Source organism: Pipistrellus hanaki (assembly GCF_964339955.1).
Source record: "Pipistrellus hanaki genome assembly, chromosome: 3".
NCBI lineage: Eukaryota > Metazoa > Chordata > Mammalia > Chiroptera > Vespertilionidae > Pipistrellus > Pipistrellus hanaki.
Window position 1 is genome coordinate 189,260,619 of NC_140505.1, and position 269,732 is coordinate 189,530,350.

Here is a 269,732-nt window from a genome sequence, read left to right on the forward strand (position 1 = left end):
CAACATACATGCCCTTGACCAGAATTGAACCTGGGACCTTTCAGTCCTCAGGCCGACACTCTATCCACTGAGCCAAACTGGTTTTGGCTCAAAGATTCTATTCTGAAATGTTCCAACATGCAGAGAAGATCAATGAATTGGTACAATGACCATTTACCTCTTTCCTAGAGTCACATCAATAATTAATATTTTGGCTTGGCTGGTGTGGCTCAGTGGTTGAGCATTGACCTATGAGCCAGGCAGTCAAGGTTTGGTTCTGGGTCGGGGCATATACCCGGTTGTGGATTCGATCCCCAGTGTGGGGCATGTAGGAGGCAACGGATCCATAATTCTCTCTCATCAGTAATGTTTATTGCTTTCCCTCTCCCTTCCTCTCTGAAATCACTAAAATATATATATATATATATATATATATATATATATATATACACACACACACACACACACACACACACACACACACACATTAAAAAAACAAACAGATGTCCTAACACCTGGATGTTAGCCACCAGTCACTGAAAGTCTCTGACTTAGAGAAGTGTAAGAAAAGGGTGGTGATATGGGTGGGGGTGGAGGAGGAGCACGGGATGGGACTGGAAGAGATTGGGGGGTTGGGGGGAGGGAAACGAGGACCTATGTAATACTTTCAACAATAAAGATTTTTTTTAAAAAAATACATTTTATTGATTTTTTACAGAGAGAAAGGGAGAGAGATAGAGAGCTAGAAACGTCGACGAGAGAGAAACATCGACCAGCTGCCTCCTGCACACCCCGCACCGGGGATGTGCCCGCAACCAATGCACATGCCCCTGACCGGAATCGAACCCGGGACCCCCCAGTCCGCAAACCGACGCTCTACCACTGAGCCAAACCAGCTTCGGCGAACAACAATAAAGATTTTTTTAAAAAAGTGTAAGAAAGTAAATGTGTGCTGTTTTAAGCTACTAAGTTTGTGGTGCTTTGTTACAGTAACAAACCGAATACATACAATCTGTCTTTTTCTGTCTAGCTTCTTGCACTTAGCATAACACTGTGGAGGTGTATCCATGTTGTTGCCTGTATCAGTAGTTTGTCCCTTTTTATGAACAGCAGTCCATTGTCTGGATTTCTGACATTTTCTTGATCCATTTGCCAATTGGTGGAGGGATGTTTGCGTTGTTCCTAGAAGGCTTTGCCTGTTAGGAATAATAAATATTGTGACACATATTAGTCTGCAAGCCTCATGTGGACATGTTTCTCTAAGAATGGAAGCGTGGGCTTATGTTTAACTTCCTTTTAAAAATTAATCGTGCCGAAACCGGTTTGGCTCAGCGGATAGAGCGTCGGTCTGCAGACTGAAGGGTCCCAGGTTCGATTCCGGTCAAGAGCATGTACATTGGCTGCGGGCACATCCCCGGTGGGGAGTGTGCAGGAGGCAACTGGTCGATGTTTCTCTCTCATCGATGTTTCTAGCTCTCTATTCCTCTCCCTTCTTCTCTGTAAAAAATGAATAAAATATATATTTTAAAAAAAAGTTAATCGTGTTTGTCTTTTATTTTTTAAAAATATATATTTATTGATTTCAGAGAGAGGCGGGGAGAGAGAAACATCAATGATGGGAGAGAAGCATGGCAGGCTGCCTCCTGCACGCCCCCTACTGGGGATTGAGGCCTCATTATGGGCATTTTTATTTTTCTTAGTGGCATCTATTTAAAGAGCAAATGTATTTAATATTGATAACGCCTAGTTTATCAATTTTCTTTCATGTATATGCTTTTGGTATCATGTAGAAGATATCTTTTCCTGTCTTGGCTGGTGATACTCAGCAGTTAGAAGGGCAGTGGGTTTGGTTCCCGGTCAAGGGCACGTACCTGGATCCGGATAGCTCCTTGATTGGGAGGCAATCAGTTGATGTTTCTGTCTCTCCCTTTCAGTCCTTCCCTCCCTCCCTCCTTCCCTCCCTCCTCCTACTCTTTCTGTGAAGCAATCAAAAGAATGTCTTCTGGTGAGGATAAAAAAAAAAGGTATCTTTGCCTAACCCAAATAATTTCTCCTATGTTTCTTCTAGAAGCATTTAACTCTCACGTATAAGTCTATTCATTTTGCATTAATTTTTGTGTGTGGTATGAAGGGTTTACGTTATTTTTTGCATCTGGATAACCAATTTTTCCAGTATCATTTGTTGAAAACATATTGATTCCCTATTGAATTGACTTAGCACCTTTATAAAAAACACCTCAGCTGATCATATTTGCGAGGGTTTGTCTTCTGTTTTGTTCCATTGGCCTATATGCCTGTCTTTATGCTGATTTTATGTGTCTTGTTTGTTTTAGCTTAATAGAAATCAAGTGTAAGGCTTCCAATGTTAGAAATTGTTTGGCGGCCTTGATCCTTTGCGTTTCTATATGAATTTTACTATTAGCATGTCAATGTCTACCAAAACAAGACCACCTGCTGAAAATTTTCCAAGGTATTGCATGGAGTGTACTGATCAGTTTGGGGAGAACTGCCATCCTTTTTTTTTTTTTTTTATATATATATATATATATATATATATATATATATATATATATATATATATATATATATTTTATTGATCTTTTTACAGAGAGGAAGGGAGAGGGATAGAGAGCCAGAAACATTGATGAGAAACATCGATCAGCTGCCTCCTGCACACCCCTCACTGGGTATGTGCCCGCAACCAAGGTAGCAACCAAGGTACATGTCCCTGACCTGAATCAAACCTGAGATCTTTCAATCTGCTGATGCTCTATCCTAGGGGTGTCGAACTCAATCAGAGAAGGGGCCAAAATCTAAAATCCAGCCTAAATCGCGGGCCGAATGGTTTACTGAACAGTCATAAACTGACAATGTCATAAACTGACAGCGGAGTGCAGTGATGACAGCGCGGTGCGGGCCATATTGCAAGGCCTGGCGGTCTGGATTTGGCCCGCGGGCCTTGTGTTTGACACTGTGCTCTATCCAATAACCCAAACCGGTTTTGGCAGAACTGCCATCTTAACAATACTGAGTTTTCTAACTCACGAACCTGGCATGTCTCTCCATTTATTTGTGTCTTCTCTAATTTATCTCAGCACTGTCCTTTCATTTTTATTGCGTGGGGATTGCAAGGTTCCCAGGTTTGCTAGGAGGGCTCATGGGAGGAGGCAGATAGTAAGTCATTCCCAAGGCCACGATCTGTTACAACAAAAGACTACAATGTAAAACCAACAGGGAAAGGCTCCGGGGTAGACCCACACAACCTTCCAGGATCCTCTGGGGATGGTTATGGGTGTAACAGATGGATACAAACTATCTGGCTTAAAACAACATTATCTGCTGCATTCCCAGCGGCCCCGAAGTGCCGGAAGTGGCCTCAGGTGGGTTGGTTCCTTCCCGGTGCTCCTGGGGAGATTCCGGTCCAGGCCTCTCTGCTGACCTGTGGTTGTGCCCACCATCCTCAGCGTAGCGTGGCTGGTCCCTGTATTACTCAAACATCACCTTCTCCCGTGTCTTCTCTCCTTTTCTGAGGACACGCTTGTCACTGGATTTAGGGCCCACCCAGACCCAGGATGTTCTATCCACAAAGACCCCTTTTCCAAAGAAGGTCCACAGGTTTGGGGTAGATGTGCTAGTATATTCTAGTATGTGGAGGGGACCACCATTCAACCCACTGCAACACTGGTCGGATGGGCAGTCTGCCTGGCGCCCGCCCAGATTCCAGGCGCCCAGACAGGAAGATGTCGAACACACATCGTCCTGTTCATACGGACGTTGCAGACGTCATGGGCCCCTCTGGGGCCCCAGAGGCCAGCCAGGAGCTAACCTTGTAGGCGGGTTTTGCAGGGCAAGCCTGTTTCTGTGAACAGCCTGGCCTGTGTGCGAGAGGGAGGGGTGTTGGTAAGAGGAGAAAAGGAAGTTGGGGCGGGGGCATTTGGAACCACGGAGCTGTATTATAACCGCAGCACTCTTTCTCCAGGGCTCCCGCCAATGCATGTAGAGTGGGAGGACTTTCAGAATCCCTAACTCCTCCTGCAGAGCCCACCGACGGATGGTTTGCTTCAACGTGCAGGCAGTTTTTTAAAATATATTTTATTGACTTTTTACAGAGAGGAAGAGAGGGATAGAGAGTCAGAAACATCAATGAGAAAGTAACATCGGTCAGCTGCCTCCTGCACACCCCCTACTGGGGATATGCCTGCAACCAAGGTACATGCCCTTGACCGGAATCAAGCCTGGGACCCTTCAGTCTGCAGGCCGACGCTCTATCCGCTGAGCCAAACCGGTTTTGGCAAGGTGCAGGTAGTTTTTTATCGGTGTGATTACCAGGCAGTTAAGGAGGAAAATCTGTTAAAGAGCCCGTGTCTTCTCACCAATTACAGAAACAAGCTTTTGTAGCAGCTTTGCATGTAATGCTGTGTTTATTTGCATATAGTAACCATTTTTTCCACTCTGCTTTCTGTCTTGTAAAACATGCAAGCTGCCCTAGCTGGTTTGGCTCAGTGGATAGAGTGTCAGCCTGCGGACTGAAGTGTCCCAGGTTCAGTTCTCTGTCAGGGCACATGCCTTGGTTTCTAACTCGATCCCCAGTAGGCGTGCAGGAGGCAGCCAATCAATGCTTCTCATCATCGATGTTTCTCTCTCTCTCTCTCCTTTTCCCTTCCTCTCTGAAATCAATAAAAATATATTAGGGGGGAAAATAAAAAACATATGCAAGTTGTCAGAAGTTACTATTCAGTTCTTGTTGGTTTTTTGTTAATCCTCCCCAGTGTATATTTTTTCCATTGATTTTTAGAGAGAGTGGGAGTGTAAGAAATAAGGCAAGTCCTCAAATTCAGGGGTCCTGGTAGAACACAGTGTATACTTGGGAGCCAGTCAGCAGGGCACAGACCATCACTGAGCCTAAGGCACCGGCAGCTTCAGCGACGAGTGAGCTGGAGCCTGGGACCGAGGGTCCTTTGTCTGATGCACCGGAGCGATGGTGTCCACTTCACCCCTTTGATCAGGAGCTACGGTGATGGGATGTCACAGCATCCCGTGTCTTATCCAAGGGCTAATGGGAACCACATTGACCAAACAGCAAGTTAGTCTTCTCCTAGACACCGCGGAGCCGGAAAGTCAATGAATGTCAGCCGAGTTTAAGTAAAGGAAAGGGGGGAATTGTGAGAATAAACATGTCATCGTTTCTGCCTGCCTTACCTTTTTGTATAGACTTTCTGAGCTTTTTTTTTTTTTTTTTTTTTAAACAGCACTTTTGCATTTCTACTCTTCCAGTTCTTTAACTGTAGTTTTCTTGAAATGTTCCCTCAGATTGTCCCCAGTCGCATCGGGAGGGGAAGGCAGGACGGGAAGGCAGGACGAGGGATCTCATTCCTCTGTCTGCCCTTGTTCTCTTTTAGGCTTCTCTGCTTTTACAGGGAGAAGGACGACTGGTCCCTTCCTCCAACAGAGGGCGCAGTCGGCCTCCTTTTGAGTGACTGGGCTTCCATGATTGATTATGCTGGTGACCATGATTGCCCTTTCTTTTTTTTCTTTTTTTAAATATATTTCATTATTTCATTGATATTTCATGGAGAGGAGGAAGGGAGAGATAGCGAGCCAGAAACGCCGAGGAGAGAGAAACATCGACCAGCTGCCTCCTCCACACCCCACAACCAATGTACATGCCCTTGACCGGAATCGAACCCGGGACCTTTCAGTCCGCAGACCGACGCTCTACCACTGAGCCAAACCGGCTTCGGCCATGATTGCCCTTTCTGTTCGAAGAAAGGACATACCTGGCTGGGAGCGGTATGCCCCAGGACCTGGCAGTCACCCTTGGACTGCAGTCCTCCTCATTCAAGAACTGCCCGTTGTCACGGAAGCATTAGCCTTGTTTCCCAATACAGCCTGTAGCCTACATCCCCATATCCATGAACCAGGGAGGAGCAAACTGAAGTCCCTAAAAGATAGAAAGCCAACATTACAGACACACAGACATCTCACTAGCTAAGGGTTTCTGGTGGCTGAACGCCCTGAGGGGAGAGCAGGAAGGGCCCCCCAGAATAAACACTCTGGGCAGCTGCCGGGACTTTCCTGCAGTCTCCGTCACGTGTTCAGCCTCACCACACATGACTGGGCTTTCCCAAAGTGGGACCTGCCCCATTTTTAAACAAATTAAACAACAAAGAGACATAAAACAGCAACAGAAATACTCTTATACAGGCACACAACACACTGAAGGTTTACACCACAGAATCCTCTGCATTAAGGACCAGTAAAGCAGCCCTGACCAGTGTGGCTCAGTGGATAGAGCGTTGGCCTGTGGACTCAAGGGTCCCGGATTCAATTCTGGTCAAGGGCATGTCTATTGGTTGCAGGCACATCCCCAGTAGGAGGTGTGCATGAGGTAGCTGATTGGTGTTTCTCATCGATGTTTCTAACTATCCTCCCTTACTCTCTGTCAAAAAAAAAAAAAAAATCAATATTAAAAAACAACAACAACAACCAATAAAGCAGAGCAGTGTCTTCAGGAACTGCCCCTCCCCAGGACCTCAGCATTCTCCCAATGGACTATTTCAGGGGAATGTATTCCCTAAGCCGAGAATGTCTGTTTCCCATCCTCGGCAGGTCCCTGTGACTATGTACTCAACCCCCCATTGGAGGTTTCTCATAATCCCTGAGATCTCTTCGTCCCTCTCTGGCCACTTCCCTCGCAGGAGAACGGAACCACAGATCATAACTCTGCACTCGCTTTATGCCCAAGACACATCTCAGGCACATACAACTGACCTCCGAGGACACCCAGTCACCAAAACAGTACTCCGTCCAATCCCCGCCTTGGCTCATGCATGAAGTCACTGATTGCCACGGGTCTTGCTTAGGTCCTCCCTGTGTTGCTGGCTGACTCTCGATCCAGAGCCCGAAGTCGGCCCAGGGGGATGGCTGTCCCTCCTCACCTCACCGAGGCCGCTGCTACTTGGCAGAGGGGCGCACCTCCTCAGGAGTAGAGGTCCAATTTCCCTGTAATTTCAAATGGTATCCCAGACATGCCCCCAAATTGTTAGAAATAAGGTGATTCCCCAATTCAGGGGTCCTGGTAGAATACAACTACCCAGAAGGCTGGACTCCCCGGGTTGTGCACTTCCTGCCTCGGCTCCAAATCCACTTTTCTCTGCCCGCCGTGCGATGACGGAGCTGGATCCCTGAGCATCCCTCTTTGGCAGTTGGCAGGACGGTCAGCTTTGTCAGTAGAGACTGCTGGAGGGTCACTGCCAGATGAAGGGCCCTCCAGGCCCGGAACCCGCATTCTGCAGGGGCGTTTCTCTTGTCAGTTGTAAAGCTGAGGCTCCCACCTCCCGCGGTTCTCTACCCCCCCCCCCCCCATCTCCCCGCTTTCTGGAAGTTCACCCTAAGGAATTGCCAGATGTCTGCCCTGCGGGAAAGGTATCCAGGGGTAGATCCTCTGTTACCAAGCCGCTGGAGGGGGTGCCAGGGAGCACGGGGTGCAGGCCCTGGACGCTGGGAAGTCAGGCAACCCAAGCCGGAGCCTGCAGCCCGCAGCGCGAGGCCCCGAGCAAATCCTCTGGCGCCCCCTGGTTTCCAAGCTCAGCAGAGGCAGGACCAGGTCCGCTTCCGCGGGGAGGACCAAGGTGGATTGGGAGATAACAGCTTTTAAGGGGGAGATTCCTTAAGGGTTCGACTTCATTTTCCACCATTTCCCCACGTTAGAATAATTCTCATTCTGGAGATTAGTTAAACTGAATCATACGATTCCATACGAATGCTAAATGGGCACATATTTTAATGTGCAAAACACAGGAAACCCGGTGAGGCACGTGGAAAGGACTGTTTGGGGATGCTGGCTGCGGCTCAGGCGCTACCAGTCCGGTGAGAACACAAACGTGGCCGGGATCGCCGCAAGGCCCACGGGGAGTAACCGCATTCACTCCTGCTCTGGTCGCGCCCAGGCCACGTGCCCAAGGAGTTCAGGGGACACCCATCCGCCCCATGGGGAGAGGACTGCAGCCGGCGCGCAGGGCGCCCTGGAGAACGGGGAGACACACCAGCCCCAGGTGTGTGCCCTCTTTCTGGAGGGGGAGTCTGATGCTGTCGTTGTAGTAGGAAACTTATCACCGCAAATGCACTGTCCCATAACCAGTTACCTACGCTGATAGAGAGATTCAGCAAAACCTCAGAGGGGGGAATAAAAGGAGAAAGCTGCTGAAACCGGTTTGGCTCAGTGGATAGAGCGTAGGCCTGCGGACTGAAAGGTCCCAGGTTCGATTCCAATCAAGGGCATGTACCTTAGTTGCGGGCACATCCCCCGTGGGGGCAGCTGATCAATGATTCTCTCTCATCGATGTTTTTAACTCTCTATCCCTCTTTCTTCCTTTCTGTAAAAAATCAATAAAATATATTTTTTTTTTAAAAAAGGAAAGCTGCTCTCACCCACCCCACCCAAAGCCCGTCTGCATGCTCGCGCACCGGCCACCCCGCACTGAACCGCTCAGGCTCCGACGGGTCCAAGTGAGCAGCGGGCCTGGCCACACAGCGCCCCGCCCACTCCCCGCCCCCGCGCCAGCGTGCGTGCCCCGCGAGGCTCCGCCCCTACGCTAGCATGCGCGCTCCTGGATGCTCCGCCCCCGTCCATGGAGCCCCGCCCCCAGCGCCAGCGTGCGTACCCCTCGAGGCTCCGCCCCCCACGCTAGCGTGCGCGCCCCTCCATGCTCCGCCCCCGCCCATGAAGCCCCGCCTCCAGCGCCAGCGTGCGTGCCCAGCGAGGCTCCGCCCCCGCGCCGGCGTGCGCGCGCCCGGCCCGCAGCCGCCATTTTGGAGTGACCCGAGCGGCCCCCGCCGGTCCCGAGCCGCCCGCCGGCCCGCGCAGTGTCCGTGGGCGCCGAGTCAGTAGGCGCCGGGCCGGGCCCATGTGCGTGCGGCCCGCCCCAGGCTGCCCGGGCTTCGCCTCCGCCAACACCCTGGCCTCCACCCGGGTCTCCGAGGAGCCGCCGCGACGCCCGGCCCGCGGGGCAGGTGAGTGCGGCCGCCGCCCGCAGGCTCCTCCGCGCCCGCGCCCTTCTGTGCCCGGGCGTGTCCACCGGTGTCCGTGTCCCCGTGTCAGTGCCCGCCCCCTCCCCTGCCGGTGACCTCCCGTCAATGACATGCCGTCGGTGTGCACCCCGGGACGCCCGCCCGTCAGCGTCTCCCCATCTCCACCGCCGTGCCCGCGCGTCCGTGCCTGACCCTGCCCGTCCGCGTGGGACTCTCCGCCCCCTGCTCGCTGCCCTCCCTCCGACCCGCTAGCGGCCCCGCTTCCGGGCTCCGGGGGAGCCGGGCGCCGGCCCCTGCTGCCCCTCCTCCCCCTCCGCCGCCCCCTCCCTCACGCTCGGCGCCTTCCCTCCGGCTCCACCGCCGCCTTGAACGGCCCCCGCCTGGCACTTGGCCTCCTAACCGCCCGGCTGTCCACCCACCGGTCCTGAGCCTCCCGTTGGCTCCGGTGCCCGGCCCGCCCCCCGCCCCCACCACCTGCAGCTCAGCCCCGTCCCGCACCCTCCCTCCCGCGGGCCGTTCCTGGACCCACCGGCCCGGGCCCTGCTCCGGTCCCTGCTCCGGCTGGTCCCCCAGGCCTCTTCCTGCCGTGCCCTTGGCCTCCCGCTTCCCAGGCCGTGGCCAGCCGTGCCAGCTGCTCACGTCTCTTCCCTCCCCTCCCTCGGCTCTTCCCGGTGGGCTTTTCTAACTCCCAAGCCCCGGGAGGCGGGCAGCAGCAGCTGTGAGAGGAGCCGGGGACGGAGCCTGGCGGGGCTGCAGGGACAGCAGGTGCCGAGACCTGGGGTGCCTCCTGGGGACCCAGATCCGACGTGTGTGTGGCCGGGAGCGCCGGTGAGAGCACTGGCCTTCCCCTGGGGCTGCTCCCCGCAGGCCCTGGGCCGGAGCCGGGGCCCAGCTGGGAAGTGCCGTTGTCACCCTGTGGGACGTGGGACGTGGGACGTGGGACGTGGGACATGCCCAAGGTGTTGGGAGTGGGTGTGGTGGTGTGGTGTAGACCGTGGTGGTCAACTTGGGAGGTTTGGGAGGGAGAGCTGTTGGGAATTGCTGATCAGAGGGGAAGAGAGGACTGGGTGGCGGAACAGGCTGGTGGACTGAGCAGGGCATGGTAGGTGGAGGTGGAAAGAAAGGCTTTCTCCTGGCTGACGTGGTGCGCCTCTCGCAGGAGACTGGAGCCCCAGGGAAGCCCAGCAGGCATGGTGGCTACAGCCTTGGGCATGGCCTTTGACTCACAGACACAGGGCGCAAGGATTGGCCATTTGTTGTGTGCTCCTGTGTTAAGTGCTCCGTGTAATGGACTTCATTTAGTCCTCCCCGTGCCCTAGGGCGTGGGACCGACCATTCCTCGCGTGTTAACATGAAGAAACGGAGCTATAAGACACATGGGCGGTGGACTAAAGCCTTCCCCCATCCCCCTCACCCCCTGTTCTGGTTAAGGAAAAGGTTAACTTTAAAAGTACTGTTTAATCTTTCAGTGTATGGGCTGGTACTCTAATCACTGAGCAGCACTGGCCAGGGCAGGTCCTGATATTTTTTAGTGTGTATTGTCCAGACCAGTGGTCGGCAAACTCATTAGTCAACAGAGCCAAATATCAATAGTACAACGATTGAAATTTTTTTGAGAGCTGAACACCGACTCTGCGCATGGGCCGAGAAGTTTCCATCACCCTGTATGTGCGCCCAAATGTGTCATTTTGTGGAAGAGGGGCCAAAGAGCCGAATGTGGCTCACGAGCCAAAGTTTGCTGACCACTGGTCTATATCATCCCATTTAATAATAATAATACTAATAACAACAACGTTTTGTTAATCCTTACCCGAGGATATTTTTCCATTGATTTTTAGAGAGAGTGAAAGTGAGGGACAGAGAGAAACATCGATGTGAGAGACACATCAATTGGTTGCCTCCCCCACACACCCCAACCAGGGCTGGGGACCAGGACTGGGGACAGAGCCTGTAGCTGAGGTACATGCCTTTGACTGGAATTGAACCAGTGACCTCAGTCTGTGGGCTGACACTCTGTCCACAGAGCCAAACTAGGGCTAATTATTTATTTTTAACAAAGTGTTAATACTTTTATTCTTGTAGCCTTGTGAGATACAACATTTTGACATAAAGTGGGGATATGACTTGTGCAGAACTTACTGTAAACCAGAAAGAAAAACAGTGCTAAATTCTACATTTCAGCATCTAACCTGATAATCGTTTAATTCTGAAAACAATTTAATGTGTAGTTTCTCTTAATACTCCGGTTAATATTCATATGAGGACACTGAAGCACAAACAAATTAAGTAACATACCCAAGGTCACAGTAATAAATGAGTGGTCAGACACATGGTGATCTGCATGCAGAAGACAAAGCAAAAGATCCAGTTTGTATTGGGAAGTCAGTTTCACTCTCACCCACGTCCTCTCGGAAATCATGTAATATCCAGGTACAGCAACCAGCCCTCCTCGTGTTAGCACGGAGTATGTAATCATACAGTCTTATTTTTTTAAAACTCCACTGTGTAAAAAGTATTAGTATTTTATACCCAATGTAACGTACAGATCTTAAATATATAACTCTGATAATTTTTAAAAATATTTTTCTTGATTTCAGAGAGGAAGGGAGAGGGAGAGAGATATATAAAAACATCAAGGATGAGAGAGAATCATCTATTGGTTGCCTCTTGCACACCCCCCACTGGGAATGTGCCCGCAACCAAGGCACATGCCCTTGACAGGAATCGAACCTGGGACCCTTGAGACTGCAGGCCGACGCTCTATCCACTGAGCCAAACTGGTCAGGGCAGAAACTATCATTTGTTTATTTCTCTTCTATTGATGGACATTTGGGTTGCTTTAACTTTTTGGCTATTCTGACTAAAGTCTGAGGATTCTTTTTTTGTTGTTGTTGTTAAAATATATTTTGATTTTTTACAGAGAGGAAGGGAGAGGGATAGAAAGTTAGAAACATCGATGAGAGAGAGACATCTTATCGGCTGCCTCCTGCACACCTCCTACTGGGGATGTGCCCGCAACCAAGGCACATGCCCTTGACCAGAATCGAACCCGAGACCTTTCAGTTCACAGGCCGACGCTTTAGCCACTGAGCCAAACCGGTTTCGGCCCGAGGGTTCTTATGCATGTATGGATTATATAATTTTTTTTATATCATGTTATTATTTTGTGGACATGTTATTTCTTGTGAGCACATATTTAGGAATGGGATTGCTGGGTCATAACATAGATGTGTGTTTAGCTTTTATAGAAACTGCTAAGCAGTTTTCCATATTGGTTCCATTTTTTACTCCTGCTATAATATAGGGGAGTCCCAGTTTCTCCACATCCACACTTGGTATTCAGTCTTTTTAATTTCAGCCATTCAGGTGGTAGTGGTATCTTACTGTGTTTCACTTTGTATTTCTGTGATGAATAAAACGGCAGGCAGCTTTCCATGTGCTTGTTGGCCATCTTTTTATCTCTTGTGAAGTGTCAGGTCTTTTGCTCATTTTTTTTATTTTTTATTGGAGTGTATGTCTTTTTAATATTTATTTTTAGAAGTTAAAAAAAATATATATTTTGGCCCTGGCCAATATGGCTCAGTTGTGCTGGGCATCATCCCGTGCACTGAAAGGTTTCTGGTTCAATTCCCAGACAGGGCACATGCCAAGGTTTTGGGCTTGATCTCCTGTGGGGAGTGTGCAGAGGCAGCTGATTGATGTTTCACTCTCACATCAATGTTTTTCTCTCTCCCCCTTTTCCTTCCTCTAAAAATCAATAAAAATATAAAAATATATTCTGGTTATGAGCCGTGTGTGTGTGTGTGTGTGTGTGTGTATGTGTGTATATATATATATATATAGTGAAGGAGTGGGAGGAGGAAAGGAAGTGAGGAGTGAACATTTTTTCCTATTTATGGTTTGCCTGTTTGTTTCTCAGTAGTGTCTCAAACAGAATATTTTAGTTCGGATGAAGTAAAAGTATGTTAGTATTTCTTTTTTTGTAGCTTTATAGTGGTAGCATTTATATGCAGGTTTATGATTCATCTTTTTCTCTTTAAAGAAACTGCATCTTTTGTTAAAGTTTTGGTACATGTATGTGCATGTAAAATGATCACAGTCAAGATAGTGTACATACCCATCACCCCCCAAATTTTCACTCCCATCCTTCCCTGCCACTCACCTTCAAGCAAATACTGATCTGCTTTTATTTATTTTTTGGTTAATCCTCACCAAATATATTGTTTTCATTGATTTTTTTTAGAGAGAGATTGGGAGGGAAGGGAGAGAGAGGGGGGGGGGGGTAAGAGAGAAATATCCATTGGTTGCCTCTCCTATGTACCCCAACCAGGAATCAAACCCTTGGTCTAGGTTTGTACCCTGATCAGGAATCCACCTGTGACCTTTTGGTGTACAGGACAATGCTTTAGTCATCTGAGCCACACTGGCCAGGCCTGATCTACTTTCTGAATGACCCATCTTGCATGTTTTTAAAAATACATTTTTATTAATTTCAGAGATAGGAAGGAAGAGGGAGAGATAGAAACATCAATGAGAGAGAATCTTTGATCAGCTGCCTTCGGCCTGCCCCCTACTGGGGATCTAGCCTGCAACCTGGGTGTGTGCCCTGACCAGGAATCTGAACCATGACCTCCTGATTCACCGGTTGATGTCAACCACTGAGCCATACCGGCTGGGTCATCTTGCATCTTACTTTTTAGGTTTGGTGGAATCAGGGTACTTTCTTTCTCCATATGGATTATGTATTTGCAGCATTTGTTGAAAAGACTCTTTTCTGCATTAAATTGCACTGGAGGCTTTGTTATAAGTTTCTTGAAGATGTGTGTAGAGGCTTATTTCTGGGCTTTCTGTTACGTTCTATCCCGTGCCAATACCACACTGTCTGAATTACTGTAACTTAATGGTAAGTCTTGAAATAAGGTAGTGTAAGACCTTCACTTTCATTTTTCTACAGACTTTTCTGCAAGTTTTAGAATATGCTTTTCAATCCACACAAAAATTTTTGTTGAGAGTTTGGTTGGAATTACATTGAATCTGTAGATTAATTCTAGAATTGAATTAATGTTGAGTCTACTGATATGTGCACATGGTATATCTCTCCATTTATTTAAATCTTTAATTTTTCTCAGCAATTGTTTATAGTTTTCAGTATGATGATACTCTTTTTTCATTCATTATATTTGTAGATATTTGATATTTTTAATGTTATTTAATATATATATATATATATATATATTTTTAGTTACTTGGTTTATGTGTACTGATCATGTATCCTGCAACTTTGCTCAATTCACTTAGTTCTCATAGTGTGTTTGTATATTCCTTTAAGTTTTCTTTTCTTTTCTTTTTAAAAAAAACATATTTTATTGATTTTTTACAGAGAGGAAGAGAGAGACGGACAGAGAGTTAGAAACATCGATGAGAGCCGAGACCGGTTTGGCTCAATGGATAGAGCGTCGGCTTGGGGACTGAAGGGTCCCGGGTTCGATTCCGGTCAAGGGCATGTACCTTAGTTGCGGGCATATCCCCAGTAGAGGGTGTGCGAGAGGCAGCTGATCGATGACTCTCTCTCATCGATGTTTCTAACTCTCTATCTCTCTCTCTTCCTCTCTGTACAAAATCAATATAAAAAAAAAAAGAAAATAAAAAAAAGAAACATCGATGAGAGAGAGTCATCGATCAGCTGTCTCTTGCACACCCTCCACCGGGGATGTGCCTGCAACCAAGGTATATGCCCTTGACCGGGATTGAACCTGGGACCCTTCAGTCCAAAGGCAGACGCTCTATCCACTGAGCCACACCGGTTTCGGCTTCTTTTAGGTTTTCTATCTATATAATCATTATCTACAAATAAGGACACTTTTATTTCCCCCCCAAGTGTTAAGCCTTTCATTTCTTGCACTTTTGTACTGGCAAGGACCTCTAATCCAGTGTTGAATAGGAGTGGAGATAATGGGCCTTCAGTGGTTAAGAAAATTGCATTCTAGTCCTAATGTGTGGAATGTTTTTACCATGAAATGTGTTGGATTTTATCCATTTGCCTTTTCTGCAACTTTTTTTTCTTCCCATATAGAACATTTTAAGGTTCATCTTAAAATTATTGTTCTTCACTAAGAAAGCCCCAGAGCACAGATCTTGTAAAATTCAGTCACGAAAGTAGTCTAAACAAGCAGGTGTCCCTTAAAACATGAGGTTAAAACAGCCCTGCCAGCCCTAGCCGGTTAGCTCAGTGGTCAGAGTGTCAGCCCGCAGACTGAGGGATGTTGGGTTTGATCCTGGCCAAGGCAGGTACCTTGATTGCAGGCTCCATCCCTGGCCCGAGTGCAGGAAGCAATCAACCATTTCTCTCTCTCGACTCTCTCCTCTCCTTTCTACCCTCTCTAAAAATCAATGGAAACATGTCCTCTGGTGAGGATTAACAAACAAACAAAATAATACGACAGCCCTGTCACCCTTCCAACCCCACCAGCTAGAGCTGAGTTTGAAGCTGTGGCTGATTTTCCAGGGGGAGACGGAGGTGCAGGGCCAGGGCTGCCTCAACCACATAGTCTGGCTAGGCTCCCTGACATTCTGGCCACCAAGTCCCACAGGGGGCCTTAGGGTTAGTGTTTGACAGGAAGAAGCAGGGAGGAATGCAAAGTCCATAAATGATGGTTCTGGTTTGTGTTCACGGAATCCCTGGTTCTGTTTCCCTGGGTTAGCAGCAGACATTTATGTTTGGATTCATGGTACGTAAGGTTTGTATATGCATTTATTTCCCTGTGGCTGTGTTGAAGGGAAAGAGTGTCTTTTTCTGCAACTTTTGAGGTGATCACTTGGTTTCTGTCCTTTATACTATTGATATATATAGTGTGTTATATTAATGGATTTCCAGGTATTAAACAACCTTGCATTCTTAGGATAAATCCTTTTGGTGTAGTGTATTACCCTTTTTATGTGTGTCTGGACTTGGCTTGTTGGTGTTTTGTTGAGGATTTTTACATCTGTATTCATAAGAGACTAGGGGCCTGGTGCACGGATTTGTGCACATTGAAAGGAAATTAATTACAAGAAAGATTCGTGTGGTAATTACATTACTGCAAAAAATTACATGTCAAAATAGTATCCTATGTAATAAAAGGCTAATATGCAAATAGACTGAATGGCGGAACAACTGAACAACTGGTCGCTATGATGTGCTGACCACCAGGGGCCATGGTGGAGCGTGGTGGGCGTTGGCTGTGGTGGGATGGTGGAGCAGATGAGTAGAGATGCCAGAACAAGGTGGGACTCTAGTCGCTGTCATGGGGGTGAGCCTCTGGTAGTTACTAAAAATTCTTTGCTCCTGCATGCTGTGTTCCTGCCTGGCGCTCACATCCACTGCCAGTGCCGGCTTCTCTTGCACCTGCTGCTGGTACCCAGTGCTGGTCCTGATAGCTCCTGAGGGCTTCTCCACCTCCCCCTGCTCCTGAGGGTAATCGGGGCAGCAGCCACTGCTTGTACCCGCTGCTGATGCCAGCCCCATCGCTCCATGTTGTCAGCAGGTGCGAGTGGGGCTGGTGCCGTCAGTGCACTGGAGCAAAGGTGGCGGGAGCAGGGCTGCTGCCAGACAGGGGACCGGGAGCTACAGTAGGAGGGACCGGGCGGGGGCATGGAGGATGGGCTGAGACCCAACCCTGTGCCTACGGCAGCCTTGCAGCCCACAGTTCCTTTCAAGGTGCATGAATTCGTGTACCGGGCCCCTAGTGTATAACCTATATAAGAAAAGCCTAAGCCACCGTTAGGGCAGAACAACCGGAGCGACTGTTACAATGCGCACTGACCACCAAACACTCAACGCAGGAGCTCCCCCTGCTGGTCAGTGCGCTGCCACGGGGAGCACTGCTCAGCCAGAGCCGGCTCATGGTTGGCAAGTGCAGCGGCTGCGGCGGGAGCCTCTCGCACCTCTTGGCAGCGCTAAGGAGCAGCACGCAGGCAGGCAGTGAGGAGTGAGGGTCCCAGACTGAGAGGGTGCAGGCCAGACTAAGGAACCCCGCCCGCACCGGGCCTCTAGCATCTACATATCCCATTGTCCAGGGTTCAGCTTCAAAGGTAGAATGTGCCAATAATCGTTTTTCAGATATATTTTCTTGTCAATGTTGATTTCCATTATTATCAATGTTAAGGAACTACAATTCATTGTCAATAAAAACAACCAAATTCGCGATGGACAATGACAGGTTGAAACAGACGCATGTAATCGGCGCCAGCGAGAGCTTCATATGTATGTGCATTTAAATTGCCAGTGTGCCTCATATGTACCACGCACACATAAATAAACGTTCATTTTTTAAATTTAATGACTTTTACAAATATTTAAAAAAATATAAAACGTTATATTGTTTATTTAGAAATATTATAGAATATTAAAGTTGACTGTTTTGCTTGAATTGTAAATGTTTTTGGCCATGTTTTGTGCTGTTAAGATGCTTGTCATTCGTTAATTCTATACACTTTTCATTTGTTTTATTTGAAGTGTTACAATTTGATATTTATTTAATAATGTAACAGTATCATCACCACCATTAATGAGTGTATTATTATCAAATAGTATTGATCTTTTTGATCAGATTGCCGAAAATGTAAGCGAAACATCCTATGGGTTGACAGACAGGTGACATTTTTATAGTAACCTAATAAACATCGGTGGACTTCACATTTATATTCTCCTCTCTTTCACATCTATAGCATAAAGTGTGCCATCCTTTACACTGGTGGACGGTCAGACATATGTATGGTCAGTCACTCAGTCTTTTATACATATAGATATTTGCTTGCATACAACTTTATTTTCAGATGATACTGTTTTGGTATCAGGGTAACTAGCCCCAGAGAATGAGTTGGGAAGTTCTTCATTGTTTTTGCAGATCACATTTCTAGGTGGCATCATTGACCTCAGCCTGAAGCTCTTCCTTCAGTATTTTTTTATTTTTATTTTTATTATTTTAAAAATACTTTTTTATTGATTTTTTACAGAGAGGAAGGGAGAGGGATAGAGAGCTAGAAACATCGATGAGAGAGAAACATCGACCAGCTGCCTCCTGCACACCCCCTACTGGGGATGTGCCCGCAACCAATGTACATGGCCTTGACCGGAATCGGAACCTGGGACCTTCCAGTCCGCAGACGGACGCTCTATCCACTGAGCCAAACCTGTTAGGGCCAGTATTTCTTTATTTTTAGATTATTTGTTAATCCTTACCTGAGGATATTTTTTCCATCGATTTTTAGAGAGAATGGAAAGGAGGGGGAGAGACAGCGATACACCAATGTGAGAGAGACACATCGATTGGTTGCTTCCTACATGTCCCCGACCAGGGCCAGGAGCCTGCAACTGAGTTACATGCCCTTGACTGGAATCGAACCTGGGACTCTTCAATCCACAAGCGAATGCTGTATCTATTGAGCCAAACCAGCTAGGGCTTCAGTATTTCTTAGGTTGTGGGTATGCTGGGTACAGATTTTCTCAGCTTTTGTTTAAAAATGTCTTTATTTGCCCTTCAGTGTTTAGGGATACTTTTGCTGGTTATAAAATTCTAGGTTGACAGTTGTTTCTTTTAGCCCATTAAAGAAGTGTCTCCACTGTCTCTCATAGTGTTTTGTTTCTGGTGAGAAGTCAGTTGTCATTTTTTTTTTTTTAATATATTTTATTGAGTTTTTACAGAGAGGAAGAGAGAGATAGAAAGCTAGAAACATCGATGAGAGAGAAACATCCATCAGCTGCCTCTTGCACACCCACTACTGGGGATGTATCCGCAACCAAGGTACATGCCCTTTCCCGAAATCGAACCCGGGACCTTTCAGTCCGCAGGCCGATGCTCTATCCACTGAGCCAAACCGGTTTCAGCCAGTTGTCATTCTTATTGTTCACTTGACATCTTCTGCTGTTTTTTTTTTTTTTTTTTTTTTTTTTTTGTGTGTGTGTGTGTGTGTGTGTTTTAAGATATTTTATTTAGCCCTGGCTGATTTGGCTCAGTGGATAGAGCATTGGCCACGGGACTGAAGGGTCCCGAATTCGATTCCGGTCAGGCACATGACAAGGTTGCGGGCTCGATCCCCAGTAGAGGTGTGCAGGAGGCAGCTGATGAGTGATTCTCTCTCATCATTGATGTTTCTGCTTTCTCTCCCTCTCCCTTCTTCTCTGACATCAATAAAAATATATTTTTTAAAAAAAGACATTTTACTTATTTTTATTAAGTAAATTCTCTATTTCTATAAACTTTTTTTTTCTTTTTCAGTTTGATGGTAATTTTATGAGTTTGGTGTGTTAGTATTTATCCTTCCTGGGATTTACTTCCGCCCTTGGCTCTCTGGGTTGACGTATGTAATCAACTTTGGAAACTTTTTGGCTGTTGTCTCGTTCTCCTTTCCTCTTGGCAGTCCAGTGACATCTATTTTAGATTGTTTGATTTTATCCCACAGGTGCTGAGCGTGGCTGTATTTTAAAAATTATTTTCTCTCACTGTTTACATGAGTATATTCTGTGTTCATTCTGTTATTAATTCTATCCAGTGACATTTAATTCCAGGTATTATACTTTTAATTTTTGCATTTCCTTTTGGTTCTTTTTTCAAGTTCACAAATCTGCTAATTTTCCACCTGCTCATCCCTTCTGCCCTGTTTTCGCCAAAGTCCTTTAACAAATTTTTAATTGTGTTTTGAAGTTGTCATCTGCCACTTGCAACATATGGTCATTTGTTGGTTCTGTAGATTGTTTTTTTTATCTTGATCGTGGGTCACACTTTTCTATGTTGCATGTCTAGTAACTTTTTGTTGTATAATGGGCTTGTGGACAGTACATTCTAGAGATTCTGTTTTAGGTTATCTTCGCTAAAGAGTATTAACTTTTGCTAGGGCCGGCTGTTAAATTACTGGGAGAGCATCTAGATCCTGTGAAGCTTTTCGGGTCTGTTTGGTTTTTGCCCTACGTGTTAGAGCACAGCCCTCAGTTCTGGAACACGATTTTTACTCCTGAACCATGCCCTTCTGGGGTTTTAATGGGAAACCCTCCTAATCTGGTAGAACAGAAAATCCAAAATTTGTCACCCAGTGTTGGACAACTGTTGAAATCCTTGCTTATCTCTTTCACCTCACAGCAGCTGCTTTCTGCCTGGTCGAGTGTGTGTGGGTTTGTGTGTATCTCTCTCTTTCTCAGCTTTATTGCTTTATTGAGGCATAACTGACCAATAAAATTGTAAGATATTTAAAGTACATCATACTTTTACATACATGTACGTACATTGAGAAAGGATTCTCCCATCTAGTTAACTATACCCGTCACCTCACATGTTTTGTGTGAGAACATTGAAGTTGTATCTGCTTAGCAAATTTCGGTTATACAACACGGTGTCATCACTACAGTCCCCATTTGGTCCGCAGACCATGTTCATCTCATAGTGGAACGTTTGTACCTTTAACAACCTCTTCCCCCATCCTCGTCCCTGGCAGCCACTCCCTGCTCCGTTTCTATGAGTCTGACTTCTTTTCTGTTAGATTTCTTGGCATCTCATCTTACCATGTGCAGCTCAGGAGTCAGCTAAGGATTTGGGAGGAATTTTAATGAAGATTTTTGGGCTTTCTCTCTTTTTTTGTTGTTGTTGTTGTTATTGTTAATCCTCACCCAAGGTTATTTTCTCCACTGATTTTTAGAGAAAGTAGAAGGAAAAGAGAGAGGGGGTGGAGAGAGAGAAACATAAATGGAGAGAGACAACCCAAATATGTGCCCTTGACTGGGATCGAACTTGTGTGGGTTGGTGCTCTAACCACTGACCAATACTGGCCAGAGTGGGATTTTCCCTTCTTTGTTCAATTTCCCCTTCAGTTTTTAACCATTCTGTAGCCCAGAGGTCATCCTGTGTGCCTCTGTGTTTCCTCCAGGAGCGTGCTGTGTAAGTGTGGTCTGACCTGAGCACTGGTGCCCTCTCTGTGAGCAGTGGGAGTGCCCTCAGTGTCCAGCTCATATTTCTGTTTCCCTCTTCCCATGATTCTGGGGACAAAAGAGCAGACAGTTCCTTGAGGAAGCTTTGCCGTGAACAGGGATTGGAGAAGCGTCTGCGGGGCAGGGTGTGTGCGTGTGTACACAGGAGGGCACTGGAGATGCCTGCGGAAAAGCAGGAGCAGCAGCATTGGAAGGTGTGAGGGGAGGGCCTGCAGCGTGGGGGAGCGGCTGGCCTTTGGGAGCCCAGGGTCCTTTTCCAGCGTAGCAGGAGGGAGGCAGGAGTAGGAGAGGTCCCAGTGAGACCTTTTCCTTTTTCTGTGGATTCAGGGGGTATGCCTGCTGGAGGGTGAAGGAAAGAGTAGGAGGATTAGCGTGGTGGTGATATTAGTTATCTATTGCAACAGACCGTCCCAGTGATGCGTGGCTTAAGACAACCATCTTGGTTTCCGGTCATGAGTCTGTGGGTTCAGCCAGATGGCTCCTCTCCACTTCCGTATATGATCGGGCCGTGGCCGGTGTGCAGGCCTCTGCAGGGCCCTGGCACCCTGCGCACACTGGCCACCAGAGCCCAAGAGGCTGAGGGTGGAGCTGTGAAGCCTCGTGAAACCGGAGGCTCCGAAGTGCACCTGGTCCTCTCCCCGGCCCCTGGCGGTGGCTGCGGCAGGCCAGGAGCCCAGGGTGGGCAGGTAGACGTCACTTCTTGATGGAGGCGGCTGCACAGAACTGTGCTTATCTGACATTTGTCACAATTGTCTTAAGGGACAGAAACTAGCCCCTCTTGTGGTGGCCATTAATTTAAAACGAGTGGAACTCAAGCCCAGTTTCCTCAGGGAAGCCTTCTCTGACCACCAGCACTCCCTGGCACTTCCTGTTTGCCAGGCAGGTGCTGAGCATTTGGTAGATGATCTTGTTTCATTTCGCATTGACCCTGGGAGGTATATACTTTTGTCACCTGAGTTTTACAGGTGGGGAGACTGAGACACAGAGTTTAAGAAACGTAGGTGAGTAAGGGGGGGTGGGGCTGAGCGTCCAGCCAGGCGGTTGCACCTGGAGTTGAGGTTCAGCCACCAGGCCACCACCTTGCAAAAGTCACTCTCCACTCCACGGTGCTGTGAGAGCTAACGTGCCCAGACACTCCAGTCAGGCCTGCTTCCAAGCACAGGACTTAGCCCAGCCAGTCCTTATACCCGCCAGGAGGCCAGCATTTTTAGCTCTGTCTGCAGAGGCCCACAGCACAGGAACTGGTGGTGTGTCCTCAGCTGGAAGATAGGCTGCTCGGGCTTGTGGCCTGCCCCCGTCTCCCTCCCGGGGGCTGCGGGGGCCTCGGGACCTGTCTTCCCTGCCAGAGGTCAGCTCTGTTTGTCCATCCTCTTCCCATGCCCCTCAGCTGCTGTGACAGTCGCACCTTTTGGAGCTCCTCTTCAGGAATTGACTTCTGTCTGCCAGCCCACTGACTGCTTCATTTTTTCTCATATCCTAAGATCCACCCTTTTAAAGTGTACAATTCAGTAACTTTTAGTGTATTTACAAGTTTGGGCAGCCATCACCACTCACTCCAGAACATTTTGTCACCCCACAAAGACACCATGGCTCCATTTTGAAGGCCTGCACCTCTCTCCCAGTCTCCCTCGGGACTATGAGACCCCGGCTGTCCCTTCCTTGGCTCTGCCGGCGGCCTCCCTGCACCGAGCAGCCAGGGCAGGACCTTCCTGTTACCTCTCCCCACCTTCCTCACTCCTTCTGCACCCGTGTGGGTACCTCCCTTTCCTCTTTATCGACTGGGCCAGAATCTGGGGTCACGTGAGCCAACCTGGATTCAAGTTCTAGAACTGCCATTCATTAACCTTGTGACCTGGGCCAGTCCCAAGACTTTGCCCTGCGGACGGGGCTGTGGTGAGCTGCCTTTCCACCGAGCTGCACCGGACTGGTGCGCGGGTGTAAGTTCTAATCTCTGATGGACTCTTGTCGGCTGGACGGGGAGGTGTCTTTCCTGTCACCCAGCAGATCTGCGTCCAAGTGAAGAACAGCGAGAGGCACTTGCGCAGGAGGACGCGTGCCTGGAGGTCCAGGCAGCCTCACTCGTAATGGTAACGGGTCAGGCGGCCTGGGAGGCCTTGCAGGGATGCAGTGCCTTTTCCTAAAGTTCAGAGTTGATCTTAAAACCAAATTCAAATGAAAGCTGCCTGTGTCAGTACAGACAATTTCCTAAAGTTCAGAGTTGATCTTAAAACCAAATTCAAATGAAAGCTGCCTGTGTCAGTACAATTTCCTAAAGTTCAGAGTTGATCTTAAAAAACTTGGAGAGCACATGTATGTGTTATAAAAGTATATTCTTTTAAAAAAATATTTTTATTGATTTCAGAGAAGAAGAGAGAGAGAAGCAGCAATGATGAGAATCACTGATCAGCTGCCTCCTGCATGCCCCCTGCCAGGGATTGAGCCTGGGACCCTTCAGTCTACAGGCCTATGCTCTATCCACTGAGCCAAACCAGCTAGGGCTAAAAGTATATTCTTAAAACAGTGCATTACTTATAAACACACGAGCAGGGAAAGAATGCGATGATGCTGCTGCACGTTAATGATTATCTCTGAGGAGGAAGGGAGTGGAAGGCTGTCAGTTTCTCAGTGTATTAGAAATGTGTGGTTTTTAAAAATAGGCATATATGAACAGTTCTTAACAATTATTAAATCTCAACATATGGGTCTTTGTCATACTCTTCTGTGGATCTTTTTGTATTTTCATAATTTAAAATGAATAAAAATATTTAAAGCCAGATTATTATAATGTGATTTTCTAAAAGATGTGTAAACAGACTTGTGTGAATCCTGAGGAAGACTTAGGAAGGCTCGACGTGAGTGTTGTGGTTGAACTTTGGATTGAAGAGCTGGCAGGGCCTTGCCCAGTGGGGAGGCGGGAGGAGGGGTGTTCCAGGCAGGGGTTCAGGGCAGAGTCCGCCTGTTTAGGAGGTGGTGTCGGGGTGGGCAGAGAGGGTGGGAGGAAACAGCCACATCGTGTCCTGTGGAGGTCCCCCTGTGGGGCCTCGGGTGGAGGCTGACAGGAGAAGTGCCCTGTGTTCTTGGTCCCCTTTCCCTCTTTCTGCTTTTTATTTTTTAAATATATTTTATTGATTTTTTACAGAGATTAAGAGAGAGGGATAGAGGGTTAGGAACCTCGATGAGAGAGAATCATTGATCAACTGCCTCTTGCACACCCCCTACTGGGGATGTGCCCGCAACCAAGGTACATGCCCTTGACTGGAGTTGAACCCTGGACCCTTCAGTCCGCAGGCTGACGCTCTATCCACTGAGCCAAACTGGTTACGGCCTCTTTCCTGCTTTTTGGGGATTGAGTATTTTTATTATTCTATTTGGGTCTTTGTGTATCTTTCATGTCTCTATTTAACATGTCTAATCTTTCCTCTAGGTTTTTGAAGATATGGAACACAGTTAGGACAACTGCTTAAATGTCTCTATTAATTCTATCATCTATGTCATTTCTGGATTCCTTCCTTCCTTCCTTCCTTCCTTCCTTCCTTCCTTCCTTCCTTCCTTGTTGAAAACTGTTCCATATATTTTACCCTTTAATTTTTCCCCCCCGTTGTTGCAGGTGGGGAGGTAAATTTGCTCCCTGTAGCAAAGAGATCAAAAACAGGTTTTAGAATGAAGGAATAAGGTGGTTTTTATAATAGCCATGGACCTAGGAGAATGCTGACCCCGTTCTGGGGAGAGAGAAAGCAGAGGTGGGTTTTTTTTCTTTTTAAATAAATCTTTATTGTTCAGATTATTATAAATGTTCCTCTTTTATACCCCCTCCATTGCTCCCCTCCACCAGATTCCCACCCCACCCTCTGCCCTATCCCCACCCCCCATTGTCCTCATCCATAGGTGCACAGATTTAGTTCAGTCTCTTCCTGCACCCCCCACACCCTTTTAACCCTGAGAATTTTCAGTCCACTCCCTTTCTATGTCCTTGATTCTATTATATTCACCAGTTTATTCTTTGTTCATCAGGTTTTTAATTCACTTGTGTTTTTTAAAAAATATATATTTTATTGATTTTTTCACAGAGAGGAAGAGAGAGGGATAGAGAGTTAGAAACATCGATGAGAGAGAATCATCGACCAGCTGCCTCCTGCACACCCTCTACCGGGGATGTGCCCACAACCAAGGTACATGCCCTTGACCGGAATCGAACCTGGGACCTTTCAGTCCGCAGGCTGACGTTCTATCCACTGAGCCAAACCAGTGCCGGCAATTCACTTGGTTTTTAGATTCACTTGTTGATAGTTACGTATTTGTTGTTCATAATTTTTATCTTTATCTTCTTCCTCTTCCTAAAGAACCCCCTTCAGCAATTCATATAATTCTGGTTTGGCGGTGATGAACTCCTTTAGCTTTTTTTAATTTGTGAAGCTCTTTATCTGGCCTTCGATTCTGAGTGATAGCTTTGCTGGGTAGAGTAGTTTTGGCTGTAGGTTCTTGCTATTCATCACCTTGAATATTTCTTGCCATTCCCATCTGGCCTGCATGGTTTCTTTTGAGAAATCGACTGACAATTGTATGGGTGCTCCTTTATAGGTAACTAACTGCTTCCCTCTTGCTGCTTTTAATATTCTCTCTTTGTCTTTTGCTCTTGGAATTTTAATTATGATGTGTCTTGGTGTGGTCCTCTGTGGATTCCTTTTGTTTGGGGTTCCGTGTGCTTCTTGGACTTGTAAGTCTATTTCTTCCACCAGGTGGGGGAAGTTTTCTGTCACTATTTCTTCCAATAGGCTTTTGGTATCTTGCTCTCTCTCTTCTTCTGGGACCCCCATAATTCTGATGTTGGTTTGCTTGAAGTTGTCCCAGAGGTTTCTTACACTATCTTCAACTTTTTAGATTCTCTTCTCCTTGCTTCTGCGAGGAGTGTCCTCTGGCTCTTTGTGTTCCAAATCTTTGTCTTAATTTTTGCGATCTTCCAGTCTGTTTTTAGGACTCTGTATAATATTTTTTTATTTCAGACAATGTATTCTTTATTTCTAATTGATTCCTTTTCATATCCTCAAAGGTCTCATTTATTTTATCGGCCTTTTCTAGGAAATTCTTGAAAAACCTTTTAACTGTGGTTTTGAACTCAATGTCTATTCTTTTACTTTCCTCCATTTTCTTCCTTTGTGTCCTGCTTCTTCTCTGCATTTTAGCTGCTTCCCTCATTTGATGGAATAGTTTTATGTGCTAGGTGTCCTGGCAGAGCCCAGTAGCACAGCTTTCCCAGTTACCTGAGGTGGACAGTCTTGGTGCAGCCCTTTGTGGGCTGTGTGTACAGTCTTGTTGTTAAGCCTTGCTGGCTGTTGGTCCAGAGGTGGACTTTTCTTGGGGGGGTCATCAGGGAATGCATGTCTCCAGGGAAGGAAATGGCTGAAGACCAGTTTCCAGTGGTAAATCATGACTTTCATGCAAGTGCAAAGTGAGCTGCCCGGGCTCAGGTGTCCAGTCATCTTATCAGGCAGTGCTGGTCGCCTGACTTGGAAATGGTATGTAGAGGTCACTGTTGGAGTACTTTTAGACATTGTGATGCGTTATCAGTCACCTTATGACTAGGAATATGCTGCTTTTTTTTTTTTTTTTTTTGAGAGAGAAACATAGTTTTGTTGTTCCACTTATTTATGCATTCATTGGCCGATTCCTTTTAAAATATATATATATTTCAGAGAGGAAGGGAGAGGAAGAGAAAAAGAGAAACATCAGTGATGAGAGAGAATCCTTGATCAGCTGCCTTAAGTCCATAACCTGGGCATGTGCCCTGACTGGGTCAAACTGTGACCTCCTGATTCATAGTTCGACACTCAACTACTGAGCCATGCCGGTCTCATTGGCTGTTTCTTGAATGTGCCCTGACTGGGATTGAATTGGCAACCTTGGTATATTGGAACGATGTTCTAACCCAGTGATCAGCAAACTCATTAGTCAACAGAGCCAAATATCAACAGTACAATGATTCAAATTTCTTTTGAGAGCCAAAATTTTTAAGCTTAAACCGTATAGGTAGGTACATTGTTATTAACTTAATTAGGTTACTCCTAAGCCGGCCTTTGCTAAAAACTCAAGAGACCAAAGAGCCGCATGTGGCTCACGAGTTGCAGTTTGTCGACCACTGTTCTAAGCAATTGAGCTATCCAGCCAGGACAGGAATATGCATTTCTTGAGGAGATAGTGTGAAGTTACTAAACCGACCCCAGCCAGTTTGGCTCAGTGGATAGAGTGTCAGCCTGTGAACCAAAGGGTCTCAGGTTTGCAGGCTCCTCCCTGGCCCAAGCCCTGTTTAGGGCTCGACTAGCCTATGTGTTTCTCTCTCTCCAATATTTCTCTCTGTCTTTCCCTCTCTTCCACTCGTTCTACAAATCAATGGAAAGATATCCTCAGGTGAGGATAAAAATAAGTAAATACATAAAGTTACTAAAGTGGACAACTCCATAGAGATCCTTCCCACATTTTTGAAATCTGTGTGTGACATTCCAACAAATGAGCTCATTAACCAGACACGGGATTGGGTGTACGCCATCGGCACCACGCTCTCTAGCGCAAATAGAGGCAACGGAGCTTTCATTCCTTCATCCTGAAATGTTCTGATAATTTGAATACTAAGTACAGATACTGATTTTTGCTTTCTTTTTATCTGCCATTTTGGTAATTTACTTTATAAAAGCAGAACTTAAAATATTTTTTCCCTTTTTATTTTTCAGGTGAAGCTATTATCAATCTTATACTGAATGAAAAAAATTTTCTCAAAGTTGCATATACTCCAAGAAAAACCCCCAAATGTCTTTATATTTTGCCTGAATACAAAGTTTAAACAAGAAGTTTCCACAGAAGGTAGGATGGTTTTCCTTTTTTGTTCTGCGTTACCGTATAATATGTGCAAATATACTGCATACGTTTCTGACAGCAGAAATTTAGTTTTGAAGGGTGTGTATAGTCTGTTGTCTTTTGGTTGTTTTTTGATCCTCCTGAATCTAGTTTTGAAGAGCTGTATTATGGAAAGTTACTTGGTCTCTCCAAGCTGAAGTGTAATCCAAATAAAATGGGGACAGCCATGCACGTGTAGCGAGGTGCACGTGAGCTAGAGCCTTACGTGGTCATGGGCGCCGTCCAGGACACACTGTCTATGTGGAGGATGAAAAGGGAGGGAGGGCCTGGCTCCGTGTTTGAGTGTCGACCTAAGAACCAGAAGGTCACAGTTTGATACCCGGTCAGGGCACATGCCTGGATTGTGGGTTCAGTCCCTGGCATGGGGTGTGCAGGAGGCAGCCAGTTCTGTCTCATAATTGATGTTTCTCTCTTCTCTTTCTCTCTCTCCCCCTTCCTCTCTGAAATAAATAAAAATACATTTTGGAGAAAAAGGAGGGAGGGACTCCTGTGTCCTCAATATTGGGTGCTCCTAAAAAGCTCTCCAATTGCACTCCAATTAGATGCTGGATAAATCACAGTAAATATGGTTTCTTGTGATCACTTTGGTGCACTAAAAATTAAGATACTGCTCTAAAGTGTATCTGATGTGCACTAACCACCAGGGGGCAGACACTACGATTGATAGGTTAGCTTGCTGCTGGGATCGGACATGCCCTGAAGCCCTCCCACACTCCCTCCTCAGCCCCAGTCATGCACCGGTGGGGGGCCTCTAGTGTATCTATATAAAAACCATAATATGCAAATAGACTGAACGATGGAACAGTTGGTCGCTATGATGTGCGCTGACCATCATGGGGCTCATGCAGATTATGGTGGGTGTCAGCAGCAGGCGGCAGAGCATAGAACATGGTGGGCATTGGCGTAGGTAGTATGGTGGAGTGGGTGAGCAGGGGTGCCAGACCAAGGCAGGGTGCTGGTCACTGTCATTGGGGCAAGCCTCTGGTGGTTACTGAAAATTCTTTGCTCCTGCATGCCCAGTGCTCACACCCACTGCCAGCGCCCAATGCCGGCCCCAATCCCTCTGTGCAGCCAGCAGGTGCGAGTGGGACCAGGGCCGCGGCGGGAGGGGCCCGTTGGAGCCTTGGAGGATGGGCCAAGACCCATCCCTGTGCCCAGCGCAGCCTCTCGGCCCCAGTTCCTTTCAAGGTGCACGAATTCATGCACTGGGCCCCTAGTAATAATATATGAAATATTTGAAGAAATACACATAGAATAAAAATTAGTAATACAAAACAAAGTATCAAAGTAATCCAAGTAGAACTTTTAGAAATGTAAAGAAGTTGAAGTAAAAATTTCAAGGGGGTCTATGGGAGGAAAAAAGGGGCATATGTAATCCTTTCAGCAATTAAGAATTACTAAAAAAAAAACAAGAAACTAATCCAATATATGTGGAGTAGACATATTAAACATGGCAGAAGACAGAATTGTGAACTGGAGTATATGAATGAAGAAGTTACACAGTGTGCAGCCCTGAGAGATGGGAGATGGAAAATGAGAATAAGAGAAAGTGGAGGGTAGAATAATAATGTGTGGTGAGAATGGAAGCACACTGTGTCCCACGCAGTATAAATAAAAAGAAACACATACCCATGCATTGGAATCAGATAGCATGAGAGACAAAAGGGTCTTCAGTCTACAGGCTAACGCTCTATCCACTGAGCCAAACCAGCTAGGGCAAGTTCTTCTTTTCACTTTTTTTATCTGTGTGTGTTTTTTGTTAATCCTCACCCATAACGCCGATGGGAGAGAGGCACATTGATTGGTTGCCTCCTGCACGTGCCCTGCCTGGGGCCAGGGTCGAGCTTGCAACTGAGGCACGTATCCTTGACCAGAATTGAACCTGGGACCCTTCAGTCCATGGGCCGGCGCTCCAACTACTGAGTCAGGGCAGCTAGGGCTTTACTTCTGATTTTGGATTTTTACTCACGTTTCAATTAGGCCATTTTGGGGGTCTGTCCCCCAGTTTAGACCTGGTCTCATTTGGTAATCAGTCGATTGTACAAATATACACTGCTTTCCATGGACTTGCATCACCATTTTTCCAAGCCACGTGGAATTCCAGTTGTGCTGGTGAGCGTGTGACCACTGCTCTTTGGGAAGGTAAGAAAGCCTCCTGGGGGTAGGGTTTGTCTGTTAACAGTGCAGACCCTTCCTTCCTGTGGATGCAAGCTCCAGTGTGACGCACTGTGGTGAGCTTGGGGGAGGCACACACTCAGCTCTGCAGCCGTGCCGCCGCCCAGCACCCCGAGCTGCGCTCTGCAGCAGGTGACCTCTCTTTCCTCCTCTCTCCTGCAGTCGGGATCTGTGGCCACCACGCACGGCCACGCTTCCGGGCTCTGTGTGTGGGTAACTCAGTCCTCACAGCAGTTCCAAGAGTCTGGGATGCTCATGTTCCCGGCTCGCAGGTGCAGAAACCAAAGTACAAGGGTCACATAACTGGCTTCAGGCCACACAGCCAATCCAGGACTCGGATTGTAAATCTTTTAGATTCTAATTTCTCCTAGCAACAGTCCTTGCCTCCGTGTTCCTTTGTGAAGAGCTCGTTTGGAACTATAGGATCACGTGGCAGCGTTTCTCTTTGGGACCTACCTGCAGTCTGATAGCATGCTGACCAGAACAAGTAAATAGAGATGGGGAACTCGGGTTCCTTTCGGTGGCTGTTGACTAAGCGTCTGGAAGGTGCTGGTGATCCTTTGCTAGGATTCCAGAGAGCTGGCGGGCGGAGGCGTTGTCAGGGTGTGGAGGAGTCCTGGCGTCTCACGTGTTGGTGCGGGGCCTGCGGGTGGGGATGCCGTGGATGTGTCGCCTGGGAAGGAGCGCGAGAGCGCCCTGCGGTGGGGCCGCTGAGCGGTGCCGGCGCTTCACGGGGCAGCGTGCGGTGCCCGGCAGTGAGAGCGATGGGAGAGGAGTCAGTGTTTTCTGCCGCGCATTCCTGGGACATTGAAATTAGCTACAGTGCCATTGGGATGAGCTTTCAAAGGAAGCCACAGATGCGATCAGTATTTCTTAAAATGCTTAGAAAACTGATGGGAGCGGAAGTGTCCTTATACAGGGATTTTTGCCTTAATGGCGTAGCACAATGTGCTGATGTGAGCTCATGAGCTATGGTCTAAGTTAATGGTTGTAAGAGTATAACCTAGTTTTATTTCATGTGTCATGTGGTGGTAAAATAATAGAGGCCCTCAAATGCTGGTCTGTAATATGGGTGAAATGAACGAAATAAATGTAATGAGGTGAGTTTTTCTTAAAATGATATTTTTTGAAAGTGAGACATTATCCTTAATCCTAAAATGATGACTTTTCTTTTTTGATATTTGAAAGTCATTATTTTCTGAAATGAAGGTAATTGTAGAGGATAGTTGTTTGGTTTTTCCCCCCTTTCTTTTCCTTTTCTCTTTTGTGTCTCTTTTTTCTCTCTATCTGCAGCCGGTCCTCAAACTCGGCACCGCTCTGTCAGTCACGCTCACATCACACTCCAGTCCTCACCGTCCTCAGAGCCTCGTCACGGGGGGCTCTGTCTCCCGAAACCCCTCTCCTTGCTCCTCTGCAAGCACCTCCTCCTCACTCAGGCTCTGTCCTGAGTTTGCAGCGACCCCGCCCGTCCTCATGCTCCACTTCATGCTCCTCCTGCTGCTCCCTCCACACGGGCAGGCACTTCCTCTCAGAGGCCTGAGCCCTCAGGGCGGCCACGAGGGCGGGGCGGCCTCTCCCCGACCCTTGAATGCCTCCAGGACTCACTGAGGGTCTCTGTGCAGCGGGGACAGGGAGACCTTTTCCATGGGTTTGCCCCGATCCATCAGAGGAACCCCACGCGGCCATAGCTCATCACTGGCTTTTCTTCACAAGGAGACGTGGGAGTCAGTCAGTCCTTGACCCAGAGCGGCAGGAAGGCATGGAAACGGCCTTCATGGGCCCTCCACAGCGCTCTGGGGCCAGGCGCCGTGTCGTGAGCAGTGAGACAGGGAAGGGTCCTTTTTCTGAGGGTCGGTCTGCACGGGCTCACACTGTCCGGGGAGCCGGGGGCACATGCAGACACAGGCAGAGCAGGGGGAGCCGCACTCTCACGGGCCTGGACTTTCTAAACGGGAAGTGAGCTCTGGCTCCAGCTTCAAGTCACAGCTGGTGAGCTCCTAGCACGAGCCAAGCCCCCCGTCCTGTGAGGCCAGGCGCCGACCTCTCAGCTGTGAGGTCCCGGTGGCGTCTCCTTCCCACCGGAGGCCCGTCCTCCACCTCGGAGGCGGGTAGGAGTCTGCTGAGCGGCCCCTCTGCACAGCTCGCTGCAGCTCAGCCCGTGCTGCCCCCGCACCTCCTCCAGCTCACGACCAGCCTCCCACCTCCACACGCTCCTCCACAGCCGCCTCCCCTCTCGGCCTCACAGGAGGGGAGAGCGTCGGGCCTGCCCTGGAGTCGGCTGTGGCTGGAGGGAGCCCTGGCTGGTGGCCCTCTCCCAGAGCACGGACCCTGCCTCCTCCCCAGCAGTAGGCTGTTGCCTCTTACACGCGTGTTCGCTGGAGCAGCACTGTAATTTCCTTCAGGACCTCTTGGCGGTCACAGCGTGCTCACTGTTTGGCCGAGAGGCCTCGCTTCCGGCTTCTCTTGGCGTTGGACAAGCCCCCTCCCCCCGCGGGTCACTTCTGCTTTTGGTGTGAAGTGAGAGGTCGGCCCTTCCTGCACGGGCACCTGGAGGCCATCGTGGGCTACGAAGGGCCTGCCTTCCGCCTTGTGTCTCAGGAAATAGGGGCCCAGGAGAGGGAGGGACGGTCTTGGTCTCATGGGGCAGTTTGTGGGCCCCAAAGAATGACAGGAGTGAGGTTAAGGGTCACTGATCACAGAGCACATGACGGTGATGGCAGTGACAAGGTTTGTGTATTTCGAGAAAGGCACTAGCACCGGCCGTTGGGGAGTGGTGCCAGGGGTTGGCGAGATGCAGGGCTGCACACGCCTTTGGCGGGTGGATCGCATAGTCTCTGGAGGCGCAGTGAAGCCAGGCTGCCTATATTGCCAGAAATAACAAGGGGCATTTCAAAATGAATGAAGAGGTTGTTCATCAAGTTATAAAATCCTAAATATGTGTCCACATAATAAGATAAATTCTAAATACATGAAGCAAAAACTTACAAAATCAAAAGGAGACATGAATAGTAGTACATCCACAGTTATAGGTGGAGACTGCAATCTTCTCGTTATTTGATATAAGTAGTCACAAAAGCAGTTGTCAGCTGATTTTATCAGTTACCATTATCTTACTACTGTCAGCCGACTGGATTGACTCCCCAGCAGCAGAGAGAACCCGGTGTCCAGTTACACACACATTCACTGGGATGGACTGTGCCCTGTCATAGGCAAGGATTGGGGAGGAGACTGCAGCTTGCATGCAGGTCCCGCCACTACTTGCTCTCTGCAGCTTGCAGACTGAGAATAGTTTGTTGTTAAGATTTTTAATTGATTTTCAGAGAGAGAGGAAGGGAGAGGAAGAGAAAGAGAGAAACATTGATGGATTGCAGTCTCTTGCACACAACCAAGGCATGTGCCCTGACTGGGAATGGAACCAACAACTTTTCTGTGCATGGGACCATGCTCAACCAACTGAGCCACGCTAGTCAGGGATGAGAGTAGTTTTTATGTTTTTAAAGAATTGTTAGGAAGAAGGAAAAGAACATGCAACAGAGATCCCATGTGACCTACAAAGCTGAGAATAATTCCTGCCCAGCTCTTTCTGAGAAGTTTGTTGACCTCCATGCTAGGCCGTAAGTTAAATACCAATTCAGTTAAAGGAATGAAGTCACATAAGCCTGCTCTCTGAGCACAACAGAAATGAGATATCAGTAGCAAAGAGCTAGTTAGGAAGTCCCAAAATGATTAGAAAATTAAGCATTTTATTTTAAAATGTAAGTCCAAGAAAAAAATCACAAGGATCATTATGAATATAAAAATCTGTGGGATGCAGCTAAAGCAGTGCTCGAAAGAAACTTTGCAGCTTTAAATGCTTATAATAGGAAAAAGGTCTAAAAAATCAATTATCTGACCAGGCTAGTGAGGTCCCTGGTTCAGTTCCTGGTCAGGGCACATGAACAGGTTGTGGGCTTGATCCCCAATGGGGGGAGTGCAGGAGGCAGCCAATCAATGATTTTCTCTCATCATTGGTATTTCTCTCTCTCTATCCCCCTTCCTCTCTGAAAAAAAAAAAAATTAATAAAAGAAATAAAAAAATTTTTGTTTAAAAATATATTTTAGCCAAAACCGGTTTGGCTCAGTGGATAGAGCATTGGCATGTGGACTGAGAGGTCCCGGGTTCAATTCTGGTCAAGGGCATGTACATTGGTTGCCAGCACATCCCTGGTGGGGGAGGGGGGTGTAGGAGGCAGCTGGTCGATGTTTCTGGCTCTGTCCCTCTCCCTTCCTCTCTGTAAAAAAAAATCAATAAAGTATATTTTTAAAAATATATATGTATATATGTGTGTGTGTGTGTGTGTGTGTGTGTGTATAATTGATTTTTTACAGAGAGGAAGGGAGAGACAGAGAGTTAGAAACATCGATGAGAGAGAAACATCAACCAGCTGCCTCCTGCACATCCCGTACTGGTGATGTGCCTGCAACCAAGGTACATGCCCTTGACCGGAATCGAACCCGGGACCTTTCAGTCCGCAGGCCGACGCTCTATCCACTGAGCCACACCGGTTTGGGCTTTCCCAGCATGTTTGATGAGGGCAGCCCGTACCTGGCAGCAGTGGACAGGGCGTCACAGCAAAGTGAACCATCATGATTCGTGGTCACATGCTGTAGCTTTCCAGCCGTGCAAAACAAAGGCTTGACCTGTGTCTTTATATTTAAAGCCAGCTTTTTACCCCTGGCCGGCAGGTCAGGTGGTTGGAGCATCATCCCATACACTGAAGGTTGGCAAGTTCGATTCCCAGACAGGGCACATACCCAGGTGCAGTTTCAGTGCCTGTTTGGGCATGTACGGGAGGCAACCAATTGATGTTTCTCATGTCGATGTTTCTCTCTCTCCCTCCCCATTATCCTTCCTTCTCTCCCAAATCAACAAAAAGATAGAATAAGTCATTTATATTCAGCATATAGTTAGTTATTGCTGTTTAAATCTAGTCTGACCATTTCTGTCTTTAATTGAAAGTATTCATCAATGCACTGGTTGAGTTTACGACTGGTATCTTGCTGTTTTCCCCCCATTTGTCCCGTCTTTTTTGTTACTTATTCCTTCTTCTTTTTCCTTTTTATTTTTTTGTCTTCCTCTGGATTACTGCAGTTCTTTTGGTTGATGGGATCTTGTGGTCCACGTGGCCACTCACCCACTCTGTGGCTGGAAGCATGACACACAGAAGCCAGCTCTAGCTGCCCTGTGCTGCCAAGTCTTGCTCCAAGCCTGGAAAAAGCCTTGCCAGCTGGGTCTCCCTGTGGCCCCTCCTCCCTGGATTGCACGTTATCGAGTGTGGGAGTCGCTCAAGAGAGAGGGGTATCTGGAGGTGGGGAGGCCATCTTTTGCCAGGTGCTTCTGGGGATCTCTGGTCCCGCAGTCTGGTGCTGCCCCCCAGTGTCCCCTCCACTCCTCATGGGAAATCAAGGGGAAGGGGCCTGAGGACACACAGTGCAGGGCAAGTCCAAGCACCCAGCCTCTGAGTGTGGTGCCCTGCGCAGCCTGCAGGGCGAATGGGGTTGGAGGAGGAGCTGCCTGTTGCCGGGCAGAGGGCACAGGGGAAGGACTGCTTGTGCCGCGGAAGGCACAGCACCCCTGTGGCCAGGGGGCTCGGCAGGCGGGAGGGTGCCCAAGGGTCTGGGAGCCGTTGTGAAGCAGTCTGGTGAGGGGGATGTGAGGCGGGATGGGAGGAACGTGGAGGTGTCTGGTTTAGAAAAGACCTCTGTGCAGCAGGGACAAGAGGCTGCTGGGGGGTCAGCCGGACAGCGAGGACACAGAGCTCACATCGTGTGGGCAGCCTTTCTCTTCTAGGTCAAAGGTAGACAAGTCCATCTTCTCATCTGTTACCATAATTTTTCAAATAATCTATAATAATAAAAGCATAATATGCTAATTAGACTGGATGTCTGTCCTTCTGTACGAAGCTGGCCTGCAAGGGAAGCCCTGGTCCTGGGTGCCTGCCGGCGGCCGGAGGGAGGAAGGCCTACTCTTGCAGGGATTTCATGCATCAGGCTCCAGTGATTCTTAAAACATTGCAAAGATTTATAATGTCACATGCAGGTTGACTGTGTTAAAGACCCAGGCTTTGTTCTTCATTCTGCGTCAGACAGGGACCGAGGCCCACAGACAGCCACGTGAGGCTCCCTCAGCGGGACAGACCTCCTGTCTGCCAGGCCAAGACATCAGGAGCCTGGAGAGGAGTGTGGGGTGCAGAGGACACAGTAGCAGTCTCAGGGCCCAGCGGAGTGTGAGGGACATGTGGCTTTAGGATAACCTACTCAGCAAGAAGGCATGGTGAGGGGAGGTGCCAGGTAGTGGGAGGGGTGAAGCGAAGCAAGCTGTCTTGCTGAGATTGTATTCTATGAGATGTTTTTAAAAAATATATCTTTTTGCTGATTTCAGAGAAGAAGGGAGAGAGAGAGAAGCATCAGTGATGAGAATCATGGATCGGCTACCTCCTGCACACCCCACACTGGGGATCAAACCCGCAATCCAGGCATGTGCCCTGACCGGGAATCGAACCGTGACCCCCTGGTCCGTAGGTCGATGCCTAATCATCTGAGCCACACCAGTCAGACTCCGTGAGATGTTCTGTGTTCTTTTATGAGATGGTCAGTCAGGCACAGCCACGAGAGGAGACTCAGAGTCTCAGGAAAATAAAGTTGTTACCTCATGGTCCCTGGAGTCAGGAGGCCTGTTCTTCATGCATGGCCACATGGGGGACTCCAGGGGTGCAGGGAGCAGAGGACAGGTGTTGATGCTTAGGCACAATCTGGGGGGGTTTCCACGGGAGAGGCAGGGCTTGTGGACAGGGTAGGTGGGCTCTAAGTCGCTGGGTAGTCCCTGGTTGCCTGGGCCCTGGCCCTGAGATAAAGGCAGGAGTATTGGCTGGAGGCAGGGGAGGGCTGGGCATACTGGAGGAGCCCTCTGGATGGGAGTGTGCAGAGGGCACAGGCCGGCCCCTGCTGGGCCCTCTGCTGCCTCGAAGATTGACCAGCCAGGGAGTGGCATTTCTCTCCAACCAGAAAGGTGTTCTATGATGTCAGAGCATCGTCTACAGAAGACTGAGAGTCCATACGATCCAGGGACATTGGGGGAGAGGTGTCCAGTGTTCACTCTGAGGTGGAGTGGTGAATCATTAACTTGATTGGGGTGCAGAGGCATCCCTGTCTGACACACGCAGACACCTCTCCTGAGGGGGCAGGGAGTGAGAGAGAGCACCCAGGGTGGGAACGGAGCTGAGGAAGGCGGTCAGTGAGCAGGGAACCGAATGCTGGACGTGACGTCCCTGCTGACGTGAGAGCCTGACCGGAGAGGCGTGGGCAGAGCGGGTGCTGGGAAGAGCACCGTCTCCGGCGCAGGCCCTTGTGGGGACGGACTCTGGGACTCTGTCAAGTGCTGGGGGAAGTGACCCTCTGGTCTTTGCCTGCAGGTCTGTGGCCGTCACCATGTTCTGGAAGTTCGACTTGAACACCACGTCCCATGTTGACAAGCTGCTGGACAAGGAGGACGTGACGCTGCGGGAGTTAATGGACGAAGATGACCTCTTACAGGAGTGCAAGGCCCAGAACCGGAAGCTGCTGGACTTCCTGTGTCGGCCACAGTGTATGGAGGAGCTGGTGAGCCTCATCACACAGGACCCGCCCCTGGACATGGACGAGAAGGTCCGCTTCAAGTATGTACCGGGCAGGGCTGCAGGGGGGCGGGCTGCAGGGGGGCGGGGCTGCAGGGGGCGGGGCTGCAGGGGAGCGGGGCTGCAGGGGGCGGGGCTGCAGGGGGGCAGGCTGCAGGGGAGCGGTCTTCAGGGGGCCAGGCTGCAGGGGAGCGGGCTGCAGGGGAGCGGGGCTGCAGGGGGGCGGGGCTGCAGGGGAGCGGGGCTGCAGGGGGCGGGGCTGCAGGGGGGCAGGCTGCAGGGGAGCGGTCTTCAGGGGGCCAGGCTGCAGGGGAGCGGGCTGCAGGGGAGCGGGGCTGCAGGAGGGCGGGCTGCAGGGGAGCGGGCTGCAGGGGAGCAGGGCGGGGCTTCCTGGTGGACAAATGAGGAGGCTGCTCCTGGGGGGTGACTTGCATTCTGAGCTGTAGGGTCCTATGGTGTGCTGGAGGACAGACCCCGGGAGGGGGCTTGGGAGACAGTGGGCTCTGCTTTCCTCTGGGCCTGGGCTCAGCGGAATGTGTCATTAGTGACCAGTCTCAGTTTTTCCTAAAATGTCCCATTCTTCAGTTGACCAGGATGTCAGAAGGAAGGGGTGTGGCGAGGGTCTGGCATAAGGACTGAGGAGTTTGAGGATAGGAAGGTGACAGGAAGGCAGAGCAGATGCAGCCTTGGGCTCTGAGGGTGCCCACTGGGGCCTGGGCAGCTCATCAGGACAGATGGCCAGCTGGACAGCGAGTGGTGGGAGGTCTTAGAACAGGGCCACAGCGTCGACCAATGAGCCAGGAGGTTACGGTTCGATTCCTGGTCAGGGCACAAACCATGGCCTGCAGGTCACATCCTGTTTTTGTGTGACTTGCAAGCTAAGAATGGGTCTGTATTTTTAAATGGTTGTTTCACATGAAAATGATACCAAATTTGCATCTCATTGTTCACGAAGAAAGTCCTGTTGGAGCACAAGCACACCTAACCCGTGGGCAGTTACAAGGGCAGACTGGGTGGCTCAGCAGAGACCACCCAGAGCCGTCCCTGCCCGGACAGGACTGTGCTGGACAAGCCGGTGGGGGGTCAGGGGTGCCTGTGCTTGGTGAGGCAGGGCTGGATGGTGGAGGCGCCACGGCCTCGGCTCTAGTGCCTCTGTGGGAGGTCTGATAAAGGGCGCTGTGCTGGGATGCTTCCGCTCAGCGTGTGGCCTCAGCCTCACGTCATCACCCTTCACAGCCCACCCCCTCACCCTCTCGCTCCCCATGTGGTCTTCCTGTCCGGAGGGCATCGGCGGCGACAGGTCTGAGGGAGGAGGGCAGGGCTGGGCAGAGGGGTCCTGGAGCAGCATCCTGGGCCAGGGGAGTTTTCTCGCCTGATTCTGAAAGAGATTAGTGACAGACGGTACAAAGCCAAGCAGACAGGGCAAGGAGGAACTATTCGCTCTAGGGCAGTGGCTCCCAACCTTTTTCCCCGGCTACACCCCACCTAAGTATCTCTAAATTCCTGATGCCTCCTGTGACATATAATTCTTTTTTATAAAATATATTTTATTGATTTTTTACAGAGAGGAAGGGAGAGGCATAGAGAGTCAGAAACATCAATGAGAGAGAAAAACCAATCAGCTGCCTCCTGCACACCCCCTACCGGTACATGCCCTTGACCGGAATCAAACCTGGGACCCTTCAGTCTGCAGGCCGTTGCTCTATCCACTGAGCCAAACCCGTCAGGGCTATAATTTTTATTTAAAAAGTGAACTCCTATTCACATGGAGGAAGCCTAAAAGACCATTAACTTGGTTTAAACAAGCTTCCAAAGAACATGGCATCCATGAAAGAGAAAAAGGAACAAAAGGACATTGAAGTACTAAGGAAGAAATCACTAAGAAATTGTTAAAAAATAATATGAAGTGATATAAAAAAAAGTAGCAAATAAAATTTCAAAACATAATAGAGAACTGAAATGCATAATATGTCACATGTATATTTATAGACTGTGTATGAGGTCCCTAGAACCATAAGAAATGCAAAATATTCACTGTTAATAACTCATTCTCAAAATGCCCCCTTAAAAATCAAATTGCCCCCCTGGGGGGCCTGTGCCCCATGTTGGGAACTTCTGCTCCAGGGGAAGGAAACAAGCAAGCAAACACCCAGCTGAGCAGGTGCCCAGCTGCGGACTACATGTTCCCACCAAGGCGAGCCCTGGGTGTGGGCTCTCGCCATGTGCTGCATACCAGGGCCCTTGCAGTCTCATTCGTGGCCTTCGGCACAGGAAGCCTCTGTGTTATTTCTTCGATAACTTTCTCTCTCCCAGGTTTCCCTCTGTTCTCTCTGGCAAATTGATACTTCTTATTTTCCCCCTTAATGTCTTGTCTTTGCCTTTGTTCTACATCTGAGAGGTTTCATCAAATTTTATCTTCCTCCCTTTTGTTGATTTTTAAGTTTTCTGTTATTATTTGTTATTTTTCATCTTTTAAATACAAGCCTCTGGCCCTTTTAAAAAATATTTTTACTGATTTCAGAGAGTAAGGGAGAGGGAGAGAGAGAGAGAAACATTAATGATGAGAGAGAATCATGGATCGGCTGCCTCCTGCATGCCCCCCACTGGGGATCAAGCCTGCAACCCAGACATGTGCCCTGACCGGGAATCGAACCTGGGACCCTTCAGTCTGCAGGCTCAGAGGTTTGTCAGTGTTTCCCTCTGCATCCTAAGAGGCAGATTATTTAAGCTATTTTCCCGAGAGTTGGAGAAGTCTAATTTCACCTCCAGTTGCTGGCATTGTGCCCTTTAGGTACCCGAACACAGCCTGTGAGCTGCTGACATGCGACGTGCCGCAGATCAACGACAGACTGGGTGGGGACGAGACTCTGCTGAACCTCCTCTACGACTTCCTAGACCACGAGCCGCCTCTCAATCCTCTGCTCGCCAGTTTTTTCAGCAAGACCATCGGCAGTCTCATTGCAAGAAAGACGGAACAGGTAAAAAGCATGCCATGCCCGTGTGGTCGGGGTGGTGGCCTGGCGGACGACGTGTCAGCAGGCGGGGGACTCAGTGGAGCAGTGTGGGCGGCTGACCTGTGAGGTGGAGGTGGAGTAAGAAGGTGGCTTCCCAAGAGGTATTCTGCTGCTGGCTCTGCAGTCGCAGCGCTTCCCACCACGCCTGGGAGCCCAGGCCCCAGCCGCAGGCGTGAGTCCTGGCAGGATTGTAGCTGTCCGTCCTTGAAGGCACGTGCGCCATCTGTGTGGGTGGCCAGTGGCAGTGTCTAGGGCACTTCTTGTTTTAAAGCAAATTAAAAAAAACTTCTAGCAATCAGCCTCTGTGAAAGAGTGAGTGACTCCTTTTCTGAGCTTGTCTTCCTGGAGGCGGTGCTGCTGGTCTCACATCCAGCGGACACTTGCTTCAGTGCCTCCCCCTCCGCAGACGAGCAGACGAGAGCCGTGACCTTGGACAGCTGCAGAGCACTTTCTGCACCCGGGCCGCCCAGGTCCCCGCGGCCTGTTTGAGAGCATTTCATCCCTGTAGATACTTACAGCTCTCAAGTACAGGACGTTTTCAATCAGCTACAGGAGGGACAGGCTTTGTTGAGCAGATCCCACGATCACACCCCACACGGTTAACCATGATGGCTTGGTGTCTTCACGTCCTAGGCGTAGGACAGCCCCATATTCCGTGTCTGCCTGGAGCTCTGAGAGGTGCAGCCCCGGCAGAGCATGGTGGGCGGGAGGGGACCCTGTGGCATGTTGGGTCTTCAGTGGACTGTCCCCATCATGGGGTTGTAAATCTGAGGTTTGCAGGGGACCTCAGAGGACTGTCTCACCTCAGATACTCTTTGGAAACTGGCAGAGAAGGAGTGAGGACTCGGCAGTGCTGGTGCCTCTGGTGCGGCAGTGAGTCTCGGTCCCAGAGTAGCAGTGCTGCCGGGAGCGGGGAGCTGGAATGGAGGGCAGGCCTGGGTTCACCAAGGTCCTGCCCGCCTTCCAGACCAGTGCTGCACACGTGTGTCCCAAACCACTCTACTTCCAGATTTACACTGTCTGGATTTTCCTTCCGCTTATAACACCTCCGTCTTCTTCCCTTACCAATAATATGGACTGCACTCCTAAAAAATAGTTTTTCTACTGACAAAGGTAACGCATTTAAATGAAATTCAGGTAAGACAGAAATACAGAAAGCAGTCTTAGGTGACACTCCAGGGGAACCACTGCTGATTGGTAATTTAATTTTTCCAGTGTGTGTGCACTGCCCACGCTCAGGTCATCGTCTAGCACTTTGCCCTGTACACCCACCCCCTTCCCTTTGATGGCCACCACACTGTTGTCTGTGTCTGAGTTTGCTTTACATCCCACGTAATGAGAGAAATCATATGGTTCTTAGCTTTTACTGACTGATTGATTTTGCCTAGCATGATATTCTGAAGGCCCATCCCTGTTGCGTCTTTTCTTATGGCTGAATAATCCTCCCTGTGGAGCTCTGTGAACAATGCTGTAATGAACAGAGGGCTGCATATCTCTTTGTGAAGAAATGTTTTCAAGTTTTTCAGGTAGATACCCAGAAGAGGGATTGCTGGGTTATATAGTAACTTTATTCTTTTTTATATTTTATTATTTTTTTAAATCCTCACTTGAGGATATTTTTTCCATTGCTTTTCAGAGAGGGAGGGAGGGAAGGAGAGAGAGAAAATCATCAATGTGAGAGAAACACCACCTCCCACACATGCCCTGACTTGGGGCCAGGAGCAAACCTGCAACCCAGGTATGTGCCCTTGACTGGGAATCAAACCCACAACCCTTTGGTGCAAGGCCCGATGCTCTAACCACTTTGCAACACCAGCCAGGGTGGTAACTCTGTTCTTAATTATTTTTAGGAACCTCCATAGTGGCTGCGCCAATTTACATTCCCACCAGCAAGAGTTCCATTTTCTTTTTTTAATTTAATCTTTTTTTTTTAATATATATTTTATTGATTTGTTACAGAGTGGAAAGGAGAGAGATAGAGAGTTAGAAACATTGATGAGAGAGAATCATCAATCAGCCGCCTCTTGCACATCCCCTGCTGGGGATGTGCCACAACCAAGGTACATGCCCTTGACCGGAATCGAACCTGGGACCTTTCAGTCCGCAGGCCGATGCTCTATCCACTGAGTCAAACTGATTTCGGCTAATTTATTGTTCAGATTATTACAATTGTTCCTCTTTCTCTCCCCCCACATAGCTCCCCTCCCCCTGGTTCCCACCCCACCCTTTGCCCTTACCTCCTCCCACTGCCCTCATTCATAGGTGTATGCTTTTTGTCCAGTCTCTTCCTGCACACCCCTTTTCCCCTGAGAATTTTCAGTCCACTTCCTTCCTATGTCCCTGATTCTATTATATTCACCAGTTTATTCTGTTCATCAGGTTTTAATTCACTTGATTTTTAGATTAACTTGTTGATAGATATGTATTTGTTCAAAATTTTTTATCTTTACCTTTTTCTTCTTCTTCCTCTTCTTAAAGAATACCTTTCAGCCAAAACCAGTTTGGCTCAGTGGATAGAGCATCATCCTGCGGACTGAAAGGTCCCAGGTTCGATTCCCGTCAGAGGCATGTACCTTGGTTGTGGGCACATCCCCAGTAGGGGGTGTGCAAGGGGCGGCTGATCAATGATTCTCTCTCATTGATGTTTCTAATTCTCTATCCCTCTCTCTTCCTCTCTGTAAAAAAATCAATAAAATATGTTTTTAAAAACTTTTAAAAAATAAAGAATACCTTTCAGTGTTTCATATAATGCTGTTTTGGTGTTGATGAACTCCTTTAGCTTTTTCTTATCTGTGAAGCTCTATATCTGACCTTCAATTCTGAATGATAGCTTTGCTGGGAAGAGTAATTTTGGTTGTAGGTTCTTGCTATTCATCACCTTGAATATTTCTTGCCATTCCCATCTGGCCTGCATGGTTTCTGTTGAGAAATCAGCTGACAGTCATATGGGTGCTCCTTTATAGGAACTAACTGCTTTCCTCTTGCTCCTTTTAATATTCTCTCTTTGTCTTTTGCTCTTGGAATTTTAATTATGATGTGTCTTGGTGTGGTCCTCTTGGGATTCCTTTTGTTTGGGGTTCTTTGCGTTTCCTGGACTTGTAAGACTATTTCTTTCACCAAGTGGGGAAAGTTTTCGGTCATTATTTCTTCAAATAGGTTTTCAGTATCGTGCTCTCTCTCTTCTTCTGGCACCCCGGTAATTCTGATGTTGCTATGCTTGAAGTTGTCCCAGAGACTCCTTACACTACCTTAATATTTTTGGATTCTTTTTTCTTTTTGCTTTTCTGGTTGGGAGTTTTTTGCTTCTTTGTTTTCAAATCTTTGACTTGATTCTTGTGTTCCTCTAGTCTGCTGTTGGGTCCCTGTATATTATTTTTTATTTTAGTCAGTGTATGTTTAATTTCTAGATGGTCTTTTTTCATATCCTTGAGGGTCTCGCTAAATTTATCAGCCTTTTCTAGGAAATTCTTGAAAAACCTTATAACCGTGATTTTGAACTCTATATCCAGTTGTTTGTTTTCCTCCACTTCTTTCATTTGTGATCTGTTTCTTTGTCTCCGTATTTTTGCTGCTTCCCTGAGTTGGTAGGGTAGCTTTGTGTGCTAGGTGTCCTATAGGGCCCAGTGGCTCGGCCTCCCCAGTTACCTGAGGTGGACACTCTTGGTGCACTCCTTTGTGGACTGTGTGTACAGCCTTGTTGTAGTTAAGTTTTGATTGTTGTTGATATCACTGGGAGGAACTGACCTCCAGGCCAATTGGCTATGAGGATCAGCTGTGTCTATGCCAGGAGAACTTCTGTGCTGGAGACAGTCTTATAAGATAAGACTTGCAAAATTGCAAAAGCCTTTGTGCTCAGTTTGGATGGGCTGAGCAGACAGTCTTGGTTTCCCGCCAGCCCTGCCCTATGATGCCCCTGGGTCTCAGTGTCCCTCGGTAATCGCTGCAAGCACCTCTAAGAGTAAGCCACCCTCGGGTTTCGCCCTCTGCCAAACAGTCCAGTTTCTCCCCCAGTGAATCTGTATTTCCAGATTCTCGCCCGGAACTGGAGTTCAGCATAGTGGGCGAGCTTCCGTTTCCCACCTGCTGGAGAAAGCCAGTGGCATTCGTTAGAAAGTCCTCTCTTCGCGCACTTGCGCACACACCTCCAGATTCTGCCTGTCCCGGCTCCCGAGTTTCCGCCTGACAGTCAAGATCCCCCCACCCCCGTATAACCCTGCATCCCCAGGGTCTCGCCCGGAACTGGGGTTCAGTGCAGTCAGGAGCCTCTGTCTCCCTCCCGCTAGATAAGGCCAGCAAGGCACTCAGCTGCCCGCGCGCATGTGTCTCCATACCTGAGTCTCAATGTGCTTTCCTTCTAGTTGTAGGATTTCCACTCAGCCAGCTTTCCTGTGTTTCTGAATGATGTTCGTTTTGTCTTTAGTTGTAGTTTTGAAATTATTGTGCAAGGCACCAGTTTAAGTGTTTACCTATGCTGCCATCTTTGTTTCTTGAGTTTCATTTTCTTCATAACCTCTCTAACACTTGTTATTACTTGTCCTGTTGGTAAAAGCCATTCTAACAGGTGTATCTAATTTAGGGTCTATTTGCATTTCCCTCATAGCTGGTGAAGCTGAGCATCTTTTCATACATCTGTTGGCCATTTGTATGTCATCTTGGGAGTAGTGTCTGTTCAGGTCCTCTGCTCATTTTTTAATTGAATGGTTTCATCCTCAGTCAGGGTGCATACGGGAGGCAAATGAGCGGTTTTTTTCTCTCTTTCTCTCTCTCTCTCTATCTCTCTCTCTATCTCTCTATCTTTCTCTCCCTCTCCCCTTCTCCCTCTCCCCCTCTCCCCCTCTGCCTTCCCCTCTCCTTCTCCCCCCCCCCCCCCTTCTCTCTCTCTCTCTTCCAAAACCAATAAAAACATATCCAGGGGCGAGGATTTAAGAAAAAAGCGATATGCATTTTATTCCCTGTGTAGGTTGTATCTCCACCATCACAGTCAAGTACCGAGCAGTTCCAAACCACCAGGGTCCTTGGTGTGCCCCCCCCCCCTTTTTTTAAAACATATTTTATTGATTTTTTACAGAGAAGAAGGGAGAGGGATAGAGAGTTAGAAACATTGATCAGCTGCCTCCTGCACACTCCCCACTGGGGATGTGCCCACAACCAAGGTACATGCCCTTGGCCGGAATCGAATCTGGGACCTTTCAGTCCACAAGCCGACGCTCTGTCCACTGAGCCAAACCGGTTTCGGCTTGGTGTGGCCCTTTTAACTGCTCCGACCTTTCTCCCGCCCGGTACGTCACACATCCCCAACCCCTGTAACCACTAATCAGTTTCTGTTTCTAAAATTGTGTTATTTCCAAATGTTTGGCTAAACATAACACTCGGCCTTTGGGAATTAGCTTTTTTCTTTGTCAGCGTAATTCCCTGTAGCGTCCTCCAGCTGTGTGCTTCGGTGGTGTGTTGGTGTACTCCTTTTTATTGCCGAGGAGTGTGCTACGGTCTATGGACCCACGGTCTGTTTATCTAGGCTGATTTCTATAGTGCTTTCCCTCATTTCATTCCCAATAATCTCTCTAGGAGCTTAATTATTCATTTCAAAGAGCCCTCCTCCCACCTCTTTTCCTCCTGTTTAACCTCTCCCTCTTCCTCCTCCGTTCCTCCTCCTTTCCTCCAGCTCAGAGTGTGGCTGACCTCCCCCAGCAGGGCTTCTTCTCTGTGTCCTTGTTCCTGTGGAGCTCTGGGTCGGCCCAGCACAGTGACCTGGATAGGCAGGCACTTCATCTCGGGCTGAGCTGAGCTAAACGTGCACACATGCAGCCCAGAGGGACTCTGCCCAGTCTGCCTCCTTCACCTGCTCGCTCACCTGCAGCCACCTCTGAGCAGCCCACCCAGGTGCTGGCTGCTCCCCCCCCCCCCCCCCCCCCCCCGTGGCTTCATGCTTCATACTTGGCTGTTCTCATCTCTTTGGCGTGGTCACCAGCCAGCCGCACATCCCTGCCTCTTCCTCTTCCTCCTAAAGCCTCTGTCCTGGCTCCCTTTCACCCATCTCGGACCTGTGGTGACTCTGCTCTCCAGGTTGGCGTCCCGGCAGGGGCTGCCAGCAGTGACCATCCTCTCCTCTCAGCTCTGCACGCTCGTCATTCTATTGAGGAACCAAGCCAGCGTCCCGCGTGTGCGGTCTCGCTCAGGCAGTGGTGTCATGTTTCCGTGGAGGCTCACCTGCAAGCAAACCTGTCCTCCGGGTCCTCGCCCCCTCCCCTGCCTGTAGGACTTCCTGAGTTTGGGGTCTCTGCTGTCCTCGCAGAGGCTTGCTTATAGCTTCTTAGGTCTTCCCGTTGTTCCTGCTCGGCTTGATGGAAGTCACCTTTCCCAGGAGTGATCCCCCTCAGGGGCATCTGCAGGGGCGGGCTGGCCCCTTGCTTACAGGTGTTTGGCTTCAGGTGATCGTGTTCCTGAAGAGGAAGGACACGTTCATCAGCCTGGTCCTGAAGCACATCGGCACCTCGGCCCTCATGGACCTGCTGCTTCGCCTGGTCAGCTGTGTGGAGCCAGCTGGGCTCCGGCAGGAAGTCCTGCAGGTGAGTGTGTGGCCCTGCTCTCAGCCAGTCCCTCCGGCGTGTCTGCAGATTCCTGATGGTGGTCGTGGCTTGCACAGTGAAGGGGCTCAGCACTGGCGTGCTGGGCACTCCCTGCTTCCCAGGCCGCATGTTGCCTCCCCTGGGGCCATCGGGCTCCGGTCAGGGCTGGGCTGGACTCTGCACCTTTTCCATTGTCCTTTCTCCGTCCATTCAGAAGCAAGAGCAGGACGTTCCTTCTCCCCCCTCCTCTCCAGCCTCTGCTCAGTGACCAAGAAGAACCCCAACTTTCCTTACCTCCCGCCCCACCCCTCGGCCTCAGGCAGGACCTCCTGTGGCTCTGTGCCCTGCAGACTGGAGAAAGGCAGAGCCAGGCAGGGAAAGGCAGAGACCGCGGTCCTGTCGGTTGTCCTGCAGTGTGTGCCCGTGTCTGTCCTGAGGTGCTTACGGCCGTAGCTCCCTCAGGGCTTTCCCAGAAACGGGGGGAGAAGAGGGTTTCCCAGCCCAGAGAGGCAGGAGGTCAGTGCTGGCAGTGTGTCCCTGGTGCCTGGTGGGTGTGGTTGCCGTGCAGTTTAAAGTAGGATAAACCATTGGTCCTCCTCGCCCATGTCCCAGCCCCTGGAATCCGTGACTGCTCATCAGGGTGGCAGGGCTCAGTCCTAGGCTAATAGTCCGGCCTGGGTGAGCCTCCCACTAAGACCAGCCATAGCCCATGCCCTTAGTGGGCGCAGCATCACGTCTGCTGTTCTGAGCTGGAAGGAAGGCTCCCTGCGCAGTCCTGGGCGCAGATCATCCGTCTGCCCTTGAACCCCCCAGTGCCCAGCATGTCAGCCCTGGAGGGCTCCTGTGGCCTCACCAGGGTCCTGGTGCTCCTGGGCACCCAGGGTCACGGGTTCCCTTCCGGGTCAGGCTCCTACCCGGGTCGGGGGTTCAATCCTCAGGGCACATACTGGAGGTAATCGATAGATGTTTCTCTCTTCCTTTCTCTCTAAAAAAAAGACATGCCCTTGGATGAGGATTAAAAGAAAAAGGAAAAAGCAGCAGCTGCTGCACTGGGAGGGGTGGTGCTCGGGTGCTCCAGGCAGAGCTGGCATGTGCGCGTCCACCCGTTAGGACGCGGCCGGCGCTTCCTCCCCATGAACGCAGGTCGCTCCAGAATCAGGCCACTGCCTGTTCTCTCTGGGCCTGGGGCACGTGCTGGGCAAAGAGCCTGTGTCTGCATATGCTGGCATGTGCACGCCACATTGGTGCGTGTGTAGGTTGTGCGTGGCGTTCCACACGCAGAGATTCCCGTGTGGTTAGACGTGACAGAGCTGTCACATCCTCCTTTCCCTTCCAGTGGCTCAGTGAAGAGAGGATCATCCAGAGACTCGTGGAGTTGATCCACCCCCGGGAGGATGAAGACGTGAGTACACGTCCACACCTCGGGCCGGGGGGCAGCGCCCGCTGCTGCGTCCGAGGGGCAGGGCGGCCTTTCCGCCCAGGAGGGCCGGGGCACATCTCTGTCCATCTGTCAAGCACTGACTCGGAGACTTTGTTACTGATGAGTAACGCGCACGCATTATAGAGCTGCTCGCACAGAACTGTGTGTGTTTCCTATGCTTGAGTAACACATTGCCCCAAAACTCATTTGCTCACAACAGCAAGTAATTTTTATCCCTGTCTCTGTGGGTCAGTGATGTGGACACAGCCTAGCGGCCCTCTGCCCAGGGCTCGCCCGGGGGAGGAGGCTTGCTCACAGGGTCACCGGTGCCTCGGTCACTGGGCTGTCTGCAGGACTCGGGTCCTTGGGGCCTCTCCACAGGGCAGCCCGCAGTGTGGCTCGGCTTCCCGCGGGGAGAGCAGGCGGGAGAGGCTCCTCAGACTCTCCTCTCAGCGAGAGGCTCTGCTGCGCTCTGCTCCCTGCAGGGGAGCGTCTGGTTCTGGCTGTGCTCAAGGCCGGGTTGGAGGGGAGAGCTCTGGCCGAAAGTTCTCCTGCCAGGGAGAGGCATGGGGGTGCCAATGGAGTCTGTCCCGTCACCCCCCAAGGGTGTCTGCGCCGATGCCCCTGAGCGTGAGCGTTGGGGCTGACGGGCCTGTCCACGGACCACAGGGCCTACCTGGCTGCTCCCATTTCTCCCCATCCTTCAGCCGAGTGTCCTGATGCCCTGACAAGGGGCCAGGCTGCACGTCTAACCGTGTCCACTGCCCTGAGTAAACCCCGTGACCCACAAGTGCCCTGGGTCAGTTCTACACATCCCCGCGGTCACGTTTCCCTCAAAAGTCGAGTCCTTTGTGTCTGTTTTCACGGGACTCCTCTGAGTAACAGGAGCTCCTTGTTAGGGTAAAAGACGGGACCCGGGAGGTGGTCCCCTCTGCAGCGTAGCTCGCCGTGGTCCGAGGGGCAGGCGCCCTGCGAGCCAGTGGAGCATAGAGAGCCCGGGGACTCGTACCTGCCTCAGAGCCCGCGCGCCAGGAGCCCTCCCCGGGCCAGGCAGTCTAGTGCGCCCTGACAGTGGGAAGCAGGGCAGACACCGCGGGAGTGACCTGGTTTAGAGCGTGTCCCAGCTTCCAGAAGACGAGCAGCGGGCTCTGTCCGCCGGCAGGTGCTGACGCGGCCCCTGGCTCTGACGGGCGCCGTGTCCCTGTCTTTGCAGAGGCAGTCCAACGCTTCCCAGACGCTCTGTGACATCGTCCGGCTGGGCAGGGAGCAGGGTGGCCAGCTGCCCGAGGCCCTGGAGCCGGACCCCCTCCTCGCAGTGCTGGAGTCGTGAGTGCTGCGGGCCAGTGGGATGCTGGCGGGCGCTGGTGGGGTGGGGTCTCTGAGTTAGGGTGCCCTGGAAGCAGGTTCGGACTCGGAGGAGCTGGCTGTGCCATGCTCCCCGGACCCAGCGCTAAGCCCGGGGCCTGTTTCCCCGGGGAGGACTCCAGGCAGGTGCCTGAGTGCAGGCCGGCAGGGCGCCCCTCCACGGGAGGCGGGGGAGGGAGGCGTGCTGTCTGCTCTGCTCCAGGCAGTGACCGTGTGTGACAGGCAGGACTGTGTGGAGCAGCTTCTGAGGAACATGTTTGACGGGGACCAGACGGAGAGCTGCCTCGTCAGCGGGACGCAGGTGCTGCTGACCTTGCTGGAAGCCAGGCGGGCTGGGTGAGTGCCTCGTGGGGAAGCATCGCCCTCACTGGGCGCCACCCTCCCGCAGGCGTTCGAGTGTGGGGAAGTTCTCTCGAGGCCTCAGGCAGCCACCAACCTCTTGAGACGAGGGTGGGGGGATGGTGGGCAGGGGAGGGAGCTGCACGGAGCCGGGCTGTCCCGTCTCCATCTGCTTCCTCATCCACAGGACAGAGGGCCTGGTGGACGCCTTTTCTCAGGGATTGGAGAGGCTGTGCCCCATCAGCCGCAGCGTCCTGCACGGCATCGAGCCCAGGCTGAAGGACTTCCACCAGCTCCTGCTCCACCCGCCAAAGGTACAGGACCTCAGACAGCAGAGCGCCCCAGGTGACGCGGACGCGTGGACACGCTCCCTGCTGTTCCCTGACCTGCTGAGGACCAGGCGGTGCCAGCGCCTGTTCGGACCCCCTGCTGCATGTCCGTCTGCACGGGGACTGGGGATGGGCCTTTTGCAGCCCCCTGATGACTTGTATTCTGAAATCGGGGTCGTCTGAGAGCCCACATTCACCCTCCGCCTGGCCTCTGCGCTAGGGCACCCAGCCAAGGGCCAGGGATCCCAGAGGAGGCCCCTTGCTCAGCTCAGCAGCTCTAGGGGGTGCTGGAGTCACGCTGAGGAGACTCGTTCTCTCACTGTCCCCCAGGCTGCCTCCCCCGCCAGAAAGTAAGCTTCACCGAGGTAGAGGTTCTGGAACATTCTGTTAGCAGAAAGGTGGCTATGTGACGCTGCATGTGCGGGATCAGAGAAGACCCGTGTGCAGCCTCCTAAGAGTTTCCAGGTGGCCCTGAGAGCGCTGGTCCTGCCTCGCACCCCGGTCTCACACTCCAGGGTGCTGACCCCTGTAGCTTGGGGAGCCTCTGGGTGCAGACCCCACACTCACTCTGATGCCTCCTTCCCTCTCCAGCCAGTGCTCTCTCGAGGAAGGCCTCCTCTTCCCTCCCCGAGCTGTGCCCTAGTGTGGACCCCAGCCAGGCCCTTGAGCAGTGGTCACGCGGGCTGCCAGGGTCAGTGAGTGCTCTGTGTTTGCAGAAAGCCGCAATTCTGACCACCATCGGCGTGCTGGAGGAGCCCCTCGGGAACGCCCGCCTGCACGGCGCCCGCCTCATGGCCGCCCTGCTGCACACCAACACGCCCAGCATCAACCAGGAGCTCTGCCGGCTCAACACCATGGGCTTGCTGCTGGTGAGCGGCCCGCTCCTCCTCCCTCCCCCACGCGGCAGTGGGCAGGCTAGGCAGGTGCCCGGGCAGGCCCCGCAGGCAGGCATCTGGACCTCAGCCCAGGGGGTGGGCCTCGGGAAGCTCTGGTTTGGTCCTGAGACAGGCCCAGGCTGACCACAGCCTGAGCGAAGTTGGGACAGCCCGGCTTCGATGCAGCTCATGGAGATTGCCCTGCGAGCAGAGGCTGGTGTCTGTCTTTCTGAGGGAGGGTTAAGAAGGTCACTCACTTCCAGATTGCTGCTCGATGGAGGACTTTGGTTTTAGCCCTTCAGCACAGAGCATCCTAGAGGAGCAGCTGCTCGCTCTCCACAGGGCACCCCAGCACTTCCTGTCAGAGCCTGGGGGAGCCTGGGTGTCTGAGGAGAGGGCCCGCCAGGCAGAGGGGTGCTGAGGCGGGGGCATGATCTGCGGGCACCACAGGCAGATGCGTCCCCAGCGGCTCTCGGGCCTCTGCTCCCAGAGGAGCCAGCCTGGGAGCTGGGCCTGGAGTACCGGCCTCTCCAGGTTCTTCCCGATGTGGAAACCCCGGAGGGTAACGAAGGACTTCCTTTTCCTCTCCTAAACATCGTTTTCTCTTCCCCACCTCTTTTTATCTTTGCTGTAGTAAACAAACACATAAACATTTACCAGCTTAATAATTTTAAGGGTTCCAATTCAGTAGCATTAAGTACATTCACAGTTTATATGACCACCCCACTGTGTATCTGCAGAACTTTGTTATCTTCAAACAAGCACTGACATGAGGCAGTCTGTCCCCCAGGCCCTCCCACAGCCCCTCTGTGTGAGGTGGGCTCTGCGGGCCGGTGGAAGTGGCATCGCCGTGGTGGCCCTTTGTGTCTTGCGTGTTGCACTGAGCACATTGTCTGCGGGGTTCGTTCCTCCCTGCTGCGGCAGGAACCAGACGTCTGTCCTTTTATGGCGGAATCGCCTCCCCTTGTAGACAGCTTTGTCCATTCTCTTCGTTGATGGATGTGTGAGTTGCTTTCCCCTTCAGCTCTTTTATTTATTTTATTTTTATTGACTTTAGAGAGAGGAAGAGAGTCAGAAACATCAGTGATGAGAGAGAATCATCTTGCAAGACCCCTACTGGGGATCAAACCCACAATCCAGGCATGTGCCTGTGACCGGAATCTAACCTGGGACCCTTCCGTCCCCAGACCAATGCTCTATCCATTGAGCCACACCGGCTAGAGCCCCTTTGGCTGCTTTGAATGAAGCTGCTATAAACATGGACGTGCAGGTTCCTGTGTGAGTCCAGCTTCCCTCTGGGAAACGTGTCCCGACGTGGGGCCGAGGGTCACGTTGTGCTGTGGCCGCGCTCCGAGGGTCACGTTGTGCTGTGGCCGTGCTGTGGCCGCTTTCCCACACGGCCGCCTGTTTCCTCCGCTGGCCGCGCAGGTGCCGCCTCCGCGTCCTCCCCGACGGGATTCCGTTTTCTGTAAAAGTGGCCGTCGCGATGGCTGGGAGGCGGTGTCTCGTGGTGGCTTTGATTTGCGTTTCCCTCATGGTTGGTGATGCTGAGCACCTGGTCATGTGCTTCTGTTCGCCATTTGTGTCTTTCCTTTGAACAGCTGTCCAGTCCTTTGCCCATTTTTGAGTCAGGTGGTTCTTTTGATGGTTGTTGAGTTATAGGAGTTCTTGATATATTATGGATTAAGGTTTTTAAATGGATTCTTCTCAATTCTGTGGGTTATCTTTTCATTCCATTTACACACACAAGTTTTTAATTTTAATGAAGTTCAATTTACCTATTGGTGTCATATCCAAGAAATCATTGCCAAATCCACTGTCATGCCACTGACTCCTTGTTTTCTTAAGAGTTTTATGATTTTAGCTCTGTCAGGTCTTCGATGCACTGTGAATTACTTTGTAAATGCCGTCTCCGGGAGGGTTCAGCTTCGTGCCTCTGCCCGTGCATGTCCATTCCCGGCACTGTCCCACTGAACGGCGTGGCATCCTGTGGGAAATCAGGTGGCCATTTATGGGAGTTTATTTCTTGACTCTCAATTCTCTTGCCTTGGTCTCCATGTCTATCCTCACGCCAGGACTACCTGCTGCTGTGAAGTGAAGTGTGAGTCCAACTTTTTTTTGGGTCAAGATTGTTTTCTTTTGGGGATCCTTTGTGATTCCCTATGAATATTAGGATGCATTTTTCTATTTCTCAAAAAAAAAAAAAAAAAAAAGAGGGGGAAAAAAGCCGCTGAGTGGCATTTGAAGAGACCTTCCTGAGTGTGGATCACTTTGGTGATGGTGTCAGCCTCCTGCCTGACCTGCGCCTTCTCAGCGACTCGGGTCTGCGCTCCTTGGCCGTGTGCACGTCCCTCTCCTCCTGGGCTCGCTCATTCCTGAGTGTGTTCTGTTTTGGGGTACAGTTGAAAATGGAATTATTGTGGAGACCCGTTTGGCTCAGTGGATAGAGCGTCAGCCTGCGGACTGAAAGGTCCCAGGTTCGATTCCGGTCAAGGGCATGTACCTTGGTTGCGGCACATCCCCTGCAAGGGGTGTGCAGGAGGCAGCTGATCAGTGTTTCTCTCTCATTGATGTTTCTAGCATTCTATCCCTCTCTTTTCCTCTCTGTAAAAAAAAAAAATCAATAAAATATATTTAAAAACAAACAAACTATGGGATAAAGAGAAAGGCTAGAAGGAGTTAAGCTTCTAATTTGCAGACAAAAGATTGGCCCTCAGGCATGTTCAGGTGCCTCTGCTTGGGCTCCGCAGAGGGAGGCTCTGGGGCGCCACCTCACCTGCCCCTGCCACGGCCCCTCCCTGCCTGTCCCCAGGACCTGTTTTTCAAGTACACCTGGAATAACTTTCTGCACCTCCAAGTGGAACTGTGCGTGGCTGCGATTCTCTCCCACGCCCCCCGGGAGGACAGTGCTGAAGCCGGTGGCCCCGAGAGTGGGGACTCGGAGAGCCCGCTGCCTGCTGCCAGCCACGCCGAGAGCACGATGGTGACCCACGTGAGTCCAGCCAGGCGCCGCGTGGCGCCACGTGCTGAGCCCGCCACACCGCCTGAGGCCTCCCCCCTGCGTTTTCTTTTCTGGTCCTCACGTGACCTGGGTGAGCTGCCCTCCTTTTGACCTTGAGAGAGGAAATCGCAGAAAGAGGGCATGAGAAAACATCCCGGGGTTTGGGGTCCTTTGAGTCCACGTGTGTCATCCTCGACGGGACGCATCTCTCCGTTCCATCTCCCCCGGGAGCGCTTCCCACGATGCTCCCCTCCAGGCCACTGCTTGCTTGCCTGCTAAGCCCACTCGGCTCATGGAGGGTGGAGGGGAGCACGCAGCCCCTCGGACCCTGACCAATCAGCCTGTCCCCCCAGCTATTCCAGAAGTGCTGCCTGGTCCAGAGGATCCTGGAGGCCTGGGAGGCCAATGACCACACACAGTAAGAACCACGGGGGCTGGAGAGTGTGTGCCAGGCCCAGTGGCCCCGGGGCTCCAGAGGAGGTTGGGCTTCCAGAGGGGCTTCTGCTGCTGCCGACACCGCTGCCAGGGAGGTCGGGGCTGCGCTGACACGAGCCAGGCACCCGGCCTGGAGGGCTCCTTCCCCTCAGGCTCCACCAGCCTGGCTCCCGGACCTCCTCCACCCTTTCCTCTGCCCACAGTGTGTCCCAACCCCCCCCCCCCTTCCCCATCCCAGCCCCTGCCACTTCTACCACTGAGCCCTTGGGCCCTCAGAAGAGTGTCCAGGCACTTCCTGCTCCCTCCCTGCCCCGTGCGGCCTCTGTGAGCAGCTGGGCTCTTTCTGGAACAGATGCTGACACTTCTGCCTGAAATTCCTGCCGCCCAGGTCCCAGGGAGGGTCCAGTGCGGCAGCCCTCCCTCTGCCCTGCCCTCTGTCCTGCCCGCTAGCCTGGGGGTGCCTCCCTCCCGGCCTATCCCTCATTTGCTCTTACTGAACCCAAATGTCCGTGCAGCCACAGCCTGGCGACTTCCCCATTGTCTGGTCTGCGTGTGTGTGTGTGTGTGTGTGTGTGTGTGTGTGTACAGCACCTCCCAACGCAGGCGAGCCATGAGGAGGGACTCGGGGTGGTGGGCAAGGCCCAGGCCTGGCAGCTGCCCTCATGCTGCCCTTCGTTCGCTTCCAGGGCAGCAGGTGGCATGAGGCGTGGGAACATGGGCCACCTCACCCGGATCGCCAACGCGGTGGTGCGGAACCTGGAGAGGGGTGCCATGCAGACGCCCGTCAGCGAGGTTATCCAAGGTGAGCCCTGGGCGCACCTGGCTGCCTTGCCTCGCAGGGGTCTTCCCTTGGCTGGGTGTGGGCCCGGTGCTGTTCTGTTGGCAGACGTCTGTTCGCGCTCAGGGCACGCCATGCAGTTCTGAGCCAGGCAGCCCTCCCCGGCCAGGCCTCCCCTCTGCACCCTGGGCTGCTTCCTGCTTGAGAGGCAGGGCCTCGCTCCGGCGGCTGGTGCCCTGACCCTTCCCGCACGTCCTGGCACTGTCAGCGTCTCCGGGAAGGGTTCATGTGGCCTCACTGGGGAGGAGGATGCCAGGCAGACGGAGCAGGGTGTGCCCAGGGTGGGTGGACTGGGAGATGGCTAGGCGGTGGAGTGTGTGAGGGGCGAGTGTGGGGGGGTGTGCAGATGCTGTGAGCCCAGAGGGGGCACGGGGTACTGGCATTCAGTTGTGCTGCAGGGATCATCAGTCAGACCGCAGGCGTGGCCTTGCTGGACCTGGCGTGTCCCCGTGTGGCAGCCCGTGGTCGCGGGCAGATGTGAGCCCAGGAGGTCCCGGAGGAGGGAGGCTGTTCTCTGTCAGTGCCTCGGGCTGGGGTCAGGCCTCCTGGTCCCTCTGTCGCATGATGAGATGGGGCCAGGGAAGGCTCCCCAGGATGGTCCAGGTGGGGAGGCGACAGCAAGTGGAAGCTCTTTGCTGTCATCTTCCCTCGCCGTTTCCGTGGCGTGAACCGGAGGCTCCGACCTCTTCGAAAAGCGGGTGGGGCACGCGGGTTGTGCAGAGGCCGGGCTGTCGGCCGCTTTGTTACAGGAGTTGGCGCTGCGTGTCTGTCAGGGCCCTTGGGGTCCCTTGTGCACCAAGTAAACTCGGGCTCTGACACCCGCCGAGTCGGGCCCTGTGCCTGCCGCACAGGCCGCCTGGGACCTGCAGGGGCTCCCGGGACCAGGCAGCACCTCCCTTGCAGGGCTGCCTGCGGATTGCCGTGGGCGCTGGGAGAGCTTCGTGGAGGAGACGCTGACGGAGACCAACCGCAGGAACGCTGTGGACCTGGTGAGGAGTCTGGTCTGCTCGTGCGTGCATCTGTGGCCGAGCGTGTGGTGCAGCCTCTGCTCTGTGTCCAGACACAGGCCCTCTGACCACAGGCCTGGGCCATCCCCGGGCGTGCCCGAGGCCCCGAGCAGAGCTGCTGTGGCCGCCCAGTCCCATCCCTGTCGTGTCAGGAGGCCCAGTGTGGCCTGAGCGGCCTGTGCCCAGACCCAGGGAGGGCTGCAGGCGGGGAGCAGGTTAGGCACCAGCCCTGGCGCCAGCTCACACCCGCCCTCTGCTGTTGCAGGTAAGCACCCACCTCCACCCCTCGAGTGAGGATGAGGACATGGAGGGCGTGTTCCCTAACGAGCTGTCCCTGCAGCAGGTGCGTGTGGCCAGGCCCTTGTCCGCAGGCCTCGCGGCACTGAGCCTCTGGGCGTCCCGGGGCATCTCGCCAGACTGCCGGGAGAGGGCGAGGGGAGCCATGCTCCTTGCGCCTGGCCCTGCCCCTCGCCCTGTGATGAGGGGAGCCTCCCCCAGGCCACTTACATGGATGGGCCTTTGGGGACGCGGCAGGCGAATGACAAGTCAAATAGGCTGAGTGGGTGTGGCCGCACGCACACGCGCCCTGTGTGGCCGAGCGGGGGGAGCGAGTCTGAGGCCGTGCCCGCCCCCCAGGCCTTCTCCGAGTACCAGGTCCAGCAGATGACGGCGACGTTCGTGGACCAGTTTGGCTTCAACGACGAGGAGTTTGCAGACCAGGACGACAGCGTCAAGTGAGCCCAGCATGTGCCTGGCTGCCTTCCTCACACACCACAGCCCTGCTTTGTGGCATCACGCCCCTCCCCCAACCCCACCCAGTCCCTCCGGAAGGGTGGAGGTGGGCTCTGCTAGAGGCTGCCCCATTCCTCAGCCGAGCCAGGTGTGAGCTTTGTGGGAGGGGCTGGGCAGAGAGGGTCCCTCACAGCCTGAAGACTCTCAGAGAGGGCAGGTCATCCCCTGTCCAGACCAGATGCGGCAGCCAGGTTCGAGTCCCCAGGCTGCCCCCTCAGAGCCGGGGAGAAAGCAAACGAGCCCGGGGCATGGGCCCCACCCGGGTGACCACACCCCTGGACTGGCCTCGGCGTCGGCCCCACTGCTCTGGGCTACAGACTCCCTCGGCCTCCGGCCAGCCCGACGCGCCCACCGCGCTGCGGCCTTGAGGGGGTCACCCAGGTGCCACGCTCTGAGCGGCGGCGTTCTCCTTCCAGCGCTCCCTTCGACAGGATCGCAGAGATCAACTTCCACATCGACGCCGACGAGGACAGCGTGAGTCTCCTGTCTGCGGGCGGTGGGTGGGCAGCGGGGCGAGCGGCTGCTCCCCGGGAGCCATCCTGTGTGGCTGCGGCCAGGCCTCGGGCTGTGTGAACACGTGGCTCCCACAGCCCAGCGCGGCTCTGTTTGAGGCCTGCTGCGGGGACCACATCCAGCCCTTTGACGACGACGAAGACGACGACATCTGGGAGGACAAGGAGACCCAGTGTGCTGCCCGGGGCCTGGGCAGAGCCAGGTGTGTGCCCGCCCGCCTGCCCTAGCCTCCCCGAGGGACACAGGCCCTGCCCCGCCCGGTCGTGCTGTCCCCCTGAGCTGACTGTGCTCCCCCCAGGTTTGGGGGCCCGCCCGCCGCAGAGAGCTGCCCGGAGAACGGCCTGGCGTGTGGAGACCGGGAAGGGGCGGAAGCCAACGGGGATGTGGCTCCCGCAGAGGCTCCTCAGGCCGCTGCCCAAAAGGGCGGTCCTCGTGTGGAAGGTGGTTCGGAAGGTAGGTGCTGGGGTGCAGGGCACAGGTGACGGAGGACTGGGTGCCCTGGCGGGTGCCCCTAGGCGTCTGCCACCTGCCGACCCGTCTGCACTATGGAGTGTGGTCCTGCGGGCTCCCCGTGCCCAGTGACCAGGGCTCGTGCTTGGCCCTCAGCCACACGCCTAGCTGCCCAGTGGGGGCGCCACTGCTGGGTGCCTGCCTGCATCTGGGCTGAGGGCTCTGGTCTCGTCCCCGGCAGGTGCCACGTGGACGGCGTTGGATGAGCCGGCGAGCCCGACCGCTGCCGCCCCTGGAGTGGCGATGGACGTAGGCTCCAGTGTGTGGGCAGCCAGGGCCCCCAGCACCACGGCTCTGGAGGAGAAAGGCTGGGCCAAGTTCCCCGACTTCCAGCCCTTCTGCTGGTGAGGAGGCAGGGAGGGCAGGCGGCGGTCACGCCCAGGTTGGGCAGCGTCTCCCTGCAGGGCCTCAGCCTCGGCTTTGTTCACAGCTCTGAGTCGGGGCCCAGGTGCAGCTCCCCGGTGGACATAGGACCCGGTGATGCCCAGGGCGGCCTGAGCCAGGGCCCAGAGAGAACCGGTGAGTCGGAGCACCTCGGACTTGGGCAGCGGGCAGGTGGAAGGCCTTTGAGCCACCCCTGGAGGGAGGGGCTGCCCCTGCATCTGCCTGTGCCCACCAGGACCCCTGGCAGCCTTCCTCGTGCCTCGCATGCCCTCAGCCACCTCGGGCAGCTGGGGGGCCTGTCCAGGGTGTCTGGCCCTGAGCCCTTTGGACAGACCGGGAAGCCCCAGGCTGTCGAGGTCCACGTTGGGAGGCGTGGCTCTCAGAAGCCACAGGGAGGACAGTTTCTTCATGGGCAGACACTCCTTGGCAGACAGGTTCTGTCCCAAGTTGGAGGCTGAAGCTTTTGTATGCCCACCCGAGTTTGGGGCTCCTCTGCCCTCACCAGTGCCCCCCCACCCCTGTCTTGCAGTTGGCCCCGCCTCCCCGTGTGCCTGGAATGTGTGTGTCTCCAGGGACGCCCCTCTGGTAGCCTCCAGCAGTGACGAGGACGAGCAGAAGGTGGCTGTCGCCTCCGAGGCTATCAGTATGGGTCCCGGCCAGGAGGCCCCCTCACTGCCCACGCCCGTCCCCAGGTGTGCAGGATGGGGTGGTGCAATTGTCCACAGCTCTCCGCTTGCTCAGGAGAAGGTGGACCCTGTGACCCCGCAGAGGTGGCTCTGTGGGAAGGGATGCTTGGGGGTGAGCAGAGGACCTGAGTGTCCCACCTCAGGGACCCGAGAATGGGGCCGCCCCACCCATAGGCCCGCCTTGAAGAGAATGGCCACTGGGGTCGCCTTGGATGGCTGGGAGGGGGTTCAGCTTTTAGCCTGTCTGGTATGTGCCAAGTCCCAGCCACGTGCCCACCTGAACCGGGTGCCTTGGAAATAAATGCCTGCCGCGCTCAGACAGTGGGGGGCTGTTAGGGCTGTGCAGCGGACCTCTGATGGGCGGTGGCCTCCGTGCAAGCTGAGCCCCCACGTGCCCCATCCCTACCCTCAGGGAGAGGCCAGGCTGGCCTGGGGCAGCAGAGTGTTTTGGAGACTAGGGAAGGAGTGCTGGGCAGCCGGGGGGAATGCGGGCAGTGCGATGTGACGTGTGATGTGCGGTCACAGCAGGCGGTGCCGAGTGAGATGGCGCCTTCCCACCCACCCCGGTTCCCACCTGAGGTGGAGCTCTGTGCACCCCATGGTGGGGGTCCTGCTCTGGCTCACAGGAAGTGGGGCGGCGCTTCAGGAACAGAAAAGCAGGCCAGGCAAGGGGCCAAGCCTGGGGCTCCTGCGAGGTTTAGCTCCTTAAAGCAGCACTACAGTTCTTAAACTCCCCGACCTCTCCCCTCCCCACCAGCTATCCTGACAGCGGGTTACGTCTATTCCACATGCTGCCAGCCGCACCTGGCGCAGCCCCACGAGGCCCCTCCGCAGGCTCCCGGGGTCCTTGTGAGGGTGGTGTTGACATGGCGCAGTGGAAGCATGTGCTGGGCGGGTGTGGGCCAGGCTGTCCCTGGGCTAGGTCATGCCCTGGCCCTTTCTAGGTGTGGGAGGGCGAGCTCTGGGCAGACATGGCCTACGGGCTGTCAGGGAAGTGCCAGGACCCAGTGTGGTCCCAGAAATGAGGGTCCCGGGGAGCAAGGTAGGGGCTGCCTGGAGGGAGGGCGGAGGCCTGGGGGCAGGCAGGTTGCTCCGACATGTTGGGAACTCGGGGCAGCCCAGGTCACTGAGCCCACACCTCCCCACAGGGCTGCCAGCACGTTGCCAGGCCCCACCTCCTCTGCACCTGCAGAAGCCACCTCCACCCTGGCGGGGGCTGTCCCCCCCAAGGCAGCCTCCACAGCTGTGAGCAAGGCCAGTCCTGCCCCAGCCCCCACAGGGGTGCTGGCTGTGGCCGTGCCCCCAGGGCCCTTGGTGGCCGTCACAACCACAGCTGCAGCCAGCCCAGCTGTTGCCACAGTGGCTGTTCTGGGGACAGTGACAAAGGACAGGTGAGCAGGCGGGGTTGGGGGAGGGACTGGACAGGGACCCTTGGACCCTTAGGTTCCAAACCCTACTCCTCTCCTGCAGGAAGACGGCTGCCCCACCACCTGCAGGAGCCGCCTCCAATGGCCCGGTGTGATGCTGCCACCCAGGCAGGGCGCGCCCTTAATCGAAAACCTACCTGGTGATGCAATTTGTCTTTTTTAATTTAATTTAATTTTAAAATAAATGCTGCATTGGTAAAGCTGGCAGTTGGACCCAGTCGGACGGCCCAGCTCGCGTCGCTCCTGCCTGACCCCATGCACAGCAATAAGTCTTCAGACGTGCGCTCTGCCTGCCAGAGCCCGGCCACCACTCTGGTGTCACAGGACTGAGGCGTGATGGGCGCGGGCGCCACCGGCTGCCAGCCCGTTTTTACAGATTTTTAAACAACGCAGAGCCGTGTTTGCACTTTGTATCTGGCTGCAGTGAAGGGTCTCCCTGACTCGGGACAGATGTATGTCCAGGCCTGGGCTGGCCACCCAGGTCTTAGCTGCCCAGGGGCCCTGGGAGCTGGCCTTTGAGCCAGGATGCAAAATTTGACTGCCTTAAAAATACCGAGACCCTCACAGCCCGGCAGGGGTAGCCCGGCCCTGGCACTCCGGTGCGTTTGGGCACCTGGCAAGAGCTGGCCATGGGCATGCAGGAGGGGGCATGCAGGAGGGGCGGGGCAGAGACTGGCCCCAGCAGTGCTGGGTGGGTGGGGGCAGTGCCATCGTCCAGGAAGGCCTGTAGATACAGCGTGTGATGCCGAGTCCATTTTTAATGTTCTGCTCTCTGACAGGGCACCCAAACCCCAACGCCCAATAAAGTTGTGTTATTCTTACAACTGCGTCTTGTGAAGCTGCACACCCTGGAGCCCATCCTGGCCAGTGGGGAGGGAGGGGTGCCTGCTGCCCCAGGCCTGCCTGTCAGAGCTGCAGGTCTCCACACCTGAGCAACAAGGAGCAAGAACACATTGAGCTTTTTCTCCTTGTGAAGCAGCCTCTGCCCGCAGCTCACAAGGGCCGCCCCGTCCTCCCTGGCCAGGCGGGTGGGACAGCTGAAGGGCAGTGTCTCCCTCCAGGGTCTGTGCCTGGCTACTGGTCGGGAGGAGGGTCTCCCAGGAAGCCCTGGTGCCACTGCTTTGATGACTTCCAGCTTACGCCCCTGACCCCAGGGAGCAAGCCTCATGACCCCACAACATCCAGGCACAGGACCTCAAGCCTGTCGGTTTCCTGGGTGTTAGAAACGGTCCCGCAGCCGTCAGCATGGCATGGGAGGACCTGGGGGTCCCACCCCTACCCCTGTGCTGGCAGAGGTCCCGCCTGCACCTGTGTCCGCCTCTGCTTATCTTCTTCTCGACAGATGCCACCTCCAGCTAGGCCCTCACACCACCAGCCCCTCTGCAGTGTTCTCTCAGCTCTAACACTCATCCCCCACACCCCACAGGTGAGGCCGGGCTGGTGGGGCTCATGTCTGAATGGGTCATCAAGAACAGTCACTGCCTCAGGGCCATGCCGCCTCCATATATGACCCTCTTCCCCACATCCTTGGACACCCTCACTCCTAGCCCACCCTCCTAGCACCTCCTTCCATCTGACCAGCGACCAGCATGTATCAGCGACCCCATCCTCCAGCCCTCTGCCCAGTCTGCCCTCTGGACAGCTTCCCAAGAGCCATGCAAGCAACCAACTCCACCTCCCCTTACGGAAACCACTGCCTCGTCGGCACCAGGGACATCCACAGCCACCTGCCGCCAGGGAGATGGCCGGGACCAAGCTGGGACCTGGCGGAGCCACCCAGGGCTGTGCTCAACCCCCACATGCCGACCTGGTCCTTTCCGCTGGGAAGCTGAGGCGAGCAGGCGGGTGGCACATAGTTAGTTCTCTTTATAGACTCTGTTGTAGGAACAGGGTGCCTGCGGGCTGCCGGGGCCACCACGCGGACAGGGCGGGGCTATTTACAGGCCCACCGAGAGGGCTGTACCATGGCGCCTCCCGCCAACGCTCAGCCAGGACTCCAAAATGGGGTCAGAGCTGGCCAGGCGGGCGGGGTGGGCAGGGTGGGGATGGCAGGGGCTGTACACACAAATTCGGGGGCTGGGCCTCAATACTGTCAAGGGTGGGGGCTGTAAACATGGCCGGGGGGCCCTGCCCACCCCTAGTGGTCTGTAACTGGACACAGCGCGGCAGGGCTGGGCTCAGGCGTCTGACAGGCAGCTCTGGATCTGGTCCACCCACTGCTGGGCCGACAGCACGTCCTGGGCACAGAAGTTGTAAACACGACGAGTCGTCTTCACCTGGGGAGGGTGGGCAGCTGAGTCCTCGGCCCTCCCCGCGGCGTCCCCCGGCCGCCCCCCCGCCCGCCTTCCTCCTGCACCCTGGCCACAGCTCACGTCGAAGAAGGCCTTCTCGTCCACGGTCTTGGGGGCGCCCATGGTGGGCGTGCCAGGCACCACGGCCTCCACCTCCGCCAGGTCGATGACCCCCTTGCACTCTGTATCCGTGCGGTGGTCGTAGTAGCGCAGCTGAGGGGGACAGGGAGTCAGGGCAGGTCCTAGCCCCTGCCTGCCCTATGCCCACGGACCACTCACCTGGTGCTTCGTCTTGTCCAGCACGAACCAGCGGGCCTTCCAGGGCTTCATGAAGGCCCCCTTCTTGTAGAGGGTGCCCTCATAGGACCTGCATCGGCAGCGGACCGGGGCCATGAGTGCCCAGCCAGGCCCAGCTGTCCCCTCCCCTCCTGGCCAGTCCTAGCAGCAAGACCAAGGCCCCTGTCCCCAAAAGACCCAGGGCTGGAGCACTGACCGGGGAGCCCCAGGAAAGTGGAGAAGAGCCCCCCCCACATCAGAGCCTCGGGTGTCCGTGAAGCGGCCCCGCACACAGGGCAGGTGCCGTGGAAGAGGAGGAACATCCAGCAGCTCCCCAGGCCCGGAGGTGGGGATGCAGCTGCCAGGCCCTGGCCTCACCGGGAACCTACTCCAACCTCACCTGGCAGCCTGCCTGCCCTCACGGAGCCCGTAGACCCGTCCCTCTGCTCCGCAGCCACCGTCTGGGCTGGGCTGTGGTCACTGGTTCTATATCCCAAACCCTTCCAAGCCACTATCGTGTCCCTAGCAACTGAGCTGATGCTCAAGCCACCATGGGGTTCCCCCACAAGTCCTTTCCCCGGAGAATGACTAGAACGTCCCCAAGGGCACCGGCTCCTGATCTGAAAGGCCCCAGCCCAGAAGTGCCCCGCCCATGGGGAGGTGCCTCACACCTGTTCTCACTCTCAGCAGTCTGGAACTGGCTGTACAGGGTGCTGGTGCTGCGGCGGGCGGCCTGGCGGGAGCCGGACGTGGTTGAGCCACTGCTCTGGTCACTGTCCAGGCTGAGGCTCAGGGTGGAACCCACAGGCCCCTCCTGCAGGTACACACCCAGCGAGCGGCGGTGGTGGGGCACACTAGACACCAGCAGAGAACTGGGGGTGCCCTGGGGGCAAGAGATGGGCCTGTGTCAGTGCCGGGCGGCCTGAACCACCTCCTGGCAGCAAGCGCCCCCCCCAGCCCCTCACAGCCACCCCTGCTCACACGTCCGTCTGGCCGGCCTTCGAGGCGTTGGGCAGCCTTCACCCGATCCCAGTTGTCCTTCCACCGCTCGGGGGGCCGGCCCAGCTCGGTCTCCAGCCGCTGCAGCTCCTGGGGAGAAGGAGGGAGCTAGCGTTATTCAGAAGAAGTACCAACCCTGGGACATGAAACGGAAAAGGAAGAAAATACAGGAAAGTGAGAAAGTAGGAAAAGGGCTAACGTGTAACAGAACAAAAGGAGAAGGGGGGACGGGTGCACGGAGGTGCAAAATCTAAACTTCAGCTGGAAGTTTTACCAAACAAGCAAGAGGCATCACAACAGAATCAGGGCACGACCAATCCAGCAGGCTAAGGCAGGAGAACGGCTGAAATACAGAGAAACCCGATCCCTGCCAGAAAGTGGCATGCTCACTCAGAACGCAACAATGAAACTGCCGGCTGCTGTGCCCTCGGAGGCGGGACATCCACCTCTGGCCACAACAGTGTCCGGCTCCTGACCGGCCACCATAGGTACCCATGGGCCGGACAAGTGCGGCCAGAGGCCCTGAGATAGTGACACCGGGGCCACGGCCACAGACGGGAGGCAGAGCCCGAGCCAAGCACCGAGGGGCGGAGTTGCGCAGCCACCAGGAGGCTGGAGAAGAGGGATGGCACAGAAACCACACGGAGGCCTCCTGAGTGTTTGGCCAAATTAAACTGCCACGTGCCAGACAAGGCGTCTCGAGGCCTAAGCAGCTACTAAGGAGCTGAGAGCAAAAGCCCAGGGGACGCACTGCGGGGAGATAAAGGAATGGCACACCCAGGGCAGGCTCTGGCGAGGCCCCGTCTGTGGAGCAGGCTCCTCTGAACCAAAGGGAAGGTGTCTCTCGAGCTGCCCTAACAAAGCTGAGAAACAAGCCCAGGAAAGACCCGCCGACACAAGCCTACAAGAATAAAATTCAAGACACTTTCAAGGAAGACAACACATTCCTGATGCTCAGCAATATGGAACCCACAATGTCCAGCTTATAAAAAAATTAGACAAGCAAAAATGCAGGAAAATGAGATCCATCCTTAGTGGAAAGGTTAAAAGAAACAGCCCCCAAAATGAAATTGGTATTATAGTTACCAAACAAGAAAAGGAAGAGTTATGTCTTAAGATTTAAAGATGAACATAATGATTGAACAGATGGGAGCTCTCCTGAGAATATAACTATTAAAAAAAATTCTAGAGCTGAAAACATCTAAAATGAAAAATCAGACAGGCTTAAGTGCACATAAACATAAGAAGAGAAATAAACTTGAAGACAAGATAATAGAAATGCTCCAAAATGAATTGCAGAGGGAAATTAGCCTAAATGACTAAAAAAAATAGGAGGGAAAATAGCCTAAATGACTGGGAAAATCAAGTCCCAGAGGAAAGAAGGGAGAATTGTGAAGAAAAAAACTTTAAAAGAAATAATAGCCTAAAATGTATTAAACATGTTGAAAACTACCATCTCATAGATTTAAAGGTGCTCAAAGAGCTCCAAGCAGAATGAACACAGAACAACCATGTGACGGTCAAATTGTTGAAACCAAAGATGATGAGAAAAACCTTAAAGGTAATGGGGGGGGGAAGAGCGTGGGGTGTGTGTGTGTGTTTTATGTAGTTTATAAGCATAAGAATGAGCACCAACTTTTAATCAGAAACACTACGAGCCAGAAAACGTTTGGAATGATATTTTTAAACTACTGAGTATAAAAAGCTGTCAATCCAGAATCCTACACACACAGAAAACACCCTTTAATAATACAGGCACAATGCAGACATTTTCAGGGGAACAGAAGCTGAACTGGCAGACCTGCACTACCAGAAACAGTCCGTGTCCTTCAGGCCAAGGGGGATGAGACCAGATCAGATCTACAATCAAAGAGCAAAGACTGAACATGGCAACTACAGAGGCTTTTTCACGTCCTAATCTCTTCAACACCAGGCTATGTAAACACCACCCTACTGTGTGTGTACCCCAGGTGAAGTGACCTGCAGTGTCTCTACCCCAGGTGAAGTGAACATGACAGAAAGGCGTGATGAGGCAGGTGCTGCTGACTGGGTCCGTGTGTAAGGTGGCACGGAGAAGTCAAGACAAGATTGTTCAGTCATCTCCTTATCCCCAGAGACACGTGCCAAGACACGTGTCTGAAACCGTGAACAGTACACCAAACGGCCACCTATACTATGTTTCCTCCTGCACAACATACCTGCAGTAAGTTTTAACTTACAGATTAGGCATACTGAGAGATTACCAATCGTAATAATAAAGTTGACTTACGCGTTGTAGGAAGTTATGTGAATGGGTTTGGGCTGTTATTTAGTAAAACAAGGGTGACTTCAACCAAGCACTGCAATACTGTGAGTCAGTCTGACACCCAAGGTGACTCCAGGCTCACAGGCAGGCGTGTGTGTGGGGGGTGGGGAGCAGGAGGGAGGAGGGTTCTGGTGCTGGGCAGGCAGCAGGCGCTGCACAGTACCATCTTGTCACCCAGAATAACGCGCAATTTAAATTTGTGAGTTGTTTCTGGAGTCTTTCATTTGTTATTTTTGGATCATAGCTGATTACAGGTGACTGAAACCATGGATGGATAGGGGAGGACTACTGTGGTCCCTCACAACCACTAAGAGTAACACGAAGAGGTATAGCTCAAAAGCCTACTAAAGCAAACCCAGAATACGAACAAATAATTGTTAGAAAAGGGCAAAACAGTGAAGTAGAAAATAATAAGATGCTAGACTTCAACCAAACCACATCAACAATTAAGTGTAAATGGAGTAAAGATCCCAATGAAAGGAACCATCAGAAGAGATGAGACGGAACCACGAAACATTTGAATGGAAAGGCACCTGCAGTCCAAGTCAAAGCACAGACGGGCGTGCCACACGGGGTGGGTTGTAGGAAGTTAGGGCACAATTCACTCTAGACCCCAGTCTACTCGTGTTCCCAGAGAGAAGGTGGGACTCTGCTGTTCCCTGTGCTTGTGGGTCACCTTCACCCACAGACCCGTGGCCCTGTGCTCCCCGAGACCCTGGTGGCAGGTGCCCTAGGCCAGGCCCAGTGCGGCCCTGCTGAACCCTGTTCCTGTCAGTTTGCACGACTGCCTCCCTGAGACGCAGGGATTAGCACCTCTCCTCTCCCCACAAGGAAACAAGCTCCAAGATGCTGAGATGGTCCCCACAGCCACTCAGCCAGCCTGCCCATGCCTCCTGACTGCTGGGTGTCCCAGCACCCCAGCCCCACCCCCAACCCCCAGCTCACATGGCTCTTCCCTGTCCCAGGGCCTTGGCCCCAATAGATGCCGATTCGGAGGCAGAGCACACATGACCTCCAAGGAGAGGAGGCCCAGTGTTTCTCGAAAGGGGACACGAGGCAGGTGGACCAGAAGGGGGTGGGAGCTGGCGCACCAGGACCTGGGAGAACTCGCCTTCCCTGAGAGCCAGCCCCTGGCGGCAGGAGCGTGCACAGGCCAGAGAAGCTGGGGTTTCTGACAACAGCCCGGTCACCACTGCCTGCATCCAGGGCAGGGCAGGCTCCAGCAGGCTGGCAGGCAGCTGCAGGCAGGGCCACTGGACGCACGCACACACGCATGCATGCACGCACGCACACACGCACACGTACGCACCTCCAGCAGGCGTGAGATGGCATCGGGCTGCACCCGGGGGCGGCTGTCGTAGCAGGGCCACACCACGCGGCGCCTGCTCTGGGGAGCCCCGCCATCAGGCCGCTCCTCCTCCGGGGGCTCCGGGGACACCTGGGCCAGCTCCCAGTCGTAGGGGGGGCCCTGGGCCAGCGTCTCCTCCGTGTAGAAGTCCCACACCTTCAGGTTGGACACGTTGCTGTAGGGCCGCAGGACCTGGGGGCAGGAGTGGCGTGAGGAGCTGGGCCAGGAGGAGCCCACGTGCTCAACCGGGCCCTGCCCAGCTCACCTCCGTGTCCTCGGGCGCATACATGTAGTTGTAGAACACGGGCGTCCTCTTGCTTAGCCGGTCCACATACTCCCACACAGACCTGCAGACCTGCGGGCCCTTGCGCTCCCCCTTCTCTTCGTACAGCAGCCCTGCAGGGGCAGCACTGAGCCTCACAGCCAGCCCCCACCCACCCTGCGCCACCCACCACCAGCACCCTACCCTGCTCGATGCGCTCGTAGTCCGAGTCCAGCAGGAAGGTCCGGAAGCGGCGGGACACGTGGTGGTAGCCGAGGAACTTGAGGTAGAAGGGACTGAACTCGAACTCCATGGGGAACTGCAGGTGCACCTGTGCGGGGGCAGAGGTTGGGGTCAGGAGCCAGCGACCAGGACCGGGGCTCAGCCTTTGACCACAGCCACCCACTCACCTGGTGCACACAGTCCAGGAACTGCAGGAAGACGGGCGTGAAGCCGCTGCTCTGCCCGGCCAGGGTGTGGGCCCCCCGGTGGCTGAAGCGATGGCCAAAGGACAGCCACTCCTTCTCCACCAGCAGGCGGAAGCCCTCCAGCGTGCGGTAGAAGGGGTCCGAGAGCAGCTGCACCAGGGACACCACCTGCGTGGTGATGTCCCAGCCGTCCTCCAGGCTCACCAGCACAGAGGAGCCCGAGTCCAGGAGCTCCACCACCAGCACCGACACCTGCAGCAGCTTGTGGATCTGCAGGGACCAGCACCTCAGACCAGGCCGACCACCCTGGGACCCACACGTCCCCAGGAGGGCAGCCATGGAGGCAATGCACCCAGGGCGGCCGGCAAGGCACAGCGATGAATAGCCGACCCCTGCTGCCTCCTGCCCTCCCCAGCCCCCAGCACTGGAGAGGTGGCCGTCCGTGGGATGCACACACAGCACCCCACCCCGCAAAGGACAGCAGTGGCCCTGACCTGGGTGCGAAGTGGCCACCACTCCCCCCCAGGGCCCAATCCTGCTGGACAAGTGAGCCAAGCCCTCCTCTGTCCTTGGCAGCAGGGCGTGAAGGGCCAGACCCAGGGAGCCTGAAGCCCCTCCCCCACTCCTCACCCCCGACAGCCCTCGGCCACAGCGGGGGCAGGGGCAGTGCAGACCTGGGTGAGCCACTCCGAATCCTCCAGCGAGCGCAGGAAGGAGGTGGGGCCGGACTCCAAGGCCTGACAGCCCGGGACACACGCCTTCAGCAGCTTCTTGAAGCTGGTCTTCACCTGCCGGGCCTCAAACACCTCGATGGGCACCAGCTCCCACTGCTGCAGGGGGTCTTGCCGCACGCCCTGGAGGAGGGCAGCACGGTGAGCCCTGCCCGGCTCCAGGCCCCGCCTGGCCCCGTGCCCCCACCAGTCAGTCACCTTGAGCTGGGCCTTGTCCCCAATGATGTAGAGGGCTGCACGATGGGGCCGCAGAAAGCCCGGGTCCGGGGGAGCCCCGTTCGCCTGGGGGGGGCCCAGCATGTCTCTGCCTGCTAGCCGGGAGCCCACATCACCACCGAGCCCACCAGTGCGCCCGCTGGCCCGAACACTGCCCCATTTACCTGCACGGAGAGACCAGTCAGCCCCCGAGCGGGGCCAGGCTCCACTCACCTGGGCCGACTCCGGGGAGGCGGGAGGCCGCAGGACCCGGGGGCCTGAGCGCGTCAGAGCTGGGGGGGCAGGACTCGGGGGCAGGTTAGTGCCCAGGGCCGTGGAGGGCTGGGTTATGCCCGCCTGTGCGGGGCGTTAGTGCAGGCGTGGGGGACGTTAGTGCCCACGATGACTCTGTCACACGGGGCATCTGTGCCAGGTGTGGGGAGCCGGCCTGAGTGGGTGGTACGGTACCTCGGGGTGCGGTCCGTCTGGAGGCCGAGGCCGCCATGGGGTTGGACAGCGTGGTGACCCTGGCTCTGGGGCTGGGCACTGGGGGCACAGCAGAAAGAAGGCTCAGGCCTGGCCCAGGCCCATGTGTGTGCCCAGCATGAGGTCTTGTGGACCAAAGGGGCCACATGCAGGACTGGGTTCCACCATGCCCCGCAGGAGCCCCCAGGCAGCAGGGTCCGCGCCAAGGCCCAGGGCCTCTGAGGGAGGCCAGGGAGCGTTTGGCTAGGCAGGGAGGCAGGGTCAGAGGAGGCAGGAACCCTGGGCTCCCTTCAAACACCTCCTCCACGACCTGTCCCTGGGCCTCTGGACCACATGGCACGGCCCCAAGCCGCTCCCAGCACATCCCACCAAGCAGCCTCTGCCAGCAGCAACCAGATCTGGGAGCTCCAGCCCACAACCAGGGAGCACGGGCAGCCCCAGCACCCCACCCCCGGTGGAGGAAGGCCCGAGGCTCATGGGCTGGTCCTGCCCAGCCAGAGGCACAGGCAACCTCGCCAGGCAGCGGCTCCAAAGCCGGCATCCCACCCTGGCCCCCTGAGGAGGCAGCAGGGACAAGGCCCTGCCCACTAGAGCAGTCTCCAGACAAGCCCCACCAGCCCTCCCTGCGGGACAGGAGGCACACCCAGGAGGACATGGCGTGTCCTTGTCATGGAGGTGAGCAGCGAGGGCGACAGGCCACACCCCGAAGCGGGGAACCAGGAGGCTGGGGTCAGAAGTGCCCAGGTGGCCGCAGGGAGAGGCAGGCACCAGGGAGCGTGGGTGGCAGTGCAACAGCATACCCGCAGTCACACGCAAAGGTGGCCTCTGACGTGGACAAGCAGAAGCCACAGACTAGAGCACGCTGAGCAGTGAGGTCAGATCTGTGCCCCAGAGGGCGTCCCATGAGCACCACCAGGCGCTGGCTGCCCGTTCCCAGCCCCCTCGTCCCGAGCGCCCAGCACTGGTGACAGACAGGGGGCCTGAGCCCTGAAGAGTGGGAGGGAGGCTGCTCAGGCAGCAGGGGGCGCGTGTGAGGCAGGAGGGGCAGGCGAGGCTCTCGTGCGCCTGGAGCCCCTCCTCCACGGGCAGGGGTGGAGGAGGGCAGACGGGGACTCGGGGTGGGCAGAGTGGAAAGAATCAAGGATGGCGTACGGGCTTCTGGAAGGCTTGGCCTGTGGGTAGTACCACCAGCCCCCAAACCCTGCCTGTCACCCCAGCGTGTTAACTACAGAGAAAAACGCAGACAAGCATGAGGGTAGGGATGGAGGGAATCAGGAAGCCTGACCAGGAAGCGACCACCACATTCCCTCTGCACCGATGGGGCAGGACTCACGGAGAAGTGGCCCTCGTGTGGCACCTGAGCCACGGCAGCTGGGGGAGACGCGGTCAGGTGGGGAGACGGGGTCAGGTGGGAAGTCGGGGTCAGGTGGGAAGACGGGGTCAGGTGGGAAGTCGGGGTCAGGTGGGGAGACAGGGTCAGGTGGGGAGACGGGGTCAGGTGGAGAGACGGGGTCACGTGGAGAGACGGGGTCAGGTGGAGAGACGGGGTCAGGTGGACAGGTGGGGAGTCAGGGTCAGTTGGGGAGACGGGGTCAGGTGGAGTCGGCGTCAAGTGGACAGGTGGGGAGACAGGGTCAGGTGGAGACGGGGTCAGATGGAGAGAAGGGTCAGTTGCGGAGACGGGGTCAGGTGGAAGAAATTGAGGCAGACGGAGAGAGAAGGTTAGACACGGTGGGGTATGGGGAGTGGGGGGTTGGGGGTTGGGGTCAGGCACAAGCCTATGGGATCAGGTGGGAAGGGGGATGCGGAAGAAAGTGCCTTGGAGTGCGAACGCGAGGAGGACCCTCCTCTCTAACTACAGAATGAGGCCCTCGTGGGTGGTTCCTGTCTGGCTTCTCCTCGCACCCAGCACCCACCTGGTCACCTCCTCAATAGGTTCCCCACCTGTTGCCCAGGAGGCCAGACTACCCCTCTACAGGGGCCAGTCTGCACCAGTGTCCCTGCAGCAAAGGGCGGGTACACTGACGGCCCCTAGGCCCTTCGCCCGACCTTCAGGGCCTGGGGCCTTCTCTGCATGCAGGGCAGAGCCACAGAAGAGGGAGGGCTCTTGGGCAGGGCTGGGGTGGACAGAGGGAGGGCATGCCCTGCCGGCGTGGACCACCAGGGACAGCGGGCCCAGTGAGCACGGAGAGGGCCCTGGTGGGGAAGGGATGTGGAGACCAGTGCAGACCAGGCCCAAGGGGCCAGGACAGAGAAGGAGAGAAGCCAACAGGTAGGCTGGCTGGCTGGCTGGAGTGGGCCATGGGACACTGAGGGGATGCAGGAGGGACGGGACCAGACGGGGTTCTGAGAGCTGTGTCCAGGGACGACCAGGAGGCCGGGGGCACAGTGAGGGGATAGGAGTGGTCAGAGCAGGGGGTCAGGGCACTCACCTGGTCCCATGCTGGGCCTTCTCCCTCGTCTCAGACCCCAAACATGCTGCCCCCTCACTGGCCTGCCCTCCACAAGTATCACCGTGACCCCAAAAGTCCTCTGGCCCATGAGCTCCCTCACCATGGCCGCCCATGTGGGCTGAGGAGAAGCCGCTGAGCGTGTTGCGGCCCGAGGTGTCGGCGTAGCGGGGCATGGAGCTGACCACGGCCTGCAGGTACTTCTCCTGCTCCAAGCTGCTGGAGTCCGCCTGGGACTGGCCTGGGGAGGAGGCAGAGCTGCAGGGGGCGCGGGCGCGGGCGCAGGCGCGGGGCGCGCTGAGGAGGGCGGGTACCTGGAGAAGGCGCGTTCTGGGCCTTGAAGAGGCCGACGACGCCCTTGCCGTGCAGGCCCCCCGAGCGCAGCAGCACGGCCTTGGAGCGCCCGCTGCGCCAGCAGACCACGGGGAAGCGGTTCTGGCGGTAGCAGCGCGAGACCCGCTGCAGCGCGTTGTCCTGGACGCTCTGGGGCACGATGAGCAGCCCCGGGTAGCTGTGAGGGGCGGGGTGAGACGGCGGGGTGAGACGGCGGGCAGGCAGGACCCCGCCCGCGGCGTCCGCAGCCCCCGGCCAGTGCTGGAGGCCCAGGCTGCACGCACCTGCGGCAGATGGCGTACATGCGATTGACCGAAGAGATGCGGAAGGGCTCGGACTTGGCACGGCTCAGGCTGCTGCTCAGCGTGCCCAGGCCCAGGCGCTGGTAGTCCCTGCAGCAGGCCCGCTCCACCAGGCTGCTCATGGTCATGCGGTCGGAGGGCTTCAGGGCCGAGGTCGGGGTCAGCGTGCCGGGCTCCAGCTCCTCGGACACTGGGCAGGCCAGGCAACAGGAGCCGTCACCCCCACAGCACAGAGCCTCTGCCCAGGGGTCTGCACCCCGATCGCCCAGGGTGCCCACACCACCTGAGATCTCGTCCTCCTGGTCCTCGGGGGGCTGGCCCCTGTGCTCGTAGCTGGGGGGGTTGTACTTCTTCCGCGTGATGTGCGGCCGCCCCATGGTCCTCTTGGCGTTCTTCACGAGGTTCCGGGACAGGGTCCTGGGGGAGTCAGCAGTGAGCGGAAAGGCCCGGGCCGCACCCAGCGGTCGGGGGGCGTCCCGCTCCACACCTGAGAGAGGGGCCCTTGTCCTTGGCGGCGCGGGGCGGCCGGCTGGGCGTGTGCCCGGCGCCCAGGGTGAAGGCGAAGGTGCTCCGGATGTCCAGCGGGTACCGCAGCTTGTGCAGCTGCTTGCGGAAGAGCTCGGCCTTCTCGGACCCCACCTCCTCGTCGAAGGCCATCTTCAGCAGCTGCGACAGACACAGGCCTCTGAGGTCTGGGCGGCCCGGGCCTGGCTACGACCAGAGGCGGAGAGCCTACAGGAAACCCTGCGCCTTCCTAACGGACAGACGGTTAACACCCTGCGACCAGTGGGCCCGGGGTCAGGGGAACGCCCGGGCAGCTGTGAAGGGCCCCCTGGCCTCTGCATCGCGCTGTGCACCCCTGGGGCTGGCGGGTGTGTCACCCCAAGGGAGCACCGCAGCACAGGGCACCTGGGCCTCGCCGTGGCCAGTGTGCTAGAAGGTAGAGGGCGTGGGCTCTCACCACGTCTCCTTCTCTGTGTGCGTGTCCGTTATGAGTTGTGCTGAGCTTATGCGGCACACTCGACACAGACTCAAAGGTTGGGGACCCATAGAGCAAACAGGAGCACCCCCAAAGCTGGCAGATCCCCCACTGCACCCTGCCTGCCCCCGCGGGCCCACCTGGAACGTGCAGGAGCGCAGGTGCAGCCCGTCCTGCGTGATCTGTTCCACGGGGGTCAGGACGCTGATGCGCTTTTCCTTGGTCAGCGCGGCCACCGGGAAGGAGCGGACCACCACCTGCTCCCCCACTGTGGCAGGAGCAGAGTCAGGGGACGGGAGGGGACAGGTCCCAGCCTCGGGGTCCCTGGGCTCAGGGGGCCGGCAGGTGGAGGGAAGGGAAGCGGTGCCCTGCACCCGAGCGGGGGAAGGAGAGGGTGGGCAGGGCAGAGGCACGCCCAAAGGCTCACCCAGGGGGTCGGTGGGCATCCCCGTGAAGATGACCCGGTAGGTGGTGAGGAAGACGGCGCCCTCGGCCGGGAGCACCGCGGGGCCACCCCCACTGCCCCCGGAGCCCTCCTCACGCCCGTCCGGGAGCAGGTAGACACGCAGGCCGTCCAGCACACACTCTTCGCCGGGCAGCAGGTGAGGCCGGAGCAGCTTCGGCTGCTCAGACAGAGGCGGCACTTCAGGACCCAGCCCAGGCCCCGGGCCCCGCCCCGCCAGGCCCCACGCACCTTCTGGATGGGGGGCAGCCTCTTGCTCTCGCGGTACACGGCCTCCAGGGTCTCGATGTGCATCTGGACGATGTCTGGGAGACAGCGGTCCTCACCCAGGGCCACGCCCAGGGCCCATGGGGAGTGTTCCCAGACCCAGACCCCCCGTACCTGGCACCATGACATGCAGCCCCTTGAGGTGGTCGCTGGTGACCCCACTCTCCGTGCAGACCTTGTCCACAAAGCGGTTGATGAAGCGGACCACAGCCCCAGCCACGTCGCAGGTCTCTGCGTCCTCAAAGCCACTCTCCGTGTCGTAGCTCTCGGCCACGCTGCCCGCCATGCTGGGGTGGGAGGGCATAGTGGGCACAGGCCTCACGGCCGAGCCTCCCCCAGCCCACGGAGGCCCACCCACCTGCTGGTGACCAGGCTGTTGCTGGCGCTCTCCAGGTCGCCCAGCCCCGCGCGCTCACGCAGCAGACGGCTCTTGCTGGAGTCGAGGGGCAGCAGCAGGTAGCTCATACGGTTGGCGTAGTGGATGGCCTGGCTGAACACCGTGCTCTCCTCCTTCTGCACCAGCTCCTGCTGTTTCTCGCGGCTCAGCGTGGGCCACAGACGCCGCTGCTCAGATGCCACATCCAGGGCCGAGCGCTCCTCCTCTGCAGGCTCCTCCCAGCCCTGCCATGGCCGAGGGTGAGCCGGGACGGGCCAGGCCCTTCCCCCCCCCCCCAACCTCCAGGCCCAGAGGTCTCCGCGCACCTGGGAGGGGTCTCGGTCCTCAGCAGGTTCCAAGTAGAGGGCCCGGATGTGGGTCTGCACATCCCCGTAGAACATGGCCTCCCAGAACTGGGGCGTGCTCCACACCACGTGCTCCTGCACGCAGCTGTACGCAAACTGCGTCACCCCCGGGCTCAGCTTCTACAGAGGCCAGGCGGGCGTCAGCAGGGGCAGCGGGAAGGGGCGGGGGCACACGGGGCCACCAGCACTCACCCGGCAGAAGGCAGTGACCAGGGGCAGCAGAGAGGCAGCGATGCCGTGCTCGTCCAGGGAGGTGCAGTCCTGCGGCAGCGCCAGAGCCGTCAGACCTTCCCCCACCTCGCCCCCCAGGGCACCCACCTCTCTGGCTCCTGAACCTTCCCCAGGCTGCCCTGGGCTGTCCAAAGGTTCAGGGAAGGACAAGCCGGCACCCACCCACAGACCGGGCCTCCCCCACCCGCTGGCAGTGCCAGGCACCCTGCGGCCCGTGCCGGCCGCCTCACCTGCAGGCAGCAGTTCATCATCCGGACGACGAACTCGAACTGCTGGTCGTCCAGGACGGCGCGGTTCTGCTGTACGTGCAGGTGCAGCTCCTGGGCCAGGCAGCCGCGGGCCGCACGCCCCTTCAGCGCCCTCAGCACGGCCGGGAGCAGCTGGGGATGGAGCACGGAGGCAGAGGGCATGTGACTATGCAGGGACCATCAACTGTGCCCTGGAGGGGCGGGTCCCAGGCTGTAAACACAGGCCCTCAGAAGGTGCCCAGGCCAGGTGTGCCAGGCGCTGCGACTTCAGGGCTCCACACACGAAAGCTCGTGTAGGCGGAGACAGGAGGGTGCAGGCTGCACGCTCACCAGCCGGTGTGCAGACGGCACTGAGCACAGCACGGCGCTCAGCGAGCTCGCCAGGCCTCCGCATCCCAGCACAGCCTGCTGCTCACGGGGAAACGGGAACGGCCGCCCCCGGCCCACGCGGCCGTGGCGGGAGGAGCCCAGACAGCTGTCCCCAGACCCCAGCTGTCGTGAGCACCAGCACAGCAGTGTGTGGGTCCCCTTTTCTATCAGCTTTTAAAAAAACACAGGTGGGTCAACACATTTTGTGAAGGAAGAAGAAACCTTTGGGGGGTGGGAGGTGCAGGAAAGGGTAAAGAAGCCAAGTACCGTGTTTCCCCGAAAATAAGACATCCTCTGAAAATAAGACCTAGCACATGGAAAGATGAGACATCCCCTGAAAATAAGACCTAGCGTAACTTTGGGAGAAAAAATTAATATAAGACACTGTCTTATTTTCAGGGAAACAAGGTATGTGGTGATGGAAGATGATCTGAATTTGGGTGATGAGCACACACTGCAAAATACAGGTCATGTGTCACACTGCACATCTGAAACATACGTGGCCATTAGCCAACGTCCCTCCAGTGAATTTAATAAAAAGGGAAGTTGAAGAAAATGGCTCTCACTGAACCCCACTGAGGTGGGGGGACCTGAGCCCTGCCACCCACAGCCCTCCCTGCCAGCCCAGCTCCCACAGCTGACGGAAGGTGAGCAGACCCAGGGGGGCCCAGCACTCCCACACCCAGCGTCCCCCGTGCCCAGCGCCCTCACCTTCTTGGCCTCAAGCATCTTCCCCTCGAACACATATGAGATGCAGTTTCGAACCACCTCCAGGCGGCGAGCGCTGTTGCCATGGAGCCCGCTGCTCCGCTCCAGGATGGCGGCTGGGGAGCAGAGAACGCACTCACCTCTGACCTCACACCCACCCGGGCCGAACTCAGTGCCTCCACCCCATTACGCACTCATAGGGGGCCCCGAGGGCACGGTGGTCCTCCTCTCGGCCTTCACAGCGGGGGGTGCTCCCTGCATCTTGGCCGTGGCCTGGTCCACGATCCACTGTACCATGCCCTCGTCCAGCCGGGGGAAGGGCCGGGGCGCCCGCCGCAGGTGGCTGGCCTCCCCGGGCCTCTGCACCTTGTGCATAGCCACGGCGGGGTACGGGTTCTCCTGGGGGAGGGGGGGCGTACAGGAAGCGTGGGCAGGCAGACCAGGGCCCCCAGGCAGGGCTGGGGCCGCAGAGTGGCCTCCGGGGCCGCCCACCGGGGCCGCCCACCTACGTTTTTATAGAGCTGCTCCGCCAGCTCCTTGACGTGGCGCAGGACCCGCTGGGGGTGGCTCTCATCCGCCCGCATCCGTGCCACCTCGTGGGCCACCAGCTGTGGAGAGGCAGCATCAGGCCCTGGCCAGGCTGGGGGGGTCCTCCCAGAGGGGGCGGGGCACACCTCATCAAACAGGTCCGTCGGACGGTAGGGGACCCCGCGCTCCGACACGAAGCCTGCGAAGGCCATGCCCTCCAGCACCTTCATCAGGAAGTCGTCCTCCACCAGCCCACGCTGGCCCAGGAAGGCTGCCTGGGGGACACGAGGGGGTCAGCCACAGGCACTGCCTGCTGCCCGCCGCCGTGCCGCCCTGATGCCCACCTTGTGGAAGCGGATGACGGGCTCCGGGTGGATGCGGACCATGTGCAAGCACCACCGGTAGCCCTGCAGCAGCTGAGCAAAGAGCCGCAGAAAAACAGCCCGCAGCTCCTTGTCCTGGAACAGGTGAGTGCAGGTGAGTGCCCAGCCCTTGCCCAGGCAGCCCTCACCCTCCACCCACTCCAGGCTCCACCTCCTCGAACCCAAACCCTGTGCGGGCCCTGCCCAGCCTCCTCAGGTGCCTCAGACCCTCCTCTCCCTCCAGCCCCCTCCCTCCAGAGCGCAGGGGTGCCTGCGACAGCACTGACCACCACCCCCTGCCCGGGGCCCTCGGAGCTCAGCACCCCCCCTCCCCCGAGGCCTGGGGCCCGCTGCAGGGTGGGCGCACTGTGCTGGCGGCAGGCCTAAGGAGAGGGCGCAGGAAGGCGTGACCCCCACCTGCATCTTCAGGGAGGAAGAGGATGTTGTGGGGGGTGGGAAGGCGAGATCCGCCAACTCCAGCTCCGGGTCTAGGACCTAAGCAGCGGAGAGGAGCGCCGTCAGGTGCACCAACCTAGGCGCTGAGCCTCCGCCCTCCCTGGGCTGCCCGCGGCCTCACCATGCTCAGCACGCTGTGGGTCTGGCTCTGCAGCGGCTCCGGCAGCGGTGGAATCTGTACACACTCGGGGACGGTCACCGTCCCTCCATCCAGGTCAGCCACGATCACATCCAGCTGCGGACCAAAGGCGGCGTGTGGTCAGGGGCCCGCAGTCCGGCCAGCAGGCCTGGAGCACGGGCGGACACACACGGCCCTCACCAGCTCCTGGGTCTCTGCCTGGAAGGCTGCGTTGACGCCGATGATGAAGGGCGTGGGCGTGCTGAGGACCTCCAGGAGCTGCGCCGGCAGGATGGGCACGTAGGTGAAGCTGCAAAGGCCGGCTCAGTGAGGTGGGTGCCCCCGAGGAGGGGGCTGTGCGGAGGGCCAGGCGGCAGCAGGGGCCCGGGGCAGGCACCTGTATCGGAGCGGGAACAGCAGGGCCAGGAGTCCCCGGCAGGCGTCTGAGAGGCGCTGGTAGCTCCGGGACAGGAAGAGTACCTTGTGCTCGGTGAGGGCAGCACAGAACAAAGACAGCACGTTGGTGATGCCTGAAGGGAGAGGACAGGCTGGCAGGCTCCGCCCCACCCCATCCCACCCCACGCAGTGATAGCCTCAACCTCTGACCCCGGCCAGGGCGGGAAAGGGAGGCCTGGCGGACGGGGCGGCAGGCTCACCTAGCTGGCGGAAGAGCAGGGCCACACTGCAGCGGCTGATGGGCAGGGAGTCAGTCAGTGGGGTCTGGATGACCTGCCGGTCACCCGCCCCCAACGAGATGGTTCTCTGTGGGAGGAGAGAGACCGGTGCTCAGAGACCCGCCCAGACCCGAGTCAGCCCAGAGCTCCGTGGCCTCAGCAGGCCTGGGGGCTGACAGGGCCGAGGTGGGACTGGCCGGGGCAGCAGCAGGCCCGAGGGAAAGGCCACACCAGCCTCTGCTGGCCCGAGCAGTGCTGCCGAGAGAGCTCGGGGCCTCTGACCTGGGGCAGGGACGGGCCTGGGTGGGTAGAAAAAACAAAGAGTCCGTACCACTCCGTCCTCAACAGAGTCCAGCTGCACAGGACAGACGGGCAGAGAGACACAGTTAGACACACTCGCACACGGCGGCTCGGACAGAGAGGCTGAGCATCCAGGGACAGCACCCCCAAGGAGCAAGGAGACAGACACACTGACAGGTGCCAGGCAGAGAGCCAGGCGAGACACGGACACGCAGGCAAGCAGGCAGGCCAAGGAAGGGTGGCAGATGGCAGTGCACCAAGACACACGCGTGTCCCAGGCCTGGGGCCGTGCTCCGCCCAGGCGGGACTGTGGAGTGCCTACAGCCCCACTCCCACAGCCAGGGGAGCAAGGAGGGCCCAGCCGCTGCCTCAAGACCCACCTGTGAGCCCCCAGCCAGTGGGATGATGCAGGTGAGCAGGTTCCCGACCACGGTCTCCAGGCCCACGTTCAGGCCCTCCACGTGGATGGTGTAGATGAGACCCAGGCTGTTCTGCAAGAGCCACAGAGGAGCATGGCAGCAGCTGCGGGAGACCACGCCCTGCCTCGTGCCCTGGCTGTCCGCCTCACCCTGAACACCTCCACGTGGTCCAACCGAGACACCAACACCAGCGTCTTTGGAGCAAACAACTGGCCAGGAGGGCCGGACGTGCCCGGTGACAGTCGCCCTGAGCCTCCCTCGTCGGCTTCCTCTTCCCTCCCAGCAGCGTCCTCCGAGCACAGGGCTTCCTGTGGACAGAAGCCTGTTCGCCCGGCTCCCAGGCAGGTCCCATGAGCCCAGCAGGAGGACATGGGTGACTCTTCCGGAAACTCCAGGCTCCATGGGGTTAGGTGCCAGGACAGCCGCAGACAGGGAGGCACTCCCAGGGGCAGGGGCAGGGGCGCAGCCCCAAGCTGACCTGTGTGGGCTCTGCTGGCTCCCAGAAGGTCAAGCAGGCACAGTAGTGCCGCTCGGAGTTGATGTCAGTGAGGACAGCAACAAAGAAGGTCGGTGGGTTCCTCTCAGGACACAGCTGCCATCCGCTGGGCTGGCAAAACTGTGGGAGGGGGGTCAGGGGTCAGCTCCCTCTGCATCCTGCACGGAGCATGCGCACAGCCAGGGCCTGGATGCCGGTTCCAGAGCAGCAGCTAGCCCCTCCCTGGGCCACCCGGGTGCACCTCACCTCCTGGCCTCGCCCGCCCCCACAAAAGGGAGAAATGGCCTGGGTGGGGTGAAGATCCTGTGGTGCAGGACATGTCCCTGTCAGCCAAGCCAGTGCCCCTGCACCCACCCTCCGAAGCAGCTCAGACATTTCCTGGACCCTAGTGGGGCTGGCCCCCCAGCAGCCAGCACCCCACTCACCAGCTCGATGCCCTGAGGGAAGGGGTTATCCTCCCAGTCCTTCTCCGGGAAGCGCTGCAGGATCTGGCCCTGGCCTTCCCCACTCCCTGAGGACAGGAGCAGGCGGTCAGAGCACCTGCTACCACCACCACCACCCCCACCCCCACCCCCACCCCCACCCTCACCCCCACCCCCACCCCCACCCCCACCAGGCCGGAGCCTCAAAGCCCTGGGTGGAAACGTCCCCGCCCCCGTCCTCCTCTGGCACCAGGCGAGCCTCAGCTCCCACACCTATAATTTCCCTAAAAATAATCCTGAGAGAGGCCACTGGGCAGCCACAGACCCCAAGGCCACCAGAGGGCAAAAAGAAGCCCTGCTGTGGGACTTGGACCTCAGTCTCACTCCTACTCCCAGGCCTGGCCCCAGTGTCAGCACCCCTACCCCGTACTTCCCCCCTCACCCTCAGAAGCCACCTGCAGCCTGCACGCCAGCCGACTGCACAGCACACCCCTCCAGCCAGGGGGCAATCCTTCCAGACTCCCCCAGCCAACCGCCAGCCTCAGCACCAGGCCCTCACGATGCCCCTGGCCTGACAGGTAGGCACCAAGAGAGTGGGCACCCGGCAGCCCAGCACCCATCCCCACTCCCTGGCTCTGCCTCACCCGCCAGCCAAGGCTCACTTGAGAGGCAGAGGTCTCAACGCATTGTGTGTGGCAGAGGAAAGACCACTGTGCCCACGGCCTCAGAGACAGGCACCCCCGGAAGGAGCACCAGCGAACTCTGAGGAGTGCTGAGGGGGCACAGGAGGCCACCCCGGGCCAGAGAGGAGGCCCATGTCCCTGCTGTGCTCTGGAGAAGCTGCCTCCCAACCTCACGCACAGGGTGCTCCCCAGAGACCCGTCCACTCCTTGGAACCCCAGGGACCCTAAGCCCCTCTCATCTATAATACTTCCCCCACTCCGAGCCCGGGCACTGCCCCAGGTCAAAGTCACACCAGCGGCTCTTACTCATCCCAGAGCCAAACTGGAGGGATGACAGGGCCCTGTTGGGGGACCCTTACTTCTCAGGACTCTGGGAGAAAGAACACAGTCTCTGTTCTTCCTCCAGCTCCCGCCCCGCATGGCAGCAGAGTGAACCAGAAAAATACAAGCCTCCCCCCTCCCCCTCCCGCACCCCCGCAAGCCCTCAGCTGCTGGGCGCAGCCTCACCACTGCCCAGGGCAGCAGAGAGCAGGGTGGACAGGGAGGATGGGCAGGGTCCTGAGGTCAGAAAGCGCCCTCTCAGGAGACAACCTCCCTGTCCTCAGACAGCACCAAGGCCGGCAACAGGAGGTTCTGGCGGGCTGGAGGTGGCGCTGGAGGTGGCGGTGAGGGGCCTGACTCACAAAACCTCAGCTTCCTGCTTCCCCCCCCCCTCCCCCCCAGCACGACACTCGCTCGGAGATGAGGTGGCAGACAAGACAAGGTGGGGGAAAGGGACAAGTGTCCGGTGCTCACACACTGACACACCTGCCCACAGCCCACCACGACAAAGCCTCTGGGGTTCCTCCAGGCCCCCCCAAGGGCCACCCTTGCCCGGCCCAGGCTGGCATGCCCCAAGGGATGGCTCCTTCCCCCAAGCTCGCCCTGGAGGGCTGACTGGTGTGGGCTCCAAACCACATCTGGGCCCAGGTCTGGCTGACACCCAGGGCTCACCCAGCTCTTGCCACGAGGCAGAGGCGGAGGAAGGAAGGGGGTGTGTGCAGCTCTGCCCCACAGCCTCCCGCCCAGGCCAGGCAGGCAGCTCTCCCAGCAGCCTCTTCCCCCAGGATGCGGACAGAGCAGCTGGCATTGTCCACCGCCCCCTCCCCTCCCCATTCATCTCATCGGAGGAAACGTCAACTCTTACTTGCAGGGGCTCCACCCTCCATAGAACCAACTGGGGACGACTCCTGAACTGTCCCACTACCTAAGGGCAGGTGGCGGGGCAAGGCAAGGGATGCTCCCGTCACCAGCACCTTCTCTGGACATGATGACCCCAAACTTGACCTTCAGGCCTCAGCCCAAACTGCGTCCCTTTCTTCAGGCAGAAGTCTGCTGCCTGAGCCTGGGGCCTGCAGGACCTGCCTGCCTCCACCACACCCCTGATTCTTCTTTAAAAAATATATATTTTATTTTTTTAAAATATGTGTTTTATTGATTTTTTTACAGAGAGGGATAGAGAGTTAGAAACATTGATGAGAGAGAATCATTAATCAGCTGCCTCTTGCACATCCCTACTGGGGATGTGCCCGCAACCAAGGTACATGCCCTTGACCAGAATCAAACCTGGGACCTTTCAGTCTGCAGGCTCTATCCACTGAGCCAAACCGGTTTTGGCACACACCCGATTCTTGTACACCTGACGGCTGGCTGGGCCAAATGGGAGCTCCGCGAGCAAGAAGCTCCGTCTGCGTATCCAGAGCACACCTGGGCCTGGCACAGCCCACAGCCCCATGAGGGCTGGCGGAATGCACACAACTGGCTGCACCACCATCCGCCCACAGCCAGCCCCACTCACACCCCACAAGCAAACAGGTTCCTCAGTCAGAGTGCAGCTTCCGGGGCCCGGGGGCCCCAGGCACACAGCCCCCGGAAGGACATGCGGTAGAGAAGCCTGGCTCTCCTGAGCCCTCTGAGACCCCAGCCCACACCTCAGTCTGCTGGCAGGGGCCAGGCTGCAGCTGGGCTGTAGCCACACCCTGAGGCGAGGGTGGGTTCTGCCCTGCCTCCCAGCACCCCCATCCGAGGGAGCCCTCGGCCATGGAGGTGATTTGCTGCTGCTCCTTGCCCGCCCTGAGCTGCCCCTACCCCAGGGACCAGCACAGCCCTGTGTCACATGGCTGGGGGGGGGGGGGGGGGAGCGGCTTAGGAGGAAGGCACTAGGTCCCCTGAGACACAGACAGGGACCAGAGCTTCCTCCCACAGCCACATCCCGGCAGCCAGTCCCGTGTGGGCTGAGGCTGACAAGGGGCGGGAGAACACAGGGCATGCCTTCTGTCATCTGCTGGCAGCGCCGTCACCAGTGCCAGGCTCAGTGCTGGAGGCAGCCTGGGCTAGCCTGCACTGTGGGCAGAGGCCAGGGTGGTGCACACGCCCTGGGACCAGCCCAGCCATAGAAGAGCAATGGCAGGCAGCACCCTCCTGCTCCTCCCCCTGCCCCCAGCCACTGCGCAGGCGTGCAGAGGGGCTGCAGCCACACAAGGGCTGGGCGCTCTGGAGCCCCATAACCACGGCTCGCAGCCTCCTCAGTCAGGCCAGACCCAAGGCCTAGGACCCTTCGACTCCCAGGTGGGGGCTGGGAGCCAACCGAGGCCACCCAAACAGCCCCAACCTGCTCCAGAGGCAGGGCAGGGCAGGGGTGGGGAGAGTGATGGGCACAGGAATGTGGCGGCTCAGCTCAGTCAGGACTGAGAGGCCAGGCCATGACATGGAAGGGGGGTCTTCTCAGATGCTGGTCCAGCCCCCAGTCCCTCAGACACTTGGCCAGCCACTCTCTGGCTCCCAAAGGCACAGCCAGCACTGGCCACGCGGCGTTAAGTCAGCAGACACTACCAGGGCTCTCCCAGGCCGGGAGGTGGACAGAGGGATCTGTCTGGCATCTGAGATGCTCCCAGACCAGCAGGGTGCCTGTGTTGGTGTGGAGGAGTTCCCACCCACCAAGGGAGGGGGCACGCATCCTCTTCCATGAGGGGGTCCCTCCTTCCCCCACCCTCCTCCCTGGAGAGATCTGCCAGGTCGTGACCCTCTGGCAACACTCTGGGACTCGGCACCAGGCCCTGCAGCCACAGCTCCAGCAGGACGTCCAGGTCCAGGCCAGATATCCATCTCTCCCAACACCTCCATGAACCCAAGTAATGTCCTAGGCCTCCAGCACGCAAGGCCCCTCCTCCTCCCACGGAGGTGCCCACTCCGTTTGTGCCTAGGGGTGTCCGCACACCTGCTGCTCGCACTAACAAGACACCCACCACTTCCTGGAGCCGCCATGTGAACAGCTTCATGTGTGTCCATCTCATGCTCATGGCAGCCTGGCAGGTCTGTATGACTCCTCCCATCTGCAGATGAGGAAACTGGGGTGCAGAGGGCCTCAGACAGGCCCAAGGTCAGAGCTAGCAAGTGGCGAAGCAGGGACTGCTGACCCCCCACACAGTGCTCCTCTACCCTTGGCCCCATAGCAGGCACCTGGCTTGTGGGCTTGTTCCTCACAGGAATGGACAAAGCCTGCCAAGGGAAGCCCTGAGGCTGGGTGGCTGGCCAGCAGCCTGGAGCAGTGGTCCAGGGGCTCCAGAGCCCCACCCCCAAGGCAGTGGACAGCAGGGGAACCACTCCTTCCTGCCACTTACGGTAAGTGGGAACTGTGGGCTCCAGCCTTCCCCGTCCTGGTCAAAGGGCACATACATGTGGGGTGCATACCCCGTTAGCACATACATGTCACAGCCAGCTTGTTAAGGAGCCCACCCATGCCTCCCTCATATTCCCCCTCAATGCCCCACCCCTGCTGTCACACCGTCAGCATGGTCTCTGCCTCCTTGGGTCCTACCCACACCACCTTCAGCATCATCAGCCTCCAAACCTGCTCTGCACACGCAGCCCCCGCCCAGCACCCTCACACGGGGCCAGCCTGCTCCCTGGGTCCCATGCACCCCTCTGGCCTACACTGACAGTGCGCCCACCGTGTGCAGAATGGCGCTTGCCCACGAGAACTCCACCTCCAGAGGAGAGGACACGCTCCCCACAGACACGGAAGGTGTCAGGGGTGCATTCCCACAGCCGGGAACAGAGGAGGGGAGCGAGTCCTGAGTGGGAGGGCCCTGAGCAGGGTCTGCAGTGCGCAGGGCCCAGCAGGCAAGGAGAGGAAGTCTGGGTCCTGGGTGGTGACTAACAGCAGGACTGATAAGCAGCAGGGTGGGCGATAGGCTCAGGGTTCAGCCCAGCCTGACCACAAGCCATCCCCAACGACACACTTCCCACAGCACGGCCGACCCCTCCAGCGGCTCTAGGACCAGGCACCCGAGCCCACTGTGCACGGGGCGCCCGCAGGGAGGCCTGGGTGGGCTGCCCTGGGACAGTGAGGTCAGGCGCACAAAGGGCTGTGCAGGGCCTGGCACAGGGCACTGCTCCCGGGCGCTGCCTCCCGGACTGCTGCTGATGTCATGCCGGCTCTGGGTCCTCCTGTCCCCGCGCTGAAGGGCTCCAGACGCGGCGCTGACCCCAGACAGGCCCTCCCGGACACGGACAGCAGGCAGCACGCTGACCCCCGCCCCGGGCTGGGCTTGCAGGCCTGAGGACGTGCGCCCTCTGCCAGGAATGCTCTTCTCTCTCCCCCATTTCCTCCTGAAATCCTCCAGCTCCAGCTCCAGCACCACCTCTAGTGAAGCGTCCCCGGATCCCCGAGCCCCGAGCCCTCGCCTGCACCCGCCCAACCGCCCGGGCCGGAGGCACCCCGCGCCGGGCCTGCGCTTCAGGCCGGAGGCTCCGGGGTCAGCGGAGGGGCTCGCGAGCGGAAGATGGTGTCGCCTGAGGCACAGCCGCCCGGCAGCCGGCCAAGGCGGGGAGCCCGTCCCACCCACTGGGAGTCGGAGGCCGCCCGCCCGGCCCTCGCTCACCCCGGCGACGCCGCGGCGCTGCCTGGCCGGCTCTGCCCCGCGTGCGGCGGCAGGCGCGGCCCGACCCTCTCCCCGCCCGCCCGCCCGCCCGCCCGCCCGCCTCGGACCCAGGACCTCCGGACCCGCCCCGGCGCGGCAGGTGCCCCGGACGATCGCGACGCCGGCCCGGCGGCCTCGGCCCGCCCGCCCCGGCATCCCCTCCACGGCCGCCGGCACTCACCGCGCGGGTGCGGCCCGAACGCCACCAGCACGAAGTAGTCCGCGAGCCGCGCCATGGCGAGGGGCGGGCGGGCTCCGCGGCTCGGGGACGCGAGGGCGGCGTGCTCATGGCCCGGCCCCCGCCCTTGCCCGCGCTCTCCGGACGCCCGGGGCCCGCTCCGCGGCGGCGGCCAGGGCTCCCGCCGCCATCTTCCCAGCCAGCCGGCCCGCCCGGGCGCGCCCCGCGCCTGCGCGGCCTCGCCCCGCCCCCTCCCCGGGCAGGGCCCGGAGAGACGCGCTCCCATTGGTCCAGGCCCGCGGGCTCCGGCTGGGGGCGGGGCTGCGCCCTCACCCGGAGCTCCGGGCCGAGGCCCCGCCCCCGGGCGGGGACAGCGGCGGCGGCTCCCGCGGGTCGGCGAGCTCGGTGCTCCCTCCGCGGCGCTGTCAGCCCGGAGGGAGGGAGGCGGGAGGCGGGAGGGCCTGGCCCTGCCCGCGGGTCCCCCAGATGGGCGCCGGAGGGGCCCGGGACATCCCTCAGGACCTGCCTACCTGGCGGCGGGGGCGGACCCTGGCCCTGCCCTCGGGGTTCCCAGCCGGAGGGGGGCTCAGCCTCCCTGGAGGCCCCACGCAGCCGGGGAGACATTTAACTCGTGACCACGAGAAAGGCAGCTGCAGGCCCCGCTGTGACGGGCAGAGTTTAAGACGCGGGCCCTGGAGGCCCGGCTGGGTGCACACCCAGGACCCCACAGTGCCCACCGCCCTCGAATCGGGGCTGGCCAGGGAGAGGGAATGAAACCGAACCAGAGACGAGAACGGAGGCTCCGCTCCCCACCTGGGTGCACAGGCCCAGGCTCAGCCTCCCCTGAGTCTGTCGGGTGTTGTCACGGCCGCTTGAACTGGTTTCCATCCCTTCAGCCAAAAGGGTCCCGCCACCACCTGAGGTACAGGAGGTGGGGGCAGTGCCCCTGGGAAGTCCTCAGCCTGGCGCCCAAGCCCAGGACGGGCTCTGCCCAGCCCTCATGCCCTGAGGAGCCCATTTCTGCAGCCCTCTCAGAGGCACCTTAGGGTCACAGGCAGGTTTGGGGGTTCGCTCTGGACCATGGTGCTCCTTAGAGGTGCTTGCTCCAGCCTGCCTGCTCCCCTTTGAAGGTCCTGTGCCTTCCCTGCTCTTACCCAGGCCCTACTGCTGGGAGCGACCCTCCCTGGTCCCACCGCCCCTTCTTTTACCAGCCCCCCACCCCCCGGTGTGGCTCCCTCACCTGGAAGCTGCCAATGCCGTGGCCCCCACCTCTCCGCCTGGTTCTCACCGTCCCCGTCTGGCAAACCCCAGACGCACACAGTCCTGCCCACCCGTCTCCTGTAGCCCTGCTCCACTGACAGTGCAGATGGCCACCAGACACCACAGCCCAGCCTAATGGACAACCCCGCTGCCCAGCTGCCGATGTCTGCTCAGCTCTCCTCCACTCCGCAGTCTCCTCAAACCCGGGCCCCACCCCAAGGGCCTCCTCCACAGAACACGCAGGAGCCACCCTCCAGTCAGCCACATGTGGCATCACCACGCCCCAAGCCCCCCTCCACAGCCTCCTCTCTGCCTCTTGCTGTCGCTCCCCAGGCCTGGTGCTCGGTCTTTTCCTCTCCAGTGACCCTTGCCACCAGCGTTAAACGCACTCTCTCTCACCTTAAGGTGCTCTACAAAAGTGCCCTTGGCCCTAGCCAGTTTGGTTCAGCGGACAGAGCACTGGCCTGTGGACTGAGGGGACTCTGATCAAGGGCATGTGCCCGGGTTGCAGGCTCCATCCCCAGTGTTGCGTGTGCACAGGAGGCAACCAATCAGTGATTCTCTATCATCACTGATGTTGCTACCTCTCCCTTCCTCTCTGGAATCAATAAAAATATATATTTTTAAAAAACTGCCCTTGAAGCTGTAGCCCAGCCAGTTGCTATCCTGGCTTTTCTTGCCTCGCATGAATTTCTCTAAAGCACCACCTGCCTGCTGTGGCCCGGGTCCCACCCTCCAGGGCACCTCCACTGGTGGGCAGCTCTCAGCAGCCAGCCCACCACTCTCCAGAAATATCTCCTCCGACTGAGGCTGAATGAAGGAACCCCAGAGGGCACACGGATCACAGACAAGTGTCCCCAGATGCCAGCTGTGCTGTGCAGGGGCTGTGAGGTCCCAGAGGCAAAGCAAGCAGCCTGCAGCCAGAGGGCTTTCGGGGAGATGGGACCTTGGGCCCCTGGTGGCAGCATGTGTCCTGAGGAAGAATGCCGTGAGCCCGGGACCCACCCCTCACTGAGACTCACCTGCACCCCCAGAGTAAAACTCCGGGAGCCCTGGCAGGCGGCACTCGGCGGGCGGGCACTGTCCTGTGCACCGAGCACCGAGAGTATGGATTGATCCCCAGTCAGGGTGCATACTCAGGTTGCAGGCTTGATTCTGGGTAGGGGGCGTGCAAGAGGCAGCAGATGGATGTTTCTCTATCTATGCTTTTCTCTCTCTTCCTCTCCCTTCCTCTCTCTCTGAAATCAATGAAAACATTTTTTAAGAAGCACCGTCATCGGTGGGGTGAGGAATACCATCGACCGGGCAGCCGTGTGGACAACAGATTGAGTCGGGGAGTGGGAGGCAGAGGGCTCGTGGGGAGAAGCTGCAGAATCATGCCCCCGGGTCCCCCGCGCCCCCTCCCCTGCCTGTCCCTTCACAGCCGGCGGGTCACGCTCTGTCCTCTCCCCACCCTCCTTAGGCAGTGCTCACACGTCCCCCCACCCCAAGCCTGCCATCTCCGTAACTCCCCAACCTGCCTGCCCCCTCCAGCCCGCAGCCCCCACCTTCCTGCTGACCCCACTTGTCTAATGTGCTCGTGACCCTCTCCCTGCTCCCTCACGGCAAAAGGAAGCCAATGGAATGGGGTTACCTGCCGATACTCCCCACCTTCCCCAGGATAAAAACCGCACTCAGTGACGCTCAGCACTTGTGGGCTCCCTCATCCAGCACATGTTCCCTGGGCTCCCAGGGTGTGCTCAGCAAGAGGCACGGGGGGGGGGGGGGGTCACTCACAGGAGCCTGACTGAGGGCAGGACGCTGAGGAGGGTCTGAAAGACGAGGAGGGAGTGATAGACTCAGAGATGCTCAGTCATCCACGAAGGGCGACGGGCCCAGCCAGCGTGGCTCAGTGGTTGAGTGTCGATCTATGAGCCAGGAGGTCACGGTTCAATTCCTGGTCAGGGCACTTGCCTGAATTTCAGGCTTAATCCCCAGTAGGGGCGTGCAGGAGGCAGCCGATCCATGGTTCTCTCACGTCCTTACTGTTTTTCTCTCTCTCTCTCTTTCCCTCTCCCTTCTTCTCTGAAATCAATAAAAAAAATATATTTTTAAAAGGGGTGATTGGCTCAGTGGATAGAGCATTGGCCTGCAGACTGAAGGGTCCCAGGTTTGACTCTGGTCAAGGGCATGTACCTTGCTTGCGGGCACATCCCTGGTAGGGGGTGTGCAGGAGGCAGCTGGTTGGTGTTTCTCTCTCATCAATGTTTCTAGCTCTCTATCCTTCTCCCTTCCTCTCTGTAAAAAATCAATAAGATATATTTGGGGGGAAAAAGAGGGGGGTCGATGGGTCTTTGTCCCCTCTCAGTCTGTGGGGTTGACAGTGGATTGGCACAAGCTTCGTGGGGCACAGTGTGACACTGAGTTTCCACAAACACAGGCTCACCCTGCACCGGAATTTCCACCCTGCAGACACCCATTCGTGTGCTCACAGCACGAGGGTCCTCGTGGAGGTCGCCTAGTGGCTCCTTAATAAAGGATCCATTGACCGGCCGGTGTGACCCGTGGTTGAGCATAGACCTATGAACCAGGAGGTCACAGTTAAATTCTCGGTCAGGACACAGGCCCGGGTTGGCAGCTCAGTCCCCAGGAGGGGGCATGCAGGAGGCAGCCGATCCATATTCTCTCTCATCATTGATGTTCCTAACCCTCCCTCTCCCTTCCTCTCTGAAATCAATCAACATATATTTAAAAAATAAACATAAAAACCAAAGGATCCCTGAAGTCAGCCCCAGAACACCTACACACGGGAGCAGGGCCAGCAGTGGGAGGGTCGGAGCGCTCTCAGCGGACACGGGTTTTAGCTGCTCGCGCCTGAGTGCTCGGTGACTCTCACACCGGCCTGTGAACAAGAGGAAGTCAGGCGTGGGATGCCCCCCTCCCCCCCGGTGCAGGAGCCACGGGGGCAATGGGGACCTCACGCTCTACTTAAGTTGCTCACAGAAATCTTCAGTCCTTCAGTGGTGAGAGGACAGGAGCAGGCTCTTAGGAAACCAGCTGCTGGGGCTGAGGGGTCTTGAACTTCTCTCTGTGGGGGACCGAGTGCCCAGCCCGCTGTGCTTCCTCTGGGCTGCTGGCCAGGCCCCAGGGTGGCTCTTTGCCCCCCACATTTGTGGGCTGGGACACTCCCCCCTCCACCCCAGAGGAGAGGCGCTGGGTGGGAACCAGCCCTGTGAACTGCACCCCTCTGGCACCACTCTTTCTGCCTGGGAGCCTGGAGAGGCTGGGGAGCCAGCGGAAGGGGGAGTGGGGGGCAGGGGAGGCCTGGAGAGGCTGGGGAGCCAGCGGAAGGGGGAGTGGGGGGCAGGGGAGCCTGGAGAGGCTGGGGAGCCAGCGGAAGGGGGAGTGGGGGGCAGGGGAGGCCTGGGGAGGCTGGGGAGCCAGCGGAAGGGGGAGTGGGGGGCAGGGGAGCCTGGAGAGGCTGGGGAGCCAGCGGAAGGGGGAGTGGGGGGCAGGGGAGCCTGGAGAGGCTGGGGAGCCAGCGGAAGGGGGAGTGGGGGGCAGGGGAGCCTGGAGAGGCTGGGGAGCCAGCGGAAGGGGGAGTGGGGGGCAGGGGAGGCCTGGGGAGGGCGCCCCGCCCCGCCTGCCCTGCCCACTCCTGGGGAGACTATTTGGGTCCCGAGGTGCCCTGGCTCCGTCCTAAGCAGGACCCTCTCACCGCTGGTCGCAGGTGCCAGCCCTCCCACCCCACGCGGAGGCTCCCCATGGAAGGTGGCTGCAGCCCTCCACTCCCCGTACCTGCCTGCTCGCTGGCTGCCATCCGCCCGCCGCCATGGCCTGGCTCCTGCCCGTCACCCTCGGATGCCTCAGCCTCCTCTGCCTGCAGCTCCCAGGTGCACTGACCCGCTGCCAGGGCGGAAGCCGGCAGCCCGCCCGGCCCAGGTGAGTGGGGCACAGATCAGCCTGTCCCCTGGCCGAAGCTGCAGAAACCAAACACCTGGGAGGCCCCCTCTGCCCAGCCCCTCCCCAGCACCCCCCCACCCCTCCTCCCCGCGTTGGGGAAAAACCCTGTGGCTAGGGCTTACCTCAAAATCAAGGGAGCCACTCGGCCCTGAGCACAGTGACCCTCAGAAGCCAGGGGTGCCCTTTTCCCAGGAAGCACGGTGAATGGCACAGGGGCCTGGGCTACTGAGTGGCTGAGTAGCCAGGACCCAGGTCCTGAGCCCCAGGAGGACCTGGAGCTCCCCCTGGCGTTCTCCAGGCAGAAAGCGGGGGCCCCTGAACCGGCTGGGCTGTCAGGTTTACCTTTTCCATCTCCCCTGCAGGGCGCCTCCAGCCAGGACCCTCGCCAGCAGCCTGCAGCCCCAGCACCCCGCACCCCGGCCTGTGATCCACAAGCCACCCCAGAGGGGCGCCCGTCTGACCCCTGCCGCGGGTCAGCCTCTCTGGAGTGGTCCCCGTCGGCACTTAAGCCCCCCAAGGCCCAGAGCTCAGCGCCTGCGGGTGGGCTGTGTGCTGAGCACCTGCCAGGTGCAGAACCTCAGCCACCGCCTGTGGCAGCTCGTGGCCTCGGCCGGCCCCCGGGACCCAGCCCCCATGGACCCCAGCAGCCCCCACAGCTATGGCTGAGGTGGGGCAGGCCATGCCCTAGCCAGATGCTGCACCCCAACCCCAGGGCGGCAGCTGAGCCCAGCCCAGTCCAGCCCCCAGGGCTCCCTCAGGCAGCAGAAACCCCCCCCACGCCCACCACCTGCTGCAGCGAGCTACCTTGTACTGCTTTGGATGCGTAAACCTGCACCTGTGCGGCCCCAGGCAGGTCAGCAGGCAGAGTCCGGATGCCCAGGGTCTGTGCACCCAGCAGTGTGCATGCTCAGGGGACAAGTGTGCCCCTGAGGTGGCCGGGGGAAAGGGCGTTGGAGGGACGAGGTCTGCTAGGGTCACGGAGCAGAAGTCATTCGGAGCACCCAGGCACCACCTCGGGGCCGCGGGGGCCGGGGGCCGCACTGCCTGGTGCGCGTGGCCCTCTCCCTGCTGGGCTCGCCGTCAGATTAAATCCTGGCTTTAGCCCAGCCGGCGTGGCTCAGTGGTTGAGCAATCAACCTATGAACCAGGAGGTGACGGTTCAGTTCCTGGTCAGGGCCCAGGCCCAGGTTGTGGGCTTGATCCCCAGTGTGTGATGTGCAGGAGGCAGCGATCCGTGATTCTCTCTCATCCTTGATGTTTCTCTCTCTCCATTCCTGTCTGAAATCAATAATAAAAAAATATTTTTAAAAAAGAGCAGAAACCGGTTTGGCTCAGTGGATAGAGCGTCGGCTTTCGGACTGAAGAGTCCCAGGTTCGATTCTGGTCAAGGGCATGTACCTTGGTTGCGGGCCCATTACCAGTATGGGATGTGCAGGAGGCAGCTGATCGATGTTTCTCTCTCATCGATGTTTCTGACTCTCTGTCCCTCTCTCTTCCTCTCTGTAAAAAATCAATAAAATATATTAAAAAAAAAAAAGTCACACGGTGTTCTGGGGCAGAGCAGAACAGACACCCCTTCCACGTCCCAGGGCCAGGCAGGCTGGACTGTGGACAAGATCTCCCAGCCGAGCGAGTAGCTCCATGAAATTGGGACCCCCAGTTTCACGCATCTCCCGGGGTGTGGGGACAGCACACAAGGGTGCGGACTCCACAGGCAACCAGGCTCCCTGACCCCTGCCCTGCCTACTGGGGGGACTCGCTGGGACCTGCTGCCTGGGGCCTGCCAGGACCCTGGGGAGGGGGACGGCCACAGCAGCATGCATGGAGCCCCTTGCACGTTATGACTCAGAGCCTGTCAGTCCTGACACCCCGCATCACAGGGACATGGTCCGGCATCCAGGGAGGTGGTTTCTTGTATTTAGCAAACACCCACACAGCACTGAGTGTGCCCATATCTGCCCCTGTCACCCCTTCAGCCACCCTGTGACGGGGGTACAATCATGATCCCAACTCTAAGGGCAACCACTGCAGCCACAGAGGTCAGGGACAAAACCACAGACAGGCCCTGGCTAGTGTGGCTCAGTGGATAGAGTGTTTGCCTACGGACTGAAGGGTCCCGGGTTCGATTCTGGTCAAGGGCACATGCCCTGTTGTGGATTCGATCCTCAGTAGGGGGCATGCAGGAGGCAGCCAATCAATGATTCTCTCTCATCATGGATGTTTCTCTCTCTCCCCCTCTCCCTTCCTCTCTGAAATCAATAAAAAAAATATATATATATATATAAAAATAAAAAAAAACTACAAAAAGACAAAAAACACCCAGAGAGTGCAGAGGCCGCCCAAAGCCGCTGAGTGAGGCTGGAACGCGTGGGCGGGCCTCAGAGCCAGGCCTGTGGTCACTGAGGGGTGTCGGAGGCAGGCCGGCAGGGATGGGAACGAGAAAGATGGGACCAGGAGGGCAGAGTTGGGGCGAAGTCCTGGGCCTGCACATGGAACTTCCCCCGCGCTGCACCCCCACACGGTAACCAGGCTGCCGGGTCCTCTCCCCGGAGCCCAGGGCGGCTGTTCCCTGAGGCGGGACGGACTGTTGACCTTAACGCATGGCTGGGCCGCGTCACGAGGCCACAGGCTGTGGTCAAAGCATCACACCTGGTGCCCCAGGCCCCTGGGCTCCAGGCCATGCCCCGGCCGCCTACCTCGCAGCCCCCTTGGAGGTCTGGAGGCAGCACCCAGCTCCACCAGGTTGTGGGCTCGATCCCCAGTGTGTGGTGTGCAGGAGGCACAGCCTTCTACTCCTGCGTTAGCCACACCTCTTGTCAACCTATAATAAAAGGAAAAGGCCTTTCAACGTGAGAGACAAGCATTTATTTGAGATTTTTTTTTTTTAAAGCTTTTCCTGAATCACTGATTCTGGCAGAAACCCAAATCATGCTCTGCTTAGGAGACCAACGACGGGTGCTGACTAGGGGAGGGACCGTGGTGTCCGCAGAAGGAAGGCGTTGCTGCTGGTGCTGACAGCATGGACAGCATGGCGCAGTGACGGGACTCTCACCAACTTCTCATTCCTGTCCTGCAGTCTCCCGCCCAGTGAGTCCTGCAGTCTCCCACCCAGTAGGTCCTGCAGTCAGCCGCCCAGTAGGTCCTGCAGTCTCCCACCCAGTAGGTCCTGCAGTCAGCCGCCCAGTGAGTCCTGCAGTCTCCCGCCCAGTAGGTCCTGCAGTCTCCCACCCAGTAGGTCCTGCAGTCTCCCGCCCAGTAGGTCCTGCAGTCTCCCGCCCAGTAGGTCCTGCAGTCAGCCGCCCAGTAGGTCCTGCAGTCTCCCGCCCAGTAGGTCCTGCAGTCATCCATCCAGTCATCGTCACACCTGCTTCTCGTCCTCTCTGCACACAGGCCTCTGGGACACAGGTTGCTCTGGGCCCCGTGCAAAGGTTTTAACATCCAGCGATTTGAGGCGTAAGAGGTTCCAGGCAGCTCCTCGGCTCTAGTTAGGCTTTTGTTCACACCCGCCTTGTCATCAGGCCTTCCTTTGAGGGCTTCCTGGTCCGTCCTTGTCCTCAGGAAGCAGCCTCGTTGGCTCCCCGCTGTCCGGGGGCTCCCTCGGGGCGTCCTGCCTGGTCTCTAGGAAGGCTCACCCCCGAGTATCACGTCCCACAGAAGCGATGCCGTTTCTGGAGCCTCAGGCCACCTTTGAGCAGCAAGAGCTCTGTCGTGTTTCTTTCTCTTTTTAATATATTTATATTTACTGATTTCAGAGAGGAAGGGAGCGGGAGATGGAAACATCCATGATGAGAGAGAACCATGGATCGGCTGCCTCCTGCATCCCCACACTGGGAATGGAGCCCGCAACCCGGGCACGTGTCCTGACCGGGAATCGAACCCTGACCTCCTGGTGCATGGGTCAACGCTCAGCCACGGAGCCACGCCGGCTGGCAGGACTCGTTTCGCTGTCTGCCTCTTCTGTGGAGATGTCTGTGCCAGGCAGGTTTGTGCGTGTGTTTGGACCCTGCTGTGTCTGCAGAACCAGACTGGGCCCGATGCTGCTGGAATTCATCTCTGCCCGGACTCAAAACAGAACCTCTCGCCCTGAGAGCCAGACAGAGACCCACCGTCACCTTCACAGACTTCAGCGGGCTCCGGGCTCCTCTCAGCGGCCCCCCCACCCCATCCCCACCCCCGGGGTCTCGCCTGGTACTAGCAGAGGCCCCACCCTGATGGCTCATCGCCCTGCCCCGCCTTCAGCAGGAATCCTGTCCCGTCAGTTTAGCAAGAACCCCTGGTTCCTGAGGTCTCCTCATGGCATCTTCCTTCCACAGACCCTCCCCGTCCTCCCCCCGGAGAGATGGTCCAGGACGTGGCCTCGAGCAGGCCTGGGCAGACCTCGTGGAGCTGACCACAGCTGCTGCTTGTTCTGACATCAGCCATCGGTGGGCACCTCCCTGCCCCGCTGTGTGCCGGTCCCTGGAACAGGCCCTTGTCCGGCCGGGTCAAGAGTGGACAGCGATGTCTGTACCAGGGAGCATTCCTGCGCTCGTCCGGGACTCCACACTCCAGCGCTGTCCTGTCCGCCGGCCCCTGCCGAGCGGCGCAGGGATGCGTCTGGTCTTGCAGCCGCCCACACTTGCCTCCTGCGAACACGTCCCTTCGTAAACCCCGTCAGTCCGTGGCTGCCTCTTTCTGTGGCCCCTCCCCGCCTGCCGTGGGCAGAGGTGGGCTTCGAGGCTGGGGCTGCCCCTGGGGCTGCGGTGGGAACACCCTGTCCGCTCTGCTCCTCGCTGACGTGCTGGCCCGCTGTGTTCTGGTGGAGCCCAACTGGGAACCGCTTCCTTCCCATTTGAAAGGTCAGAATAGCCCTGGCTGGTGCGGCTCCGAGGCTGAGCATCAACCTAGGAACCAGGAGATCACAGTTGATTCCGGGTCAGAGCACACGCCTGGGGCTTGATCCCCAGGGTGGAGTGTGCAGGAGGCAGCTATCGATGATTCTCTCTCATCATTCATTGATGTTTCTCTCTCTCTCCCTCTCCCTTCCTCTCTGAAATCAATAAAAATATATAATAAATAAATAAATGTGTTAGAGTTTCCTTTTGTAAAAATTCTTTATTGTTTAAAGTATTACATACATCCTCCTCTCTCCTCCCCCACAATTGACCCCCCCTTTTTTTTTTTTTAAATATATATTTTATTGACTTCAGAGAGGAAGGAGAGGGAGAAAGAAAAAGAAACACCAATGATAAAAGAATCATGGATCGGCTGCCTCCTGCACGCCCACACTGGGGATGGAGCCCACAGCCCAGGCATGTGCCCTGAGGGGGAATTGAACTGTCACCTCCTGGTTCATAGGTTGATGCTCAACCCCTGAGCCACGCCGGCCGGGAAGAGTAAGTGTTTCTGGAACAAGGCCGTGCCCAGAATCCCAGGTGCCTGAGGGATGGGGGTGGCGGGGTCCCACAGTCCATGGGGAGGGCCCCGGGGGTGTGGCCGGGTTTGGAGCCTGTGGGACACAGCGCAGGACACCCTGAGCGGCCAGTCATCCGGGAGGGAGTCCAGAGCTCAGGCAGGAGGGGCTGGGCCGCTCCTGTGCTGACCCATCAACTCGCTGAGCCAGGAGGAGGGTGGATGGTCACTCATTACCGAGGGCCCGGCCAGGGGTGGGTGGTGTCGACCACTTATGTAACAGTGGGCACATATAAGGGCACATGGCCTGTGGGACGCGTGCCCGCTGCAGCTCTGCTCCCTCCGAGGATGAAGGTGGCTGTGGTGAGTCCCCAGGCCCAGTGCCCACGGGCCCCGCTGACCACACTCAGTGTCCCCGCCCTGCTGGTGCCCGCCAACCCGCTGCTCCTCTTCTGGTCCCACTGGGCACGGGTCAGCTGCCCAGCCCCACGCTCCCAGCGTGCCCGGGTCCGGGAGGGAGGTCCAGCTGGGTCTGGGCTCCTGCACAGCATCTCCCAGAAGCAGGTGCCCGGCTGACATCGCTCTGCAGGCCAGACTCACCTCGGCCTCGGCGGGTGCGAGGGCTGGAGATGCGTGCGCTGGGGCGCTGTGCTCTGGGGCAACCACTGGCCTCCGCTGCCGCCCCCCCACCTTACTTAGTCTCCTGCCCTCGAGGGGTCCCCTCTGCCTCCTGGAGCTGGCATCGTGGTGAAACGGGTTCAACCCCCACCCAACCAGGGCCCAGACCCTTCCCTGGTCTACAGGCCTGAGGTGGACCCGGAGGCGGCCAAGGACCAGGGCAGCTTCCGGAACTACACTGTGAGGACCCTGCCCGTCCCCCTCGTGGGTCCTGGACCCCGCACCCCCCACTCCAGCTTTATCACCCCTGCGCCCCTCCCTGCCCCCTGCGCCCCTCCCTGCCCCCTGCACCCCCTCCCTGCCCCCACACCCCTCTCCAGCTTTATCACCCCTGCGCCCCTCCCTGCCCCCTGCGCCCCTCCCTGCCCCCTGCGCCCCTCCCTGCCCCCACACCCCTCTCCAGCTTTATCACCCCTGCGCCCCTCCCTGCCCCCTGCGCCCCTCCCTGCCCCCTGCGCCCCTCCCTGCCCCCTGCGCCCCTCCCTGCCCCCTGCGCCCCCTCCCTGCCCCCTGCGCCTCCTCCCTGCCCCCACACCCTCTCCAGCCCCACCCTGGCCCCATTCCAACCCACGTTTCAGACCCTCTCTGCCCACTCCACCCGCCCCGCGCTTCCCAGGGGAGGGCAACCCTTGGCACAGGGACAGGGCCAGCCTGTGGGGAAGGCCCTTTCGCACCGGTGAGACCGGCCTGCAGAGGGGTCCGTGGACCCGGGATGAGGGCAGGGTTGGCAGCTGCTTGGCTGACCCTCTGGCTTGCAGTCCGGCCCGCTCCTGGACCGCGTCTTTGCCACCTACAAGCTCATGCACACACACCAGACGGTGGACTTCGTCCGGAGGAAGGTACCGGCTGACCCCTCCGTGGCAGCTCCGAGGGGGATGGCCCCCCGCCCCGCCCCAGTGCGCGGCCCTGCCCGGCGGGGGCCTGCTGACTCTGTCCTCCGGGCCAGCACGCCCAGTTCAGCAGCTTCTCCTACAAGAGAATGACCGTCCTGGAGGCTGTGGACATGCTGGACGGGCTGGTGGACGAGTCGGACCCCGATGTGGACTTCCCCAACTCCTTCCACGCCTTCCAGACGGCCGAGGGCATCCGGCAGGCCCACCCTGACAAGGGTGCGCCCCGCCTGCCCCTCCCTCCCGCTGTGGTGGGGGAGGCACTGCCCCTAGGGCTGGGAGGGCAGACAGGGCGCCCTTTCCCCGCAGGCCCCTTCCTCCCTGCCCTGACCCCAGCACCCCCCATTCCTCCCTGCCCTGACCCCAGCACCCCCGTTCCTCCCTGCCCTGACCCCAGCACCCCCCGTTCCTCCCTGCCCTGACCCCGGCACCCCCCGTTCCTCCCTGCCCTGACCCCGGCACCCCCCGTTCCTCCCTGCCCTGACGCCGGCACCCCCCGTTCCTCCCTGCCCTGACCCCGGCACCCCCCGTTCCTCCCTGCCCTGACGCCGGCACCCCCCGTTCCTCCCTGCCCTGACCCCGGCACCCCCCGTTCCTCCCTGCCCTGACCCCGGCACCCCCCGTTCCTCCCTGCCCTGACCCCGGCACCCCCCGTTCCTCCCTGCCCTGACCCCGGCACCCCCCGTTCCTCCCTGCCCTGACCCCGGCACCCCCCGTTCCTCCCTGCCCTGACCCCGGCACCCCCCGTTCCTCCCTGCCCTGACGCCGGCACCCCTGTCCCCCTTCCTCCCAGACTGGTTCCACCTCGTGGGGCTCCTGCACGACCTGGGGAAGGTCCTGGCTCTGGCGGGGGAGCCCCAGGTGAGGGGCGTGGCGGCGGGGACAGGGCGGGCAGCCTTAGCTCTGGGCGCGGGACCCCCACTGGGGAAAAGCCAGGCCTGCCCCCCATGGCTGCCTGTCCCTCCCCAGTGGGCGGTCGTCGGCGACACCTTCCCCGTGGGCTGCCGGCCCCAGGCCTCTGTGGTTTTCCGAGACTCCACCTTCCAGGACAACCCCGACCTGCAGGACCCTCGATACAGGTGCCCCCCGCCCCCGCTGGCCCCCACGGTGCTTCTTCGTCTTCTTCTTTAAATATATTTGTATTGATTCCAGAGAGGAAGGGAGAGGGAGAGAGAGAGAGAAACATCCACGATGAGAGAGAACCATAGATCGGCTGCCTCCGCACGCCCCACTCTGGGGATCGAGCCCGCAACCCGGGCCAGGGCCCTTGGCTGGGAATCAAACCGTGACCTCCTGGTTCATAGATCATCGCTCAACCACGGAGCCCCACAGGCTGGCCCTCACCCGCCTCTCCCCGCAGCTCGGAGCTCGGCATGTACCAGCCGCACTGTGGGCTCGAGAACGTCCTCATGTCCTGGGGCCACGATGGTGAGGCTGGCGGGGGCTGGCCCTGCCCAGGAGGGGCGTCCCTCTGGGTGCCTGGTGGTGACCCCTCTCTCCCACAGAGTACATGTACCAGATGATGAAGTTCAACAACTTCTCCCTGCCCCCCGAGGTAGGTGTGGGGAGGGGCCCCCCGCCTGGCTGCCCGTCACCCCCCCAGCCTGGCGCTCGCTGGGGGTGGCCTCTTCCTGTCCGCAGGCCTTCTACATGATCCGCTTCCACTCCTTCTACCCGTGGCACACGGGGGGCGACTACCGGCAGCTGTGCAGCGAGCAGGACCTGGCCATGCTGCCCTGGGTTCGGGAGTTCAAGTACAGCCACCCCCATGGAGGCTGGGGGGGCGGGGGGTATGTGGGGGGTGGGGAGGGGCCTCCCCTGAGTCACCCACCGTCCCTTCTTCGCTGCAGCAAGTTTGACCTCTACACCAAGTGTCCTGACCTGCCGGACGTGGACCAGCTGCGGCCCTATTACCAGGGCCTCATTGACAAGTACTGTCCTGGGGTCCTGAGCTGGTGACCAGCCGCCCACCCGCCCTGCTCAGGCCTGGCCGGGTTCCCGGGGGGACACCAGTGTCGGGCACGGGGACAACCCACCCCAGCCTCCTGGGGACCCGCCTGCTGTCCTTGCTCCCCACCCGTGGCCTCTGGGTCGATGGCAATAAAGACCTAGAAGCAGCCCTAGCTGTCTGACTCAGTGGATAGAGTGTCGGACCGCAGACGGAAGGGTCACGGGTTCGATCCTGGTCAAGGTTTCGGGCTTCTCCCTGGCCCAGGCCCTGGTCGGGGCATCTGCAGGGGACAACCAATCCAAGTGTTTCTCTCACTTGGATGCTTCTCTCTGTCTTTTCCTTTCTCTTCCATTCTCTAAAAAAAAAAAAAAAAAAAAAAAAAAAAAAAAAAAAAAAAAAAAATCAGTGGAGCCCTAGCTGGTTTGACTCAGTGGATAGAGCATCGGCCTATGGTAAGGTGACCAGATCGTCCCGCTTTTGGCGGGACAGTCCCGATTTTTAACAATTTTCCCCATGTCCAGCAGCGTTTTAAAAATAGTCCCGATTTTTGAGAAAGATATGGCCTGGAGGGTCCCAGGTTCCATTCCGGTCAAGGGCACATGCCTAGGTTGTGGGCTCGATCCCCGGTAGGGGGTGTACAGGAGGCAGCTGATCAATGATTCTCTCCATCATTGGTGTTTCTTTCTCTCCATCTCCCTTCCTGTCTGAAATCAATAAAAATATATTTAAAAATAAAATTTTAAAAAAAATTAATGGAAAAAATACCTTTGAGTGAAGATTAAAAAAAAAAAAAAAAATCTAGCCTGGACCGGTTTGGTTCAATGGATAGAGCGTTGGCTTGGGGACTGAAGGGTCCCGGGTTCGATTCCGGTCAAGGGCATGTGCCTTGGTTGCGGGCATAACCCCAGTAGGGGGTATGCAAGAGGCAGCTGATTGATGACTCTCTCATCGATGTTTCTTTTTTTTTTTTTTTTTTTTTTTTTTAGTCACAAAACATTTTATTTACAAAGTATGTATACTGAAGACTATACATCAGGCCCTGTCACCATGGAAAGCTCCCAAGCCAAGTCAGGGGCCAAAGGGGGCCCACAGAGGGCAGGGCTCTGTCCACCCCCAGCGGGAGAAACCCCTGCTGCCTGGGAGCAGGCTCAGCCCACCAAGGGTGGGTGGGCGGAGTGGAGAACCAGTGCCCGGGGGCCTGGGTGAGCAGGTGGGAGGGGAAGCGGCAGGACCCCATGGCTCTGAAGATGGTGTCAGGTCTTGACATCCAGCAGGGGCATCCGCTTGTGCTGGTAGCCACTCTGCCAGCCGTGCACCACCTTCATGTCTCCCATGTCAGACAGGAGCTCCTGCTCAGCCTCGTGCAGCTCCTCGGCGGGGTCGTAGCTGTACATGGGGAGCAGGTGATGGCGAAGCCTGTCCACCCGCTTTTTCTTCTGGACATACATTACCACAGCCACCACCACCCCGACCAGGGTGATGAGGAAGAAAGGCCCCAGCACATAGCCCACCATAGAGTCGCTGTTGGCCTGGGGGGCGCTGGGCACCGTGGTGTTACTCATGACATCGGCAGCTGGAGGACCGTGCGGTCAGCATGGGCAGTGCCTCGGGAGGGCGCCTCCACCGGGCTCCCTCCCGCCGCTGCAGCCCGGACAGGAACGCCCTCGCTTGGCTCCCGGGCCCCGGTCTCATCGATGTTTCTAACTCTTTATCTCTCTCCCTTCCTCTCTGTACAAAATCAATAAAATATATTTAAAAAAAAAAAAAAAGATCTAGAAGCAGCTGGAGTTGGACCTCACTGAGCCCTGTGTGCTGCATGCAGGGCGGTCTGCTTGCAGGGGGGACACCCGGCCTCATGGACATGTGTCCTGTCACCCTCCCAGCTCCCCACTGAGAACCTGGGATCACCTAGTCGTCACCCCCCCTTTCTCAAAACAGTCACCAACTCCTCTGGGCTCGGTCGCCTGATAAAAAGAAACACCTGCCCGCTGGCGTGGCTCAGTGGTTGAGCATCAACCCATGAACCGGGAGGTCAGGGTTCAATTCCTGGTCAGGGCACATGCCCGGCCTGTGGGCTTGATCCCCAGTGTGGGGCGTGCGGGAGGTAGCCAATCCATGATTCTCTCTCATCATGGATGTTTCTATCTGTCTCTCTCCCTGCCTCTCTGAAATAAAAATAAATTTTAAAAAAAGGAAAGAAACACCTCGTCGCTAAAGCACACACGGCAGAAACACGTAACAAGTGCACAGGGTGCTAACATAACCCAGAATACACACTCCAGCCCCCCTGTCATTCCCCCCGCCCTCCGCCTGTGCCCAGGTGCAGCCCCCATCATGACTCGGCCCTCACCGCCTCCACGTGGCTTCATCCCCCCAGGGTGCCCGCCAGGCCACAGCTTCGCCGGCTCCCTGCTGGCCGGCCGTTTATTTCTTTGAAGAAAGTGGCTCGTTTGTCTCAGGGAGTTTCCTTCTGTCCGGGTTTGCGGGCTGCAGCCCCCTGGTCTCTGTTAGTCATCCCTCACTCTTCCTGGTGATCGGTGAGCGAATGCAGAGGCCTGGTCAGAGTCAGGTGAGGCTGGTTGGGGGCCAGGGTGCTTTGGAGGTGGTGGAGTGCTCTTCACAGGCTGTGCTCAGTGTAATCTGAGAGCATCCTTAACCCACCCGAGGTCCAGACAGCATCCGCCCTCACTCCTCCATCCTCCTTGGACCCTGCGGTACCCAGAAGCCCCTCTGCCACTAGCTGGTTCCTGTGTGTGTGGGAAGGCAATCACATGCGCATCTCTCTCTTAACTTACCCATTTGCAACATCTTTCAACGGTGATCAAGCTGTCCGTTTTTGTGTTAAGAACAAGTAGATTTCACCATAGATTTAAAAAATATGTCTTTTGCCGAAACCGGTTTGGCTCAGTGGTAGAGCGTCGGTCTGCGGACTGAAAGGTCCCGGGTTCGATTCCGGTCAAGGGCATGTACCTGGGTTGTGGGCACATCCCCAATAGGGGGTGTGCAAGAGGCAGCTGATCATGATTCTCTCTCATCGATGTTTCTAACTTTCTATTCCTCTCTCTTTCTCTCTGTAAAAAAATCAATAAAATATATTAAAAAAATAAAAAAGATGTATTTTTATTGATTTCAGAGAGGAAGGGAGAGGGAGTGAGAGAAACATCAATGATGAGAGAGAATGGATCGGCTGCCTCCTGCACGCCCCCTACTGGGGATTGAGCCTACAACCCAGGCATGTGCCCTGACCGGGAATCAAATCGTGACTTCCTGATTCATAGGTTGACACTCAATCATTGAGCCACGCCAGTTGGGGCAAGTCATGGAATTACCATTATTATTATTTAAAAAATATTTTTATTTATTTCAGAGACAGGAAGGGTGAGGGAGAGGGAGACAGAAACATTAATGATGAGAGAGAATCATTGATCAGCTGCCTCTCGCACACCCCATACTGGAGATTGAGCAGGAAACCCAGGCATGTGCCCTTGACTGTAACGGAACCTGGGATCCTTCAGTCCACAGCCTAACGCTCTATCCACTGAGCAACACCAGCCAGGGCTGGAATTGACATGCTTACTAGTGCTCAGACAGCCCCGTCCTCGCTGGTCCCGTGACCCGACCCCAAACAGTGGCCTCAGGGGATGTCTGGCTGGCTGGCTGCTGCGACAGGACTCCACATTGTGAGCTTCCTGTGTCTGACATAACACGCTATCACAGACCTCTTGGCTTGAAGCAACACATCCATGCTCTCAAGTTCTGGGAGCCAGAACTCTGAGGTCCAGGTGTTGCCGGGCCTGCTCCCCGGAGGCTCCCCCGAGGCTCCTTGCTGTTTCCAGCTTCAGGTGGCCGCCAGCACCCCCCGCCTGGCTGCATCTCTCTGCCCCCCTTCACAAGGCTTCCTCTCTGGCTCTGCCTCCCTCTCACACAGACACTTCTCATGACACTTAGCCCTCCCACCCCATAGTCTAGGATGACCTCAAGATCCTTAAGCTGAAAGGTCCCAGGTTTGATTCTGGTCAAGGGCATGTACCTTGGTTGTGGGCACATCCCAGGTAGGGAGTGTGCAGGAGGCAGCTGATCAATGATTCTCTCTCATTGATGTTTCTAACTCTCTGTCCCTCTATCTTCCTCTCTGTAAAAAAATCAATAAAAATATATTAAAAAAAAAAAAAAGATTGGCAACTACTCAGCCAATGAAAAACTGCTCCAGCTCAGTCAATGAAAAGCCATGAGACGTTCAACTCAAAGTTGAAACACTCTGTTTACAACAGTCTCTCCTCACCACCCCCACCACTGCGCCCCCTCACCCCAAAAGAATATTCTCCTTTGGTCTAGACTCCAGGGACTTGCCTGTCTGGGGACTATGAGCAGGCCCTAGAGGAAGGGTGGTTTTTCTAAAGGTGCAAACAGCCCATGAAAATACAACCTCAAGTTCAAGTCCCTAGATGTCAGTCAGCCCATGCTCACCGCGGATTGGTGCTCCGACAGCCGCTCGGCAGAGTGGGGACCTTTCAGGGGCCTGGAGAGTCCGTGCTGGTGTAATGGACTGAGACATTGATTGCCCTTCTCACTGAGTTGACATTTGCAATGACGACATACATGCAACAGCGGTACAATGGCTGCCGACCTGCCCAGATCCAGATGGTGGCCCCAAAGTGCTAGACCCGTGTCCTTCGGGCCACACACTGCCAGCTAAGAAAAGGTCCTTTACTCAAGAATGTCTTGGACCGCCTGGAGGTCACGGCAATTGGCACAGGCCCGGGTTGTGAGCTCTGTCCCCAGTGGGAGGCATGCAGGAGGCAGGCGGTCAAAAATTCTCTCTCATCATGGATGTTTCTCTCCCTCTCTTCCTTTCCCTTCCTCTCTGAAATCAATAAAAATATATTTTAAAAAATAATGTCTCTGAGCAAGCAGTAAGTTATCATGTTTCTTAATTCCCTCTCCTTGAATAGGGGTCTTTTTTTATCTTTTGTGACAAAACATGAGAAGAATGCTTCTGCTGAGCACTAAACATGACAGTCAGCCTCAACGAAAAGTCCTTGGTGACTGAGTTTCCAGCTCTACCAGCCAGTTTTACTCTGACCGATAGACAAACTGCAGTCATTCCGTCTTGGGTACTGAGCAGGCTGTCTTTCCTTTGGTTTTTAAATGTTATTATTTGTTTACTTATTTTATGTTTTTTAAAAAAATATATTTTATTGATCTTTTTACAGAGAGGAAGGGAGAGAGATAGAGAATTAGAAAAGTCAATGAGAGAGAAACATCGACCAGCTGCCTCTTGCACATCCCCCACCGGGGATGTGCCTGCAACCAATGTACATGCCCCTGACCGGAATCGAACCTGGGACCTTTAAGTCCGCAGACCGACGCTCTATCCACTGAGCCACACTGGTTTCGGCTATTTTATGTATTTTTTAAAATTTTTTAATATGTTTTTATTGACTTCAGAGAAGAAGGGGGAGGGAGAGAGATAGAAACATCAATGAAGAGAGAATCATGGGTTGGCTGCCTTCTGCACGCCGCCCACTGGGATCCAGCCCAACACAACCTGGGCATGTGCCCCGACCAGGAATCAAACTGGCAACCTTTCAGTGCACACTGGCCAGGCTCAGAGCACTTTGAAACCACCCGAGAACTCGGGTCACAGGTCCACCTGAGTGGCTGTGGTTTGGCCAGAGGGTGTCCGTGACGTGGAGGAGCTGGCACGCCTGGGCTCTGTGTGAGCTTGAGAGGTGGGGGTTGGGGGCAGAGGGAAGGTTGAGCTGCAAGTGCCCACAGGAGGCAGTGACCTGATTGACAACCAACCCCCAAGTGGAAACCTGGACGGTGCCCTCTCCCCTGACCCAAGGCCCCGGCTCCTCTTCCCGACCGCACTGCTCCTGCTCCGGCCTCTCAGGTCGTCCCTCCGCTCAGCGCTTCCCTGACCTGCCACCTGCGGCCCCCGGCCCCGCCCCACCTCTCCTTCCTCCTGGCCCAAGCAGCGCCCAGTGCTCCGAGTCCTCGTTTCTTTCCCAAGGGCAGTGGCCTGAGGCAGCTGGAGCAGGAGAGAAGGGGCTGGGTTTGGGTGGGTTCCAGGCCCTCAGCCACGTCCAGGCTCACATTCCGACTGGCCTCGTGGCTTTGATGTGTAAACCCGACAGGTGGGCCGGGCTGTGCTGACTGAGGCTTGAGGCCCCGAGTGGTGCCAGGCCAGGTCCTTGTGCCCATTTTATAGAGGGGAACACTGAGAAGGGCAGAGCAAAGACACCAGGGAGCCAGGTCAGCAACAGCTGGACAGCGCCCGGGCGGAGCCCACGCAGAGGCCTGTCTGCAGGCCTCCCCGTGGGAAGCAGACAGCGCGGGGTCAAGCATGAAGATCCTTTATTGGTTCGTGAACCGAATGATGGGCTGGGCTGGCATCAGATGCGGCCTCTGAGGACTCGGACCCCGTCCTGCACAACGTGCTGGGAAGGGCTCTGAGCGGGTGTCACACCCACCTCCGGGGCCACTGTCCAGGTCAGAGGGTGCCCTGGGGGGGGCGTGGTTGGTGCAGTGGGGGACAAGTGGACCCTCGAAGCAGTAGGGCAGCCAGAGCCTGCCCCCTGGGCAGCACCCCAGCCTGCATCTGCCAGGACCACCGGCTAAGGCACTGTGGCTGGGCCACGTCCTGCTTCAGAAGGGCAGTGGTGTGGGGGATCCCGACCCTCCGGGCGTGTGGCAGACAGAACGTGGCTACTTTTTCCGCCGGGCAGTCTGGGAGCCACTGTTGCTGCTGTTGGGGGCTGGTGCAGCCTGGTCCGTGGCCGCTCCCGGGTCCTTCTTGGGTGCTGGCCTGGGCTTCTCCTCCCTGGGGGGCGGGGCGGCTCGGGAGGGCCGGGGCCCCAGCAGAGCCTGCAGGACCCTGATGGCCCCCACCGCGAGGATGAGTCCCAAGAGCAGGGTGGGGGCCTCCAGGGGCGACAGCTGCTTCCGGACCCAGTGGAGGGCCTGGGTGAGGGCGTTGCCGGAGCTGCGGGCCCGGCGTGGGCTCTTGTCCTGCAGGGCAGGATTGAGGGGGGTCAACAGGGGTGGTCCCGGGGGTGGAGGTCACCCTTGCCAGCACCCCCAGCCTGGCTAGCACCTTCCTACCTGGAAACCAAACTGCTTGAGCAGCGTGTCCAGCGTGGGATCCCCCAGAGACACGGGGGGGAAGAATTCCTCCACCCATTGGCGTCGCCACCACTGGCTGCAACAGGACGGGGAGCTCAGGCGATGGGGAGCCCCCAGGCCCCAGCCCCCCGCCCCGCCGGGTGCCCCCGCCTTACCCCGGCTCCCCAGGCTGTGAGAACCAGTACTTATAGCGCTGGGCTCGCACGTAGGTGGGCGGCTGCTTGTGGAAGGGGTACCTCGCCACATCGTTCTGGATGAGGCGGATCACTGTGGGGGAGTGGGCTCAGCGGCCGCTCCCTCAGCCCCGCCCACAAGCCCCCCAGCAAGCCCGGCCCCCTGCTCGGGCCTCACCTGCCTCGTTGCCCTGCAGCAGGCAGAGCACCAGGCTCGTGAACCACGGGCTGTGCGTGTGCGGGCCCAGGGCCGCGAACCACATCTGCCAGTCGAGGCGCGGCTGGTGGGGCGCCACGAGGGGGGGCGGCCGGCTCACGTTCCCAGGCTTGTACATGAACTCGATCTCCTGCGAGCCACGCCCAGCAGGTTGGGAGAGCTGCTAGACCTGGGTTCCCCGGATCCTCCCTGCCAGCCCCATCCCCCTTGGGTTCCCCGCCCGTGGAGGCTCACCGTCCAGTGGTGCCTGTCATAGCTGCCCTCCAGCACCACCTCGGGCCGCCCACCCACGCCAGTCATCCGTCGGAAGAGGCCGTAGGAGTTGGCCAGCTGCAGGTGCTCCACGGCGCCAAACAGGCGGTGGGCCCCGGTCCAGAGGCGCCCGTGGGTGGAGGGCTCCATGTAGGAGTACGGCACCTGGAGGCGGGGGGTGGGGGGGTGAGGCTCAGCACTGCTCCTCCCGCCCCTCCCAGCCCCTTCCTGTCCCCGGTGAAGTGCTACCCACCAGGCTGATCAGGAACATGGCCACGGTGGCAGTGCCGAAGATGGACAGCTGGACTGCAGTCCAGAGCTTCCGTAGCAACCCTGGCACCTGGGTCCACCTGAAGGTCAGGGGCCAAGTGCAGTCAGCCCTGCTCTGCACAGCTCTACAGCCCTCACCCCCGCCCCCCGCCCCGCCCCGCATATACCTCCAGAGGGTGACCAGCAGCTCCCAGGAGAGGGAGGCGCCCCCAAGCCACATGGTGGGCAGAGTCACCATCTTCAGCCACTGGGAGAACTGGTGGAAGGTGAAGGCTGTGGAAGGAAGGGGTGTGAGGACAGTGGCCCAGTCCAGCCCCTGCCCCCGGGCACCCAGCTGGCACTCACTGGTTCTAGAGTGGAGGGTGCGCTGCTCCCAATCGACCTCCAGGCCAAAGTAGTGCGCGGTGCCATAGGCCAGCAGCCCGTAGACGGCCAGCTCCAGCAGCAGGGCCGACAGGGCCAGCAGGGCCTTGGGCCAGGCTGCAGGGCAAGACAGTTCTGGCCAGCTGGGAACAGGGCGGAGGGTGGGAAGCCAGGAGGCTGGGGAGCTGGAGCGGAGGCCAGCGGGGACTGTGGGGGGAGGAGACGTGGGTGAGAACAGCTGGCTGCTGGGACAGGTGACACTCACAGGCAGGTGTCTTCTTGCGACGGCCATTGCCAGCCTCGGCAGCCAGGTGCCTGTCGTCCAGGAGGGAGGTGGTGAGCACGAGGGTGAGCAGGTTGAAGAAGTTGTAGTTCCCCGTGATGATGATCAGGACTTGTAGCAAGACCTGCAGGAGGGTCTGCCGCTCAGAACTCCACACAGCAACCCCCGTCTGGGCCCTCCAGAGCCTGCCCCCACGCCTAGGTCTCTCCTGAGGCATCCTGGCCCGCCTCTGCAGCATCCCTGGCCTCTGTTCTGTCCCCTCTGCTTACACCCACGCTCAGCACACCTCATGCCCCCGCCGACCCGAGCCTGACTTCCTTCAGCGAGGCCGTGCTCTGTCCCAGGCGCACACCTTCCTGCCCAGAGCTCCCCTGGCCCGCTGCCCACGAGACCTCCTGACTGCCCAGCGGGCCCCCTGGATGGTGCGGAGGGCCCGTTCCCGCCTGTGTCCTGATGGCGGACGGCCCGCTCACCTGGGAATAGAAGGCAGCCAGGCGCAGGCGGCGAGCAGGGGCGAAGAACAGAGGGGGCACCGCGATCTCGATGAGGAAGGTGGCCACCACGCTAAGCCTGTGTAGCCAGACGGGCAGGTGGTGGGCAAACCAGGCAGCAGGCGTGGGCAGGCACTGCGTCTCGTAGTGGTAGGTGAGGGCTGCAGGGGACGGTGCGTGGTCAGGGCTGGACAGAGCCCCCGCCCCCAGACCGCCCCAGGTGCAGCCGGGGAGCCTCACCAGTGAGCCCCCACCACGTGGGGCAACGGCTGGTCAGCTTGACCACCCCCGAGGCGAACATGAGGCGGAACAGCAGCCAGCGCACCAGCCAGAAGGGGAGGCCGTCGTGGGGCGGGGCTCCTGCCGGCCCAGCCTGGGAGGGCCGCCTCAGGGGGGCCACCAGCACAGCCAGGAAGCCAGTCTCCAGCAGCAGGGAGTCCCTGCAGGGAGAAGGAAGAGCACAGAGGGCCCCCTCCCCATCAAGGCTGCTCCCCGCGAAGGCCCTTCCAGGAGAGGCTGACCCCCCTCCCACCCCCGGAAGCCCCACGCCCAAAGGTCACTCACCACTGGAAATAAAGAAACACCTGGCCCACCTGCGGGGAGAAGGGCGTCAGGGAGGCCGGGGTGTCTGGGGAGGCAGGCGAGGGGTGGGGCTGAAGTGAGTTGGTGACCAGGTTGGGGGGGGGGGGGGAGGGCAGGCAGCCCCCTCTTGCCTGGCAGGCGGACAGGTAGGCAGCCCAGAGCAGCAGGTAGACGAGGAGGTGGCGCAGCCGGCGCAGCAGCAGGGCGCCCAGGGCCAGCAGGGTGCCCAGCAGGGTCAGCAGCTCCAGGCCCTGTGCTGTGTCCAGCCCCAGGCGGGGCGCCTCCCACAGCAGCGTCGGGGTCTCCCACAGCTGCTGCCAGGGCCCCTTGCCCTGCGGCCGCAGTGTCCTTCGGGCGGGTAGGATGCCCTCGGGGCCATACAGGCCTGTGGGAGGGCACCGTCCTGAGAGGCCGGACGCCCCCAGCAGCCAGGCCCGCACATCTGCCGCCTCAGGTCCAGACCTGCAGCCAGTCCTCCCCGCCGGCCCAGGTCAGGACCAGCTCTCACCCCGACCGACCGGCGTGTCAGAGCCCGGGGACCGCTCCCCTCACGCCGGGGCAAGCACCCCCACCCCACTCCGGGCTCCCCAGGCCAGGGTCTCCACCGGGCAGACCCCAGTTCCCCTCTCCTCCAGGTTAGAGCCGGTGCCCTACTACCCCGCCAGGTCTGGGGGGCCCCCCACCTAGGGGCCCCGTTTCCCGCCCAGGTGAGAACCCGAGCCCTACGGGAAACGGACCATCGCAAGCCCTCCTCTCCCCCAAACTCTGCGGCCCGCAGGACACGATCGCAGCCCCTATTCCCGCATCAGGGCCTGGACCGCACTCCCGCCCAGACGGTAGGGTCGGCGGGGAGAGAAGGGGTCGCGGGGCGCGGGCGAGGGGTGCCCCGCGCTCGGCGCCCTCACCCGGGATCTGTGTGTAGAGGGAGGCGAAGGCGAACAAGAAGACGGCGGCCACGCCCTGGAGGAAAAGCTGCCGAGGGAGCCGGGAGCCCGCCATGTCCGCTACGCGGTCCGCTGGACGCGAGCCCGCGAGTCCGTCCGGCCCCGCCCCGCCGCGCCGCGCGGGCGGCAACTGCAAGTCCCGCCCCGCCCGGCCCCGCCCCTCCCGGCACGCCCCGCCCCCGACAGCGCAGCCCCGCCCTCAGCCTGTCCCGCCCCCGGCGCGTCCAGAGCCACTTCCGGCGCGTAGGCCGAGTGCGTCATAGGTGTGCGCGCGGCGCCGCGCGCTTTCCCGGGCGGGAGCAGCGAAATGGCGCCAGGAGCCCCATCGGGTTGAGAACGCTGGCCCCCCTCGAAGCCAATCTCGCGGGCCGCGGGCCGCCCGAGCCGCTGCCCGGCATGGAGGACGTGGAGGCGCGCTTCGCCCACCTCCTGCAGCCCATCCGCGACCTCACCAAGAACTGGGAGGTGGACGTGGCGGCCCAGCTGGGCGAGTATCTGGAGGAGGTGAGGGCGGCCGGGGGAGTGGCGCTGGGCGGGCGGGGCGCCGCGCCGGGGGCTCCGGGCCGGGGGCTCCGGGCGGCCCGCCATCCGGGCCTGTGCATCGGCCGCCCTGGCCGCGCTGGGCCTCGGGCTCCGCTGCTTCTCCGGCGCCGCCCCGCCTCCCGGCACCATCCCTCGTTAAGTGAGCCTGTCCTGACAGGTCGCTCGCTCTCCATCAGCGGGCTCCGAGGTGGACTTCTTACGGGGTGACCGGCATTTGTTCCATTGTAATAGAATGCATGTGCCTTTTGGGCGTTTGAGAGGTCTGGATCAGGATGTAAGAATCCCCTTCTTAAAATTTACTTTTAACGATACTTGACATACAGTGTTGTCTCAGACTTAGTGTAAGGTGTGCCGCTCCCTTTCTGCACTTGACTTTAAAAAATATATATTTTATTGATTTTTTACAGAGAAGAGGAGAGAGGGATAGAGAGTTAGTAACATCGATGAGAGAGAATCATTGATCAGCTGCCTCTTGCACACCCCCACTGGGGATGTGCTGGCAACCAAGGTACATGCCCTTGACCGGAATCGAACCTGGGACCTTTCAGTCTGCAGGCCAACGCTCTATCCACTGAGCCAAACCGGTTTCGGCTGCACTTGACTTTAACTCTTCTGTTTGGGCTGCTCCATGTCTTGAAGGGTAATGACCTCCATCCTGTCAGACTCAGGGCACGCTGGAAGGGCCATCTGGTCAGCTCTGCAGCAGCTGTTGGGTTGACCATCGCCCCCCCTTTTTTTTTTTTAAAAAAGTATATATATATATTTTATTGAATTTTTACAGAGAGGAAGAGAGAGGGATAGAGAGCCAGAAACATCGATGAGAATCATCGATTAGCTGTCTCCTGCCCCCCGCCCCCCTCTCAATGGGGATGTGCCCACAACCAAGGCACATGCCCCTGACCCGAATGGAACCTGGGACCTTTCAGTCTGCAGGCCGACACTCTATCCACTGAGCCACACTGGTTTTGGCCATCGCCCCTTTTTATTTTTTATTTTTATTTTTTAAAGTATATTTTATTGATTTTTTACAGAGAGGAAGGGAGAGAGCTAGAGAGCTAGAAACGTTGATGAGAGAGAAACATTGACCAGCTGCCTCCTGCACACCCCCTACCGGGGATGTGCCCGCAACCAACGTACATGCCCCTGCCCGGAATCGAACCTGGGACCCTTCAGTCCGCAGACCGAAGCTCTACCACTGAGCCAAACCGGTTTTGGCCATCGCCCCCTTTTAAAACAGGTTTTGGTGTTCTGATATTCGTCCGATTTCATGGCCCACTTTTTCTTTCCTACCCAGCCTCTCAGTGTCTAGCTCCTCCGATGGGGCCTGGGCCATCTCCTTACAGGTTTCCCCTCCGCATTCTCATTTATTCCCAGGATTTCAAATATCACCTGGGATTCTGGGTAGGTGGCTTGGGGAGGGGAATCTCTAGAGCTTAAGGTGGACTTGTTTCAGGGTGACTTCCGGGTCAGCCATCCAAAAGGTTTGGGCATAGATGGGAGGTCCGATCTGGGAGCATGCCTTTGGGAGTCATTAGGAGGAGAATGGAAAGTGAGGTCCTGGGAATGGGTGCCCAGCGGGGGCTACAGTGTCGCCGAAGAGAAGGACCACCTTTGCAGCTCGGGGTCTGGGCCCTCTTCACGTTCCTGCACCCTCTTCACGTTCCCTTTCTTCGGGCGGGCGTAATGTCTGTTCGCGCGGCACTTTCCGGCTGTCCTGCTCCTGCTTCCTCCCTCCCTCTGTCCTTCAGGAATGAGTAGCAGTCGCCCTGCCCTGGTGGAGCCCCCCTTCTTGGCGCCACCACAGGCTTGTCTCCCTTTGGATGGATAGGTCACCTAAGCCTCGTTTCCTAAGTGTCCGCATCCTGTCCGCACACGGCCTTTGTGTGGCGCTGCTCTTCCTGAAAAGCCACCTCCTTCACCCGGGAGAGAGGACCACAAAGCGTGTTAGGCTTAGCTCCGTCGTCACCACTTTGTTCATCAATCTTTTATGGGGCACCAGCATCAAGCGCCGCGCTGACGGCTGGAATTACCCTGAGCTGCTCACTGCGTGGAGGGAGGAGAGACGCCCCCGTGGCCAGACCTCCCTCAGGGTGGCAGGAAGCCTGAGGGAGACTGCAGAAGAGTGCACTGGGCCAGGCTGGGTGGGCGTTCCCGGCAAAGAGTTCGACAGACATGTGCTGTTGGCTGGGACTGCCGGAGGGGCCAGGCTGCGGGGCAGTCTCGATGGAGATACCTGGTAGGCAGCTACAAACACACCCTGAACTTAGGAGAGGGCGCTGCTCTGCACGGGGTTGGGAGTTGTTGGCATGTGGTTGATACAAACTGGGGTTCAGGGGTCACAGAAGAGGGAGGAGGACTCACTTGGAATTGTTTCCTGAGTTTTCTTCTCCAAGGATTGGTGTTTTGTCTCTGTCTTCCCCACCCCTAAGGTCCCCTTCCTCTCTCAGGGTGTGGGGTCTTCCTGCCGGTCTGTCTGAGTCAGCCCTGGCTTGGATGGAGCACCTTCAGCAGGGAGCTGTGTGCAGCACTGGCTGTGTGGTTGGGGTCTCCCTCTTCCAAATACCAGGTTCAGGGGTTACAGGAAGTGGGGCAAAGCACAGAGACCCTTCCCAATCAGCAGACAACAAGTGAGCCCCAAGCAAAGCCAGAACTGTCAGCCTGAGGGGCTAGAGGTGGGGTGGGGGTGGGCGCTCCTGTGGGAAGTGCACCGCTCGGCTTCCCTCAGAACCGGTTTGTGTCTTGCAGCTGGACCAGATCTGCATTTCTTTTGACGAAGGCAAAACCACAATGAACTTTGTGGAGGCAGCGCTGCTGATCCAGGGCTCCGCCTGCGTCTACAGTAAAAAGGTGGGTGCCCCTGGCCACGGGACTGGGTGCTTCAGGGGCCGGCAGGACCAGCGTCCTGTGTGCTGCGGGGCAGGTGGCAGGCTCACCCGCCTCCGACCTGCCTTGCCAACCTCCTGTCTCCTTCCGGACACACGGCATCTCTTAACCCTGAACAGGAGCTTGGAATTAAACGTGCAGGGCCTGCTTCCAAACACCCAACAACGTCCAGGAGAGCCCCGCGGCAGGGAATCATGCAGCCCACAGCGCCTGCTCCCGGGCTGAGAGCCTGCTGTGGCGGGAGAGGGAAGCAGTGTTCAGGGAGCGCCCTCAGGAGGGAAGTCGGAGATGGTCCAGGAGACGGTGTCCTGGCCAGGAAGTCAGAGCAGTAGAGAATGTCCAGAGGGAAGAAAAATGGCCCAAAATGTTGAGTTCAGGGAGTTGGACCCATACACTAAAGACTTCCAAGTCCCTTCTGGGTCTGCAGGTCACGGGGATTTAGCGAGAGGAGGGCTGGACCATTGGCGGAAGGAAATAGAGGCCCGAGAAAGTGCTCTTGAGAAGTTTTATAGAAAAGGGGAGGAGAGAGACTAGGTGGCAATTAAAGCGTGGTTCTCAACCGAGGCTACACTCCCAGCAGCCACCGTGGCCGGGCCTTGCCCGGACTGAATACGTGGGAGCGGGGGAGTGGTGCAGGCATCAGGATTTCTTAAAACATCCTCTGTCGCAGTGGGGATGGGAGCCTGGGAAGTGGTGGTGGAGGAAAGGGGGAAGGGAGGAGGAGGGGAATAGGTGAACAGAATCCCAGAAGGGAGACTGGGTCAGGCTGGCGTTGCCTCATGGCCGGAGCTTGGAGGGATACGGAAACATGGGTGCAGAGGAGTTGGGCGCAGGGACTTGGGGAGTTGATGCCTAAGGCCCCAGTTTTGTAACGGAGGCTGTAAGTCAGGTACTGAGAGCCGGCTACTGGAGAGGACGTTTGGACAGTGGATTTGGGCAAACGTTACAAGTGTTTGCTGAGGGGAATGCAAACAAAAGGTGAATGGAAAGCGTTGGTCTACGGGAGATGGAATGCACCTGCCGGTTCCAGGCACCTCCCCAGGGGGCTTAGCATCCCCGGGGCTGTGTGTGTGTGGGGAGGGGGTGGCAAGTGGACCACGGCGCTGATCCAGCATTGGGAGTTTAGGGGGTGGGAGGTAGGAGTTGCAAGAGCTGTGAAGAGCTGAGTTCCAGGGTCCACAGCAGACAGAGGGACAGGAGTCTGCTTGCGGTTGGCTGGCAGGGGTGTGGTGGATAGGCCTCTGGGCACTGCAGAGCTTTAAAACAGTCAAGACCTGATTGATTTTTGTTCTAGATAAACCCATCGAATCGAATTCCTCTTTCCTGTGTTTGTCCTAAGAAGGAATATCTGCAGCTGGCTTTGAAGGCACCAGTACAAGGGGCACTGATAGGCAGGTAGATGGGCAGGAACGGGGTGTTGACTGGAGTGAAGCCGAGGGACAGGGCTCAGGCTCTGGAGTCGGATCAGCGGGCTTTCCGTGTTGGGAACGGTCTGGACCTGTGGTCAGGTGGGGACCACTGGGTGCATGTGGCTCCTGACCCCTTCACCTGTGACTGGTGTGGCTGAGGAGTTAGTCTTGAGTTTTGTTAGCTGTCCAGTAATGTAAGTTGCTGTAGCCACCTGTGGCTCACGGCTGCACATCAGATGGTGCAGCTCTAGGCTCACAGGCGCTGGGAGCCAGCCCTGGGCCCTGGACTGCGCCAGCTTACTGTGTTCTGAGTTTACTCTCTCTTTTTAATGTTTTAACTTGTATTTTACTTTGAGAGGACATTTATTAAAGCTGGGGAAAGTGACACAAGGAAGGGCTTAGGACAGAAGCAGCGAAAGGGGAGCCGGGTGGGGCTGCTGTGGCCACTGGAGCAGAAGTCACAGCGAGAGCGGCGGCCTCGGGGCTGCTGTCACTCACTGGAGAGCCAGAGGAGGGACCTGGTGACAGGTGTGGCTGAGCCCGGGAAGAGCTGCCGCTGCCGCTGTGCCGCCGCCTGGGGCAAGCCCGTGGGTCTCAGAGTTTAGGAGAGGCGTGCTGTGGGGGAAGGAGAGGGAGGGAGAGTGCGCCCTGAGTTTATTTTCATAAAGTGAGGATAGTAGTGGCACCCGATTCAGACAGGTTAAGTGAGATGAAGCGTGTGGCACACACTTAGAAAAGTTAATGTTTATTATTCCTATTAAGAGGAGTCTCTTGCTCACTACTGCATCAGTGTCCAGTGCGTGAAAGAAAAGACCCCACCCTCCTCCAGCAGAGGGCTGTGTGTGCTCTGCAGGAGAGGGGAGTGTAGGAGGGGGGGAGAAGGAGGTTCACCCAGAGGAAGTGGCCCAGAGGCAGAAGGCGCGCCCCCGATGGTGGGTTGTGGTCAGCATCTCCAAATCCCCACCCTCACCCTAAGGGTGGGGACCCTCGGTTGTGGCTGGAGTGGTGTCAGGTGCCAGAGACCCGGCGGTGGAGGCAGAGGTGGGCTGAGGCTGAGGCCGTGGGAGGGAATGGACCACCTGCAGGCAGGTGTGCACAGGTGCAGGGCGGGACGCACAGCCTTGAGAGTGGGGGAGGAGGGCTCAGCTGTCAGAGCAGTTCTCGTCAATCGGAGAAGTGCTCTCCAAGGCAGGACTTGGGCTGGAGGTTTGGGAGTGGCAGCCGGCTTCCCTGCACGGATGTCTGGGTTGGAGGGCCCTGGGGATTGTGGGTAGGCTCCTTGCTGTGTCCTCACCTCCGCTTCCGGCCTCCAGGTTGAATACCTCTACTCACTGGTCTACCAGGCCCTTGATTTCATCTCTGGCAAGAGGTGAGTCCAGGAGGCGTGAGCCAGGAGGTGGAGGCCCGTGCCCTGCGTGTGGCTGGGGATGCCCCTGCAGCCTCCGAACACCGTGCCCTGATCTCTCCCAGGAGGGCCAGGCAGCTCGCGGCGCAGGAGGACGGGGCCAGCAGGGACGCCAGCTCCAGGGCCGCCCAGCAGGTGGAGGATGAGGTGGGTTTCCTGGGCGCCTGGCTGCTGCCTGCTGGGTGCTTGCTGGGTGCTGCTGCTCAGCTCACTGTCCCCTCACAGTTCCTGTCGCTGGATGACCTGCCAGACACCCGTGCTAACGTGGACCTGAGGAATGAGCAGGCCCCTGGTGTGAGTGCCCTCCCCCGTAGGTGGGGCTGAACGTAGCTGATGGGCTGCTTGTAGAGTGTGGGAATCCATCTGGTTCCCACGCTCACTCACTCTCGGCCCCTGTGCAGGAGGTCACCATCGTCCCCCTCCTGCCCATGGCCCTGGTAGCCCTGGATGAGATGGACAAAAACAACAACCCCCTGTACAGGTGCGGGCCTGGGCCTGGGCCTGGGGGGAGGGCGGCTGCTGGGGGCGGTCTTTACAGAGGCTGTGTTTTTGCCAGCACAGCTGTCAGGGGGAGGTCCTGGCCAGTCGGAAGGATTTTAGGATGAATACGTGCACCCCTCACCCCCGAGGAGCCTTCATGTTGGAGCCAGTGGGCTTGTCCCCCATGGAGACACTGCTGCCCAGGACGCGCGAGGGCTCCGCTGTGGGGCCTGGTGGTAAAGAAGGGTCTCGAGGCTGGGCTCCTTATTGGGTGTCCTGTGCCACCACCTCTGGTCCCCAGGACCCTCCTCCCCAGTCACCTGCCCCAGGCCGGCCTGCTGGAGCTGGTCCCGCTGCCGCCCCCCTCTGGCCACAGCTGGCTCAGTGCAGGGCCCTGCTCTCCTTCCCCAGCCCTGGCCCTTGGGTCTCTGGGAGAGTTATAGGGAGGGGCTGGGCTTCCCTGTCTCACGTCCTCTCTTCCAGAGGCTGGGTGGGCTGAGGAGCAGCCAATGGAAGTCTCTGTGATCAGGAGTCCGGTTCCTGTGCCCGGCATCTCCCAGGAGCCAGGTGAGAAGAGGTCATCCTGGTGGACCTACTGGTGGGGGTGGGGACAGGGCTCTGTGCTGGGGTGGCATGGGAGCCGTGAAACCTTGGAGCTGGCCCCGTGTGCCCAGGCCTTGTCCCCACTCTGCCCGCTGCCCTGTTCGCCCTTCCTCTGGGCAGACAGACGGCAGCACTTAAAGAGGAAGGTGGCTAAGAAGTAAAAGAAACAAAGGGCACAGCAGCACGTTGAGTGTGAAACGCCATGCTCACGTCTCTGGGTCTAATCAACGAAGAAGCTGAGACGGGGAGGGCCTCAGGCCCAGGCCCTCACCTGCAGTCTAGTCTTTGGGCTCCTCCAGGCTGACGGGTCTCTTGCTCCTCTGCCCAGGCACGTCCCCAGAAGACCCACTGCCCGGAGGCGGGGACGAGGACGAGGACGCAGAGGGGGCGGAGCTCCCCGAGGCCCCCCAGGAGCCCCAGGAGCCCAGGAGCCCGCAGCAGGTGGGTGCACACCGAAGCCGTGCATCGGAGAAGCCCTGGGTTTGCCGCAGCCCCACGCCTCCTAGCCAGCTCTCTGGGCAGCGGCCCTCATCCCTTCCCTCCCTGCAGAGCAGCCTGTTACTGTTTTGTTCCCTATCCTAGCAGTGTGCCTTTAGCCCTTGGACTATTTGACATTCCTGCTCAGATGCTCTGGGTTGGAGGGCCCTGGGGATGGTGGGTAGGTTCCTGTCTATGTCCTCGCCTCCGGCCTCCCGCAACATACCTGCCCCCAGAGCAAAGGAGGGGACGCCCTGGGGCTTTTTCTTTGCAGAGCACTGCCCAGCCCAGGAGGTTTGAGCTGAGGGAGAGGCAGGACGCCCTGGAGCCTGTGAACCAGCTGCAGGTGAGGTGGTGGGGCTCAGATCCCTGACCCCACTAGCAGGGAGGGTGTATGCCTGAGGCCTCACCACCCATGTCTTCACTGCTACCTGCCGAGGCCCTTCCACCCTTGGGTCCTGGATTCCACGTGGCCTGGCATCCACGTGGCCGTCGTTGCCCTCAGTGCTGGCCTTGGGGGAAGGGCGTGTGTCCCCCACTCTCCCCGAACCTACTTGGTCTCTGTGCTTAGGAGACCCCAGACCCCTGGCAGAGCCTGGACCCCTTCAGTTCCCTGGACTCTAAGCCCTTTAAGAAAGGTAATTGGGTAGAGGACAGCTATACCCAGGGTCTGTGGCTGGGTTCATGGGGGCACGGTGGTGAGTGGGGTATGCCCTGTACCCACGGGGAGCCTGGTGGGGCTGTGCTTCCTCGTGTGATGGATCCCAGGGGGTGTGGGCACTGGGATCTTCCCCGGGGCCTGCAGTGGTGCCCGAGACAGTCCGTTTGCCCCCCAGGCAGACCCTACTCCGTGCCTGCCTGCGTGGAGGAGGTTCCAGGACAGAAGCGCAAGAGGAAGGGTGCCACCAAGCTGCAGGACTTCCACCAGTGGTACCTGGCCACCTGTGAGTGGGTGTGTGGGCCTGGGCCAGGCCAGGGCAAGAGGGTGCAAGGGGGCAGGAAAAGACTTGATCTGGCTCCTGACGACCCAGCTCTCTTGCAGATGCTGACCATGCTGACAGCAGGAGGCTCCGGAAAAAGGGCCCATCCTTTGCAGGTGCGACAGCCCAGGGTGCTCCTCTGAGGGATGATGCTCTGCCCTCCTCCTCTCCGTCTGGGGATGCCCAAGGCCTGGGTGGACCCGGGTGGTCTAGGCAGGATGCGGGCACCCCCTCACAAGGCTTTTGTGTGTAGACATGGAGGTCCTGTACTGGAAACATGTGAGGGAGCAGCTGGAGACCCTCCGGAAGCTGCAGAGGAGGGAGGCAAGTACCTGCCACTGGCCTCCCGGCCCCGGATGGGGGAGGCAGCAGCGGCTCACACATTCTCTGCACAGGCAGCTAAGCGGTGGCTGCCGAGGGCCGAGGAGGAGCTGTGGCCTGTGGAGGAGGACCGCCTGGAAGACTCCCTGGAGGAGCTGGGGGAAGCAGGTGGGTGCTCACAGGGTGGTGGGAAGAAGGGGGCTCAGGACTGGCTGCCTGCTCACCTGCCTCCTGCCGGTTCCACCCCACCTCCCAGCAGATGACTTTCTAGAGCCCGAAGGATATGCAGAGCCTGACAGGGCAAAGCCTGAGGACGCTGCAGACCTGGGTAGGTCTAGGGTGGGTGCTGGCCAGGTCCCCGTGAGGCTGCCCAAGGATGGGAGAGAGGGAGGGAGGGTGTGGCCTACACCTCCCGCTGCCCTCCTCCTCCAGAAGCAGAGGCCATGCCGGCATCCCTGAGCTACGAGGAGCTGGTCCGGAAGAACGTGGTAGGCCCTGGTTGGGGGGCCGCGGGGGCTGGGTGATGCCAACAGAGGCAGCAGCTCCCGTCCTCCCCAGGAGCTCTTCATCGCCACGTCTCAGAAGTTCGTCCAGGAGACGGAGCTGAGCCAGCGGGTCAGGGACTGGGAGAACAGCATCCAGCCCCTGCTCCAGGAGCAGGTGAGGGGACGGGGCCAGCCTCTGCTCGGGCCCGGAGCCCCGATGCTGCAGGGTTTGACCGGGACTTTGCTCTCCCTCTTGCAGGAGCAGCACGTGCCCTTTGACATCCACCTTTATGGGGACCAAATGGTCTCAAGGTTCAGTCAGCTCAACCAGTGGTGTCCCTTCGCGAAGCTGGTGGCGGGCCAGCCTGCCTTCGAGGTGTGCCGCGCCATGCTGGCCTCCCTGCAACTGGTGAGTGGCCCTGGGCCTGGGCGGGAAGTGGTCCCTGGCTCTGCTGACTCCCTGTCCTTACAGGCCAATGACCACACGGTAGAGATCACCCAGCAGTCCGGGCTGGAGGCGGCTGTGGACACCATGTCCCTAAGATTGCTCACGCACCAGCGGGCCCACAAGCGCTTCCAGACCTACACCGCCCCCTCCATGGCTCAGCCCTGAGTGGGCAGCCCTGACCCCACGATGCTGGGCACAAGTCTGCTCATTTCACACTTGCTTCCTGGCTGGCCCAGCCTAATAAAGTGGTGTTGCCACCCCACCCACCCCTTTAAAAGGCTCCTGTGTAGAGCACCCAGCCGACATCCAGGTGCTGGGCCCCTCCTCCGTGCCTCCCAGGGCAGCTGGTACACTCAGGCACACACGCACTCCGCCACAGCCTTTAATGACGCTCAGGGCAGGACGCTGCGGAAGACAGCCATGTGGCGCCGCACACTGTCTGCAATCTGCTCGGCCGACCTGGCCCGGCCGTAGTAGTCTGTGAAGAGGCCGTCGGGGTTGAGCAGGTAGATGGCGATGGAGTGGTCCACGATGTAGTCTTGGTCCTCGTCCTTGGGGCCGGCACTGTAGTACACTCGGTAGCTGCGGCTGACCTGGGCAACCTGCTCTGCAGAGCCGGTCAGGCCCAGGAGCCGCGGGTGGAAGTCCTGCACGTAGCGGGCCATGGCGGCCACGTCGTCCCGCGCGGGGTCCACGGTGACGAAGACGGGCTGCACCGGGGGCAGGTCCGGCTGGGCCTCCAGCTGCCGCACCACCTGCACCAGCTTCTCCAGTTCGTCGGGGCAGATGTCGGGACAGTGAGTGAAGCCAAAGTACATCAGCACCCACTGGCCTCGGAAGTCGGCTTTGCAGCGAGCCTGGCCCCGGTGGTCCAGCAGGCTGAAGTCTCCCTGGCCCACAGAGGCCTGGCGCAGGGCCTCTGTCCGCCGCCGCTGCTGCTCCCGCTCCTTCTCAGCCCTCAAGGCCAGCCAGACCCCCCCCAGCCCCGCCCCAAATAAGGCCGTGACCAGCAGCCTGGTTCGCAGCCCAGGTCCCCGGGGCTGGCCCTGCCTGCCTGTCTCTGCAGGGCCCTGCCCTGACGAGAGCCGGCACCTCACTTGGAGGACCTCACCTCCAGGAGTCCTCAGGAGGGCGGAGGCCTTGAGCTGGGAGAGCCCACGTTGAGCCTTGGGCCGCTGAGCCAGCAGCAGCAGCAGCAGCGCAGGCCTGATGCTCCTGGAAGAGGGCAAACATGTCAGCAGTTGGAAGGTGCCTTGGCCTCCTGGGTCATCTCCCATCATTGGGAAACAGGCCTCCACCTGAAGGACCAACCCTACACTTAGCCTCAAGCTATCCCAAATGGCCACCCAGGGCTCTGCTGAGCTCAGAGTCGTCTCCCCTCTGAAGCTGAGAGCTCCAGCTTAGGAATTAGAAGTCCAGCCTGTCACTGCTGTCCTTTAGGCCAGTGCCTCATTCTGCCTCCGCCCGCCCTGGCCCGGGCCCGCAGCTCCAGACAGCCTGGCACTCACCTGTGTTTCAGCATCTGAGCCGCCTGAAATCCCAAGTGCCGGCTTGCCTGGGTTCCTGAGCACGTGGGCTCCGGGCTGGGTGACCTTGGGCACGTCCCTCAGCCTCTCTGTACCCGCCTCCTTTGCAAAATGGGCTCAGCGCTGCCGAGATGTGCCTGACCGGCGAAGGCCCCTGCGGAGACCCCTGAGCCCCTCTGGGCGCCCCCTCCAGACGCGCGCCAAGCTGGACCCCGCCGCAGGCCGCGCGCCGAGCATACCCAGGCGCCTGCCCGCCCTCCGAACCTCGCACCCAGGGCTGCCGGGGGTCCGCACCTCGGGCGGTCGCGCGTCGGGATGCCGGACGCTCAGTCCCCCCCAAAGTCCGTGGCCGGTGGCGCCTCGCCGGGTCGCTACGCTCGACTCCAGTGCGCACGCGCCAACGCTGCCGCGCAGGCGCGTCCTGATGGCGGCCGGAAGTGCGCGCAGGAGGTGGCGGGGCAGCCAAAGGTCACGTGCCGAGCGGGGCGGTGCTTCCCGAGTCCCGCCTTCTCACATGAGGCCACGCCCCCCTCAGGGTCCTCCCCGGGCCCTGCCCGCCCGCGGCGAAGCAGGCACGGACACGGCTTTGCGGCTCTCGGCTTTATTGCTGCGCGACGGTCGGCGGCAGGATGAGCTCAGAGAAGGGCGAGGGGGCGGCGAAGGGCTCGCGGTCCGAGAGCACGAGCGCCCCCTGCAGGGCTCGCCGCTGCGGGTCGCTGAGCGCGGGCGCGTCCAGGTGCACGCGGAGCCAGGGTGTCCCTGCGGGCGGCGGGCGGGCGGTTAGCGGGCGGGGTGGGCGGGGCGGCTGCGGGGTGAGGAGGGGCCGGGATCCGCGCTCACCGCGTCGCAGCCTCTGGCCCACGTCAACCAGCAGCTCCGCGCCAACCCCGAACCGGAGCGGCTCCCCGGCGCAGCGGCGCCCGGCCCCCAGCTCGTGCAGGACGCGCGCCAGCGGCAGCGCCCGGACCAGTTCCACGGTGCCTGCGGGGAGGGCGTGCTGGGCGGGTGGGGCGCGGGGGGCAGGCAGGGCTCAGGAAGGGCAGGGAGCTGGGGGAGGAGGGCCTGCGGGAGCTCACCGTCCGCGGGCGCGAGCAGTTCCTCTTGCTCCCGGGCGCGGGGCAGTAGCTGCCGGCGCTGCGCGGGGGTCCCGGAGCAGAGGGCGCGGGCCAGGCCTGGGTCCACACCCTGCGTCTCGAGCATCCGCTCGAAACGGTCCCGGGCCGAGCCGTCGTCCAGTGCCGCGGCCACCCGGGCTGCGCCCTCGGCCTGGGCCTCCGCCTGTCCGTTGAGCCAGAGCAGGGCGCCCCCTGCCGGCGTGGGCCCGGGGTTTAGGTGCAGCGGAGGCGATTCTGTAGCTCCGCCCCCCACACCTCTTACGGGTCCACTCACCGAGCCTAATGACCACGTCCCGCAGGTCTGGGGGCCCCGCGCCATCCATGCAAAGTAGCGCCTCCTCCACCTCCAGGGTGTGGCCCACGCTGCGGCCCAGGGGATGGTCCATGGCTGTCAGAGCCGCTGCAACCCGGAGCCCCAAGCCTGCCCCTACACCAACCTTCGGAGACACGGTTCAGTGTGGCCCCTGTCCTGTGGGGCCGCTTGTAATCAAACTCCAGCTGGTGCTGCACGCCTGGGTGCCAGTTCCCCAGGAGTGAGGGGGCCCCAGAAGGGTTTGGGTGTGGAGTGGGGGGGGGAGCGGGGAAGCAGGCGATGTGCCTGACTTCAGAGGTGTGGTCAGAAAGACCTTGTCCCGGGCGGGGCTGAGAGCCATGGCCCTGGGCCATGTCAGCCTTGCTTGGGTAAGGTTGCTGAGAAGGGGGTGAAGGCAGAACTGGGAGTGGGGTGCTGGCAGGGACCCTGGTGACGTGGCTGCCGAGTGGCTGTGCCGAGGCACACAGGGAGCGCCTGCTGGGTAATGAAGGGGAGGCCGGCCGAGGGGGCAACCTTCCCCAGCCCAGGCTCCTTGGGCACAGCTGCTCACCAGTGCCCTTGCCAGCTCCCGGGCCTCCGCCTGGCGTGGGAAGACGGCGGCCCCTCCGAACTTGACGTCTACCACCAGTGCAGACAGCCTCTCCACCACCTTCTTGCTGAGAATGGAGGCTGAGAGGGAGGCAGAGGGGCTGTGGGTACTGAGAGCTGGCGCTTCCTGAGATGCAGGGCCTCCTGGCTCTCAGGTCAGGCATAAGGAGTCAGGGACTCTGAACATTGAGGGTCAAGTCCCTTAAGATGGGAGTCACAGGGCCTGGACCGTTGTGCCAGGTCTCCCCTTTGAGTGGTGAGGGAATGCCTACCCTGGGGTTGGGGGAGGTCCCACAGCCCCCTTATGAGAGGACCCTTTACCGGCCCATCAGAAGTCAGGGACACTTCACATGCAGAAGGTGGGCCCTGGAGTGCAGGGTCAGGTCACCTGTGATGAGTGGCAGGCTGTCGACGGTTGCTGTTACATCTCTGGCTTCATACAGGATTCCATCCGCAGGAACCAGCTCCTTGCTCTGACCCACAATGCAGCAGCCCACTTTCTCCAGCAGACCTTGCATCTGGCCAGATCCCCTTACGTCAGGACTCCCAGTGACTGTCAGTGACCCCTGGTCAGTGACCACATCACTAACCCTGATCAAGCGACTCACCAGCAACCTTGACAAATGTCCAAAACCATGACCAGTACCTTAGGAACACTTCTGATAAGTCCTCAACCCCTCAGTGACATTGATCAATGTCCTATGGCCCATCAGTGATTTTTACCAAGTCCCTATTGATGGCTCCAACCAAAATTCCATTGGTAACTTTGACAAAAGCCCAATGACCATCAAAGATCCATGAATAACTTCGGTGAATATCCTCATTAGTGACCCTAACTAATAACCCATCAGTGACCCTTCAGCAATTCTAGTTAATGTTCCCATCAATAATCCAGGTCAGTGACCGGTTAGTGGCCTCCATGTACCTGTTCTGGGCTCTGGATGACGGTGAATCCAGGAATCGACTCTAGCTTATCCAAGGTGCCCCCTGTGTGCCCCAAGCCGCGTCCACTGATCATAGGAACCTGTTGGACAGGGACCCTGAGTGCCCTGCACGGCCACCCTCCACCTCTCCCTCGCCTTCCCCGGCTGGGACTTCAGCTGCAGTTAGACGTGGTAGTGGGTATCCACTGGTGGAGTTGGGAATGGGGGAGAGATTGTCCTGGTTTTGGGGGTGGCACTGGGGAAGGGCGCTGGAATCTGCCGAGGGAGGAGGACCCAGCTTCTCCCTTGGGAGTCCTTTCTCGGGTACTGAAGAGGAAGGGGTGCTAGGTAGCTTGGCCCTGTTATGGGGGCTGCAGGGAATGGGGGGGGGGGGGGGCGGGAGAAGCTTGGGAGCTGCCCGCCTCTTTAAGGTCTGAGTTTCCATTCTGGAGAGGCGGCATCTCACCTTGCAGCCACAGGCAGCCAGGGCAGGTGCCAGGACCAGGCTGACCTTGTCACCCACTCCTCCTGTGGAATGTTTGTCCACGAGCTGCTGGTGCCAGGCCGCTGGCCACTCCAGTTGCTGCCCAGAGTTGGCTAGGGCCTGGGTCAGTGCCACAGTCTCCTCCAGATCCATGCCTTGCAGTCGGATGGCCATGAGCATGGCCCCTAAGCATGGGGTACAGTGATGTGGGCAGCATGAGGGGTGCTCTCACAGGGATGGGTTAGCCTGGGCCCAGGGATGTGGTGGCGTGCCGAGGGCGGGAGGTCTCCGCTGGAGTGAGGAGTGCCTAAGCGGCCCACACACCTATCTGTGCGCCCTGCGCGCTCCCGGCCACCACGGCGCGCACGAAGCTCTGAATGTCCTGTTCGCTTAGGCGACCTCCGTCTCGCTTCAGTCGGATCAGATCTGGGAGCGGCTTAGGCTCTGGCGGTGGGTCAGGAGGGCGCTGGGAACCTCCGGACCAGAGGTCACCCACTGGGGTTACCGGGGTCGCCATTGCTCCGGGCCTGCGGCTGGGGGACACACAAGGGACCTGCCCCCGCCCGTGTTCATCTGTGCAGCCCTGTGCCCTGACCCCACCCGTTCCTTCCTCCGGTCCGCGGCTCCTCGCTCCCCCTCCACCCCCGCCCCCCCCCCCCCCCCCCCCCCCCGCGCCCGCCGCCTTGTTTGTGTTGCCCATGTGCGTGTCTCTGGGACCAGCTCCCCCTTCTCAGCCTCAGAACGGGACCCCAGCTCTTACCTGTCCGAACAGCGGCCCTACCTTTCCTGCTTCGGGTTCCAGGCGGCTTCCGCCCGGTCCCGCCCGACCACAGTGCGCCCGGGAGGGCAGGTCCCATGGGGCGGGGCGGACCGGGGTCAATGGCTGCCCTGGGGCGGCAGGTGGGCGGGCCTCACAGACAGGGCTCTGGGCCAATGGCCGCCTGGAGGAGGCGGGATGATGTGTTTTTTTAAAAAAAATCATTTACTACGTATTTGTGTTTTTTAATCCTCACATGATATGTTTTGCATTGCTTTTCAGAGAGGGAGGGAAGGGGGGAGACACACACACTGGCTGCCTCTCCTTTCCTGGGTGGAGATCCGGGCAACTCTGGGACCTGCCCTGGATCAGAATCAGACCCCTGACCCCCGCCCCGGAGCGCAAGCCCACGCGCTAACCACTGAGAACACAGGCCAGGGCGATTTTTATATTTTATTCTCACCGGAGGATTTTTAAGGAGAATTTTAGGAAAAGAGAAACAGAAAGTTACTTTACTTATTGATGTGCTCATTGGTTGACTCTCAGTGCGGATCGAAAGAGGAAGCTGGGCGCCGCGAGGATGCTCTAACCGCAAAAATGAGGCGCGGCTTTTTTTTATTGTTGTTGTTCCAATTGGCCGCTTGGACTGAGACTTCCCGGACTCGCTGGGCCTCCGGCCAGTCTCCGCCCCGCGCCCCCCTCTCCCTCCGCCCCGCCCTGCCCCCCCTCCGCCCCCCCATCCCCCGCGCCCTCTCGGGGCCCAGCGCAAGGAGAGACGGACACGGACACCAGCGTTCCCGAAGCTTTAAGCAAAGGTCTGTGGGGCCGTGCCCGCCGGCACATCAGTCATCCACATCGGCCAAGGTCTGGGCCTCATAGTCCGAGTGCCGGATCCCGAAGCTCCAGCCGCCGGCCTTCCGGAACTGGGGGCCCAGGAGACGCCGCTGACCTCGCAGGCCGGCCCTGCGGCTCCGCACCCGGGTCCCTGTCCTGTCTGCCCTTTACCCCCTCCTGCCCCGGGCTCAGACCCTCCATCCGGGACCTGGGCTCAGACCCTCCATCCGGGACTCGGCCTCAGACCCTCCATCCGGGACCCGGGCTCTCAAGTCCCCGGACCTGACCCTTGGCCCCTGTCCCCCAGGTCACCTGGTCCACATTGTAGGCTGCGGGTCCGGGGTTCTGGCTGTGGTCTTGGGGGGGCACCGTCCGCGGCTGCATCGAGAACTGGGGGGCCCGAGACTTGTAGATGCCGGGGTTCACCACAGGGTAGGTGCCGGGACCTGGGGTCTGCGGAGGGGCGCTGGGCTCGGCTCCATTCCGTGGTCCCCGGCCCGGCCCCGGCTCCCTCCCCGCGCGGAGCCCGGCCTCACCTTGCTCAGGTCCTCGAAGAAGCTGCCCACCACGCTGCGGCCGGAGATGGAGTAGGTTGGGGCTGAGACCTTTCCGATGACTCCCGGGCCCAGGACCGAGGGCACGGTGTAGGCGGCGGGGCCTGGAAGGCACGGGCAGGGGTGGGGTGAGCCGGGCAGCCGCAGGGTCGGCGGCGGTGCCGGGACGGGCGGGGTCTCTCACCTGGGGTGTCGTGCTCCACCTGGACGCCCCAGTTCCGGGGCGCGATGGTGTGCCGGGGCGCGCTGGGGTACGCGGCGTTGCCCGCTCGCTCCGGGAAGTACCTGCCTGCGGGGCGACCGGAGTGAAGGCGGAGCCCGGCCTGGGCCCGGGTTGGGGGGAACCGCGCCGCCGTTCGTCTGAACCCGCGGGGCTTGGAGTTCTGTGAGGTCCGATTCGGAGCCCCGGCCTTGGAGTGCTAGGGTCCCTCCCCGGGGTCGGGCTTGGGCGGGTTCTGGGTGCAGCTCGGCCGGGCGCCGGGGGCCCAGGGTCCTGACCGGGTCCGGGGGTGACGCTGGGCGCGGCGAGGCGCTGGCGGCCGTGGATGGAGAAGGCGGGGGCGCAGTCCGGGCCGCGCGCCGTCATGCGCGCCGGCACCAGGTAGCCGGGCCCGGGGCCGAAAGACTCCAGCTGCTTGGGGAGGCGCAGGCCGAAGGAGAAGGCGGGGGCGCGGGCCCGCGAGGGGTCGTGCAGGAGGTAACCTGCGGGCGTCCAGCGTCACCGGTCCGGCCGCTCTCGCCGGGCACAGGCGCCCCCGCCCTGGCCTCCCGCCTCCAGCCCAGGGCACGGCACCCGCTCCCGGCAGACTCGCCAGCCCTTCCTCCCGCGCAGCCCCAGGCGCCGGTACCCGTGTTGGAGGGCAGCTTGTATTTGGGCCCCGGGCTTCGGTAGAGCGCCGCGATGGGGCCGCGGGGCCGGTGCGGCCGCCAGGGACCGACCCAGAGGTCTGAGCCCATGGCGCGGTAGGTGGTCTACGGCCCGCAGCACCTGCAGACAGAATCTGGTGGCGGTCCGGCCCCTCCTCCCCAACCTCTTCCCTGCAGCTCCAGGGCGAGCCAGGCGGGGCTCCACCCGTCTCCCAGGCACCAGGAAAACGCGGTGCTTCCCCAGCTCTGTGTGTGTGTGTGTGTGGGGGGGGGGGGGGCGGGGGGGCGCGAGGAGCTACCTTAGCGCTGTGGGGGGCGCAGGGCAGGGACCCAGCTTCGCGGCCTTCTCCCACCCCCCACCCCCAAACTGAGTGAGTTGGGGTGCCCGCGCCAAGTTTGGACTCAGCACCGCCCGGAGGGAATGCCCCGGTTCTGGGGGGCTGGGGTGTGTTGAGGGCATCTGGTGAAGACTCCACAGCAGGGCTGCGGCACCGGGACCGGGTGGGGTGTCCGGAGTGGGGCCAGAAGTTGATGCACTAACCTGCTCCTGTGGCTACCGGCTGGGAAGGCAAGTGGGGTGACGGGGCCAACTCCCAGACCCCATTGTGTCCCGTTGCTGCCGCCTGGCAACCCAACTGTCTGGCCCCGCCCTCTCCTCCTTGGAGCCTGGTGTTGGCCACAGACCTGTACTCGGGCCTCAGGCTTCCCCAGACTTCACACACCCATTCCAGGAATGGACGGATGTTCAGACGAAAAGCAGGTATGAGGACAAAAAATTGTAATACAATCAGCAGGCTCAGTTGATTATTATGTGGAGAGAGAGCGTTGCATCTATTTAAGCCCATAGAGTACGGTATTTGCAAAATATCGTGTGCCAGGCCACTCAAATGTACACACACCCATGCAAACGAAGAGGTGAACTAGGACATGACTCGATCGTAATCCAAAGCAATTCTAAACAAACAGTAAAATGTTTAAAAAGCAAGCAAACCTAAATAGTTAGAAATTAGAAAATTACCTCTTAAAAAACCCTGAATCAAAGAAAAACTCAAATATGAAGTTTCAAAGTATATATAAAACTGCAAAGGTACATGCCTTCACACCCAGCTCTATAGGACATAGCTAAAGCTGTCTGTGTACAGAGAGAAACAAAGTCTTCCTGATTTCATTATAATGAAGAAAAAAATTTTAATAAACAACATCTTACAAATATTAGGAAAAAGAACAGTCAAGTGCACTGCTCCTTAGACCAGAAGTACGGGTCTGTTCTGCCAAGCGTGGCACTCCCACCAGCTCCGAGAGGAGAAAGGGCAGGGAGGAGTGTCCCCTGGTCTGGAGGGAATTCCTGGCCTTTGTCAAGTGAGTGCTGAGCCCAGAGAACCAGCCCAGGAGTGAGAACAAGATGGACTGTGGGACGGCCAGCTGCACCTTGCTCCCCAGCTCAGGGCAGCCTGGAAATGCAGGAAATTCACACTCCATGGGGGAGACCTTTAAAAAATATATTTATTGATGAGAGAAATATTGATTTACTGTTTCACTTATGCATGCATTCATTGGTGCATACATGGTTGCTTCTTGTTTGTGCCCTGACCGGAGAGTGAACCATGGCATATTGGGGCACTGCTCTCTAACCATCTGAGCTACCTGGCCAGGGCCAAGGGGAAGAGCTTTGATTGGATAATTCTTCCCCTGAAGGACAATACTGAGAAATGATGAATTTATTTGGCCTCTTGGAGGCTGATCCCTTGAGAAGTCAGCACGCTCAGTACCCAGTGGTGGCTTCCTCCCTACCCTACTCCCTGGGGTCACACCTTCATAAAGCAGCGCTCAGTTTCTGCCTCAGCTTGGCTTTCCTAGGAACCCAGGCTTAGTCCATTTACTTTTCAGTCTTTGTTTATCTAATTATAAGGACATTTAAAACTATGGTCATGAATCCTCGCTGGTTTGGCTCCATGGATAGAGGGGACTGAAGGCTCCGGGTTTGATTCCAGTCAAGGGCGTGTACCTTGGTTGCAGGGTCCTCCCGGCCCCAGCCATGGCCTGTGCAAGAGGCAACCAATCAATGTGTTTCTCTCACATCATTGTTTCTCTCCATCTTTCCCTCTCATTTCCAGTCATCTCTAAAAATCAATGGAAAATATCCTAGAGCAGGGGTCCTCAAACTTTTTAAAGTGGGGGCCAGATCACGGTCCCTCAGAGAGCTGGAGGGCCGGTCTATATGAACTACTAATTCCTATTGTAACACCTCGGCTGCGCTCACTGCCCAAAAAACCTGGCGGGCCGGATCAGACTCCTCTGTGGACCGCATGTGGCCCGCGGGCCGTAGTTTGAAGACCCCTGTCCTAGAGTGAGGATTAATAATAATAATAAATCAAGAAAAACCTATTAAAAAAAAAACCCACCCAAACTCTTAAAAAAAATTATGGTCATGGGCTCTCCTAAAATATGGTTTTAGTTATACCTGTAGTTTTTGATACACAACATTCTTATTGTTATTAATTTTAAAAAATAGTTTGGCTATTAAAAATGAGACTATGAGCATTTTTGTGCAGGTGTTTGTGTAGACATTTCAGTTCTCTGGGATAAATGCCAGGAGTATTGCTGGGGGGATGGAAACTGTATGTCTGTTTGTGTTTTAAGAAACTGCCAAACTTTTCAGAGTGGTTGAACCATTTCAATGTATGCTGCTGAGAGTCATCCACATCAAACTGGAATCAAATGGGTGACCTCTTAGTTCGATGCTCAACCATTGAGCCACACAGGCCAGGCCTATAATAGTTTTAAAATAGCTACTTAAAAGTTTACATCCTGCCCTAGCCGGTTTGGCTCAGTGTCAGCCTGCTGACTGAAAGGTCCCAGGTTTGGTTCCAGTCAAGGGCATGTACCTTGGTTGCAAGCACATGGATGTTTGAGGCAGCTGACGGATGCTTCTCTCTCATAGATGTTTCTAGCTGTCTATCCCTCTCCCTTCCTCTCTGTAAAAAAAATAATAAAATAAATGTGTTTTTTAAAAAAGTTTACATCCGCTCAGATTACATACATCTGAAAGAGATTTCTGTGGCCCCTTCTGTAATCTTGAGCTCTTATTTTGGAGGACGATATGCATAGCACCTATCACCAGAGGGCGCTCTGTATACACTGCACCACCTGGCCCCTTCCCTCCTCTTCCCACTGAAGGTACAGTTTGTCTAGTTTTAAGATTTATCATGGGGAAATATTTTATAATGTGTGGCAAGGAAGAGATATTTTTCTTTTGATTTACTTTGTTCTTGCTTTTTAAAAAAATGTTTTATTGATTTTTTACAGAGCAGAAGAGAGAGGGATGGAGAGTTAGAAACATCGATGAGAGAGAATCATCGATAAGCTGCCTCTTGCATACCCCCTACTGGGGATGTACCCGCAACCAAGGTACATGCCCTAGACTGGAATCGAACCTGGGACCTTTCAGTCTGCAGGCCGACGCTCTATCCACTGAGCCAAACCGGTTTCGGCTTGTTCTTGCTTTTTAAAAAAATGTATTTTTATTGATTTCAGAGAGGAAGGGTGTGGGGGAGAGAGAGAGAGAGAGAGAGAGAGAGAGAGAGAGAGAGAGATATCAATAATGATAGAGAATCACTGATCAGCTGCCTCTTGCACACCCCCTAATGGGGCTCTAACCTGCAACCTGGTATACAGGATGATGCTCCAACCAAATGAGCCACACCAGCTGATTATACAGTATTTTTGTTGCTTTAAAAAAATTCCAATAACAGAGAAACCTTATATTTGATAGGTTTTCTGGTCTCCACCATCTTATGTACATTAGCTGTCCATTGTATTAATCTTGGAATTATGTCTCCATTTCACTATGCTTTCCTCCACTAAGGAAAGGTCCCAGCGGGGCACCGTCTAGCTTTGTTCAGGTTGAGGACCAGGAGTGGTGGGCTCTTGTGGGAGCTCCAGTGGCCCAGCTCACGTGTGGATGTCCTTCCCCTCCTGGCCCGTGGCATACGGGTGGCGATGGTTGCTGGTAGGGCAGACTGTCTCCATTCTTGCACTGCTTGTGTCAGCTCTGAGGAAACGGAAGCTCCCAGTACGTAGGCCCGATTCCCGCCTTATTCCTTGTATTGACTGGGACAGCAGTTGGAAAAGGAGCCCAAGGGACCTTCCAGGGACCCATTTTGATTTTCGTTTTCACCTTGATGGTAATCTGGGACATGCACGCTGTCATAGCACAACTAGAGTAACTGTTAGGGTTCACGGTGTGTGGAGTGATCACGTGTGAACGTTTCTCCCCGGGCAGTGCATTCTCACTCTCTGGGAAGTTAGGGAGGGAACATGTCCTACCCTCACAATAGTTTCACTACCCAGGGCCCAGTTTGGCCCTCGATCTGGATGGTACAAAGGGAGGTGTTTCCTTTCCACAGAGAATGGGACTAGACCCTTCCTTGGTCACTGGTGTGTCTCCGGACCCATTGTGGTCCTCAGCACCTTGCGAAGTTGGTAGGGATGATTTCCTGAGCTTGGTTCCTCCCCGCCTCGGCTTCTAAGGTGTCAGTTGGTGGACACCTCTCCTGTTTTCTGGAGCAGCCTGCAGCTCAGACCTGTGACGGGTCTTAAGAAGCTGGGTGGAGGTGCCTGACAGGGTGCATGTAAGGATGTCATCTACATCCTCTCAAGTCTTCGGATCCCAAACTGAACCAAGAGGCAGAGCCTGGAAAAGGACAGAGAATAAGGGCAGTGTCCAGAAAGCCTGCCCCCAACCTGAGGTCCACCTTAAGGCATGGGCCCACCTTCCACCCTCTTGCTGACATCTAATATGCTCGGGCGGGCGAGCTGTGAGGCAACCTGATGGGTGAGATACCTGAGGCTCAGCAGAGCCCAGGCTGGGTGCCAGGGCCTCATCTTGGCCACCTCTTTGGTGCCAGGGAGAAGTCCCATGTCCCAGAAGAAGGAACGAATGCATGTGGTGGGGGCCCTGCTCTGTCCCTTGTTCATGTCTGGGCCCCTCCTGGCACCTGTCTCAAGATTTACTCCTGAGATCAGCTTAAGTGAGATGCAGATGGAGGAGGCAAAGCTCTTTCCCTGAGAAACCAGGCCCAGAGGGGAGGCAAGCTGCCTGCCAGCCGGAGCCTCTGCCTGCGGCCTGGGAGGGGCCGAGTCCCAGTGCTGACGGTGGGAGTGGAGTGATTCAGCCAGGACAAGGGAAGGTTGAGGACTGAGACAGGACACCAGGTGTCAGGCTGATGGAGCCCACAGGTCGGGGGATCTCGGCTGGATGACGGGAGTAGGTAACGGGAGTTGCATCAGCCTGACTCAGGGCTCTCCAGGGCCTGGCGAGAGCAGCACGTGGGCAGTCAAGACACTGGAGGTGCAGAGGGCAGCCCAGGGGGCTCTAGAAGGGCTGTGTGGGTTGTAATAATTCAGGCCAAATAAAGGGAAATACAACTTCTGGATTTTTAAAATTTAAATCATTTTTTTTTGCTCTTGACAACTTAGAAAATTGCTTTTGAAAACTGTTTCATATCTGCTGAACTCAGGCAAGAGAAAGTCCCAAGGCCGGTAGAGCAGAGGGTGCGGGGCCTCCTCCTGAGCCTCGAAGTGTCCGGGGAGAGAATAGAGCCAGCCCCCTCTGTGCACCTGGAAGTGCAGGGGTCGAAGGCTGCCCCTCTGGAGCAGCCTTAGCCTTCTCTGTGCTGATGGTGCTTGGTGTCAGGACCCACACCCTCCCTCCTTAGGCTGAGACCAGCCTGTGGCTTGGCACCAGGGCTATGGCCCCACCCCCACCCATCCCCCACTGGCCTCCAGTGGAATCGTCTTCTCGAGTTTCTGGTAATTTTATCAGGGCTGCATCGTGTTGCTAAAACTACAGATAACATCTCCCTATGGTAACTGTTCCCCGCCAGAGCCCCCTGAGGCTGGACCCAGGCTCAGAGGAGGGACACTGGGGTGTGGGATGTCTTTGGGGGCATGAGGGTCTATGAGGCAGAAGCAGGCTGGCTGGGACGCTGGAACCGTACTGAGGTACGCTGCTTGCCATTGGAGCTTCTGGAACACGGGGTCTGGAGCTGGGTGGGGGGCCTGCTAATCGTCTCCTGGTATCTCTAGCTGGGCCCTGCGGACAGGCCCCTAAGCCCAGGTACCGGCACAGAGAGCCACCCCTCCCCAGTTCAGGTCCACCTTAACTGGGCGGGGCAACAGCTGATGCCATCTTCACGGAGGGCAGCCCCAGCCTGAGTGGAGGACTGGCTTTGGAGGCACTCACAGCTCCCAGCCTGCTCCCAGGTGGCCCAGCACCATGCTCCAGGGCGCCCTAGAACCCGGTGGCCCCGGCTGGGGCTGGGACGGGGATGGAGACGATGACTGGGACAGTGCTGTGCTCACCCTGTTGGCGCTGGCTGTCGTGGCTGCCACGGCCCTGGCCCTGCACTGGTTCGGCTCTGAGCAGGACCGGGAGGCAGCAGGACCAGCGTCCACCGGCCCCCGAGCCCAGCCTTCTCAGGCAGGAGCTGGGCCAGCCCTGACCCCAAAGTCCAAGGTCAGTGGTGGCATCGAGGGATACAGCTCTGGGCAGGGGAAGCCAGAGCCTCCAGGACCGAGCCAGGGGACTCCAGCTACAGCAAGTGCCCAGGACCACCAGCCCCACGAAAGCGAAGATCTGACTGCCACGTCCGCAGCCCCACCCAAGGCACCCAGCGAGGTGGCCAGCGGAGAGGCCTTGGGACAGCAGCATGGCAGTGCCACCTCTGAAGTCTCCCGAGGTGCAGGAAAGCAGCAGCCCCGGCCAGGTGCCGCCCTCCTGGGTAGGAGCAAAGCAGGGGGGACACCTGCCCCTCTCCTGATACACTTCACTCCTCCGAGTCTGGACAGGGACGTGGAGGTGCAGGCGGAGGCAGGAGGCATCCCAGCCAAGGCGCCAGCTCCCCAGGCCCCGGTCCACACGGTGGAACAGGACACCGGCTCCTGGAAACACGGAGCGGGGCCACCTGGCTCACTGGGGAGACGGTCAGGCAGCCGGCGGAGGCAGGTGGATGACAGCCCAGGGGAGAGAACCCGGCGCCTCCCAAAGCTGGACCCCCTGCGCCTGGGAGCGGCGGTGAGTGTGTGGGACGCTGTGGATGCAGCCAGCACCTTCTCCGCAGGTGCCCAGCGGCCCCTTTACCGCCATGAGCTGCCCCCACCAGACTCGGTGCAGGCTGGACGCCTGACAGATGGCTCAGAGAGGGGGTGTGGGAGAAGCAGCCCCCAGTCAGACCGAGTTTTAGCTCTGGATTCAGGGACCAAAGCTGGTGAGAGCAGGGAGTCTCAGGGGTCCCCAGCCTCTGTGGAAGGCTGGCCTTGGGCAAAGAGGGAGGTCCTTGTCACCAAGAGCTTCAGCCAGACCCCAGGCTTCACAGGACCACGGCCAGAGGGACAGCAGTGGGGACACCCACTCTTGTCTCAAGAAGGGACCACAGTGACCTGCACTATAGGAAAGATTGGGGTGAATGGCTCTGGAGACCACTCTTTCTTCCGCTCAGACTCAGGCAGGATAGAAAAGCAAGGGACCCGCAGTGGACAGGTGGCTGGCTGGCTGGACACAGAGAAGCCAGCCACAGATGGCCTTGGTTGTGCCCCCTCTCCGCATCCCTCAGCCACACCCCGCCTACTCATGCCTAAGCCCCTCTCACCCTCAGCTTCCCTGACTGAAGCACATACCAACCGAGGTCTCTTAACTTCAGCCCAGACTCTTCCGATCGCCTCTCCTTCACACTCTTTGCCCCTCAGAGTTGATCAGGGTCCTGCCAAGGATGAAAATATCAGAGCAGTGTCAGCCGCCATCTCAGCCCCTGCCCCATCCCCAGCTGCACTCCCAGCCCCAGGCCCAGCTACAGCTACAGCCCGAGCCCCTGCCCCAACCCCAGCTGCAACCCCAATCCCAGCCCCAACCCCAGGCACAGCTACAGCCCGAGTCCCTGCCCATGCCCCTGCCCCAGCTGCACCGCCAGCCCCAGCCCCAGCCCCAACCCCAGCCACAGCTACAGCCCAAGCGCCTGCCCCAACCCCTGCCCCAGTCCCAGCTACTGCCCCAGCCCCAGCCGCACCCCAAGCCCCAGCTGCATCCACAGCAGTAGCTCCAACCGCTGCCCCAGCTGCATCTCCAGCCCAAGCTCCAGCCCCAGCTGCAACCCCAGCCACAGCTCCAGCTCCAGCCCGAGCCCCTGCCCCAGCTGCAGCCACAGCTCCAGTTGCTGCTACATTCCCAGCCCCTACCTCAGCCCCAGCTGCAACCCCTGCCCTTACCCCAGCCCCAGCTGCAACCCCAGCAACTGCTGCAACTCTTGCCCCAGCCCCAACCCCAGCCCCTGCTGCAACCCCAGCCCCAGCCTCAGCTCCTGCCCCAACTGCAACTCCAGCCCCAGCCCCTGCCCCTGCTGCAACCCCAGCCCCAGCCCCTACCCCAGTTGCAACCCCAGCCCCAGCCCCTGCTCCTGCTGCAACCCCTGCCTCAGCCCCTGCCCCTGCTGCAACCCCAGCCCCTGCCCCTGCTGCAACCCCAGCCCCTGCTCCTGCTGCAACCCCAGCCCCAGCCCCAACCTCAGCCCCTGCCCCTGCTGCAACCCCAGCCCCTGCTCCTGCTGCAACCCCAGCCCCAGCCCCTGCTCCTGCTGCAATCCCAGCTCCTGCTGCAACTCCAGCCCCTGCTCCTGCTGCAACCCCAGCCCCAGCCCCTGCTCCTGCTGCAACCCCTGCCCCAGCCCCTGCTCCTGCTGCAACCCCAGCCCCAGCCCCTGCTCCTGCTGCAACCCCAGCCCCAGCCCCTGCTCCTGCTGCAACCCCTGCCCCAGCCCCTGCTCCTGCTGCAACCCCAGCCCCAGCCCCTGCCCCAGTTGCAACCCCAGCCCCAGCCCCTGCTCCTGCTGCAATCCCAGCCCCAGTTCCTGCTGCAACTCCAGCCCCTGCTCCTGCTGCAACCCCAGCCCCAGCCCCTGCTCCTGCTGCAACCCCAGCTCCAACCCCTACCCCTACCCCTGCCCCAGTTGCAACCCCTGCCTCAGCCCCAGCTGCAACCCCTGCCCCAGCCCCAACCCCTACCCCAGCCCCTGCTGCAACCCCAACCCCTACCCCAGCCCCTACCTCTGCTGCAACCCCAGCCCCAGCCCCAACCCAAGCCCCAATCCCTGCCCAAGCCCAAGGTCCTGCCCTAGCACCAGCTCCAGTCTCAGTCCCCACAAGTAAGTCAAGGCCTGCAAGTCAGGAGCCTAGTATGACTCTTCGCAAGGGCAACCAGGAGGGGCAGATCTCAACCAGCTGGGGAAATCTTATTTCAATGGTTCTTAGGAGTCACCCCCTTCCCCGGCAAGAGAGGCCCCAAGGGACAGACCTAAGGGCAGCTCCGGAGAGCCAGAGAGAGCCCAGCACTTCCACAGCCTCGGAGAACAGGGAGTCTGGTTCTCTCCCCGAAGGGGCCATTCCTAGTCTCAAGGACATGCACGGCTCCCCAGCTGGGGCGGCCACAGGGGCAGGCACAGGGGGCCTGGCTGAGGCGCAGCACAGAAGCTCTGAGGCTAACGAGGCTGCGGTGCCCGGGGCCCTAGCTCCACTGTCAGAGCAGAGGAAGCCTGGCCCTGCACCCTCCCCCTCTGCCAGGCGGGAGCCACAGCCTGTCCCCAGGCCACGGAAACACAGCATGTGTGAGCTAGCCAAGAGCACTGAGCTGAAGGCCAGCCAGGCGGCCCCAGGAGAGGCCCCAGGGAAGAGGCCCAGCCCCGTAGGCAGCAGGGAGGTCCTCACAGAGGAGCAGAAAGAGGCCCGCAAACTCATGGTGTTTCTGCAGAGGCCTGGGACCTGGGGGGTGGTGGAGGGGCCCCGGAAGCCCAGCTCCCCTGCCCAGGAGCCGGCTTTGGCAGCAGCTCTGCAGCGGCGGCTGGACCTGGGCAGCTGCCTGGACGTCCTGGCCTTAGCCCAGCAGCACGGGCAGCCCGTCCTGGCCCATGAGACCTATGCTTTGATGAGCGACAATCTGCTGCACGTGCTGGGTGACCCGAACCTCTACCGGCAGCTGAGTGGGGCTGACCGGGAGCGCATCCTGAGCCTTCGAACTAGCAGGGGCCAGGCTGTGCTGGGGGTCCTCGTGCTGCCCAGCCTCTACCAGGTGAGCCGCTCAGGGCTCAGCAGGGGCCCTCGAGTGGAGGAGGCTCCTGCCGCAGGTGCTGCGCCCCTGCCTCCCCCATCGCACCTGCACGTGTTCAACCCCCAAGAGAACACCTGGCGGCTCCTGACCCAGGTGCCAGAAGAGGCCCCGCTGCGGGGCTGTGGTCTCTGCACCATGCACAACTACTTGTTCCTGGCAGGGGGCATCCGTGGCTCGGGCACCAAGGCCACCTGTTCCAATGAGGTCTTCTGCTACAACCCTATGACCAACATCTGGAGCCAGGTGCGGCCCATGCAGCAGGCCCGTGCCCAGCTCAAACTGGTGGCCCTGGACGGGCTGCTCTACGCCATCGGTGGCGAGTGCTTGTACAGCATGGAGTGCTACGACCCCCGCACAGACACCTGGACCTCACGGGCGCCCCTGCCCGCGGGCACCTTCCCTGTGGCTCACGAGGCCGTGGCCTGCCGTGGGGACATCTATGTCACCGGGGGCCACCTCTTCTACCGCCTGCTCAGGTACAGCCCGGGGAAGGATGCTTGGGAGGAGTGCCCCTACAGCGCCAGCCACCGGCGTTCCAGCGACATGGTGGCACTGGGCGGCTTCCTATACCGCTTTGACCTGCTGCGGGGCGTGGGTGCCGCCGTGATGCGCTACAACACCGTGACGGGCTCCTGGAGCCGGGCCGCCCCCCTGCCCCTGCCGGACCCTGTCCCGCTGCGCTGCACCGTGCTGGGCAACACCATCTACTGCCTCAACCACCAGGTCACGGCCACCTTCACGGTCTCCGAGGGGACTGCCCAGTTCCAGGCCAAGGAGCTGCAGCCTTGCCCCCTGGGGAGTAAAGGGGTCCTCTGCCCATTCATCCTGACTCTGCCCCACTCGGCCCCGCTCCAGACTTCCCTCTGAGCTGCGCCAGGACTGCCGTGCCCTCTTCAGGCAGACCCTGGGCCAGGCTGTGAGGCGGGTGGGGCCGGCGAGGCGGCTGCTCTTCTTTCTGGGACAACTTTCCTTTTCTGTTATAAGGAGCCTGTTGACTGGCCCTCCTTCCCCTCCTGCAAGTCAGGCTCCCAGCACCTGGGAGTCGGTGGTGGGAGTCCCTGCCACACCCATGTGCCTCCTGCTTTTATGATTGAGTCCTTGCTCCAGTGCCTCAGCTTGCTCTCAGGAACCCTCCTGGGTGCGAAGGACTCCCACAGGCCAGGTTCCCATCACAGCACCAACCACACTGCCTGGAAATAATCTGCCAGGGACCCAGGGGTCTCCAAGAACTTGGACTTGGCTGGCTGAGGGGTCGGCATTGGTGAGCCCAGGAAGGAGATGGCTTCTCTCGGGCTCCAAGCTAGGCAAGGGGCCCAGGAGGGGCCGAAGAGGGGACAGGGAGCAAGTAAGTTCCCAGGAAAACGTCCGTGCCTCAGGATGCCCTGCCCGCCTGCAGCCTTGGGGAACCTGGCGTGGCTGACCCCAGAAACAACTCTTAGGTCCCTTTTGTCTGAAGTCCTTGCCTGTGACACTGCTTTGTTGTCTAGAGCCCCTGCCCATAACCCCAGCCTAGACCAGGACTGCTGGGGCTCATGTCCCTCTGCAGCTTGTGGGATCTCTCCCACCGGCTCAGCCCCTCCATTCCCCACCCTACTTCCCACTAACCCTCTTCCTACATGAGACCTGGGCGCACCCCAGCTCTGCCCCTTATTAGCTGTGGGACTTGGGCGAGACATTAACTGTCTTCTCACCTGTGAAGTGGGGATAATGGACATGCCACTCGGGAATTCTGAGAACATAGGGCACATACAGGAGCACCTGGCACAGCCCACTGTGGAACCCTCCACAGGAAGGAAAATAAATCTGAATACGGCAGCCCGTCCCATTCTCTGACCTGGCCCTTTTTGCTTTTTATTCTATGCTTGTCACTACATATGCTTATTTCATTGGCAGCTTATCCATCTTACACTTCCCACGTTTTGTTCACAAGGTTTCACATGGAGCTGGGTCGGGGGTGGGGTGACGGGATGGGGGGAGAAAGGAGTCTTCAGGATGTGCTTGAAAATAAGTTTATTGAGAAACAGGTGCAATGCATGCAACTGTGTGTTTGGGTCACTGTTTCTTTGCCAGGCAGAGAAGGCTCCACCCGCCGTGGCTCTGCACACAGACAGACCCGGCGTGGCGGCTGTGGGGTGGGGTTGGGGGCCTACTGGGTGCGCTTGGTCTCACTGAGCAGCTCTTGCCAGTTCTTCTCCATCTCTTCCTTGCAATTGAGAAAGGCGTCCTCCAGCCGGCGCATGGACTCTGCCAGGGTGGGGTTGGTGCGTATCACCACCATGTCGTAGGCCATCCATGTGGCCTGCACTGCAACAAACAGACAGGCCCGGTCAGGCCACAGGATGGGGCTGTGGTGCTGGAGCACCCCAGGGACCATACCAGGCTGAGTGACCCAACTATTCTAAGGAGAGAAAGCTGGGCAGCCACTTGATACAGGGCTCACACCCCCCGACCCCCATTAAAACTAATCCCTTCACAGAGCAGTAATGAAACTTCTCTAATCTCACACAAGTCTTAACTTGTGGATATAACAGCCATGACACTAAAGGGTTGCAAGCCAATCTGATATGAAATGCTAGGAAAAATGAAAGCAAACACCGATCCTTACCTAGCCACGGTCACAGCTAGTGGCTGCAGGGTGACCCTTAAGAAGTCTTAACACCACCAAGCTCACAGGCTCAGGGAGGGCTGACTCCCACTCCTACAAGGCCCTGAGTCTCATGTTCCCTCGTGCTCAGTGGCCTGGATGCCTGTTCACCTCCACCCAGGCCTCCCTGTGCTTTAATTAAGGCCAGTCCAGAGCTTCTCCCTCTGGGAAGGTTTGCTGCACCCCACATTAGGTGTCCTCTGGTGCTCGCACTGCACCGACCAGCTTCCTTGCCCTTTCCCTTTAAGAGCAACTTGAGGGCAGTGTCCCCTGGGCGTACAGTGAACATGTGCTGCTTGTACAGAAATTGCACCTTTTCTCTGTAGCACCCACCCCACTGGTATGGCTCTGCCCGAGAACTATAAAGAACAAGGCTCCTAGCGCTTCGGCACGACAGGAAGACTTGTTAGAAAAGGTATGTGCAGTATCTCATGGTGGCTATGACTGCACAGCAAGTGCAGGAATTCTTGAACTTTTGGAAGCATGTGAGTTCCAGGGGACACCTGTTAAGATGCAGACTGCTGGCCCCTCCTACAACTCAAAGGTTGTCTAGCAAGTTGGGAATGGTTCCCCAGGACCTGCATCTTAACAAGCATCTGGATAATTTTGGGGTGGTGGGTGGGTGGGCAGGGAGGCTGCTGACCATTTTTTTCAGACCAACTGGACGGCAGGTGGAACATGGACTGGGAGTCAGAGTTTTATTCCAGCTCTCCACTTGCTGGCTGTGGAACCTACAAGTGACTTAAACTTGCTCACCTCAGCCTTCTCATCTGTAAGGGCCAGACAATGTCCCAATCTCATGGCTCCCTTGAAGATTAAGTAAACTGCCTGGCACATATTAGGTGCTCAAGAAATAACCTTTTACTATAAAATAAACAATCGAGGTAGTTAGGGCAAAGAGGGTAGGTAAGAAATTAAAATTCAAGAGAAAAAATTGCTCACAGGAATTAATCTCATATAATCCCATAATGCAGCTGGAATTCCAGCTCTGAGTTTCCTAAGGCCAAAGCAGAAAAGGAAACATGATCAGTTACAAGACTCAGTGACCGTAAAATAAAAACAGCCGGAACTGGTTTGGCTCAATGGATAGAGCGTTAGCCTGTGGACTGAAAGGTCCAAGGTTAGATTCTGGTCAAGGGCATGTACCTTGCTTGCGGGCACATCCCCAGTAGGGGGTGTGCAAGAGGCAGCTGATCGATGATTCTCTCTCATCGATGTTTCTAACTCTCTATTCCTCTCTGTGAAAAATCAATAAAATATATTAAAAAATACACCAAAAAACAAACAAACAAAAAACCAAACTCACTGTTTAAGAATTTTTTATCCCAAGAATCTAAACTGTCCTATAGGTATATTATATGAGAAGTATAAAATAGTTGAAAATTCCCTTGATGACATCCTACCTTAAACACAAAGCATTCTTCCATGACTACAATTGTAATCACAGGTGAAAGAAGGCTGGTGGCATAGTACTAAAGCACAGTTCAGAAAAGGCACTTCAATGAGATACCAAACACCACAGCAAATGCATAGCCCTCTTCTGATTTGATCAAAGAAAAAGTATATAGAGCCGAAACCGGTTTGGCTCAGCAGTAGAGCGTCGGTCTGCGGACTGAAAGGTCCCAGGTTCGATTCCAGTCAAGGGCATGTATGTTGGTTGTGGGCACATCCCCGGTAGGGGATGTGCAAGAGGCAGGTCAATGTTTCTCTCTCATCGACGTTTCTAGCTCTCTCTCTCTCTCTCTTCCTCTCTGTAAAAAAAATCAATAAAATATATAAAAAAGAAAAAAGAAAAAAAAAAGAAAAAGTATATAGAATACATAGAACAGGAAGGACTCAATCACCAGAACACTCTCCAGCAATACACATCGCAAGTTTTCATTATTTATTGAGCGCCCCCTTTATGCTGGCATTTTACCAGGCAGCCCTGGTGATAAAGCTGTACACAGGATAGATACTTCCTACCTTCATGCAGTATTTATACTAGTTGCAGTGGGAGGAGGCAGATAAACATACAATTTCGAATTGTGAAAGGTGCTGTGAAGGAAATAAGTAGTATGTGTTGTGATAGAGAAATGGGGTGGGAGGAGTCATATTACAGACGAGGTAGTGAGGGCAGGCCCCCTCTGGGGATTTTTGGTAAGGAACTGTGCAGTAGCAAAGCCAAGGTCATAATCAGTGGAGAGGCCTGAACAGCAGGTATTCTGAGAGGCTAATCAGAACTTGCCTGTACACTTTGAAAACCCACTGGGTAAAGCCAAGGTCCTTGCATGTAAATTAAGAAACAATGGTCAAGTTGTATACTATGAACTCCAAGGACCAAGAACTGGTCCTGGTGGCTACCTGGGCAAAAGATCCAAACCAAAAAAACAAAAAACAGAGCCTAGCAGCCATTTCTGCATAGAATTCTGCATAGAAGGGTTCTCAAGTCAAGCTGAAGCCTCTGTACTGAACTGCCTGCCTGCACTGTGTTGTTGCTAGCTGAGCCAGCCCTTATAGAGGAGTTCCTGAAATCCTATTTCAACCATTAGGACCGAGGCTTTCCCCATCCAGAAAGAGCCGTGCAGTTCAGAGCAATTGGAGTAGCCCTATTCTGACCAATCAGGGACGAGGGGCTGGGACTTCTGTCTATATAAGCCAACTCTTAGCCCACCCAAGACTGCCGCTGAACACCACCTCACAGCAGAGCTCCCTAGCTGAAGTGGGACCTGGCCCAGGGCAGCTGTGATGCAGTGCTGTGGAGCTGTTCCCCAGCAGTGCTGTTTTCATAGATATGCTGTATTTCTGTGGAGCTGTTTGCACCAAAGAAAGTTTCCTTCTTCACTCCAAATTGGGGATTCCTGTTAGCGTTTGAATTGGCACCAATGACCACTGGTGGACAGACCCTAGATGCATAATTTAGTTTTTTTAAAAAAATATATTTTATTGATTTTTTTATAGAGAGGAAGGGAGAGAGATAGAGAGCTAGAAACGTCGATGAGAGAGAAACATATACCAGCTGCCTCTTGCACACCCCCTACCGGGGATGTGCTCGCAACCAAGGTACATGCCCTTGACCGGAATCGAACCTGGGACCTTTCAGTCCACAGACCGACGCTCTACCACTGAGCCAAACCGGTTTCAGCAGATGCATAATTTAGTAAAGGATAAGGATAGTGTCCCAAAAATCTGTTTAGGAGAGAGGAGAACTAACTAGTGATGCAGTCAGTGGATTTGCTTTGGGAGCCTGGAAAGTAGAATTGGAAGAGAGAGCACAGGGAATGAGACAAGAGGGCTAGCTGACCAGGAGATGGGATGACAAGCCTGGAGGTCATAGGCCACAGGCTAATTAAAATAATTGGCCAAATAAACCAAGCATCGTGTTAAAATGTAAATGGGTAAAATTCTACCAAATTTGGAAAGAACAGTTAATGCTTATCCCTATACTAGGATTCATGCACTGGGGCGGGGGGGTCCCTCAGAGCTGCCTGCCCCCCCTCACAGTTCGGGAGCCCTCAGGGGCAGGAGGCGACCTGGAGAACAGGGGAAGACAATGCCCCCATCATCACACTTCTGCTGCTGCCACTGCCGGTAGCGCAAGCCTCAGCCGGCCCTGGTTACCTGAACCTCGGATGGCCCTGGGTGGCTGGGAGGCTGAGGGGACTGGGGGATTCTGGAGGCAGGCGCACGGAGTGGTTGGATCCAGCGGGGCTGAGGAGACTGTGTGCACCACCATCTTTGAGGGTGTGGAAGTCAATTAGCATATTCCTTCTTTATTGGCTATGGGTGCTGCCATCTTTGTAATGGTGTGATGGTCAATTAGTATATTCCCTCTTTATTAGATATAATAAAAGCCTAATATGCAAATAGAACTGTGGAATGACAGGTGGAATGACTGGTTGCTATGATGCCCACTGACCACCAGGGGGCAGATGCTCAATGCAGGAGCTGCCCACAGCCCGCAGGCCCCAGGCCAGCCAAGGCAGGTACCAGTGGGGACCCCCGGATCAACCGGATGGTTGCCCCATAGATTGGTCCTAATTTCCGGCCAGGCCCAGGGACCCTACCCATGCACAAATTTCATACACTGGGCCTCTTGTCCGATATAAGTGCCGTATTTTTCGGACCATAAGACGCACCGGACCATAAGACGCACCAGTTTTTAGAGAAGGGAAATGAAGAAAAAAAGATTCTGAAACAAATAGTGTCCTAAAATATTTTATGTGCATTAAAACCCAACATCACAGTCATAAACACATGTAATCAACCCTGTAAAGTAAACAGCAGCATTTAGAACCATTTTAGAGCCGGGCAAGCACACAGAGACCACACAGAGCCGGGCAAGTAAAAAAACTTTTTTTTTAAAGTATATGTGTAGGCTATATTTGGACCATAAGACGCAGGGACTTTTCCCCCCCACTTCTGGGGGGGAAAAAGTGCGTCTTATGGTCCGAAAAATACGGTAATTTAAAAAATTAGGAAAAGAAGGAAGATTAATAATCTCACTATATGGGCTGGTGTAATTTTTTAAGAAAAGCATTTTCTAGTGACATTCCACTTATATAGCAGGAAATTTGAGAACAGAAATCCTATATAACAAAAGCCTAATATACTAAGTGTCCGACCATTCGTTCGACTGTTTGACCAGTCGCTATGATGTGTACTGACCACCGGGGACAGGGGCTCCAATTGGTAGTTTAGCTTGCTGCTGGAGTCTAACCGATTAGGACTACATGAGAGAGGCTGGACTTGCCCTGTAGCTGTCCTCCTGCAGTTCCTCCCTAGCCTCTAAAATATTTCTTCTAATTAATTTCCTTTTAATGTGCATAATCCATGCACTAAGCCTCTAGTAAATACATAGTTTTCTCTAAGCTGGTTCCAAAACCAAAGACAACATGAGAAAAATTATATCTATCTCACATGAATATAGGTGTGAAATCATAAATATAACATGAGCTAATGAAATCTAACAGTGTGTTAAGACAATATGTTATGATTATGCAGAGTTTGTGAAAGAAATTCAAGGATGCTTAGATATCAGAAATTCAATCACTATAATTAACCACATTTATATATATAAAAAGGAAATAATAGAACTATCTCAATGCAAAAAAGATAGGTAGTAAAGTTTAATACCTTAAGGAGACATCTTTAACTTACTAAAGGTGATATACCAAAAACTTATAGCAAACATCATACGTAATGGAGAAACTGTGGATACATTCCCTACAAGACTGGTATCAAACAAGGGTGCTTCTAATAATACTAGAGGCCCAGTGCACAAAATTTGTGTGTGTGTGGGGGGGGTGTTCCTCAGCCTGCCTGCAATCTTTCAATCTGGGACCCCTCAGGGGATGTTTGACTGCCTCTTGCAATCCCGAACTGCTGGCTCCTAACCGTTTGCCTGCCCACCTGCCTGCCTGCCTGCCTGCCTGATCACCCCTATTGCTCCCCTACCAGCCTGACTGCCCACAAGCGCCTCTGCCTCTCCCCATACCTGGGACCCAGGATTCCCTCCTCCAGCCAGTTGTAGGCACCCAGGACCTGGGCTGGCTTCACCTGGGCTGGCCACAGCCACAGGGGACAGTGGGTGGGTGGCTTCACCTGGGCCGGCCACAGCCACAGGGGACAGTGGGTGGGTGGCTTCACCTGGGCAGCAGCCGCAGGTGTCTAGGACTGCGGGGCAGGCAGCTTGTCCCTCTCCTGGGCTGCAGCCTGGCTGATCTCCATTCCTCTCTCACAAGCTCATTTGTGCCTGCTTGTCCCCATTCCTCTCTTCCCAATGTTGAGTATCTGAGCAGTTATAGTGTGATGGCGTGAGAGCATAATGACATGAGGGGGTGATGACTATTTGCATATTAATTCTATTATATAGGGATACTGTTAGTGGAGATGCTGGTTAATGGAATAGGAAAAATAAAGAAATAAATGGTGTAAGGATTGGAAAGTAAAAATATCAGGATTTATAAATTATAAAAATGTATCCTATATAATACAATCCTAATATGCAAATTGTTCCCTTGACTGGGAGTTCGACCAGGGGCAGGGCACGCCTGCCAACTGTCCACGGCCCCTCCCTAGCTGGTGGCGGCGGCAGGCAGCCAGGGAAAGTGAGGCCCTGGCTGGCAGTCATAGCTGCTAGGGACCCTAACCATGCATGAATTTTGTGCACTGGGCCTCTAGTATGAAAAAATAAAGATTTAAAAATTGTCAATCTTAAAAAATATAAGTTAAAAGGGAAAATATGCCATATTAGATATCAAGACAACTTATAAATTCCTATTTTAAAAATGGTGTGGTATAGACAACTAGACCAATGGAAGAAACAGTGAGCTCAGAGACAGACCTATGTTTATATGGGAATGTAGCATATGATGAAATAACACAGAAAATCAATGAAAAAAGGGCAGTACACTCCAGATATACTAAAGATATAAGTATGAAAGGTACAAATAACATTATAGATCAAAATTTAGCAGGTGTAGGAACTTACTAAAAACCACAAACCATAAAGCAAAATTTGGTGGATTTATTTTTATAAAATTATTATTTAAAATTTTTTTTTAAATTCTTTAAAAAAAAATATTTTATTGATCCTTCCCCCCCCTTTTTTAATTTAAATCAATCTTCACTGTTCACACCATTACAAAAGCTCCCCATTTCCTCCCCCCTCCACTAGGCTCCCACCCCACCCTCCACCCCCTCCCCACCTCCCATTGTCCCCATCCACAGGCACACAGTCCATGTCCAGTCTCCCCCCACATCCACCACTCCCCCGCTCTCTGCAACCGTCAGTCCATCCCCCCCCCCCCCCCCCGCATCCCCGACCCCACTACAATCAACAGCCAATACTGTTCATCAGGTTCTTCAATCTCCTTTTTGTTGTTGTTGTTATTGTTTTTTTTTTTTAATTAATAAACTTTTACACTTCTAAGAATTAATTTCAAAATCTAATAATTTCAAACCCTGTTTTTTTTTTTTTTTTCTGCCCTGGGAATTGAGAAGCAAACCTGTCCACATGCAAACTTGCCCTTAGGCTATCAAAAGGTGCAGCCATCCAAATGAAAATGAACACACTGTTCAATGATAGCTGCTGGTTGGAATCGGACCACCCGCTCTGGGTGGGAAGGGCTTGTCCTCCCCCCTCTCCACTAAAACCAAGGTGTTAGCCTTAAAACCTCTTTTTGGCAAGAGACCCCAAACCTTCAGAACTTTAAATTTTTCAGACAGCAAATCAGTTACTTAGCATTTTCTCAAATCAATAATACTTCCACATGTCCAAGGATACACAAAAGACATTTCCAAATAGATTGACCAACCTCATCTAGACCCCACACAAGGCACTCACAGACCAACACACCAGTGCTACAACAACTCAAAACATCCAGATCTAAGCCTTCACCACCCAACTCAGCTGACCCTCAAGTTCCCCCAAAAGTTTCCAGCCATGTCTGAGAGGCAGCCCTGGGGCATGAGCAGGCAAGGAGCGAGCTGTTCCGGGCCTGGATGCTCCGGGCCTGGCCTCTGTTGCTCTGGTCCGCTCCACAACCTGCTGCTCCCGGTCTGGCCACTGCCGCTCCCGGCCTGGCTGCTCCTGACCCGGCTGCTCTGGGCCCGGGTTCCGGGCCCGGCCGCTCCGGGCCTGGCCGCTCCCAACCTGGCTGCTTTGGGCCCGGCTGCTCAAGGCCTGGTTGCTGCTGCTCTGGGCCTGGCTGCTCCCAACCCAGTTGCACTGGGCCCGGCTGCTCCGGGCCCGACCACTCTGGGCCTGGCTGCTGCTGCTCTGGGCCTGGCTGCTCTGGGCCCAGCTGTTCTGGGCCTGGCTGCTCTGGGCCTGGCAACTCCAGACCCGGCTGCTCTGGGCCCGGCTGCTCTGGGCCTTATTTTTATAAAAATTTTAAAACAAAGGACAATACGGACTAAGTTTTCATAAAAATGGGAGAATAGAAGAAATTTTCGGTGCATAAAGCTGATAATGGTTAATATCAAGGATATGTAAGAAACTACTTCAAATTAAGAATAAGACAGGAAAGTCAATAATTTTTAAAAACCCTTGAAAATAACAAGTATTAGCAAGGAAGTGGAGAAATCTTTGTACATTGCTGGAGGGACTATGAAATGGTGCACCATTGTGTAAAACAGTTTGACATTCCTTAGAAAGCTAAACATAGAATTACTATATGACCTAGCAATTCTACTCCTAGGTTAATACCCCAAACAGTTGAGAAGCAGGTATTCAAACAAATACTTGTACACATGTGTTCATAGCAGCTAGTCACTATTCATAGGAGTCAAAAGGTGGACATATCCATCAATGGATGAATGAATAATCTACACTGAAAAAAGAGAAACATGAAAATTACCATCACTCCACTACGCTACCAGCCCATCAGAGTATGAAAATGAAACTGAAAACATGGCGGCAGCTCAGCCCCTTCCCCCCTTCGCCGCCACTCGGGGCCTGTGGGGGTCAGAGAAGTGGGGTGCCAGCGCCTGAAGCTAGCTGTAGCCCTGTAGACAAAGAAGCCACCTGCCCTGTGAACGCAGGCCACAGGCAACAGTAGAGGCCTCACATCTGCCTGCCCCACATGCTGAGGGAGACGGAGAAACGGGGCCCTAGTGCCTGAGGCTGGATGCAGTCTGAGAGATGAAGACGCCACCTGCCCCATGATCCCAGGCCATAGCCAGCTGGAGAAGTAGCCCACACTGCATCCCAGGGAAGACAGAGAAGCCGCCCATTCCATGGTCCTGGGCATTAGCACTTGTGGCTACAGCCCAGGCAAAGCCACCTGCCCACCATCCCCTGCAACTGCAGCCAGCCTGGGTGCCTATGGCTGACCAGAGGGAGGGAAGCCTGGATCCCGGATTCGGGGCCCAGGCTGAGGTGGTTAGGGGCAATCAAGCCAGCAGGGGAGCAGTTAGGGACAATCAGGTGGGTAGGCAGAATTAAGGGCAATCAGGCAGGCAGGTGAGCAGTTAGGAGCCAGCAGTTCTGGATTGTGAGAAGGATGTCCGACTGCCGGTCATCCCGAGGGGTCCCAGATTGGAGAGGGTGCAGGCCGAGCGAGGGACCTACCTCCATCCCCCATGCACGAATCTGTGCACCAGGCCACTAGTTAAAAACATGACATTCATACAATGGAATATTATTTGTGCATATAAAGGAGTAAAGTACTAATACATGCTACAATGTAAATGAACCTTGAAAATGTTATGCTAAGTTACAGAAGCCAGAAACAAAGTGTCATGTGCTATTATATGAATCATTTTTATGAAGTATCCAAAATAGGTAAATTCATAGAGAGTAAAAACATACTGGTGGTTGCCAGGGGCTGAGGACAGAGAGGTATGGGAATAACTGCATAATGGGTACAGAGCATCCTTTACGGGTGATGACAATGTTTTGGAACCTAGACAGAACTGGTGGCTGCATAACATTGTGAATATACTGAATTTCACCAAATGTACACTTAAACGGGTTAATTTTATGTTATGTAAATTTCACCTTAATAAAAAATTATTTAAATTTAAGCTGTAGATGCTACTAGTATAATTTTCTTTACTTTTCAGAAGTGGAATTAGCCAGATTACACAACTAATAAGTGGCCCAGGCAGCATTTATCCCAGGTAATCAAGCACCAGTGTCCATATTTTTAAGTATTTACGTTATACTATTTTTTTGTGCTCCAAAAGACTAACAAGCATATGAGAAGAGTCTGGAACTCATCAGAGAAATAAAAATGAAAACACTCAGCTATCACTTTACACGCATTATAATGGCAAAATTAGAAAGCTGAATAATATCAAGTGTTTGTGGGGTTGTGGTATCTAAGCACCCTAGGGCATTGCTGGTGGAAGTAAGTTCTGAATCAGACATTCTGTGAAGTTATCTGGTAGTGTCCCCGAAAAGTAGCACAGATGTATGAAGATGTTCACTGCAGTACCGTGATTGGTGATGAAGAGTTGTAGGCAACCTAGGTATCCATCATTGGGATAAATGGAGAAGCAAAGAGTAGTGGCTCTCCATGGGATATTGTAGTGCAGTTAAAAGTACAATAGTAAATGTGATGTACACATGGATACTAGAAAAGGTCTTCTTCCTAATATAGTCTTGAGATTAAAAAGTAAGATATAAGCTATAGGGAGAACTAATGGTGGAAAGACCATGTTAGAATTGGTTTTAATTTTGATTCTTTTTTTAAAATAATAAATCTTTATTGTTCAGATTATTACAGGTGTTCCTCTTTCCCCCCTCTACCCCCATACCTCCCCTCCACCTGATTCCCAACTCCACCCCATGCCATTACCCCCGCCCCTGTCTTCATCCATAGGTGTAAGATTTTTGTCCAATCTCTTCCCTCACCCCTCAGACTCCCTTCCCCCTGAGAATTGTTAATCCAATCCCTTTCTGTGTCCCTGATTCTATTATGTTCACCAGTCCATTGATTTTTTTCCTTATGGCAACAGTGAGGCTATTGTCTGGACTCTATCTATTCCCTGGGCTCTTAGATTAAAATCATGCCTAACTGCAAATAATGAAGAAGAAAGCTAAAAACAAACAATTATTATTATTATTATTTTAAAGCAGCCTCTCACAACTAATAAGCAACTTATCACTTGTGTCTAAGCTAATTCCAAGCTCCTTACCCTGCCACCCTCACATGAAAGAGTGGTTATTTCTTCAACAGATACACACACCCCTTAACAGAAGCTGGCTGAGAACATCGTGGAATTTCAAATTTCAAAGATGCAGCAAAAACAGTGTACGAAGGTCTATATACATCTGGTGCTAAAACTGCATAGCCTAGAGTTTAGAAGTATTGAAAGACACAATCTTTCCATCCCATTTAGCCACTGAGAACTTCATACTCTTAAACAACAGTTTTGCATTTTGGGAAGTGAATTGTTCCTAATATATGGTGACAGGAGAAGATTTGACTTTGGGTGGTGGGCACATGGTACAATATATAAATCTTTTAACATAGAAACCCACACCTGAAACCTATATGATCATGTTGACCAATGTCACCCCAATACATTGAATTTTTAAAAAAGGAAAAGAGCCTGACTGGTTTGGCTCAGCGGATAGAGCGTCGGCCTGCGGACTGAAGGGTCCGGGTTCGATTCCAGTCAAGGGCATGTACTTTGGTTGTGGGCACATCCTCAGTGGGGGGTGTGCAGGAGGCAGCTGATTAATGTTTCTCTCTCATTGATATTTCTAGCTCTCTATCCCTCTCCCTTCCTCATTGTAAAAACCAATAAAATATATTTTTCAAAAATAAAAAAAGGAAAAGAAAATTATACTGGCTTCAGGAAGTACTGAAAACTGTCTTGGAAAATTTTTCTTGTACAACCAGTGGTCAAACATGCTACATGAGTGGTAAACCTACAAATGTACCCACCCTGCTCTGACCACCTCTGGATAATCCTGAGCTGTACTTCCCCCCTTGCCGCCACAGCCACCTGACCATCTTTCTTCTCCTCCACCACCACCTGCACCCTCTCCACCCCCTTCTCTGTCTCTACCTCCACCACCAGTAGCATCTTTGCTGGTCAGAAAATCCGATCTCACCAAAGCACTATAGGCTGAACCATAAAAAAGGTGGACCCATGCAGATAACAAAGATCTACTGACTGTGAAATTAAAGAAAACATGGAGTTTGATGAAAGGATGAAGCTTCTACCATCACCAAAGACACAGAATCCACTAGTTACTGTCTCTGACCTGCACTGTGTTACCCTGAAGCCCAGGTCCAAAATGTTATCAACTTGAGTTACAATGTCTTAATTATTCCTATAAGAGTCAAATTGACCTGTGGAAGCTACTTAGAAAAGTCTATGTAGAGAGGAGGCCAGATGGGACCCCAATTACCAATAAAGGAAATACGGAAACAGGAATTATATTGATCTCACAAATGCTGTTTAAAGCCTCTTTTGCCTCCCCAGTTAGCTTCTCCATTTTCTCTGCTCCCTTCCAAGTGCTCAATGTATGCCATTAGCATTTGCCAGATTGATTTTAATATAAAATCATGTTTTAATTTTAATTTATATTTTTAAATTATATTTATTTATCTTGATGTCTGTTTCTGGCTTTTACCCACTTCTCTACTGAAGGAGCATCTCTTCAACTTTTTATTCCTAGAATAGCATATGGTAGATGCTCAGCAAATGCTGTTAAATAAGAGAATATTTAATTAGGCTGAAGGAATTACATAGCTTATAGTAGAAAATAAATTCTACAACTTTTTAAAAAGTTAGTTTTAAAAAATATAAGAAATTTTCAAGTACACAGGCAAAAATATTACAAACATTTCTAATTAGAAATTTTCTATAGCCTGTTGTAATAAGTGGAGATTATTTTCAAACAAATAATGTGTTTAAAAATAGTTTCTTTTCATTTGAATAGAGTATGCATAGTTTCTAAAATTTGTTTTACATTATGCTTTTCTCTAGCAAAACTTAGGCTCATAAATTATAAGAATTATACATATTCTGAATCAGTAAAGAACAAATTAATTATAATGGTATTACTACCACTGCTGGTTACCATTTAGTGGAAACATGTTACATGTTGAATAAATAACAGACTAATATTCTTTTATAAAAATGGAGACATTTGTTCAACTCTATTGCTGCTTTATTCCACTGAGCTGTACCTCCCATCAGCACCTTACCAATCTTAGCACTATTACTCTGACTCTTTTTATTTAGATGATTCACGGCATTTTACCAGGCAACCTTGTTCACAGGGGTTATGTTAATATCATTTGTCATTTGCTGAACACTTGAGCTTAGGTCTGGTACTGTGTGAGTGTGCGCCTAGTTACTATTTCTGCTCTCAAAAAGATAACAGTCCCATTGCAGAAATTAGATGCAAACACACAAAGTAACTAGGAAATAACTCGAGGCACTGTTCAGTGGACAGTGTCCGTTTCTGTGGCACAGGTGTTACCTGGAATGGAAGGTGAGGGTGGTCAGGGAAGGCGCAGAGAAGGCTCTCGATTGGGGCCTGGAAGTACAGGGAGGATGTGAGCTCGGGGGAAGAAGGGCCAAGGCCCCTGCCTGGGGCACAGCCTACCTGAGATTTTCTCCATCTCTTCCAGGATCTTCTCCAAGTCTTTATTCAGGTCTGACAGCATCCTCAGCATGTTGTCGCAGTTTCTTTCCCCAGGGTCAGAGTCAGCCATCTAGGCCGTGCACAGAAAGAAGACGCAGGAGACAGACTGGGGTGAGTGAGGAGACGGGGCGAGGGGTGAGGGGTGAGGAGACTGGGTGAGGGGTGAGGAGACTGGGTGAGGGGTGAGGGGTCAAATGAGACTGGGGTGAGAGGTGAGGGGTCAAATGAGACTGGGGTGAGAGGTGAGGAGACTGCGGTGATGGGACTGGGGTGACAGGTCGGGTGAGGAGACGGGATGAGGGCCCCGGAGGTGAGGGGTGAGGGCTCCTTGATGCGGGGGCACTGCCGGGTTGGGGAGTGGCCGGCACAAGGACGTCAGAACCACTCACCTCCTGCTCCGCCAGGGCGCGGCTCTGTCAGCTACGCCGCCCTCGCCTGGGCCAGGGGCCTGAGGAGGCGCTTCCGGAAGACCCGTCCCTTTCCGTTACCAGCCCCGCCCCCCGGAGCTAGCCTCTTGTTCTCATTGGCTAATATTCTGGAAAGGAAGGGGCGGAGCCTCTAGCACATGGCTGCGCCTACCAGGCTTCGCCTGAGTTCCAGCCTCGAGGTCTCATTGGCTGTGTCCAGAGCAGAAGGGGCGGGGCCACCGGAGGCTGGTCCCTCAGGCACGTGAGTCTTGCAGGCTCTGGCGGAGGAGGGGCTAACGTGGGGGGGGGGGCAAGGAGAGGGCGCTTCCGGTCCTGACAGCTGTGTTCCTCCTCTTGGCTTTTTGAGGGTAAGATCGTGCGCGGCCCTGTTAGCTTGACCGCCGTGTTGGCGGTGTCCAGGACAGCCCTTGGCACAGCAGGCGCTGATAAACATTTGTGGAATGAATTGCTGATGCCTGAGTATTTACAGTCATCGTCATTGTTGCATCTGTCTTAACAGACGAGGAAGCGGGGCTCAGGGAGATGAGGCGGGCAGGACTCAAGTACTACCGTGTTTCCCCGAAAATAAGACATCCTCTGAAAATAAGACCTACTTACAGGTTTCCTTCTGAGTGAAATATAAGGTATCCCCCTGAAAATAAGGCTCCCCCCCCTAGGCCAAACATGAGAGATTTGGTCCACTGATTCTGAAAGAAATGGAATCACAAGAAATTCACCAGGAAATTCAGGAATTGGATTGTTATGATGGTGTTCCAGAAGATGATGACATGATTGTCATTGAATAAATGAGTAAATTCTTGATACTGTAGGATTCACAGTTCGTCTGGTTTGTGTTGACAACTACCGTACTACTGTACTGTATACAAGTAATAAATTTCCTTTATTTTCATTTAACAATAAATGTGTACCGTATTCTTCTTCATGGAAAAATAAGACATCCCCTGAAAATAAGACCTAGCGCATCTTTGGGAGCAAAAATTAATATAAGACGCTGTCTTATTTTCGGGGGAACAGGGTAGTACAAGCAGCTGAGAGTGCAAACATTGCTTTCGAACCGTGAGGAGCCGCTGGCCTCCAGGTAGCAGGATCACAAATCACCAAGCAGGGATGGGGAGAGAGGTGCTCTACCCTTAGAGAGGCTGCGCATAAAGCTGTGCTGGGGAGGAGGCCAGAGAGACCGCTCAGGCCTCCGTAAGCCAGTCCAAGAAGCTGTCTCTAGATGGGATGGGCACCTTAGAAGGGTGGTAGGCGGAGCAGTGACCTGGTGAAGAGGCCTCTCTGGCTGCTGGAGGGAGGGTAGAGAGGGATGTTCGGATGTTGTTGTGATGTTCGGATGAGTAATAATGGAGATGTGGACAGGGCAGGTGGAGGTCACAGCGGAAGGAAGTAAAGCCATTTGTACACTTGACGGTTTGTAATGTGGCAAGTTCAGAAGGAAGGAAGGAATTGGTTACTGGTTAGAGGGTGATGCCACTGGCTGAGATGGGGAAGTGTGGGAGAGAAGCCCATTTGGAAGATTATTAACCCTATAAACAGCTTGTGTTTGAAATTCCTAAAGTGGAACCCACTGAGTTTTCTCTCAGGAATTCCGATCCTTAGCAGACTGATTGCACAGCAGAAAAAACGAGAGTTGAGCCAGATCGCCTGGGCACAGAATGAGTCCTTGCCTATCTAGTGAGGAGTCTGCTGCCTGACCATACACCCTCCCCAAGCTGCCACCTTCCTGTCCCTTCCCACCTGTGAGCCACCTGCATACATCCTTCACTCTGCCATTTGCTTAGGCTGCTCAGAAAAACATGAATCAGGAATACCACTAATGGCAATGAAGGCGGCTTCAGGAACAGTAGTTTACCAGGCTGAGGAAGGGCACAGGATCCCAGGCAGAAGCTTCAGGGGAGGAAAGGCCGACTTTAGGGAATGGAAGGTATGTGGGGCTCAGGGTTCTTGTGGAGACACAGAGACCAGTTGGGCTGGAATGTGAGGGGCCTGGAGTGTCCTGCCCAGCAGAGGGAAGTGGACTGTTTCAAACACCCTGTAGGACCCAGGCCCAGAGTGGGCTCTCAGGGAGCCCAGGGATGCCAGTCTGGTCTGCCCATGCCTTTGTGCTTCTGAAACTGGTAACTGTCCACCTAGTGTTTCCTTTATATCCCAGGCACACAGCTAGACTGCATTTCCCAGCCTCCCTTGCAATGTGAGTCCTGGTTAGAGGGATGTAAACGGAAGGGCTTTGGGTCACCCAGGCCAGGTCCATAAAAGCCTCCCATGAGTGACCCTCTATCTTGCCCCATGTATCCTCTAGGTTGAGCCCAAGGCAACTTGGGAGTGACCTGAAGAAATCAGGGAGACCTCTGTCAGCAAATGCCTTGGAATAATGTCTGGAACAGAGTCTGTCTCAGCCATCTGAGCAGGAATTAAACTGCTATTGAGATTTCAGGGTGTATCTGTTGTGACTAACCTTAACTACAATAGTACAGATCTGCAAAACCATGGGGCGCAAGGAGCTTGTTTGGGTCTGACGGGTGGTCACCAGAGGTTTGTACCCTGGTTGTGCACAGTGGTTTACCTTATTTTAACTAAGAACAGGTCAGATAACGTTGGCTGAATTTCAACATTAATTAAAAGCCAGCTGATAAAAACTCTGCTCACTGCTGCTCTCCCAGGGCTGGGCAAGCTGATGTGCCCAGAGCCCGCCCAAATGGACACTTCCACAGGCACCCGACAGGCAGGGCTCTGGGAAGAAAGCTCTGCTATGAAATGTCACATTTTGTAGGCACAAGTGTACTCTCATAAGCCTCTCAGGGGGACTCCAAAGAGGTTAGGAGCCTCTGCCCTGGGGTCCTCTCATGTGCTTTCAGGGTTTTAACTTCCTTCAAATCTATTATCAGGAGCCTAGATCTTTGCTTTTTAAAATATTTTATTTATTTATTTTTAATTGTGACTTGAGGATTTTTCCCCCATTGATTTTTTAGAGAAAGAAATAAAAGGGAGGGAGGAGAGGGGAGAGAAAAACATTGATGTGAGGGACTGGGGTTGGGATCAAACCTGTAACTGAGGTACATGCCCTTAACCAGGAATTGAGAGACCCTTTAGAGTTTAGACCCTTTAGTCTTTGGGCCAACACTCTAACCACTGGGAAACTGGCCAGGGTGATTTCCTTAGCTATTACTTTATATTTTAAAGAATCTATGAATATTTATTTTAAATATATATATATATATATATATATATATATATATGTGTGTGTGTGTGTGTGTGTGTGTGTGTGTATATATATATATATATATTATTGATTTTTTTTTACAGAGGAAGAGAGAGGGATAGAGAGTTAAAAACATCAATGAGAAAGAAACATTAATCAGCTGCCTCCTGCATGCACATCCTCTACTGGGGATGTTCCTGCAACCACGGTACATGCCCTTGATCGAATCGAACCTTGAACTCTTCTGCTGGCCAATGCTCTATCCACTGAGCCAAACTAGTTAGGGCTATTCTTATAGACATGTCAAACGCAACATTTATTTATTTTATTTTTTTAATGTTTTTTTTAATTTTATTAAATTATTATCTGTGCACATATTTTAACATTGCCCCCCCTCCCATGCGTACCCTCCCTCCCCAGAGTTTTGTGTCCATTGGTTGTACTTATATGCATGTATACAAGTCCTTCGGTTGATCTCTTATCTCCCCCAGATCTCCCTACACTCCGTGCTGTAAGTTTATAGTCTGCTTGTTGCATTACTGTCTTTATATCTATCTTTTGGTTTGTCAGTTTATAATGTTCTTTAATATCCATAAATGAGTGAGGCCATGTGGTATTTCTCTTTCATTGACTGGCTTATTTCACTCAGCATGATGTTCTCTAGTTCTATCCAGGTTGCTGCAAATGATGAGAATTCCTTCTTTTTTATAGTATTCCATTGTGTAGATGTACCATAGTTTTTTGATCCAGTCATCTGCTGACGGGCACCTAGGCTGTTTCCAGATTCTAGCTATTGTAGATTGTGCTGCTATGAACATAGGGGTGCATATATCCTTTCTGATTGGTGTTTCTAGTTTCTTGGGATATATTCCTAGGAGTGGGATTACTGGGTCAAATGGGAGTTCCATTTTCAGTTTTTTGAGGAAACTCCACACTGTTCTCCATAGTGGTTGCACCAGTCTGCATTCCCACCAGCAGTGCACGAGGGTTCCTTTTTCTCCACAACCTCGCCAACACTTGTCGTTTGTTGATTTGTTGATGTTGGCCATTCTGACAGGTGTGAGATGGTACCGCATTGTTGTTTTGATTTGCATCTCTCTGATAATTAGTGACTTTGAGCATGTTTTCATGTGCCTTTTGGCCTTCCTTCTGTCTTCTTTTGAAAATATTCTATTTAGGTCCATTGCCCATTTTTTAATTGGATCATTCATCTTCCTTTTATTTAGTTGTATAAGCTGTTTGTAGATGTTGGAGATTAAACCTTTATCAGTGGTAACATTTGCAAATATGTTCTCCCACACAGTGGGCTTTCTTGTTGTTTTGTTGATGGTTTCTTTTGCTGTAAAAAAGCTTTTTATTTTGATGTAGTCCCATTTGTTTATTTTCTCTTTAGCTTCCATTGCCCTAGGGGCAGTATCAGTGAAGAAGTTCTTTTGGCATATGTCTGAGATTTTGCTGCTCAAACCCGAGATGCTTCCCCCATCTTCAGGGAAGCTGGAGTCCAGCCTGTGAGCCCCTGTGTCCTGCACTCCACCTGTTCCCTCCCCAACTCTACACCAGCTGCAGACTCCAGCATTGCCTCTCCATTGCAGTTGGCATCACCCACCTGGGAGCTCTGGCTCCTGCAGGCCCCACAGCCAGGAGTCTCTGCCCTCATCTCCTTGCTTTGCCACTTTGTCTGAAGTTGTCCCCTCTTCCATTGCTCCCATCCTCTTACTTTTCTCCTTAGCACTTATTGCTGACTTGCTATGTACTAGTAACTTATCCTTCTTGGTGACTGCCTCTCTCCTTACTAGACTAAACCCCACAGAGAGGGGTACTTTCTGTGTTTTGCTCACTGCTGTCGTTCAGTGCCTGGCACACTGTGGTACTCAGCAAGCACCTGCTAAATGGATTATTCCAAAAGCCTCCTGGTCTCCCTGCCAGCCACTCCATCCTCTGACCCATGCCTGCCTTACCACAGGGGTGAGTTCCCGTGGGTAGGTGGTGCCCTGTTCACCACTGAATCCCCCACACAGAGCCAAGTAGGTGGAAGGTATTCCATAGACACTGGTTCATCAGAGAAGGCCCAGAGCTCTACCTAATTCACCTACAGAGTGCTGACACTTGGATTCACTCAAGCATGCAGCGACAGTAATGGAGTGCCTACTTATACTTGCTCTTTTTTATGTAATTTATTGATTTTTGAGAGAGAGAAACATCAATGTGTTGTTCCACTTATCTACGCACTCATTAGTGGCTTCTTGTATGTTCCCTGACCAGAGATCAAACCTGTAACCTTGGTGTCTTGGGACAACATCCTAACCAACTGAGGCACCCACAGCCAGGGCTACTTGCACTTTCCATAAAAATTATGTTTTGTTTATTTTTAATGTTGCTTTAATAGAGAAGCTGACCCAAGGGAAGCCGCATGTGTTGTTGCAGACTATCCTGTGTGCCTCATGGGCACGATCCCCTGACCCTTGACCTTAGGCCTGACTGCAGCACCGAGAAGAAGCTGAGGTCCCACGGAGCTGTGCTCGAAGTCAGAGGGGTGCAGAGGGTTGCGGAGGAAGCAGGCGGCCCCACTCCCCAGAAGACAAACGGAAGTGACCTCAGGGAACAGGTGGAAGTTCTGAAGCCATAATTTATTCCAAGTGCACGTAGGGGTGTGGACAGTGACCTCAGCAGAGATACACATTTCCAAGCAGGTCATAACTGCTCAGTCTCCCAGCCCCAGCCCCTCCCTTACCACCTCTCTGGCCTGAGCTGGGGCAGGGCAGGGCCTCTTAGTTCCCACACAAAACACAGGAACCTAAGGGCTCAGGGAGGATCCCAGAGCCTTATCTTTATTAGTATCTAGCACGAAAAAAAATTAAAAGTCCCTGCCTGCTCCAACGGGCCCACCTCCACCTGATGGGTCCTCGGGGAACAGTGTCTGCCTGGGGAATGCCAGCTGCCAGAGCTGTCCTTGGAGCCTGGGAACCTGTGCATGGCCACCCCGGGGCCTGTAAGCTGACCACAGGCACACTCCTCCACACGTGGGTACTGAAGGGCAGCTGGCACGTCCCCAGCTCTCAGCTGTCGGCCTTGGGCACTTTGAAAAGATCCGCGATGTCCAGCAGAGCCTGGTGGATGTGTTTCCCAAAGCGCTGGGCGTTCTGTGGGAGCCAAGACTCAGACCCAGCTCCAGGTGGGCCCTTGCCCTCTGTCCCCACAAAAGAGGACTCTCCCTAGCCAGGCAGGGCCCAGGGTGGTGCCCCCTCCTCAGGACTGAGCTGGAGCAGGAGACTCACCGTCTCTGAGCTGGAGAACTTGCTGGAGATGTGGAAGAAGATGGTGTTCTCACCCGCGATCATGTAGGAAACCCCGTAGCCGTCATCTGCCACCTGAGGCAGCACCAGGATGAAGAGGAGGTAAGCTAGACCTGGAGCATCTGAGGCCAAGCTGAGGCTGCCTGGGACTCCCCACAAGATCCCCAGATGCTGCATTTTCACTTTTCCTGAGGTCAGGAGCACACCTAGGAAACTGTGAAAACCCAAGAGCTCTCCCCCGCAACCCTCGATACAGGATCTCAGCTTCCCTCAGGAGGCTCCAGGTCACCGCCTCACTCCAGGGGTGTCTCTAGAACTCTGACTAACTAGCCCAGTGAGCGTCTCCGCGGGAGAGCTGCACGCAGAGGGAAGCCGGCTTGGCGCGGTCCTGCTCCAGAGGGGCCCCAGCACCTGTTTCCACGCAGGACAGGGCCACGGCTGTGTTTCTGATCTGGTCTGACCCTGAGGCCCTGCAATCCCACTGAAACCCCCGGGCCCGTCCTACCCACTCATCCCCCTTCAAGGACACTTACGGGGCCAAAGCCACCACCAGCGCCCAGATGATTGGGGTACTTTTTTGCATCAAACATGCCGATCTGGAATTGAGCAGTCTGGCTGGTGGAGAGGCGCCAGGGTTCAGACAGCACCTGTAACAGGAGACCCGTGCTCAGTGCACGCCTGCTGACAGGTGGTGTCCGAGTACCCGTGTGAGCCAGGCACTGTCCTGGCCGAGAAAGCAGAAGGAGCACAGACAGGGCAGGCCGCCCTGACTGCTGCCCCACCCTCAGTTCTCACCATTACAGCACCTGCACAAAACAGCTGACCCGCCCGCCCCTCTGCCTCCCCTCCTCCATTGGCTCCGCCCTCCCCTCCTGCTGTCTGGGTGCTGGAGGTCCCTTCTACAGGAACGTGCTGCCTGCCTGATTCCCCTTAGCTTCTTCCCTTTCCTCAGGGGCACCCGTCACCCCTGACATGCCACACGTTCGTCTGTCCATCCCTCTCACACCACCACCAACTCCATGCTCAGAGCCAGGACCACCTGGGAGGTGTGGAGCGGGAAGCCCGGCCCAGCCCTCCAGGAGGCCGTGGGGACAGGGGACACACCCATCAACACAACTGACCTCAGCCAGGAAAGGGGAGCTGACGCCCAGGTACTTGGAGACCACATACAGGCAGAAGAGGTGCCTGTCGATGCCAGCCCCCGTCATGGCCAGGCGGTACATGTTCTGGTGCTTCTCTGAGGCTTTCCGGAAGAGCTTCTGGAGGTCTGCTTTCTGGGGGCAGAAGGGAAGCAGTGACCAGCCCTGACCCTCGAGGCGGCATGAGGGGGCAGAGGGGTGTCACCTCACTGTGTGGCCAGGGGGGGCTCACCGTGTGGGACCCCTGCACCATGGCCTTGACGAAGGCTGTGGACTCATTGGTGCAGGAACGAACGGTCTCGGTCCGTCCCTCCCGGAACAGCCTGGTCATCGAAGCTTCATAGGTCAGACAGAACTTGCCCTTGTCCTGGGGAACATGGAGGGGTGAGCCTAGCAGGCTGAGCCCGGTGCTGCCTGCACAGCGCCAGCCCGAGGGCCCCTACCCGGAAGTGAGCCAGCTGCAGGGCGATCTGCACGAAGGCGTCGGGGCTGGTCCGGCACTTCTTGATGAGGCCTTTGCCGAAGGGGAAGAACTGGAAGCAGTACAGCTCCACGTCGTCGGCCAGCGCCTTGGCCACCTGGTAGGAGCGCTCGATGGCCGCCTGGCACTGTGGAGACACGGGAGGGTCAGGAGGCTGTGCTGGGCGGTCTCAGGGCTCTTGACACCTCGGGGGAGGGGCGGGGGGGGGGGGCACTGACACATGCCCCGTGACCACCATGCTCCTCCCTCACAGCTTCTCTAACCACTTCACCCTGTGGTTAGTCTGGACCGGGGAGCTGCAGCCACACCCACTGGGGCTGGGCCAGAGGGGAGGGGGCCACAGAGCATCCAGGTACTTGTCACTCCCATGCCTGTCCTCGCCCCTTCTCAGCCTACGCACCCGCTCAGGAATGTCCCACTGCAGCCGCTGAGGTGGTGTCAGCGTGAGGTTCGGCTCGCCCACGCAGTGCCCGGTCTCCGAGTAGCCCAGGTGGAAGATGTCAGTGCCCAGAGCAAACTGCAGGGAGAAGGTCGGGCTGAGAGCCGTCCTCGCTCCCCGCTGTCCCCCGCAGCCTGCCCCACAGGACTCCTCTCTGGCCAGTTACCTCCCAGAGGTGCCCCATGACAGGGGCGTCTGCCCACGAGTGTTCCGTGTTGAGACCCAACTGGCCATTCTTGAAGGCCACGAGGGTGAAGGACTTGTCGAACCACCTGCGGGAACAGCAGACGTGGTGATGACGGCGGCTGGGGGCAGGCTGGGCGGCAGTGGGGCGGGGCTGTACCTGTTGTAGCAGTTGCCGTGCAGCAGGGCCTTGCCGTAGAGGCTAAGGCTGGCCTCGTCTTCGGGGTCGTATCTGTGAGACTCCTCATCCAAGACCACAAAGAAGGCGGCGCGCTCAATGGCATCCAGAGCAGCCCTGTTCTTGCCGGAGCTGAAGAAGGTCTGGCGCGCCTGTGCCCACTCCATTCTGGGGTGTGAGGGGAGGGTGAGTACAGGGCCAGTGGAGCCAAGGATGAGGGCACCACCCAGGACCTGGCCGGGCCTGGAGCGGAGCACGGTGGGCTGCCAGGCTGTCCTGGAAGGTGTCCCTGCCCCTATGCAACCCCCGTGCTGCCCCCCAGTTAAGTTTATTGCAGCCATGCTGCTGCCATTGCCACCGGTGCCCTCACCACTGTGGCCGCAGTTTGCACAGAGGATGCTGTGCCTTCTTCCGTCATGCGTCCGACTCCAAGTCCAGGGGCGGGGCCACTCAGGCCGCAGACAGGGCACCGCCCGCCCGGGACCTGACTGTGGCTGGGCCAAGCCCCTCTCCCATGAAGACATGCCACTGGAATACCTTTTGCCGGCAGTGAGGGCCGCCAGCCGCTCCTCCCCAGGCTGGGGCGGGGAGGGGTCGTCCAGGATCCTCTGGAACTGCAGCTCCAGGTCCCGGGGCTTGAGCAGGGTGGAGCCCTTGAGCAGGTTGGAGCCCTCGTAGAGCCACACCTTGAAAAAGCGGCCCTTGTGGTAGACGGCCACGTGCCTGCTTTCGTTGAAGTGCTGCAGCACGTCTGTGACAGAGCCAACGCGTGGGCAGGGAGCACCTCCCTGCCCGGCAGCCCTGGGCGGGGCAGGGCCCACCCGCCATGAGCCTTCCGGGGCCCATGTGGCTCCTGCTGAGCCAGGCCTCTGCCTGGGCCTCCCTCCCTCCGCCAGGGCCTGTGCTGGCTGCTTCCATGCCTCTGGATGCCAACCACAGTCCCCAGAGGCATTTCACAGAAGAGGAAACAAAGCTCGAGGAAACAACACAGACTCCCAGGGTCAGAAGCACAGGCTGCTGCTCCTGTCCCTGCCAGACCCCGCGAGCTGCCCTCCCTGTCAGTCAAGGGCAGCAGCTCCTCACTCGGGAGGCCTGCCCTGTGTGTGAGCCCCACAGTGGGGACTCAGGGTCCCAGGACTAGCATCATGCCTGTAAGCAGCAGGCGGATAGTTTTAGTAAAAAAAAAACAACACAAAAACTGGCCATCTTGACGGTTACACCCCGAGACAGCGGGGGTGCTAGGGACAAGTAGGCGGCAGGACCTCGCTGTGGCGGCCCTTAGTCGGGAGGGAGGGGCTCTTCCTGACGGCTCACCACAAATGCTGTAGCCGTACCTGTCTCCTTGCCCGGGATCCGCGTGGTGTTGAACATCCTCTCCATCTGGTTGGAGCACATGGGCACGATGCCCAGTGCCATCACCTAGGAGGGAGGCACAGCATGGCTGAGGCAGGGCCTCCTCTCCCTTCAGCCCTCGACCCCAACACAACTCACAGGCCTGATGTCCTCGCGGTCCAGCTTGCGGCGGTATGTGATCATGGCGTGAACGATGTTTCCCAAGCGGGCAGCCTGCACGTCCGTGTTCTTGATGAGCACAAAGTCCTGTGAGAGAGATCCGAGGCTGCAGGGCAGTGTGACAGGTGTTGGGGGTTCCCCTGCTTGTGGCCGGAGGGATCTTGTCCCTTTTCCCCAGTCTGTCCCGTGCTCACTGTCAGGTGAACCTGCCAAAAATGAGATGCCCACCTGACCCTGTCACTCCTCGGCCCCAGCTCCAACCTGAGCGGTTTTTCCATAACCTATTTGCTTGTGTTTTGTTTAGTTTGCCTTGAGAGAGGGGTTCCCACCACTAAAAACAAAACAAAAAAACCCCAGCTTAAAACCTCAGGTGCAGATGAGTTGTGTGTGAGTTTCTGGGAAGACAGGTGTGGGAAGGAAGGGAAGGACAGCATGAGATTCAGAATGAGCTGTGGCCTAGCCTGTGTGGCTCAGTGGTTGAGCATCATCTTCCAATGCACCAAGAGGCTACAGCTTTGATTCCTGGTCACGGCACATGCCAGGGTTTCGGGCTTGATCCCCAGTAGGGGGTATGCAGAAGGCAGCCTATCGATGTTGAAGTTTCTCTCTCATCTAGGTTTCTCTCTCATCTAGGTTTCTCTCCCTTCCTCTCTAAAAATCAATAAAAACATATTTTTAGAAAGGGAGAGCACTGAGGGCACATGTGCACAGTGTCCTGTGCACAGGCCGGTCCTGGGGCAGGACAAGGGCCAGTCATGCAACATAGGAGCCAATGTGGCCTCCCGAGTGCTGAGAGCGGCCGCTCCGGATCCACAGTGACACCTCGGCAAGCCTAAGGGACTAACTCCCTGGTAATGGCATCAGGATGGCTGCCAGCCCACAGCCGGGAGGCCACTGAGGGAACCCAGGAGGAAAGTGACGGCGCCTGGGCTGGGCAGCGAAGTGAGCCCGAGGGCCCCTGCGAGGGGCTGCTGAGTTCTTCGAACCTTCAGTATCCCCATCGCCCCTAAGTTGCTTCCTGACTATTCTCCGAGGGCCTCTCCCATTTTCCTTTTTCCTTCAGGCCTCACCCCAGAATCCCCCCTTGCCTGTGGAAAGGGCCACCAGTGGCTACCTCTTACCATCACATAATAGTTGCTGTTCACCATGAGGGGGTCCCTGCCTCGAAGGTAGATGTATTCTTCCCACCAGTCACTCACCTGTGGGTGGGTGCGAGGTTAGGGCTGGGGTAGAGGGCAGGGTACAGGCAGCCAGGATGCGAAGGGGGTGAGGGTAAGCCTAGAAGGGGACTCACATAGTTAGTTGCCCACCACGACTTGAATACCAGGTACTTCTGCAGCCTGGGGGCAGTCTTGTCCTGGAATTCCTTGGCTAGTAGCTCCATGCGCTGATACTTTTCGTCATCCAACAAGGGCCGCACAGACTCGAGATACTATCCGGCCAGGTTACCGTCAGTGTGGGGGCCAGACAGCAGAGGCTGCCTCTGTCCCGACCCTGTTCTGACCCAGCCTCAAAACCGCTCTCAAATCCACTCTTTGAAGCGGACAAATCCCAAGTCAGCCTACCCTGCCCACCATGATGCCGGACACGGGCCCTTACCCGATGAATGGTGGCTTGCACGCTGGGCACAGGAAGCTTGGGCAGGGACGTCTGAAAGCTGTATAGCATGGGCCGCCCGCTGGACAGAAGGCGGACACAGGCCTGGGGGTGCAGAGCAGAGTGTGTTGGGCTGGGAATCAGGGGATGGAATGGAAACAAACTGGCCAATACCTAAGGAGCTGGGCCCCAAGCTCTCAGAACTAGGACAAACCCACGTGCAGGCACCGGTGCCCCTGCCTGTCCCCTCCAGCTCAGGACCCCAAAGCGGGTGCTCGGGTCTCAGACCAGATGCCTGAAGCCCTCCACCACTTCCACTCACCGCCCAGACTTTGGTGCTGCGGCTGGTGTGGCCGTGCGCCTCAAACATCCACCCGTGGTAGGAGAGCAGCAGCTTCAGGGTTTGGCGGAAGAAGAAGATGCCCACGATCCAGACCCCCGTGGAGAAGATGGCCATGCTGACCAGGGCCCGTGTCTTTGGGGTCTGGTAGGGGCCAAACCTGTCGGAGAAGGGGAGAGGGGAAAGGGCTGCAGGGAGTGCACAGGAGGCCAGCCTCAGGGGAATTCTGACCCTGCACCCTCCACAGCTGTGAACCATCTGGGGGAGGCATCCCCCTAGGTACACTCACAGCTAAGTGCTACGCGCACACACACACACACACACACACACACACATACACACTAGGGCCTGAGATGATGGTGGCCAGGGGAGGGCTGCTCCTACAGCCTCTAGTGGCTGTCACCCTGTGTCTGCCAGGCTCAGGAACCCTGGCTTTGAGGCTCACCCAACCTCCTTGGTGGCCCTGCTCCTCACCTCTCAGGGAGGTGTTTCTGGATGTAATAGACCAGCCCATTGGAGATGTCCAAATTGCAGTAGGAAGCGCCCACTGTTGCCATGACGACAGCCAGCCAACTGGTAGGGCTGCCAGGATACACACCTCTAAGGATGCCATTCTGTGGAGCAGAAACAAGCACGCTTACCAGCAGCAAGCAAGCACCTGTGAGGTCCTGGTCTCCGCCTGAGAGGTTTTCCCCTTTGGCCACCTGCTGTGTTCTTACTACTTTGCTGGTCTTCCCCCCTCCACACCCCATACCTGCAGCACCCAGTTACTCAGCGCCTGATGCTACGTCTCGAACACCTGTCTCCCTCCACACCTTGAGCACACCTCTGGTTTCTGCACTGCTAGAGCCTGTTCCCCAGCAGAACTGCCAGACAAGCTTGAGGTGGAGGACCTCCACAATAGAGCAGCAGCTGACACCCAGCCCCGCCTCCGCAAGGCTCTGTTCTGCACCTCTGGCAGGAAGAGGCCCGGAGAACCACCTGTGCACACCTTGATTCGAATCAGGCGTTTCTTCCAGGCGTTGATCTCAGTCAGGTAGAGGTGTTTCAGGGCCTCCCGACTGAGCCGGAAGTCGAACCCATCCGGGGTCACAGTGAACTGGAAGGCCACAGCCTGGTGTGCTTCCGCCATCCTGGGTGTTGGCTAGCACCTGGGAGGGAGCAGGAAGGTGTTTGGGTGGGCTCAGGTCTGCCCCGCCCCAGCCTGCCCCCGCCCCGGCCCCGACCGAGCTAGTTGTCATCCAGCCAGCGGCCTAGGCCCCCGGGCCCCCGGCCCTGCCAACGGCCGGCGGCAAACCCTCGCGCCGCGTTCAGGGCAGGCTCCGCAGGAGTCAGGAAGGGGTCAAGGCCTGGAAAACTTCAGGATCCCGTAGGGCAGTGAAGGGCGGCCTCGGGGTGGAGGCGAGGTGCCTGGGCAGCGTTGTCTTCCGGAGCGCGGCGGGGTCCGGGGGCCCCCAGCCCCGACCGCAAGGGGCCCCGCGCGTCCTCGCCCCCGCACTGCGCTCTGTGCCGCCCGGGGGGCCTGCGTTGCCCCCAACTCCACTCACAGCTCTCGGTTCACTCCTGCCTGCGTGTGGGGCCGGTCGCTCTGGCCCGTGTCCCCGTGTCCTTCAGGCCGGCCACCCCCGCCCCGCCCTCACCGGAACCTGACACCCTCTCCCAAATTTGGGTTGAGAAAGCAGATGCGGGGCGGCAACCAGAACCCCTCCCCTCCACGGCGGAAACCGGGAGCGGGAGGGCAGCTTTCGGCAAGGTGAAGATTGCTCAAAGGTCTGGGACCCGGCGCGGAGGGTGGGGGTGGGGCACAGGGGCTCACGTGAGCGGGTGGCATTGGAGCTAAAAATAGTCGAATGTAGGGGAAAGGTCACCCGTGTCAGCTGTGCGGCCTGTGCCCGATCTCCAGGGCGAAGGGCTGGGCAGCCCCACCCAGAGCGCACTTTGCACCATTCCTCCCGTCCCCTGCCCAGTTCCTCGGGGATTTATCATTTCTAAGCTGGGCCCGAGGTGAGGGGTAAGGGAGGGGCCTCCAATCGGCAGAATGGACCGGGCACCACTTTCAAGCCCAGAGCACTGAACAGCCATGCTTTTCAGGAGGGAAAACCGAGGCTCAGAGCAGTGGTGCCTTTGTCAGTCTGTGTGCATCCTTGTGGGTACTTTTTGCTGGACTGAGCAGGGCGAGAACAGGGTGTGAAGAAGCTCGTTTATTGTTTCAAGGTACACAGCCCAGGGGTTCCCGCCCCTGGGGACCTGCTCAAACTGGGGGCCCGAGCTCACTGGAGGCTCAGGGGTCCCCAGGGCCTCCTGCTCTTTGCCCCTCCCCCCAAGGTCCTGCAGGGGAGGCTCTGGGAACGTCAGAGGAGCTGTGGGGTGGAGTCAGGATGGGAGTTGGAGGCTGGTCAGCTGCCTCTTCTGCTGGAAGTACAACTGGAACCGGGACTGTGCGTACTCCTGGGGAGGAGACCACCCCACACACTGGTGAGCAGGCCTGGGAGGAGCTCCCACAGCCCCCATCTGCTCACAGCCTCCCAGGGCTGCCCCGAGGCAGGACCAGAGGCCCCTGTGACTCCTCCTCCCCCACCTAACTGGCCACCCGGGCTACTCACCAAGTAACCAAATTCTATGGTGGACATGGATGCCTGGAGGATGGACCAGAGACCCCAAAAGAAGTGGGACGCCAGAGCATACCTGAGGGAGGTGGGGGAAGCAGGGGGATTGGGAGCACATCCGACTTCTCCCCCACTGCCCTAATCCTTACCCTGTCCCAACTCCTCCCATCAGCCTTGCTCCCCCAGCCCACTTGGCACTGGCACCGTCTGCCTCTTCCAAGGCCCCCTTTTCTCGGCACCCTGCTCCACCCCGCCGGCCACCTTTCCTCACCGATTAACCTCTACTAGCAAGTCTTCTTCCAGTTTCCTCTGCTCCTCTGGGGAGACGATCTCACCTTTCTTTGCCTCTGCCAGATAATGGCGAATGAAATGGAGCTAAGATCAATAGACCAGAGTCAGGAAATGGGGAGCATGGAGCACTTCCTAGTTAACCCCCTTCCTCACCTCTCCAACCAGGCTTCACCTTCCTTGTTCACAGGCCAAGTTCTACTCCCCAGCCTCCAGCCACATACCTGCTGCCCCTGCGTGGGATAGTCTGCAGGCTGTGCTTTGTAGAAAGGCCACTCCTCGTGAGTATAATCATAAACCCACTCACAAAAATGGTTCCCAATGTCAAAGCCCCTGGAGGAATAAGGTGGACACTCAGCCCCAAATCTGCTGGGCGGCTGGGAGGCAGTGATGGAGGCCTGGTCTGAGTCCCAGGGCGCTGTGGGGACAGACCCATGGGAGCCATGGGTCTCACCGGTAGTTGTAGCTGCTGTACTCAAAGTCGATCAACATGATGCTGTCGGCGTTTTCTGGCTCTGAGAGCAACAAGATGTTCCCTGGGGGTGCAGGGGTACTGGTCACGCCAGGGCCCGAGGGATTGGAAGACTTAGATTGGAAGACTCAGATGACCTTTCCTACCTTCCTGGATGTCGTTGTGGCAGAACACTACTGGTGATGGGGTGGAGTCGAGCAACTTCCTGCAGGCGACAGGGGCATGTGTCTGAGCAGGAGTGACCAGGGAGGGGAGCCAGAGCCACCCGCGAGGGCCCTCAGGCAAAGACTGCGGAGGCCTCTGCAGGTTCTCGGCAGCACCTCCTGTGCTCTCTGCCCCCTCCCCCTCCTGTCCTGCCTGCCCTCACCTGAGGTTGCCCATCTCATCCTTCAGGCTATACATCTCCAGCAGGTTCATCTGGGGGAGGCCAGCGGGGGGCAGGTCCAGGATCTGCTTTAAGTACCTGAAGTCCAAAGAGTAGGATACTCACTCCACTATCCCTCTCCACTGGCTCTCCTGTCCCAGCCATTTCCCCGTCACTGTATGGCTTGTCTGGCAGATGTTTGGAAGCCTGTTCTGTGAGAGACCATGCTAGACCCTGGGACACCTGATCCACTAAGTGGCCGGCTGGACAGAGTCATGGTCGCTTTGTCAGAGCCCAGCCTGAGGGTCCAGCCAGGTGCGCAGGAGCTCTCCGGAGGCGCCTGACTCACCGCTCCATGGTCCCAAACAGCCAGTGGGGCTCCTTAGTGAAGGGCATCTCCATGCCATGGAACCGGGCCATCTTCGTGGCAATGGCTGCTGACAGCATGGGCTCTCGAAGGTCTCGCGTTTTCAGTGGCAGGCTCTGCACCCAGGAACCTTTCAGGGTGGTGAGGGGGCTGGGGCAGGAGGGGGTAGGGATGGGGTAGTGGGGGAGGTCAGGGTGTGGAGGTCAGGGATCTGAGGGCAGACACTGGGAAGGGGCTGGGCTGGGGAAGGATGTGCCTCATACTGGGATGTACTGCTCCAGCCGACCCTCTGGAAAGACTCCGTAGAGTTGGGGCCCCAGAGACCGCTCTGCAAGGATGGCGAACATCACACTTTCAAGAACCAAAGAGTCCACGCCCTGAAGGAAGATGGACAGCGAGGGGCGGGAGTCGCACGGCCAGCGGCTGGGCAGAGCGCGGAGGGTCTGCGTCCTGCTCCCAGCACAGCGCAAGCTTCAGCCCCAAACCGGCAGGTTCCAGCCCCTGCGCCTCGGTGGGGCAGGGCCACCTGCCAGGCCCCGTGGGCAGACCTCGCTCCGGCCTCACCTGCAGGATGGCCCCGTACAGCCGCAGCAGCACCTCCCGCGGCTCCTCGCCGACGCTGGGCAGGTGGTCCGGCAGCGAGCAGCGGAAGAGCAAGTTGCTGAGGCCCCCGCTGCGGACCACACGGGGTCTCAGCCGCCGCCCGCTCCCGCCCTGCCCGTCCCCCCCTGCCCCGCACGCAGAGGCTGCAGAACCGCGGGGCATCCTCGGGGCCCTTGGCCGCCCCGCCCCGGCCCGCAACTGTCAGGGGCTGACCCCTGACCTCCCACCTCACGGGGTCAACTCGCAGCTCCTCCGGCCGCACCCGGCGCCAGGCCCCGCCCAGGTACTCCCGGCACCACTGGTGGGCTCGGCGCTCGGTGTCTCGCGACTGCGCGGAGCCCCGCCGCTGGTTCGGGACCGCTTCCGGGCACTTAGGTTGCCGCCCGCTGTCCCTGGCCAGGCGGCCGCCGACAGTCCCGCCTCCCGCCACGGCAATCCCCTCAGCCGCCATGGCGAGGGCTCGGCCCCGGCTCGGCGCGCTCAGCCTCTTAGGCGGGCTCTGCTGCGCACGGCTCTGCTTCCGGCCCGCCGGCGCCCCTCAGGTCGCGCTCGGGCCTCTCCGGCTTCGTTCGGCTCCTGGCGACGCCACTCGGCTCTCTCCGTGACCCGGAGCCGAGCCCTTTCGGAGCCAAGTCCTGCGTGTCTTCTCTGGCCCCGCCCCTGCTCGCTCACGCTCTGGGCGGGGCCGCAGGAAAAAAGGAAGCGGCGTCGCCAATCAGAAGCGTCCTGAGCGGAGTCACGCTGGCCAATTGTTGTGAGCGGAGCGTCACGCTGGCCAATCCCGTGGGCGGGTGTGTGGAAGGGAGGACGGGCTTCGCCGGAACCCGGAGCGGACCGGCGGCGCGGTCACCAGCGGCGGCGCCTCACTGAGGCTTGGCGATCCGAGCGGGCGCGATCACACCAGGGGAGGCTGAGAGGGCGTGGCGCATGGAGATGCCGAATGAACACTGGGTGTGATGACACATGTGACCCTACGGACGATTTTACTGATGCCACGAACCTTAGATCCCTAACCACCGCCGAGACCTTGTCGGGCGGAGCGCACCTCGGAGAAGCTCTTGTCCCGCTTGAAACCAGGGCCTCCATGCCCCACCCACTGCCCCCTGGTCACCAGACCTAGAACCAGTCACAAGATCTAACCCCGCAGGGAAAGGCTCGGCCCGGAGCAGACATGGAGCTGCGTCACCTCCCCTGGGCCTCCTGGGCCTCCGCTGCTGCCCGGGCAACCACAAGGCCTTGACCCCCAGGGTCTGTGACAGGCCTGTTGGAGGGGGCGGGGTTTTTTTTTTTTGGGTGGGGGGGTAAATAGATGGGCAGCTGGCGAGTGGTTTGATTTGAATAAGCAGAGAGAAATCAATCAGTGACCAGAAGATGAATGTCAGTTGCTGCAGCGGGAAATCACAACCTCGCTCTGTTTTAAATCTGAGCCAGGCCTGAAACCTGCAGCTCACCGGCTGAAAGGGAGGCCTGATCTAATAAAGATGGAATATACAAATGGTCGGTACACCATGAAGGGTAACGGCCGACCTGGAACTACCAGATCACGGATCAGCAGGAGGGTGGGGCAGCGATTTATGAGTTGGCGCAGGGCACTGAGAGCTAGATGAGGGGGCAGGGCAGCAAGCTTTTTTTGGGGGGGAGGGGGCGGGCAGCAGGCGGAGAGTGCCTCGAGGTACTGGCGCTCTGATTGGTGCACAGGGCTACTAGTGTTACATAAGTATATACAAAAACCTTCCTCGATCCTTCCCCAAAGGGACCAAGAGCCTCTTAACAAAGTAACTGATTTACTTTGGAAAAGCCCCTCCAGACCTTTCAGGGCGTTAGATACAGGATCTGCGCTGATACTGTGTAGGACATCTGAAACATAGTGAGCCACTGCATAGAAGAGGGGTTCTGGGAGTCAGGTGATGAACCTAAGCCCTAGGGTTATTTTTCTGGCTCCATTGAAAATTTGCGGGGGGGGGGGGGGGTGGTACCTCGCTGTGGGCAGAGCCTGTATATGTGGATTCCTGGCCTGTAGGATAAGGATTATGGGTAACAAGAGCGAAGGGGGAACACCTGGAACTCCTCAGCACACTCACCTGATCCTGGACAGTAAATCAGAAACACGTGGGATTGTAGGGAAGGTGTCACTCTCAAAGACAAAGTGGTAGTTAGTCCCTAGTTAGTCCCTAGTTCGTCCCCTTCTGTTCACCTGGATGGCCCTTGCAAAATCCAGATGGCTTCAAGTAAGTGATGGTGGCCTACCACACAGCAGCTGTGTGGACGAAGTGTCTTTAATGGGACTCTGGCTGTGATCGGCACTTAATGGTGTGGTGAATAGTCTTCTCAGTTTCTAGTAAAGAGAAAGTTTCCAAAAGCAGTTCACATTTATAATGGGATAGCCAAACACATCCATTGTCTTGCTTCATGACAGTTTTAACTCTGTCACAATATAATCCACTGAGACCTTGATCAGGCATCCCACATAACATCGAAGACATGCTAATTGGACATGGTGCAGAAAGAAGTGACAAGTGCTCTATCCTTGTTGAGAAAATGCATGCCAGAGAATGAGAATGAAGTCCTCAGAAGTTCTGGAGCCCGTCAGCAGTGAGGTTTTAAGGGGTGCAGTGTTGTAGGGCAGACCAGGGCATCGCCCCCAAGATAAGGAGGTTACTGTGTCTTGCATGCAGAAGGGTGGCACTTGACGCAGCTCTGGATTTTGGAGTCGGCACGTACCACACTTGGGAATACTGTTGTGACTTATTTATTGGGTGCTAGGAAGGGGCTCAGAGCAAAGGGAGGCTCTGTTGGAGGTCTGGATTAGAGGAGGGGTTTCCATGCCACTTAGAACCAATGGCTTATTTGTGGTAAATAGGGACCCTGTACAACAGCTTTGGCAGGATCCAACAGAATTGCAGAGCACCCTCCTAGGGATCTGAAGCAAGGCCACAACTGGTGCAGTGGAGAACTACTCACTGATTGAAACCAACTTCTGCAACACTATTGGGTTCAAGCATAGACTGAGTGCCTGATTATGGGATATCCGATGACCACGTGATTGAATCTTGCCTGTCCTGAGCTAGATACTGACTGATCACCAAGACAATAGGTTAAGGAAGCTCAGAAGCAACTCAATGCACAATACAAAACAATTGGACCCAGGCTTGTCCAGAGGGCAGCAGTCTTTTACAGGAAGGAAAATTCATGTCTGATTCACAAATGGGTTAGCTTGCTGTGTAGATAGGAGCTGAAAACAAACCACTGCTGCCCACCCCATTCAGGGTGGGGTGGCTCTAAAAAACTATAATGAGGGGAAGTCCTCCCAGGCAGAGCTTCAAGCAGACACTTGGATATCCACTTTGTAGGGAGGAAGTGGAGTGAACAGAGTAGTGGTGGGCTTCTGGGTCCTGACAGATGTCCTGCTGGTTGGTCAGGGAACTAGAAAGAGCAAGAGGGACTCTTGGAGACAGGGACTCTTGGAGAAGAAGATGGACCTATGGGAGTGGTCACAAGTGGATGCATCTTTTTTAAAAAAATATATTTTATTGATTTTTTTACAGAGAGGAAGGGAGAGAGATAGAGAGCCAGAAACGTCAATGAGAGAGAATCATCAACCAGCTGCCTCTTGCACACCCCCTACTGGAGATGTGCCCGCAACCAATTTACATGCCCTTGACCGGAATCGAACCTGGGACCCCTCAGTCCACAGACCGACGCTCTACCGCTGAGCCAAACCGGTTTCAGCCACAAGTGGATGCATCTTTGTGCCTCATGTTATACCCACTGCAGAGGGGTTACTCAACAACAAAGTGGATGGACAGATGTCCAAGCTTGTGTCCTTGGCTACCCCATGCTTGTGCAATGGGCCCGTGAATGGAGTAGCCAAGGTGGTAGAGGTGCTGGGTATGCCCACCAAAATGGGCTCCCTCTTATCAAGGTTCATCTAATTATTTCTACTGCTGGATTTTTGACCTGCTAGCAGCCAAACTCAGTGCTGAGCTCCTGATATGGTACCATCCTTAGATGACTCGCTGACCAATGAGTCTACCTAGGAGTCAACACCTCTGGGTGTGGGTTAGCCTTTCCTCTCAGTGTCTCAGAGTGGCATCATGTTGTAGGAGCTTAGAGTGCATGCGATTTACCAGCATGGGATTGCGTATAACATCAACTCAGGCCCAGAAACTCATTTTACAATGAAAGGTATGCAGTGTGTGGATTGCCAACTTTCTGTGTTGTCTCCAAGCAGCCAGTCTCATAGGTAGATGGAATGATCTCTTAAAGACTTAGCTAAGGCCTTTTGGGTGAGTGGATAGAGCATCGGCTGAAAGGTCCAGGGTTTGATTCTGGTCAAAGGGCATTTGCCTGGGTTATGGGCTCAACCCCCAGTTGGGGGCATGCAGAAGGCAGCCAATCAATGATTCTCTCTCATCATTGATGCTTCTATCTCTCTCCCACTCCCTTCCTCTCTAAAATCAATAAAAATATATTTTAAAAAAGACTTAGTAGGGAGCCAGTGTTTGGACAGTGTCCTGAGGAGCTGGGGTATGTACACTTGTGTCAAAGCCCAATGTATGGATCTGTGCCCCCAGTAGATATAATATGTGAACCTAGAAACAAAGATACGTCAATAGTAGAGGTTGGGGTGAGCTATCTCTCACTATCATTTTTGAAGGCCCACTTGTAGAATTTGTATATTCTGTCTCTGCAAGAGTGAGCCTGCTGAACTGCAGCCCCTGGGTCCCAGGTATGGAGCACTTCCACAGGCACCTCTCCTGGCTCCAGGGAAGGACACCAACACTGAGTCTGAGTCCTTGAAATCCACCAGGTCACTGAGCTCCTCATGCTGATGCACCAGCAGGCAAAGGAGAGGTTATTGCTGCTGATTATTTTGAGGAGATAGGGTTACTGCTGCTCAGTGGGTGATGAGTTGGTTTGGCACTGGCACAATGCACCTGAGTCTGCCTGGTTGCTTCCACACCAAGTGATAACAGCGCATCTAGGATAGCCTCCTCATCCCAAGACTCTTAATCACTTCTGAAAATACCCTTTTCCCAAATAAGGTGACATTTACAGGTTCCAAGGATTAGGACATGGATATCTTTTGGGGGAATCATTATTTTTAACCATCACCATCACGAGTTCTTTCCTTTACAGCTTTCAGCTCATCATCCCATTTTGTCCTTGAATATTGCAGTTGAAAAATTCTGAATCCAGCCTCATTTTTATCCCTTGAAAGTGATTTGGTTTTTCTGCCTGAATACTTGAAGAGTGGTGTATTCAAGGGGGCATGATTTATTTATTCATTTAAATGGTAATAAACCCTTACATGTTAATATAAATTGTGTCTTATAAAAATAACTTTTAAAAAATATATATATTTTATTGATTTTTTACAGAGAGGAAGAGAGAGGGATAGAGAGTTAGAAACATCGATGAGAGAGAATCATCAATCAGCTGCCTCTTGCACACACCCTACTGGGGATGTGCTCGCAACCAAGGTACATGCCCTTGACCGGAATCTAACCAGGGACCTTTCAGTTCGCAGGCCGACGCTCTATCCAGCGGTTTGGCTAAAAATAACTTTTATAAAATAAAAATTTCACGAGAAGAGTGGCCTTGTTTTTGTTACATATATGGCTTAGTTGAAGATAGCAGGTTCTCCAAAATTGTCTCTGTAGTCAATCTCTTACAATATGTTATTTTGGTTCAAATATAGGAAGAAAATCCAGCCTAACATGGATTTACAGTTGGAAACTTTTCCAAAATTTTTTCAGATAACTGCATCTTTTTTTGTTGTTATTTTGTTTTAAATATATTTTATTGATTTTTTACAGAGAGGAAGGGAGAGGGATAGAGAGCTAGAAACATCGATGAGAGAGAAACATCAACCAACTGCCTCTTACACAGCCCCCATCGGATGTGCCTGCAACCAATGTACATGGAATTGAACCTGGGACCTTTCAGTCCACAGACCTATGCTCTATCCACTGAGCCAAACCAGTTTCAGCAGCATCGTTGTTGATATTACACACCAAGACTGAACAAAAAGTTACTCAGATAAGTTGCAATTTGGAATTTGAAACTGTATCAATGAACTGTTTTGTCCTGTTACATTAAAATCCATTGCATGCTGAATGAGTTTCTCACTCATGCATAATTTTGAAACATGCCTTCCTGGGATATTTGGAAAATATTGGTTCTTGGAGTTATGTAGATCTTCCAAATTATGACAAATTTTATTATATAATGTCACTTGTTAATATACCACCACTCTCATCGGAAAAATAAATATTGAGAAACTTTAAGCTCATAGTGATGACACAGATTTTCCAAAATTCTAGTTTTTGTTTCAAAACTCAAATTGTATCATTGGCAACAAATACTATGGTTTTCCTTGAAGTGCCACATTCACTTTTTATTTTTGAGGAAGTTTCTGTCAAATAACCAAGTCAGAATAATCGTGTTTGTCAACTTTCTTTCAAGTGAAAATAGTGTTTCATGAAAAAGCGGCTAGTTCAGCTGCCAGTTTCGACAACTGTATAATCAGTTGTGATAGCCATTGTATTTCAGTACATCATCACCCTGAATATTAAGAATTACCTGTCAAGATTTAATAACTTTTATGGCTTCATCAGGAAATTCTTTTTTTTAAATAAATATTTTATTGATTTTTTACAGAGAGGAAAGGAGAGGGAGAGAGAGTTAGAAACATTGATGAGAGAGAAACATCAATCAGCTGCCTCCTGCACACCCACTACTGGGGATATGCCTGCAACCAAGGTACATGCCCTTGGCCAGAATCAAACCTGGGACCCTTCGGTCCGCAGGCCAAAGCTCTATCCACTGAGCCAAGCTGCTTAGGGCAAGGAAATTCTTAAGTGAAAGTGCTTTCTCCATCCCACCCTCCCAACAAGCCGGTGGCAGGGGAAGAATTTGATGGTTACTAGTAGGAGGAGCCAGCCCTTTTTCCCACCATTGCTTTTGCCCCATCAACACAAAAAGACAGCACAGTAGCAGACAAAATTATTACAAAATAATATTGACCTTGCTGATGTTGGGAGACTTCAGAAATCTGCAGACCATATTTTGAGAATCACTGCTATCGTATATCATAGGGATCATAAGATATGTGTATTTTCAATTTTACTAAATGTTACTAAAATTATCTTCAAACTGGTTATTCTGAATTATATTCTGTAGCAATTAGGAGAATATTTGGCCATGAATCACAAATTTTATGTAAAAGGGACATTTTAGTGATGTGGTATGTGGTTGGACACACAAAGTACACTAAGCGTGGTCTTTGGAATTGCTCAGTGCACAATTTTACAATTGGATGCAGTGTACATGGGCATGCTTATTTATTTTTCATACCAGTTTAGAGAAAGCCAGCTCTGGGCTTAAATGCTGGCCATATTATACATGAATCTTAAGGATCCTTTGTCTTTTTTAAAAAAATATATTTTATTGATTTTTTACAGAGAGGAAGGGAGAGAGATAGAGAGCTAGAAACGTCAATGAGAGAGAAACATCGACCAGCTGCCTCTTGCACACCCCCCACCGGGGTTGCGCCTGCAACCAAGGTACATGCCCTTGACCGGAATTGAACCTGGGACCTTTCAGGGCTGCCTAACCTGCCTTTATCAACCGGCTTCCTAGCCATGATCTACCCTCCAATGCCAGATGACCCTGACCAAATCTAACTCTTGGGCTCAATTTCAGATTTTGCTCTTCTCACACAGCCTGAACCCTCAACAATGCCAGTCACATAGCTGGAGCTCAAGGAAATTTTCCCAATGGAATGAGCACAGCTTCTGGGGTGGAACTCCCCCCCCCCCCCCGTGCCCAGCAGTCCCTCTCTCCGCCCGCATGGTCTGCACTAGATACTGGGAGTTCAGTGTTAGCCCAAATCAGCATCCTCTTTGAGGTCCACTCTGAATCCAGCCTGGATCAGCATCCTCCGCAGAGGTGTCTTTCCTTCCCCAGCCCGATCAGCACCCAAGGCTGGACAGCTCCTCACGCCAGATCAGCACCCAAGGGCGGACAGCTCCCCTAGGCCCGAACAGTCCAGCCCCTTCCGACGCGCTGCCCAGCTCGGGACCCCCAACTCTTCTGTTCTGGTTCCTTGAGGCGTCGGTGCAGCTGCTGGGGTGCACCCACGCCACGAGCCCCTCCCCCAAACCCCAGAGAACCCGACAGAGGTCTGCGAACCGGGCCACCGCCTTCCCCGACTTCCCCGCCGCAGGATCCTAGCTGCGGGCGGTCCCTCTCCCCCGTCCCCAACCGCAGACCCTCCTGCACCGGAACCCCCGTCTCCGCCAATCCGCTTCTCACCCGCACCCCTCCCCCCCCAAACAAACCACGCACTCGATCCTTCCCCAACCAGAGCCTCTGGTCCAACCACCGCCTCTCCTCCAACCAGCTGGCCCGGCGCGCGGCCCCTCCCGCCCTCCGGCTCCGCGCCTCCGCTCCCTCCCCTGCGCTCTCCGCCCGGCGTCCTGCGGGTGGCGAGGTGTGTCGCGGGCGGGGTGTCGCAGGGCGTGTCACGAGGTGAGGGGGGAGCCGGGGACCAGGGGCCACGCGGGGCGCCTCCCTCCCCCGCAGGCCTCTCCCCGGAGAAGATGGCGGACCGCGCGGAGATGTTTTCTCTCTCCACCTTCCACTCGCTGTCGCCGCCCGGCTGCAGGTACCCGGCCTGGGGCCCTCCCCTCCCTTCCCCGCGGCCCTCCCGGCCCCCTCCCGATTCCGCCGCCGCCCGCCGCCCTACCCCACCCCCACCCACCCCACCCCCACCCCTCCACCTGCGGGAACCCCAGCCCAGGGCCCCGCCGGTCCGAGGCCTGCGCTCCTGACCTCGTCGCCCTCTGTGCGGGGTCTCCCCGTCTCTGTCCTTCCCTGCTTCACCCGCTCCGGCCTCAGTGACCACCCTCCGATGTATGTCTCCCCAATTCCCCCTTGTTTCTCCCCCCATCCCCCATTTCCCTCCGGGATCCATGCCAAACCAGCCCTGTGGGCTCGCCCCCAGGGTGCAGGGTGTAGGCCCTGGCGCAGCCTCGGGGCGGCCTGGCCAGGCGGGAGCCACCCTCCACGCTGAGTGTCCTTTTGGCCTTGCTGGGCCGCTCCTCGGTGGAGGCCAGGCCTGGCGTGTGCGGCTTGGGAACGGGAGCTGAAATCAAACCTGGCCCTGGGGGAAGAGACCACGGTGGGGAGAGGGCCTTCCCCCGCAGGAGAGGAGAGACAAAGTGGCCAGACGGCTCCTTGAACAGACGCGACCCCTCCCTCTGCTTCTGCAGCTGCAGCCTCAGCCTCAGCCTCAGCCTCAGCCTCAGCTCCCCTCCCCCCTCTGCTCGGCCTGACTCCCCAGAGGCTCCGGCTGCCATCCAGAGGGCCTGGGCTGAGCCCAGGAGGAGTGCTGAGAAGAGGGCAGAGGGACAAGGGGCCCCTCAAAGAGGGGGGGGGGGGGAGATCCCCTGGAGAACAGAGATTGGGTTTCACAATGACAGCAGGACATGGATCTGGGAGTCGGGGGCTGTGGAGACCTTGGTGTCTAAGAGCTGAGTTTCCCATGTCCCCTCCTGGGACCCGCTCCCAGGCACAGCACCCAGGGTTGCCAGCTCTCCCGGAGCCCTGTCCTTGCTCTCTGACCGAGTCTCCTCTCCAGGCCTCCTCAGGACATAAGCCTGGAAGAATTTGATGATGAAGACCTGTCTGAGATCACCGATGACTGTGGCCTGGGCCTCAGCTATGACTCGGACCACTGCGAGAAGGTAGGGTGGGACTGGAGTACAAACCTCTCAAGGGGAGCCTCATGTAGGCCCCGCTTAGGGGTGACTTGGGGTTCAGAGTAGGTCTGCACTCAGCCTCGAAGCAGGAGACCCTTCGTTGCCTCCTTCCCCTGGGCCTCTTGGCCTGGGCACTTCCTGGAAGGCACATCTCTTTCCTGATAGATGGTAGGCTCTGCCCCAGGGTCTTCCCCAATGGTCCTCCCTGACCCCCACCATGGACTAGCTTGGGGAAACAGAGATGTGTCCATGCTTCAGGTGCCCTCTGTGCTCTGAGGGCTTCCCAGAAAGATCTACCTGCTTCCAGTTCACCTGTCTTCTTCCCAGCCCCGTCCCCACCTGCCTCATGTCTTCCCCTGAAACTTTCTCCCCGATCTCCTTCCTTCCATTCTCCTTCTCCAGTCTCTCCATGCTCTGTTTTCATCCACTCAAGACCAGTCTGAGCAACTGCCATGTGGCAGCTGCCAGGTGCCTCCAGGTGCTTAAGAGAATGGGACTGGAGTTACTGGTGTAACTCCCGCAGGAGTTACAACCTCGTAGGGGAGAAAGACAGGTCAGAGCCATGGCTCCCGAGGGTCAGGGGCCAGGCTCCACTTGAGGGGGAAGAGAACTCCACCGAGACTCTCCAGTGGCTATGGCCCAGGAGCATGCCTAAGGGAAGGCGGGCAGGAGCTGGGCTGATGAGGAGATGGGAGGGAATGGAAGGGAGAGCTGGCCCAGGGATGAACTGTTGGAGGCCCTGAGGTTGGTACAAGCTTGGTGGATCCTGGTGCCAGTTGTCTCTTCCTTCCTGCATTTGTCAGATATTTACTGAGCCTCAGCACTGGGTAGGTCCTGTTCGGGGGTGTGGGGTACACCAGTGCTCAGTATGGACATTCTGCCCTGGTGGGGCCTGCTGCTTGGTGGGAGAAACAGGCCAAATGTCATGTAATTGTAAATCGCAGCCAAATTGCTCTGCAGGAAAGAGGGGTGCTGTTGAAGGTGATGGGGTTGGGGAGTGAGATGAGTCTGGCAGCTGGGTTGGGGCCACTCTGAAGATCTTTGTCAAACCAGCCTTAGGCATTTGGGCCCTGACCAAGAACCAGAGTGATCCTTTTCTATCTCAAGCAGATTAAAAAACAAAAACAAAACTGGTCTGTTGGGGAGCAGAGACCTGAAGGTTTCTCTTCCTTGACTTATAGCTTTCTGCCCTCTCCTTTTCTTCTTCTTTTTTTTAAAAAAAATATTTTTATTGATTTCAGAGAGAAAGGGAGAGGGAGAGATAGAAACATCAATGACCAGAATCACTGATGGGCTGCTTCACCCACGCCCCCTACTGGGGATTGAGTCCACAATCTTAGGCATATGCCCTGACTGCGAATGGAACTGTGACCTCCTGGTTAATAGGTCGATGCTCAACCACTGGGCCACATTGGCTAGGGCTTGCCTTCCCCTTTTCTGACATCTGGGACCCCAAGCCACCATCTCACCCTCACCCAGCTCTGCTCTGTCCCTCCTTCCTGCAGGACAGCCTCTCCCTGGGCCGCTCGGAGCAGCCGCACCCCATCTGCTCCTTCCAGGATGACTTCCAGGAGTTTGAGATGATTGATGACAATGAAGAGGAGGAGGAGGAGGAGGAGGAAGAGGAAGAGGAAGAAGAGGAGGAAGAGGAGGAAGAGGAGAAAGAAGGAGAGGACAAGGAGCGGGGAAGACCTGGCTCAGAAGCTGGTACTCTGGGGCCGCTGATCCCCTCCCCCTCCCTGGAGGAGCCCCATAAGCACAGGCCCACCACACTGCACCTGACTCCCCTGGGAGCCCAGGTGAGTGCCCAGCCCACCATCCGGGACCCTGCTGCCCATGGCAGCCTGTAAATCCCCCCCCACCCCCGCCAACTGGAGCCCCTCCTGACAGCCTCCTGCCCCCCCCCCCCCCCCCGCAGGACTCCCTGAACAACAACGGGGGCTTCGCCCCAGGGCCCCCAGCCTCCTGGCAGGAGACAGTGCTGTGCTCACCCCCCCAGGAGCCACTCCCAGGTGAGCGGGACTGTGGAGGCCCAAACTGTGGAGGCGGGGAGGGAGGAGCAGAGGCCGTGGGCCTGCTGACCGAGGCCTCGCCCTACCCCGCAGAGCCACCAGCCCGCCGCCCGCCCGCCGCCGCCCGGCCCCGGGCGCAGTCACCTGGGGGTCCAGGTTGTGACTGCGAAGGGAACCGGCCCCCGGGCCCGCCAGCGCCCAATGAGGCCTCGCCCTCCTCGGACCCCGGCATCGAGGTGGACCTGGGCAGCGGCACCAGCGGGGAGCGCGGCCGGCGCAGCAACCAGGAGCTGTCCTCGCCCGGCTCCGACTCGGAGGCGGAGGCGGCGGGCGCCGCGCACCTGGGCCGTATGATCTCGTCCATCTCGGAGACGGAGCTGGAGCTGAGCAGCAGCAGCGGCCGCTCCTCGCACCTCACCAACTCCATCGAGGAGGCGTCCTCGCCGGCCTCCGAGCCCGAGCCCGAGCCCGAGCCCGAGCCCGAGCCCGAGCCCGAGCCTGAGCCCGAGCCCGCGCCCGCACCCCCGCGCCGCCCCGCCTTCCTGCCCGTGGGCCCCGAGGATACCAACAGCGAGTACGAGTCGGGCTCCGAGTCCGAGCCGGACCTCAGCGAGGACGCCGACTCGCCCTGGCTGCTCAGCAACCTCGTGAGCCGCATGATCTCCGAGGGCTCCTCGCCCATCCTCTGCCCCGGCCAGTGCCTGTCCCCCGCGCCGCGTCCTCCCGGGGAGCCCGGGGCACCGGCCGGCGGGGCCCCCGCGGGCCCGGGTGGCGTGGAGCTGGTGGACATGGAGACGCTGTGTGGGCCGCCGCCCCCCGCGCCCCCCGCGCCCCGGGCCGGCCCCGCGCAGCCGGGGCCCTGCCTCTTCCTGAGTAACCCCACGCGCGACACCATCACGCCGCTGTGGGCGGCCCCTGGCCGAACCGCCCGGCCAGGCCGGGCCTGCTCCTCTGCCTGCTCGGAGGAGGACGAGGACGAAGAGGAGGAGGAGGAGGCCGAGGACCAGCCAGGGCCTCCAGGGGGCAGGGGCGCGGGTCCCGAGGCCCCGCTGGACGCCTCGCTGGTGTACGACGCGGTCAAGTACACGCTGGTGGTGGATGAGCACACGCAGCTGGAGCTGGTGAGCCTGCGCCGCTGCGGCCTGGGCAGCGGGGAGGACAGCAGCGAGGCCAGCGAGGACGAGGCTGCCGCCCTGCTGGACGAGGGCCAGGGCCCCGAGGGCGCTTCCCCGGACAGCCCCGACCTCACCTTCTCCAAAAAGTTCCTCAACGTCTTTGTCAACAGCACCTCGAGGTCCTCCAGTGAGTAGGAGGTGGGAGGGGGTGGCCCCAGGTCCCCAGAGTGGCCAGGGCCTGAGAATTCTCTTTTGGGGAGTGGGGGGTGTCCAGCTGAGTCTGAGGAGCCACCTAGGTAGGGGCAGAGGCTGGGGAGGCTGGGGGTTCTGACAGGGCTGTCCAGCAGGGGTTGGGGGCTGGACGCCCAGGAAAAGGCCTTGGGTTTCCCCCAGATCCCTGATAGGCTGGGGAGGGGTGAGCGGGCTCTGCCTCCCTCTCTGACTCAGGGTCAAGCACCTGGGAGGGGAGCCTGGCCAGCCTGGAAGTACTTGCCGCCCCTTTCTGAGCAGCTGTCTCTGTCTGCTCCTCAGGCACCGAATCCTTTGGCCTCTTTTCCTGTTTGGTGAATGGGGAGGAGCGAGAGCAAACCCACCGGGCTGTCTTCAGGTACAGCCTCTGTCTCATCGTCCGTCCACAGACGTGATGGGACACGGGTGGACACAGCCCACAGTCCGCCTCCCCCTGCCCCTGACCCCCTGCCCCTCCCGGCAGGTTCATCCCTCGCCACCCCGACGAGCTGGAGCTGGACGTGGACGACCCAGTGCTGGTGGAGGCCGAGGAGGATGACTTCTGGTTCCGTGGCTTCAACATGCGCACCGGGGAGCGAGGGGTCTTCCCTGCCTTCTACGCTCACGCGGTGCCCGGCCCTGCCAAGGACGTGCTGGGTGAGGCCTGCCTCCAGGGAGCATCTTGTCCCCTCAGACCCCCAACTCCCCTGACTTGGGCCCTTGTGACCCCCCCTTCCCCAGGGAGCAAGCGGAGCCCCTGCTGGGTGGAGCGCTTCGATGTGCAGTTCCTGGGCTCCGTGGAGGTGCCCTGTCACCAGGGCAACGGCATCCTGTGTGCAGCCATGCAGAAGGTCAGTGTGAGGTGGAGTCCCCTGCCCCCAGAGGGACCAGACCTCTTTGGAGGGTTAGAGGGCCCTCAGGGGACAGCTCCCACCCAGCTCACAGCGGTCTCACAGCGGTCCCTCATCACCTGGTGTCTCTGGGCAGGTTCTGTGGGGCCTCCACCTTCCTGTAGCCCATCCTTGTTTTCTTGTCTGAAAACCCAGACCAGCTCTCACTGAGCCCCCCTGAGGGTCATTTGCTCACTAGTCGTGGACTCAGTGGGCGGTTGGTGACCAGCAGCTCATCTGTTGTCCTGTGATTGAGGACAACAGCCCTATCCCTAACCCCCAGTCCAGGCCATGGGGACAGGCAGGGTGGGCTGGGCAGGGGGAGGGTGTGGTTCTGGCTGCAGGGTGGGAAGAAGGCCCAGGGAGGCTGAATGCAGAGAGGTGACTGGCCCACGTGCTCCAGAATCAGCCCTGAGAAGCTGCAACCCAAACTAAGATGTTCCAGTGACGAGAGAACCCTGAGACCCCCTTCTCCTCCGGCTTCCCCAGATCGCGACTGCCCGGAAACTGACTGTCCACCTGCGTCCTCCTGCGTCCTGTGACCTGGAGATTTCTCTTCGGGGGGTCAAGCTGAGTCTGAGCGGTGGGCCAGAGGTGGGGTGTGGGGCCGAGGCACAGGGAGGTGGGCGGGTCTGACAGGGATGTCCAGCCGGGGTGGCAGCAGAGGCTCTGGACGACGCCTGGCTCACTGGCCTCTGCCCTCGGCTCCAGTTCCAGCACTGCAGCCACTTCTTCCAGATGAAGAACATCTCCTTCTGCGGCTGCCACCCTCGCAACAGCTGGTGAGAGCCTCGCCCTCCCCTCGGCCCCCAACCCCGAGGGCTGCCCCCGGGCCCAGGAGACACAGGTCAGACCGCTCCCATCTGGTCTGGGCTGCAGACAGACAGGCACACAGACGAGTGGGTGCTGGAAGCCTCCAGGGGCCTGGAAGTCTGTGTGGGGCTCCCGTGAGCAGAGCTGCAGAGAGCCAGGAGGGTCTGGGGTTCAGGAGGTGACTAAAGACCACTCTGTGTGCTCGGAAGGCACATCTGACGGTGACGGGGGTCTTCCAGGGAGGCGGCTGAGCCCAGGTGCGGGCCAGGACAGTGGATTCTCAGGGAGTAGCTGGGTGCAGCTGGAGGGACACAGCGGTACCTGTGCCCTTCTGACCATGCCAGGAGCTTGTACTTGATCCCACTGACAATGGGGTGACAGGGTGACACGGTTGGGTTGACAAGCTGGGTCTGGCTGCTGTGCGGAGTGGCTGGACCCAGGTGTGGGCCAGGTAGCTGCGGAGGTCATCCAGGTGCTATGTCCTGGGGCATTGGGGAGGTGGAACCGGCAGGACCCGGTTCAATGGGAGGGAGCCGCACTCATGCCATCTGGGTGAAGGGCTGATAGTAACCACTTTCCAGGTCAAAGGCTGGCAGTCTGGAGGCACCATATCATCTGCAGATGGAGGGAGGCGGTAGCGGCTAGGGTCACGTGGGCCCGGAGTGTGGGAGAGACCTGAGGGAAGGTGTCGGTTCAGAGCAGGTGATGACTGCAGCCATGAGGGGACGAGACAGCCAGGCCTAGCGAGAAGCGACAGGCGTGAGAGGAGAGGGACAGTGCCAGCATTATCCCCAGCAGGGGTGGGGGGACAGGCTTCCTGTCCAGCCCAACTGCTGCTCAATGGGTCCCCGTGTCTGGGAGGAGGTAACCTGAGAGACAGGCCACCAGGGGCTCCTGAGGATCGAGCTGCTGGAGGAGGACACGCTGCTGCTGGGGCGGGGCTGGCAACAGGTGCCAACCCCCGGCAGGTCAGAGCCAGTCTGGCTGCATCCACTGAGGACAGAGATGTGTGGTGGGACCCACCATGTGGAGGCTGCTTTGAGAGGTGGAGAGCTGGACAGAGTGCCTGGGCTCAGACCAGACGTGTGGATGGGGGCCAAGGACAGCACTGACCACAGGGGAACAAGAACACCCTTATTTCTCAACAGAGAGAAACTGGCTGCCCAGCTGCGGCCTCTAGGCTAGGCCTCCAGGCTAGGCCTCCAGGCTAGAGAGAGACCAGGTGCGAGTCCTTGAGATAAGGGTGGTCAGACCAGTTGTTCCGGATCCAGATGTGGAGGCAGAGGGGGAGGGCAGACTCAGCTGGGCCCAGAGCTGAGGACGCAGTTAGGAAGTCACGTTCTCCAACTAGTTAACTTGCTTCACGGTGGGGTTGTTGGCAGAGCAGGCCTGTGCCGGCTGTTGTACTTGGATGAGGCCTTGGAGATCACAGACTGTCACAAGCTGGCTGTGTGTCCTTGGCAAGTTTCCCACCCTCTCTGTGCCATCGCTGCCTCACCTCATAGGGCTGCTCTGAGGATCCGGAGTGAATAATCTCAAGTGCTTAGAATGGTGCCCAGTGCTTGGTAAGCAGCATCGGAGTGTCGGTGACTGTGAAAGAGATTTTGTTGTTGTTATTAATCGTCACCTGAGGATATTTTTCCATTGACCAGAGTTGAACCCGGGACCCTTTAGTCAGCAGGCTGACACTGTCCACTGAGCCGCACCGGCCAGGGCTGTATGTGATTTTGACCAGGGCCTTTGAGACGAGGCTGCCATGAGCTTGTGGACAACCAGCCGTGATGTTGCCAAGGGTTTCCGTCTGGAGGAGCCACAAACCCCAGTTCATTCGACACGGATCGATTGGGCACAGTGGGGGGGTCTCGAGTCTCTGGCTGTGGGATGCTCTGGAGTGATTTTCACTGATGTCTTAGGTGAGAGGACAGGCAGACATGAAGCAGGTTAGGCGGGGACAAGATGAATGACAACCAGGTGCAAGGTTCTGCTCCAGGAAGAGGGTTTCGCTGAGGAGGGGGCCGCTGTTTGGTGTGCTGGACCCCAGGCTCAAGGTGTCAGATGACACACGTCAGGGTGACCAGCTGAGATGCACTTCTGGAAGGCAGGGCCGAGGCCTTGCTGTGGTCTGTGGTCCAGGGCTGGCTCCAAGAAGGAAGCTGCTTCTGGACCCCTGACAAGGAGAAGTTAATACCATAACTCCCTGAGGTGCCTGTGCTGGGGCTGGACCCCAAAAGTGCCTCTGCATCCTTCAGTGATGTGACCCACACATTTCTCCTGTCCCCACCCTCTGCCCGAGCCCTCGGGCCAGATCACCAGTGGGGGGCTGAGGTGACGGCCCCGTACTGACAGCCTCACGCTGCCCCCTCTGTAGCTATTTCGGCTTCATCACGAAACACCCTCTGCTAAGCCGCTTTGCCTGCCACGTCTTTGTCTCCCAGGAGTCGATGAGGCCTGTGGCCCAGAGTGTGGGGTGAGTGGGGCTGGAGGGATAAGGGTAGGACCAGCTGGGGGCCAACCAGGCTCAGGAGTGGCGCTGGGGAGATGGGCCGGGAGGTGAGATTTGGGGACAGAGGAGTGGGGGTGCAGTTTGAGCAGACAGGGAGAGGGAAGGTCAGATGAGAAGCAATAGAGGTGGGTGGGAACTTTGAGCAGGAGCTGGGGGATCCTGGTAGTGGGGAGGTGCAGGCACCGTGCCTGGGGGAAAGGATGGGTGGGAATGGGGGGTAAAGCAGGACGGCTGAAGAGTGACCCCTTGGGGACGGGCAGGCCCAGGCGGTGGGAGGGCTGAGGGCGGCCCTGATGGCGTGGCCGGCGCTGTCTTCCAGCCGGGCCTTCCTGGAGTACTATCAGGAGCACCTGGAGTACGCCTGCCCCACAGAGGACATCTACCTGGAGTAGCTGCCCACACTCGGAGCCAGGTGCCACGTGGAGGGGCACCTCAGAGGCTGCCGGCTTTGGCGAGGACTGGATGGGGGCATGTGGGACCGCCGTCCAGGGGGTCTTGGGAGCTCTCCTTGCTCACTTTGCAGGGGCTGCAGAGGGAGAGCCATGTCCCCCACTTTCCCTCTGATCTTCTTTCTCTCTGTGTGCCTCCTTCCTCTGTCTGTCTCTGCCCCCCCTTGCCTGCAAACTCGGCCCTCTGCTCTCTACTCGGGGTCAGAGCTGGGAGGGTGTGGAGGAAGCGAAGCGCTAGGTGACTGGCATCAGGCTCCCACGAGTCCCTCCTGCCCCTCCCAGTGATGTAAAAGGAATTTTAATTTTTATAGTGAATCCCCAGGAGTCACCCCTTCCCTGACCACAGGGACAAAGAGAGGGACCCCCACACCGCCCCATGTGGAGCTCAGGGGGAAGCAGGGAGGGGCTCCCCAGAAGGGCCTTAGGGATACTAGTAGTTCTTGAGGCTCATCCCAAGCCCCAGACTTTGCTCAGAGAAGGGTACCCTGCCCCGTCCCCACCACACCAGCGTCTGCTTTGCCGCTGCATACTCCCCGCAGTCCAATAAACTCTCTGCTTGGTGTGACCCTGTCTGTTTCTGGGGACACATAATGGGCTGGGGGCCCAGGCGCTGCCCATGGTGGTGGGCACCCAGACCTCTGGGTGAGGGAATCAGGAGAAGCTTCACCCATTAGTGCTCTCCGAGATCATGCCAGGGTCCCTGGGTGCCACCCTGGGCCCCGGGGGTTCTCCTTGACACACTCCATTGGCTGGAGAGACAGTGCTGGGCCCCCACACTGGAGTGCCGGGCTGAAGCGGGGTGTGCCGGCAACCACAGGGCTCAGGTCAGTGTGTGCGCGTCATGGTTGTGTGTGTGTGTGTGTCATGACTGTGCGCATCACGAGTGTGTGTATGCGTCATGAGAGTGTGCTCACGCTTGTGAGTGTGTGGGAGAGGGCAGCAGCCTGCTTAGACCTTATAATTGGTATTAAAGACTCTGCACAGAGAATAGGAAGACAGAAGCTGACCATGTCTCACGGTGCCCTTCGGCTTCTGTAGAAAGGGCTTGCCTGGCCCCTCCCTCCACGAGACCACTCTCAGGGGCTGAGGTCAGCAGGCTCCTCCCCAGGGGGACATGTCCTCAGAGAGGGCAGGGTGGGTTCAGGAGGACCCAGGAAGCAGCACCTTGTCCTCCCCTCCCATCCTCTACCCCAACACTCAGCAACCGACCCCTGGCTGCCAGGTTGTCTCATCCCCTCCCCTCCCTTCCCTTTGCTGGGGTTGGGTTAGTATAGAATGTTCTTCTGTACCAGTTATCATTCTGTTGTCACGGCCGCAGGAGAGGCTGTCTGGAGCCTGCCATCCCCAGAGAGCACCCAGTTCCTTGGTAGGTCTATGGCCCCCTCCTGCGGGAGGGCCAGTAGTGATCTGCCCAGAAGTGATTCCCAGGGAAGGGTGTCCAGTCATCTGCCCCCATCTCTGGTGCCCTGGACTTGCCTTCTTTCCCACTCCGGGAGTTCTCGACACCCTCCCCATCACTTCCTTTTTGGGGAGACCTAACAAGGAATTGGGTGCTTCCCAGGACAGCAGGCTCTGGACACTCAGCATCTAATTGGCTGCTCCTTGTTGCTGAGTGTTTGCAAAGTGATGACAAAGTATTACTGCTCTTGCTATGGAACCCTGCGTCCCTCCCCCACAACTGCTCTGTCCAGCAGGGCCCTGACTGCCTGTCTGCTCAGGTGACACCCCCAACCCTCTCCCCCTGGGGTTCCTCCTCTCTGGGGGGAGCATGCCTTGGGCCCCACGTCTGTGACTGCCCTGTAGAGGATCTTCACACAAAGGAGGGGGCTGAGGGGTCCCCCCTGTAATTGCTGCTTCTACACCAGGCCATGGGGTAGCATGGTGACAAGACTCATCAGCCATGGAAAGGCAGCTTAGAGCCAACTTGGTATGTATGATACGTGTAGACATGGAGGTGGTGTGGTACACACACTGCCACGTTGCCTGTGTTCGACTGAGATGCAGGTGTTATCTGGGGCATCTAATGAGCACACACTAATTTTGTAATTAAAAACATTCGGAGAAGAGGTGAAATTAAATATTCCATGGAAACGTCCCCTCTTGCTCCCCCTTCTAGTCACTTGTGGGAGAGCAAGGCCAGGAGTGAGCAGGGAGGGTGCTAGGAGCATGTCTTGGGCCCACACCTGAGCCGACCCTCAGAGGCAAAGTTTTTTGTTTTTGTTTTTTAATCCTCACCTGAGGATATTTATCCATTGATTTTTAGGGAGAGTGGACGAGAGAAACATCGATGTGAGAGAAACACATCGATTGGTTGCCTCCCACATGAGCCCTGACCAGGGCCCTGATCAGGGAAGAGCCAGCAACTGAGGTACCTGCCCTTGACCAGAATCGAACCTGGGACCCTTTGATCGGTGTTATGCCCAGATTTCAAGATCCCCAAGGACCACTAGGGAGCCGAGTCCAATGCAAAAAACAAAAGAGCCTTTATTCAAACTCGAGTCTGGTCTCCCTGCCTCTACCGACGCAGCAGCAGAATGCAAAGAGGCCTGAGCTCTGAAAGTGTGGTCTTTTTATAGGCTTTTAGGGTTGGGTGGTGGGGTGATGCTCAGACCACTGAGTTGGCTGGTTCTGATTGGTGGGGCGAGGGCCAGGGTCCAGTTATGCTGGGTTACTTCCCTCTGTATTTCTATTGGCTGATTTAATGGTGGGTTGGGTGATTGATACATTTTATACAAGATGAAAGACACAGTACAAAACGGAGTCAGTCCTGCTCTGCCCTTGAAAGAAGGCCTACGCGCTGGGAAGGGGCCATGAGACCATATCTCAAGGCCTGGCCTGGTGTCAGCACTGATAACTCTATCTGGGGTACAGTCCACGGCTTCTCTGGAAGCATGCTCCAACATTCTCACTCTCTTACAGTCGGCAGGCCGACACCCTATCTGACTAGGGCTGTTGTTGTTGTTGTTGTTTAAATCAGTGTTTTTCAACCTTTTTTGGGCAAAGGCACACTTGTTTCATGAAAAAAATCACGAGGCACACCACCATTAGAAAATGTTAAAAAATTTAACTCTGTGCCTATATTGACTATATATAAAGTAATTCTCTTGAATAGGAATCAAATAAACACAAAGAAAGTATTTTATAATTACTTTATTATGAAATATTAAGTAAACAAAATAGTGAAAAATTATAAAATTCTTGTCTTGTCTGCACCTACGGCACACCAGGCAACATCTCGCGGCACACTAGTGTGCCGCGGAACAGCGGTTGAAAAATGCTGGTTTAAATATTTCTTTATTGATTTCAGAGAGGAAGGAGAGGGAGGGAGAGAGAGAAAAATCAATGATGATAGAGAATCATTGATCGGCTGTCTCCTGTACACTCCCCACTGGGGATCGAGCTTGCAACCCAGGCATGTGCCCTTGACCGGAATTGAACCTGGGACCCTTCAGTCCCAGGCCAACATTCTATCCACTGAGCCACACCAGCCAGGGCAGGGCAACATGTTTGTTTGTCTGTCCCCACTCGGCTCCTTCCAGACAACATGGGGCCCATGGAGGTCCTGGCCTGTGAGAGGATTATCTCAGGCTTCCAGGAAAAGGGGAGAAGACAGGTGGTGGACGTATGGCAGTATCTGGGGCCATGGTACATGCGTATAAAAGTGTGTGCTCTTGTGGCACATACTGAGTGCATATGTGTTCTCACAAGAGTCTGCAGGAGGAGGGCCATCACACTAACACAGCTGAGAAACAAGCACACGTTTCTGTTCCCAAGAGCATCCCAGCAAATCCCACGTAATGGGAGGGCGTACTTCCCTCTCCCACCCTGGAGGCAGATGTGGGCTTGAACTCGGGGACAGTCACAGCAGACAGGGGAGCCTCCTGCCTGGTTCAGTTACCTTCCCCCACCAGTGATTACTCTTGTAGGAACAAGTCCTCTTCTTCTGTGGCACTCATCACAGTTACATGTTTATTTCTATTGGAGCATAAAATACACGATATCATAAAATGCACACATCTTAAGCGTGTAGCTTGATTGCTTTACACATGTCAACACACCCCAATCAAGATGGGGAACATTGCTGAGACCGGTGTGGCTCAGTGGATAGAGCATCGGCCTGCGGACTGAAAGGTCCCAGGTTCGATTCCGGTCAAGGGCATGTACCTTGGTTGCGGGCACATCCCCAGTGGGGGGTGTGCAAGAGGCAACTGATTGATGATTCTCTCTCATCGACGTTTCTAACTCTCTATCCCTCTCTCTTCCTCTCTGTGAAAAATCAATAAAATATATATTTTTTTAAAAAAAGATGGGGAACATTGGAAGCACTCGAGGTTCCCTCAGGCCCCGTCTCAGGCACAATCCACACCCCCACCCACAGCACCACAGACTTTTGCCACTGAAAAGCCACGCATGTCTGAAACCCCAGGGTCGAGGCTCCTGTTCTCTGTTCTCTGTGGGATGGTGGTGCCCTGAAGCGGGATGGATCCCTTTTGGTGACCTGTGCCAGCACTAAGCACGGCCCTGGGTGTTGAATAAACGTGGGAATTAACAAAAATAAGCTCACTACCCAGGTGGGGCCACAGGCCGAGGGGAGGTGCCTGCAGGTGTTAGTGTTCCGTTAGTTCTTGCTGTGTGCTCAGTCTTGGGATCTGGTGCTCAGGGTGTGCCCCTGTTTCAGTGCCTCTGCCTTAGCTTGAAACGTGGGCCCCACTGGGAGGGAAGCTGCAGGCATTGGGGGTGCATGCCCAGCCCACGAGGACCAGTGTCTCCCTCAGACCACAGAGCAGGTGGGCCCTCCTGATGTCAATGTCCCTGGTTGCAGGGGTCCCAGAGGAAACTGCCACTCTCGGGAGGGGACCCCCTAGACACAGCAGGGGTCGGGGCACAGTCAGTGCAGCCCCCAAACCAGACCATGGGTGGTGGGAGAGTTACCTGGAGAACACAGAGGTCTGTCAGCGCAGGCCCACCTGAGTGGTCAGGAGCCCACCTGCACGTGCACAGGTGCCCCCACATTCCGACCACGGTCACTCCGGGAAGACCACTTCTGACCGCGAATAACAGACAACTCCCAGCAGCGGCGTGAACAGCAGGGTATTTCCTTACACTGTGAGCTCTGGCGGTGGATGGCTAGAGGCATGGGCTTGGCAGCTACACGATGTCCTGTCAGGCCCCCAGAGGACCCGGGGGTCCCAGCAGATGGCCCTGACCTTCTGGATCAGGACTCACATCATGCTGCCCGGACCAGGCACGGGACTGATGGCTACTGCCCTCCTGGGACAGGAGAGGTCGTACCTCCGCGGTTCAGATCCTCTGCCCACATGGAAAGGTGGGCCTGGGAATGAGGGGATGGCTGTCTGGTCTACCAGGAGGAGGGACAGCCCAGAAGGCACTCTTCTCATTCAGCCAACACTGAGGGAGCACACGGGGTCTGCCGGTGTCCTGGAGCACAGGTGCCCTGCCATCAGCACGCACGTGGGGACCATGAGGGCTTCATGCCACTGTGTGGACACAGGTAGGCAGTTGGGGGTCTTCCCTGCAGAGCTTAAGATGAGGGGACAGGAAGCTGAGGGGTGAGGGCAGGCCTCAGTGGGCATGGTGGACACTCTGAGGAGCCGAGGTTTTATTCTGAGCCTGCTGTTCTGAGCAGGGATTGAGCCAAACCTGAACTACTTTTTTTTTTTTTTTTTTTTTTAATATTTTTAATTGATTTTTTACAGAGAGGAAGAGAGAGGAATAGAGAGTTAGAAACATCAATGAGAGAGAATCATCAACCAGCTGCCTCTTGCACACCTCCTACTGGGGATGTGCCTGCAACCAATGTACATGCCCTTCACTGGAATTGAACCCGGGACCTTTCAGTCCGCAGGCCGATGCTCTATCCACTGAGCCAAACCGGTTTTGGCCAAACTACTTTTAAGAGCACTTTGCTGGGCGAATGGCTTACACTGGGGCTTTAGGGGAAGCCAGGGGACAGGAAACGTGTGCACAGGCCGGAATGTAGAGCTCTGGGGGCAGAGGTGGACCAGGGTCACGGTGTCTCAGAAGCTGCTCATGCATCTCACTTGAGTCTGACAGCTCCCAGCCCCTTAGTCTCCCCCTGGAATGTGTTGCTCATCACACACCTCAAGCAGGTTTCTGGTAAGAGCCAGGGGGGTCTTTTCCTGTGCCTCCAGGAGAACCCGGCTCTCTGGGCACTTGGCACCTGCAGGGTCTCCTGCCTGTGGTGTCCTTGACCTCCCCACCCTGTTCCTGGCCACACAGGTGCTCAGTGCAGCTCCCGAGAGGGGCCGGCAATCACAGAAGCCAGGATGCCACGGAGCAGACCCCAGCCCAGCCTCACTGGCAGTGACTCAGACACGTCGCCAGATCTCTCAGGCCTGTCCCCTCACTCGTGCACAAGAGGCATAGCACCTACCTCTGGCCACCACAAGGATTAGATGAATCATCATGCCTGCATGTGTAATCTGGTGTTATTGGGGTATCAGGTAAAAACATGTCCATGCCTGAGCCTCAGCCACGAAGGAGGGCCTGGACCAGTGCCCTCAGCGCAGGGGCCCTGGGCAGTGGCAGCAGGAGGGCCAGGGGCTACAGCTGGGGTGGCAGCACATCTGCAGGGCAGGGTCCTCACCCCGGGCCATCTGGCTGGGGCTGAAGGTCATGCTAGCATCAAACTGGGCCTTGAGCAGCTGAAGCTGTTTCATCGCCTCCAGGGCCTGGGGGGCAACTTTGGCCCCACTCCCCACCAGGTTGTAGTTCTCACCAGGGTCCTTAGATAGGTCAAAGAGCAGTGGGGGCTCATGGGCCGTCAGAGGGCTGGAAGCATGGCAGGCAGGGTCTGGTGTGGTGTCACTGTGGGCGGAGCCTGGGGGGGCAGGAGACAGATCTGTGCACAGAGGTGGGGGCAGACTCTGGGGCCCGAGGGGTCAGCGGGGCCGGGGGAGGACCTTACCCCGAGTGAAAAAGTGGGCCTTGTACTTCCCGCTTCGCACAGCAAAGACCCCTCGGATCTCATCGGGGAAGGGTGGGTAGAAGAACATAGTCTTCCGGGGGCTCTGGGGGCAAAGTCAGGGGCAGGGGTCAGAGCCACAACACCGATCAGCCTGTGTTAGGCCCTGGCTACACCCTCTCAGCAGCAGCGCTTGGATTCCACTCAAAAGAGGTGACCTGCTCAGTCACCCAGGGCTGGGGCATGGGATTGCTGGCCCTACCTTGCCTTTGCCCAGCAGCAGGGGGCTGAGGTCAAAGCCATCCAAGGTGACATTGGGCAGTGGGGCCCCAGCCAGGGCTGCCAGGGTGGGCAGGAGGTCCAGGGAGCTGGCCAGCTCGTGGGTCACGCCTGGGGACAGAGGGCTGTGTGGTCACCCAATTCGCCGTCAGGTTGGGGAGGTGAGGCCAGGGGTGCATGAGGAGAGGACCTGAAGACTGACCGGGAGTGATGTGGCCTGGCCAGAAGGCCAAGGCAGGTTCTCGGACACCCCCCTCAAAGGTGGTTCCCTTTCCACATCGCAGTAGGCCAGAGGAGCCGCCGTTGGACATCCGCATCGTCTCCGGTCTGGGACACACAGGTGGTATTCAGCATCTCTGACTCGCCCCGGTGGCTCCAGCCCCAGACGTTTAAGTTACATGCCCAGAAATGGCCACAGGTGCCTGTCTCCTCCCTGTCCTACCAGCTTCGTGGATTGTGGCCTGGAAGTCACCATAACGTGGCCAGCATTTTCTGAGACCCCCTTATCCCGTGATGTCTGTGGTCAGATGGGAAGACCTCGGGCCCACACCTGTGAGGAATCACCTTCATTGGCTCCCCTGGGGCCTACCCGTTGTCTGAGGTGAAGATGACCAGTGTGTCTTTAAGCAGCCCCAGGTCCCTCACGGCTGTCATCAGGGCTCCCACAGCCGAGTCCAGCTCCAACAGGGAGTCTCCGAATGGCCCACGACCCGAGTGCCCAGCGAAGCTTTGCCCACTGAACTGCGGGTAGTGGGTATGCTGGGGGCAGAGCCTGGAGTTAGCATTGGGCAGGGGTCAGGGCAGCCCGGGGCATGGGGCTAGGGTTACTCACGTGGGAGGCGTAGTACAGAAAGAATGGGCGGCCCTGGCGGTGGGCATCAACCATGAGGTCATGTGCAAAAGCCACGTAGCGGGCCTCAAGTCCTGGCAGCCAGGGGGGCTGCGCCTCCACAGTCAGGTTGGCTAACAGAGGCACAGGGACCAGGCCCTGGTCACAGACTCCATTGCAGGGGGTGGCCGGTGGGAAGCAGGTCAGGTTCTGGCAAGGTCCCTGGGGGAAGGACTCCACTTAGGGTCTAGGCTGTGGGGTGGAGCTGGGAGGTCAAGGGAAGGGGAGTAGGAGGAAGTGGATAGGGGGCAGCTGAGGGATCTGGCTGCTCTTACCTGGTCATGGGAGTATGGGATGCCCAGGAATCGATGGAAGCCCTGGTGGGGGGGCAGAAAGGCCCCCTGAGGCCCCACCCCAAGATGCCACTTGCCAGCCATCCCTGTGAGGTAGCCTTGGGCAGCCAGGATCTCAGCCAGGGTCACCTCCTCCAGGGGCAGGCCCCCTCGGGAGCCAGGGTTCAGAACGCCAGAGTACAGGCCTGTCCGAACTGGGAATCGGCCGGTCAGGAGGGCAGCCCTGCAGAGCCAGTCACACAGTGGGTGAAACAGCGAGAAAGGAAGACGGAGGGAGGTGCACCCAGATGGTAGGGAACTATGACCCTCCCTGCAGTCCAGAGGGAACCTGGAGGAGCTGGGTGGTCAGGGTGGGCACAGGGTGAGGGCTCCCTGCCCCCTTGCTCACCGGGAGGGTGTGCACAGAGACACTGGCACGTAGAAGTCTGTGAACCGCAGCCCTGCGGCGGCCAGCTTGTCCAGGTTGGGGGTGCTGGATGTGGGGTGGCCATAGGAGCCCAGGTCCCCGTAGCCCAGGTCATCAGCAAAGATCAGCACAATGTTCGGTGGGTAGGCGGAGGCCAGACCTGCAGCCAAGGCCAGAGCGAGGGCCCACAGCACCACCATGGCATGCAGCACACACAGGCTTGTCACCAGAGACCCTTGGGAAGGAGGCAAAGGGGCTCTAGCAAGCTCTGTCCCAGCCCCAGACCGGGCAGCCCCCACCCACCCACTCCTGTCCTGAGGCCCCAGACCCCATTAACCCAGAGTCAGACAACAGACAACCCCTTCCTCAAGTCCCCCCTCGCTCCCCCACATTGGCCTGGGATCTCACCCCCTGGACACCCTCCTGGACCAGGACACCTACAGCTTCTCGCACAGACCTAAGCCGCTTCTCCTAGGGCTCCGGCCAGGCTGGCGGTCAGGGGCAGAAGTCACATGACACCGGCGCTGCGGGAGGGAACCGGACAGTGAGTGAGGCGGGGACATGGGCAGCGAAGCCCTTTGCGGGCACTTCCGCGTCGCCCCGCCCGGCCCGCCCCGCCCCGCGCTCCGGTGACGCGCCGCGCATCCCGGGCGGGGCGGAGCGCAGGGCCGGGCGCGGGGCCCCGACGCAGGGCCCCGCGCAGGGCCCCGTGCAGGGTCCGGGCCGGTGGTGGGCTGGCTGCTCGCACCGTGGGCAGGCGGGAGGCTGGGATCGTGACCGGGCGGCCGGGCGGGGTGCGGCGGGCGCAGGGCGGAGCGGGTGCGCGTGGGGCCGCTGTGCTTCCAAGCCGTTGGCGCCCGGGGCGCGGACCTGGGGGCGGCGGGAGGGTGGGTACGGCTCCTGGCGTTTGCGCCTGGGTCTCGGGGGCTGTCCCGGCCTCCCGGCCCTGCGGGGCTGGGGACCTGAGCGAAGGGCGTATCCGGGGCGCCGAGTGAACCAGCAAACCTCCTAGTGAACCAGCAAACATCGGCTGGCTTTTCCATCAACACCACTCGTGCTGGTTTTGAAACACTAGATAGCGAATCCTTTCACACCCTTTCCTCCGTGTGTGTGTGTGTGTGTGTGTGTGTGTGTGTGTGTGTTTGCGGGTGTGTGTGTGTGGGGGGGTCAGGGCAGCGTCTGGGTCTGGGCAGCCCCGGGGTACACCAATGGGAAGGACCCATCGGAAGAGAAGGAGCTTGGTCCTGGCTCTGTCATGGACAGACAGCCTTGGGCAGATGACTTCTTCTGTTCTCAGTTTGTTGAGCTGTCTCCAAGTAAGAGAGCCCCCCCCCCCCCCGGCCCCCTCCCGCCCCCTCCCCGCCCCTGGACTGTTCGGTGGGTAGTATACTCCGTGCACTGCCCCACTCAGCAGCTCCCCTAAGGCCTGTCCCCCCAGAATTCTCCCAAGGGCAGCTCCCTGGCCTCAGGTTCCTCCACAAGCTCAGGGCACTCCTCTGGGACAGTAGGACTGGGGTACTGTGGGTACTGACCCTGGAGGGGAGTGGGGGACAGGGCTGTGGAAGCGCCTCCGAGACTGGGGTGGGGGACAGGACATAGCTTCCTTGGAGGCCTAGCCCTGTCTGGGGAGCTGCTGTGGACGCTGTGGACATGGACTCAAGACAAGGGCGCAGTGTGGGGAGCTAACATGGAAGGGCTGGGAGATGGGGCTGCAGACTTCATGGGGAAGGAAGGGGTCAGTTTCCGGGAACCATCCCCTGGCTGTCCACCTCCAGCCTGGTTTCTGGGCTGGTGCGTGGGAGCTCAGTTGGAGCAGTGTGTGTGTGTGCGCGGCCTGGACAGAAAGTTTCTCTGCTGCCCAGAAATCTTTGAACCTGTAATTGGAGCAGTCACAGCTGGTGGGCGCTGTGGACAGGAGCTTAAAAAGAACCAACCAAAGGCTCTTTCAGCTGCAAGCTGGGAAAAACCACGGGCAGCAGAGACCTGCCCGATTCTCAGAAAGAGCCTTCGGTTGTAATGTTATGCCAATGGCTGGCCCTGTCCCCTGTGGCGTCTGGAGGCTGCTCAGGTGTTTGCACACGAGACCCAAAGCCAGCCCAGCCCTGACCTCTGGATTCAGGAGGAGGCGGGTGTGCCACCAGCTATGTTTGTTCAAAGCTAAGCCTCTGCAGGCGGCTGAGTCCTTTGGAGATGTGAGCTCTTTCTGGCACTGCTGCAGGGTCAGCTTGGGGCAGATACTGAGTGGGAGGCGGCCCACTAGGGTGCAGGATGTGGCTCTGGACCCTGGGCCATTGCTAATTTGGGACTAACGCCCACAGTTAGCAGAGAGGCCTTGCAAGGTAGGGGTCTTGTCTTTCTAGGACCATAGATGAGAGAGGCCTCCATCTCCTGGGCCTGGGTGGGTGGGTGAGCTGCTTCTGTGGGAACGTGACCACCTAAAGGTTCCTGTCGTGTCTCCTGGGCTGGCTGTGGGAAATGGCACACTTGTCCAAATTTAAAATGACCGACTAGGAAACAGAGGCATGGGGAAAATGAGACGTCTTGCTGATTCCCATTGGGTTATTTTAAAAAATGGGCTGGAGCCTTTCCACCTCCCTTTGTCAAGGAAAATCATCCTAGGATATGTGCTATCAGCCATGTGTCCCTCTCCGCACCACCCCTCGCTTCCTGTTTGCTCTGGGGGAATTCAGTAACCACCTGGCCACATTGTTTCTTTTCTATGAAGATGACGCACAGAGGCATGCTTCCTACATGGCTGATGGGAGGACCTGGGGCACCAGAGGCCAGCTGCCAGGCCTCTGCTGCCTCTCACTCTGCTCTGCCTGCCTCCCTGCCCTCAGCAACCACCATTCCTGCTTCCACACTTACCTCCCAGCTTCATTTCCTCAACCTTTGCCATCAAGTGGCCATGTGGCTGGTCTCAATTCTGGGCTCTGCAGGTAGGTGCACGCCTCAGCCAGGGGGGCGTGGCAGGAGACAGATTCTCTGCTCTCTTAAGCCTTCCATTGGGACCCTCTGCACCCTTCACCTGCCTGTCTTCAGCAAGAGTCCTGGTGGGTGGATTTAGCCAGAATTTCCCCTCATCCCTGCTGTTTTCTTAATATTTTTCTTAATATTTAAAGTAATATTAATAGTAATTCACAGAGATAATTACTATCCCCATATCTTAGTAGTAACTTTCCACCCACTGATACCCCCTCCCCACCCCACCCGCACCTGCTCCTTGGCTCTTGTAGAGGAGAGTTTTCCTTGACCCTCATAGGATCCCTGGCTGGGCCTGAGAACTAAACTGACAAAGAATCGTCATCAGGAGAAAAGCATTCACATTTATTTAATTTTATAAGTTTGCTGTGACGTGGGAGACTTCATAGGAATTGAAGACCCAAAGAAACAGCTACCCTGAGTGTGCTGTGCTGGTTTGATGGGGCATGGACAGTTGTGGAGGAGGATGACGGCTCAAGCAGTGATCAGGTGTATGTCATCCGGTGTTTCTGAGACCACACTGATCTGCTTCCACATTCAAGGTGGCCAGGCATGTAAGTTCAGGGCTGGGTTAAAAGTCTTTGGTTTTTTGGGCACAGACAGTAGGGGAGTGACAGCATGTGCTGGGGTGGGAGCAGTTGGGGAGAGGTCAATGGGGGGAAAAGGAGACTCCTGTAATACTTTGAACAATAAATTTTTTTAAAAAAAGTTTTTGGTTTTGCCTGACCAACTAAGAACTGCAATAAAATCTTAGCCAGAACACAAATGTATTCATTTGATTACTTATTCATTTGATTACTTAATTACATATTCTGTTAGTAAAAGGGTGGGAAAGAAAAGAGAAATGAAGACAAGAGAGGAAAAAAAAAATCAGACATTTATTTTACCCTTATACCCTATCAGAATGGAGTGGGCAGACAGGGGAGGCTCTGCCCAGGAGCGCTGTTGCTGGTGGGAGGTGGCTCTGTGTGGTGCTGTCCCTCACCCCTTCCCTGCTGTCCCCGACCCTCAGCCTCAGGTTGCAGACCTTGCTGTGCCCCATCTGGAATTCTTTTTTTTTTTTTTTTTATAAATATATTTTATTGATTTTGTACAGAGAGAAAGGGAGAGAGATAGAGAGTTAGAAACATCAATGAGAGAGTCATCGATCAGCTGCCTCTTGCACACCCCCTACTGGGGATATGCCCGCAACCAAGGTACATGCCCTTGACCGGAATCGAACCCGGGACCCTTCAGTCCCCAAGCCGACGCTCTATCCATTGAGCCAAACCGGTTTCGGCCCATCTGGAATTCTTTTTTTTTTTTTTTTATAAATATATTTTATTGATTTTGTACAGAGAGAAAGGGAGAGAGATAGAGAGTTAGAAACATCGATGAGAGAGAGTCATCGATCAGCTGCCTCTTGCACACCCCCTACTGGGGATATGCTGGTAACCAAGGTACATACCCCTGACCGGAATCGAACCTGGGACCTTTCAGTCCCCAAGCCGACGCTCTATCCATTGAGCCAAACCAGTTTTGGCACCATCTGGAATTCTTGATCATGGCTGGCATTGCTAGCTCCCCCACTCCTTCCAGTCCGCTGGATGCCACTTTCTCAGTGGGGACTTCCCTGGCCCCTGGTTCCCTCTCCCATCTCTTTGCCCAGGTGTGAGCTGCTGCTCCCAGGCTCCTGTGAATGGAGGACAGTAATCTTACACACTCAGCTGGTTGGCAGGCAGGGCTGAGCCTGTGGCGAGTCTGTATTTTTATTACTGTTATTGTCATGTGGGGTTGGGTGGTGCTGGGCAGGTGCCATGAGAATGTCAGGCAGGAGTGATCTCCCACAGGGGGCACCTTAGCTGAGACCTGGGGAAGAGAGGGTTTTCTGGTCAAGGACAGAGTGGAGAGATGAAGACAGGTTGCCACCAAGCAGTGGTCAGGTTTCATGACAATGGCGCACGCAGGAGAAGGATCCTGAGCTGCCACGTCAGGAATTCACTCAGGGCAGGAGGAGGATCTGTCTCAGACTCAACACAGAAAACCTCTGGTGGAGGACCCTCAACGGGGCTGGTGACTGTTTCCAAATCAAGTCATGCCATCATTAAAGTTCCCCGGATTACTTCCAGAGCATTTTATTAGAACACAATTCCGACCCAGAAGGAAATTCTGCCCAGACCAGGCGAGGGGAAATTTCCAAGAAACTACATGGAGCATCTTCTCCAGCAGATCCAATATGTAGTCCTCCAAGTGGCAGCCTGGGGACTTACGGCCTGGCAGCCAGGATGCCCCGTAGATCTGGTGCAGGTCGGCTGAGGTGGGCTGAGAGCTGGCTGCCATTCTACAGGCCCAAGGGCTTGAGGAAGGATGTGGGTCACAGCCCAGCCTCCAGGAGGAGAAGACTTAGACACCAGGACAAGTGCACCCTTTTGCAAAGTCCCGAGGCAAGGATACTGGAGGAAGATGATCCTGCATTGGGTGGACATGAAGGTTTGCATGAAGGGTTCTGGGTCTGGGGCTGGATGGTGTCCACCCTGTGTGCTCTGCTAACTAAACTGGGGCTCACTATAGCACGTGTGAATGAAGCTGAGATGCTGGAAATGCCTCGGTTTAATGGAGAAAAGGTATCCAAAGACTGAGAGACTGATCTGCTCAAGGTCCCCAAACTCTCCTCTGGGAAGGCCTAAGGACATCCCCTCACACGACATTAGAGGTGCAGTGAGGGGGCAGCACACCTTTGAAAGGGATGTACTGTGCTTGACCTTGAAAGGCGGTGGGGAGGCTGGCCTCTGTAGGGCAGAAATGAAATGGGGCAGAGAGAAATGGGTGGAGCCACGGGTCAATCTCTCTCTCTCAGATCAATCAAGAAAAAAAAAATTTTTTTTTTTGAAACTAAATGGGTAACGAGATCATGGGATGACAGAGGCCATGTGGCCAGGCAGGTGTGGTCACCATGATGGTCAGGAAGAATAGTGTGGCCTCGGAGACGTTTAGCTCATTGGCCATGGAGTCACCCTTAGGACAAAACGGCCATGAAGTGGAGGTGGGGGTGTGTGTCAGGGGAAGACCTCCATGTCTCAGGAATATGACTGGAACTAGACTCACAATGCAGAGTCACATCTCCCCTTCCAATTCCTGGACATGAGTCATTCGCATATCCGGAGCCTCTGCCAGAGGGAAAGACCTGGCGGAAATACCCAAGGCCCTGTGGTCTTCCCCTGCCTGGGCCCCCTCCCCCAACACATACCACAGGGAGGCAGGGAGGTGCAGTCTGGCCAGGATGGCGTGTCCACGCAGTGGGGCGAGGGGGCGGGGGGGAACACCCCAGGCTCTTAGGAACAATTGGGCTCTGGCTCTGAGCTAATGACACTTCCCAGACTCTCTGATGCCCCCACCCACCCACAGTCCACTGATCAGAGGGGTCAGATGAAACATGCATTTTGGGGCCACAGCCCATTTCCCAATGGACACAGCGGGTATGTGAATCTATCTTGTGTTAATTTCCCTGGTTCTCAAGGCACTCGGTTTGGATGGATGCACTGAGCAGCAGGCCAATGCAGCATTACCTGCAGATGCCAGCAAAGACTCAGGTAAGAAGCCCAGTGGAGGCCCCGGGGGCTCTCTCTTACATCACTTGAGGAAAAACCAGCTACTTTGACAGATAAACCCCAAATGCTAGTGACTTGAAACAACTGATGTTTATTTCATGCTCACATAAAGTCCAGTTGGCAACTTGAGCAGGGAGGGGGACTCTCTGCTCCATCTAGTAGTCATTCAGGGAAGTGCTGCCATTGTTGACATGATGATTTAAGATCATCAGGGGAGGGTGAAGATGGCACAAACAGGACTGGGCCACAGGTATCTGTGTGTTGGGTCTGAGAGTGGCAGACAGCATTTCTACTCAAATTGATTCCAGAGCTCCGTGACACAGCTCTACCTGGGTGCAAGAGGAGGTGGGAGATACAGGCCGGCAGAGTGGGTGGTCCACAGGGAGCTGGCAGCTGGAGCATTTGCTTCCTGATGCCTTAGTTTGCTGACATTGACTGTGGCCATAGGAGTAACTCCCCAGGGGACCTCAGGGATAGTGTGTTTGCAATGACTCTGTAGCACTAACTTCATGGATTCAACCCCTTTCTGTGTGTAGGCGTCTGCAACCTGCACCCAGACCCTAGCTTTTACAGTCAGGGAGGTGAGAGGTCAAGAAAGAGGGAGGCAGCCAGGACCGGTTTGGCTCAATGGATAGAGCGTCGGCTTGGGGACTGAAAGGTCCCAGGTTCGATTCTGGTCAAGGGCATGTACCTTGGTTGCGAGCATATCCCCAGTAGGGGATGTGCAAGAGGCAGCTGATCGATGACTCTCTCTCATCGACGTTTCTAACTATCTCTCTCCCTTCCTCTCTGTACAAAATCAATAAAATACCTATATTAAAAAAAAAAGAAAGAAAGCAAAGAAAAAGAAAGGGGGAGGCCATGGTGCGAGGAATCTCGTGGATGGAGATGGATGAGGTCAAAATTGGGATGTGCAGACAATTTGTGACCAAGACACCAAAATCTTCAGTGACTGCGAGGATGTGATTGACCAGAGAGGCCCATTAATCACCTCTCTGTTCCTCCTGCCTTGTACTCTGGTGTGCGTGTATAATAAACGTTTTAAAATGCAGAATGTTCTTTTGTTCATTTATGCATTCATTTAATATCTATCCAGAAAAAAAATCAATAAGCACTTCTACAGGCTGATTGCTGTGGCTGAATAAGAAAAACAGTTCCAACAAAATGATCTAAAGCCCCTGTATTATAAAGCACTTGAAAATGCTGACAAAAGTATAATGAGCATTTTTTAAAAAAATGCATAGCTGAGCTTAAAAGAAAGCAAGGTGTATTCCCAGAGACACAAAATGAAGTGGAATCTAAAAGCAACAGTGTTAGCATGTATGATCTTGGGGACAGTCTCAGTACCAGGAACTTAGAGCTTGGGGTTTTAGTGGCTGCACAGGAGACAAAAGACAGGCTTAGGCCCATGCAATATAAGAAGTTAGAATTCAGATTCTCACACACTCAGGACTTTTAAAGACCCATAATTTCGGTGAGAAGCTAGAAAGACTGAGAAGAAACTCTGCTCTTCAGGAAAGAGAAATGAAAGATTTTTGCAATGATGTCACCACAAGATGTAAATCAAATCTCCCCTCAAAATGCAGAAATATCGATTTACCTTCAAATGGGTATGAATTTTGAATCGATACGAGGAGTGGTCTGGACTCAGGAGAAGGTTGTTGGTTGGCGGCATTGAGTCACTGCCCGAGCAGATGGTCATCTCGGGAGAAGAAAGCCCAGCACCCTCCCCCAGGATCCCACAGAAGAGATGGGGTAAAGGGGGATCATAATCTAAAGTCACGAAGCACGGCTCGGCCGGCGTGGCGCAGTGGTCCAGTGTCGACCTATGAACCGGGAGGTCATGATTCAATTCCCTGTCAGGTCATCTGCCCAGGGTGTGGGATAGATCCCCAATAGGGGCATGCAGGAGGCAGCCAATCAATGAGTCTCTCTCATAGTTGATGTTTCTATCTCTCTCTCTCCCTTCCTCTCTGAAATCAATAAAAATATATTTTAAAATATAAATAAAAAATAAAATCACAAAACATGGAAGTATGCTGAAAATATTCAGAGATAAAAGGTGCCATTGAAAACCTGGACAAGAATGATAGGATAAGAAAAAGAAAGAAAGAAAGAAAGAAAGAAAGAAAGAAAGAAAGAAAGAAAGAAAGAAACAGAAAAATCTGATAGATTTGAAAAGGAATAAAAATATGTAATGAAATTTTAATGGGGAGGTTAAATAGCAGATTAGACACAGATGGGAATTACTGAACTAGAAGATAGTCTGAAGGAATTAATCAAAACCTAAATAGACTATGACATGAGAACATTTTGCAGAAATTAGAATGAGGTCTAATATTTTTAAAAATGTTTACTCTTAAAAAATGTCACACTTGCCGAAACCGGTATGGCTCAGTGGATAGAGTGTTGGTCTGCGAACTGAATGGTCCCAGGTTCAATTCCAGTCAAGGCATGTACATTGGTTGCCCGCACATCCCCAGTAGGGGGTGTGCAGGAGGCAGCTGATCGATGTTTCTCTCTCATTGATGTTTCTAGCTCTCTATCCCTCTCTCTTCCTCTCTGTAAAAAATCAATAAAATATATAATTTTTAAATGTCACACTTTATAATTTCATTAAATATATTTATTATGCTGCAGAACCATCACTATTTGCAAAACTTAAAAAAATTATTTCCAGAACTTTTTCATCATCCTAAATAGCAACTCTGTATCCCCAAAATAATAACTACCTAGCTCTCCTCCCCCAATTCCTATACCTCTATTCTCCCTTCTGTCTGCATGAATCTGTCTGGTCTAGATACCTCATGTAAGTAAAGTCATATGTTTGTCCTTTGTGATAGCTTATTTCACTTCACATAATGTTTTTGAGGATAATCCTTTAGGTCTAACATATTTTCTATAGGAGACAATATTAAAGAAGATAACAGCAAACTAGCCAAGTTGCTATCTCAAGTTGAATTTCTCCTAACTTCATTGTCCACATCAATAGTCATACCTACTTTACCGGGCTTCCTGTGAGGGTTAATGAAATGATGTGTTTGGGACCAGGCTGCCTTAGGGATGCTGGCTTCCTGTCCCCGTTGGTAGATGGGTTGATGGTTTCTATGGCTGGGCAGCTAGCAAAGAGGAGGGAGTTTCTAAATCCCTTCTCTGCTGGCCTGGCCGAATCCAGTATGAAGTCAGGGGAACCTCAAAAGAATCTCACTTCATCCCACACTCTGGAAGGTTCCATCTCCAGTGTAGAATCTGTATCTTCCAAGATCTGTTTTACTTCCCCCAAATGCTCAGGATCAGTTTCTTCTCTAGTCTGTAAGGCACATCTGCATTCCTCACCTGCACCCCTTCCACTCTTCACCTTTTATATCACACTAGAGTAGGGGTGTCGAACTCAATCAGAGAAGGGGCCAAAATCTAAAATCCAGCCTAAATCGCGGGCCGAATGGTTTACTGAACAGTCATAAACTGACAATGTCATAAACTGACAGCGGAGTGCAGTGATGACAGTGCGGTGCGGGCCACATTGCAAGGCCTGGCGGGCTGGATTTGGCCCGCGGGCCTTGTGTTTGACACATGTGCACTAGAGGCTTGTGTATGATATTCACGCACGGGTGCAGTCCCTAGGCCTGGCTGGCGATCAAAGTGCGAGGGTCTGGCATGGAAGCTGAACTCTGGGCCCCGGGCAGCACTTGGGCCCTCATATGCTCCCCTCCGCCTGAGTCAAGGTGCCCAAGTCCCCATGCAGAGATGCAGGCTGGGGCACAGCACGAGCTTCTGGGCCGACCAGCGGTGCCACACAGAAGCCGGGCAGGCAGTGTGCTCTCCGCGGCCTCACAGACTGGCTCCTGCATGAACCCACAGGGAGCTCGACTGGCCCCTACTGTTCTGGTGGCTGTGGCCAGGCCAGACTCACATGGAAGAGGTTGGGCGGCTGCCGGTGGGCTCCTCATAAGTGCCTAGCACTTGAGCGTGGGGACTTCCCCGGTGTGCGAGAGACCTGGCGTCCTGGGGAGGGTAGCAGGGGGAGTGAGAACGAACTTGGTAAACACCCCACATTCTCACAGCACCTCCATCCTGTCACCCCACACCCAGGTGGCCAGTGAGAGGTCACAACCCCCCCCCCCCCCCAATCCAGGTGCTGCCACCCACCTCCAGTTCCCCATTTCAGCCCAGGGCCTGCCTGCTGCTGGTCGCCATCTGTGGGGTGATCAAACCCCCACTCGCACCTGCCTTGGCCAGGTGCTGCCTGCTCACCTTCTCCACCATCCTGCCACAGTCCCCATCTCATCGGGCCCATGGGGCGAGCAGCACCTCCGCTGCTGCCTGCTGCCTGCGTTGCCTTGTTGGTGATATATACATTATATTGGGTCGGCAGCTAAGTAATTGCGGATTTTTTAAAGAAAATCAAAGACAATTTTTTCATGGAACTAAATAACTTTATTCTGTAATGTATTGCCCATTTTGATCAATGACCTTTTGCCATCTTTCAGGCAGCATCATAATCCCACGTTCAAAAAACTTCTGGTTTTTATTAGAAAAAACTGAATCAGGTACGATTTGGCATCATCATCATTATTGAAATTTTTACCATTCAAGGAGTTTTGTAAAGATCGAAACAAAAAGTAATCAGATGGTGCAAGGTCAGGACTATATGGTGGATGTGGCAAAACATCCCAACCAAGCTCCATTAATTTTTGCCGAGTGACCAAAGATGTGTGTGGCCTTGCATTGTCATGATGGAATACAACACCTTTTCGATTTGTCAATTCGGGCCGCTTTTCTTCAACTGCATTGTTTAATTTCGTTAGTTGTTCAATGTAGACATCAGAACTGATCGTTCGGTTGGGTGGTAAGAGTTCAAAGTAGACAATTCCTTTGTAATCCCACCAAACTGATAACAAAACCTTCTTTTGATGAATATCAGCTTTTGATGTTGTTTGAGTTGGTTCACCTGGCCTGCTCCACGATCTTTTCCGCTTGATATTGTTGTAAACAACCCATTTTTCATCGCCAGTTATCAGTCGTTTTAAAAATGGATCACTTTCATTACGTTTCTTTAGCAAATCGCAGCTGCTAATGCGTTGCGTTAACTGTGATTCTTTAATTTCGTGAGGAACCCATGTATCGAGTTTTAAAACATAGCCAAGTTGTTTTAAGTGATTTTCAATGCATGTATGTGATACATGAAGCTTCTCTGCAATCTCACGTGTTGTACTGTGACAGTCCGAATTGATTATTGCTTTGATTAGGGCGTCATCAACTTCAACTGGACGACCAGAGCGTTTTTCATCTTTGAGTGAAAAATCACCAGAACGAAATTTGGCAAACCAATTTTGACACTGCCGTTCTTTTAAGGCTTCGTCACCATAAACAGCACATAACTTTTTATGAGCTTGCGATGCGTTTTTCCCTTTGAGGAAATAAAAAAGCAAAATATGACGAAAATGTTCCTTTTGATTTTCCATTTTTTAACGAACGCCAAACGAAAACTACAAAACAGATCAAAAAACTTTTTTTACTGATTAACAGCTGAATAGCCAACTATCAAATAACAAAATGTGTTTTACATTTTACTACGTCTGCAAACCTAAAAATTCAACTGAAGCCATATATGTGTGAAACCCGCAATTACTTAGTTGCCGACCCAATATATACATTATATATACATTATATACACATTATATATACACTATATATACATATATATACATATATATATAAATTTTGATTGGTTTCAGAGAGGAAAGAAGAGAGACAGAAACATCAATGATGAGAGAGAATCATTAATTGGCTGCCTCCTGCACAACCCCCTACTGGGGATCAAGCCCACAACTTGGGCATGTGCCCTTGACCGGAATCGAACCCGGGAACCTTCAATCCATAGGCCGACACTCTATCCACTGAGCCAAACTGGCTAGGGTTATATCACATTTTTTATATTGGTTTCTTATTTTACAATAAAACTTTGCTGATTAAAAAAAGAAAATAATAGCAGAGAAATTCCAGATTTTATGAAAGACGTAACTACTTACAATCAGAAATCACAACAAACTCCAAAGAGGACAGCTAAAAGTAAAACCACACCTAGACATATAATGTGAAACTGAATAATATTAAAGACAACAGGGTCTTAAAAGTAGCCAGAAACTTATACAGAAAAAAAATGACAATTATAAATAGCATTTATTTAAATGGCAACAATAGAACCCAGATGACAAAGAGCAGTAAGTTAAAAATTTGGTGTGTAAATGACTGTTCCTCTAGAATTGCATGATTGCTACTTGCCTATCCTAATATCCATCTTGCCTTCTTCCTTATTCACAGCAGCCTGGTTTTATACAGGGAGCAATAAAAGAACTTCTAAGAAAGAACCTCATTTCCTAGCCTAACTTGCAGTCGGACCCAGTTCTGGCTAATGAGAGGTAGGCAGAGTCATTAGGTAAGGTTTCCGATAAGTTCCTTAAAGACAGGCATCTGTACATGATGAAGAGGGAAACTTTCTCAATCTGATAAAGGGAATGTACAAAATACCTTCAATTAAAATCATACTTAGTGGTGAAAAATTGAACATTTGATTGACAGCAAAGCAAGGATGCTTGCTCTTACCACTTCCATATGATACTGTACTGATGGTCCTAGTCTTTGCAATAAGGCAAGAAAAATAAATAAAAGGCATAAAAGTTCAAAAGGAGGAAGTATTTTGCTATTTGCTGATGACCTGATTGTTTCTGTAGAAAATCCGAAGGAACCTGTAAAAAAAAAAAATGCTACCAGAATGAAGTGAATTTAATAAGATTATAGGCTATAGCCGAAACCGGTTTGGCTCAATGGATAGAGCGTTGGCTTGGGGACTGAAGAGTCCGGGGTTCGATTCCGGTCAAGAGCATGTACGTTGGTTGCAGGCACATCCCCAGTAGGGAGTGCGCAAGAAGCAGCTGATCGATGACCCGCTCTCATCGATGTTTCTAACTCTATCTGTCTTCCTTCCTCTCTGTACAAAATCAATAAAATCTATTAAATAAAAAAAGAAATAAAACTAGTTTATTAAAAAAAAAGATTATAGGCTATAAAATTTTATATACAAAATCAGTGTATTTTTATGTATTAGCAACAATTATAAAATGAAACCTTAAAAATTTATTTGCAATAACGTGAAATAACAGTTCTTAGAAATAAATTTAACAAAAATATGCATACTTTAAAATAAGCATACTTTTCTGCAATTCCAAAGCCAAAAAAACCCCCAAAAAAACCCCCAAACAAAACTAATATTAGGAAGTCATAACAGATGAAATTAAAAATACTAGTTATCAAAATGTAAGGGACAGAGCTAAAGTGGCATTTGGTAATTTATAGCCTAAGTGCTTATGGTCAGAAAAGACAAAGACTAAAAATAGAAAGCGTCCATTGAAGAAACCAGAAAATGAATCATAGAAATAAAAGACAGAGAAAAATACACAAATTAGAATTAAACAAATAGAAAATAGAGATGATAAACAAGATGAAAAACAGATTCTTTAGAAATTTTTCCTAGAAAAATAAACTTTAACAAATCAGACTCAGGATGAAAAAGTACTTAAATATGCTGATAGATAGCAATAAAAAAAAGTCTACCCACAAAAAAAGACCAGATTCAGAGTTTTATAATCAACTGAACCTTCAGGGATTCCTGCCTCCTACAAAATCATCTGGAGTTTGGGAGATGTCTGTCCTGAAGGCAGGTAGATGTGAACAGCTAGAACTGATGACTGAAGCTTTGATTCATCCACTCAGCAAATATATGTTGAGTGCTTACTGTGGGCCATGCACTATTTCAGGACCTTGGACACATTGTTAAGCAAACAGGTCGAGCTCCCTCTCCACAGAGAGCCCGTGTTCTGGTGGGAAGACAGATACTAAACAAGTGAATTCCATACAGCACCTGACAGTAGGTGCTGCTGAAGAGAGAGTAGATGGGAGTGAGGGGGTGGGGGTTGAATCCACGGGGGGAAGAGTGCAGATTGGGCAGAAAGGAAGAGCAGACAGAAGACCTGATTGCAGAAGCCCCTGCCCCCATGAGTTGTCTTGAAAACCAAGGGCATGAGGTTCCAGGGGAGTCAGGGGATCCAGGAAAGAAAGCTTATGGCGTTCGTTATCCCACGGGAAATGTGGGTCCAGGCGGCTCAAGCATGAGGAGGGCAGGACTGGGATTCAGTGAGGAAGTGGGCCCCAGGAGGGTTAGAGGAGGAGGGAGGGGTGAAGGAGGGGGCACCCCTGAGCTGCAGTGAAGGTCAGCTGAGACCAACACCTTGTCAGAAGAGCTGACCAGGAGGCACTTGGGCCTCAAGGGAGGTGGGGTGAAGGCTGGGGCAGCGAGGGCTGGTGGGCAGGCTCCATCCAGGACTAGGTTTGCCCTGTGCCAGGCACTGTTTTGGGTGTTTAGCCCTCATGTGCCCCCTAAGGCCCAAGCATGTTCGTGGTGGGAGAATGTGGGCAAGAAGTAGGGAACAACGATCTTTCAGGGACCTTGGTCGTGAAGGAAGGAGGGAGGCCATGGTCAGGTGAATCCTCACCTCAAGGACAAGAGGCAAGGGAGGTGAGGAGACAGGGCTGGGCCAGGCAAAGGTGGACCTACTGAGGCTGGTGGACAGGATGCTGGGGTTTTCTTGACTCAACAAAATAAAGAGCACAAATGCCCGTGTCCTTGGCTTCCACGTCTGCAGACCCACTGCACAGCAGCTCAGAGGCCCGAGGTGGGTTCAGGGCTTCTGGGCGTGCTTTTTGCTGCTGTGGGTGGTGGGGGAGTGTGGGCCTGGATTCCATGCACATGTGCCATCCCTTTGCAGAGCCAGCGCTGTATGAGGGCTCTGATATCACCCAGGGCTGAGCCGGGCCCGAGATAGGAGGCCATGAGTCTGATGGAGGTTCTCTCCCAAGGGGTTGGGCATCGGTGCAAGGGCTCAAGTAGGGAGGCCTGGGAGGCAGGAAGGGCCACGTGAGGTCCAGGCTGGTGGGACAGGTGGGTAGTGGCCATCAGGCAGGTTTGCAGGGAGTTGGCGAAGGACTAGGGCTGCTCTGAGTCTGGAGGGGGGTGGGGGATGGGGGGAGGCAGAGCCTTCTGGCATCTGTCAGGGACTTTGGTAAGCTTGTCCATGCCTTGCAGTGGCCACAACGGGAGGAGCCGCTGGTAGCAAAGGCAGGTGGAGGTGGTGGTGGTGGTATGGATGTGTGTGTGGGGGGGTGGCAGGGCTGCTCTAGATGGGCATGGGGTTGGGGGCCTGGGTAACTTGGGGAGGGAGGAAGTGGGAAGGGGCAGGAAGATGGAGACACAGAGCACCGGAAACAGTAGTTTCCTCTCTCCAGGGCTGGGCCAGGAAATCCAAACTCTCATGCTTCCCAAGGTGCTTCCTGCAGATAAGTGGGCTTCCAACCGCCCCTTCCTGCTCCCGACTTTCCCCGCCCTTCCCATCCTGCTCCAGGCCTCAGGGGACCCTCAGCTCCCTCACTCAGGCCAGGCCAGTGGCCTTGGGAAGAGCCTGGACAGGGAGGTGGGAGGTCTGGGCATCCTGGGGCCACGGTTCCGGGCAGGGAGTGTCTGCTGAGAAAGCGGGACCAGACAGACTCACAGACTGCGCTGGAGGCTCAGCTCTGCCGGGTCAGTGGAACCTGGGGGTCAGAGATTTTCCCTAAAGTGGGGTGGCTGGGGGTGGAGAGAGCCCTCAGGGGGTAGAGCTGGCCCTTGGGAAGCGGCCCTGCCTGGGGAGGAGGGGCCCAGAGGCTGCCCTGGAGGCAGAGGGACGGGCATGGGCGGTGGTGGGAGGCCGTGGTGGCTGTGTGGGGAGCGGGCTGCTCTTGGAGGGAATGTCAAACACTTCCGCGTGGGGTGAGGGTGTTTCCAGGTTGCCATGGGGAGGGGCCGGGAGGTGTTCTGTGTGTGGGTTCATTCAAGTTATTCCTGGGAGCTCAGGGAACCCAGGGCTGCGCCTGGCGAAGGCGGGGGCGGCCGAGGTCAGCGCGTTTACTCCGGGCGCCAGGGGTGCCCCACGTTGGCGGGCTGTGAGGTTCCCATGCGGTGAGGGTTTGCACTGTGCCTTCTCAGGGGGTGCGCGGCTCTGCTGGGAGGCGCAGGGCCGTGCTTTTGGGAGTCCTGGGAGTCAGGAGGTATTCCTCTGGGGCGCAGGGATGTGACGACGTTCAGGGGCCCCGGGGTGCAGCGTTTGGACGCCCGGGGCAGTTCCGTGGGCCCTGAGGATGGGGGGCCGGCAGGCTCCGCGGGGTGGTGGTGCCGGAGCGAGTTCTTCCCTGCGCTCCCGCTCCTCCACCCACTCGCCACCCCGCCCGCGTTGCCAAGACAACGGGAAAAACTAAAATTCTCTTCCAGCCGCAGGTGGAGTCTCGTAGCGCCCCCTCCCCTAGCCCTTCCTCACAGGTCGCACCTCCATCCTGCCGTCGCTAAGGTGACGGGGAGGGGGCGTCGGGCGAACCTGGGCCTGGAGCGGGCGGGGGACGAGGGGCCTGAGTCCGGTGCGAGCTCCCTGAACGCGGTGGCCATCGGGGGGCCGTGGGGAGCCTGGCTCAGGAGCGCATAGGCCCGACCCCGCCCGAGGTCCCGCCGTCGGACCGGGCCCAGGGCGGGCTCCGTACCTGCCGGTCCCTGGCCTCCGGCGGGCGGGGCGGGGTGGGAGGTCGGAGAGGGGGCGCAGCCGCTCCGGACACTAATTCCCCGGTTTTCTCTCTCCCGCCCTCCCTCGCCCCGTGCCCCTCCCCAGCTCCAGGACCCTCCTCGCCGCCTCTCCCTCGAGGTCCGCGGAGGCTCGCGGCGCAGGAGCCACTCCCAACGCCCAGCCCAGGGCTCCCCACGCGGCAGCCCCGGGTCCCCGCCCGCTGGTGCCCCCTCCGCACGAACCCTCCCACTCGCCAGGACCCTCCCAGGCTCCCGCCCCGCCCCGCCCCGGGCTGGCCCCGAGCCCTCCCGCCCCCGCCCCGGCGCAGCCCCCCGGCCGCCCCCGCTTCCCTCCGGCGCAGGCCCCCTCCCCCTGCCGCCCCCGCCCCCGGGAAGCAGCGCCGCGGAGCCCGGGCCCATGCAGCTGAGCCGCGCCGCCGCCGCCCCTGCGGAACCCTCGGCGCCGCCGTCCCCCGCGTCGGCCCCGGCCCCCTCCGGCCCCCTCCCGCACAGCGCGACCGACGGGGCCCTGGCGGGGGGCGAGGGGGGGCCGGGGCGCCGCGTGGAGCCCCCGAGCGCCCCGTTCCCGGCCGCGAGCAGCCCCGGCCCCGGCGCGGGGATGGACGGCCCCGGGGCCGGCGCCGTGGTCGTGCGCGTCGGCATCCCGGACCTGCAGCAGACGGTGAGCCCGCCGGCCCCGCCGCCCCCGCCCCCGCCGTGCTCTCCGCGCTGGGCGCGGGGACCCCGGCCGCGGCTACTCACCCCTCCCCCGCCGCCTCGGAGGGACCCTCCCCAGCGCCCGGGGCGGGGCCCCGGGAAGCACCGCCCTGGGGCGGGCGGGGCGTTGCCGGTGGCCGTGGAGGCGCGGGTCCGCAGCGTGGGCTCCCGAGTCCCGGCTTCCCGCGGGGAGCCCGGGGCCCGGTGGCCGCGCTGCGCTCACGAGCCCGCTCCGCCGCAGAAGTGCCTGCGCCTGGACCCGGCCGCGCCCGTGTGGGCCGCCAAGCAGCGCGTGCTCTGCGCGCTCAACCACAGCCTCCAGGACGCGCTCAACTACGGCCTCTTCCAGCCGCCCTCCCGGGGCCGCGCGGGCAAGTTCCTGGACGAGGAGCGGCTGCTGCAGGAGTACCCGCCGAACCTGGACACGCCCCTGCCCTACCTGGAGGTGAGCGGCGGGCGGGCCGGTGCAGCCCGGGCGGGAGGAGGGCGCGCGTGGTGGGCTTCGCCGAGGCGTGAGCAGTTGGTGTGGGAGCCGGGCTTTGTGTGCGGGAGGGCAGGAGCGATGTGAATTGTGTGTGCGGTGCGTGCGGCGAGCCGTGTGAGGCGTGTGTGCAGGGAGCCGTGTGCCGGGCCTGCTGTCAGCAGCGTGTGCGGTGGGAGCCCAGAGCGTGGTTCCAAGGATTGGGGTGCGAACAGGGGTGCGCCCAGAGTGTGTGTGGAGTAAGCCAGCGTGTAGTCTGTGTGTCGTCAGCCCTCTCCCTGGAGTTTGTGAAGCAAACCTAAGCCTTCCTCATTTGCTCACCCATTTATTCTGTAAAGGCCATCAGTGCCCTGGTAGCCATGGGGCACAGACACGTGGTTTGGGAGGAGGGATGCCAAGTGCAGTGAGCAATGCAATAAGCATTATGGTAGCTGAGCTCCAAGTTGGCTTGGCCTCTGGTGGCCCAGGGTCAGTTCTGCTCAGAGAGTGGGTGTCAGGGAAGGGAAGCCTGAATCCAGGTCTTGGAAGAGGACTGGGTTTTCCAGGGAATTCTGGGGACGGGAATGAGACAGAAAGCCCATTGCAGGCCACGGACAGCTAGGTGAGGCGTGTGTCGCTCTTAGCTTGGTTGGCTATGTGCCCATGGTGGTGGGGAGCGGGTCTGCGTGGCTGGCGGGAGGGGTTCTGTGCTGAGGGGGATGATCCGCATGAGGCCTGAGCCCCAGAGGTAAGCAGGACTTGGTTTTGTGCCTGCGTTCACTCAGCCCAGGTGAGTGCCTTTCCCTGCCTTTTCTTTACCTGAACAGTTTCGATACAAGAGGCGAGTTTATGCCCAGAACCTCATCGATGATAAGCAGTTTGCCAAGCTTCACACGAAGGTAAGGAGGCAGCCACACAGCTTCGGCTCAGCCTATTTTGCCCAGAGCCGGGGTTGGGGGTGGAGGGCTGGGCAGACTCCAGGCATCCCGGGTCTGGGATAGGTGGTCTGGGGCTGGGTTCTGGTTGGATCAGACCCTCTGGCCCATCCTGGCTCAGGAGGATGGAGTGCGATGGGATATGTGCTTTATGGAGAACCTGGAGTGGGGGAGGGGAGAGAAGCGAACAAGCACCACCATTTGGGGGGTGGGGGGGAGAAGGATCACTCTGTGGTCACCTGGCTGGGCACTTGGAATTGGGCATCTCATCAGTTTCCTCCAGGAAGGGACTACCACCCATTGGCACAGGGAGATACTGAGTCTTGAGCCATTTAGTGACTTGCTCACAGCTGTATAGCCAGTGAAGCTGGGGCTGAACCCAGATCTGGCTGACTCTGGGGCTTGTGCTCCGGCACACCTGTGGGTCACTACCAGGTGCCATTGCTAGGGGCACCTTGCTGCTTCCTCTGAATGCTGGGGGGCAGGGTGGTGCTGAAGGCCCTCCTCACAGGTGGACCACAGAGCTCCCACCTCAGGTTCCCGTGAGCCAGGGAACGTTTGCTTGCTGGACACTTCTCTGGAGCCTGGATGAGGGATTTGAGCCCCAGTGACCCCTCTGTGACCTTGGAGCCTCTATGCCAGACTCCTCTGCTGCCCAGAACAGCGACCTGACTCTGGCTGCAGAGACTCTTGTGGCCCCTTTGTGGCCCTGTTACCCTGGTTCTTCCCATGGTTACGTCTCCTCCAAAGCTGTCCCACAGGATAGGAGTGACTCCTTTTTCTAAAAAATATATTTTTATTGATTTCAGAGGGGAAAGGAGAGGGAAAGAGAGAGAGAGAAGCATCAATGATGAGAGAGAATCATTGATCGTCTGCCTCCTGCACATTCAACACTGGGGATTGAGCCTGCAACCTGGGCATGTGCCCTGACCAGGGATCAAACCTCGACCTCCTGGTTCGTAGGTTGATGCTCAACCACTGAGCCATGCTGGCCAGTTGACACTGGTGTCTCTTGCTCTTCAGCGAGCCCTACTTGTTTTTAGGATGAGTTTCAACCTCATACCACAGCCTTGTGTCTCTGCCTGCCTGGGCTCCAGCTGCCCCACCCTGACACCACTCACCCTGGATCCGGCTGAGGTCTCTCCCTCAGTCGTCCTGAGCAACCCGAGGAGGCCACCTCCTGTGGTGTGGTCCCTGTGCTGCCCTGTCCATTTCCGGTGTGCCTGCATGTTTCCAGCCAGGCACCTGCCTGCGCGTGAAGCTTCTGTAGCAGCAGGGACTCGGGGGCTTCATGCAGGGTGGAGTGACATGAAAGGCAGGAGAGGTCCTGGCACAAGTAGGCCCACCTGCGGGTGGAGAAGCTCCTGGGAGGTCTGCCAGGGGGCGAGCGCATGTGGAATATGGACCAGGGAAGAAACAGGCCACCTTGGAACCTCTGACAGAACCCTGATGAGGATGGGGGTGAGGGTGGGCTGGTCCCTGCCTGGGTGGCCTTGTGGCACTAGGACCAGGCGAGGGGCTGGGGCAGCATGGATGCTTGCCAGGACCAGGACCAGGCTTGAGTCTGGCTGTTTGAAAGTGGGTGACAGCCAATGATGGTGGTTGTGATGGGGCTAACCAGGATGGCCGGGTGTTCCAGGCGAACTTGAAGAAGTTCATGGACTACGTCCAGCTACACAGCACAGACAAGGTAGCCCGCCTGCTGGACAAGGGGCTAGACCCCAATTTCCACGACCCTGACTCAGGAGGTGAGGAGCAGTGGGGGAGGGGCATGGTGCTGGAGTGGCCGGCACGTAACCTTCCTCTGTCCCTGAACCCAGAGTGTCCCCTGAGTCTTGCGGCACAGCTGGACAATGCCACGGACCTGCTGAAGGTGCTGAGGAACGGTGGGGCCCACCTGGACTTCCGCACACGCGATGGGCTCACTGCCGTGCACTGTGCCACGCGCCAGCGGAATGCGGCGGCTTTGACGGTTGGTACCGGCGGGGCGGGGCATGTGGACCAAGATGGGGAGGAAGTTGTGTCCAGCGTGAAGACTGAGGCTCCTCGCCCTCAGACCCTGCTGGACCTGGGCGCTTCACCTGACTACAAGGACAGCCGTGGCTTGACGCCCTTGTACCACAGCGCCCTGGGGGGCGGGGACGCCCTCTGCTGTGAGCTGCTCCTCCACGACCATGCTCAGCTGGGGACCACTGATGAGAACGGCTGGCAGGAGATCCACCAGGTGGGCAGGGAGCCCTGTCGAGGGGTGAGGTCCTGGGCTCTGTCGGGAGTAGGGGCATTTCCAGCTCTCTCTGTAGGAGTTGGGATTCTCGCCCGTGTAAGCGTGGGGGTACCGGGCTTGGTCAGAGGCACAGCAGCACCCCCCTCTTCCCTTAGGCCTGCCGCTTTGGGCACGTGCAGCACCTGGAGCACCTGCTGTTCTACGGCGCTGACATGGGGGCCCAGAACGCCTCGGGGAACACAGCCCTGCACATCTGTGCTCTCTACAACCAGGTGTGACTGTAGGTGTACACGTGTGTGTGGGTACGGGTGATCCCGTGCAGTGACTACATGTGTGTACACGTCTGATCTGGTGTCCCTCCAGGCGTGCTTGTTTTGCGTCTGCAGTGAGCAGTGGCCCTGCAGGCCTACGGGTGCATGTCTATTTCCTGAACACACGTGTGTTCTGAACCACAGGTGTGCATTGTGTGCATCTGGGCCTTCTGGGCCAGGTGGGACCTCCTGCCCTGCTTGTCTCATGCCATGCACGTATGCTCTGAATGTGTGGGAGTGTGCTGTCACCCCATGACCCTCACTCCCACGCTGCCGACAGGAGAGCTGTGCTCGTGTCCTGCTTTTTCGTGGCGCCAACAAAGATGTCCGCAATTACAACAGCCAGACGGCCTTTCAGGTACTGGAGTGCGCAGGAATGAGAGGCTGCCCCCGGGGTGTCTGTCTCTTTGTGGCTAGACCTCTCTGGATCTTGGTTCTTCCCTGAGGCAATCTCCCCCGCTCTTCCGTGGGTGGGGTGGGGACCGGGTGGCCAGCAGCGGGAGACTGGCTCATGGGGGTGGTCACCGTGGATGGTGAACTCTCACTTTCTGGGACAGGAGGGTCAGAGGGCTCTGGGGCCAGGGGAAAACAGGTGTGGGCCTGCCCTTCCAGAGACAGGAGGGTGCAGAGGTGACATGGGTCAGAGGGGTGGTCCCAGCTCCTGACTAATTTAGGCATGTTTCTGAGTCCTTTCTCTGGCCGGGTTTGATTCTTGGCACCTGGATGACTAGCTGGAGGGGTGTCCATCTTGCCTGAAATGTGTGGGAGGAGTTGGGGACCACGGAGAAAGCTGAGAGCAGATCAGGCCACTGCGCTGTCCAGCAGGTGCTGAGATAGCTGAGGGGCGAGGGAAGGGCAGAGAGAGGGTAACAGGAGGGAGGCAGTGGGGAGCCATGGCTAAGACAGGAAAGGTGGTGTGTGGAGGGACCATTGAGAGAATAGGTGGAGTGACCGGCACACCCCTGTTTGCTCAGGACTCTCCTGGTTTCAGCTGTGTCCCAGGATATCTCTCAGTCCTGGGCAGACTGGTGGGAGGGTTAGGCGGGGGCAGGGTCTGAGCCTGGGGCCACCAACCACCAAAGACAGGAGCCCCAGGAGCCACTGGGGCCAGGGATGGGGATTGTGATGTGGCTGAGCCTCTCCCGTCCTCCCACCCCAGGTGGCCATCATTGCGGGGAACTTTGAACTGGCGGAGGTCATCAAGACCCACAAAGACTCGGATGTCGGTGAGTTCTGCCCATCCCAGGTCCATGTTAAAGGTGGGTTTGTGGGGGTTGTCTGGGGTCAGTGGGAACGTGACAAGGGAGCCCTCATGCCCTGAGCCTCTTCTTCCAGCCCTCGTTGGCAGCTGTGCTCCATTCCGTGAGTCCATCTGTGGCCCCTGCAGGGCTGGGAAACGGACTGAGGGAAGGGAATGGCCTGTGCAGAGTGGACAGAGGGTCAGGGTCAAGATCAAGGGTATGGTTAGGTTGGGGCTGTTGATTGGGGCCAATGGTGGGTTTAGGGATCCACTGAGGTTGAGAGGGGGTTGAACTTAGGGTCAAGGCTCAATTTCCCATTAGGTCAAGTTAAGGGCTAGCCGGGAGTATGGGACCATGGCTGTGAGCCCCTGCCCACAGCAAGAATGCAATTCATTGGCAGGGTCACATCAGTGTGATGCAAGCACACAAGGCCAGGTGTGTGAGTGACTTGTGGTCCCAGAAGAAAAATCAGACATGCCATCTAGTCTCTACTTCAGGCAGGCAGGCGCTCCAGCAGCCTCAGGGAGGTCCCCTCCACCGCCCCCCCGCCCCATCCCCACCCTCCATCCCCCAGCCTCTAGAGCTGTGGGTTGGCCTGGGATCTGTCCTAGGAACTCTGCTACACTTCTCTGGGGTAGAGAGTCTGGGGCTGCAGGAATGGGTGGGCCTCCTCTTCAAGGAAGAGTATTTTCTGGCCAGAGGCCACCCCTCCAGGTACCTGGCCACATGGGGGCTCCCCTCTTGGCTCCCATGTGTCCTGGTTGGCACGGCTTTTCTGCCCATGGCTCTCTTTGAAACACAGACTCCCAGGCTCCCTTTCTGCCCTGAGTGACAGTGAGTAGCAGAGAGCCAGGGCTGGTCTTAGTAAGGTTAGGGCCCTTCTCGGTTATAATGTAAAGTTAATGTCAAGTCTGGAATTGAATTTTGGACTGGGGTTGAGATTAAGGCCAAGTTCACCTTTAAGGACCTTTCTCTGTAGGGTCTCCCCTGAGTAGACCTCCCAGCAGTAAGGCTCGCTTATGGACCCCTGATGCCTGAGCAGGGCTGGGACCATGGTAATGGGTAGTGGGTCCTGGGTGTAAGCGGGTCCAGGGCAGCAGTGTCCATCCGCTGAGTGAAGTAGTGTCAGGTGAGACTCTGGCTGACAGAGAGCTGTGCTGAGGTTGGAGGTGTGTTGGGGGCAGGAGATGCCTCAGTCTGGCTGGGCCTGAGCTTGCAGAGGTTGTTAGCCTGGGAGGACCTGGGCCCATGGATGTGTGGAGTCTCTTTTCGGCTTGTGGTCCTCTAACTGTGGGAAAGGTGCTTAGGGCCTCTGTGCTTTTGTTTCTCTTAAGCAAAAATGATCTTTTACTGTTATTTGCACCCACTTCTCACCTCTGACCTCATTGGGATTTGGTTCTGTGGGTCTGGACTCTGGCCATGGCCTCAGTCCAGCTGATGGGGGAGGAGGCTTGCCTGAGCCAAGCCGAGCGGCAGGAGGGCCCCAGTTGACTCTCATTTTAGTGGCGTGGACAGAGATGCTCGGGATCCAGGGGGCACCTTTATGGCAGCTGACTGCCTGGCCGACCCAAGGTGCACTCTCTGGTTGGGGTTAGAAGTGCCATAGGTGGGTCCAGGTATGGGGCCAGCATCTATATCACTTAGGCCGGTGGTGATTGTCTCTGTCGCTGCTCACCCGTTCCTGCTCACTTGTCACATGTACACTTGGATGATACAGCCACAGGCGAATGTAGTCATGAGTATTTGCTATAAACCCTGTTGTTATCTAACTTACTCTCAGTACCACACCCTCCATGAGTGATTATTAGTTCACGTTTACAGAAGGGGAAACTGAGTCACAGCGGGTAAACGGCAGAGCCTATCTTCAGACCTGGGCCATCCAGGGGTCTGTCCCCCTAACTCCCTCTGCACACATCCACTCCAAGGACCCTTCCTCAGTGACAGATACAAGTTGCCATGTCCTTCTCAGCGCGGGGACCTGGGTGGGGCTTCACACAGAGGAGCTGCAGGAGTCTGCCAGGCTGGGGCCTGTCACCTTCTGGGGACAGAACACTTGAGGCCTCTTGGCAGCCCCACCTGCCCCTCTAGACTGCCAGGCCTGAAACAGGACCCTGGCCTGGGAGCAGCCACTTTCAGACCCACGTCCCGCACCAACCACGCGCACACTCAGGCACGTGTCCACATGGGCTTGTGTCCCCCAGTGCTCTGAAGGTGCACTAGGGAGGTCCCCACCCACTCTCAGGTCACATCTTCTCACCTGATCACCTCTGACTCAGTGGGCCTGGATGGAGCCCGAGATTCCGGATTTCTAAGGAGCTCCAGCTCAAGGTGAGCCTGCTGGTCCGTAGCCCACACTTCGTCACGTCACAGAAGTCTAGAACAGGGCTTGGCAAATGATGCCCTGCATGCCAAATGCAGTCCCAATCAACATTTCTTTGTTTTTAAATTCAGGCTTTAAAATTGAGGATTTAAATTTCATTTAAAATTAAATTCACATAACATAAAATTAACTATTTTAAATTAAATAATTCAGTGGTATTTAGTACATGCACAATGTTATACAACCAATTCTATTGAATTCCAAAACATTTTTATCACCCCAAAGAAAACCCTATATAACTAAGCAATTATTCCACGTTCTCATCTTTCAACCCATGTCAGCCACTAATATATTTTTGGCCTGTATGGATTTACCATTCTGGATATTTCATATAAATAGAATCAGACTATGTAACTCTTGGTCTGGCTTCTTCCCACTCAACGCATCTTCAAGCTTTATTCAGATTGTAGAAAGCATCACAGTTTAATTCCTTTTTATGGCTGAATAGTATTTTCTTATTTGTATATGTGACTTCTTGTTTATCCATTCATCCTTGGGTGGACACTTGGGTTGTTTCTACCTTTTGGCTATTGTAAGTAGTGCTGCTATGAACATGTGTGAAAAGTATTTGCTTGAGTACCTGTTTTCAGTTGTTTTGGGGTATATACTTAGGAGTGGAATTGCTGGATCATATGATAATTCTGCATTTAACTTTTTGAGGAACAGCTAAATTGTTTTCCACCATTTTACAATTCCACCAGGAATGTGTGAGGGTTCTAAATTCTTCAGGTTCTCACCAAAATGTGTTGTCAATTTTTTTTTTTATTTTTTTTTTTAATATGGCTATTCTAGTCTGAGTGAAATGACATCTCATTGAGGGTTTCCAGTTGCATTTCCCTGATGGCTGATGGTGCTGAGCATCTTTTCATTGGCCACTTGTATTCTTGTTTGAAGTGTTTGTTCAAGTCCTTTGCTCAGTTTTTAATTACTCATAGAATGAATTAGGAAGTGTTCCTTCCTCTTCAATTTTTAGGAAGAGTTTGAGAAGGATTGGAGTTAATTCTTTAAATGTTTGGTAGAAGTAATCAATAATGTTATCTGATACTGGACTTTTCTTCGTTGGGAGATTTGTAATTACTGATCCAATCTCTTGGCTTGTTATAGGCCTTTTTAGATTTTCTCTTTCTTCTGCAGTCAGTTTTGGAAATTTGTCTATCTCGTCTAGCTTATCTAATTCGTTGGCATATAATTGTCCATAGCATTTTTTCATATTCCTTTTTAATTCTCTAAGATTGGTACTAATGCCTCACATTTTATTTCTGATTTTAGTTACATGTGTCCATCTTTTTTTCTTCTTCCTCAGTCTAGCTAAGGTTTGATTTTGTTGATATTTTCAAAGAAATAGCTTTGGTTTCATTGATTCTCTCTGTATTTCTATTCTTTATTTCATTTACTATCTCTGTCCAACCTTTATTATTTCTTTCCGTCTGCTAGCTTTGTGTTTGGTTTGCTTCTCTTTTTTCTAGTTCCTTAAGATATGTAATTAAGATATTGATTTTTGAGACTTCTATCCTTTTTAAACATAGGTGTTTTCGGCTACAAATTTCCCTCATAGCATAGCTTTTGCTGAATCTCTTAAGTTTTGGTATGTTGTATTTTTGTTTTCATTTTCACAAAGTATATGCTAATTTTCCTTGTGATTTCTCTTTTGACACATTGGATGTTTAAGATTGTGTTGTTTAATTTTCACAAATTTGTGAACTTTCTTTTTTTCCTGTATTTGATTTCTAGTTTCATTGTGATTGGAAAAGGTACTTTGTCTGATTTCAGTTATGAAATTTATTGAGACTTGCTTTGGTCTGTCCTGAGGAATGTTCTATGTATATTTGAGAAGAATGTGTTCTGCTGTTGGTTTGTGGAGTGTCCCCCACCTTCCCCCCTCTGTTTTCTCCATATATATATCTTGTTAGGTCTCTTGGTTCAAGTCTTTTATGTCTTTATTGATCATCTCTAAATGTTCTATCCATTATTGAAAGTAGGTATTAAAGTCTTAAGCATTATTATAGAACTATTTATCCAAATGTGTCAATGTTTATTTCCTATTTTTGTTTGATACTCTGTTGTTTGATGAATATATGTTAATAATTGTTAATCTATTTATGAATTGACACTTTTATCAACATAATGTCCTTTGTCTCTTGTAACACTTTTTAAGTCTATTTTGTCTGATATGAATACAGCTACATAGCTCTCTTGGTTTTGGTTTCTATTTACATGAAATATCTTCCTTTATCCTTTTACTTTAAACCTGCTTGTGTCTTTGGATCTGAGGTAATTCTTTTGTAAATAGCATGTAGTTGGACCATGTTTTCTGAATCCTCATCTGGTTTTTAAATAAAGTTTTATTGGAACTCAGCCACAGCCCATTTGCTTCTATGTTTGTGGCTATTTTTGTGCTGCGGCGGTGGCAGTGTTGGGTCCTGCAACAGAGGCAGTGTGGCTTATGAAGCTTGAAACGGCGACTGGTTCTTGACAGAAGTTTGCCAGCCCCTGGCCTAGATGCTCCCTTACAGTCTCCTGGTGGGATAACTCCATGGCCCGTGCAGCAGCACCTGGTGAGATTTGTCACCAAATATGTGGCCTTTTCTGTCTCCCCTGAAACGAGCCGTTCTGAGAGCAGCTCTAAGCATCTCCCAGAGCTCACCTGGCTGATGGGAAGACCAGGCTTCTGCCCCTGAAGCTCCAATTACAGGCAGTTTGGAATGTGGCCCCTGTGGGAGCTTCGGGGTAGCCAGCTCTCCTGGTTTGCCCGGGACTGAGGCAGTTCGTGGGACACAGGATTTTTAGTTCTAAAATCTGAAACCAGGACAAGTTGGCCACCCTGTCTGGCTGCCCAGAGCCTCACCTATGTGCTCCCCACCCCCAGTACCATTTAGGGAAACCCCCAGCTATGCAAAGCGGCGGCGGCTGGCCGGCCCCAGTGGCTTGGCCTCCCCACGGCCCCTGCAGCGCTCAGCCAGTGACATCAACCTGAAGGGTGAGGTGCAGCCGGCAGCCTCCCCTGGACCCTCGCTGCGCAGCCTCCCCCACCAGCTGCTGCTCCAGCGGCTGCAGGAGGAGAAAGACAAAGACCGGGACCATGATGGTGACAAAGAGAACGACGTCGATGGCACTGAAGCAGGCAGGGGCAGCCAGAGCAACATCAGGTAGGAGGGTATGGGAGGCCCTGGCGAGGTCTGGGTGGATGGGTACCAGGGCCCAAGCTGGGAGGAGCCAGCATGGCGCGAGGGGGAGGGGGGGGGGCCGGGAGCCGCCTTGGACAGGTCAGCCAACCCCTCTGTGCTTGGGGTTCTCATCAGTAAGGTAGGACTACTCCTACCTAAGTCGTTTTCGTCTGGAAGCCTTCTGAACCTGGTGAGAGGTCCCTATGAGAAGCCCCTGGCCCACAGTGCCCCCAGCCGCTGCTGGTGAAAGCATTTCTCCTGCCTGCACCTACAGGGCAAGAACCATCGTTCCTTTTTTTTAATCCTCATTGGAGGGCATATTTTTATTGATTTTAGAGAAAAAGGAAGGGAGATAGAGGAAAACATCGACGTGAGAGAGAAGCATTGATGGGTTGCCTGCAACCTTTGGTGTACGGGAAGATGCTCCAACCATCTGAGCCAGCCACACTGGCCAGGGCAGGAGCCATTGTTCTAGCTTCTCAGTTTTCCCAGAGCAGGTTGTAGGGAAGGTACTTGCAAAACACTGTTGAGTGTATCACACAAACAGCTGTTTTCACAATGACAGCTGGGTTCCATTGTCTAGCTTAACCTTGACCCTGCACAAGGCTGTTCTCTGTCAGTGCCATTTTACGGATGAGGGTCCTGACACTCAGGTGGGGTGGGTGATTTGTCCAAAGTCACAGAGCTAGGAAGCACGTAGATCCAATTCCCAAACTTCCTAAGCTTGTGCTCAGCAGAGGGCGTGGGGTGCAGCAGGAGCTTATAAAACCCACTTTATCACCTGTCATTCTCCCTGCTCATGTAGCCTTGATTTGTGATGCCTGCTCTGTCTGTGTCCTTGCCCAGACTTCAAGGCTGCCTGTTCTGCCCCAAGTCATCTCAGTTCTCCCTGAAGCCTTTGCATGTCCCGTGGTTTGTTTTTTTTTAAGGGTGGGATAGTCCAGTGGCTAAAACGGGTGGGGAATGTCCAGCCCACAGGCTGTACAAGGCCTGAGAAATCATTTGGTCTGGCCCTGCCATGGCATTGGGGTGAGTTAATGAGATGTTTGACCAAGTACAGCAGGCTAATTTTTAAGTTGGTCATTTTGTATGGCCTGCAAATGATGTTATAAACATCCAAATGGTTCTTGGCAGAAAGAAAGTTCCCCACCCCTGGGCTGGAAGAACAAACTTCTGGCTGTTTACATTTTGCAGAGGGTCGTTCCTGCTTGGAGCTGTGTGGATGCCCTGCTTTCATTGATCTTTTGTGTGTTCCTCGCCTTTTAACAAACACAAAAGCAAGACCTGCTATGTGTGGGGCACCAGCAAACTGCTTTGTGGGGGACGCCAGAATTATTAGTGTTATTTTTCTACAAACATTTAGCTGGTGCCTAGGGTGGTGGAAGTGGTGGAAGCCAATAGCAGGAAGGTCTTAGGAGGACAGTGACAGCTGAGGCCCAGGGCTAAGAAGCAGTGAGGTGGTCAGGGATCCAAGTAAGGGGGCTGCCCTGAGTGGCCAGAAGGGGCTGAAGAAGTTTGGTGAACCTGAAGGGAAGAGGGTCTTTGTGTGTGTGTGTGGGGGGGGTGGGGGGTGGGGAGGGGGTGTCACCTTTGGTCCAAGGAGAGAAAGTGGCTTTTGAGCTGAGATGGGGTGGGGCGGGTGGGGGAGGGAGGTGGTGGCTCCCCTGGCGTCCCATGTTGGCAGAGCCTGGAAGGGAGCCCCTAGCCCCGGAGAGATCGAGATCGCAACAGCATCACAGGGCAGAGGAGAGGGGGTTGTGGCTGAGAGACAGTAGCAAGGGCTGGAATAGCATGATTAGAATACTGAGGTGTTAAAAACGCCACCATACACAGAGGAGGGAAAGGAAGGTACCCATGTGTGTGGCTGGGCTGTGACTACTTCTCAGTCCCAGAGAGCTCCCACTACTGGTTGAGGATGTGGATCCGGCCTGCCTAGGTTCTAGGGAGCCAGTGCAGGCTTTTGAACAGGACGAAGGTGGAGGACCCCACCGCGGCTTCACGCTCGGTGCCCAGCGGGGGACAGCACTCCGGGAGTGTGCTTGGGCCTCAGGGCAGTATCCAAAGAGTAGAGGACCCAGGTGGAGGGGGATTAAGGCGCACGATGCATGGCAGCCAACGGTCAGAGTGTGAGGAGGCCAAGGCCAGAGCAGCGGGTAGGAGCGGGGCGGGGGAGGGGGGGGGAGTGCGCAGACCCGCGGGGCGAGGGGGGAAGAGGGGCGCCTGTGGCTGGGAGGTAACCTTCATAGCGCCCAGCCTGCCCCAGCTCCCACCTGGCCGCTCCGGCTGGTCTCGCCGCCCCTTCCCCGCTCTCCTCCGCCCGACCTTCCGCCCTCCGCCCTCCGCGCACCGCAGTCCCCTCGCTCTGGTCTCCCCGTGGGGGCGCGCGAGGGGCCGCGGAGAGCGGGGGAGGGCCGGCCGCCGCCGCCCGCAGAGGGAGGAGCCGCGCGGGGAGGCGGGGCGCGGAGCGGCGGCATGGAGCGAGCCCGGCGCGCCCGGGAGCGCAGCCCCGCGGCCCCCGAGCCCTGAGCGGGCGCGGCTCGTGCGCTGGCGGGAGCGGGCCGGGCGCGGCGGCGCGGCCCATGGAGCGGCCCCGGGCCGGGCCCCCGGCGGGCGGGCGGGCGGCGGCGGGCGGCGGGCGGCGGGCGCTGCGGCGGCGGCTGCGGTGAGGCCGGCGGCGGGGCCGGGCCGCGCGCCATGGAGGCCCCGGGCGCCGGCTTCGCGTGCCCGCTGCCCCCCGGGATCGCGTCCGTCACCTACGTGTTCGTCTACAGCCCGAGCGGGCCCGGCGGCCCCGGCGGCCCCGGCCCCGCGCCCGGCCCCGGCCCGGCGCCCCCCGCGCCCCCCGCGCCGCCGCCCCGCGGCCCGAAGCGGAAACTTTACAGCGCTGTCCCCGGCCGCAAGTTCATCGCCGTGAAGGCGCACAGCCCGCAGGGCGAGGGCGAGATCCCGCTGCACCGCGGCGAGGCCGTGAAGGGTGAGGGGCGCGGGGGGCGGGGTCGGTGCCCCGCGGTCTGGAGGGGCTGATGCCATTTGGGGTCTCCCTGGGCACTGGAGCCACGGCGCTCATTATGGGATGCATCTGCCACGGGGGACCCCTGTGTCGCCGTGAAGGGCTCCGTGTCCGGGAGGGGTCTGTGTGGATGGGGTTCCTGTCCCTCCATCGCGATGGGCTCCTCTAGTCGTGGGGTGTTCTGGTCACAGGGGCTGGTGTCATTGGGGTTCTCTGTGTTCGAAGGACCCCATCCCATTACAGACTCCCTGTGGTTATGGGGTTTCGTGTCACTTCTGGGACTTCTTGCCTGGGAACCCTTGTGCTCTGTGGGGAACCTGTGCCCGGTGGGTGATGTCTGTGACAATGATGTGGGTATCTGTGTATGAGGAGGGTTTCTGGCACGGGGCTTCCTCTGTTCTGGGGAACCCTGTGCCACACGACGGGCTTCTCTTAGTCTGGGGTTCTCTGCCATCATCGGGGCCCTGTCTTCGTGGGTGCCCTATGCCAGGGGAGCCTGGGGAGGAACCAGTCCTGAGGGTCAGCCTGCCTGGTCCATCTGTGGCCCAATCCCCTGGCCAAAGCAGTGACCCTGCCCTCTGGTCAGTGACCCTGGGGTGGTGACAGCAAGGATGGAATGGGAGGAGAGGGGTCACCTGGTGGCCCCTGCCTCAGCCGCCTGTCCCCCGCGAGTGTGTCCATCTGTGTCTCTCTGTCCCCCACATGCCCGTCCTGTGCTGTGCCCATCTGTTCGTTTTTCTTCCGCGTGGATCCCGAAATCTTTCCAGGGAAAACGCCAGGAGGATGAAGGAAGGGGAGGGAGGAAGGGTGATGGGTGGGTGGGAGAACCTGAGCCTGAGGTGGTGGTGGGAGCGGTGGGGGAGGTGTGGGTCCCTGCGGCCCTGCTCTGCCTGACAGCCTTTCTGGCCTCTGTCCCCCCAGTGCTCAGCATTGGGGAGGGCGGTTTCTGGGAGGGGACCGTGAAAGGCCGCACGGGCTGGTTCCCGGCCGACTGCGTGGAGGAGGTGCAGATGAGACAGTATGATACACGGCATGGTGAGTGACCCCCACGTCCCCTGGGCTGCTCCCTCGGTCCCCTGTGGCCTTTCTCAGAGCTGAATACATGTGGACATTCAGGGAAAAGTTAAGGGTAAACTCAAACACACATTCAATATGGACGCAAACTTGTGTGCACAGCAGACACATGGCACACACACACCCTGCACATACTTACAGACACTTCACGGTAGTGGAGGCATGCGTGCTATGCCCACAGGACATACATGTATGAGCATGCACCTGTGTGGTCCCACATGTGCCCCCCAGTGACCATATAACTAGCCAGCCCTAACAGAAATACTGGGTGCTTGGAGTGCGTGGTTCCTGCGTGGCTGGCAGACAAGGAATGAGGTCATTGTGAGGAGGGAGACGTCTTTCCAAAGTGGACAGATTGTCCAGGTGGGCAGGGCAGGGAGGCCTGGATCCGCCAAGAGGAAATGAGGCCAGTTGGGCCCAGAGGGGCTGTTATGGGTGCCCTGCAGCCAGGCAGGCTGAGGGCAGCAGGTGGGATGGTCTTGGCCTCCAGGAAGGACCCCTCTGGGTACTGTGATCCGAGGCCCTTTGGAGGCCCCAGGCCAGGGCAGCTGCACAGCTAGGGAATCAGTAGCCTTGCAAGGAGCACTCAGAGGGCCCAGGAGGCTCCCAGACCCACGAGCGTTCTTTCTGGCTTGGAGAGACCTCTCCTGAGTGGTGGCCAGTGGTGATCACCATGGTATCTCTGGACCCAGGGCTCAGGCCTCTTTTGTCTGCATAGGACTTGGGCTCTGGGGGGCTGTGCCCTCTTAGCCTGGGTTGAGAATTTCCCAAGGGAAGCCTGCCCCGAGGTAGCCTGGACTCCTGCCGCTTGTGGAATGTGGCCTCTGACCTGCTCCTGAGCAGGTGCCTTCTCCTGTTTGTTCGGCTCTTCCCTGCCTTTTCCTCATGGCTCTCCAGGTGGCTGGGAGTGTGGCAGGGATGCGACCCTCTATTGTGTGCCTGTGGGGGTAGGTGGGGCAGCTCTTCAGTGAGGAAAGCTTTCAGAGTTTGGGGCCTGGGTGCAAACCTGATGGGGGGGAGAGGGAGGAGGGGGCCTCCAGATGTGTTGAGTTTGGAGTGGTCTGTGCGCTCCCACGGGGTGAGCAGTGAGGGCTCTGGTTTGAGAACTGTGTGGCTCCAGGACAGCTGGACTTAAGGCTGCGGCTGGGGAGGGTGGGAGGGAGGTCTGGACTGGAGCTGGAATTGGAGAATAGCATATGTTTATTAGGTGTTTATTGGCGTGTGTTGGATCTTGTCTTGGGAGCTGGGATCACAGAGGCCGGCTCTCTGGCTGGAGAGGAGCAGGCAGCGCAGTGGTTTCACGTTTGTGTGTGGCTGAAACACAGTGTTAATACAAGATGCTCGCGGGGTTGCCTGAGGAGTCAGGGCTTCGAAGCAGAGGTGTTTGAGCTGAGCCTTGAAGGATGACCAGGAGTCCTCTGGATGGTCAGCTGATGGTGGCGGGAGCAGAGCCCATCTGCGTGTACTGGCGTCTGGCATGCTCTGAGCAGCGTCCTGGTGCTGGCTGTGGTTTCAAGCACTTCACATATAGAAACCGGTTCCCTTGTCCCAGCAGGTCCTGGAGGGGGGACAGCGGATGTTGGTCCCTTTCTAGGAGGGCCTGTTCCATGGCCTGGGAGCAGCCTCGTTTATGACACAGGCAGTGGCTGCAGGGTCTGTGCTGTGGCCAGCACAGTTCATGGGCCCTGGGTGGGTGATATCCGAGTGTGCAGTGAGGGGTGGCAGGGTTAGAGTGGGGATGTGAGGCCCTTTAGGTGGCTGTGTCTCCAGGGGGAGGACAGTGGATTGGAGTTTGTGGCAGGGTGGCAGGAGGAGATGGGGTGCTATCTTGAGTGTGCAGGTCACTCATGGTTAATGTGAGGACCAGGCAGGGCAGTTGGAGGTGGGTGAGGAGGTGGGTGGGGTGGGCTGAAGTCTTGGGAAGGGAGAGAGCACACAGTAGTACCTTGCTGCAGGAACTGTTGGCCTCTGGGCAACTACAGGGCTCCTAGATGGGATAGCTGTGGGGTTTGTCACCCAAAAGAATGTCAGAAGGTACCTGGGTAGACGGGAGCATTCCTGGGTGGGCAGAGGGAGAGAGGCCTGTGGAGTCTGCCTGCTGGGAGGGGCGGAGTAACTCTGTCCTCGGTGCAGGCCGGGCCTGCCAGCGCTCTGGGCAGAGTCTGATCTGGGACCCAAGGTTGGGTTGTGCCAGAGGCCAGAGGCAGCCCAGGAATGGGAACCTGCTTCCAACAGGCCCAGATCCAAAGAAAGATCTGTTTCTGAGACTGGAGTAGGGACAGAGAGAGACTTAGAGGCCAAGAAGGGGACACCATGCCAACACATGGGGGCTAGGCTGATGCCAGGAGTCAGCAGAGGGGGTGCCTCCTGCAGCCACTGAGCTGTGACAGGGAGAAGGTGAGGCGAAGCCCTGTTTGTTCAGAGGCTGATTTGTAGGACACCTGGAAGGCTGTGGCTCTGGCAGCTGTCCTCCCCTTCCTCCCTTCCTCTCTCCCTCCTTCTCTCCCTCCCTACCCAGTACTTGGGAGGGGGGTGGTCATGCTGCATGTTTTCACTTCAGCTGGCTTCTGCTATGTGTCTGATTAATGAAACTGGAAAATGAATTTGTGTTATATAATAAATACAATTTGGTTGACAAAGTCTAAAAATGGGAGGCTAGTGAACTGAGGAATTTGGGTCCTTTTACAGGCAGGCATGAGGGACATGTCTAAAGTTGGGTCAATGTGAGAAGGGTGTGGTGGAGGCAAGGAGAAGCAGTGATGAGGCCTGGCCTGCTCTGGCCTTGCAATGCAGGATGGTGAGTGCATGGTGTCCGAGGAGGTCTCTGTCAGGATGGGCAGTGTGTGCAAGGAGGGGAGAAAAGAACAGATCAGTGCTTGGGAGGATGCCAGGGTGATAAACCTAGGGGCCCCACAGGGTGAATTTCCCTTCTCTATACGGAGAGCCTGGAAGGGGACCATCAGAGTACTGAACATCACACAAGTACTTGCCTATACTTGCCTTGACATGTGCATTAAGAGGGGCTCTTTCTTTTCTGTTTTCTCTACTCATATCCTTTATCCTTTGACTCACCCATTCATCCTGCCATCTCTACCCATCTATCAACCCACCCAGATCACCCCGTGCACCCAACCCTCCTTCCTTTCATTCATCCATCCATTTTTCCATTCATCCATCCATCCATCCATCCATCTCTCCACTTGTTTATCCATTTATCCATTCATCTATCCATCTGTTTATTTGTCAATCCATTTGTCCATCCATCATTCATCTGTCCATTAATCCATCCACCCTCTCATCCATCTGTTCATCCATTCGTCCACCCATCCTTCCATCCATCCACCAATCTAGTTATCCCCTGTCCATCAAACCACTCAGTCCATCTACCCATTTGTTTATGCATCGGTTACCCTTGACTCCTCCACCCATCCCTCCTGCTCTCTGTCCCTCCTTCCATCTATTTCTTGTTCCATCCCTCCTTTCCTCTATCCATCATATACTCATTCGTCCACCTACCCACCCAGTTGTTCACTCCTCTATCCTTCTAGTTATCAAGGTGCTAGGATCACAGAAATAAATGAGAGCTCGCAATTAGTGGAAAAGATAGGTCATCAAAAATCATAGGGCCCTAGCTGGTTTGGCCCAGTGGATAGATCATCAGTCTGCAGACTGAAGGCTCCCAGTTTTGATTCTGGCCAAGGGCACATACCCGGGTTGCGGGCTCAATCCCCAGTGTGGGGCATGCAGGAGGCAGCCGATCAGTGATTATCAATCATAATGATGTTCAGTCTCTTTCTCCCTCTCCCTTCTTCCTTGAAATAAATAAAAACACATTTTAAAAAATCATAGGTTCTCATTTGATCTCATTTCCTACCCTAAGTGCCCACCTCCGGGAAACCTTTACCCATGCAATCCATGGTCGCTGCCTCATGGCCTGTGCTTTTGCTCAACTGTCTGTTCCTGGGGAGGCCTTGAGGTGACCACCCACCCATCCACCCATCTTTACATCCATCTCTCCCTCCATCACCCTAGAACCGTGAACTTTCTCTGTAATCCATTCCTGCATCCTCTTAACATTTATCAGCATCTGACATGTTATGTATATATGTATTTCTTGTCTGCTCTCTCTCTTCGAAAGAATTGTAAACTCTGCTGTATTTTCAGAGGCCTAAAACAATGATAGAGAATGAGGGAGGAGTTGAGGGATGAAAGGTGAGTGGCAGTGAAACCATCTGGGGGAACAGCTTGGAGGCAGAGGTGCGAGGTGGTTTGGGAGCAGAAAATCTGGTTCATGGGCAGCTGGAGAAGTGAGCCTGGAGTAGGGAGGTGCAGGTTTGCAGGGGATCAGGGAGGCCGGGATGGGGCAGTAGTTGTGAGGGACGCCGAGATCAAGAGTATAGGTGGGACAAAACTCTGTGATGTAGTGACATCAGGGAAGGGACCAGCTCCCACATCTGGACTTGGTGTGCACTCAGAGGCTGGACCTGGAGCAAGGCACCCCATGAGATTGAGCATCAGTGGGCCGTGTGAGGGGTTCAGTGAAGACACAGTGCCGCTTCCATGGCAGTGCATGTGGGCATGTAGCATGACTCATATAGGCACATGACTGGACACACACAGAGACATGCATATGCATAAGCACATGTGAGCACAGCACTTAGATGTGACTATGGGCCACACGCATGTGCCTCACACATGAACATTTTTGCTGGTAGCTCCGGGCTCCGGTTCTCTGTGGATGGCCCTGGCCTTGTCCAGTCTGCCATGTGCATGGTGGAGAGATGACCCACAGCCCCTGTCCTGTTCTGAAACCTGATCCCAGAGGCCAGAATTTCCCACATGGTCCACTCTGGCCTCGGATTTGCCTCCCTCCCCCACTTCCATGTGGCACAACCAGTCCAGGGGGTATGGGCAGAGGCTGGTGACCACTGTGGTTGAGGGGCTGTTCAGGCCACTTGGAGGATATGACCCTCCTTCAGCAACTGAAACTCTCCTCAGAAACCCGGGAGGACCGGACGAAGCGACTTTTCCGCCACTACACAGTGGGCTCCTACGACAGCCTCACCTCTCACAGGTATCGCAGGGCAGCTGGGCAGGTGGGCAGGTGGGCACGCATGTAAGTGGGACGTTAAATGTAAAGGGGGGCTGAAAGCTGGTCGGAGAGGCCTGGGTGATGAGGAAGGAGGAGGGAGCGGTGGTGCCCAGCCCCTTGTCTTCTGCCCTCCCAGGTCAGTCCAAGGGCAACCCTCCAGGGTGGGTCCTGTCTGAGGGATCCTTTTTGGGGCATGTGTGAGGGTCAGCTTGGCAAGTGTGTTAGGCCTCTCTTCACCCCATCCCTGCTTTCCTCCACCAGCGATTATGTCATTGATGACAAGGTGGCCATCCTGCAGAAACGGGACCACGAGGGTTTTGGTTTCGTGCTTCGGGGAGCCAAAGGTAATGAAGGGTTGGGGACTGGGGTGTCAGGCTGGCAGGGTCTGCAGACGGTTTGGGGCTTCTGTTCTGCCCCTCTGCTCTCCTGCCTGCCCCTGCTCCTGCCCCTGGTGTCACCCCATTCCCTATCCAGCCCCCCCCCCCCCCCCTTGACCCTCTGCTGTGACTGTACTCTCCGTCTGGAATGTCTCAGTACAGGGCAGGGACTCCTCCTCCTTGTGGACGTCCAAGATTGCTGCTCTAGTGTGCCTGACCCAGTGGGGGCCTCTCTGGTGGGGGTGAGAGGGGAGTTTCTCAGAGCGATGCACCCTGGATTCCCGAATTGGCTCTTGTCCTGGGTGGTGTCTACCCACTGCCCAGCCCAGGGCGCTCTGTCTGGTTTCATCTGTTGAGCTGGTTTCACCACTCTTGGGCTGTTGCTGTGTGACAGCCGCCTCTACCTGGACACACTAGTGAAGCCCCTCCCTAACGCCCCGCCCACCCCTGCAGCAGAGACCCCCATCGAGGAGTTCACCCCCACACCGGCCTTCCCTGCACTTCAGTACCTCGAGTCTGTGGATGTGGAGGGCGTGGCCTGGAGGGCTGGGCTGCGCACGGGAGACTTCCTCATCGAGGTGAGGCTCATCCTTACCTGTGCATCTAGGTGGGTGCTGACCTCTGAGCTCTGAGGAGGACACACCTGGACCCCACCCACCCACCTACCTGTCTGTCCCAGGTGAACGGGGTGAACGTGGTGAAGGTTGGACACAAGCAGGTGGTGGCGCTGATCCGCCAGGGCGGGAACCGTCTTGTCATGAAGGTTGTGTCAGTGACAAGGAAGCCGGAAGAAGACGGGGCTCGGCGCAGAGGTGAGGAGTCAGGCTTCAGATCTCTGTGCCCCGACTCTCCGCTATGGCTCCTGACCTTAGACCTTTGACCCCAGACCCATGTTTCTCTGCCCATTCCCTGACCCAAGACTACTGACATCAGATGTCTGAACCCAAGTGAAATGCCCCATTTGTGAATTTGGTGGTTTCCCAGCCCTTGCTGTTAGACTGGCCTCCTGGCCTCCAGTCTGTAACCCCTGACCACAGGCTGCCCTCCTCAGATCCCCGCCCTCTGCTTCCTGGCATCCCCCAGCCCCTGGTGTGGAAGAGCCCTCCTTTCCTGCACTGCCAGCAGCTGCCTGGAGGCCGGGGTTGCCATAGCAACTGTGAGGTTGACGCTGCCTTCCGCTCATTGTCGGAGGGAAGGGGGAGGTGGCACCTGAGGGAAGAGGAAGAGCGTCTTCTCCCTGCGCGATGTCGCGGTTCAGCCTGGGCCTAGGAGGCTTTGTTGGCCGGGCCCAGCCCAGGCCATGCCTTGGCTGACCACACCAGAGTCCTCTGAAGGGCAGCGGCTTCCAGGACCTGGGAGAGCCCTGGAGCAGCTAGAGTCCTGCCTGCTGGGGACCCCTCCCAACCCCCACGCCATGGCTCTGGCACTCCTTGCTCAGCCTTCAGAGGCTAAAGGGTGGGCACTCAGGCTGGAGCTGGCCAGCACCCTGACCCCTCCTGGGGCTCTTGACCACCTCCTGAGGCCCCTGGCCAGCCTGGCTCTCAGCACCCCCTGAGCTCCCAGCACCATGAAGAAGTTTGCGTCCAGCCGCAGCCTGAACAAGATCCTGGCACAATGTGACACGTCCTCACGGGAGTACGAGGAGATCCAGGCGGTGGAGCGCAAGTGGCACTTGCACCTGGCCACGCCGCGCTGCCTGCTGCTGGACAGGAGGTCCAAGGCCTCCCTCTTCTTTGCAGCCCCACAGCCCCCCAAGAGGGCCCCCAGCACCACACTGACCCTGCGTTCCAAGTCCATGACGGCTGAGCTTGAGGAACTTGGTGAGTGGTGGGGGCGGGAGGTTGCGGGCAGCCCAGGGTGAGTGGCCAGGCGGAGTGAGCTGAGGTCAAAGCCAGGCAGAGGGAGAGAGGGCAGGAAGGACAGATAGATGTATGAAGAGGTCTAAGGTAAATGGGTGGGTACTGGAATAGTGGGGTGATGAGGGGCAGACATGTGGATGGCATGAGGGCCGGGGGGCTGGGTGACAGGGCTGGAGATGGATATGGGACCACCAGATGGTGGCGGGAGCAGAGCCTGGCCCACCAGTGTGTCTGCATGTGTGTGCATGTGCTGCCTGTGGCTCTCCAGTCTGACTTTACTCCTTTGTTTCACCCACATGAGAAAAGGGCAGGAGTCCAGGCCCTGGGCTCTGCCCGGGCTTTGCTGGCACTGGCTGTGTGACTTTTGCATCTATTTTACCCTCTCAGCACCGGCTCACTCGCTGGTTGAGCCGAGTAATTACAGTGAGTGGCTGACCTAGCAGGGCTGTGTGTACCTCACTGCTTCATTGATGGGCAGGCCCTCGAGGGCTGCTGGAGCCACACAAGAGTGTGTCAGGGCTTTGATGGGGCATGTTGGGGGCATGATCCCAGAGTGATGTTGGTAACCTCATTGTGGACATGTCTCAAGATATGTGACTGTTAATAGCCTCGTTATTGGTGTGTCCAGATATGCAAAGCCATGTCCTAATATTCGTGACCATCATTGTCCTCATCATGAGCGTATCCTAGTCACATGACTATTAATGTGCTCTGTCCTTCTACAGTCTAAACCCAGTTCTAGTCACAGATTTTGCCCTGGCTTCAGTCAGGATCTAATCCAGTCCTGACTCTGATCCTGATTCTAGACTGAGCTTCAATCCTGGCTTAGGCTTGGTTCCTCCCTAGCCATAGAAAGAACCCTACCTGTCCCCTAAAGTTATTCCTGACTGAGTCATTGACTGAGCCCTGATCCCTTCCTGGTCATGGGCTGAGCCACACTGTGCAAGCTGTTGCTCTGGACTGTAGTTTATCCTGGAGGACAGCCACCAAGATCAACTGAACTGACATAGGATTTTCCTTCCCCATGAATATTATGAATAAAATAAAAACTTAAAAACACATAGCCAGCTTGAAACAAAAGATTAGGAATTCCCCAGGTCTCAAAACTGAAGAAAGAAATCCAGAGCCAAAAGAGAGAGGAAGCTGATGCTGCCAGAGTCCGTGAGAGCTTGGGAGAGCATGTAGATTCCCAGGGCAAGGGGGTGAGGCTCTGATGCCCCCACAAAGCCAAGAGATATGTTTGTGGACCCAAAGCTGGAACCACACCCAAGAATTGGGATTAGCATTGGGAAAATCATAGAAGAATATGAAAGAGAAAAAATAATGTGTTTAAATACAGAGTTTAAGAGAAATAACAGAATTCATAGTGAAAGAACAGGACAGTACCAAAAGAAAAAAGAAAAAAGAAAGAAAAAGAAAAAGATTTTAAAAGGATCCCTAAAAAACTGTTATTGAAACAAAAGTTGTAGGCACTGAAACTGAAAATTCTCTGGGATGAACAGGATTCCTCAGTGTGGCAGGGTTCACAAACCCAGCTGAAGAAGAAATCAGTGAGTTAGAAGATAAATCTAAGGAGATGACCTAAAATGCAGCACAGGAGACAAGGAGATAAACTATCACAGGGCAGATGAGACACGAAAGAATAAAAACTTTGGGGAAGAGGCAAATTTGAAAAGTAAATCGTTGATAATTTTCAAAATTGAAAAAGGAGATGAGATTCCAGTTTAAAGAAGTGTAAGTCCCAAGCAAAGAAATATAAAATAAATCTATACTTGTAGACTTGTCATAGTAAAACTTCACAGCACCCTAGACAAAAAGAAAAATTGTAACCTTTAGAGAAAGAAGCTGGATGACTTAGGAAGGATGGCAAGACCAACAGCTGACTTATGATCAGCAATAGTAGCTTCTAGGAGATGATGGGATAACTTCAGCGTTTTGTGTGAAAATGCTTTTCCACCTAGAATTTTATTTCCTGCTAAACCCACTCATTCAAGAGAGCATCAGGGAAGCTAGCAGATTTCTGGCCTCAGGGTCACAAGCAGGTAACTCATGGGGAGTTGATCTGCTACACTGATTAATGGTACAAACTGATCAATGATCCAAAATCCCCAGGCATCTGGGTCTGGCTAGACACCTCATCGAAGCTCTGGTCTCCTTCCAAAGGCTGTTACCCAGCCATGCTCAGCAGCATGTTCAGAAGGGAGCCCCCAATTCTGCATGAAGAGGTTCTTGGGCAGCCCTAGATCTGTAATCCAGGCACCAGGGGCTGCTCTGTGTGAAGAAACCCTTGAACAGCAGATCCTCCCTCCTCTCTGCTCTAGTCCAGGGCTTTCCCTTTGCTGCTGTGTGACCCTCATCCTCCAGGGGCTCACTCCTGAAGCCTCAGGTTGGCATTATCTTAATCCAGTTTTTCAGAGCAGAGTTTCAGGAAGGATGAGGAAGGAACAGCTTAGCACAGAGCCTCTGTCCACACTGCTGACTGAGGGGTCACAGCTTTGGTTGAAGCTGGACACAGGTCCTCCCCCCCCCCCCCCCCATTTGCAGGAGAAGCCATTCTTCCCCCAGAGGACAGCTGTCCTGGGAAGCCAGCGCAGGTGCTGACCTCTAGAAATACCAGGTTTGAGGAAGCCAGGCCGGCATCAGGGTCTTCCCAAGTACTACAGAGCTCAGCTATGGTCCAGTGTTGGTGCTTTCAAAAGATAGAAATCAGGCCTGTTGGCTCACTGCCAGTAGTAACATATCAGTTCTTTGTCACACTGTTGAGAACTGATCGGACCATTTAGGGTCCCTATGGTCTACCGAGAAGATGACCTAAATAGCTGGAAAGAAAGGAAGATGTGAGGTGACAAAAAAAGCAGGTGGCAAGGGTGGGGGCTCCTAGAGAGTGTGGGGTAGAAGCAAAGCCCTGAATGGTTGAGGGCTGGCAGAAACAGCAGAGAGGAAGGGGCTTGTGGTAGAAGGAAGGGCAGGACACCCCCAGTGCTCTTAGGCAAGTATGCATTGGGGTCCCCATATGCTCATCTCCTCAGCAAGAGCCAAGGGCGTGCTGGGGCTGCAGAGGTCAGTGGAGACCCAGACCTGGGAGGGCCCTGGTGGGTCTGAGTCCCCTCCCACTTTCTCTTGGTAAATCTGGGTCTTTTTTCCTCTGTGATGAGAACGTGGGGGCAGGTGCCACGCCAGTGTGCAGTCTCTGACTGGCCTGCCCTTCGTCGGAAACACTTTGCAGAATGCTTCAGGGCAACCATTGTCGCTATCAGTGACCTCCAAACTTGGTTTTTATGGGATTTTGCCCTTTCTCTAAAAAAATTTGATTTACTTGTCTGTGAACGTCTCCACATGTGTGTGCATATGTGTGTGGATGTGCATGAGCATGAATGTGTGCACATGTGTGAGTGGATGTGTGGGGACTTACACAGCATGTGCATATCCTGTGTGAGTGGGTCTGCACAAGCGTGTGTGTGAACATGCATGTGAGGGACATACAAAAGTGAGTGTATAAGCATGTGTGAATGGGCACAAGCATGTGTGTGATCGAGACATGTATAAGCATGTGCGTGGTCACCATGTGTGAACTTATGTGTGAGTGGGCATGCACAAATGTGTGGACATGTGTGTGAGTGGGCATGCACAAATGTGTGCACAGATGTGAGTTGATGTATGTGGGTATGCACAAATGTGTGTGAGCATCATGTGTGTAGGCACACACAAGTGTGTGCATGGGTATGAGTGGACTTGCTTGGACATCATGTGTACATGTGTGAGTGGACTGTAATGTGTGTGTGCATGCACACAAAAGCATATGTCTCTGCTTGTGGTTGTTTCTGGCTCGAGTTTCAGGCTGTGAACCACCTTGGCATTGGACGTATTTGCCCCTCTGGTCTGGTAGGGAGTGTAGGTCAGGGATTGTGGGGATCTGGGAGGTCCTGGTTGTTAGAAGGGTTAGGAGAAGAAGGTGGGGCAAAGGGAGTGGGGAATGGGACCCAGGTGCTGAGGATGAAGCCTGCCTCTTACCCCCTTTGCTCTGTTTCTTGATTCCAAGCCTCCATTCGGAGAAGGAAAGGGGGTGAGTCATCCGCTGTGTCCCCAGGGCCACAGCTTCGCCTGATCCCTGTCCAGGGAAGTGCTGGTGTATGAGGAGTTCCAGTTCACTCAGGGTGGTCTGGAGGCCTGGGCTGTACCCTCCTGATGGCCTTTTCACTGGGATCTGGTGGGGCACAGTAGAAGGACCCAGCAGGGGTCATGTAGGGATGTGACAGGCTTGGTCAGGGGTCTTGTAGCTCAGGTGAGCTGAGGTGGCCTGGTGAGGCAGAGGTGGGAGCCCCCAGAGTGGAGGCCTGGAGCCAGGAAGGGCGGGTTCAGGACCCAGCCGTGGCCCGTTGTGGGTGGGAGTGGCCAGTGCTTGACTTGGCTGAGGTTGCTTCTTTTGTCTGCTCTGGGGGCTTCCATGTGCCTGGTGTGTGGGTGCTGTTTCTGTGCTGATCTGTTTATTGGTCAAGCCCAGTGCTGACAGTCCATCAGAGCATGAATCTGGGCCCACAGCACTGGGGAGTCAGCCTGGCGCTCCCACCCCAGCATTGCCCAGCTGTTGGCTTCCCCACCCCTTGCTGCTACCTTCAGACTTCATCTGCCACATCCTCTGAGGCTCCTCCCTGTATGTCCGGCCTGGTTTCGAGGGACACAGCATCCATATGGGGACTGAGTCTGGGCCTGGGCACTGAGGGCCAGTATCTGTCAGATCTCAGGACCTGGCCTCTTCCAGCTTTTCCCACCTATGAGTAAACAGGAATCCAGGCCACGAGAAGCCAGAGGTGGCTCTGTGGCCTCTCATTGTCCATGTTACCGGTCCTCACTGGTCCTCACTCTGGGTCCCTTGGGCCTTTCCTGTGCCAGCACACACCCGCAGCCCACACTCTCCAGCACTTGCTGCAGCCTGGCCCTCTGAGCTCTCACCGCCCCTCCCCCAGTCCCAATGAAGTGCTTTCCCGGGCATCTTTTCAGCCATTAAAACAGGTGATGGAGTCTCCTCTGTGGACACTTTTGTGCACACCTTGAGGCCGACGTGCAAACTATTTCTGGAGCACATCGGTTCTGTGCTCAGCTCATTAGAGGGGCTCCCAGGGAGCTGTGCTGTGGTCTGTGCACTGCCTCCAGTTGTAGGGGCAGTGATGGCAATTCATCGCCCCTGCAGGCCCCGCTTGTTCAAACAGCCACATCCAGCCCCCGGCCCCATGACAGGTGTGTGTGTGTGAGGCTGGTGGTGATGGTGGTGGGGAGACAGGGAGGCACTCCAGGGACCCAGACCCACTTTCTAATGGGTTTCATTCCCTTATCTAAATGTCTGAAATGCTATAAGAATACACTTTCTAATTTAAAAAAATATATTTTATTGATTTTTTTACAGAGAGGAAGAGAGAGGGATAGAGAGTTAGAAACATCAATGAGAGAGAAACATCGATCAGCTGCCTCTTGCACACCCCCTTCTGGGTATGTGCCCACAACCAAGGCATATGCCCTTGGCCAGAATCAAACCCGGGACCCTTCAGTCCGCAGGTCGATGCTCTATCCACTGAGCCAAACCAGTTTCGGCTACATTTTCTAATTTTGTTGGGGATTGGTGTCAATCTCACTAGCTTGTAGTATGCAGAATTTTTTATTCTTTCCAATTTGAAAATAAATCTTGTCTGGCACAGTCCTGTGGTCTCAGATTGAGTTCTGGATCTGGACAAGTGGCCTCCAAATTCATAGCTCAGGTGAGCACTTGTCCTATGATTCCCATGGAAGTGTTTCTCTCCACACCTGTCTTTTTGTCTGTGGCTTCTGGGCAGCCTGGTAGCTAAGTCTGACCTTTCATTTACTGGGTCTGTGATCTGGGCAATTTATCTCTCGGAGCTTTGGTTTCTTCTTGGATAGAATGGGGGCATTAACAATATTTTCCTGTGGTTGTTGTGGAATGAGAGGTGAAGCACTTCCCACTTTGGAAATCGCCTGGGACCTAAATGGTCTCAGCTCCAAAGGGAAGGCATTCACCTCATTACAAAATAAACAAGGGGCCTCTAACGGGCCTCTCTGGTCTGCACCTGGGCCTGGGTGAGTTGAAACTGGTGGAGCTCCCGTGTCAGGGCCGGGCTGGGTGCCCTGGGCTGCAGGGCAGCTTATGGAGCTGATTGTAGCAAACATGTGCTCGGTGCTTGGTGCCTGCTCAGAGCCGGCACAGTGGTGGTACCTCTATGTATGTGCTAGTTCTCATAACACTGAGGTAGGTGCCGCTTGTGTGCTGTTTCATCAGAGGAGGAAACTGAGTCATAAAGAATTTACCTCAGGAAAGTGAGTATACAGGGTGGGTCTGTTCTGGGTTGGGTACCGGACATCTCAGGAGTTTATCTACTTTGCACGGTGATTGTGGGCGGATGCAGAGATGGGACGGCAGGTGCTGGTAGGTGTCAAGTCTGACCCCAGATGTTCTTCCACATGGGGCGCTTGGGTGACTTGATGCATGGGCCTCTAGAGTTGGCACAGCCCCTGGGTTGGGAGAGTGGGATCTGGAACCTGAGTGAAGGATGGATTGGGCAGGTTTCCTGAACGAGAGTGCTCTGGCAGCAGGTGGGCATCCTGCTGTACCCTGTGGCTGGCCTCAACTGGACCATCCATCCTCCAGCTGGACCTGATAGCTCGTTATGTTGTTCATAAAAAACACCACTTTTAAAATCATCAACCAGCTTTAATGAAAACAAACAGCTTTTTTTTTTTTTTTAACAGTGGATTTGAGAAGGCCTCCCAGTGTCTTTCCCCCAGGCCTTGTTCAGCTCTGTGGGTTCCCCTTGTCCCTCCCAACTGTCCCCCACACCCTCTTCTTGGCACCTCCCACCTGGATGGAGGTTCTTTGGCTTGTTGAGCAGCCTGGGGCAGTTAGCTGTTTTCTTTCATTCTTTATTGATTCGCATCTTTCGTGGGCACCTGCTGGACTCTAGGTCTGTCCCGTGCGCTGGGGCCTGGACAGTGATGCCTTGTGCCAAGTAGAAAAGTGAAAGGCAAAGGACACAGAATCTTGGGAGACCCTGGGCTCTCAGCAATGTGTCTGGGTCTTCCCTCTAAGGGTCAGTTGGTCTTTTCCTGGAGTGGGATCTCTAGGGTCCCCTGGAGCCTCCCCGAGGGTGGAGAGGCAGGCTGGTGCAGAACGTGGGTTCTGGTGTGTGAGGAACTCCATCCCAGGTCTTGAAGCAGCCCTAGGGAGTTAGATGTCTGAGGTGGGCTCAGCACGGGGTGGACCAGCCTTGTGGGGAGGACAGAACTTTGGGGCTGCTTAAGGTCATGGTGGCTGAGAAGACTCTTTCTTGGCTGTGCAGAGAAACTAGATGAGATCCTGGCGGCCGCCGCGGAGCCCACACTGAGGCCTGACATCGCGGATGCTGACTCAAGAGCAGCCACCGTCAAACAGCGGCCTACCAGCCGGAGGATCACCCCGGCCGAGATCAGTGTAAGCTGCTGGGTGGCTGAGTGTGGGTGTGGGCTGAAGGCTGGGTGGAGCATGGGTGCTTGCACATTTTCTGGGGTGGGTCCACCATTTGGATCCACTAAAGTGTGGATCCACCACACTCTAGTGGATCCCACACTCTAGGAACTGTTGTGAAGTTCCCCCAGACTCCTGGAGACAGTTGGGGCCACCCCAGAATGGCTACAGTTGACCACGTGCTGAGTGGCTTTCAGTTCCTTAGGCAGGTTCTGTGCCAGCCCTGTTCCTGCCACATACTGTGTCTTAGTCTCCTGGCCCACTCCTCCTACTGGGCACCACCTGGGCCACATCCAGGGTTGCTGTCTGCTCCAACCACCTTGGCATCAACCTGCCCAATGCTCTGCCCAGGCCCTGCTGCCGGGCCCTGCTATGGAGGCAGGTGCCTGGGCACCAGCACGCTGGACATAGTGCATGGTGAGCTGAGGCTTAGGAAGAGTGTGGGCAGAACCTCCATGTACCATCCCGACTCCCACAGTCACTGTTTGAGCGCCAGGGCCTCCCAGGCCCAGAGAAGCTGCCGGGCTCCCTGCGGAAGGGGATTCCACGGACCAAGTCTGTAGGTATGGCCGGGCTGGGGTCTGCACGGGGCCGGGGGGGCGGGGGATGGGGCCGGGTGGACACAGGGCTGGAGGGCCCTCTCTCTCCACCTTCAACTGAGTTTTCAGTTCCCCTCTGAGTCCTGCCTCTCCCTGGCCCCAGCCCAGGGATCTCATATGTAGACATATTTTGGGGGTGGGGGAAGGTCAGTCCTACAGCAAACCCAGAGATACTTTACTAAAACAGCCCCTTGAGACTCTCCCCCGCACCTATCTACGGCTTCCTGTCCAGTGGGTACCCCCAAAATCCACGGCTCCCACCCATCTGGTCTTATATGCTGGGCCTTGTCTTATATGCTGGATGCCTGAATACATGTCATATTTCTGGTCCTAAAACTGCCCTCCCTTTTAACCTGCTCCTACCCCAAACCTCAGCTATTCTTTAATACCTCTCCTTTCCTTCACAGTCCATTGCTCCAAAGTCACCTGTACTTACTGTCTTCTGTTTCCTGCCTACAGCCTGGGGAAGGCTGCTCTGTACCTAAAATTGAAGTTGCTCAAATCATGGTCACCAGTGTTTCCCAGGGCATTCCTCCTGGTGCATGTGACCAGCCCTCTCTTTTGGACCTCAAATCGCAGTTGATTTTCCTGCCCCCTGTCCATGTAACTCTTCTCCCAGTTGTAGGACACTTCGCAGCTGCACGTGTTCAGGCTTCTCCCAGCCCCACACACACCAACGTGGTTCCTTCTGTCCTCCCCCAGGAGCAGACCATACCACATCACCATGTAGCTTTCTCAAGGCCGTGTCCTTGGTCTCCCTGCCTCTGCACCTGTCTCCACGGGACATCACATTCCAGCCAGTGTCATGCCCCACACTTGGCCATGTTCTCTTTTGACCCTGGGCCTGGTTATCTGACAAGCCCTACCTGCTGCTCATCCTTCTAGGCCAGTGGTCAGCAGACTGCGGCTCTGTTGACTAATGAGTTTGCCAACCACTGTTCTAGGCATCCAGTGCCCTCCTCTGCTCACCTGTCCATCCATCTACCCCTAGACCTGTCCACTTGTCCATCTATCTGTCCCTGTACACCTTACCACACCTATCATGTGTTAACCAGTAAATTCCCCTTCAGCAGTCACGCCAACACTGCTTATACTCACTGCCACACATAGTCCTTAGAGGAACCCTGAGGAGGTAACACTATGGTACCTGTGTTACCGACGATGACGAAATTGAGGCAAACAGGCCAAGTGACTTGCCCAGGGTCACACAGCTGCCTTACCTGTCTGTCTTCTGTGCACCCATCTGGCCAATCAGCTGCCCAAACCCCAATCCCTCATTCACACTAGGACTTCTGATGATTGATGCCCATTCTAGGATGACCCTGGGCCAGGTGTGGGGGCTCAGTTGGGGGAGGTATAGACAACTCAGTTTGGCAGTTGTGGTGAGTGTGAAGGAGCATGTTCAGTGAGAGACAACTAGGGGTACCAGCCACACCTGGGTGTCAGCAGGCTAAGAGGCATGTCTGAGTTTGGAATGCAGGATGAGTGGGGGTTTCTAGGAGATCATGTGGTGAGTTACTGATAAATGCCATCCTCATTGGTGGCATGGTCCTACAGGGACTGCTGGAGGTCCTTTCTGTAGGGAGAGGGGGAGGAAGAGGATCGGTGAGACTGCAGCCACTTTGGAGTGCCTTTTGGTACCTCCCTCCCCCCACTGGCCTAAGCCCTGGGATTCTTCCATGGCTTCTTCCTTATTCTCTGCTTCCCCTGACAAATTAGGGGTTCACTGCCTCCTCAAATGCCTCTTGCCTGACTCCTCACCAGCTTTGTAGCCCTGCCTGGCTGGGCCTCAGAGTTTTGCTCTTGGACCACAGCTTTGGTATCCTTCAGACCTCCCTCCCCAGCTCCACCCACAGGTCGGGGGGCGGGGGGGACTTCTACAGAGCAGAAATCACCCCTCATCCCTGTAGTTGACCCTCTGTGGGCTCCCAGTTGCCTTGGGTCTTGGGGACCGGCCCCAGCCCTCTCCTGCTTCATCCGGGGCTTTCTGTCTCTGCCTCCCTCTGACCTGGGCCTGCCAGAAGCACTATTCTCCACCTGACCTCACTCTGCCAGAGGCTGTCCCTCAGCTACTCTGCCAGAGGCTGTTCCAGGACAGAAAGGTACAGGTCCAAGTGCCTGCCCACTGGGACATAAGCCCAGATGCGGATGGCAGCTCTTTCCCACCCACCCTATCAGACCTTCCAGTGCTCTGGCCATGAATGAGCTGAGAGGGGCTCACCATTTTGTTTTATCCTCATCCCAGTATTTTTTCCATTGATTTTCAGAGAAAGTGGGAGGAAGCGGGGGAGGGGGGAGGAGAGATGTGAGAGCGACACATCGATTGGCTGCTCCAACCTGCAACCCAGACATGTGCCCTTGGTTGGGAATTGAACCCCGAGACCTTTTGGTACGTAGGCCAGTGCTGTAACCACTTAGCAACAACAGCTAGGGCAAAAGGTGTTCATCTTTGATCCCTCTCCTTGGCCTGCCGAACAAGTTACCAGACTCCTTGAGTACCCACCCCTTGTCCTGGGTGTGTGGCACTGGGCACACAGTCCAATCCTTGAAACCTCAGGGTGGAAATGTGGGGACCACCTAGTACCTGCCCACCTCCAAGGGCCGCTCTGAGACTCCCGCAGGGGCTGCACTGAGCTGAACACTGGGCCACTGCTTGTGCTCGGTGGTGTTGGTCTAGCATTTGGGGGTGGCACTCAAATCCTGGGGCAATGCTCGCTGCTGCTCTCTGGGCAGAAGACTGCCCACCCAAGATGGCATCAGAACAGATTCCTTATATCATCCCAAGGCAAGGGACTTGCGCTCACCTGACGTTAGAACTTGGCACACCACACCCCCTGCAGCTTCTAGGGACACTGACTTTCCCTGTGTACCTGTGTCACGCATGGGCAGTGGGTGTTTATATACTGTGTTCCTGTTCAGGGGGGTGGAAGGCAGACCTGAAATGATGATGATGACAACCTGGGTCCCCTCTGGGTCCCTTCTAGGTGCTTAGCCCTGTGCTGTAAGCTCAAAATGGCTCCACCTCACTCAGGCCCACAATGGGGGAGGGAGAGGGAGGACAGTGCCCCTGAGATGAGGAAACTGAAGTGCCGAGAGGTTAAGGGACGTCAGACAGTAAGGCCTTTTTACACAAAAGTTCACCCGTGCTGAGCCGGGGGTACGAGAGCTGTTAAGCAGGTCAAGAAGCAAACAGGTGTAGGTGGCCTGGTGCGAGTGCTGACTGGCTAACAGGGGAGGCGGTTGGGATAGGCAAGAGGCATCTTGGTGAGTTCATAAAAATATCACCCAGTCCAGAGGGAGGCCAGGTGGCAGATCCCCAAAAGGCACTCCATGAGAGACTTGTGTGTATTGACATGAGAGCCATTAATGCACTCTCCTTGGACTGAGCTGTGGACACCAGCAGCACAGGTGTCCACATGGTGCCCACAAGGAGGCCCTGCCAGTCTGCAGGTGGGCAGCAGGGAGATGCGGGCCCTGAGCACTCTCACCTGCCCTTGCTTGGGTCCGAACTATGTCTGAGGCAGGCAGAGTGGGGTTTATTTTAGAGTGTGTATTGCTCAGGAGAGAACTGAAGCTCAGAGGGGCTCAGGGCTTGGCCTGGGGTTGCACAGCGAGCAGGGAGTAAAACAGAAACATGTGGAGTGGTCAGCCTGCAGTTCCATTTCCATCCGCCCTCCTGCCCTTCCAGTGACTGGCAGCTTCTCAGTCCACTCCATCTACTTGGCCCTGGACTGGACAGGCACCAGGCACCCCCTTACCTGGGCATCAGGTGTCTCCCTGCCAGAGGCGTGGCTTCCCTGGCCACAGCCCTTCTGTCCCTGTCTGTAGTGGATCCTTCCTGTTCAGAAAGTACCCCTTTGTCTGCCTCTGGCTGACCCCAGGCCCTCCCGGAAACCTGCTGGTTGCAGGCTGTGGATCTGAGCTATGATCAGATTCGGTGGGAAGCCCTGCACCCCGGCACCCTCCCACCCATTACTAGGGGGCTGCCCCTACCCTCCTGGAGTGTCTCATTTGAGCCCCTTCTTGTCTCAGGTTTGGGGCAGATCTTGGCCCTAAGATGCATGGTCAGAGATTGGGTACTTTCTCCAGGCCCCCCTCTACCCTATATCTGAACTGACTCCTCTCCCCAGTCTTCATAAGAACCTCCCCCTCGAAATTGGCAATGGTATTGGGGTGCAGATCCTGGGCCTTGCTCAGATGCTCTGCTTTGGGCTCCCAGAGTCTCCCCTGCTGGCCAATCCCCAACCCAATGCCAGTCCTGACCCCATCCCCTGGTGGAGCTAGCACCTGCCGCTGAGTTCTAAGATAGGTGGGAGGGGGACCCTGGCTGCCCTGGGGTGAAAGGACTGGTTGGCCTCTGCCAAGGGCAGGCGCTGGGGCCCAAGGGCCCTCCCTGAAGTCTCCGGCTCCCAGCGCCTGGCTGGTCTCACGGGGCCCTCTGTCCGCAGGGGAGGATGAGAAGCTGGCATCCCTGCTGGAGGGGCGCTTCCCTCGGAGCACATCGATGCAAGACTCTGGGCGCGAGGGCCGTGGCATCCCGCCCCCGCCGCAGACCGCGCCGCCGCCCCCACCCGCGCCCTATTATTTCGACTCAGGGGCGCCCCCCGCCTTCTCGCCGCCGCCCCCGCCGGGCCGGGCTTATGACACGGTGCGCTCCAGCTTCAAACCGGGCCTGGAAGCGCGTCTGGGTGCCGGCGCCGCAGGCCTGTACGAGGCGGGCGCGGCCCTGGGCCCGCTGCCCTACCCCGAGCGGCAGAAGCGCGCGCGCTCCATGATCATCCTGCAGGACTCGGCCCCGGAGGCGGGCGACGCTGCTCGGCCCCCGCCCGCGGCCACCCCGCCAGAGCGCCCCAAGCGCCGGCCCCGGCCTCCGGACCCCGACAGCCCCTACGCAAACCTGGGCGCCTTCAGCGCCAGCCTCTTCACACCGTCCAAGCCCCAGCGCCGCAAGAGCCCGCTGGTGAAGCAGCTGCAGGTGGAGGAGGCCCAGGAGCGCGCAGGCCTGGCGGTGGGCAGCCCGGGCCCGGGGGGCGGCAGCTTCACGCGCGATCCCTCCCCGACGCACCGCGGGCCTCGGCCTGGCGGCCTCGACTACAGCCCTGGGGACAGCGGGCTGGCGTTTGGAGGCCCGGGCCCGGCCAAGGACCGGCGGCTGGAGGAGCGGCGCCGGTCCACCGTATTCCTGTCGGTGGGCGCCATCGAGGGCAGCCCCCCCAGCGCGGACCTGCCGTCCCTGCAGCCCTCCCGTTCCATCGATGAGCGGCTCCTGGGGGCCGGTGCCGCCACCGGCCGTGACCTCCTGCTGCCCTCCCCAGTCTCTGCTTTGAAGCCGTTGGTCAGCGGCCCAAGCCTTGGGCCTTCCGGCTCCACCTTCATCCACCCGCTCACCGGCAAACCCTTGGACCCCAGCTCGCCCCTGGCCCTGGCGCTGGCTGCCCGGGAGCGGGCGCTGGCCTCCCAGACGCCCTCCCGGTCTCCCACACCTGTGCACAGCCCTGATGCCGACCGGGCTGGGCCCCTGTTTGTGGATGTTCAAGCCCGCGACTCGGAGCGAGGAGCCCTGGCCTCCCCAGCCTTCTCCCCCAGGAGCCCCGCCTGGGTTCCTGTGCCTGCACGCAGGGAGCCCGAGAAGGCCTCCCGAGAGGAGCGGAAGTCACCTGAGGACAAGAAGTCCATGATTCTCAGCGTCCTGGACACTTCCCTGCAGCGGCCCGCCGGCCTCATTGTGGTCCACGCCACCAGCAACGGGCAGGAGCCCAGGGGGCTGGGGGCTGAAGAGGAGCGCGCAGGCACCCCGGAGCTGGCCCCTGCACCCACACAGTCAGCCGTTGTGGCAGAGCCCCTGCCCAGCCCACGGGCGCAGCCCCCTGGCAGTGCCCCAAAAGACCCTGGGCCAGGCCAGGGCAGCTCCGAGGAGGAGCCAGAGCTGGTCTTTACAGTGAACCTGCCTCCCGCCCAGCTGTCCTCTAGCGACGAGGAGACCAGAGAGGAACTGGCTCGTATTGGGCTGGTGCCACCCCCCGAAGAGTTTGCCAATGGGCTCCTTCTGGCCACCCCACTGCCCGGCCCAAGTCCCTCACCCACTACAGTGCCAGGCCCGGCCTCAGGGAAGGCAAGTAGTGAGCTGCCCCCTGCCCCTGAGTCTGCAGCTGACTCGGGAGTGGAGGAGGTGGACACACGCAGTTCCAGCGACCCCCACCTGGAGACCACGAGCACCATCTCCACAGTGTCCAGCATGTCCACTCTGAGCTCTGAGAGCGGGGAGCTCACCGACACCCACACCTCCTTCGCTGATGGACACACTTTTCTACTCGAGAAGCCACCAGTGCCTCCCAAGCCCAAGCTCAAGTCCCCGCTGGGGAAGGGGCCGGTGACCTTCAGGGACCCTCTGCTGAAGCAGTCCTCGGACAGTGAGCTCATGGCCCAGCAGCACCTTGCCGCCTCCGCCGGGCTGGCCTCTGCTGCTGGGCCTGCTCGCCCTCGCTACCTCTTCCAGAGAAGGTCCAAGCTGTGGGGGGACCCCCTGGAGAGCCGGGGGCTCCCTGGGCCTGAAGACGACAAACCAACTGTGATAAGTGAGCTCAGCTCCCGCCTGCAGCAGCTGAACAAAGACACACGCTCCCTGGGGGAGGAGCCAGCCAGTGGCCTAGGCGGCCTGCTGGACCCTTCTAAGAAGTCGCCCATCGCGGCAGCTCGGTGAGCAGGGCAGCTGGGGAGGGTCCTATCCCATGTTCACGGGCCTCCCTGTCTGCCTCTTGTCCATCATGGTTCCCTCTGTCCCACCCCTGCCTGTCCTCCGTCTACCTCTCCGTCCTTCATCTGGCCTTGCTTCGTCTGTCTGAGGCAGGAGGCTCGCTCGGGATCTAAAGTGTCAGGGCTGCTGCTCTCCCCACCCTTTTGGTGCTGAGAGTGGGAGCAGAGTAATTGATGGAGGTCCAGGCTGGGGGTGAGCCCCCGCTCCACAGCTCTCCTGGAGGCTCCCACCCAGAGTTTCTGCAGTTCTTCCTCACTCTGGACCAAAGTTGCTCTGCCATTAAGGGGCATCTGTGGCCCAGTCCAGAGTCGCATCTCCCTGCCCTGCTATTTGGCTTCCCTATGGCTCTGAGTCCTACCCCCTGTGGCCACATGGCTGCCATGTGGCCGGGACCACCTTCCTGTACCTTGTGTCTTGCCCCATGCCCTTTTTGGGAGCCCAATACCAACTTTTTATTTTCTGTCCCAGAAACATTTCTGTCTCAGCACCAGCTCAGAGTCTCTTAGACAGACTTGAGGGTGCACGGAGAAGCCACCCTTAGATGGAAGCCACTCCATCTCCCTACTTCCTTCATCTGGCCTCATGCCTTCTCTGACCTTCCTTGTCCCTCCCTCTGTCTTACTTTCCCACCTCCTGCCCAAGGTGGGTACTTGAAGGGGCCACACTGTGCCCTGGTTGGGCTTTGCCCCCATGGCGACCCCTGTGGCTCTGTGGGTACTGATCTGAGGCAAAGCTGGTCACTGGTTGACCCTTCTTTGCCCCCAAGTGCCCCCATCTCTTCTTGTTACAGTGACCAATGTAGCCAGCCCTTTCCTGTCCACTTGGAAGGCAGAGTTCATGAAGCAGTGAGGGTTCAGATGTCACACACAAGGGCTGTCTTATCTGCCTTCTTCCAATTCAGGATTCAAAAGATAAGTGGGAGCTTGGGAAGCTCCCAGTGCCTGGCAGAGGTCCAGGAGTGTGGCCCTGCTCCTTTCACCCAGGGGCTTGCTCTGGGACCCTCTTTCCTTTTTCATCTCCCAGTGGCATGTGAAAGCCCCTTTCCTGGCAGGGCCATGTTGAAAGTGCCCTCAGAATAGGTATTGTGAGCATGGCCCGTGTCCAACTGGGATGAGCAGCTAGGGTGCCTAGGCCTCTGCAGTCCCAGGACTTGGATGTGTGGGCTTCCCTGACCAGCCTCAAACCCCGCTCCCCCATCCTCTTTGCTTCTCCCTCTGTACCCCTTGGTCCCGATCAAAGCCATTTAAAGTGGATAGCACAGTGCCTGGCATAGTGCAGACCCTCAATAAACATTTGCTAAACAGATGAAAGAATGAATCCTAATGCAAGTACTGTCTTTTGTGCTTTGAGATCTAGGGAGGTGGCTCAGGACAAACCCCACAGGACAGACACGTGGCTCAGATTTACTGGTTGTCGAGCCCAGATCTTGTTATTGGCTGTGCTGGCTCCCATGGGACAGCTGGGGCTGTCACAGCACGGGGGGGGATTGCTCATCTGGCCTCTTCCTACTTGCCCTTCTCTGAACTCACCATCCCACAGGTCATCCCCAGTGTTTCGCTCCTGTCAGCATCAGGGGCTATTGTCCCCTGGCTCTGGGTTATGCCAGGACCCTGTGCTCATTTCATTTCTCAGACGGGTTGGGAGGCACGTTCTTTGCATCCCCTCTGTTCTGTACCCCCTGGAAAGGGAGCCTCCTTCACTCAGTAGTTCCTGTAGAATTCCAGCTTCTGATTCATTTCCCATGGTTTCTTGCTCTCCCCTGAGCCGGTGGGAGACCAGGGCCAGGGAGACACGGCTGTCATAGGCCAGGCTTGTCCCGGAAGCCTAGGCATGGGATCTGCCCAGTTAGTGAGCTGGCACTAGGAGGGACAGACAGAGGGAAGTTCTCCAGGGAAAGTCAGGTGCTGTTACCAGAGGTACAGGTGCTAGACAGCCTAAAACAACAGACATCCTTGTGACATGGCCCTCACCAACTTCGGTAACTCACTTTATTGCTTCACATCAACTTGGGGTCGAATGGCCCTGGATTTCAACCCTCAGCCGGTCGCATCTGAGCACTGTCATCTTGGACAAGTCACTTAGACATTGTGAACCGCGGTGCCTCGCCTGTGAAATGGTGGGGGTGGCAGGCAATGCTGCCTGTGAAGCTCAACACCCAGGGCTGCAGCGTGGCAGGCTCTCATGGCTCTGCTGTCATTGGCACCCAGCGAGCAGCCAGGCTAACTTTTGAGTCCTTGTGGGGAAATGCATGCTGAGCGTGACCCGAGAGGATGTCGTGCCATTTACATTCATCCTTGCAGCCACTCTGCTACCGGAGAACAGATGTTCTGAAGAATCCATTCCATCAGGAGGTGGCTGCATCTGTCTGACCTGGGTCCTGCTCTCTGTCCACCATTGGGAGCCTCTGTTGCCAAAACCCTCCTGGCGACAGACTTGGGGTTTTTGCACAATCATCTCACACAGAAGCGCATGCATCCATTCTGTGATCGGCACTGTTTATCAGGAGTATGTAACCAGTGCACACGTGCTCTGAAATCACTGCACTCAATCCCACTCAATGCCCCCAATCTGCCAGGTGCCTGAAATTGCCTCTCCCCCGTATCTCCCTGGGCTCCTGCTCACAATTCCTCCCTCTCCCTTTGCTCCCCTTTCTGCCCTCGGAGCAGGGTGCAGTGTACCATATGCCGTGTGCACAGGGCACTGTGGTACATGGGATCATGCTCCCTGTGGCTGGCAGTGTGTGGGTCCCATCGGGGCTGCTCTTGTCCTACAGCCAGTGGTGGCCAGAGTCTGGCAGTCATTTCTCATTCAGTGACAACCCTTCTGCTGGTCCTGCCTTGGAGACAAATGTCCAGGGAGACACTCTCCTTCCCAGGACTGTTCCTGGTAGAGGCCACAGGCACTGGCCATACATCACACTTCTGCTCTGTCCTCACCTCTGTCCTCACCCCTCTCTGCCCACCTTTCCCGCTCAGTGGGTGACTCAGTCCAGGCTCTGATGTCCTTTAGCCACAAGATACTCTGTGGCCTGAGATCTTTCTGGGCGAGTTCAGCCGCCCCGTGTGTCATGGATCTGAAGCTTGGTAACTCGTGGAAACGATCGGCTCCCATCAGCTGGGGGCTTTCTTTGTTTTTCGGGTGAAGATAGAGGATGCAGCTGCTAGGTGCTGCCTGGGAGGTCCAGGACCCTTGCATTGGGGGACATTGATATCAGGCCATCCACCTGCTCTGCGATCCCAGCTTTGGGTCTAGTGTGGGGGACAGAACGCTTGTCTGCTCAGAACCCACATTGTCTCTTAGGCCCCATCTGCCTGAGATCCATTTGTCTTCCAGGCTCCGTGGTCAGATCTGACCCCACAAGTGGGATGGGGTCCATTGCGTCTCTGAGCCCCACGGCAACACTCAGTTCTGCTGTGGCTATTTTACAGCCGTATGGCCTTCACATCTGGTTTTATAGGGGACAGTTTGTAGTGACATAGCTTGGGGAACACCAAGTTAAAAGGTTTCTTTCCTGCAGTACTTAGTGCCTTTGATGTGCTGTAGTCTCATGCCTGTCAGCTTCTTCAGACCACTAGTTAGTGCTTCACAAAAGTTCCTGTGATGCCCAAGAAACCCTTTCCTTCTCAGCCCCATCCTGCTCACACGTGTGACAGGGATCTGGAGGAAACCCCATGTGACTGCAAGGCTAGTTCTTCTGAAACCTGGACAGACACCTGCTGTGTGCTGGTTGGAGTGGGAGTGCTGGGGCCAGGATATCCTTGTAGGTGATAGGAGGTTGGGACACATCCAGTGTGTCCCCAGGAGACGTGATGGGGGATTGGGAAGGTGCTGCAGATGAGGGGGTGTAGAGACGTTTGTAGCATGTCAAGGTTGAAGCCAGCAGGGGTGGGCACTGTCACGAGTGGGTGGAGCTTACAAGCCTGTGTCTAGTTCTGTGGTCCTGTTCAGGCTTATCTTCCTAAATGAGGCTCCCACACGACAGAGGCCTCAGGCAGAGACCGGGCCAGAGTGTGGATGTGTTCTGACCTGTTGACACCAACAGCCCACAGTAGTCAAGCCTGGGAATCACGTTATTTTTGTTTGGTGTCACTTTCTCTGCATCTGTGTTCTCGGATTCGTGTTAGGTACCGCGAGTTCAGGGAAGCTGTGAGGAAGTGAGATGCAAGGTCCTGGGTGACACCTTGGATTCACAGGTGGCTGGGGCCAAGGAGCAGGGCTAGGTTACTGCTGGGAGCTGGGCTCTGTCAGCCACGAGGCTGAAATCCTGGGGACACCAGTGGTGGCTATAGGCCCCTGGTAAGGGGAGGACTGGTTGGAGGAAGAGCATATTTGGAGACCCAGACTGGTCAGGCCCCCCATGTGGCCTTCTTGGGCACACTGGCTGTAGCAAAAATGGGGGAGAAAGTGCCAACTGAAAGGGCAGCTTGGGAAGCCCAAGTAGGGAGGAAGAGTAGTGGGAAGGGCGTGAAAGGTAGCGGGTGCACAGGTCAGCAAGGGCTCCTGCTGGCAGCCTGGCCAGACCTCACTGGCTGAGGTGTCATGAGGCAGGACAGTACAAGAGTCAGACGCTGGGATAGATGCTGAGAGCCTGGTGAGCCGCCTGGAGGAGGGCTGCCAAGGCGTCTGAAAGATGGGACTGTGTGTTAGAGGGTGGGAGGCTGGCAGGTGCTGTGGCATGGCCATCTGTGGTTGGAGCTTCGCTGGGGGGCAGTCAGACAGCTGAGAGGGGTGATGGACAGTGATGGTGTGCAGACACGGCTGGGACTCCTGTCCTGAGGACGATGTGGGCAGTTCCCTGTCCCCAACAGGAAGGGAAGGAGAAGCAGACACCTGGGCGGTGATGCCCCAGCCACTCCTGCTGTGCCCTGGACTATTCCCTAGGCTCCTCTAGGCCTCCTGCCTCAAGATGCTCTGGGTGCCTTAGGCATGTGCTGGCCCTCTCCCTCTACTCCAGCCTGGTGGCACATAACCCACCCTCACTCCAGGCCTCCGGCTCACCTGTCAGGCAGGAGGCTTCAGCACAGCCCACACAGCCCATCTTTGCAGCTTGGCTGTGATCCCGCCAAGTCGTCATCATACTTCTGTCCCAGGCTGGGGTTGCTGTGTGAGGGCCCTGGTGGGGGTGCCTGTGTTGGGCCCAATCCCACAGGCCACTTAGCATCTTCCCAGCACTGCCCCTCCCTAGTGGTCAATACCCCCAGCACCCACCACCCCCTTGCAGTGCCCTCTTGGCTGTTATTCTTGCCTCAGCCATTCCACGGTGCCATGGAGGTCAGGTGTGGTGGGGCAGGGGCTTCTGGTTGGCGTCTGTTCCCTGGGCCCATCCTAGATGCCCTTGGAGCTCCTCTCTGCTGAGGTAGAGGGCATGGTCTGGCCTCTTCAAGAGGCTCTGCTCTGGGTCAAAGGAGTTGGGAGGAGACGGTAGGGAAAGAGGCTGAGGAGAGAGGCCAGTGGAAGGAGGGGCAGAACTATGTCTCCAGGGAGAGGCTGCCCTGCTCAGGTGGGAGATGAAAAGACAAAACCTGCTTTAAGGGGAGGTTGGATGCTGAGAGCACTCCATGCTGTGAGATGGGTGCCAGTTCAGGACAGCACGAGATGGGTGGGGGTGGCCGAGGGGATTCCTTAGCCAGGCAGAGGCAGGGAGAGGCAGGAGGGATGGGAGCAGAGTCAAGTGTGAGGGTACATGAGACATCAGGTAGCAGAAGCCTGTTGATCACTTGCTGTACTCGGGATTGGAGCCTGGCTGGGGGTGATCATTATAGCCTGTGGGTGAGACTCTGTGGTTTGTACCTCACAAACCAGAGAACAGATCCCAGGCAAACCAGGAGCCAGCCAGATCTGCCCCGGTCTGGTCTCCCTCCACACCCCAGCAGCTTCAGATTTGCCCCCTCCCCCCGTCACACCTGGGCCCTCTGCACTGGAGTTCCTCCCTCACTGGGTGTCCGGCCAGGGGTCCCTGCCCCTGGCTGCCCTGACTGTGGTCGTGACTGTGGGCCGCGCGCCTGCTGTGTGGGCCGGGCTGCTAACACTCTCTCTCATTGCTCTCTCCTGCCCATCTGCATGTGGCTGCTCTGTCTAGCTGCGCGGTGGTCCTGAGCACCGGCTGTGTAAGTGAGCATGCTCATCCCATGCCTCTGTCCATGCGCTGCACCTGGCCTCTGGGTCTCCGCTCTGCTCTGCTTCTTGGGGCTCCAGGGCTCCTGGCAGTCTCCTGAGGCTTCTGGCCACACTAGGGGATGGAAGGGGGGGTGTCATGGGAGGGGCTTTTTTTGGAGAAGTCCCCAGGCAGGCCTCTCGCCACGGCCACGCTGATGGGGGACTGGAGGGTCCTGCCAGATGATGTTGGGAAGTGAGGTACCATCTGTCGACAGTGTGTGTGTGTGTGTGCGTGTGCATGCCCGCCCACATGTGCTGCATCTCTGTCACGAGCAGGTCCCTGCCACTGCTGCTGCATGTCTGTGACACATGTGGATGCTGTTGCTGCTGCCGTGTGCAGGCCTGTGCAGGGAGACCGTGTCACTGTGTCGCTGCCTCAGGCCTGCCCTGCACGTGCTGCTTGTCCGCGTGGTCTGTCTGGTGTCATGGGCTTGTTCACAGCCAGCCTTTCTCACGACGCAGCTCCCTGCAGCCAGCCCAGGCTGCTCTGGGTCTCCTGAGAGCAGAGCTGTATGGGGACTGGGGAGGATTCTGCCAGAGCCTCCCCCTCCAGGGCCGGGTGGATGGGCAGCACCCCTTTGCCAGGAGAGGCTGCCTTTTCTCCTGTGGGCTGGCGGGTCTTGAGTCCCTGTGGAGTGTAGGGGGCTGCTGCTGGTTTTCTCCCTCATCATTCCACTCAGTCTAGGGGTCCTCCCCCCACACCAGCATGGCACTGGTTCTTACCTGGACCCAAACAAATGGCGGGTGAAAAACCATGACCACCCCACCCTCTTGCTTCCTCTGGCCCTAAGGCTACCCCACCAGTCCCAGCCCCCTCTGAGCATCCTCCTGGCCACTGACCCAGCTCCCCCGAGCCCTCTCTATCCCGCTTGGCGCCCCTCATCTGGCCTTGACCCCTCTCCCTCCGCAGGCTCTTCAGCAGCCTCGGTGAGCTGAGCTCCATCTCAGCGCAGCGCAGCCCTGGGGGCCCGGGCGGCGGGGCCTCCTTCCAGGTGCGGCCCGGCGGCCGCTACCCTCTGGCCCGGCGCGCCCCGAGCCCAGTGAAGCCCGCGTCGCTGGAGCGGGTGGAGGGGCTGGGGGCGGGCGCGGGGGGCGCGGGGCGGCCCTTCAGCCTCACGCCTCCCACCATCCTCAAGTCGTCCAGCCTCTCCATCCCGCACGAGCCCAAGGAGGTGCGCTTCGTGGTGCGCAGCGTGAGCGCGCGCAGCCGCTCGCCCTCGCCCTCGCCGCTGCCCTCGCCCAGCCCCGGCCCCGGCCCGGGAGGCCCCGGCCCGCGCAGGCCCTTCCAGCAGAAGCCGCTGCAGCTGTGGAGCAAGTTCGACGTGGGCGACTGGCTGGAGAGCATCCACCTGGGCGAGCACCGCGACCGCTTCGAGGACCACGAGATTGAGGGCGCACACCTGCCGGCCCTCACCAAGGACGACTTCGTGGAGCTGGGCGTCACGCGCGTGGGCCACCGCATGAACATCGAGCGCGCGCTCAGGCAGCTGGAGGGCAGCTGACGCCCCACCCCCTCCACGCGCCGGCCGCGCCCTGCGGGCAGGGCCCCCATCCCCACCCCAACCAACCAACCCCGGGCCGCGGGCTCGGCCCCTGCCCCCGACTAAGGCGCCCGGGCCAGGAATGTTGCATGAATCGTCCTGTTTGCCGTGGCTCAGAGACTTGCCCTGTACATTGCTTAGCGCCCTCCCGCGGCCGGCGAGCCCCAACCCAGCACACGGTCAGGAAGTGGGGACGGGAGGGTGGAGCCCGAGGGGTTGGGGGGTCTCCAGCCTGACAGGCTCCCACACATCTTCCAGAGGCTGCTCCTAGAGGGGGGACCTAGTCCAGCATGCGAGGGGTCAGGACACACCTTGGTGACTCGGGGGGAGGGGGGAGACATTGGGGTTCTCGGTTGGGGGGCCAAGGAGCCCCCCCCCGTTTTGCATATTTTAATCCACTCTATATTTGGAACGAGAAAAGGAACAAATATCTCTGTCCTTAATAGCTTCCCTTCCTGCCTCCCCTCACCCCCCAGCCTCCTACTGGTTCCCTGTGGCTGTCCAGTCTTCCATCTCTGGCCCCTCACTGCCACTGCCACCCCACGTGGGCGGAGGATGCTCCAGCTGGTCTGGGGTTGGCCAGGGTCCTAGTAGCCGCCCTGGGGCTCTGCCTCGGCCTCCTCCCCTCGCTGAGCTTTAGCGTGCCCGATGACCCTTCGGTGCTGCGTGGAGGAGGGGCAGCAGGCTGCCAGGCCTGCAGGGCACTAGCAAGGTCTGGGGGCCTGGGAGACCCTCGCCAGGGGTGGGGATGGACCCTGTCACCTGCTCCCAGCCATCTCCCTCAAGGGGTCCCTCCCCAGGAGGAGTCTAGCCTCCTCCCCACATTGTTGGGCAACTACAGCAAAGAAGCCTCTGCCTCAGACCCCAGTCTCCTGTCCCGCCTGTGTGTGTGCGCAAGCGTGTGACTGTGTGAAACTGTGGGTTCTACTGAGTGCCTCGGAGCCCCGTGTGTGCCTGAGTGGGGAGCGGGCCCTGAACCAGTGCAAGGGTTTTGGGAACATGTGCAGGGTGCATGCCTGAAAGCACCCCATCCGCTTCCAAAGAAAGTCCGAGGCCCCCCTGTTCCCTGGGACCTGCGTTTGTCCCACCTGCCCCTCCAGAGTCCTGTCTGGCCTGAGCAGGCTGCCTGGCCAGCTCTGCTGCTGGGGGTGCCCCCCAGGGCCCTTGGAGGCAGTGCCCGCCCCCCTACCAGGCCTCTGAGGGATCCTAGGGAAACGCCCCTAGAGTCAGGCCACTGTAAACCCTGGGGAGAAGCAGAGACCCCCCGAGGGCACCCTAGCCCCCCTTACTGTGACTCCCCACACTCAGCAATGACCTGTGGGATGGGGGGCCCTGGGATGTTTTTAAACCTAGGGTTTGGAGTCTGGACTAAGCTCCATCCACGTCACTCACAAGTTTCTGTTTATATTTCTAGCTTTTTTTAATAAAAATAAAAAACCCAGAAAACAGATGTTTTCACAGCCCAGGGGCCTGGCACGCCGGTCTGTGCCCGCCCAACCCCCTCCCGGCCCAGCGGCCTCATTCCCTGGGCAGAGTCACATCCAGCCACCCTTCACTAACAACAGATCACACAGCAGCCGTGACTGTAACAGGCTGCCACATACACACTCGGTCTCACACTCACCTGTGGGTTTTTGGTTCCGTTCAATTTGGGTTTTTAACTTTACAGGGTCAGTACCGCTTCACCCTCCTTTTGTATGGAGTTCCATCCAGGGGCTTTCCCCCTGCTCCAGTCCTGAGGCCTCCTGACCCTGACGTTGTGATACACCCCACAGAGATCTATGTTTCTTATATTATTATTATTGATAATAATTATTATAATATTATTATGTAATAAATTTATAAGAAATGAAACTGTTTCTCAGTTGCCTGTTTGAGGAGATACTGGGAGCGCAGACCCTGCTGTCCCTTCGGTCACAGAGCTGCCCCTCCTCTCCTCCCCCCAGCTTCGGCCTGAGCGTTTAGCCACAGGCACTGATGACTCAGCCCCTCTTTGATCCTGTCTCTATGGCGACTTCCATGCCACGGCTCCTTGCATCTCTCTGAGTCCCACTGGACCTCAGCCTGTTTCCTCTCTGCTCACTGGCCAGTCCCCAGCTGGAAGTCCGGTTATCCTCTGAGGCCCTGTCTGTCCTCTTTCCCTCCTAGAGCCCAGTTTCTCATTCTGCTGCTCCTGCCTGTCACTCCTCCCATGTCTGTCCCTGTTGTCCTGCCCCCATGACTGCTGCTAATGTCCAGGTCTCATTTCTCCCTAAGCTGACAGGTAAGCAGCCAGATGCCACGGCCTATGATGTGGCAGGTTCTGTATGGCACCTGTTGGGGGTGGCACCTGGCAGGGTTGGCCAGCCTAATGGGTGGAAGGAGAATGAACAGAGGTGAGTGGGTGGACACTTCCCAGGGTCCAAGGCTGAGAGGGCCAGGCCTGCAGTGCTGATATGCCAGAGAAGTTGGGCACCAGAGAGTTGCAGGAGGGGCTGTGAGTGCAGAGCCTGGCCATATTGTGTGAAGGTGCGGCGTGAACGTGACAATGAGAAATGTCGACCTTGACTCAGGTTCTCACAGAGCCTGGTAGACTGTTGGGAAATGCCTCCAGGGTTGTGTGCCAGTCGCAGAGTGAGTAAGCGTAGGTGGTGGAGAGAAGCCAACGGAGAGATGAGGGGTGGACTGTGTGTGTCTGCCCGGAGGCGGTGAATGGGCACAGGTGCTTTGGGAGCCAGCAAAGGTCTGGGTGGCCTCGTGGGGAAGGCGAGGAAGGCCCTGGTGAGGCAGAGACCGTTGGGAGACTGCTGGGCATTTTGACCTCAAGAGGCTTGCCATCTGTCTAGTAAGCCCCACAATTTCAAATTTTTTGTTTCATTTTCAAGTTAGAAACTGCTCATCATACAGAAGGGCCATGAAAGAAATCTCAGTGTGGGCTGTAGGGGAGACCCTGAGCCCTGCTGGGGCCGAGTGCTGGGCACCAGGAGACAGGTCTCTGAGCTGCACCTGTAGCTGGTCTCTCTGGGATGGGATAGTAGTGGAGGGAAGAGCAGGAGCGGAGATGGCATGGCCTTGACTCTGTAAAGGTATGAAGGAGAGGACAAATGACCCTGCAGGTCAGAAGCTACCTGAGGCCTCAGAAGAGAGTCAGAACCTCTTTGCATCAGGGGACATTCAAGAGGCAGGATGCCTAGCAGCCCCTTCTAGAAACAGGAGTGGGCGTAGCTCTGCAGAGTCAAACAATTATTCTGTGGAATCCAGATGTTGGGTCATTTAACCCTGTTACTGCATAACCCTCAATGTTTTGAAAAACTAGATCCTGCTCTTCATGTCAAAGTTTATATAAAATGTTTTGATCATATATTTAAATACTTGTAAAGTTGTGATTTACAGAAAAGTGTACATTTTAACATTTAAAATAAATGGTCACATCATTCTGGTAAATTATTCTCATGGATCTAAATATCATATCAATTTCATGCCCATCAAAATCCTGTGAAAACACCTGAATTGGCTATTCTTTAACAGTAAAAACTGTAATATCACTCTGTGAATTTTTATTGCCATTTCTGTAACTACTAGTGGCCCAGTGCATGAAATTCATACATGGGGTGTGTGTGGTGGGGGGAGGTGTTCCCTCAGCCCTGCCTTCACCCTCTCCAATCAGGGATTCCTCTGGGGATGTCTGACTGGCAGTTGCACATCCCTTTCACAATCTGGGACTGCTGGCTCCTAACCACTCACCTGCTTGCCTGCCCAATTGCCCCCAACTGTCTCTGCCTGACTGCCTAATCTCCTCTAACTGCCCTCCCCTGCTGGCCTGATTGATCCTAACTACCTCTGCCTCGGCCCCCACCACTATGGCTTTTTCCTGAAGGAAGTCAGGTGTCTGAAAGTTGGCCTGTTGACCCAGTATAATTAGCATATTACCCTTTTATTAGTATAGATATATTATATAGGATAGGATTGCTTAAATGGGGTGAGGGAGAGAGAAGCCTTTTTCAGCAGAAGGAGATGCTCTTGGCAGACAAAAATACATAATTCCCTATATGCACTATACTGTCAAACCAGTCAATTAAAAATTGAACTGCCTTCTTATACCTTAAACCAAACAGCTGTTGCCCTTAAAACCCTTCCTCAGCCCCCATCTTCTGCCTTCACAGTTCACCCAGACTTGGTTCTGATTGGTTGGTTTCTATGCCAGTCAGTGTCAAAAGCTCCACTGCCATTTTGTAAGGGCATGAGGATTAATTTGCATGTTACCTGTTTATTATATAGGAGGATATTTCCAAAGATTTTTTTTGTTTGTTTTTGTTACTTGATCAAGCACAATCTTGACACTGATTTGAACTGCAACCTGCTAACATGCAGGTTGGTGAAAACTCCTACCTCCTGACCTTCAGATAGAGGAGGTGAGACTGCCTGATGTAGAGGGAAAGAAAGAAAGAAAAAAGAAAGAAGAAAAGATGAAAGAAAGAAAGAAAGAAAGAGAAAGAAGAAAAAGAGAAAGAAAGAGAGAAAGGAAGGAAGAGTTGGAGGGAGGAGAAAAAAAGACAGTGGACTCTTGCAGAGGGGAAATGTGGCCTCCTGATACACCAGTGGAAGACCCACATCCTGTGACACTCATATCCGGGAAGTAAGAGATCCTGTTAGAGAGGTGCCTGAGAGACCTTGAAGCTTGGTGGGCCCTCTGCATACTCAGGTGGAAAAGAGGGAGACCACCTGACAGGCAGCAGAGATAAAAATTTCATGACACACAGAGTTGATTATGATTATTGAGACGTGTCATCCTAGGAAATAAGACTTTTGTTGGGAAGAAAGGGAAACAATGCATGTCCAAACTCAAGTGATTTGAGTGATGCATCCTGCTACACTCATGTGTGAGTGTGTGTGTGTGTGTGTGTGTGTGTGTGTGTTTGGGGGGTGTATATGGACAAAGCTGCATCACTTTCTGGGAAACAGAGATGAGATGTTCCAACCTAGTAATTGGAGAGGAGACTTTCTGACCCTCTGGAGAAAGGATTAGAGATGCTCATCTTGACAAAATGAGATGTCCTGACAAATAGAAGAGTGGACATGCCCAACACTCAGGTAAAGGAGATGAGACTTAAGGACACTCATATAGGGGAGACGAGACATCTTTATAAAAGTGGGGCAGGAGGAAAACCAAGATGGCGGCCTAGGTAAGCGCCTAAACTACCGCCCCCCACAACAATTTCAAAACAACAACTTAAAGACAGAACAGACATTATCCAAAACCACAGGAAAGCTGGCTGATGGGAAATCTACAACTAGAAAGAAAGAGAGAGGCTCATGGATAAGACTGTCTCCAATACAGAAGGTATCCCAGCGTAGACACAGCTGATACTCACATCCAATTGGCCTGAAGGTCAATTCCTCCCACTGATACCAACAACAATCAAGACTTAACTACAACAAGGCTGTACACACAGTACACAAATGAGAGCACCAAGAGTGTCTACCTCAGGTAACTGGGGATGATCCACAGACACATATAAGACACCAAATACACAAAGCCACCCTACCAACTCAGGGAAGCAGCGAAAATGGGGAGACAAGGAAACAGATCTCAAAAGAAATAAATGGAGGAGAACAAAAAACTGGATATAGAGTTCAAAACCATGGTAATAAGGTTTTTCAAGAATTTCCTAGAAAAGGCCAATAAATTTAGTGAGACCCTCGAGGATATGAAAAAGGACCAAAATAGAAATTAAACATACACTGACTGAAATAAAAAATATTATACAGAGACCCAACAGCAGACTAGAGGAACGCAAGAATCAAGTCAGAGATTTGGAATACAAAGAGGCAAAGGACACTCCTTTGGAGAAGCAAGAAAAGAGAATCCAGAAAGTTGAAGATAGTGTAAGGAGCCTCTGGGATAACTTCAAGCATACCAACATCAGAACTATTGGGGTGCCAGAGAAAAGAGAGAGCAAGATACTGAAAACCCACTTGAAATAATGACAGAAAACTTCCCCCACCTGGTGAAAGAAATAGGCTTACAAGCCCAGGAAGTGCAGAGAACCCCAAACAAAGGAATCCAAAGAGGACCACACCAAGACACATCATAATTAAAATGCCAGGGGCAAAAGACAAAGAGAGAATCTTACAAGCAGCAAGAGAAAAACAGTTACCTATAAGTGAGCACCCATACGATTGTCAGCTGATTTCTCAATAGAAACTATGCAGTCAAGACAGGAGTAGCAAGAAATATTAAAAGTGATGAATAGCAAGAGCCTACTACTAAGATTACTCTACACAGCAAAGTTATCATTCAGAATTGAAGGGCAGATAAAGAGCTTCACAGATCAGAAAAAAACTAAAGGAGCTCATCACCACCAAACCTGTATTATATGAAATGCTGAAAGGTATTCTTTAAGAAGAGGAAGAAGAAGAAAAAAGTAAAAATTATGATCAATAAATACATATATATCAACAAGTGAATCTAAAAATCAAGTGAATTATAAATCTGAGGAACAGAATAAACTGGTGAATATAATAGAATCAGGGGAAAAGAAAGGGAATGGATAATTATCGGGGAAAAAGGGTGTGGTGGTGCAGAAAGAGACTGGACTATAATCGTACACCTATGGATGAGGACAATGAGGGGGTAAGGGCAGAGGGTGGTGTGGGAACCGGGTGGAAGGGAGCTATGGGGGGAAACAGGAGAAACAATTGTAATAAATTTGAGCAATATATATTTATTATATTAAAAAAAGATTTGTTACTTAATCAAGCACGATCAAGTAACAAAAATGGGACAGATGAGACCCCCGGTCACTTAGAGAGAGGAGGTGGAACCTTCAGATATAGACAAAAGATATAGAATCCCCTGACATCAGGTAGAGGAGAGGCAGCACTGGGACACTCAGGTGTGGCTTAGAAGATCCCTTGCCCACAGATAGGGGCCATGAGGTTTCACAACCCTCAGGCAGGCCAGACAAGACCGCAAGATGCTCAGGAAGAGGAGATAAAAGCTCACAACCTGCAGGCAGGAAGGTGAGACTGCGCTCAGGGAGGAGATGGGAGACCTTCTGTCAGCAATGTGGGGGTAAGGATCCTGCCACTGCATGAGGCAGTTTAAACTTCAGAACACTCATCTTGGTGAGATGTCACCTCTGCCATTCA

The 269,732-nt window shown here is 56.1% G+C and overlaps 18 protein-coding genes and 1 pseudogene across 51 annotated transcripts; 9 read left to right on the plus strand and 10 right to left on the minus strand.

Annotated features, from left to right (window-relative positions):
* Positions 1 to 8,751: 8,751 nt before the first annotated feature.
* PPP6R2 (protein phosphatase 6 regulatory subunit 2) lies at positions 8,752 to 61,399 on the plus strand. Of its 4 annotated transcripts, none has more exons than XM_084879677.1 (24): positions 8,752 to 8,991; positions 27,688 to 27,817; positions 37,498 to 37,740; positions 40,490 to 40,676; positions 47,141 to 47,278; positions 48,615 to 48,680; positions 49,912 to 50,024; positions 50,286 to 50,399; positions 50,590 to 50,716; positions 51,448 to 51,600; positions 54,419 to 54,598; positions 54,961 to 55,025; positions 55,729 to 55,844; positions 56,784 to 56,869; positions 57,153 to 57,230; positions 57,524 to 57,621; positions 58,096 to 58,153; positions 58,270 to 58,394; positions 58,491 to 58,645; positions 58,884 to 59,046; positions 59,133 to 59,221; positions 59,616 to 59,778; positions 60,921 to 61,163; positions 61,243 to 61,399. In XM_084879677.1, the coding sequence occupies exons 3-24, from the start codon at positions 37,514 to 37,516 to the stop codon at positions 61,292 to 61,294; spliced, it is 2,796 nt and encodes a 931-aa protein (XP_084735803.1). In that variant the 5' UTR covers positions 8,752 to 8,991; positions 27,688 to 27,817; positions 37,498 to 37,513; the 3' UTR covers positions 61,295 to 61,399. The 4 variants fall into 4 exon arrangements, with proteins under 4 accessions (XP_084735803.1, XP_084735806.1, XP_084735805.1 ...); XM_084879680.1 differs by having other exon boundaries at positions 8,756 to 8,991; positions 40,468 to 40,676; XM_084879679.1 differs by lacking the exon at positions 57,153 to 57,230 and having other exon boundaries at positions 8,762 to 8,991.
* Positions 61,400 to 63,047: 1,648 nt separating this feature from the next.
* On the minus strand, positions 63,048 to 87,442 carry SBF1 (SET binding factor 1). Of its 4 annotated transcripts, none has more exons than XR_014794681.1 (40): positions 87,212 to 87,442; positions 81,390 to 81,475; positions 80,947 to 81,084; positions 80,618 to 80,776; positions 80,430 to 80,540; positions 79,732 to 79,837; positions 79,473 to 79,605; positions 79,277 to 79,385; positions 79,079 to 79,192; positions 78,919 to 78,996; positions 78,484 to 78,597; positions 78,286 to 78,414; positions 78,121 to 78,219; positions 77,806 to 78,010; positions 77,615 to 77,727; positions 76,517 to 76,666; positions 76,248 to 76,316; positions 76,017 to 76,175; positions 75,673 to 75,935; positions 75,429 to 75,601; positions 75,279 to 75,352; positions 75,012 to 75,207; positions 74,725 to 74,852; positions 74,093 to 74,271; positions 73,889 to 74,022; positions 73,588 to 73,795; positions 73,285 to 73,481; positions 73,074 to 73,211; positions 70,503 to 70,580; positions 70,038 to 70,219; positions 69,783 to 69,962; positions 69,091 to 69,378; positions 68,885 to 69,011; positions 68,706 to 68,814; positions 68,380 to 68,610; positions 64,748 to 64,855; positions 64,438 to 64,649; positions 63,770 to 63,857; positions 63,572 to 63,703; positions 63,048 to 63,475 (listed from the first exon to the last, which is right to left on the minus strand). XR_014794681.1 is itself a non-coding variant. In XM_084879665.1 (40 exons), the coding sequence occupies exons 1-40, from the start codon at positions 87,264 to 87,266 to the stop codon at positions 63,377 to 63,379; spliced, it is 5,673 nt and encodes a 1,890-aa protein (XP_084735791.1). In that variant the 5' UTR covers positions 87,267 to 87,442; the 3' UTR covers positions 63,048 to 63,376. The 4 variants fall into 4 exon arrangements, 3 of the variants coding, with proteins under 3 accessions (XP_084735791.1, XP_084735792.1, XP_084735790.1); XM_084879665.1 differs by having other exon boundaries at positions 68,684 to 68,814; XM_084879666.1 differs by lacking the exon at positions 70,503 to 70,580 and having other exon boundaries at positions 68,684 to 68,814.
* Positions 87,443 to 92,279: 4,837 nt separating this feature from the next.
* ADM2 (adrenomedullin 2) lies at positions 92,280 to 93,076 on the plus strand (the record flags this gene model as incomplete). Its single annotated transcript, XM_084878380.1, has 2 exons — positions 92,280 to 92,389; positions 92,773 to 93,076. 2 exons carry the CDS (start codon positions 92,280 to 92,282, stop codon positions 93,074 to 93,076), a joined length of 414 nt encoding a protein of 137 aa, XP_084734506.1.
* A 5,027-nt stretch (positions 93,077 to 98,103) lies between these two features.
* MIOX (myo-inositol oxygenase) lies at positions 98,104 to 102,094 on the plus strand. 11 transcript variants are annotated; one of them, XM_084876419.1, is made up of 10 exons: positions 98,104 to 98,164; positions 98,605 to 98,659; positions 99,238 to 99,318; positions 99,426 to 99,588; positions 100,163 to 100,230; positions 100,339 to 100,448; positions 100,730 to 100,797; positions 100,875 to 100,924; positions 101,011 to 101,123; positions 101,220 to 102,094. In XM_084876419.1, exons 3-10 carry the CDS (start codon positions 99,280 to 99,282, stop codon positions 101,326 to 101,328), a joined length of 720 nt encoding a protein of 239 aa, XP_084732545.1. In that variant the 5' UTR covers positions 98,104 to 98,164; positions 98,605 to 98,659; positions 99,238 to 99,279; the 3' UTR covers positions 101,329 to 102,094. The 11 variants fall into 11 exon arrangements, with proteins under 11 accessions (XP_084732545.1, XP_084732540.1, XP_084732546.1 ...); XM_084876414.1 differs by having other exon boundaries at positions 98,108 to 98,164; positions 98,579 to 98,659; XM_084876420.1 differs by having other exon boundaries at positions 98,122 to 98,164; positions 98,579 to 98,659; positions 99,211 to 99,318.
* Positions 102,095 to 102,307: 213 nt separating this feature from the next.
* LOC311618792 (small integral membrane protein 29) lies at positions 102,308 to 103,000 on the minus strand. Its single transcript, XM_084876421.1, has one exon. It carries the CDS (start codon positions 102,880 to 102,882, stop codon positions 102,574 to 102,576), a length of 309 nt encoding a protein of 102 aa, XP_084732547.1. The 5' UTR covers positions 102,883 to 103,000; the 3' UTR covers positions 102,308 to 102,573.
* Positions 103,001 to 107,663: 4,663 nt separating this feature from the next.
* On the minus strand, positions 107,664 to 112,144 carry LMF2 (lipase maturation factor 2). Its single transcript, XM_084876700.1, has 14 exons — positions 111,985 to 112,144; positions 111,211 to 111,464; positions 111,062 to 111,090; positions 110,738 to 110,937; positions 110,480 to 110,658; positions 109,989 to 110,130; positions 109,706 to 109,840; positions 109,528 to 109,633; positions 109,344 to 109,440; positions 109,073 to 109,255; positions 108,800 to 108,968; positions 108,604 to 108,715; positions 108,428 to 108,524; positions 107,664 to 108,334 (listed from the first exon to the last, which is right to left on the minus strand). The coding sequence occupies exons 1-14, from the start codon at positions 112,076 to 112,078 to the stop codon at positions 108,032 to 108,034; spliced, it is 2,100 nt and encodes a 699-aa protein (XP_084732826.1). The 5' UTR covers positions 112,079 to 112,144; the 3' UTR covers positions 107,664 to 108,031.
* A 125-nt stretch (positions 112,145 to 112,269) lies between these two features.
* Positions 112,270 to 122,319, plus strand: NCAPH2 (non-SMC condensin II complex subunit H2). 2 transcript variants are annotated; one of them, XM_084879687.1, is made up of 20 exons: positions 112,270 to 112,527; positions 115,312 to 115,413; positions 118,172 to 118,227; positions 118,329 to 118,410; positions 118,489 to 118,557; positions 118,665 to 118,744; positions 118,825 to 118,979; positions 119,227 to 119,310; positions 119,675 to 119,787; positions 120,098 to 120,169; positions 120,395 to 120,461; positions 120,660 to 120,767; positions 120,866 to 120,919; positions 121,057 to 121,131; positions 121,203 to 121,292; positions 121,381 to 121,452; positions 121,557 to 121,612; positions 121,683 to 121,784; positions 121,869 to 122,018; positions 122,082 to 122,319. In XM_084879687.1, the coding sequence occupies exons 1-20, from the start codon at positions 112,420 to 112,422 to the stop codon at positions 122,220 to 122,222; spliced, it is 1,836 nt and encodes a 611-aa protein (XP_084735813.1). In that variant the 5' UTR covers positions 112,270 to 112,419; the 3' UTR covers positions 122,223 to 122,319. The 2 variants fall into 2 exon arrangements, with proteins under 2 accessions (XP_084735813.1, XP_084735814.1); XM_084879688.1 differs by having other exon boundaries at positions 112,275 to 112,527; positions 121,384 to 121,452.
* Positions 122,320 to 122,422: 103 nt separating this feature from the next.
* Positions 122,423 to 123,741, minus strand: SCO2 (synthesis of cytochrome C oxidase 2). 2 transcript variants are annotated; one of them, XM_084879710.1, is made up of 2 exons: positions 123,566 to 123,741; positions 122,423 to 123,269 (listed from the first exon to the last, which is right to left on the minus strand). In XM_084879710.1, exons 1-2 carry the CDS (start codon positions 123,577 to 123,579, stop codon positions 122,450 to 122,452), a joined length of 834 nt encoding a protein of 277 aa, XP_084735836.1. In that variant the 5' UTR covers positions 123,580 to 123,741; the 3' UTR covers positions 122,423 to 122,449. The 2 variants fall into 2 exon arrangements, with proteins under 2 accessions (XP_084735836.1, XP_084735835.1); XM_084879709.1 differs by having other exon boundaries at positions 122,423 to 123,272; positions 123,566 to 123,702.
* Positions 123,742 to 124,171: 430 nt separating this feature from the next.
* Positions 124,172 to 127,928, minus strand: TYMP (thymidine phosphorylase). 6 transcript variants are annotated; one of them, XM_084879691.1, is made up of 10 exons: positions 127,788 to 127,922; positions 127,331 to 127,559; positions 126,989 to 127,191; positions 126,525 to 126,623; positions 125,988 to 126,117; positions 125,562 to 125,680; positions 124,973 to 125,135; positions 124,660 to 124,890; positions 124,424 to 124,564; positions 124,172 to 124,342 (listed from the first exon to the last, which is right to left on the minus strand). In XM_084879691.1, exons 2-10 carry the CDS (start codon positions 127,521 to 127,523, stop codon positions 124,185 to 124,187), a joined length of 1,437 nt encoding a protein of 478 aa, XP_084735817.1. In that variant the 5' UTR covers positions 127,524 to 127,559; positions 127,788 to 127,922; the 3' UTR covers positions 124,172 to 124,184. The 6 variants fall into 6 exon arrangements, with proteins under 6 accessions (XP_084735817.1, XP_084735820.1, XP_084735818.1 ...); XM_084879694.1 differs by having other exon boundaries at positions 127,767 to 127,915; XM_084879692.1 differs by lacking the exon at positions 124,424 to 124,564 and having other exon boundaries at positions 127,767 to 127,928.
* A 569-nt stretch (positions 127,929 to 128,497) lies between these two features.
* CIMAP1B (ciliary microtubule associated protein 1B) lies at positions 128,498 to 132,425 on the minus strand. 4 transcript variants are annotated; one of them, XM_084879706.1, is made up of 7 exons: positions 130,560 to 130,654; positions 130,000 to 130,139; positions 129,650 to 129,853; positions 129,336 to 129,440; positions 129,134 to 129,255; positions 128,910 to 129,050; positions 128,498 to 128,686 (listed from the first exon to the last, which is right to left on the minus strand). In XM_084879706.1, exons 2-7 carry the CDS (start codon positions 130,106 to 130,108, stop codon positions 128,606 to 128,608), a joined length of 762 nt encoding a protein of 253 aa, XP_084735832.1. In that variant the 5' UTR covers positions 130,109 to 130,139; positions 130,560 to 130,654; the 3' UTR covers positions 128,498 to 128,605. The 4 variants fall into 4 exon arrangements, with proteins under 4 accessions (XP_084735832.1, XP_084735831.1, XP_084735833.1 ...); XM_084879705.1 differs by lacking the exon at positions 130,000 to 130,139 and having other exon boundaries at positions 130,560 to 132,425; XM_084879707.1 differs by lacking the exons at positions 129,650 to 129,853; positions 130,000 to 130,139 and having other exon boundaries at positions 130,560 to 132,425.
* Positions 132,426 to 133,630: 1,205 nt separating this feature from the next.
* On the plus strand, positions 133,631 to 137,686 carry LOC311619790 (uncharacterized protein; the record flags this gene model as incomplete). Its single annotated transcript, XM_084878309.1, has 2 exons — positions 133,631 to 137,416; positions 137,674 to 137,686. Exons 1-2 carry the CDS (start codon positions 136,296 to 136,298, stop codon positions 137,684 to 137,686), a joined length of 1,134 nt encoding a protein of 377 aa, XP_084734435.1. The 5' UTR covers positions 133,631 to 136,295.
* A 1,390-nt stretch (positions 137,687 to 139,076) lies between these two features.
* On the plus strand, positions 139,077 to 142,035 carry LOC311620360 (kelch domain-containing protein 7B-like). Its single transcript, XM_084879697.1, has one exon. It carries the CDS (start codon positions 139,245 to 139,247, stop codon positions 141,036 to 141,038), a length of 1,794 nt encoding a protein of 597 aa, XP_084735823.1. The 5' UTR covers positions 139,077 to 139,244; the 3' UTR covers positions 141,039 to 142,035.
* Positions 142,036 to 142,167: 132 nt separating this feature from the next.
* On the minus strand, positions 142,168 to 155,981 carry SYCE3 (synaptonemal complex central element protein 3; the record flags this gene model as incomplete). Its single annotated transcript, XM_084879711.1, has 2 exons — positions 142,168 to 142,475; positions 155,873 to 155,981. The coding sequence occupies 2 exons, from the start codon at positions 155,979 to 155,981 to the stop codon at positions 142,318 to 142,320; spliced, it is 267 nt and encodes an 88-aa protein (XP_084735837.1). The 3' UTR covers positions 142,168 to 142,317.
* LOC311618689 (proline-rich protein 11-like) lies at positions 152,713 to 154,793 on the plus strand (annotated as a pseudogene). The gene is made up of 2 exons: positions 152,713 to 152,759; positions 154,152 to 154,793. The product of its transcript is annotated as a proline-rich protein 11-like (transcript).
* Positions 155,982 to 162,146: 6,165 nt separating the features above from the next.
* On the minus strand, positions 162,147 to 170,468 carry CPT1B (carnitine palmitoyltransferase 1B). The gene is made up of 19 exons (XM_084879682.1): positions 170,247 to 170,468; positions 169,691 to 169,850; positions 169,174 to 169,313; positions 168,682 to 168,859; positions 168,363 to 168,464; positions 168,058 to 168,195; positions 167,885 to 167,962; positions 166,743 to 166,850; positions 166,586 to 166,670; positions 165,789 to 166,002; positions 165,234 to 165,419; positions 165,057 to 165,162; positions 164,852 to 164,968; positions 164,414 to 164,578; positions 164,203 to 164,337; positions 163,953 to 164,105; positions 163,365 to 163,478; positions 162,814 to 162,906; positions 162,147 to 162,678 (listed from the first exon to the last, which is right to left on the minus strand). The coding sequence occupies exons 2-19, from the start codon at positions 169,829 to 169,831 to the stop codon at positions 162,595 to 162,597; spliced, it is 2,337 nt and encodes a 778-aa protein (XP_084735808.1). The 5' UTR covers positions 169,832 to 169,850; positions 170,247 to 170,468; the 3' UTR covers positions 162,147 to 162,594.
* A 72-nt stretch (positions 170,469 to 170,540) lies between these two features.
* Positions 170,541 to 174,071, minus strand: CHKB (choline kinase beta). The gene is made up of 11 exons (XM_084879698.1): positions 173,627 to 174,071; positions 173,361 to 173,469; positions 173,060 to 173,173; positions 172,779 to 172,912; positions 172,433 to 172,528; positions 172,212 to 172,270; positions 172,048 to 172,129; positions 171,818 to 171,926; positions 171,577 to 171,680; positions 171,303 to 171,384; positions 170,541 to 171,147 (listed from the first exon to the last, which is right to left on the minus strand). Exons 1-11 carry the CDS (start codon positions 173,848 to 173,850, stop codon positions 171,073 to 171,075), a joined length of 1,188 nt encoding a protein of 395 aa, XP_084735824.1. The 5' UTR covers positions 173,851 to 174,071; the 3' UTR covers positions 170,541 to 171,072.
* A 7,675-nt stretch (positions 174,072 to 181,746) lies between these two features.
* Positions 181,747 to 191,741, plus strand: MAPK8IP2 (mitogen-activated protein kinase 8 interacting protein 2). The gene is made up of 12 exons (XM_084879681.1): positions 181,747 to 182,070; positions 183,046 to 183,151; positions 184,672 to 184,965; positions 185,085 to 185,178; positions 185,272 to 186,480; positions 186,825 to 186,900; positions 187,006 to 187,178; positions 187,263 to 187,372; positions 187,901 to 188,005; positions 188,123 to 188,193; positions 190,593 to 190,691; positions 191,047 to 191,741. The coding sequence occupies exons 1-12, from the start codon at positions 182,006 to 182,008 to the stop codon at positions 191,117 to 191,119; spliced, it is 2,475 nt and encodes an 824-aa protein (XP_084735807.1). The 5' UTR covers positions 181,747 to 182,005; the 3' UTR covers positions 191,120 to 191,741.
* A 5,148-nt stretch (positions 191,742 to 196,889) lies between these two features.
* On the minus strand, positions 196,890 to 200,612 carry ARSA (arylsulfatase A). Of its 3 annotated transcripts, none has more exons than XM_084876702.1 (9): positions 200,431 to 200,612; positions 199,972 to 200,224; positions 199,566 to 199,806; positions 199,234 to 199,452; positions 198,991 to 199,160; positions 198,604 to 198,728; positions 198,385 to 198,512; positions 198,126 to 198,228; positions 196,890 to 198,038 (listed from the first exon to the last, which is right to left on the minus strand). In XM_084876702.1, the coding sequence occupies exons 2-9, from the start codon at positions 200,187 to 200,189 to the stop codon at positions 197,719 to 197,721; spliced, it is 1,524 nt and encodes a 507-aa protein (XP_084732828.1). In that variant the 5' UTR covers positions 200,190 to 200,224; positions 200,431 to 200,612; the 3' UTR covers positions 196,890 to 197,718. The 3 variants fall into 3 exon arrangements, with proteins under 3 accessions (XP_084732828.1, XP_084732827.1, XP_084732829.1); XM_084876701.1 differs by having other exon boundaries at positions 199,972 to 200,149; positions 200,447 to 200,592; XM_084876703.1 differs by having other exon boundaries at positions 197,585 to 198,038; positions 200,398 to 200,521.
* A 15,464-nt stretch (positions 200,613 to 216,076) lies between these two features.
* Positions 216,077 to 264,455, plus strand: SHANK3 (SH3 and multiple ankyrin repeat domains 3). Of its 5 annotated transcripts, none has more exons than XM_084880063.1 (24): positions 216,077 to 216,192; positions 217,307 to 217,882; positions 218,159 to 218,362; positions 219,205 to 219,276; positions 220,952 to 221,060; positions 221,133 to 221,284; positions 221,369 to 221,536; positions 221,692 to 221,808; positions 222,128 to 222,205; positions 223,007 to 223,073; positions 228,335 to 228,614; positions 231,404 to 231,606; positions 232,564 to 232,677; positions 237,715 to 237,790; positions 238,070 to 238,152; positions 238,639 to 238,763; positions 238,865 to 238,997; positions 239,925 to 240,005; positions 244,084 to 244,107; positions 247,388 to 247,518; positions 248,030 to 248,114; positions 252,599 to 254,846; positions 260,984 to 261,011; positions 261,971 to 262,142. In XM_084880063.1, exons 2-24 carry the CDS (start codon positions 217,619 to 217,621, stop codon positions 261,989 to 261,991), a joined length of 4,863 nt encoding a protein of 1,620 aa, XP_084736189.1. In that variant the 5' UTR covers positions 216,077 to 216,192; positions 217,307 to 217,618; the 3' UTR covers positions 261,992 to 262,142. The 5 variants fall into 5 exon arrangements, with proteins under 5 accessions (XP_084736189.1, XP_084736185.1, XP_084736188.1 ...); XM_084880060.1 differs by lacking the exon at positions 260,984 to 261,011 and adding an exon at positions 216,919 to 216,994 and having other exon boundaries at positions 216,132 to 216,192; positions 261,971 to 264,455; XM_084880059.1 differs by lacking the exon at positions 260,984 to 261,011 and having other exon boundaries at positions 261,971 to 264,455.
* The last annotated feature ends 5,277 nt before the right edge of the window (positions 264,456 to 269,732 follow it).

Excerpts from the sequence above, each read along its gene's own strand:
- SHANK3 (XM_084880059.1), top strand. The coding sequence starts at position 217,619 with ATGCAGCTGAGCCGCGCCGCCGCCGCCCCTGCGGAACCCTCGGCGCCG. Across the intron at positions 217,883-218,158 it reads TCCCGGACCTGCAGCAGACG|AAGTGCCTGCGCCTGGACCC; the intron begins GTGAGCCCGCCG and ends GCTCCGCCGCAG. Across the intron at positions 221,537-221,691 it reads GCTGGCAGGAGATCCACCAG|GCCTGCCGCTTTGGGCACGT; the intron begins GTGGGCAGGGAG and ends CTCTTCCCTTAG.
- CHKB (XM_084879698.1), bottom strand. The coding sequence starts at position 173,850 with ATGGCGGCTGAGGGGATTGCCGTGGCGGGAGGCGGGACTGTCGGCGGC. Across the intron at positions 172,529-172,778 it reads CTGTTTGGGACCATGGAGCG|GTACTTAAAGCAGATCCTGG; the intron begins GTGAGTCAGGCG and ends TTTGGACTTCAG. Across the intron at positions 172,271-172,432 it reads GATGAGATGGGCAACCTCAG|GAAGTTGCTCGACTCCACCC; the intron begins GTGAGGGCAGGC and ends TGTCGCCTGCAG.
- TYMP (XM_084879691.1), bottom strand. The coding sequence starts at position 127,523 with ATGGCGACCCCGGTAACCCCAGTGGGTGACCTCTGGTCCGGAGGTTCC. Across the intron at positions 125,681-125,987 it reads CAGCCTGCCACTCATCACAG|CCTCCATTCTCAGCAAGAAG; the intron begins GTGACCTGACCC and ends CCTCCCTCTCAG. Across the intron at positions 124,891-124,972 it reads GGACGTGGTCATTAGGCTCG|GGGGCGCCCTGCTCTGGCTC; the intron begins GTGAGTGGACCC and ends CCACGCCGGCAG.
- ARSA (XM_084876701.1), bottom strand. The coding sequence starts at position 200,552 with ATGTCCCCGCCTCACTCACTGTCCGGTTCCCTCCCGCAGCGCCGGTGT. Across the intron at positions 199,161-199,233 it reads TTCTGTACTACGCCTCCCAC|CATACCCACTACCCGCAGTT; the intron begins GTGAGTAACCCT and ends CTCTGCCCCCAG. Across the intron at positions 198,229-198,384 it reads TGCTGCTGGGCAAAGGCAAG|AGCCCCCGGAAGACTATGTT; the intron begins GTAGGGCCAGCA and ends CTTTGCCCCCAG.
- SBF1 (XM_084879664.1), bottom strand. The coding sequence starts at position 87,266 with ATGGCGCGGCTCGCGGACTACTTCGTGCTGGTGGCGTTCGGGCCGCAC. Across the intron at positions 75,208-75,278 it reads GGCTGCCCCCCATCCAGAAG|CCGAAGCTGCTCCGGCCTCA; the intron begins GTGCGTGGGGCC and ends CTGTCTGAGCAG. Across the intron at positions 73,482-73,587 it reads ATGTACGCCATCTGCCGCAG|CTACCCGGGGCTGCTCATCG; the intron begins GTGCGTGCAGCC and ends CGCCCCTCACAG.
- MIOX (XM_084876410.1), top strand. Across the intron at positions 98,660-99,237 it reads GCAGCTTCCGGAACTACACT|TCCGGCCCGCTCCTGGACCG; the intron begins GTGAGGACCCTG and ends TCTGGCTTGCAG. Across the intron at positions 99,319-99,425 it reads TGGACTTCGTCCGGAGGAAG|CACGCCCAGTTCAGCAGCTT; the intron begins GTACCGGCTGAC and ends CCTCCGGGCCAG.
- LOC311620360 (XM_084879697.1), top strand. The coding sequence starts at position 139,245 with ATGACTCTTCGCAAGGGCAACCAGGAGGGGCAGATCTCAACCAGCTGG.
- LOC311618792 (XM_084876421.1), bottom strand. The coding sequence starts at position 102,882 with ATGAGTAACACCACGGTGCCCAGCGCCCCCCAGGCCAACAGCGACTCT.
- NCAPH2 (XM_084879687.1), top strand. The coding sequence starts at position 112,420 with ATGGAGGACGTGGAGGCGCGCTTCGCCCACCTCCTGCAGCCCATCCGC. Across the intron at positions 120,920-121,056 it reads AAAGGGCCCATCCTTTGCAG|ACATGGAGGTCCTGTACTGG; the intron begins GTGCGACAGCCC and ends TTTTGTGTGTAG. Across the intron at positions 122,019-122,081 it reads TGCTGGCCTCCCTGCAACTG|GCCAATGACCACACGGTAGA; the intron begins GTGAGTGGCCCT and ends CTGTCCTTACAG.
- CPT1B (XM_084879682.1), bottom strand. The coding sequence starts at position 169,831 with ATGGCGGAAGCACACCAGGCTGTGGCCTTCCAGTTCACTGTGACCCCG. Across the intron at positions 167,963-168,057 it reads CGTGGTGGGCAACTAACTAT|GTGAGTGACTGGTGGGAAGA; the intron begins GTGAGTCCCCTT and ends ACCCACCCACAG. Across the intron at positions 163,479-163,952 it reads GCTCCCCTTTCCTGGCTGAG|GTGCTGTCTGAACCCTGGCG; the intron begins GTCAGTTGTGTT and ends CTCCTGTTACAG.
- LMF2 (XM_084876700.1), bottom strand. The coding sequence starts at position 112,078 with ATGGCGGGCTCCCGGCTCCCTCGGCAGCTTTTCCTCCAGGGCGTGGCC. Across the intron at positions 110,131-110,479 it reads TGGCTGCCTTCTATTCCCAG|GTCTTGCTACAAGTCCTGAT; the intron begins GTGAGCGGGCCG and ends ACCCTCCTGCAG. Across the intron at positions 109,441-109,527 it reads CTGCTGGTCACCCTCTGGAG|GTGGACCCAGGTGCCAGGGT; the intron begins GTATATGCGGGG and ends CCTGACCTTCAG.
- MAPK8IP2 (XM_084879681.1), top strand. The coding sequence starts at position 182,006 with ATGGCGGACCGCGCGGAGATGTTTTCTCTCTCCACCTTCCACTCGCTG. Across the intron at positions 182,071-183,045 it reads CTGTCGCCGCCCGGCTGCAG|GCCTCCTCAGGACATAAGCC; the intron begins GTACCCGGCCTG and ends TCTCCTCTCCAG. Across the intron at positions 188,006-188,122 it reads GTCTGAGCGGTGGGCCAGAG|TTCCAGCACTGCAGCCACTT; the intron begins GTGGGGTGTGGG and ends CCTCGGCTCCAG.
- CIMAP1B (XM_084879705.1), bottom strand. The coding sequence starts at position 130,863 with ATGGGCTTAAATAGATGCAACGCTCTCTCTCCACATAATAATCAACTG. Across the intron at positions 129,854-130,559 it reads GCCGGTAGCCACAGGAGCAG|GTTACCTCCTGCACGACCCC; the intron begins GTTAGTGCATCA and ends GGACGCCCGCAG. Across the intron at positions 129,256-129,335 it reads GGTGGAGCACGACACCCCAG|GCCCCGCCGCCTACACCGTG; the intron begins GTGAGAGACCCC and ends CGTGCCTTCCAG.
- PPP6R2 (XM_084879677.1), top strand. The coding sequence starts at position 37,514 with ATGTTCTGGAAGTTCGACTTGAACACCACGTCCCATGTTGACAAGCTG. Across the intron at positions 37,741-40,489 it reads GACGAGAAGGTCCGCTTCAA|GTACCCGAACACAGCCTGTG; the intron begins GTATGTACCGGG and ends TGTGCCCTTTAG. Across the intron at positions 50,025-50,285 it reads CTCCTCGCAGTGCTGGAGTC|GCAGGACTGTGTGGAGCAGC; the intron begins GTGAGTGCTGCG and ends CGTGTGTGACAG.